The sequence below is a fragment of the Xiphophorus maculatus genome, chromosome 6 (assembly GCF_002775205.1).
Source record: "Xiphophorus maculatus strain JP 163 A chromosome 6, X_maculatus-5.0-male, whole genome shotgun sequence".
Classification (NCBI taxonomy): Eukaryota; Metazoa; Chordata; class Actinopteri; order Cyprinodontiformes; family Poeciliidae; genus Xiphophorus; species Xiphophorus maculatus.
Window position 1 is genome coordinate 18,348,995 of NC_036448.1, and position 288,358 is coordinate 18,637,352.

At 37.8% G+C, this 288,358-nt stretch overlaps 8 protein-coding genes and 1 long non-coding RNA gene across 27 annotated transcripts; 6 read left to right on the forward strand and 3 right to left on the reverse strand.

Annotated features, from left to right (window-relative positions):
* The first annotated feature begins 10,095 nt into the window (after positions 1-10,095).
* aqp1 (aquaporin 1 (Colton blood group)) lies at positions 10,096-12,217 on the forward strand. Its single transcript, XM_005809446.3, has 4 exons — positions 10,096-10,540; positions 10,992-11,153; positions 11,323-11,403; positions 11,632-12,217. The coding sequence occupies exons 1-4, from the start codon at positions 10,178-10,180 to the stop codon at positions 11,809-11,811; spliced, it is 786 nt and encodes a 261-aa protein (XP_005809503.1). The 5' UTR covers positions 10,096-10,177; the 3' UTR covers positions 11,812-12,217.
* A 5,188-nt stretch (positions 12,218-17,405) lies between these two features.
* On the forward strand, positions 17,406-22,510 carry LOC111608999. Of its 2 annotated transcripts, XR_002752963.1 has the most exons (4): positions 17,477-17,818; positions 19,493-19,589; positions 21,873-21,996; positions 22,160-22,510. It is a non-coding gene; the product is annotated as an uncharacterized LOC111608999 (long non-coding RNA). The 2 variants fall into 2 exon arrangements; XR_002752962.1 differs by having other exon boundaries at positions 17,406-17,818; positions 19,493-21,996.
* Positions 22,511-28,734: 6,224 nt separating this feature from the next.
* On the forward strand, positions 28,735-35,436 carry thoc1 (THO complex 1). 2 transcript variants are annotated; one of them, XM_014474841.2, is made up of 21 exons: positions 28,735-28,837; positions 29,035-29,108; positions 29,430-29,490; positions 29,576-29,645; positions 29,938-30,056; positions 30,150-30,198; positions 30,286-30,381; positions 30,487-30,569; positions 30,650-30,723; positions 30,825-30,933; positions 31,341-31,475; positions 31,570-31,670; positions 31,781-31,847; positions 32,679-32,729; positions 32,831-32,901; positions 33,057-33,152; positions 33,577-33,642; positions 33,970-34,053; positions 34,157-34,304; positions 34,399-34,483; positions 35,051-35,436. In XM_014474841.2, the coding sequence occupies exons 1-21, from the start codon at positions 28,790-28,792 to the stop codon at positions 35,326-35,328; spliced, it is 1,965 nt and encodes a 654-aa protein (XP_014330327.1). In that variant the 5' UTR covers positions 28,735-28,789; the 3' UTR covers positions 35,329-35,436. The 2 variants fall into 2 exon arrangements, with proteins under 2 accessions (XP_014330327.1, XP_023191964.1); XM_023336196.1 differs by having other exon boundaries at positions 30,653-30,723.
* Positions 35,437-35,476: 40 nt separating this feature from the next.
* usp14 (ubiquitin specific peptidase 14) lies at positions 35,477-42,554 on the reverse strand. Its single transcript, XM_014474843.2, has 16 exons — positions 42,407-42,554; positions 41,415-41,560; positions 40,998-41,030; positions 40,369-40,473; positions 40,179-40,282; positions 39,970-40,028; positions 39,739-39,869; positions 39,563-39,643; positions 39,329-39,411; positions 39,047-39,161; positions 38,018-38,083; positions 37,828-37,920; positions 37,604-37,732; positions 37,430-37,490; positions 37,201-37,308; positions 35,477-36,314 (listed from the first exon to the last, which is right to left on the reverse strand). Exons 1-16 carry the CDS (start codon positions 42,420-42,422, stop codon positions 36,169-36,171), a joined length of 1,476 nt encoding a protein of 491 aa, XP_014330329.1. The 5' UTR covers positions 42,423-42,554; the 3' UTR covers positions 35,477-36,168.
* A 1,050-nt stretch (positions 42,555-43,604) lies between these two features.
* On the reverse strand, positions 43,605-76,686 carry rock1 (Rho associated coiled-coil containing protein kinase 1). Of its 2 annotated transcripts, none has more exons than XM_023335204.1 (33): positions 75,835-76,686; positions 62,833-62,914; positions 60,897-60,997; positions 60,663-60,800; positions 60,362-60,537; positions 60,016-60,100; positions 59,749-59,893; positions 59,497-59,635; positions 59,274-59,365; positions 58,379-58,538; positions 57,319-57,391; positions 57,129-57,217; positions 56,756-56,804; positions 56,405-56,540; positions 56,031-56,122; positions 55,428-55,674; positions 55,061-55,167; positions 54,824-54,974; positions 54,164-54,324; positions 53,360-53,544; positions 52,807-52,876; positions 52,625-52,728; positions 52,373-52,538; positions 52,177-52,270; positions 51,215-51,303; positions 50,941-51,132; positions 50,684-50,849; positions 47,767-47,837; positions 47,588-47,676; positions 47,375-47,453; positions 47,023-47,284; positions 45,872-46,079; positions 43,605-45,193 (listed from the first exon to the last, which is right to left on the reverse strand). In XM_023335204.1, exons 1-33 carry the CDS (start codon positions 75,925-75,927, stop codon positions 45,190-45,192), a joined length of 4,095 nt encoding a protein of 1,364 aa, XP_023190972.1. In that variant the 5' UTR covers positions 75,928-76,686; the 3' UTR covers positions 43,605-45,189. The 2 variants fall into 2 exon arrangements, with proteins under 2 accessions (XP_023190972.1, XP_023190971.1); XM_023335203.1 differs by having other exon boundaries at positions 43,605-45,629.
* A 1,697-nt stretch (positions 76,687-78,383) lies between these two features.
* greb1l (growth regulation by estrogen in breast cancer 1 like) lies at positions 78,384-136,644 on the forward strand. 11 transcript variants are annotated; one of them, XM_023334971.1, is made up of 34 exons: positions 78,384-78,522; positions 106,746-106,863; positions 110,709-111,478; positions 114,461-114,652; positions 114,767-114,943; positions 115,099-115,275; positions 115,812-115,934; positions 116,276-116,398; positions 118,832-118,969; positions 119,083-119,208; positions 120,135-120,272; positions 120,463-120,648; positions 121,225-121,524; positions 121,612-121,740; positions 121,975-122,109; positions 122,953-123,153; positions 123,668-123,848; positions 124,675-124,864; positions 125,758-125,894; positions 125,982-126,324; positions 126,782-126,897; positions 127,157-127,389; positions 127,552-128,117; positions 128,670-128,775; positions 129,513-129,659; positions 129,757-129,899; positions 129,986-130,147; positions 130,525-130,729; positions 131,920-132,082; positions 132,550-132,777; positions 132,855-132,996; positions 133,118-133,318; positions 133,760-133,898; positions 134,510-136,644. In XM_023334971.1, the coding sequence occupies exons 3-34, from the start codon at positions 111,280-111,282 to the stop codon at positions 134,671-134,673; spliced, it is 5,910 nt and encodes a 1,969-aa protein (XP_023190739.1). In that variant the 5' UTR covers positions 78,384-78,522; positions 106,746-106,863; positions 110,709-111,279; the 3' UTR covers positions 134,674-136,644. The 11 variants fall into 11 exon arrangements, with proteins under 11 accessions (XP_023190739.1, XP_023190743.1, XP_023190744.1 ...); XM_023334975.1 differs by having other exon boundaries at positions 129,760-129,899; XM_023334976.1 differs by having other exon boundaries at positions 125,761-125,894.
* A 2,529-nt stretch (positions 136,645-139,173) lies between these two features.
* abhd3 (abhydrolase domain containing 3) lies at positions 139,174-153,575 on the reverse strand. Its single transcript, XM_005809447.2, has 9 exons — positions 153,316-153,575; positions 151,581-151,744; positions 149,194-149,376; positions 147,509-147,554; positions 143,925-144,037; positions 143,558-143,731; positions 142,552-142,600; positions 142,301-142,466; positions 139,174-142,100 (listed from the first exon to the last, which is right to left on the reverse strand). Exons 1-9 carry the CDS (start codon positions 153,475-153,477, stop codon positions 141,919-141,921), a joined length of 1,239 nt encoding a protein of 412 aa, XP_005809504.1. The 5' UTR covers positions 153,478-153,575; the 3' UTR covers positions 139,174-141,918.
* A 3,798-nt stretch (positions 153,576-157,373) lies between these two features.
* On the forward strand, positions 157,374-215,543 carry mib1 (mindbomb E3 ubiquitin protein ligase 1). Of its 6 annotated transcripts, none has more exons than XM_014472665.2 (22): positions 157,374-158,236; positions 160,404-160,575; positions 162,284-162,413; positions 164,726-164,830; positions 166,316-166,382; positions 166,839-167,043; positions 167,746-167,929; positions 168,429-168,573; positions 168,694-168,827; positions 172,550-172,657; positions 172,779-172,976; positions 173,120-173,271; positions 202,439-202,571; positions 203,824-203,910; positions 204,360-204,518; positions 206,942-207,123; positions 207,439-207,628; positions 208,884-208,962; positions 209,069-209,206; positions 211,356-211,427; positions 212,122-212,222; positions 212,809-215,543. In XM_014472665.2, the coding sequence occupies exons 1-22, from the start codon at positions 158,008-158,010 to the stop codon at positions 212,947-212,949; spliced, it is 3,111 nt and encodes a 1,036-aa protein (XP_014328151.1). In that variant the 5' UTR covers positions 157,374-158,007; the 3' UTR covers positions 212,950-215,543. The 6 variants fall into 6 exon arrangements, with proteins under 6 accessions (XP_014328151.1, XP_023190751.1, XP_023190752.1 ...); XM_023334983.1 differs by having other exon boundaries at positions 211,359-211,427; XM_023334984.1 differs by having other exon boundaries at positions 209,069-209,155.
* A 26,231-nt stretch (positions 215,544-241,774) lies between these two features.
* Positions 241,775-249,753, forward strand: gata6 (GATA binding protein 6). The gene is made up of 7 exons (XM_023335931.1): positions 241,775-241,876; positions 242,273-243,160; positions 244,062-244,234; positions 244,836-244,961; positions 245,050-245,137; positions 245,229-245,326; positions 247,844-249,753. The coding sequence occupies exons 2-7, from the start codon at positions 242,332-242,334 to the stop codon at positions 248,003-248,005; spliced, it is 1,476 nt and encodes a 491-aa protein (XP_023191699.1). The 5' UTR covers positions 241,775-241,876; positions 242,273-242,331; the 3' UTR covers positions 248,006-249,753.
* Positions 249,754-288,358: the final 38,605 nt, after the last annotated feature.

The following is a 288,358-nucleotide window of genomic DNA, read 5'->3' on the forward strand; positions in this document are numbered from 1 at the left end:
CCATCACAATGTTATGTGTGGATAGAAACAAACACTGCAAAAGACTCCTTTTTCATTCCCATATTATGCTGTGGAAATTCAATTTAGTAAGAGTTTATGAGAAGATGAATAGAGCTAAATATTGCACAATCAAAGCATAGTAGAGGCTACAAACATGACGCTGGGATGGGCTTCACCTTCAATCAGGATATCAAACATATACATACAGCTGCACTTAAATGAATTAGTTCAAATCTTATTCATGTGTTAGAATGCCCTATTTAAAGTTTGAGCTTAGAGCCAATTGAGAATCTGCAGGAAGACCTATGAATTGATATTCAAAGATGCTTTCCTGTATGAGCTTGAGCTATTTTGCAAATCAAAAAAGTGTAAAATTCAGTTTTTAGGTGTGTAGAACTGAAAAAAAGACCTTTAATGACTGTCATCTGTAATTTTAGCACCAGGTGGTTCTACAAAGTGTTAATTCAGGGTGGCTACATATAATAAGTCACATTTTTATTTGTAAATTAAAAAAATAAATGGTGAATTTTCTTCGGTGGAAACGTCATTTCTCTATACATTGGAGAAGCATGCAAATCTACAAAAAACCCTAATTTTTCATGTGAAAGCACTCATACACTGACTCTGTCAGCCCTTCAGTGAATGGCTGACTAGCAAAATAGCAGTGGGGTGGGGGGAAATAACCTGTCACATTGATTTAAGTTGACAAGATGATTGACAGTAAAACATGTCCCAGAGGATAAGAAGCAGACAAACAGGCTAACTCATGCTTCCTGCTTTGGGGCTGTAAATCAAACAAGTGGGTGTAGATGCAGCTGAAATTACCTGCTTATAGGAAATATAATGGAAAAGGAAGGGCACTGAGTTTTTACTTGGTAGACCTCAACCTCCTGGGTAGTCTTTCTTCTAAAAACGTAGGCAACATTTGTAGATATCCTGGCCCTTTTTAAAACAATACTGCAAGGAAATGGTGATCTCCTCTGTGTCCAGTGGATCCACACAGACTGTGCTGCACTGTCTTGGTCAGACGTAAAGGGAAATGAAGAGAAAGTCAAAGAAAGGAAAGGAGAGAACAGTAAATAAAACATATAGCAATAAGGCCTGCACATGGTGCCAAAATAGAACAAGACCTACATTGTATACCTGACAAGAATGTAATTAAAAACTCAATTTCCAATATTCTCAATAAGCAGTTCAGAGCAAATAATGTAACATATTGGATGAGAGCCAGGGATGAGCTTCTTTCAAGTACAAAGTTATCAGTTTCAGTTATCGGTTATCAGTTTCCACTCCACATTTTATTATTTTACAAACATGTTTTCAGACCAAAATAGCACATCACTATAAAGACCAAATAAAACCCACAACTGCCTTAGGAAAAAAAAAACGGAAGAAAAAAGAGAAGGATTTGTTATACAGGATATTGTTGATTTTACTATCTGTGAAATCAGCATGCAAAACGTTTTTATTGTCTGTTAAAACAAATGTAAAAGAAACAAAAATCACCATTTGTGCCAATTAAATCAGTGCAGAGCTCAGCTTTTACACTATAGAAATCATCCTAGTTTGTCTTATTTTACCATTTGAAAGAAGTTAAGATGTTTTGTAATGGATGTAATATAATTTGTCTGCAATGTTTGTTTTTATCTTTGTTGGGGTTTTTTGGGGGAGGGGCGGTTGTAATTCATTAGATACAAAGTTAAGCAGTATGTGCTTTATTTGAACTGCAATACTTCTGAAATGCCGGATCTGCTGTCATGGCATCACAAACCGCTGGTTGAGTCCTTGAGAAATGTTTTTGTATGAGTTTTGTAGAGGTCGGGCAGCACAAGAAAAAGGTTTTACACTAGTAATAAACAGGCAGGAATGCAGGAGCCTCACTTAACTGAGAGGATCTCACACTGATAATAGCCCTTCTGCTTGTGTTTGTGAATCTACTCACTAAACCAAACTAACCAAAGACTTCAAACTGATTCAATGCAAACAATTCACTTTCTAAAAGAAGGAGAAAAATAACTTTTTTATTTAATGCACATCAGTCTGTAAATTTGAAGAGCAGAGGTTGATTTTATTTATCAATCTTGAAATCTCTACAAAGAATAATTTGTTAAAATTTAAAGAGCCTCAGATATAAACCAGATAAGAGCCTCAGATGGCAAGATAAGATACTACCATAGTGTCGCAACTGCTATAAAGCTGTGTATAAGTGAAGAGTTCACGTGTCAGAAAAGAATTTATGTGATTTGTCCGTAATGTGAAGAGGCGAGTTTTAATCTGTTTCGGCAGCCATTTTAGGTAAAATTCTAAAAGTTTTAATCACAGATGGTGTTACTGTTTGAAAAGTGAGCAGTTTATGGAGAAAAAAAAATTACTTGTAAATTGTATGCCATAGAATCTAAAACCTGGAAAGACATTAAATCTTTCCATTATTTAAGTCTTGTGTGTGATGTCATATGATGTCATGGCTTTGTCGTGAACAACAAAACAGCTGCTAATTTTTTTGAGTGTTTCTTTAAAATGTTTTGTTCATCCAATAAAATTATGAGAACTGATGCAAAGTGTTTATTACCACAAGGAATGCTTCCTTTGATGATAAAACATTTTGTGGCCAGGCCATAATTAGATAACTTTGAGCAATTAGTAAAAGGGTCCAGAACTGTCCAAAGCTGTTTCATGGGTCACTTGGTTTCTCTGTTGTCTCTGCTCTACAGTCTTAAATTCTTCATTCTGTTTGCTCAGCATGCAGTATTCCCATCAAATGCTCAGTGTGTTTCAGTCTAAGATGTCCCTGCAAAACTGAAGCAATACAGGAGGAAAACTGTGACAGACCAAAATCTTAAGGGTAAAAAAAATAAAGCAGATAATTATTCTATTTAATGTTTTCCTTTAATTCATTCTAGTTATTGTCCTGTTTATCTTTCATTGTCTTGCCTTCACTATAAATATCTGTAGATTAAATTTTTCTTGATTTATTTCTTTGAAAAGTGATCTGCCTGTGTCTCCCCCTTCCAAAAAGGTAAATTTACACACAAGCAGCTGCAGCAGTTCAAGAATGGAGACAATGGGGAACTGCTGGGGAAGCAACTCACTGACTGAACTAATTGAGAACACAGAATGTGGTGCGGAAACAGAAGCAGCATAGCTTTAAGCTGGGGAACTGAAATGTTGGATGAAACAAGACCATTGCTTTTACTACCAATTTTCATTCGTCAGATGGCAAGATGAAAAACATACATTTGCACATACAGTCATAGTATACAGTGTCATGTATACTATGACAGCATACATGGCGTTTTTGTGTTTGACCATTTGCATGGGAATTCAACTGAATGTCCCATTGGTGTTCTGCAAAATGTATATAGTGTGGCTGTGTTGCACATCTGAATTAAAACTCGAAGCTTTAAATGAAGCTTTGGCCAGTACAACACTTGCTTACCATGGAGACACTACAAGATAATTAGATAAATAGACTGATTCCAAAGAGGTCACGGTGCAGCACTTTTTACATTTACATCAGGTTGAACAGGAAACAGTTTATGTATTATGCATTCTAGGTCACATTTCTAGGTACTTAGTTAGGTATTCAGCAATTTTTTGTCACTAATTATACTTTTAACTCAGCTATTCTAATTGTCTGGTTCAACTTGTGACATCTTTGTGGAAAAGGGAAAATCTAATTGTTAACAAATGCGTACCTATAAATAACATTAAAGCAATTCTACTGTTTTTGTGCTTTCATACATGACTGTTTCATAGACTAAAATACTTTACAAATAATATAAAAGGTACATTCCTGGCTGAGATATTTTTTTTCCCAGGTCTTTTGCTAAATGTTTCAGGACAAAAAAACATTGATATCACGACCAAAGTATTTCTTACCCAGATACATTTAGAAGCTAGTGTACACCTTAAGTTCACCAAAGTGAAACATATAAAAGGTTTCAGAACATCCACTCCATCCATCTTCCGACATAAATAACACCCTTTGAGCTTCAAACTGTACTTATACTTTGTGCCCTTTTAAAAAACCTTTCACATTCTTTTAATACTTTTTTGACCATCTCACATTTATGTCTGAGTTAAGGTCCTTTTATAATTCTGTGTGCCTGATTGGTATTATACAGAGAAAATAAACTGTGAGATAAAGAGTGGATAAATAAATACGACTTATCCTATGTGGGATTCCTGAAATACCAAAAGCTCTATAAATTTACTATTTTTTACATTTGTTATGTTCCACTGAAGGCAAAAATGTGCCATATGAGGATTCATGCTTTAAATTTCTTTTTGCTGTAACAATTGTGGTAAAAATTAAAGAATAAGACTGTACTTACTGTAGTCAAGTAAATACAGCTGGGTAAATATAGCTTTAAAATGAACTTATGTGGGATTCCAATTATTTATTTTAAGGCTTTATTTTGCTGACTTACATTTGGTCTTTCACAAACAGTTAATCACAAAATTATTCTTACTTCTGGCAGAATTAAACTTAAACTTTTCTTTAAACCAAGAAGATCGTCTTATATAGGAAATGTGTCACAAATGCCTTTACTATTTTAGTTTTCAGCAATAATATATTAACCTTTTCATTCTATGCATCATATATTTTTTCTTTAAATCACCAAATATCTTATATCCTAGGCTCACTGGTTTGCCCACTACTTTGGGAATTCAGTGCTTTCAGAAATACCTGTAAACAAATACATCAACCGTGGTGCTGGTTGCCTACGGAGCATGAAAATATTGAGTAACAACATTCCTGATGAAGTGTTCCTGACCCCAACTTGGACAAAACTTGATAATCTTGCCACTTGTTGCTACCATTGCTATTCATTCTCATTTGCCACCATTCCCCACCATTTTCTCTGAATCCTTGTCTCAGCAGGGAATTTTGTACACACACATGCACACACACACCCCTTACTATAAGTTGCACTGCACTGTGTAAATCAAAATTAGACAGTGTCTCCTCCAGATATATGAAATAAATTTTCTAATTGTACATTAGAAACTCTTTCTTCAATTATATTTCCAAGTACGAGAGCAATATTTTATGGGGAAAAACTTACATTTTCAAAAGCACATCCAATATGTCTGAAAATCTTCAACAAATGTTTTATAAAATATTAATTTTCTCACAAGCCATCGGGCCATAGCTAATGTTACCAGGTCTCATCTGTCTGCAAAGCTCCAGCTGTCTATTCCCCTGAGAGCAGCTCATTTAAAGTCAAGTTTGACAGAGTGCAGCACAGATCCAAATCCCATTTGACTTTCCCGTTGGTTCTCTGAACTCATCTTCACTCCTCTGGCTAGGTTGGAACATGCCAAACTTTTACCGCTCCTGCATACACAAATGTTATTTAAGGCTTCAGCGATAACTCTATTTCTCAGTGTCTGCAGGCCACTCCTGTTCTGAAATGTTATGTTTTGGTTCTTGTCTGGGAGGCCCAGAACAGAATGAGCACTGGATATTATCGAGTAGAGGAATTGGGCAAATAAATTATCCTTTATGGATATTTATCTAGTTCTGATTTTGATGCTCAACTCTCCCAGCAAAACAATAGATGTGTCAGCTGTACATCATACACTGTACCCTAATTAATTGACCAAATAGTACTACATATTCCTATGCTTACATACTAATAAAAATAATTATCAGTATATCTACTGGTCATCAGATCTGAGGTTTATGGCCGTTTTCAAAACTTTTTGGAATTCAAACAGATTTCTCCTATTTCCTCAAATCTAAACCTCTAAACAAATAAAGATATGAAGGGAAAACAGCTTTGTTTGTGTGCCACATTTTTCAAATTTCTTCCGTCTGACACACGTTTGTCATACTGGAGAAAGAACAAGGATATCCTTTGTAAAGTTCAGTTTATCATTGCATTCCAGATTTGATAAACTCTCATTGGAAATCTTAGGTGTCTGACTGCTGTGTTCACAGTTTAACAGTCGAGGTGTTTGAAGCTAATTTAACTCCTCTGTTTGACGCTCTCACCCTCCTCATAAGGTTCAGTTCACGTTTTTTTCCAGTTGAGAACCAAAGCTCGTTGCTCCAGAGCAAACCGATAGACTTTGTTTGAAGACACCATCTGCAAAAAACAAGGACAAGACATGACAATACAAACCAAACATTATCCTGTCTATAAACGCACTCTCCTTATGAGAGAGAACTGTCAAGGAGAAGCTATTGTAGAGTCCAACCAGCCTGGACACTGGAACAAGCTCTACAGAATTATTACCTTGAAGGGATGGCTTGGGTTACTTGAAAATAAATTCTGTCAAGTTATTGTTTTAATAATTTCTCATTTAATTTCAATTAATGACATCTTAGGATGCCATTAACAATCTGTGTGGTTAACAATTTCTAAAAGAACTGCCAAAAGGGATAGTTTGCAATTTCCTTTGAGGGAGTCAAATCATTGTCAGAGCATGAAAATCAACTAGTCAGAGGCATCTCCAGCTCCAGCTCATTTTAGTGATTAAACCTGGTCAGACTTTACGTGTTGTGCTATAAGGCAATATTACTAGATATTACTAATCTGTTTGTTCACAATTCACCATAATTAACACAGCTGCTGGCTTTTCAATTACAGTTTTACTATGTTGAAGTTATATTTACAATTCCAGATCTAGAAATTGTCTCTGCAAATTTAAGGAGTAAGTAACCTAGTAATGGAAGCATTTAAAATTATGACTTGAGCTAAAGGCTGCAGATCCTACTAAGACAGCTTACTCCAGGCTAATCACATGCATCATGGTGTTACTGATGAATGCATTACCACCATGGTCAGTGAACCAACGTTTGAGAGTGGGCAGATACCAAGTCCTATTGGAAAATTAAATCAGCTTCTAGAAGGAAGCTTGAAGTACACTAAAAGTCACTTAATAAATTTTACAATGGCTGCATTGACTGTCAACTTCCAAAAACATAGTGAATCAACCAGCAGCTGACAATGCACCCAAAATCTTCACTGATGGTGGAAGCTTCACACTAGAGTTCAGGCAACATGGATCATGTGCCTCTTCCTCAAGGCTCTGGGATCTTGACTTCTAAATGAAATGCAAACTTTATTATCATCTGAAAATGAGGACCACTGAGCAACAGTTAAGTTATTTTTCTTCTTGTGCAAAGTAAGATGGCTCTGACATTGTCTCGGGTTCAGAAGTGGTTTGGCACAGGGAATAAGTCATCTGTAGCTCACAGGAGCCTCAGCCCACTCCTTGTGAAGCTCCCCCAAATTCTTCACTAGAGTTGAACTGCTGTTATTTCTATTGCTGATGCACCTTTTTCAACCCTACTTTTTCTTTCCACTCAGCTTTCTTCAAATATACTTAGGTACACTAGGTATACTAGGAACAGAACTCTGTGAACAACTAGCTTCTTTAGTGATTACATTTTGGGACCTCTGTCAAGTCAGCAGTATCCTCCATGATCCACCCAAGAAACCATTTAGAGGATCTAAGTGTCTGACTCTTTATTTAGGGTTTTAATTTTCTTTAAACGACAATTATTAAAATTATAAGAAGTAAAGGAATGAAATATTCCAGTCTAGATGTAATATATCTATATAATATATGCTTGACTTCAGAAATGAGTGAAAAAAAATGATGAAAAGATGTAGTTGTATGTTACATTCAATGTGGAAATATGAAAGATTTCTTTTCATGTATTTTTAGGTCTCAACAAATCTGATGTCTAAACAGATTATTGTTAAGGTCATTGTTATCCACAATGGTTATATGCCAAGAATCTGAACATTTTCAGTTTGAGCTGTTTGGAACAACTAAAGTCACATATGATAAGGGATTTAGATGACTAACTGTTAGCCTTCCACCACTCTGAGAATTTATTGCCGTCTTTTATAAATGTACTTTGAAATGACATCTTTTTGAAGCAGGTAAGTAAACCTATACTGATAATGACTTCACCTCACTTCAAAAATATGTGAATTTCAATATCTATATGATACTGCAGAGTAGGTCTTCCAGGTCGATGAGCACTGACAGGGTTGTCAGTAGTAAACTGATTTCAAATGAGCAGATGCTGAATGTAACTATTATGAAGACTGAGACATCTTCCTAAAGCCAGACAAAAACATATATTTCTATAGAAATTCTTTTGAGTAAGAAACAGAAAGCTGCTGATACATGGACATATCTGCAATGATTCATTGCTCTGCGGGAAATCTTGAAGCAAGTTTTCATCTCTGTCACTGTCAAGTGAGATTAGGTAATAATTAAAATGTTATATATATTTTTAAGGATGGGCGACTTCCCTTTTCTCATTTTTATGTTGCACGGAGAAAAATTTTAATAAATCACAAGATTAATTTAGCTCATAAAAACAGATAAAAATATCAAAGAAAAAAGCTGAACAATTAAACACTGAGATATTAAAAACATTAAATTATGAACAGAGACATACGGTGTAATGTTAGGAACACCATGCAAAAAAAAACAGATTCGGGTATGTGACCTTGTGAGAATTTGCTTTAGAATATTTGGTGGCCAGCTGAGAAGATCCATGCTTCGGGTTTCTATTTGCTACAATGGGTCCATGAGTTTGGGGTCAGCTGCAACAGACAGCTCTGTTCACAGGGTTGATGTTTCACTGCTTGCTCAACACTACAACTAATAACTATGTAGAGAACATCCTTTCAGTTAATAAATTACTGTGGCTACATTCATTTGAGATAAAGAACAAAACATAATGTGGAACATGCAAAAATATTTTTGATTGTTCGATGTAGATTTGCCTTACGAAAGTATTGATAACCCCTGAACTTTTACACATTTTGTCAATGAATAATGAATTTTATTGCGACTTGATAGACTGTGATAGACCAACAAGTCTATCACAGTCATACCTGCAGAGTGGAAAGAAAATGATGAATGGTTCTCATTGGAAACAAGCAAGTTAACCACTATAATGGAAAAGGGACAGAGATTCCCATCTCAGGTGGAAGAATTTGTCAGCAGAACAGCTATTAGTAATCTACTCCACATATCTGGCCTTTCTGGAAGAGTGGGAAGATTGTTGAACAGAAAACGAAATCCATAATAAGTCTTGTTTGAAGTTTGCCACAAGCCTTATAGAGGGCACAGCAAACATGGGGCAGAAAATGCTTTATTGAGAAGATGAAAATTGTGGCCCGCATGAAAAAGATTGTGGCAACACTCTGCCTGAGCAAACCACTCCTGAAAAATATGCAAGTCAGGAGTTGTAAAAGAAATTAATAAATAAACACCACTTATCATTTTCCTTCCTCTTCACTGTTATGTCCTACTTTTTGATCTTAATGAAACACATTTAAGTTTGTGGTTTTAACATTACAATATGTGAAATAATTCAAGGTGTATGAATGCTTCTACAAGGCACTGTAATTGCTTCTAATTAGCTATTACTTGCTGAAAAGCTAAACATTTAAAAAGTTATAATAAATCTTTTAAAGATAAATTTTAGAACACAATAAGTCTAATTGATAATAATGGCATTATTTTTCCTGTCTTTGTCTCAGAATGTGCCCCCCAAACAGGGGATGTAAGACATTATTTGGGTGGTCTTGTGAAAGTGTCTGCTCTGGGAGGAAGGGTGAGACCTAAATGTCAGATAGGGAGTTGTCTGTATTTTATCTGACTCCTCCGTATGTGCTGTCAGTGGCCCTTACTGTTAGTAAATGACAACATTATGTATTGGAGTCATTTCACAGATAAAGCACACAAATAAGGAAGTCAAAATAGACTTGAAATCCTCAAAATGTGTCATAATTAAAGCAAACTTTATTACTTAGAGCTCTCAGTGAGAAGCTCTGCTGTAGCTTGACATGGGTGTATCAAAGGAAATTTTACCTTTGGATACAGTTATTTAAAGACACAGCTCTATTACTCACAAAAGTCCAAAGACTAGAGAGGGGTCCAAAGAGAGGCTGTAGGGAGAGGGAGGAAGCAGAGGGAGGGATGTGAGAGACCAGTCTTTAGTCTTCTCATTAATTCAGTGTGGCCCTCTCTTTCAGTTTTTTTTTTTTTTTTGAAAGCCCGCCCACCAACCATTATCAGCACTCAGGCCTTATATATGCAGCCTGTTTGCAGTTGTTTGTGAGTTTAACTACTCAGACCTTGCAGAAGACCAGCTTCAACTTAAACCCTAAACAGCCAGTCCTCATCCGCTACCATGCGAGAGTTCAAGAGTAAGGAGTTCTGGAGGGCCGTTTTGGCTGAACTGGTTGGCATGACCCTCTTCATTTTCCTCAGCATCTCCACAGCTATCGGGAACAAGAACAACACTGCCCCAGACCAGGAGGTGAAGGTGTCACTGGCATTTGGACTTGCGATTGCAACTCTAGCCCAGAGTTTAGGCCACATCAGCGGAGCCCACCTGAACCCTGCAGTGACCCTCGGGATGCTTGCAAGCTGCCAGATCAGTGTATTTAAGGCAGTTATGTACATTGTGGCGCAAATGCTTGGCTCAGCTCTGGCCAGTGGCATTGTGTATGGAACACGTCCAAATGAAACGGCTGCACTGGGGCTGAACTCTGTAAGTATTTATTTTGATAATTCTCCAAAAAAAAAGATATATATCCACATTTAATTTCAGCATGTTGTAGCTTTCATAAGGCTGAACTGAAACTGTTTACCTTGTCCTCTTCCTTAGAAGACATGAGATATCGTTAAAACAAGTGGACAGCTGCAAGAAATTTAAAGTGAACATATGCAAAATTAACACTTTGAGTTAAGTGCTTTTGGAAGCTTGGGTTTTACAGACAAAAACATATCCGTGAGCAGCGCTGAAAAACATAACTTCTCTGTTGATAACTTCTAACGAAATCGAATTCTGTTTCTCTGCCAAGTTACTGTCAAACTTGGCAGGACAATTAGTGTTAGTGTCAGGACAATCCCAGCAAACTGCTAAATGAGAAACTGGGAGGAGGGATGGGAAACTATCCATCTAAATAAAACCAACTGTTGTTCTGTTTTTACCCTCACAGCTTAATGGTGTTACCCCCAGCCAAGGCGTAGGCATAGAACTCCTGGCGACGTTCCAGCTCGTGCTGTGTGTCATTGCAGTCACTGATAAAAGGCGGCGTGATGTCACCGGCTCGGCACCCCTGGCCATTGGCCTCTCGGTCTGCCTGGGACACTTGGCAGCTGTGAGTTTATCCTCAAAAACATTGCAAGGTTTATCCAGCAAAGGTGCACCATGTTTCAGTGTGGTGAACCAGCAGTAAACATGGCAAAGCTCTCAAAGACCATAAATTTTACAGCTTGCTTTAGTCAATATCCTTCGTCCCAGAAGATAATATTACTTTGTGATTGCAGATCAGCTACACAGGCTGTGGCATCAACCCAGCCCGTTCCTTTGGTCCAGCTTTGATCCTGAATGATTTCACAGACCACTGGGTAAGTCAGTGGGTAAAACACTCAAGCATTTTATGCACACCTCACAACTCTGCACACATTATGTCTCAATGTTAAGAATCTTAATTGCTTCCTAAAAGCAAGTTAGTTAATTATAGCTAAAAAAGTGCATCAATAATTCAGTATAAGTCACTACCAAAAGGAAAGCTTCTTTGTTCACCAGGATTCTGTGTTATTTGCGGTTTGACTGATCAGTGTTGTCTGTTCCAGGTGTACTGGGTGGGTCCGATGTGTGGTGGCGTGGCTGCGGCTCTCATTTACGATTTCTTGCTGTCGCCCAAATTTGACGACTTCCCAGACCGCATGAAGGTGCTGGTGAGTGGACCAGTCGGGGACTATGATGTCACCGGAGGCAACGATACGACCACCGTGGAGATGACATCTAAATAGCTACACACACTTAACCCCAATGTACATGTCTATACTATTGTAAAAAGATATAAAATATAAAACAGAAAAGCTCTTTAGTGTATTTTAGCATTTTTGTGTTATTTTAATTACCAACATGGGGCTTTCTTCTACGGGTCATTTAGTGTCACCTTCTAATTCACTTTTTTTGTCGACCCAGTGCAAACTTTTCATCCAAACTGCTGCTTAAGTGTGCACTGAGGACTGAAATCCTAACAAAGCAGTTTGGAAAATCTTTTGTTTCCTTATCAGTATTGTATGTTGAGCCATTTTGTACATTTCTATATTTCTGTATCACTTCTTATTGCTGACAGATAAGATGCTGTGTGTGCACTCAAATGTTTCACTTTTATAAGTAAAATAAAAATAAAAAAAACACTTAACATGAGCACTTGTAATTGTTTGCATATTTATTAATGGTTTAATAGAAAATAAAGTAGACTTTTTTTTTTTAAGTTGTCACTATACAAACTCTCAACCATTTATAAATGGAAAGTTGAAGGTTTCATTAAAACACAACCAATACCTCAATTCAGTGCAGCGCAAAACATTTTAGGTTGGAGGTGACTGCTAAACACATGGTAACCGAAAGCTATTCCAATAAGAAGCAGGTTGTTAACTTATTCTTAGACAATTTTGCAACAGATCTTCTAAATTTAGCTTATGACCAATAAGCCGAAAGAGAAAAATAAAAAAATGAACATACATTCATTTTACCTTTCCCTGAAATTCTATGTAAAGCATCAAAATGTTTCTTTGTTGGAAAATTTAAGCAAATTTTCCATGAGTTCAGAGCAGCTCACACTCTGAGCTGCTCTGAACTCAGCAGCTCAGAGTGTGAAACCAAAGGAATGAAGATAAAAAAAAAACCTCCACAGCATGATAGCCCAAGATAAGACTGAGGTAAAGGTCATATTCTTCAGAGATAAAATAAAGTATAGCTGGCAGACAATACTTGGTCAAAAAGAAACATCATTGTTTTTCATGAAAATATGGATTGATCAAATTATCAAATTACTTTTTTATGCACCCGTAAAGAAATCTGGTGGCAGAGTTGTGAAAGCTTAGTTGAAATTAATGGTCGGAGGTTCTCAAATAGTAATGGTTAAACAAAGAAGAGGTGTGATGAGATTTTGCGGCATATTACAATATCCCAAGATTTCCCCTAAAAATGAAGTCTTTAGATAAATTATCATTTAACCAAACCATCATTTATACATGTAAATAAACAATCTGCAGCGCAAGTTAGTAAAAACTATACATGGACACCTCAAATTTTACACCATAAAGGTTTTAACACCGCTCTCCACATCTGTGCATGCCTCGCTGACAACCAAGTGCTGCTTTTTTCTTTTGTAGCTCAGCTGATTGACCAGATATGACTAAGAGACACAGTTTCACTACTGGGTTTTAGGGGGCGATGATGAGCTGGATTGTTAATTTCCAACTGAGAAGGACAGAATAAGAAAAGGACTGAAAAGAAATAGTAAAGTTATTTCTTGTTAGAATATTAATTTCACTTGTGTTGTTGTTGTTCCGGACAAATAAATTAATCATTCTGGGAAACAACAGGGCTCTCCTTATTTCTCTTCTGTTTGTGTTTTTTTCCCCTTCTGTTCGTGAACTGACCCATTATCTCTTTATCTGTTATGTCTTTGTGTGACTTTCTAACAGGAAGTAATGTCCTGCTCTCAGTGTGCTCAGTAAGCACAGTCACAGAAATCTGGCTACACATAGGTGTCAATGGAAAGATGCTAGTAAGTGGTAACAAATGAATAAATCAGTCTCACATAGACTCCATGATAGTGTGCATAGAGGTATGAAGTGCACCTTAAGTTGGATAATATGTTCATACTTAGTTATTTGCATTTAAAATTGAACCACAATCTCAAGAATAATCCTGTTTCACTTTGTGTGTGTGTTCAACACTCATTTGTGGAAGCTACAAGTTAAGCTCCAACCTTTTATAGGACATGTGTGGGAATACATAGAATTTAGATGAAATTTTACCAAACTGCAAAACTGTTACTTAAAAAAACTGCTCTTTACTAATGATTAAAGCTACCACTTTACTGCAACTTCTGCTACTTTCCCAAAGGTTCAGCCTACAAACAATACTAGGATTGTTTAAACTTTTGGTAAATTATAAGCCTCAGAAATAAAGTTGGTTCCATTTTTACTCTCATTTTGTAGTAAAAATGGAAGCAGTTTTTGAATTGCACAGTTTGTTGACAATGTTCATACAAACTGCTCATTTAGCAAAAGCACTTCATTACAACAGCACCAAAGAAGCTCCAACCACTTTTAAATTGCTAGGAGTATTTTGCCCCATAGGAAAAAAACAAAAAAACAAGGACAGGCAAGATACATACTCAAAGTATTCTGACTAATAGCTTTGAGTATATATGCATGTAGATGCATAGATACATCTATGCATGTATGCATGTAAATGCATAGATGCTATGCATAGATTGCTATACATCTATGCTATGCATAGATGCTATCCATAGATTGCATAGCATAGATGCTATGTTGCATCTACTTTGAAGTCTCCTTTCAAGGGCTATTTCTAAGTTATGTAAATAGTCTGAACTAAATTTAAACATCTCAAAATCAAACCTGAGCCTGATTTATTAGATATTCTTTAAACCACTGTCTAACATTTATGAATCATTCACTCTATTTGTAAAAATATAAAATGGAGTAAGTTTGATGTTTGTTTTTTGGCACAAGGATGACCTTGTTTGTCAATGGTAAAACCCTTAAACGTAAATGAAAAAAAAACAAAAACAATAAAACTTTCATTTTGTCCCAAAACATTTTGTACTATCTAATGTTGTGGGCAAAAACAATTATCTTCATATTTGTAACTACAATAAAAAAAATTTAAAAACTATAATAAACTGGATCTTGTTGTAACAGCTGCATAGAAATCACATTTCCATTTCCAAGATACAATAAAAAGCAGATGAATGCTCCACACTTAATGCTTCAACAAAGCCAAAAATTTTGCAACAGCTGACATTTGTTACTCCAAAAAACTAAAAGTGATGCTCCCTTGTATTGACATTTAAAGAAAATAGAAGATGAAAGAAGGACATGTATGACTGGGTAACATTCCCTTTCCTTTCAGAAGCAAAAGGGCGCCATGCTTGGATAGCTTTGCCCATTCTATTGCTGTCTCATTAATGTCTGCCTGTTTTCCTTCACACCCTTCAGGAAGGCAATTACATGCTTGGTTTGTGAAAACCCATACAAGTGGATGCCTTTTCCCTGGGCTGAACTATTCTATTATTTATGTTCTTATTTTTAAAAGTAAGAAGAAAAGCTGAAGAATATAGGTTAATTGACTTGGTTCCCAAAATGGCTCGTAGAAATCTGCTCCTCACTGACCAATCATCTGTTTTTATGGTTGTGTTGGCTTCTCATAACCTAAACCATGACACCCTGCTTTTAACCAAAGAGCTTACACATTTTTCCTTTTCTTTACCTTGTTAAATGCTCTTAAACTGTTTTCATTTCCTGCAGTTTGAAGATATAAAATGTTGTACACAGAAAAAGTTAATGTGGAAATTAAACCATAAACTTCAATATATTAAGGGAAGATTAACAACAAGAACCTCAGTCAGAAAAGCAGCCAAGAGACTTTTGCTGCGAATGTGAATCTGTTGATTGGACAACTTTTAGTCGAGTCCTCCACAGAGCTGGTGTTTATGGTAAAAGGTAACAGTAATTTTATTTATATAGCACATTTTCAGCAACAAGGCAATACAAAGTGCTTTACAGGAATTAAGAGGAAATACAAACAAAATAACAAACCAAAGGAAAGAGCAAAAGAAGAAACAGCTAATAATGTTGATCCAAAGTAAATAAACTAGATACTCCTATTCAGGGTTGGTAGATAAGTATAAGTAAGTATTCTCTGGTCTAATTCCTTTTCTGGTTTAGAAGAATAGGAGCTTAAAAAGTAGTTGCTAAGATAGTTTTTCTGGGTTCCAAGTTCTAATCCCTGTTCTGGGTTGCCAAATACAGTAAGTAAGTAAGTAAGTAAGTAAGTAAGTAAGTAAGTAAGTAAGTAAGTAAGTAAGTAAGTAAGTAAGTAAGTAAGTAAGTAAGTAAGTAAGTAAGTAAGTAAGTAAGTAAGTAAGTAAGTAAGTAAGTAAGTAAGTATCCTCTGGACTTCTGGTTTGCTAGATAAGTATAAGTAAGTAATCTCTGGATACTCCTATTCAGGGTTGGTAGATAAGTATAAATAAGTAAGTTTCCTCTGGTCTAATTCCTTTTCTGGGTTGGGAGAATAGGAGTCTAAAAAGTAGTTGCTAAGGTAGTTTTTCTGGATTCCAAGTTCTAATCCCTGTTGTGAAAGCCAACTCAACCACAGAGAAAACATGTGGTCAGATTAAATCAAAACTTCCTGGCTTCTGCTTTTCTTCAAAATGGACAGTTAAAGGACAAGTTAAAGTTACAGATGGATTGGTTAGGAACTTTGTATTGGCTCAGAGGTTCACCTTCCAACAGGACAATGACCCTGAATATTATGCCAGAGGTACAATCAAATGATTGAGATCAAAGTATAAATACGTTAGAATGGCCCGGTCAAAGTGGAAAAGGTGTGAATGTCTATCTTTATATAATCGTTCCACTCAATAAGCTTAAGCTGTTTTTCAAATAAGAAAGAGCAAAAATCTCACCCCTTAAATGCAAATTTCACTTTTTAATTGCAAAGCTGGTAGAGATAATCCAAAGGATTTGCAGCAGTAGCTGCAGCAAATAGTGGCTCTACAAAATATTGACTGAGGCAAACTGAATGAAAATGTTTGCCACACTCTTCAGATACTGTCAAAACTTTGAAAACCAAGTATTTCTTTCACAAAAACAAATAAATGTTTTTGGTTGTACTGTGATAAAATGTGAAAAATATGTATGTCTTTCAGAGGCACTAAATGAATAAAAGTTTAACTTTAGGCCCATCTTGAATTAATCTAAGTTTGGAGATACCTTCAGCATACCATATAATATTTGATAAGCATTTCCTTCTACTTTCTACTTTCCACAGGTCTAAAAAACTTTCCTTCCATTGTTTGAGAATACTGTTTGCTGAAGCTGCTTATCAATTGATTGATCTATCTTTATTGCTCTGTTTTCACTTTTGCATATCTCTTGTGTTCTTTAAATTCACCTGTGTTGAAACATGAAGCCAAAGCCAATTGATCCGCAATAAAGGCACTAATAAATAAACAAATAAATAACAGGGAAAAGTGGGATGAAAGCTCCGATTGTTTTTATTATAGGCATGCCGTGTGATTCATAATCATGCCACTTTCTGCAGTACACGTTCCAGGAGGCAACTTTCTAGGGATTCACGCTAATACTGTGACTGGGCCTTTACTGTTTTGTATTGACACTGCCTGGTTTCAAGGAAGTGGCACTTTTCTTAGAATTTTAGCATTCATTTTCAAAGAGCCTGGGTCCTTCAGCTCCTCCTCTCAGCTTTTTACATTTCATAAGAGGAAAAAAGTCCTATAATTTTTATATGTTTTTTTCAAATTTAATGACCAGTTTGAATACAATCCACTGTTGTGATAGAACTAAATCTTCAGAGGTTTTGGTGAATGATCTGTGAATGAATGCAAGCGCTGTCTTTTACAAGAGTACTTGATGTCATCATGGGTGGTAACAGACCATTAACAGTTCTGCAAAAAATGTGATGGAAATAAGTGATAGCTAGATAATATGTGATCAGAGCCTTATTTAAGGAAAACTGCACACACACAAAGTCAGTAGCTTGGCTTTTTCTGAACAGAACACTTAAAAGCAGTACTGAGCTCTCTGGCCTCGAATTGCACAAACTCCTGACCTGGACTCTGGATTACCAGCAGCAAATGGATATAATGAACACCACTATGTAGTGTGAAACATAGATTTCTCATCATGTTATTCTAACATATTTTCATCCATTTCAGCACATGGAAGGCACATCATTAAAATTGTAAGTATCATTTTACATTGCTTGACAGAAAGCATTCACTTTGATTATTCATTTCTCGTTTGTCCACTTCTGCCTTGTTTAATTACTTAAAAATATTCCCAATCTATAGCTACAGTATATCACGTTCAAAATATTTTGTGCATCTGCAAGAGTTGATTTAGACTCGCGAATCGTATTTTTATTATCTGAAATTGGCAGGGTATGAAAATTATGGATGAGTGCAGGGTGAGGACACGGTGAGGTGCTCCTACTGGCAAAAAGATCAAAGTCAGTTTTAATAAGCTCTGAAATTCTTCCCTTAACCAGAGAGAGGTTCTCACCAAGTCAGATGAAAGCCACCCTTCGGACCAATCGATTAGCTGGGAAAAGTTCATGCAAAGCTTAACCAGAAAAAGTTGTTTCTGTCATTGTTCGTTGTGATTTGTATCAATAACCATGCAGTGCTTCTAAACCATATTTGTTTAAAACTTTGATTAAAAGCAAATAAAAAATAGTGGTTTAACAAACAAATATGTCAAAATTAAGGTTTTTGTAGAGTTAGACACTCAATACAATTTAAACCCTCTGAAGCAGAAGATCAGGTTTCTTCTTCAAGAGTCATTCTTATTAATTTGCCATAATTTTGTCAGCAAAGGCCAAATCCATTGTTGTTTCAAAGTGGTGGCAGACAGAATAGCTCTTTTATTTTCTTTCTTGGCCAGAAAACAACTGTTTGCAAATAACATTCTGCGTCTTCACTGGCTGCCCAGGCTGCCAATAAAACAATGAGACCATATGCAGTGGAGACTTTATTCGTGTCCCCTCTGCCCCTCCATCACACGGTGCCACTCACATGAACTGTCCTCATTCTCACTCCCATATTGATTTTACTGCATTTATATTCATTTTAAGACAGGTCTCATTTATGCTGAAGAGATGGTAACACTGATATAAACAACCATTTATGTAGAGGAATGACACCCCCCAGCATGATGCTGTTACCACCATATGTCAACTGTGTAGATAGTTTTTTCAGGTTGATGTGTGCTGTCAATTTTCTGTTACATTAGAAAAAAATAATCTGGAAGTTAAAGTAGAACTCAGAACCAACAGCAGAACCACAACAATATAGCAGGAGAAAGCAAACGTCCAAAATACTCCTAATATAGCCATCCAGACGAGGATATTGTTTAGAAAAAGAGAGATATTCTTGTTGGCAGATCAAATACAAGCTATGAGTGTGCATTACACGGGAAACTTAGTCACCCACTTAATCTCAGCAGGTATTAGGGGAGACTATATAACACAGGTGTCACCCATTTCCAAATTAGGCAACAGAAAACCTGTTCAGAGGACACTTTTTTTTTTTTAAGTGCTTGTGACACCAAGCGCCCAAAGCGCTGCGACATCCTGGGCAGGCAGCCAGCCAACCAGCCACCCAAACTACAATTGACTATGAAATAGCAAAACTTAAACCTACTCAATTTTATGCTATCACAAAACTAAAGCATTTTCAAGCAGACTTATAAATGACCGGTTATCTAAAAATAGAAGAACAAGATAAAGCAGAGCACAATTCAGAGATGTGCAACAAAATACTCAAGTTAGAGGCTGTTTGTAGGAAAAGGAAAAGTAGGCATGCAATGCTGTGTCGGCAAAGGTGATGCTTTAAAAGGTTTCTCATTCTTTTCTCAGGAAAGAAGACAGGAAGTGGCATGGCCCTTTACCCCACAGGTTCTTTTGCGCAGAAAGGCAGAGCAGGAGTCTGGTTTCCTTGTCATGCATTCAAAAGGTCATATTTTCTTTCCAGTGGTAAATGACTGATGTTGGCCTCAATGCAGTCAGCATGGCACAACATATGCTTAAAAATAGAATTTGAGCTATAAGGACAGAAAAAAAAAACATTTGACAAGACTTTAAGCATGAACTGAGATTGTCAAGATGCCTTTTTGGAGTCAAGAATGATTGAAAATGTTTATTCTCAATAGAGAAAATATTTGAAGTTCGTTGAAATTGCAAGAAATAAATGACGACTGCAAAGCTTTTGCATCTTCCAACAGAGGTCAATCTTCTCTGCCTTCTTTGAAAAGCCTTTTAGCCTTGATAAAAAGCTAATAAATCTAATAAAGGGGGCAACTCCTCAGCATCTATGTACACCTAGAATTGCGTACAGTTTTCACAAAAGGTTCTGTTTTGGTGATAGGAGAATCAGACCATGAGATGTTCTTTAACACATCCTACACATTCTCAATGGGATTTATTTTCTGGGCTCTATTGTGGACAGTCAGTGTGTGAAAGCAGTGTCTCGTGGTTTCTGAACAACTCTTTCACAATTCAAGCCCACTAAATCCTGGCATTGTCTGCTAAAGTGAGATGGTTGCTTAAGACGTGAGAAGCTGCTCACTGAGTTACTTAGTGTTATTTAACTTGCTGCCAGCTGCTCTGAATCACTGCAGTACTTTTCCAATTAAAGTCTCCTACCTACTAGTGCAGTCAAGGTTTTTAACTTTTAATCCTTACAATATGTTTTGCTATTAACTCAAAAGAACACCCAGATAAAATCATTAGTTGTGTATTAAACTCTTTTTTTTTCTTTTAATTCTAATCTACAAGGTTAACGAGTAATAACAACAGTTTAGTTTGGTTTTACATAAGCTGTGAATAATAGTAAAATGCATCTCAGCCTTGAGCTAAACTGGAAAAGTACTGAACAGAGCATGAGAAACAAAGGACAGGTTCTGAAATGCAAATGCCTTGACTTTCCTGATCAGGTAGAGTTTTTCTAGTTGGGCTGGATGAGGGCAGGTCAGTGTTACACGCAGTGTCCGGTTGCAGGTACAACCAAATGTAGTGCCTCTGTGCACTTTGACACGCAAATGTCACATAAGGTCTGCTGGTTAAACATTTTCTAAGTTTCCATGTGAAAGATTAAAATGTGAAGCTTTTCTGGTGAAGAATAGAATTTAAACACAGAAATTTGTACAAAAGGGAGCGGTAAAGGGTGGATGTGATCAAAATCTAGAGTTATGGCCTACATGTATTCTACATTTGGATGAAAATTTAAATGGCATGTCACCATGAGAACACCATGCCCTCAGTGAAACATGGTGGTGGCAGCATAATGCTGTAGGGATGGTTCTTCGGCAGGAACATCTGACAAAGGAATTATTCCTTAATAAAGATAAATGACAAAAGTTTCAGTCTAGATAAATAAAGATGGCAGAGATGTGCACCAAATGACAGGGTGGGGCTTAATACAGATTTGCACAACACTATTCAGATTACAATAATATGTATCCTTTCCTTTCACTTCAAAATCTTTGCTACTTTGTGTTGGCCTAGCATATAGAACCCTCTAAGAAACAATAAAATTTGTGGATTTACCTTGACAAAATGTGGGAAAGTTCAATGGATGCGATTATTTTTCAGGGAGATGGTAAGAGATAAAACTGGGATTGCTTAGTGGAGCTCATTTGAATCCTTGCATTAACTTGAATCTGCTTATGACTGGCAGGGACAATGTCCTCGGAGCCTGGTGCTACATGGATAGAGCAGATGGTTGGTGCAGTAGCTGGCAGGGCCTTTGTGTATGGTCTTATTCTAGAAACAACACATTTGCTTGGTGTTAACAAGCAACAAGTGAATCCAATTTTTCAGACTCATGCTTTTTCTGATAAATTACATTTAATGCTCGGACTGGGTGGAATTTGGGGATAATGCAGTCAGTCTAATCTGGTTATGTGGAAGGGTCGTGTTGTAGCATTTAAGACTGCCTTACTTGCTGACAACTGGTGATTTACTAATAACTGTGAATTATTGAGGTCTGTACTTGTGTGCAGCAGAGGCAGGCCTTCTTTTATCAAAGACTTTCATAGGATGAAAGCATGTGCTGACCTCTGCAGTAACTTATGTAGTGAATCAGGCAGATAAATAAAGTCAATTCGTTGCAGGCTTTGCACCACTGGTGCTTAATCTGTTAGGTATTTTTCTATGCATCTCATGAAGTCCAAGAAAACATCCAGATCACAACTGACTTTGATAAAAGAGCCCATTGACATTTTTTTTTCTTTCTTAGATGGAGTCAGTCCATGTGAAGATTTTGACATAAGAGTCCCACCTGCATTGATAAAATTCAGTATCTTGACAGGAACATGCCTCTAATCATTGGGCTCCCTGCAGGGGTGGGACGCCTTATTGAGGTGAGTTAATCAAAACATTCCTTCATTTCCCTAGTCATTAATTTAGCAGATGATTCCTCCATTTCACAGAGGCCTCGTACAATAGATTGACTTGGTATGCTCTGGCTGATGTGCAGCCAGGAAAGCAAGAGATGTTCTCCGCTGATATACTGTATGTTTGCAGATCAACAAGGCAGGAAGCGGAATCAACTCATCTCTGTCCTTTGGCCCAGTAGTTCATTGTGCTGAAAATGAGAACTAGCAAGCTATTTCATTTGTACATATTGGATGTGCCTGTCCTGTTGTTTGGTTTTTCAGGTGTACTGGAAAGAGCCGCTGAGGGATACACATCTGTATAATTACCTGCTGTCAACTGAAGATGAGCTCTTCTGTTCTATTGTGCTGTGTTACAATACAGAAAAAATAAACTAAACCATTTCTAGAGCATGCTAAGTGTATAATGTGGTAAAAAAAAGAGCTGGTCTGAGAGGCAGAAATATGGACAAAAAAGTAGCAAATAAAATATTTCTCCCCATATTGTTTTTTTGTCTCTTTTATGCACAAAACATACCTACATTGACACAAGTATTCATTCTATTTTAAAGGTTTTCATTTTTATTTTGCTAAACTGCAAACCTCAGTGGAGATTCTAAGATTTTATGTGAAAGAACAACACAAAATAGTGCCTGATTGTGAAGCGAGAAGAAAATTACACTTTTTTTTTTTTACCAAGAAATATTTTTAAAAAGTGTGGCATTCATTTATTTTCACCCTCGTGAACCACATGTAGCTGCAATTACAGCAGCAAAATATATTGATTTATTTCTCTAAAAGCTTTGCACACCTAAAGGCTGAAATCATTCCCAATTCTTTTTTGCAAAAAAAAAAAAGAATTGAATTCTCAAACTCTGTCAGATTAGATAGAGAGCTCCATATGTCACTTACTTTTTCTAGGCCTGTTTCTTTCCTTTACCTCTAAAAACAAAGTATTTAAAAAAAAATTGTTTTGCTTTTGTATATTAGAAACAAATAGGGATAAAAATTACAGAAATGAATATTCTGGGAGGACTTCAACTGCAGGCCATGTTGGTATGTGATTGTTTTTTTAGGGGCATGTCAGTGAAGCACATCTGCTCCCTGAAGTGAATTTGGTCTACCGGTCAGTCATCAGATTGGTGGATCAACATGTGTATTCTGCATGCTGACACAAAGGCTTGGGTACATGTTGCAGAAAATGAACTATAGACGCCAGGACAATATTTACATGTTATTTAGTATTTTTGTCCATGGTTTATGTTACACACTGCTAAAAATTCAGTAAAAATATGATGTTATTTAGTAGTTTACATTGAGGGTAAAGTGAGTTTCTTGCCTCATTTTAGTTGATAATGTGCATTTCAGAGCTTGTGACTGACCAGATTTAAGGATTCAGACTTCTCACTGCTGTATCCAACTGTGCGAGAAATCTGATTTTGCAACTCTGTGTGAATATAATTGCTGTTCTGATTAAAAAATATCTTTTTTCAATGTTTTTCAGTTTCTGCTAAATTAACTCAAGACTTTTCTGATATTTACAGTCTTACTAGAACTTACTTTTCTTATACTAGTGAAGATACAGTAATATAACAAAAGAAATAGGATGTGACATTTTATTTCACCTTGAATGAACTTTTTTGGTTTGTTTATGCATCTGGATTTTTATTTAAACTATCAGTATTGTTATTTCCTGCTTACTTCTTGTTGATGAGGGTCTGCAAGTTTCTTTCAGGCAGCACAGTTTCCGTGTGAATGTGGTGGCCAGGATTCAACACTGTCCCTCCCTGCAGCATTACATAATTATTCAGGGTGCGTGCGTGTGTGCAGGCATGTGAGTCTCTGTATGTGTGTTTCGATATGGTGCCAGCAGTTCAAAAATCAAAGTTGGAAATGCTGCAAGTTTCATAATTAGATGTAAGTAAACCAGAAATATGTTGCAATTTTAATAAGGGGATCTTAAATTTGTGTTAGAGAACAGCTTTTGTCTTTCGAAAGTCCTAGAAATAAACTGCGGCCTTGACTACAAAACTAGAAAACTAATGTATTAAAATATCTATCACAATGACATAAAAAACAATTAAATTAAAGGACTGTGCATTTGAGCCAGTAAGAACATCTCAAATTATCATATCTTCTATTTTCAGGTGCTATAATTTAAAAATTAAAGGTGCAAGATTTTCCTACACAGCCTGTATGTGTGGTTGGCTACATATTCCCAAAATGATGCAATGAATTATTCAGCTCCAAGAATGCAAATTCTTCTCTTCACAGAAATGCTTTATGGGTTTCCATTTTTAGACAAGCTCTTTATTAGTCCGTTATTGTTTTGGTCAGTGCATTATTATCTTTCCCCAGGAATTTAGCAAATTTAATGTGGCCAATCCATTGTCACTTTTCCTTGCATGTGAATGGGTTGGTACCAGTTTTGCCTCATATCTCCTTTAATTTCCCTCTGGATGCAGAACAAATATTTAAAAATTGAAAGCAAAATTAAATTTTGCCTCCAATGGCTCAATACAGTGGCATACTTTCTCCTTCATGTTTTTATTGTTTATTAGCCATTACAAGCTCAAGTTTCTGGTCTTTGAGATCAGAAATGGAAATTCTTATACTTATATTCCTCCAAGCTTTTATCATCGTAACTCATTGTTCACCAGCCCAAACAAAGCAGGTCTGAAACGGCTGCAGTCAGTTCAAAACACAATCACTAGATTACTAAACTCAAAACAAAAAGAGATTGTGAGGCTTGAAAATGAGGTCAGTGGTGAGTGTCTTTAAAAGTAACTAAAAATACATGTATTTAAATTTCTTTTAATAAAAATATGCCAATTTTATTACGTTTTACTGTACTGTAGTTGAAGGGTGTATTTTCAAAAATTTGGTCAATGCTCTCAGTAGATCAGGTAACTGGACATGCAAACACTTCAAATCCTCCCATCTTGTATAATCGAAAAGCTTGATTACACAAGATGGGAGGAGGCCATCGTGGAGATTTCTCACTTGGCTCTGTCTCAAGAATGCTGTCTCTACCAATCCACACACGTGGCTCCTCTCACATCCCATTTTATGACTTGTGGATATGTGATGGTTTTCACACCCCTGGCTAATCATTGAATAAGCATAAAATAACTTAGAGCAGCTCCATAACTGGACACTCAGTTACAGTTAAATTCGGAAAATCAACAAAATAATGCTGCAAGGGCAATCAAACCAAGGTTGTTTAAATACACATAATCTACTGTTAGGTTAGGCACCAATCACAATAGCTGACATGGTTGGGTGCTAATCTTGATGATGTTCCCCTCTGTGTGTGAGGATCATTAACAAATGTCCCAAATAATTTTATGAGGCAGTAAAGTATTGCTCTGTGTCACCGGTTGTGCAAAAGGAAAATCCCTTTATCTCTTTCAATTTAACAGACCATAATGAAGCTTTGACAAAGAAAATTCTCAGAGCGAGTTTGCAACTGAAGCATGAAGATGAAGAGACTTTAGAGGCTACAGAAATTAGCATCTATCATTAAATTCAAACACAACAGCTGGCTCAATCTAATTAGAAATATGAATCCTCACTCTGTATGTGGACCTTCATCTGGACCTTCATCTGGCATAGTGTATGTGCTCACAGCAGAGGTGCAGCATGGCTTTAAACGTACAAATGGCTTTATCTTCTTTACATGACAGTGACTGTTCTTCACATGTTCTTGTTTATGGTGGAATTTAAGCCATGTGACAATTAGGACGAGTTTAAAACCTCCTTCCTTTGTGTGTATAACCTCAGAGGTCAGAGCATTGTGTTTCGCCTCTTGTTTTGAAGTTTGTCAAACAACATGGACAATGCTCTTTTTGTTGCTCCACAGTCATTTTCTCTGAGAGTGTTCATCACATTATTTGGCTCTCGCAACTGAACTTGATTGGTTTTGTAACTTGGCACCAGGCTGTTTTCAGCTTTCTTCTCATTATATTTATCTCACCAAAATAAACAGTTGGGAGTCTGGAACTGACCTGGTTTAGACTGATTTTACAGAAACACTGGAAAATGATCATTCCATGGAACAGGGTTTGAATCAGTTTGTTTTATTGTATGTTATACAATACATGGCCCGCTTAAACATTCAAGAGGATTTCATTTTACTCTTAATAATTTTCTGGCTCCGCTAGCAGTTTTGTTCCCTTTTGAATTTGTCTCATTTAAATGTTTTAAATCATTAAACAAATTATAACATTAGTAAGATAAAACTACTAAGTACAAAAAGTACTTTTGAAATTATGATTTCACTTCTTAAGATTAAAAGCTACCAAACTAGTTTAGCCTTACTTAAGAAAGTAATTCTCCCAAAACCCACTAAATGTTCGCCCAACAGCTATCATCAACTGTTTGCAATCATTTGTAATGAGCTTTATACATCACGATGGAGGAAATCTTATTTGCAGAATTAGTTTAATTCAACTATATCTGATATTTATTCCTCAGAATATTTATTCTGAGGAATAAATATGTTTATTCCTCAGAATAAATATGTTTATTTATTGAAGCTTGTAATGTGCAAGATCCTGGGTGAATGTAATGCATCAGAATCTGCAATCAAATATAGTTTAATCATGATTCTTTCTGGCACAGTTACATTTTTTCCCTTAAAAGGAGTTTATTTTCTGCCCCGCAAGACAGTAAAGTACACATTTCTCACAATATGTTGCTCCGATTTTACCTCCTTCATTAGCATAAAGCACCTTGATAAAGCTTGATCAGATTTCTCATCAAAAGATATTCAGAATTTGGCTCTATTGAGGTTAATATTACTTTATCCAAGTTTTGAGCAACAGATTTGAGTAACTGTATTAGTTATAATAATGCAAAGAAATGTGAGCAATTTTCTATGGATGTTTCACAATTCATATTACTCATTGTCATGTATGACCTGTACTTAACTTAATCAGTGACTGAGTATAATTGGTGGTAGTGGGAGGTTAATTGGTGAGGACAGACAATGCTCTAATCCCACAAAAAAGCAGGAGATGATTCAGTCTTTCAGATAACTCAACCTTAACCTCAACGCCCAACCCCTAGGAGTCATCTTTAACCCTGTCTCCACTTTACTGACTGATGTGGGGAGGTTTTCTACAACATATCCTCACTCCCTTTCTGTGCTTCATCAGGTTTGGCAACTATCCAATAAAAGCTATGTCAAACTGGGGGATGAAGGTGAAATATGTGACAGAAACAAGGTGCCAGTAAAATCACTCTTCACTTCCCAGTATTATAATTTCCACAGACTCCACAGGAATGCTGAAAATAAAGCTTCACTCCTTCTGTGCGACACTACTCATTTCACAGCTGCAGCATTTCTTCTCCAAGGAGTCACCTCACATCGCCACTGCAAGGGATGGAAACACTTGTCGAAAAAGGAGCAGAAAGTGAATCATTTGTCAGCTACAAACCAAGAGATTATGAACGTTAACACACGATTTCAGAGCAGCTCTTTGTGTTCTCTGGTTAGTTATGAAACGTCTGTTTAATAATTGCCATCACACTATAGTCGAGAGATTCTAATATGTACGGTGACATTGTTAAACAGTACATTAAATCATAAAAAATCAAGTCCTGCATGAAGAAATGCACACGTCATACGGTGCATGACTAACGCCATAGACTAACGTGTCTATGTGTGTCATAGACTAACGTGTATGGCACACACTAACATGGCTTATATGTATGTGATAGTTTAGAGCCAAGTATTTATTAACATTAAATGAGAAAAGTGACCTTAGTTCTGTTTCTGTTCATAGTTCTAACACTTAAGGAACTCATCCATCTGGATTATTTTAGTGCAATGAAGAAATAATTTTAAAAAAGGAATGTCAGGAAGGAGCACAGGGATCCACGGGAGGGAAAGTGGAATTGGAAAAAATGTACAGGAACATTATTTAAAACTTACAAAGAAATATTAGATGTGAAACTCAAACAGTTTCATGAACAGCCTTGACTGAAACTGTAGGTAATATTGCCACCATGTGCTCAATGTTGGAATTAAATTTGCTTACCTTGGTCTCTCTGCGAAGGCCATGATAGTTATTGTAAATAATATTAATAGTAACATTGAACCATTAGATTTTTTTACTAACTAAAAAAAATGCATTTCTCTATTGAATAAAAATATTTGAAGCAACATTCACAAAGGCAAGACGATCAGAGTCTTCAGTTATACCTACACATTTTTACAACAGATTGCCAAGTCACTAAAAAAAGAAACATGCGTAATTTTAGAAAGAAAGATGAATTAGTGCGTCATTTTAACGTGCAAAGTATAACATATTCGTTAGAGAGAACAATGTAAAGTAAAACAGCAGCAACACCATAGATTTTTCGCGATTACAGATTATGGTCTACCTGTGTCACCACAGACAGGTTTTTTTTTTCCTGTAGATTAGTTTGTCAGTTGAAACTAATTGATATCTCATTAGAAGCAGAAGTGCTTAAGTTATGTTGGTTTATCTTTAAGCTGGGAATTTATTATTCAAACATAAACTAGGTTTTAAAGATTCAAGGTTACTTTATTGATTTATTATTTTGTCCAAGCAGCACAAAAATAAACAATCAGGGAAGCTACTTACATCTGCTGCCACTCAGTCGGCGCGCACAGTCTTGAGGACAACCATGATTGTCGAGACTCAAATTTGTTATCAGTTTTTGAAAAATAACGCTGACACAAATCTTTTCGTGTGAAAAATCAAAACCCGGAACTAATTTTTAGCCACTTCCGCTGGTCACGGCTTAAAAAATGTCGCCCCCCGCATTCAATTTTGTCGATGTAAAGGAGAAATTTACGGTAAGAAACAGTGCAACGTTGCATTCTTGTCAAAACATTAATTATTTTTACTGAAATAATTCTTATCGATCGATTTGCAAAGTCTACGCTTTTGATTTCCGGGTATGTTGTTTAGCAGTTAGCATTTGATGCTATGCTAAAGTTAGCTTGTGTCAGATCTGTCTTTACCTTTCAATGTTCCTCTCATGTATCTGAAGGCTGCTGCCAGACAGGCACTCTCGGGTAAAACCTGCAAACATCTAATCACTGTGTTTAACCAGATCTCCGGAAAGTAAGTTTTCTCTAGCTTAAAATTTCAAACTTAATCTACTTGTGAGTGTTGTACGAGGTTTTCCTTTGACTTACTACTCCACTGTACTTGCTTAAATATATGTTTTAAATGTTTGTAGTATTGAAGAAAAACATAAAATGTTGTTTAGGGTTTTTTTTTTAAACCTTTAGCGGTTTCATTTCTGGGAAACAAAAATGAAATAAATTATTTCACATATATGTTCTGTACCGTATGCTCCTTGAGTTGGGTAAGATTAATGTTAAAAATGTTGACGTCCGTCTTTGTTGAATGAAAAACAAGACATTATATTTATCATTTCAGTGAGGCAGAAAAGAAGACCACACTTGACCAGGCCCTCCGGGGTGTTCTCGGTGATCAAATTGTAAGAGGCTTGTTTATCTTTTAATTTAATAATTGGATTAACAAGATCTCCAAAGCCTTTAATGGGGTTTTTTTCTGTATTGTAGATTGAGCAGAAGACGAGCTGTGACGACTATCTGTCTCTCATCTACCTGAGTATTGATGCGGTTACTGAGGGTGTGACTTTTTTCCCTTAATATTGCTTTACTCTTTTTGAATATGCTTGTAAAAACACATTTAAAATAAACAGCAACCAGTCATGCACAAAGTGAGGGTGAAAAATATATATGTTATTCTTGCAAAAGCTTAAAGTATCTTTAACTACCCCAAGATGTCTCGTTATATATACCTAAAAAAACTCTTTAAAATATTTCATTTCACTCATTTCAGAAAGGGAAACGGGAAGACTTGAGGGAGTTTCCTAATGCAACTTTAAATTTTCCGTTCTTCTTCTTCTTTGCCAATGCAGGAATCTGCTCTGCCACAATCCCATTCGTCCTGCTGGGAGATGTATTGGACTGCCTTCCCCTGGACCTGTGTGACAAAATATTCTCCTTTGTTGAGAAAAATGTCTCCACCTGGAAATCGGTAATATTTTTAAAATCAAGATTGGTGAAAAAAATTGTCTAGCCCAAATTTAAAGTTGTAATGGTGGCTTATGTTCTGTCCTTTTTCTTACAGAGCTCATTCTACACCGCAGGAAAGAACTATCTGCTGAGAATGTGCAACGGTAAAGATCTCACCTAATGCGTTATAATTTCTATAACCAAACAGCATCGAGGTGTCAGTTTGTTTTTGTTTTTTTCTGTCTGAGTAGATCTTCTAAGGAGGCTGTCCAAATCCCAGAATACTGTATTCTGTGGGCGAATCCAGCTTTTCCTGGCACGACTCTTCCCTCTATCTGAGAAATCTGGTAAGAAAAAAAACATATATATTCTGTAATCATATCACATATTCAGCATTATGATTGCAAATTTACAAATGTATCTATGACAACCTTGTTTGTGTTTTTACCCAGGTCTGAATCTACAGAGTCAATTTAATCTGGACAACATAACAGTGTTCAACAAGAATGAGCAGGAGAGCACTCTTGGCCAGAAGGTGAAGATTTACCACTTGATCCAAAACATTTTATGTGTTGCTTTTTCAAAAATGTCATTTTCCCACCTCCATGTTTACAGCAGACAGATGAAAAGGAAGACACCATGGAGGTGGAGGAAGGTGAAATGGGGGAGGATGACGCACCTGCGCCCTGGTGAGTGGAAGGCTTGCTCTGTGAGATTGCTCATTTTCTAATCATTTAAAAAAAACTTGTCTGGTCAGTTGTAATAAAACCAAATTGCTTTTGCTTTTCAGTTCTATCCCAATTGATTACAACCTATACAGAAAGTTCTGGACGTTGCAGGACTACTTCAGAAATCCGCTGCAGTGCTACGACAAATTCTCATGGATGACATTCCTTAAGGTAATGCATCATAAAAGCTGAAACGTAATACAAGTTTACCCACTATTTTACATATTATAATCAACAATATATAATTTCAAGTATAATTTCTGTGTATTTGTTTCATGGTTAATATATATTTGTTCCTGGACTTTTAGAAATCCAGAATAATGTTTCCATACTGTTCGTATCCATTTCTGCTGTATTGCTTACATCCAGCTTCGTTCCTCAGTTCAGCATTTAATTACATTTATTCTACTTTTCTAATTACTACATTTATTTAATGTAGCATTTGTTGGTATGCCTGATTCTTGAACTGCTGTTTAGCATTTTGAGTTGCAGTTGATTGTGTGAAAAGTGCTCTAAAAATAAGACTTGATTGAAAATTGACCAACCTACCCCAATTCCTCTGCTGTCATTCTGCTCAGTTTTCAGACGAGACCCTCGCAGTATTCAAGAGCTTCAAGCTGGATGACATGCAGGCCTCTAAAAGAAAGATGGAGGACCTCAGAGCCTCTGCTGGCGAACATGTTTATTTTGCCAAATTCCTCACAAGTGAGAAGGTTAGAACCTTTCTGCTTCCAATGCTGCTGGTTTAAAAAGTTGATCTCTTAAATGTGCCCTAAAATGTTTTTTTTTTTTCCTTTTTTCTTACAGCTGATGGACTTGCAGCTCAGCGACAGCAACTTCAGAAGGCATATACTGCTGCAATACCTGATCCTCTTCCAGTACCTGAAGGGACAGGTTAAATTCAAAAGGTGATTCTTGTTTCTGTGTTCACTTTAAAGTATGAATCAATAGGATTTTGAGTGTCAAACAGGAGCCATGTTGGAATTATTGTTTTATTTCTTTCTCTGTCCTGCTGCAGCTCCAGCTGTGTTCTGAATGACGACCAGAGTGCCTGGATTGAGGAGACGACAAAGCTAGTTTATCAGGTTAGTTTCATTTAATTATGTATTATGTCTTCTTCAGTTGCACAGTTTGATATCTTAAGACATTCTGGTATGTCTCTGACTCGAAATTAATGAAATGTCATGTATTCAGACTTTGTCCTGAAGTTTGGTCTACATTTTAGACTGCATGAAGTTCAGTGCAATGAATACATGCAGCTGATAGTTCGGAAGACTATTTGTAATAGCATGGGACTTGCATGCTAGAGTTAAAAACTCTGAAAAGAAACAATTTAAAAATGGTTTAATCCTCAATCAATCAAATTTTATTTGTATAGCAAATTTAGCAGCAAGGCATTTCAGTTCATCCTAACAAACACAACGTCATGCAACATGGAATGACTGGTTCAACTTGGAGGTGAAGAAAAGTAAGGTAAAATAAATGTAGGAAAATCCCCCAGTCGTTAGGTTTGAAGTAATTCAGTTATGATGTCGATAATGTAAATATAACTATAAAAACTGTGACTTTAAAAATAACTCACAGGCAAAGTTATCAGTAAGGATGAGAGAGCAGGACGAGCTGTTCCTCCTTCAGCTGCCACAGAATAGGCCAACATCATAATTCTAGAATAAATAAAAAATAAATACAAAATCAAGTTAGCAATGGTGTATCTAACTTATTTAGATGTTTAAGGTACTTTAGATATCGGTTTTAAAGTTAAGTTTATCTTTTCAGAATTTGGCATAGGTCTCCAATGCATCAAAAACTCAGATTTTGCAAAATGTGAAATATTTGAAGTTGCTGGGTTCTTTTTAGTTAGTACCACAGTAGCAATAGCAAGAAGAGACTGGTTAACTTGTGTTCTGCTCTTCCAGCTGCTGAGCGAAACGCCTCCTGAAGGAGAAAAATTCGCCACCATGGTTGAGGTGAGCCACACTTTAGGAATACAGAGATATTTAAATAACCCTTAATGTTTCATTTTGTACTTCAAGTCAGACTAGAAGTTTTAAAATGCCCTCTTTGGCAGCACATTCTCAGCACGGAGGAAAACTGGAACTCCTGGAAGAACGAGGGCTGTCCGAGCTTTGTGAAAGAAAGGTATAGAGAGAAATGTTGCCAAGTGTCCTCGACCCATATTAGCTTTCTTTTGTTTCCATGCAATGATTGGTCTGTGGCAACAAAGGAGTTGGGTGTGTGAACTTTTGCAAGGATGTCAAAATGAAAAGTGTCCTGGCTGCTTTCGTCTTGAACAGAACATCTGATGACAAACCTAAAAGGCCCACCAGGAAAAGACAAGCTCCAGAGGACTTCCTTGGAAAAGGGCCAGAGCGCAAGATTTTCATGGGCAAGTAAGTCACTAAGCACTTGATTCATTTATTTATTTATTTACTGTATTCTTACACTCTCAAAGTCTTAGATTTAAAAAAACATTATTGGTAGTGACCTGTTACAGTTAAGTGTTGGTAATAATTGTATTCATGTCTTTGTAATTGTTTATATTCATTCAACTTTCTGAAAGCAGTTGATCAGAACTCTGTGAGGTCATACTTACTTCCAGCAGAAAAAATATTTCTGCTGCACTAGCAGAAATAGGCGGTGCAATCAGACAAAATAAAAACTAAATTTCTTTCTGGGACTAAAGTATTTCTGTACCGATTTGAATTAATGGAGATATTTGTTTACATCACTAAGTGTGATTATATGATTGATTTTTTTATTTTTTATTTAGTCATCTACGGCAGGATGTTAAACTTTCTTTTATTCCACTGTTAGTGATGAATTGACTCGACTGTGGAACTTGAACCAGGACAACATGGAGGCCTGCAAGTCTGAAAGCAGGTAAGGAACTCAGAGGACTAAGCAAAATGTTTACTTTATTTTAACTTTTTTCATCTGATATGTCTTTAGTTCCTTGCAAAAGTTTTTATATCCATGAATCTACAACCACAAACTTCAGTACTGCAAGACTGAATATTGGAAGCTATTTGTGAAAGAAACAGAAAACCTAACTTGGGCCGTGTAGGAGAACAGCAAACCTGAGGAAGAAGATGCTTTACTACCACATCTAGTTCCAACACAAAATACTTTGCAGTTCTTGGTTGTCACATGAAGACGTTCTGAGTCTATGAATGCTGCGGGTGACTACATTCAACATTTGTATTTCAGAGAGTTTATGCCATCACTGGACGAGTTCTTTGCAGAAGCCATTGAGCAGGCCGATCCAGTCAACATGGTGGAGGAGGAATATAAGTAAGTCGGCACTGTGACGTATTTCACTGGGAACACAAGTCAGTTATTATAAATCCAGCTGCTAAATTCCCTAGGGTTTGTTTTCTTGCTCAAATTCTTTCAGGGTTGTGCGTAACCCAAACTACGGATGGCGGGCTTTGAGGCTCCTGTCCAGGAGGAGTCCACACTTCTTTCAGCCAACAAACCAGAAGTTCAAAAGCCTGGCAGACTACCTAGACAGCATGGTCAGCAAACTGGCCAAAGAGCTGCCGGTGAGGGATTTTACGTTTTCAAAACCTCAATTAAAGTTTTAAAAGGAAAGAAATAAGACCAGTGTGTTTTTTTTTTTTTCTTCTAAAAATGCAGAAGGATATCCCTTCAGAAGAAATCAAGACAGGAGAGGAGGATGATGACGATAATGGAGACAATCTTCTTAAAGACAGCAATGACAGTGAGTTTGGCCAACAGTTCTACATCATCTTTTCAATATCTTCAGTTAAATCCATTATTCTTTTCTAGGTTTTTCCAAGTCAGAATGTCAAAATGTGGTGTTTCTCAGCAATTCAGCATAAAAAGACAAATTCTTTGATGGAGTATTAATACCAACCTAAGCAAAAGGTTTTTCATTTTGGGAATAAAGTTGTACATTACGACAACAAAGCAATAGTTTTGTCAGAATTTCTCCTCAAAAAAAAAAAATGGAGGAATGTTGAGCATCTTATGAAGTTTTCACAATCTGAAACAATTGTGCAAGAGTCTTATTTTTGTTGAAGAGCCACTGACTCATCTAATGTTAATCTTGATGACTATTGAAGCTTTGCTCTCATTAAAATAACTATCCTCTGGTAATAATGACTTTATTCTTATAATAAAAAAAAACCATTTCCTCCCACAGTGCAAAAACAAAACTGTTCAGTCAACAGTCTCTGAATTTTCCTTTGATATAACTGTATTTGTGTACATGGATGTTTATATTTTGCACCAGCGTTTTATTCTTTATTTTCTGTTTCTCGTCAAGGTCCGAGCATCCAGAGTAAAACTGTAACAAACCATCAGATGGACGACATTGCAGCCAAACTGGGGTCCCAGTGGAAGACGCTAGCGTCTCATCTGGAGATGAAGGCAGCAGAGATGCGGGAGATCGAGACGGACAGCGAAGATGTAGATGTACAGGCCAAGCTGCTGCTGGTGGCCTGGCAGGAGCGAGAGGGATCCCAAGCAACAGTGGAGAACCTGGCAACGGCTCTCAGCTCGGCAGGGTTCTCCCAGCTTGCAGAACGCCTCAGTGAGGCTTGAAACGTTGCTTAATCTGCACCTACATTACATTGGAGCAGTGCTTTTTGTATGTACCAAAGGTCTGAACCTTTTTTTTTTCCACTGTAGAAATCTAATAAAAACTTTTTTCCAAGATGTTTGCTTCTCTTGGTCACAAAACAGGGTCGCGTTTTGGTTCAACGGTTTATTTTCACCAGCAATCAATTAATAACTTATTACAGAGAGTGGATGTTTTTGGATTTTACATACATTGTCTTAAGTCAGTGTCACCAAAGCCAACTGAGAAAAACCATGGTTCAAACGCCTCCACACGGTTCACCACGAGGCCAACCTGTCCCAAACCACTTCCCTGAAAACAGCATTAATGAATATTTGGCCTCATCTGTCAATACATTTTGAGAACAATCGCAGGAGATGATGCGAGCCAAGCACTTAAGACCTGAGACTGAACCCAAAGGCCCAAGAGGTGAACAAGAGTTCTGTTATGCATCTGACAACTCAATCCAGAATGTCAAGGACAACAGCTTGGTGGTTAAATGAATAAGAAATATTTTTGCTCTTATGGTCACCTTCTGAAAGGCTTTAAAAATATACATTGTGTATAAAACATTTAATGAAACTGTAGAGCCAGACTTTAAAATCTAAAGGATCCAGTCCAGAGATTGCCTTTCATCAGATCTCCATATTCAAAGCACACTATGGATGAATATTTAACAAAATTTGTTTTACAAGCATAAGTGTTGGTTACAAAACAAAAAAAAAAAATCAAATCTTTAAAGACACCAGTTTTATTGCACATCTATGCAGACAGTGCGTGGAAATGGCAATCTGTATATGTGGGTGTAAGAAACCTCCCTCCAGCTACTGCTCCTCTTCAAGTATTTCCAGCCGACGCGGCCCGTACAGTAGAACGTAAGCTATATGCCAGTCTCCGCCTCCAGACAGCCGCAGGATGTCTTCCGGTGAGACCACACTCACTTTGTCGTCGTCAAACTTGATCCACTCGTCTGTCAAAAGACACACACACACACACACACAAAAAAAACAGATTCTTGAGCTAGTTGTCCAAGACCAACACATGGCCGTTTGTGAATCTTCAACTTTCAACCTGCTGATGATACGACAGAGTGTCTAGGGCATAGTGGATAAAAGAGAAAAAAATGTATTGGCCATGGACTAAATATAAATTCATTTTCACATATTTACAAGAAAAATTTAATATTCTCTGATGTTGAAAAATTGGGAGATTTGTTTGCCATAATTGGAAGCAAAATTCTGGAATATTAAAACTAGGATTGTAAAGTCAGAAGAAAAAAAAAAAACATTTGAGATTCTAAAGTTTGATTTTTACAACAAAAGATGACTATTTTCCAACAGTTTAAGTGGAAGGTCTGTGCTCATCCATCCTCATGACTTTTATGTATGGCTACAGCCACAGTGATTAGCATAATTAGTAGGAATGGGTATGGACTTAAACTTTTAGAACAATATTTTTGTCACGGTTATCAAAATGACGACAAAAAAAATCTCTAAGACACAGACAAATCCCTGCATTCAGTCAAAAAGAAAATTAAGCCTACTTTACTGCAGCAATTACATTGGGTGATGCAACTTTGCTGTCATGTATGGTACATAATATTTTGTATTAAATCATTGAAAAGTAGACCTTGTATATATTAATGTAAAGAAAACTGTAAAAGAGCCAAATAATCAAAAATTTACAGAGGTTTTGAATACTTTCAATGAGAGTTTATAGTCACAGAATGCGATTCTTATTAATTTGGTTTTCGTGACGATTAACCAAATCATCAGAAGACAGCACAAACACGCAACGCAAAGAAAGTTGTACTACAGCCTTGGGTGACTCTGGTTATCACCAACAGATGTGGTCACCTTCTTTCCTCTTGACCCATCCCACATAGTGGCCTGATGAGCTGGAGCGACCTTGGTGAGTCAGTACAGCCTGCAGGTCGTAGTAGCCGCTGTTGTTGGAACCAAGGTCTACAGAGAGGTAAAAGGAAATAAGCACAATTACTTAAATTCAATTTATGTTATTTAAATGGGCTCTGCAAAGTTAAATCTATAGTTGTGCATGGGATGATATGCGATCGTCTCAACATACCATCTGGGAAAGAGAAAGGCTCATATTTTACTTCCTTTGATGCTTCTGGCTTCTTCAACACCTAATGAAAATCAGGAATATACACATATGTTAGCATTTATGATGAAAAGAAGTTTATTTCTTTATTGATAAAACAAAAGCATCCACAAAAGACATCCACATAGATTTTGTCACCTTTTGCTGTTGTTTCTCCAGCTTCTTGTCCTCCATTTCTTTAAACTTTGACCTAATTGGCAACATTTTCTCCTGGAGCTCCGGGGTGAGGAGCTCATATACGTCCAACATGAGGGGGAACTTGACATCCTTCGCAATTAAAAACAATATTTACAGATAATTGGGTTTAACTAAGCCGTTACTGCAAGATCTGTTGCAAATGAAGAATAACAATGAGAACAAACCTTTAGAACTTTTGCATTCACAGACTCCTTCTCCTTGTAGAAAAATCGGACCATTTGAACAGTTAAGTAGGCAGGGAGACGGCTAAGTTTTGACTAGAGAGAGGACAAATAAAAAGCAGCTGTAAGAGAAATGTCCCATTTCAGTTGGACAACTTTAAAAAAAAAAAGGGCAGAGGGAGATCATACTTACAGATTTGATATACAAAGCATTTCTGTCCAAGGTTGGAGACATTTTTGTGATTTCTTCCTGCAGTCTCTGAGAGTGGAGAGAGAAACAGGATCAGCTCTTCATCACTATGATTATGTCCTCTGCAGGTCCACAGCCTGATCAATTTCAAGCTGCATCGCATTGATGCAGCAATTAATGCAATAATCAAGTGTTGAGTGCATACTTTGTACAGTACAGGGACTAGAGCTGCTAAGAGTTATTTTAGTAATTCAATCATCTACTAATTTTTATGACGATTAACTGATTTGTTGGGATAAAAAAAATGGCACATATGTAATGTTAGGCATACATTAAAATATGCAAACAATTCAATTAATTTCTTTGATAAGAAAATGAACATGCTATTGCGTAAAATGCAATAACAGCATTCCTTTAGTGTGTACTTGATCATTTGTAGCAAAGGACGCATCTGCAGATAAAAAAATTCTTCAAACATCAACATGTGAAAAGCTCGGCCCTTTCTGCTCCACTTAACAGAAACACAGCATGCAGCTAATCTGTACACTTTTTTTTTTTTTTATATTAACCAGTTAGTAATTGGACGGCAAAAAAGTGCTTAATGTGAGATTTTTTTTTTTTACATTTGAACCAGGTGAAACTAAAGTTATGCTACTGCAGTTTTGATTGGAACATATTTACAAAACTTTAGTAGATCTTAAACGCAAAATGTATAAATTTTTTGCACGGTAATTACTGCTCTGTTCTATTTTGATATTGTACTCCATTTAACCACTAATCAATTACTAAAGTAGTTGACAATTATTCTAACAATTGATTCATCACAATTACTTGTTGCAGCCCAAACCGACACATACTCTTCAATCAGTGAACATTTCGGTTTTATTAATGATTGTGATCTTCAGAGAATCTGAGTTTTAATGATAAACATTAAAAGTTTGTCTAAATAATTTTCTAATTGAATCCTGGCATGTCTTCTTTGTCTGAAAAACCCACATTGGCTTTTAAGGAGTGAAATTAAATGGTACGTACCAGTCGTAGTCCTGTTGCAAGGTATTTGACTTCTTGGTTAATAAAGCAGCTGAGCTGGAGCTGGCTTTCTTTGCCCTTGATCGGCTCTTCTTCCTCAGATTCTGTGCATTTCATGCTGAACTAAAGAGTTAAGTCAATCTCTACTACATTCTTTATTTCTATGTTTCACTTCAATCAAAAAACTACAATCAGAAAGGAAACAATATACTCTTGAGATCAGAATTTATAAGGTTAAAATTTCTCAACAAAGAAAATGTAGTTTCAAACATGCTGAAAGGATACGAAGTTTCAAATTCTACACCGAAATACTGGTCAATAAAGTTCTTCTTTGCAGACGCAGAGGCAGCTCCACCTGCTGACTCAGTCTAAGCAGGGAAAGCAAACAGACAGACACACTTTTAATGTGCATAGCAGAGTCCACAAAACACAATTGAACCATATGTAAAGAAATCAAATCATAAGAAAGATTAATATTATTAATTGCTCTGCCTCCATTTCACAAAAGTAAAGGTTTACCTCCATGGGAGTCACAGGCTCAAGTGGTTCCAACTTTTGCTGAAGCACCCTCATCATCTGGAGCCAGCACTCATTGGCATCCTAGAAAAATTAAAAAATAATTAAAAAAAAAATACAAACAGATGCAATCTTGGGCAACTGCATGCAACAATGACATGAACTCAGCAGATTCTGACTTGTTGCAAGTACTGTCCTTGGTCTCCCTTCTCAGCAAACTGTGGAAAGGCCATGTGGAGAAACTGCAGCAGGATTATAGGAGGAAGGCTGGACGAGGTTTTGTCCATAGTCTCATATAAATCACGCAGGGCTGAAGTTGGAAAAAATTAAAAACACATTTTTTTTTTAAAAAGTTTGCAGATGTCTGAGAAATTGAAATGGCGCATTTAGCAAATAAAATTGCTACAAACCTGCTGTGATGTATTGTGCTGGAGCATTTGCTCCTGAAGATCGCAGGGCACCTGAATACCTATAAAAAGTAAGAGAGAATATTGCCACTTAAGCAAAAAATAAACTAACTAGCTTCAAACTAAATTATTCAACACTACACTAAATCATTAAAGCACTATTAAGCGCTTGGAAATATTAATTCTGCGATGTCTCCGTCTAAATTAAGTACCTCCTGAGAGCCGTTTTGAGCTCTGGCACCGAGCGTAGACACTGCACTGTGGCGTTCATGTAGCAGGTGTTACCCAAGTTTGTCAGCCCACAAGGAAGCTCCATCTGAACAAAACATCACCAACACTGGCATCAGTTTTTGGGTAGTTTTTCTGTTTGTAAGGAACTATTAATTTGTGAAATCCGCTGACCGCAGAAGCCAGCTGCTCCTCAGTCATGTCCTCTACAAACATTGGCCGAACCGCCGGCTCCTCAGGCAGGGCTTCTGCAGAGCCCATCATCAGCAGAGTCATTCCCTAGGAAAACACAGATACATATGCAAGTTCAGTGAGTGTGAATGTTCTGCTGTATGCTGGGAAGGAGTGGGCATTTATCATAGTGTTTATTACGGCAAAGATGTTTTTATGATATAAAATGTAATCTATTGTGATGATAAATTGCAATTAAAGACCTCCAAAGCCTGTAATTGGTGTGAATCCAGGATTTTAAAAACTTCAGATGTGTTTTTATGAAGAAATTTGGATTTTTTCAAAGCTGCCACCATGGACAAGAACAACCTGATTTTTGAAGTGTATTTTATTATCAGTATTACAATTTTGACTACATTAACAATACAACAAACTATTGTTGATTTTTCTGGAAACAACTTTGTGTAACTCTCATAACATATATGTTTCAGTTGATATGCACTGCTTTTTTATCTTGTTTTTTGTGTATTTTATTGCCTATGACATGGACCGATATGTCTCATTTAGATGTAAAAAAAAAACACAAACAAAAATACATGCATCTATGTAGTTAGATAACATAAAACACTCACATTTTTCAGTTTAATGTTTCCCCACTCGTCATCCTAGAATTAAGAGAAAACATTAATTAACTGAAGTACAGAAGACATATTTGATCAAAGCTTCAGGAAGCTCCAATTGTTATAATGACTTCATAACTACTATTATATCCGTTTTTGCCATTTTAAAGCAAACACAACTGATTGTGATCATTAAAGCTGCGACAGTAGATAATCTTAACATGTGATGTGATCCTGTTCCCAGTGTATTTTTTAAGAAATATGTAAACTAAATAAATAAAATAACAGTAATAATGAAAACTGTTTCATATGCTTTCTAAAGCAATCTAGAATCAGTGGATGTAGTTTTGAATAAACATGTTGAAAATCGCCCATCAGAAGAAACCTTGTCCCTAAAGCTTAACCTGTAGCACTGCGTTTTCTTATTACCTTCAGGGTGCCTCCCTTCACCATGACCTTCTGTCTGTCAGGCTGAACTCCTGTCAGGGCGAAGAGTTGAGCCTTGAACACCATGGGTGGCTCCTCGGTGTTGAGCTCTACTGCATCAAACTTCTCTTTGCCCCATTTCACATTGACTGAAAGTGGATAAAAACAAAATTACATCGTACGTGTGAGTTATGTGTTAGTAGTGGGGACATCGTAGCTCATCTAGAATGGGTTCTGCATGTATGACACAGCATCTTGTGCTTCAGGGAATCAGGCAGCTAACCGGGCAGTCCTTCTGAGTTAGTTTCATCCACAAAAGGAGAAGCTAACCATTATGTTGTTGTCCACTGAAGCAATTTTGTTGGGATAAATCACTTGACTGACTTTTGTAATATTACCGGTTTAGAAATAGTAAAATCGTGCCCTGTAATACACAGTTCATGGTAAACAAGCAGCTGTATTGGAAGTTAGCCATAAATGGGCTAACTTTACTGAAAATGCTACCGCAGTTGGTATTTTAAAGAAACATGTCCGGTCTACGAATGCAATAATGTAAAACAAATGACATTTCAACTTGCTAAAACGTTTTAAAAGTGTTTTACTTCTTGGTGGTTGTAGATAACCAGGTAAACACATCAACTTTAGTGTTGCCAAACTAGACTAGCTTGTTCGGTTTACTTGAAAGTGCTAGTTAGCATAGCCGGCATTGCAAAACACATTGTAAAGTTGAACATAGAAACTCCTAAAACACAATAAAGCCAACTAAACGTGTACTCATATTTCTTTCGCAACATTGTTTCCAGAAATAACTGTTGCAACTTGCTGAAAATATAGACGCTCTCACTAGAATTGGTAGCATGCTAACTGCATATCATGCTACACGGCTAAGCTAACGTATTTACGGTGCTTCACTAAAACACGTGTAAGGATTCGCGCTTTCGTTGTAGCTTTAATGGTAATAACAACAAATACGCCGCGTTTGTTTTGCATCATACCTGTAAACACCGGCATGGTTAGCAGTCTTTGTTTTCCTGGAGTATCTGATATTGTTTTTCCCGTGTCAGTCTACTGGGGCGCGAATGAAGAGTTGGCTAGTTCTCAGTCTGAACTTCATTCAAACAGGATGACGCTGCAACAACACGCTTGGAACTTATCGATGCGCTCGACAACATGTTAGCCATCCTGCTGGATTCTTCTCCGCTTGTTTGAGCTCATTCATGTACTGAGCAAAGATTTAGGGTTAGAAAACGTAATACTGGGACCGATCAGTAAATTAGAACATAACTGAAAAGTAAAATGATTTCAGCTGTGAAATTCAGACAGTGAATTAACATTATACGGTGTCGCTAATGAAAGCCCTAAATTTAATTAATCAAAATATGTCAGACACTACTGAAAATTGTCGGGCACCAGCAGCTTCTACAAGGAAGGCAAGTCACAAACTGTGGTAATGACGCTGATTAGACGGCATGATGCACAAGCAACAAGCATAAACAGACTTTTGAGAAGATTGTGAAGCAAAGCTCCTTTGCTGGTGACCCCTAAATGTAAAACCCAATGAATAAATACTAGTACACACACTTTTTTACTGTCCTGGTTTCCCCTGTGAAGTATCTCTGGAGGTGCCACTACTCTTAAGAAGCTTTTCCATTATTACCTTTAGTAGCTCATCCATAGCCTTGCTGATTTGCTTAGTTTAGTATGACTGAAAATAGACTGGATTTATTTATTTTTTTTCCAATAAAGTGAATCAAAATGTCTCTATATAAATGACTAAAATTGAAAACCAAATTACCTTTCATGCAAAAAAGGTTAATGATCACGAGTTAAGTCAACAGTCTTCCCCGTGACCTAAAGCGTCTAGATTTAACAAACTTTAGTGAGTTTTACTAATATTGAAATAGGTATTTTAAGAAAATTAGATCATTAAAGTTAACATACATACTCGACATGTAGAATTGTGTACCAAATATTTATTCTGATAGAGCCAAATAGATTTGACTTTGCTCATCCACTTGAGAACTGCTTACACCAATTTTCAATTATTAAATCAAAAACTTACAGGAATAGATAACGATAATGCAAAAGACCAAGGGACAAAACTTCTCATTCAGGGACTCAACAAGTGTTGTGATAGTTTCAAACATCCCTTTAAATACTCAGATATAAATTGATAAATAAAGTAAACAAACATGATAAAGATATGTTTATTGACATATCCATCAGTGCGGGGTCCAATGCAAATTACCCATGCAAATTATCCAACACAAGAGATCATATTTCCAGTGCTTTTTTTTTTTTTACTGAAAAGAAAATAAAAATCTTACAAAGGAAAGACTGTGAAGGTATTCCATAATCCTTATGTCTTTCTTTATGTACACTCTATAGGGGGATTTTCAATAACTGAACTTAACACAGGCGATACAACTTGTCCTTGTTATTATGTCAATCATTCACACAGACTAGTTTTGCGTAAACTCTTTGTGAAACTTCTAATATGACATGAACCAAGTTTGGAAGCTTTGTGTCCTTAAAGAGGTATTTTAATGTATTTATATATATTTAATATTCATAACCAGACAAAGAATGTTCTGATAAAAACCAAACCGGCTGCAATTTCTTAAAAAAAAAGAAGGAAAAAACAATGGAAGAGTTAAGATTTGTCTTATGTTGCAACAAAAATTGAAAAGAAAAACCCCAAAAACAAACAAAAAAAAAGATATGGCAGTAAAATCAATATCCAAACGTTAAGGCACAAGGTGGGCCAAATGCTACACCTGTTTAGTCTTCTACAAATAATTTACACTCAAGTCAAACAGTGCAGTTTTACATTTGTTAACTTAATGTTTTCCTTTTGAGCCATTTCTCTATCAACCAGTATAAGGCAATACATTACAAAAAGAAAACAATATTACAGAGACAATGTACCAAATAAACAGAAAACAAAATCCGTTAAGTTTTATGACTCCTATATGCCAATACAGTCGAGTTCTCCTTATGGCTTGGAGCAATAAAAATAATTATAATAAAAATAATGCATAGATTTAAATGATGATCTTGCATGCTCTGTTCTCAATACTCAAAAGATCTAATACTCATGTCCCCCATGAAAAAATTCTGCGCCAAACCTGATAACAGAGTTGCAAAGTGATAAGAAGAAAAAAAGGCAAAAAGGCCAACAACAATAGCTAGATGAAGGCATCGTGTCATTTTTTTTTTTTAAGTTGGAAACAACTGTTGCATTTAGCTGAAATATCCATCAGGTGGGGAAAGAAATTACTACACAGATATATCTACTTTCCACCCCTGAGGTCCAACGTTTTACTGCAGATCTATAATCCCTGTATAACAGTACCTTAAAATGAAAACACACTTGCAGGTGTCCATACACTTCCCATTTCCAGTTTCCATTAATATCCGTCACAAAACGCGAAGCAGAGAATGCCAGAGTGAGTGCTTCCATTTCTGTTGTCCGTTCTTAATTCAACACAAGTGCGCCATCTTCTGGTTGCAATGTAAAACTGAGTTTGTTGAGTTTGATGACACTTCTTTTAGAGAAAAGGAGGAAGGGGAGGGAAGCAGATTGAGTAGATTCGGCCTTTTAAAGTCCACGATGGCGCGCCGTGTGACGTGAACTGCAGTTTTCCAGCGGCTTCTGTTCTGCAATTTTGAGTTTTCAATACATTTTTAATATACTACAGGCTTTTTTTTCCGTTTTTGTTGATGAGAAAAGAGGGAAAGTTTTAGAGTCCAGAAAAAGTCCCAACGGTTCAGATGGTTAGCTGAAAGACAGAAGAAACACCAGTAAAAAAAACTATTTATCTTTACATTTGTTAGTATTCAGTCGAACAGGTAATGTAACTGTTACTAGCTCAAATCTGGCTCATGCTTGACAGAAAACAATCTAATATGGTCAACTCTAATGAGAGTTGCAAAGTATATAGTTAGTTCGCGAATCCCAAACCACCTTGGTGTCAATTAGAAAAAACAAATCCCAAGTGTCAAACTGCACAGATCCCAGGAGGAAGGAAAAAAACCAACAACCAGGAAGTCTGATGCTAAAAAAAAAAAAAAGACCCAGGAGCGCAATTAATAAATAAAAAAGATTTGAAGGTCAGGAGGAAACATCTAAAATACAACATCAACACTTTCTGAAGAAGTTCCTGTCAACAAGTGCTTGATGTTGTGTCTGCTGCGTGGAGGCTGGACTGCGCTCTGCTACAACACAGGAAACAAACAGCAGGTCATGTGACTGACTTTACCACATCTCAGCCTTCAAGTTGGGGCTGAAAAAGATCAACTTTATGACTACAGCACATCCTCACTTACTGCCCCCCCAAGAAAAATGCTACGTAGAGACTTAAAGTTATTGCAACATTGAAGCTGTAAAATTATGTGCATGATGTGTGATAAACAAGAACAACTTAAAAGCTTGAATAAGAGTTACACAGTAAAGTTACCTCAGCTTTGCCGTATTGCTTTTGGGGTTTTTGCGGAAGGACTGGTTGGGTCCAGAGCGAGTGGACATGCTACGAGGCGAGACTCTAGAAAACGTTGATGGGGGGGTCTTAGGAATCTTCTTTCCAAGGTGGCCAATCCATTTCTTTTGCTCCTCTTGGGTCACAGCCAGTAACAGCATGTCCCGGGCAGAGGTCACGTCGTAGTTCACTGTTAGAGATAACAGAAAAGACTGCAGATTAACACTCAAACGAGGCAAACGGGCTCTCCAATGTGAAGGTTGAAGCAACATGTTGTTTAACAGAAATAAGTTATATTTAAATCATGATACCACAATAGGTGAAGATTCAGGGTTGTTTTCAGTGCGACCAAAAGTTGTTCATGTACAAAAACAAAGAATTTATTTGAAATCAAATATTCTAAAGTATAAAGTCAGCTACACAACATATGGCTTAGGTAGCTGACTTGCACAAGGCATGGCTGTCACAGCTCTTCTTTTTTACCATTTGATTAAATGGTCCCACTGCAATTTCAATTTAGAAATTTCATCTCAATATTTCTACCTCAGTGTTTTTTTTGTCATTTGGATTTTATTCCTAAAAGCAGGTGTGCAACAACAGACAATTCCTCCCCAACTTTTTTTCTCCTAGTGACACTTTAAGATCAGTCAAAACATGAATCTTCCTTTTTTGTGTGTGAAGCTGAAAAAAAAGAAAGAATTTAACACACAAAAAAGTTATTGTCCAGTGACGATAGGAGAAATAGGGTCACGATTTATAAGGTATTACTATTTAATTTCCTTTTGGGATCAATAAAGTTTTTTAAAATTTGAATTTGTTTTCCAGACAATGCAGGAACCCTGTACCACTGGTTAAAGTAAGTGTTTATTCTTTATATTTGCTTTAGTCTTTGACTAAAACTTCGAAATAACAATAAATATTATAATGTTATTATAACGTTCATACCCAATATCTTATATTGTTTCCATGGATATAGCAGGTTGTGTTCCAGTTTTAAATAACAGCGTTTAACATGCAAATACCATCCTATGGTGTAAACATTGCGTTTTAACTGCATCAGATTGGAAAAGTCTGGTTATGTTCAGCAAATTCTAGACTTTTTTGGGCTCAGCGTCCAAAAGGCGGGACTTCACCTTTGCAAGGAGCAATGACGTCCTCCTTTTTGTCGAGGTGGTCCTTGTGGCACTTCACATGGCAGCGGCGGCACTCCAGAGCCGGAGGAGGCTTGAACACGTGCCACAGGGGCTTGGCGCAGGCCTCACAGTTGGAGGGGAAGTGATATAGTGTGGGGATGAACTCGTGACCCTTGTGTGCGAGACAGTTGGTCTTTTCGCCCTGAGGGACCGGCTCCATGTCCGCTTCCTTCCTGCACTCTCCCTCGTTAGCATACAGAATCTGAAAAGACAAGCATACAAAAATCTGAGTCTAATGGAAACGTGGCAGGATGAAGCGTAACGGCTGCCATCTTGGTCGCAAGCATCCAACCTGGAATATCCGAGGAATCTCTTCCGTTTCGGCTCGGTACACATCTCCTTGAGTGACTGGTCTCACGTGAAATAGTTTGCTAGGAAAGAAAAAGAAATGACAAAAATTAGAACTGACAAGAATATAATACATGATTGACTAGTTTCAGTTTATTTTTTTGTGTAGACGAAGTACCATGCAAAATTGAAATAATAAGAACAAATGAGTACTCACTCTATATCAAGTACCATGGAGGGGTTAGACTGTTCTTTATCTTGCTCATCATTGTAGAACAGAATCTTCTTACTGCTCACCACAACATACTGCAATTATCCAGAACACAGTAAGTGGAACCTTCGCTTAACAGTCAAAAAGTTGGAAGTTGAGTCAGATTTCAAAAAGAGCAAGCGTACCTGTTTCTTCCATCCATATCGCTTGATATTAGCACGATTAGGAATGGACAACCAACCCTCCAGTCTGGATTCTGAAAAAAAATCCACATGCAAACAATTAACATCTATGTGGTTCATGAAGCACACCGGAAGAAGGCCATGCAGCAATCAGAAATCAACTGGGGAAAAACAAAACTCCAAGGCCGTACTACAAGGCTGCTATAAAAAAATATATATATGTGGCAAGATTTAAGGAGACGGCACTGAAGCCAGTGACAGGACTGTAAATATCCCATGCAGGAGGAAATTAAACAGTTAACAGTTTTTAACAGCAAGTTTGTGGAATATTTTATTTAGACAAGGTACCTGCAAGATTACTTATTAGTCCTTTAAGTAAATTTTTATATGTAAAGGCAAGCTTAAAAAGATGTGACCTGCAAAAATTCCAAACTGGAAGGAAGGTCAGACAAAAAGAATAAGCAGGAACACGTTGGAAAAGACAAAAAGATAAGGAAGAAAGGGATGTGGGACACAAGAAAAGAAGGGGAACAAGAACGCCAGGCGAGGAAGGAATAATGAAAGAAAGAAAGGAAGTAACCAAAAAGAAAAAGATGGCAGAACACAGGAAAGGAAAAGAGATAGGAACCAGGAGAGCAGGCCAGAGGAACCATAGGTAGGAGTAGGAGAAGGATAGACAGACAACATCTAGCAGGTGAGGAAGGATAGAAAGGAAATGACAAAGGAAAAATTAATGAAAACAGAAAAGGCAACAAGAAAGGGACACAAAAAAATAAATAAGGAAGAACATAAAGTTGGGAAAAAGGGCAGAAAAATGAGGATGGAAAGATGCCAAGAAGCAAAGGACAGAGGGAAAGAAACATTTAGATAATGGGATATGGAAAAAAGTCTGGAATTACAAATGTTTTTTCTGTACACCATGTTTCTTCTTTTTTTTACTTTTACTGACCTGGAAAATACTGAAATCAAACTCTAAACGTCTCCAGACGGCATAGGAACCCTGCTTAGAATATGTTAAAATCAACGCTGCAGGCGCAATTTGGTAAGTGGTTTTATGTTTTAGTTTTTTTGTAAATCACCCAGTCCTTTCACAGAAACAAACGAATGCAGCGTGGGTTACATTTCTACATTTTCTTGTGTTAAAACTACAAAGGAGGGCGGTGCATGCGGCTGGAAAACACAAACCACAGCCATCATGGGGTCAGTGAACTCAAACGGCCTGGTCTAGAAAACGTAGCGGAGTGAGGGCGGTCTATGTGCCATCGTGAGCATTGCTTCGGGTGAACATGCTGACAAAGACACAACTAGAGTGTAATAAGTTGAAAAACACACTTAAATAAAAGCAGGTTATTAGTGTGAAGAAAAAAGTCCCAAATGTGACGCATGATAAGCTTTCCACGTTACCAGTCAAAGCAGCATTGTGGTTTCACTGGCAGTATCACTTTTTAGTTTAAATGATTTTCAAAGATAATTTACTTCATTGCCTTTTCTCTAAAGTGTAATACTTCAACAGATACAGCAGCTCAGGCAGAATAATATTTGGATAAATCAGGAGAAAAAAACAAAACAAAACCAACACACAACAGCTGCAGCACATGACGGGCAACAAGGGTTCATCCACCGAGTTACTCACAGAGGAAAAGGAATAGAAGTTACAGAGATAAGAGCAAGGAGAACCAACTGGACAAAAAGGGAAATAAGAAAAAGTGTTTTAACCACATACAATTGCATAGAATTACAAAGCTGTGCAAACAGTTTAATGTTCATGAAGAGATTTGAAAAAAGATTTTAAAATTAATCGGTAACCACAGCAGCTTACTTCCCAATCTTTTTCTGATCAGTGAACGCATCAGTTCTAAGGAAACCAGGTCATAGCAGCTGTTAGTAAGTAAAAAGGGGACTCAAATTTTGTTGAATGAAGTAGCAAGGAGATTTAAGAAGCTATTTAAACCATGTTCTACTAATAACACTGTGAGAGAGCAAAACTTTCAGAAGGTAACAGGAAGGCTGAATGGAATATAGCAAAGTTACTCTGTTATATTCTTCAAATCTCTGATCAGCATAAACCATGAAATTTTATAGTTTAATATGAGAGTAAAACATTCCTCCAAGTATAAAACCTTGCAGGGATGAGTTAGGCAGCTGCTACACTAATTTTGGTATATCTATCAATCGAATCAGCTGGTGTTACTTTTTGTGATGAATGCGCAAGAAAGTTCTGAAGTGAGCCAGGTGGGGGCGCCAAAATTCATCAAACTAGATGCCAACCGCAGGAAATAATAGAGAAGGATCAATATTTGTTTATCTGGACATACATTTTTAAACTGAGCTTGATTTCAAAGCGATGGACACACCAATTCTCCTAATGTTTATGTTAAGTTACATTTTATGTTTAGCAAAAAAAAGTAGGTTAGAGTGGAAAAAAAAAATTTTATTTAAGTATTGTTATACCAAAAAACATGGATATGGTAAACATTTTTCCTCCTAAATTGAAAAAAGGCACCCAACTTTAGATGTCATTATAAAAAAGCAACGGAATAAAAGGCAGTAAAAAATGTAACTCTGCTCTAGTATTTCTCTACAGCTACTATCAAAATAAATTCAGCTAAACTCAGTACTGGCAGATCAAAACTTTACAGAAACTGAAGATCTGAAATTGGCCGTAAAACACACATCTCCAGCATAGGTACCTGCTCCAGACAAAAACACCATTATAGGCAAAAATCATAAATCTATTACACAGTCACTGTTTACAAACAAGATATATTGGATGTATGTCAAGGTAATACTCAACCAGAAATGTTATTTAAAAGTTAAAACTGATAAATGTTTACCGTAGGATAGAAAAAGGATAAGATGATTTAAAAAAAAAAAAAATCAGATTTGTATTTCATGAGTTGCACTATTGCCATCCATCTACCTGCAGTGTTACTGTCTGTTTCATCCGTCTGCAGGCTGGTGACGCTGGAATTCTCCACACGCTGCTGCAAGTCGCTCAGCTTCTCGCGCAGCTGCTCGATGTCGCTCTCCTTGCTGGCCAGCTGCATCTGCAGCTCGTTGCGATATGTGGATTCTTCTGCGAGTTGCTGGAGACGGCAAGGTCAAGAGTTCTGTATTAAAATCAAATTACACAAGCAATACTCCATCTCTATTTTGTTATTTGGGACCATAACCCACCGCCTGCATCTCGTTGACCTCCTTCTGGTACTTGATGGCCATGTGGTTAAACTTCTCTTTCTCCTGATTGAGCTCCTGCTGAAGCTTGCGGTTCTCTTTCTCCTTCTTGCGCAGTTCTGCGGTGCTACCTTTCTTCTTCTGGTCGAGCTTCATGTCTTTACGATTCATGATCTCTGCCAGCTTGTTCACAGCCTAAAAGACGGGATACCAACCGTCAGTCGCTTCGCTATTACTCAGAACATTATATCTGCAGACCTCAGAATCTCATCTATACCTGAGTCTTCAATGTGCGCTCAGTTTGGAGCACTTTCTCATAGTTGGCTTTCACTGAAGCCATGATCTCTTCCTTCTGGGAGAGGTATTCTAGGGGATAAAATGTGGTCCGTGTTAACAATAAAAGGGCTCCTCAAAAATTCCAAACTTATACAATTTAAAATTTCCATAGATGCCTGCAGTAGAAAGTTGGAAGTGGTGTTCATCCCATCGTTTATCATTAATTGTAAAAAAGCGTGTTTTTGATTTATTGTTGTCATGATCAATTTCAGTTATTTATGGTAAATAAGAAACTGACTGGAAATGTTTTTCTATTTTCTCCTCTGTTCCACTAGAGCATCAATAAATGTCACTAATGTCAAAAATATGATTAAATGGATTTACTGTGTGCAGCTTAAAGATAAAATTCATACTGTTTTTAAGTAAGTGGAAACATTAAGAGGCCTATTTCAAAGGGGAATTATTTTTCAAGAACAATATTTGTGTTGGTGACACTATGAAGGTCACAGCTATAGTTACCTAAAAAGATGTTTATGTTTATAATAATCCTTATCAACACAATAGCACCACAAAGTATTGTGATAAGATTCAAAGTTTACATCACCCACTCATACAATGAAGGTTTAAATTTAAAAAAAAATCTACCATTAATTAAGGGCAAATAGTTCTATAGTGGTCATCATTCTTTAAATATGGAGTAAAATGGAAGGATGGGTCGATAGAAAAAGAGGAAAAATTGGACCACTGGGTGACTTATGGATGGATAAACTGATAGACAAAAGGACATACAACAGGACAGATAAAAGGACAGGAAGCAAATTTTTACTCTTTTCCATTTCCTTTTTCCATTTTTAGAGACCTAAAAACTACTTCTGTAAAATCCATCCTTTTCTAGACTGAATGGTGCACAGCATGATGACATCATCACAAAGCAACAAGGACAGATTCAGCAGAAGACAGTACCTTCCTCCTGAAGATGAAGCTTCTCGCTCAACTCCGTATTATTTTTGCTGAGGTGCTCCACGTCTTTGGTCAAAGTTTTATTGGATTCCTCAAGCTGCACGCAATTTTGAAAACAATCATTTTGATCACTCCAGGTTACTAAAGTTAAAGCCACAAAAGTAAAGCTTTTAACGGAAGTATTTCAGGTTAACCTCACCTGTGCAATAGTGGCCTCTCGTTCACCGATCTCCTGCTTGTGCCGAGCCGTTGCTTTCTTGCTCTCCTGGCTGAGTTCAAAGTACTGCTCTTCCTGCAGAGCCCGAGCGAGCTGCTCAGACTCGGCCTTGGTCACCGTCAGATCCAGCTGAGCAGACAGCGAGTCTCTGCGCCACAGAATATAAATAAATAAAAGGCCTCAGACGCAGATTCTCAAAGCGGCAACAAACATCAACAGGAGTTCACCACGTACCTTTCACTTATCAAGTCATGCACCTTCTTCTGAGCGTCTTGTACCTGCCGGTTCCGTTCCTCAATCTCCTCTTTCAGCTCCCTAACCTGAGTTTTGTAAAGTGTCTGCAAGAGGAGGAAACGCGTGATGAGTCTACAGTAGGAAAATAGAAGAGACATCTGGACTGTGGGACTTTCACTTACAGAAAAATACTGTTCGGCTTCAAGCTGGTCCTGAAGTTCCCTCATCTGTCCTTCGTTGCCTCTGTACTGTCTGTCAAAACAACTCCCAAATAAGTCATGTGTTCATTTGTTTAATTCGCAAATGTAATCATCAAAACTTAAGTTCTTCCCCCCCAAAATAAATAAATAAAAAAACCAAGAATCTAAAATCATCTTATTTAGTAGAACCGGGCTAGAGGATTAGTGGAAGGAGCCGGAGCTGCAGTAAAGCCTAATCCTGTTGGGTAAACATCGTCTCCAATCAGCTTTGCCCTGCTCATGTTCTAAGCTGGAATAATAGCACTCATTTGAAAATAACAGCCAATTGGAAAGCAATTTACACGTTAACTTCCTAAGAGAATTACTGACCCACGTCGCACTATAAGGAAATAAGAAATCCCATGTGGACCTGCTGCCAGCTTGTTTCGCAGTAAGAAAGTTCCAGCATGGTTGAGTAACCCATTCCCCAAATAATTATTCTACTCAATCTAACCTTTTAACAAGACATGCTTCTAAAAGCATTTCTAGAACGTACTTTGTCAGCTGGGCCAGCTGGAACTCCAGTGAGCGTTTATTCTCCAGCGCCGTGTTGATCTCCTGCTTGAGCTGCTTCTCCGAACACCTCAGGCGATCCACGTCCTGCGTGCGGCTCTTCAGGTCGTTCTGGGCCGCCACGCGCTTACTTGACTCCTGATCCAGATGTGTGTGCAAACCTTTCACCTGACGAAGGGAGATTTGAGAGAGGTGATGGTTTAGAGGGGAAAAAACATAATTATTAACGACCCTTTTAAAACATCCTGAACTACGGATTAGAAAATACTCTTTGAATGCTTGAATAGTAATAGGATCTCATAAACTGTGGTTTCCAAACATCCTGAAACACCACAATGCTGGAATCATTTCACAACATTGACAAAGAATGAAGCAAACAATGAAATAAGGACATAAAGAAGGAAGGAAGGAAAAGCACAAGGAATAAGGGACCAAGATAAGGAAGTCAAAATGAAAATATATAGAAGGAAAAACTGGTAAGACACAAGGAAGGAAAGAAAGGACTGAATTAAGGAAACAGTAGAAAAGTAAAGGGACAGGACAGGTCAGAAGGAAGAACATGATAAACAGGTGGACAGACAATAAGCAAAAGAAGAATACGTAAGAAAACATGTATGAAGGAAAGAAGAAAAGAAAGGCCACAAGAAAGTTAGCCGGGGTGGGGGAAAACATTTGCATTTTCCGTAAACCAACCTGGAAACCAATAACAGCAATTCTTTTCCAGACTGTGTATGAACCCTGCATTACATTAAAACTCCCATGTACAGTATATCAGCCATTTACTAACCTCATCTTCCAGTCTTTCCTTTTGCTTCATCAGCTGCTCCATTTTCTGAACGGACTGCTTCAGGTCAAACTCCAACATCGAGCACTGCTTCTCAACCTCCACCACACGGCCCTCTGCTCTTATCCTTGATCCGGTCTCTTCTGACATCTTCTGCTGAACAGCTGCAGTAAAGCAGGGACAGATGCTAGATTAATTCTACAGCCAACAGAAGTAGTCGGGTAAAGTGGAGGCCTTCATTAAAAATTTTGACTTTAGGGACAATTTCTTGAAGCAATCTTGATCTAGAAGCCAAATTTAAACCTCTGAGGATGTTGTTTAACAAATTACTGTACTGTAGTGTACTTCAAAGCTTGGGCCCTGTGGATGTTTTCATGGTCATAAAAAAGAGAAATGTATGTATTATTATTAATCTTAAGCAGCAATTCTATTTCAAATTCAATGAGGTGATGTCCCAACATGCTCAGCAGCTTCTATTCTTTGAATTCTTCTAACCCAAACATCACCTCAAGCTAACTCTGGATCACATAACAGAAAGGCGAGGCTTGAAAATATGATTTACTTAAAGGTGGAAAAGGCTGTGAAAAATAAGAAATATATCCCCCAAAAAATTAAAGACCAGGGGAAAGTGGAGGGGCATGCTTGGACACGAGGCTGGCGTACCAATCATAGCAGCTGATTTGGCTTCTTCAATAGATTCGTATTTGTCTGTGAGCTGCGCCCGCGTCACTCTGTGCTCGGTTTGTTCCTGCTCCAGACGCTGCTGCAGGGTCTTCAGCTTGTAGTTCAGGTCAATCTCCAAACTGTTCTTTTCCTGTTGTATAAACAAAGATTAACATGAAATGCACAACAATGGCTAGAGGTCAAAAATGGCTGCTCCTCGTGCTGTTTTGTGTATACCTTCTCCAGGTAGTTGCTCCGTTCCTGGGCATGCTTGCGTTCTCCCTCCACTTTGGAAAGATTGATCTTCAAGTTTTTGTTGTCTTCTTGCAGTCCAGCCAATCTCGCTGAGCAGAATGCACAGTCAGCCACAATTATTACAAAATCAATTAGTTTGTTACAAACAAGGAATATAACTTGGGTTTCCATCACTCGCATTGTAATTAAGGCGCAGTAGTGAGATGGAGGGAGCATTATTCAAATTGTTTTAACCGCTTCCCACTTAAGTCTCTATTATATAAATCCTAGAAGAAAAAATATTCAACTGAATGAACTAAACTGAATTTAATTGAGATGGATTGAATCTTATTTAGTCTTATTTGCTCACCTTGCAGTTCCCTCATCTCCTCTGATCCCTCGCTATAGTTTCTTCGCTCCGACTCCAGCGTGCTCTGAAGCAGCAACAGCTCCTTCTCTAGCTGCGCCTTCTCTCCATCAGCGGCCCGGCTCCTCTCCTGCAGCTCACGGTTCAAAGTCTCCAGTTGGCTCATCGACTTTGTCATTTCCGTGTGACTCTTCCTGAGTCTCGCCGCTGTGTCAGACTCCGCTCGCAACAGGTCGTTTGCCTCCTCCAGCTTTCAGTTACGTTAATAAAAAAGGAACAACAGAAGGTTTTAAATTGTGCTCCAACAGCAGAGTACTGATATTACTGGCAGTGTTGCTGTCTATTTGTGCTTGGTCACACATATTGTGATTTAAAAAAAAAAAAAAAAAGTGATGATGAACACTCTATCACTCTAGTTAGCAACAATCAACTTCAACATATTTTGTTGCTATTTTATGTGATGGATCAAGACAAATGATAGGAAAATAATACATTCTATCAAATAAAAAAAGGGTGATAGGCAAATATGCAGCTCCTAATATGAAAAAAAAGTCAATAACAAGTCCTAATATGGATGTAAATAAAAATGTGTGTGTGTGTGTGTACCTGCTTCTGCAATTGGACAATCTTGTCATTTGAGGCCTGTGAGTTCTGACTGATCTTCCTCATATCTTCAAGCTGCTCCTTTAAATTTGACACTAAATGAGAGGGGGGAAAAACGGAGAGACAATGCCTCAGTTAATTTTTTTAATCCACGCAAATATCTTACAAATATCTTAAAACCTTCTTTTTTAGGAAAGTATGTTTCTGAAATCTCGTAGCTTAATACATTGTTGTAAAGCCTTTGAAAAGTTAAGAGGGATGCAGAAATGCACCAAGAGTTCACCGTTTCAAAACTCCCACTGGATCGTGCAGCACTTTAAGAACTTGAACTTGAAAGCCTCCCACTTATAAAGTCAGCAGCACTTCATTATTTTTACCTTCATTCTCTAAGTTGCGCCTCTTTTCTCCCTCCTGGTCAGCTTTTCTTTGGTACTCTGTGAATCTGTGCTGCAGCATAATCTTGTCTTTCTCCAGCAGAGACACGCTGGCTTCTGCACTCTTCCTCAGGTTCGCCTGTGGCAAGGAAAAACAGAGAGCAGCTGTGATGCAGGAGAAACCAAATCCTTACCCAAAGCCAAAGATGATAAACAGGCATTTATTTAACTTCACTTCCCACTGCTAACTTGTGTTTGAAGAACTGTGGCTCTTTCATCAGGACACAGCACTAAAATTTGTTCATATTTACTTCAAGTCTCTTAAAAATAAAGTTAAAAAAAAAGAGCATCTACCTCCTCATCCAACTCCTTCATAATCTTCTCGATCTTGGTGTTTGATGCCCTAGGGAGAACAGAAATGTTATGCGTTATATATGCACAAGATATATAATCTTACAGTCACAGCTGAATGCAAAGTTTGGCTTCCTGTTTATAATCAAAGAGTCAAATTCCACCAGGCTGGAAGGGATCAATCTACACCAAGTGAATAACTTAGCCCTTGTGCAATTTTCCTTCACAAATCTAACAGTTTAACTAGAAACAGTCGCTTGTGGGATTCTTTTAAACAACTACACTCAGCAGGGATGAAGTCACAACATTTCATATGTTTTCACTTAAATCAGGTCAGCAAATGCATATTGTGTAAGAGTAATGTTTTAATCCATACCTGCATTTCTGTTCCAGCTCATCTTTTTGTTGCATTTCTCTGTGGAGTTGCTCCTCTAATTGGTAGATCTGTTTTTGCAGGTTCTCCAGCTAAAAAGAGAAAATAAAAAAATAAAAATTTTGACAGATGAAGAAAATGGCAGACATTCACATCGTCTACACTTTGAGCTCATGTGTCATACTGCACTCACATGACTCTTGTCCTCTTTTGTTGAACTGCTACGTTTGTCGCTGGTCTTTGAGGCAGCGGATCCACGCAAAGGACTGAAAAAAAAGGGGGAGAGTATGAGTCTCTTCCCATTTCAGTTTAGGAAATGGGAAGATTTTTTAAGGAAATAAAGACAATAAAAATATACAAATTGTAAAGAAAATCTTAGGACAAATGCTTCACTTCAATTATGTATACCAATGTTGCCAAGAAAAACGATTCTTCCAATCATTTCAGTTCAGATTCTCTTTACTCTTTAATTAATTGCTTACTGGTTGTCCTTGTAATTAGTTCACTTGTTATGCTAAGACTACTTTAAATGCAACTATATTTCCTACCAAATTCCTGTTGACTTTTTAAGGGTTTTTTAAAGAGTGAGTCTTTCAGTAGATAACAGCTAGCACAGCTGCTGTTTTATCCTTCTGAGCTTTCAACCTCTGTCTGCCTTGAAAACTTGCCGACTATGGAAAGGTAGAAAGAATTTGGAAATCTCAGATTTTAAAGGTTAGTTCAGGTATTTTGAAATGAGGTTCTGTGAAGTTATTCCTGGCAAGAGTTTCCTTATGTGTAGCAGAAAGATGCTTATTGGACAGTAAATAAATCCTGAGAGTTGTGGGCAGTCTGATGTAAACTGGGGAGGTTTAGCTGAACTTTGCCATTTAAAACAACTCAAACTAAAAGTGTTTATATTCGCTCAGACTCAAGCGCCACCAAAAACAAAATAGTCTTTTAGATTTTATGTAACAATGTTTGATATGCAAATACACTGCAGATGGTGTATTTTCCAAGCCTCTGTGATTTTGTCAGGATCATTTAAAAAAAAATAAAATAAAATGTTTTCCAAATCAGCTGATGAAGCAAATTCATAGAGTCTGTCTCCTTAGCATGTTGGCTTTCCATCAATCCAACACTGTGTTTACTTTTCCAACAGCGCTCAGTAATCGTTTTATAAAAACTACGATCAACGTATCCCTGGATAATCCCACCAAAAATGTTCAACACTGTTCTAAATTACAGCTATAAGAGTCGCCTGACAGACATACTGTTGATTGCTGTAATACGTGAAGCCGACAAAAGGGAGCTGATTGCCCACAAAGGCCTTTGGTATGGGAAAGGTCTCCTCCTCTCCCCGGTCTTCCTCGATGTCATCAAAATTACTGGTGTCTATGTCACTGCTGAGTTCAGGCACCACAGGGGCAGCGGCTAAAAGAAAAAAAGATTAATACCACTTTTACACAGCCAAAAGCGATTAGGTACAAGATTAGCACCAAGGAGTTACAAACTCACAAAGGTGACTTATCTGATCCAAACCCAAAGAGATTGCAATCTCTGAATTTCAGCTGATATGGTGCTTTTAAGCACCTAGTGTAGTAATTTGCTTATTGCATTAAAATTGCTCTGAAAAATCTTTCAATTATGTCTAAAGATCTGTGGTGTCCTTTGCACAAATCTTTTAGTATTACAGATATAGTTCAAAGACACCCTTAAAAACAAATGAAAGCAGTTGTCTGGCACAGCTGATTTACCATTGAGTCAACAGAGGCAGCAAACAGCAAAGTGCTGACTTCAGCCCAGAAACCTATCAGACATAAGCCACTAAAGAACTGAGTGCAGCTGCTGGATTTACCCCTACGTTTCCAATCGCTCCGTGCTGCAGCGTCACTCGCAGCACATTAACGTCGGGAGTTCGACTGCCTCCCCGTTCTTGGCCTCAAAGAGGCTGTGCTGCCAATGATTACTCTGAGCAGGAATCACGTTTAGTCTTGGAAAGGATACTGAATGAATGGCTTGTCTGCAAGAATTTCCTGCAACTGTCTGCACAGTAGGTCAAATGGAAAACATGATCACTGGCCTCATGATTGAAATAACAGTGTTGCAACTGTTAAATGAAATGGGATTTGTAAAATGCTGATAAAATAGCAAGGAAAAAACTCTTACTCTCTCGGATGTTGTCCCATGTCCATTGGTCATTTTTGAAGAAAGGGTGCCTCTTGATCTCGTCTACTCCATTACGGCCGAGGCGAACTTCCCTACGTGGTGGAGAGGTGTTTGCACTTGAACAGCTCAATAGACTCCATGACAGTGGAACGCCAGTTATACATGCTAGATTATTTCAATGCAGTGGATGCCTAAACAAGCAAAACATTTATTGATTTCCAACCTATCAGTCAAGAAAGCACAGATGAGATTTTTGGCATCATTGGAAATGTCACTGTCATCCGGGAAGGTCAGGGCATTCTTGTGGTTCATGATTTTACTGTAGGTCCCCACCAATGAGTCTGCGTAGAAAGGTGTATCGCCTGTGCACAAGACAGTCAAAAATTAAGAGCAATAATTTCAGTTACATGACACTGACCTATTTTGTGGTGAATAGTGGGTTTATTATAAAACAGCTGAAAAAAAGAAGACTCACCAACAAGCATCTCATAAAGAAACACTCCTACTGACCACCAGTCACACTCTCTGCCATAGTTGCCATTTCCTCCTTGGGATTTCAGTACCTCAGGTGAAATGTAGTCTGGAGTTCCAACTGCTGTGTCACATTGTACCATCCCATCCTGACAGGGAAAAAATATCAAAACCATTTAATTATATTACTGAAATAAAAACATAATGACATCCAAGAAATTCAATAAAAATTGTATTTAGTTTTTTTTTTTTAAGAGAATGAAAATGATACCTCATTCATCTTCATGCACGTTCCAAAGTCTGCGAGTTTTAAGTGACCTGCTTTGTCGAGCAACATGTTATCAGGTTTTACATCTCTGTTGAAACAAAAACGAAAACAGTCAGCAAAAATGGCTAAGTAGCAGCACATTCAAGTCAAACATTTGTTAGCAAACATATAAACAAAGACAACTTACACTGCAATGGAAGGTTTTTATAGATTATTACACAATTACATTAAAGAAGTTTGTTGTATTTGATTGGCCCTGGTTTACTCCACAACATTTAATTAAACATTTATCTTTGTTGTCATAGAATAAAATAGGAGATAGGATCAAAATGTTTGTGGTGGCCATCACCTGTGAATGAAGCCCATGGAGTGGATTCCATCCAGTGCTAACACCACCTCCGCTGTATAAAAGCGGGCCCACTTCTCTGGGACGTCATAGTTGCTCATCAAGTTAACCAGATCCCCACCGGGCATGTATTCCATCACCATGTAGAGGTAGCGGTCATCTTGGAATGCAAAAAAGAGCTGAAAAAATAAAAATAAAATAAAAAAGTCAAAATTATTACAAACCAAACATAACGTGATATCAAAGTAAATTAATATTTGACATTTTACATCTTCACCATCTGTAATATTAAATTGGAGCTTACCTGCACAACCCATGGACTGTTGGCAAAAGCCATGATGTCTCTCTCTTCCCAGAAGAAAGCAGAGTCTGACCTTTTGATCATCTCAAACTTGCTCAGCAGCTTCATGGCGTATACTTTACGTGTGGATTTGTGTCTTACCTAAAAAAAACAGAAAAAAAAACAAGCAAGTGAAAGTTGGGCGTTCACACAAGTTCCTTACCTTTAATATAAGATAATAAAACGGTAAATTCTTACCAATTGAACCTCTCCAAATGCACCTCTTCCAATAACTTTAACCACCTCATAGTCCTCTGCTTTCATTCGTAGATCACGGATTTTACTAATTGTTTTTTTATCTGGTATGGAAAAAATAATGGTAGATCAACAATTAGAAAAAGGTTTGCACATTTTCTGCAAGTTCCAGTGGGTAAAATGCAACTTTTAAAGATCAAACTTACTGAATGACTTAAGTTACTAAGCAAGTTAAGCCCAAGTTAAATATTACTTTGTCAACTTACGTTTGTGTTTATTGTCCCTGGCATGTGACTCAATTGCTGTTACACAGAATCCTACACAGTAGAATACTTATTGCAGTAAGGTTTTAGTAAACCACTGAACAAAGGCAGTTGTTACTGTTTAAGATTTTAAAAGTGCCAATAGTGCTAAGTAAAACACCACTTTTTTTCTAAATGATTAACCTAAATTTAAGACAAAATATCTGCAGGTAAGACTTTTTAAAAGACCTAAAATTAGACAATTGAATTTAAGACTAATTTTGACTTTTTAAAATCCTCCAGAAGCCACTATATACTCCACATTGCAGAGTAAATCAATTCTGAAATTCATGGAAAAAAACTCAGTAATTCTAAAGTTGCAGAAATTCAACAGCAAAATTAGACACTGACTTAATGCCGTAAAGAATCTGTTTTCACAATCACATTTCCTTTGAGAGTCATGGAAAATCTGCATTTTGAACGCAAGCAAAATTGTTGGCAAACCAACCAGAAAAAAATCTGAGAGTGTTTAGGGAAAGTTTGTTGCCTATTGAGAGTTGGCCTCTACCCAGTGTAATAATTCCAGCTCCCCAGAGAAGCATTGCATCCACCATTAAGCCAAGTTTGGTCAAGGCTGCGTTAGGGGGACAATTTTCAATTCACATAGGCCACAACTGGCACTGGAGTGCATGGAAACGCAGCGTGTGAGAGCATCAAAGTTCAACTGATACGAAAATAAAGCAGTACGCTATTATGACGATTATTGTGCATTGTTTAAATATAGGATTTTATATTCGTTGTAAAAGTGTACATTTGATTGTGTGTTTGCTAGATTCAGCCTTTGTTCAGTATTTCTCTGCACAAACACAATGGAGCAATCATTCGATTTAACTTTTTTTGTAAAGCAAAATGAATCGAGAGAATTTGGAGTAAAGAGTGCTTCAGGCAACTCGAGCCACTGAGGTCCAGGGTCTCTGCAGATAATCCATTAGACCAAATCCATCAATGCTTTGCACAAAAAGACGAGACGAGGAATAACTGAGGTGATGTGAAGTGGCAGGTCCTCTTTTGGTCAGCCACTTTTTTTTCTCTTTCTAAAACCAAAATAACACATTCTGCACAACCAGGGGCAACATGCTGAGGTATGTCAGAAGAAGGATGAGAGGGAGTATTTGTTGTTTTCATTAAATTATAGGTTAACTGGATGTTATTCAGGAAATTAAAGACGTACAAGGCCAAGTTACAACATCACTGCCCTGCCCCCACTTTAGAATAGCTGGCTTTATAAAAACTACTCCACTGTAACACACTGTAATATGATAGTTGGCATTTCCAAGAAAAATCCTTACTGGGAATCAAGTTTTTTTTTTAAAATGAAAGAAAAACAGTCTTGGACTAATATTTACATGACGTCTAAATTTAAATTGAGGGGGTTTCGAGGTTTGAGAGCAGTGAGAAAAAAGAAACCAACCTTGATATGCATCATGCGGGTCACCGGTCATTTATGAAAGCCCCTTTGTTGGGGACACTAAGCAGTAGACACCTATTGTGTCCAAGCATACATACTGACAGACACAAAAACAGCTTTCTTTGCAGCGCTGCATATAAACCCTGTAACAGGCAGTCTATGAACACAAATGGGACACCCCGTATAAAACGGGTACACGAGAGCGAAAGCTATGATCCAAGATACTTACATCTATTCAAGAAGTTGTCAATACTCTTGTTTTTCCTAAGGGCAGGGAAGTCGAGGTCGTATACCAGCGCGTCCAAGCCATCCTGGAGGAAGAGGAACAGAGCTTAGACAAGGCAAAACCCAACAGTTTTATTTATTTTTTATATTTAAGATATACATGTTTTCCACCTAAGTAAAACTATTAATGCTAAAAAAAAGGCCATTAAATGTGTGTAGCCCAACAATCCATGTTCATTTGAGGAAAATGTAGTTTATTTCCACACACATGCATTGCGATGAAGTCAAGTGGTGACAGAGTAGCTAACACCAACCACTTAAGCATTTTTTTGGGGTGGTGTAAAAAAAAAACCTTTAAAATCTTTCAACCCTGTTTTCAATAATAAATTATGACACATTGTGGACATTTAAACAGAAAAACACATTTGCTATAAGAAAAAAGATAAAATAATTAGTGATATTCTGACTGTAGGCCATTCTGAATCTTTAATTCAGAAAGACTCAGAATGAATTAATTAATATTTTCTAGTGACAGACTTTTTTTTTTACTGGTTTGAACTTAATCTGATTTTGAAAAACGCAATTAGTTTTCTAGCTAACACTAGAAACATTTAGGTGAAAACTGAAAGGCATTGCTCTGTCTTGACAAAACCTCCAGTTCCACATGAAGAAAAGCAACCCCAGAGCATGACTCTACCACCATATTTCACTACGAATATTCACTTATTCTGGTGATATGAAGCGTTGAGCCACGCTTGGTGAAATCATGTAGATTTCCTCCCTGACGAGTTTCAGTCTCATTTTTGGAGAATTGACCCCTCTCTGTTCCTTGTAATCCTACCTCACTAAAACAACGGAATTTTATTTCAGGTTAGTGAGAGTCACAACAACTGCTGTCAGGTATGAACTCAAGAAGATCTAATGCTTACAACTTGAATTCCCAAATTGCTTCACAAACATTTACCATTATACATATTTATGCAAATATTGTTTATTGTGTTTCTTCTGATTTGAGTGCTTTTTACTTGAATTACATCACACTACATCATGTGGAAAAATTTTACAGCTATCAGTAATTTTTTACATCACATAAACCTCTAATTTCAACACGTACCTTTGAGAGTACCTGTGTATTACTAAAGAAGGTATAATAAAGGCTGTCAGTTTTCAATTGCCAAACACACACACATTACACACATACTGTGACGTTTTGACAACATAACTCCCTCTAATGAAACTAAAGGTTTTTAAATTATGCTTGAAATGATGCTTCAAAAAAATAATCTTCCTACAAACATATCCACTCCGAGCCTTACCCAACACAAAATATGACAATATGTGTCAATTCTTCCATAAATGCATTTGTGAGATCATACACTGATGTCGGATGAGAAGGCATGGTAATCTTTACTCTTATTTATCCCAAATATGTTCAATCAAGTTAAGGTCTGAACTGTGCAGACCAGTCAAGTTCTTCCACACTCATCCATGTCTATTTAGGCCTTGCTTTCTGCACTAGAGTGAAGTCATGATAGAGCAAGAAAGGGTAATCTATAAAATGCATCCACAAAGTTGGGTGCATTAAATGATCTAAAATGCCTTGTTCTGCTGAAGAATTGAGAGTTACTTTCACTGCCGCTAAGGAGCTAAGCCAACCTCACAAAAACAGCCATGCACCATAATCCCCTTTATGCCAAACTTTACACCGAACACAATGTGGTCAGGCAAGTGGTGTTCTTCTGGCAGCTGCCAAACAGAAAGGAGTCATTGGTCACTCCAGAGAATATGGGTATACTAGTCTTTAGTCCAGTGGAAGTTTGCTTTGCACAACTGCATTGAACTTGTTGATGAAAGGCCTTGAAGCAGCTGCATGACCGTGGAAAATCATTGCATGAGGTTCTCTAAACTAATCTGAAAGGCACATGAAATTTGGATGTCTACAGCCATGGATTCTCCAGAAAGTTGGCTAGCTCTACACACAGAGTTGATGTTCCCAGTCTCTTCCACTTTCTTGTAATATCACCAACAGTTGACAGTGGAATATTTAGTAGAGAAGAAATGTAGCTGCTGGACATTACTGCACAGGTTGCATCCTATGATGGAACCATGTTGGAATTCAATGAGCTCTGGAGAGAGATGCATTCTTTTGCAAATGTTTGTAAAAGCAGTTTGCCTGTTTAGGAGTGAATTTGACACCTGTGGAAATGGAAGCGATTGGAACATGAATATGTTTTTTTTTAGGAAGGCCAAGTAAAAGTTTGGCAATATAGTTTATCCGATGAAAGAAAATAGTTGAACAGATTATTGGATACTAAGAAACCACTTAAATTTATGTGTGAGATCCACTGCTGGAACTCAAAAAGTTTTAGACGGCGGGTTGATGCTGTCTTGGCCCGGCAAGACACTAAGTAACACTGGAAAGGTTTAACCTAATCTGCCATAATCCACAGTGGTTCCAACAAAACAGCCGCATAAACATTTCCAACACGTGCAGTAGCATGCTGTTCATATAGAAGGTGAAGTAGAAGCAAAAGGAGTATTGGAGATATCACACGTCAGCTTAGTGTAATCTAAAGTTGACCAGTAAACATGTCAAAGGAACTACTTATTTTTAAGTGTTTATTTGATGACACAAATCTCCAAGTGCAGTGCTAACAGAATCAACTGAGTCATGCCAGCATAGTGAATAGGTCAGTAACATGTTTCATTTTGCATCTCTGTACAAAGTGATGATGACACATGGTGAATCAGCAGCTCAGGCCAGCAGAGGAATCCTCTTAGCCAACTTTGCTCCTTCTACTCAACGGTGGAGGTCACGGCCACACCCCTCACTGAGAGACATAACACCAATAGTGCCCTACAGGAAGGGTGGAAACAGGGAAAAGGCAGGTAGGAGGGGCAAGAGGAGAATTGGGAGAGAGAGGGCAGCTGGTAGGAAGAACAAAAGCAACTTACTCATTTGAGAAGTTAATGAGGGGCAATAAAAAAATAAATAAATAACACTGAAATCTGTGTGATTTCAGAAAATCTCCAATGTCTTTGCATAAAAGCGACCAGCAACAGGGACTAAGGGATGTTGCTGTCCATATGGAAGCCAGCCAGCCTACTCTGAAGGGAAAAAAGAACTAAAGAACAAAGTCTCTTTTGGGACCCTAATCACAAGGCTCTGAGCGCGGCATTGCACGTTTGCATAACTTCCTGCCACAGAGAACTCTGGACAGCCACAGCAGCATTCCTCAACAGGACTGTACACGTCAGAGAGCTATTTTAGGTATGTGGCCAAACAAGTTCTCAACAAAAAGTAAGGAAGACACAGAAAAAGTCCATCCCCAGTACCAACTCACTGAACAGAGCATGTTTTCAATCAATACAAGTGTCTACCACCATGATGGAAGGGAGAAGGGAGTGGAGAGCTGGCACAAAGTGGGCTGGTCCAATAGGAAAGCAAGGACAGGGAAACAAATGAGGTCAGAATCGACAACAATGATGACTAAGATGGTTTGAATTAAACCCCAGAGTGAGCAAGGAGTTATTATACTGCAAGTGAAAAATTTTACTGTGACATGAACAAGAGAACTACTAACCTATTATTGACGAGAACTTGCAATAAAAAAAAGAACATAATGAACAGCACCGCCTGCAAATGGAATGCCATTCAGCATGCAGGACTTTAATCCACAACAAAAAGAACACTATTTGACTATTATGAGTTTAAGCAGACAGGACAGGCCGGATTTTGGCTCCAAACAAATGTGTAAATGTTATTTTATTTTTTGTGCATTATTTTGGCATTTTTTGTTTTGTAAAAATGCTCACACTTTACAGGCATTGAATGTGTGCTTCCGGCTCTTTCCAAAGGATGAATTTGTGTATCGCTTTTTGAAAACTTAGGACAAAATGGCAGAAAGACAAAGAGAAGCATCCTTTCTGTAAGGAATAATTGGTGCACGTTTAGCACTAAACATCCTACAGCAAACAGTACCATGTCATGCCAGTTAAATAAGCAAACAAAAAAGACAAACAAACAAATGAAACAGCCAAAACTGCAAAGGTATGACATGACAGAAGAAGTGAGCAGCACCCGAGGCAACATTTAGTGAACATTGAAAAGTACAACCGTTCATGTGTGAGGATGCTTTGGATTCTAAGAAAGATCAAAACATATACGGTGGAAGATTTGTTGGTATGATGTCCACTCTGCAACACAACACAACTGTACAACCACCTGAAATCTAAAGATGAAATGATCAATTCCCTACAAACATAAATTTATTGGAATTTTGCATGTTTGCCAAAATTAAAATAGATATATTTTCAGTAGCTGCTCAAAAAACAAGCAAATTGACATGAATAATAATTTTGTCCTATTTACTATTCGTCCTAGAAATTAACATTCATATTTCAATGACTGTTTTTATTAATTTTGTAATTTAATTAGTTTAAACTGTATTGTATTTAGTTATTAATTTTCAATTTGCTATGGAGTTTTTAATTTGCTATGGAGTTTTTAAATTGTTGAAGTTACTACTACTGCTCATGTGCTCAGCTGTGGCAGAGAGGAAGAGATGTGTGCTTCTGTTTGCACTGAAGAGCTCGTACCTTGTGTCAACTTAAAGAGGCCGATATAGCAAAGCTTGTATCAACATACATTTTTACAAATGAAAAATGACACATTTTTAATTCAAAATGCCAACACACACATAGGATTCAGTCATTAACAGCATGAAATTTACCAAGATGGATAAGATGAACAAGTGCACTGCAGGTTTGAAAAATCCGAGATTTCTTTCTTAGCAATGTCTTTAAAAACATGCTTAGTTGTACTAAATCTACAACTATGCATCACAAAAATCAAGAGTGCAGCAGAAATGCATACAGAATTCATAAATCAGTTACCTAAACTCTGTTACCTAAGCATTTTTAGTCTAGTTACTGAAATTATATCTTTAAAAAGTGACAGACCACCTTTTTAGGAATGGTAAAGTTAAAAATGCACCAATCAGCTTTTTCCTACCTAATACCAGTTGGGCCAATTTCTAAGTTCTAAAACAAAAGGGAAAAAAAAGTTAATTTTCAGCAGGTTCTTTGATTTAAAAAAAAGTAGTTTTGAATAGAAAATACAACAAGAAGGTTATCCTAATTCATGTAATAAAGCATATGTCTCTAACCTTTGTCTGATTTTTAGAAGGTTCAGAAAAGCAGAACAAAATATGTTGTTGGACTAATACAAAAGGAGCAGGATCTTAACTGTGTTTCATTTAATGGATTGAAGACGTAAACCAAAACATGATTGATTGGCATTTAACCAGACATTCACAGGTAAGGCATCAGGAATGTCTTACTTGTGCTAGCTGATGAATTCCGATTTGAATTTGATTGATGCAGCACCAGTTAAAATCAGTCATTTACACAGTGCAACAAGAACTGGCAGCAGGCACAAACAGATTCAATTTCTGATCTAGTTTTGTTAAAAAAAAAAAATTGTAAGTATGTTATAAAAGTAAAAAGATAGAGCTTTTTAGTTTCTCGTTATACCTATTCCTATACTGCCGCATATAACCAAAGGTGCCACAACCTTTTTAAACATCATGGAAATCAATCTAATCACAATATTAAATAGGACCAACGAGAAAAAAAATTGCCAAACTACACACACACACAAAAAAAAACTACATTGGTGGTTGACATTAAATAGGGCAATTATTTCTTCTGTTCCTAACCTTTTCGGGGAGAAAAACTCACACAAGCACTTTTCCAGGCATTAAGGTCTGAGCTGAAATTTCCATGCGAGACTAAGCCACATCATTCCCTTCAACATGCCAACATAAGGCATGTGAATTGGCCCAACTTCTTGTTTCCTTTTCTGCCACTTCATCAACACAATAAGCTTGCCACACGTGACCAATTGTGCAGACAGCCATTCAGCTGGCCATGCAAATAAAGGCAGTTCCACTGTAGACTGAGCTCATGTAAACACAAATGTGTTCATACAGCCCAGCGAAGCCATTCGAAGCATAAAATACCAGACCACTTCCTTACTGCTTACTCCCAAGCAGTCTGACAGAAACCAACATTTAAATGTACTCCAGTGGCAAGACTTTGCACTAGAGTTGTTTTACCTTCTTCACTTTGTTGAAACTACGTTTACATTTTGCTGCCGAGCATTATATGTACCGACAGGAAATCCCACTTACCTAGAAAGATGCTTATCTAACTACTACAGTGGATAAATGGCAGTGACAGTGAACCCAGGGATGGCAAAACGAGGACATTTCATTTTCCTGCAAAGTCCAAGTAAGCAAAACTTCCCTGTCACGAATGCTTTCATGTGAAAATACTTCAGTGGTGCAGCACATCAACGTTTTCACCCACTGAGCTCAATTTTCTACCGAAACTCTGCTGTCCATTCCAGTATTTGTGATCTTGCCCAGACAAATAACCTGTGTATTTAACATCAGCACAGTACAGCCAGGACATGGGTCAAGAGCTTTCTGTATAAATAAGAAACGCAACTTCAGAGACAAAAAAAAAGGAAGACTGTGATAGGACGAAAAGTAAAACCAGGACAGTTTAAAGAAAATACAATTTTAGTCAGCATTCCTGAATATAATCAGTCAGTCTGGGGAATGTGGAGCTACAAATAGCTTGGCCAGTTGTTGTTCCCATAACTGAATAGCTGAGAAGAGCAGTTTACGACTGTGAACTTTCCTGCAACAGAAACAGGTCCCTGCTGACCTTAATTTAATCATAAAGATGTTCTGGTTAGTTTATCTGTTTTTAAGCTGGAGCAATTAAGCTTGTGGATGCCATTAGTCAAGAAAATTGAAAATAAATTAATACAATGTAAGTGCATGTTCAATTTTATAAATCCTTTCATTGAAAATATCGGATTTTTGAAAATACAATCACTTTTACCCAAAGTCATAACATGAGATTCTAATCATGGGTTTTGACCTTGATCATAGTTGATATTTCAAAATAACTGTTTGAATGTGTAAGAGTGTAAAGTATTCACAGTAGTTTAGATTTAATCAATAATAATGTGTGTCATGGCAACAAGATAAAAATGTGAGATTAATTAAAAAGAGATTAAAACAATAAATCCACCCAGTTCTACAAACAATATTATTAATATTCAGCGAATGAATTAAAAATATTTATGTGATGATACTGCATTATAATCAGTTTTTTAAGAGTAACTTCGCAATAACAAGGGACTAACCCAATAAATTGTTAGGCCCAGGTGTGGATAAGTGGGGTGAGAAGGGTTAGGTAAATTTAAAACAAAACCACCCTGCACTCAAAGTATGAATATTACATCACTAAATTAAATAAGGAACCTGTCTTATTCACATTCATATGCCTGTCAGCTGTTTTCAGTTGAACTGTGTCCAGGACTTTTGTAAGCACAACTCAGCCGGAATAAGCTGCATTTGTATCACAAGCCCTAGCCTATAACATAAAATATATGTAATGGGATAGGACATATTTTTACACTTTCATGTGTTCCATGGACACTTTGCTGAAGAAAATTGTAAACAGAAATGCTAAAACACCACGAGGCTTTCTATGAACTGTGTCTGTATCAAGAAAAATGAGCTGCAGTGTCTTTGATAGAGGTAGTTGTTTTCAATCGAAATAAAAAAGCAGAGTTACAAAATTATCTTCTTTTATGCATTCAAGCACAATTCCATAACAGTAACTGTGCATTACAGTACACTGGGTTGATATAGTGAGAGCTCTTTGTTTTATTACAGATAGGAAAAATACAATATTTGACCTGCTACTCAATAATCCGAACCAAGTGAAAACAGACCACATATCTGGCATATTTAAGTAACCCATGGGGATTAAAATGATGGTACAACTTTATATTTTATAACATGATACATTATAGCAATACCTTCACAAAAAGGTAAAGTATGGCAAGATAATCAAATTGAATGTATGAAACCGTGTCAGTGATCAGACTTCCAGAAGATATGCTATTAATTGAAAAAAACTTCTAAACATACAGTACAGACCAAAAGTTTGGACACACCTCTTAATTCAATGAGTTTCCTTTATTTTCATGACTATTGACATTGTAGAACTACACTGAAGGCATCAAAACTATGAATAACACATGTGGAAATATGCACTAAACAAAAAAGTGTCAAACAACTGAAAATACCCCTTATATTCTAGTTTCTTCAAAGTAGCAACCTTTTGCTGTCATTACTGCTTTGCACACACTCTGCATTTTCTTTATGAGCTTCAAGAGGTGGTCTCCTGAAATGGTTTTCACTTCATAGGTGTGCCCTGTCAGGTTAATAAGTGGGATTTCTTGCCTTATAAATAGTCATGAAAATAAAGAAAACCCATTGAATTAGAAAGGTGTGTCCAAACTTTTGGTCTGTACTGTATGTCTTTTAATGTTTAACTGTATCACACCTGCACATGTAAGAAACACCTATTAGATAGTAATAACATTCGACATAAAAAGCATTTCCCCTTGATATTCAACCGACACCACCACAACCTAGCAAGCTAAATAAGAGAACTGACAACACTGCATTATGTCCCTGTCAAAACTGTGTAGATCTGTCAGCGAACTCAGGCACTGTTGCACTATCTGTGTGGACACCACCTTAAGGGTTAGGGCTGTCTATTAAAGGCAAAGGTTGCAGAGACAAGGAAGGCATTCAGCATGAGTAAGACATGCCAGGCCTTAACAGAACATCAATGGAGGAAAATTTGGACATATGCCATAGACGTGTTTCAAAACATAACTTTAAGCAACAAGTATTTGTTTTTAAAATTCTACAGTTGCATTGTGATATATTGTATAACTGAATTTACTCACAAAAACTGATCAGTGTTGATATGAGACCTTAAAGACCTAGTTCAGGACAACACATGAACTCTAAAAAAAAAACAAATTCTAACTGAACTTTCTTGCCCAGTAACTATGACCTGAACAAATATAAGTGCAGATGATTTGGACCAATTTCAGTTTCTATTCATTACTTCCAATCCTTTCAACCCAACATATACATGCAGCACTCAGACGATCATTAAATTTAAATCTGGTTTCCTTGCCTTGCTGTTTCCTGTAATTATTCCTGTTGCAAAATTAAAGTCCAAATCAGAGATTGGAGGAGGATAAACACAGACTGGCTAAAAAGCTGAAAAGTGCCAAAGTAACAACAGAGACAGAGCCAGGAAGCATGCAGACATGTGAAATAGAGGCCAAGACAGTTAAATGACTTTGAACGCATAACTAGTGACATAAAATTAGAAGATGAAAAAAAATTCAGGTCATGTTGTCTAAATTCATGCGTAGAAATGTAAATGTCATGTTTGCCCTGCAGGGGGAAAAAAGCACACAAAAAACAAAAACAAACAAAAAAATACATCCTCTGTGTACACTGCAGAGCCTGGAATAATTTACCATTGAACTACTCGACATAGAAAATTATTAAAATTGTACTTTTCCATATAAATTAGTCTTGAAAGCAGTGAGTTTCTGTGTCTCCAAACAGACTGAAGGGCTTGAACCTTGGACAGAGGTACTCTTCGCCACAAGGAGGATTCATTTAAACAACAAAGATAAGAGAAGAGGGTCAGAGAATACGAGACGCATCTCATCCTAAAGCTGGGCAGTGCATAGAGGCTGGATATATTTACACTAAATACACCGAGCTTGTAAGAAAAGTACAATTCCAACATCAAGATACTTCAAACAAAATGCATGAGCAAGAAAATAATGATAGCCAGCACAAGGCCAGAGCTGTGCAATCTGATAAAACCCATTACTCACAGCCAAGCTCTCTGGCTGCTTTATGAGTAAAACGTCCTGATTCACAGCCCTCGGAAACACGAGTCTTTACCCTTCAGTCCACATAATTTTGGTTTATGGGAGAAAAGCAGAGCCCACACCCTGCCACCTCAGAGCTGCCTGCCTGGTTTCAACGCTCACTCTCTCTCCAGAACGGCTTTGGGACACACTGGGAACTCCAGACCAGTCAAAGACAAGAGGTTATTTGATTAGTATGGAATTTTATTAAGCTGTGGGTGGAGTTGCATGGTAGCAGTGAGGGAGCCTCTGCAAGAAAAAAAAAAGACCACCATTCATTGATCAGGGGTGAGAACGCTAGAGAAAAAAAAAAAAAGCGATAAACGGCCCCCTTGTGTGGGTCTTTGCAGTAGGAACAGTGGCCACAGGTTTTTCCTGTTAAATATGCAGAGCCTGTGGAGTTTTGAGTGAGTTTAATAGTCTTTCTGAAACATGATGGGAGGTCAAACAAAATATGCATGTTTTCGTTTAAAGACAGTTATCTAAAGCTGCCTATTCATAACACAAACTCTACAACTTGAGCATGTGGGTGGGGTTTTAGTGTGAACCCCCATTTTCCCAACGGACACCGTTCTTGATGTTCTTTTGCTTGGTAAGTAGTCTGCCAACTCCTTCATCCTTGTCATAACAGCAACATTCTTTACTCTTTACTTTATTCTTTATTAAGCCTTTAAATACTTTAGGAAAGTCTAGAAGATTATATTATGGCTTTGTAAGCTTCTGATCATGTAAAAATGTTCGAGTTAAACAGAGTCACAACTGATAATGTAATTTTAAACACACTGCCACCTTGTCTGACGTAATGGAAAAATCAAAAGAAATGAGGCTAGATATCAAGAGAAGAATTGATCCTTCATTAGCATTTCCACACACCTCAATGTGCCATGTTCGTCTGTTCAAACAACTACACGAAGCCATAAACATCATGGTAATTTTCAGACCTTTAAGGAAGAAGACAAGTTCTGTATTCCAAAGATGAAAGTGTCAAAAACCAAACACCTTGGGCAGATCCTGGTTGAAGCTAATCAAAAAATGGTTCGTAGCCTCAGTGAATTAAGTTCTACAATGACATGGACTGAAAGATCACTCAGTGTAGAAGCAACTATTAGTCCAAAAGTAATAATTCACAGTTAGTACAGTAAATTACTTTGCAATTTCCAAATGCACTCAGAGATAAATACCTTAATTTAAAATACATCTCTTGGAGTCTCATGGAATTACAGTTGAAGTGTTTAGCCATATAAGGTTGTGCTACAGTGGAAGGAAAAGGAAGCGTAACTTAACTGTTGCAAGTTAATGCAACATTAGCTTGCATGAGAATACTAAGTTAACGTTGCAGGTGGCACCGTAACGTTAATGGCTTGTTTTGTAGCAGGAGGGATTGGTGCACTTCTTAAAATGCTTGGCATCATGATGAGAGAACCTTATAAATATTTCTATATATCCATCCATCCATGGATGGATGGATGGATGGAGTTGGACATAGAAGGGAATATCCGAGTGTAACAAAAAACTGTGTATTTTTACAGTGTACTTAAACATCTGATTTCAGCTTGGTATGAATTGACTACAGTAATACTAGTGTAAACAGACACTCCTGTAGTACTTAATTCACTGAAAATTCTGATTTATTTTTTTTCCTTCCAAAGCCAGAATTCCAGCATGAATCATACTCTGGGTAAGTTTTGTCCCCTAAACCTAATTAGCCACCAGATACCAGAATACCAACAAACATATGAGCAGAAACACTCCCATGAGTCACATCACTGTGAAAACACGTAGTAAACTGGCATATTTGTGATATCAACAGTCGTGTGACAACAAGATTCTCTTTAGCGTTCACTCTACAACGAGTGAGAGAGTTCCCAAGTTTGCTGTCATAAAAACCAATGAAGGAGTGCTGGAGGGATTAGCACGTGGCAACAGCCACCTTCCAACCACAAACAGAAGAGTTGTCACCCAGATGTCAGGAAGTAGTCAGGCACACCTACTGATGCAGGAGGCCTGAAGGTTATAACAGGCTTAAAGTTGGTTTATTGCTTTACATCACGTTAAAATAAGGATATTCAGGACATATTAATGATCCAAATAACATTAATAACTCATTACCTAAAGACAACATTACTATCTCTGACATATCTGACATAATTGACATAAAACCTATATTATTTCAAGTTGCTGAACCAAAAACACTTAACAATGCTATCAAAACAAAGAAATAATACAACAGTTTAACAATAACAATCGTGATTATTTTTGCAGTTTGACCAGATGCACTGAAGCCCATCCCAAATAAGGAGGGCTCCTGATTTGTTTCCCAAAAACAAACACATAAATAGGTACAATTAGAGATGGACCAATTGGGGTTTTCACAGTGGAAACCAATTTCTGGTTTTCTTTATGAAAAACCTTATGATTCTTATGTTTTCTACTGAGGGCTATTACATCTCTCTTGATAAAGGTTGTAGCTGTAAGTCAAAAACAAATTAAAACAATTGGAATATCATTTCCCATTATGCACCGCAGCAGATAGCCCTGACCTCTCTCTGATTTCTAATCGATTCAAAAACAGCATCAAGAACAAGTGCATGCAGTTGACTTTTGCACTGCTACTGGTGAGAGTGCTTAGAAGCCCATAAAAAGTAAATGCTTATGAGCAATGGGATCTAAAAAAAAAAAAAAAAGCATAGTACGGTATATTGCAGTAAGACCTCAACAATTTAAAAACACACCTTACATGTATATTTCTAAGAAAAATACCTATACTATTTTTAAATGAAACATTAAATAACATGAATGAAAAAAATTAAACCCAAAACTCTCCAAGTTGCTTATTTTATGCCTGGTGGAATGTGATTGCATCTTTCTCAGAATCAACTGGGTGAAATTAAACTTTTGAGTCTGTTGTTTTCAGCACTATGATGCCAACTTAAAATTCTTGTCTGAAAACAGGTTTGAACTAATGCAGTCCGTCTAGATTAAACGCAAAATCGCGTGTAGATGTCTGAACTCGATCTAACCTGTGAACAAAATAGACATTAATATAAGCATTTTGTAGAGTGACAACTGAGACAATCTGTCGGTCTCGGAAAGAATTTCTGCTCCAAGGAGTAGACTGACCCCAAAGAGCGGTAGGTAACAGGGCTAGCTAACAAGCTACAAACTTACCAGTAGACAATCCGTGTTTATTTCCGATTTGGGGTCTTGTAACATGGCATCGATTTTCTCAAACCGAGACTCCATGGCGTCTCCTGCGCTCATTTTTGCTGTCAAGAACAGTCCCGAGGGTGGGTTATGAACAAAAACAGCTCACTGGCGAGGCAAGCAAGCTGGCTAGCTAGCTAGCGTTAGCCAGTGGTAGCTAGCCAGCCAAACGTCCCTTTCTTCGTGTGAACTTTACACCGCACCTCAGAGAAAATGCATCGTTGTCCCACAGCTTCCACAGACAATGAAGGCGTTAAGGTGGCACCTACCACTCCACATTTTCCAAGTCGGGGAAGGTGTCCCCCCCCCCCTCAGTACAAGTGGCAAACAACTTCAGTGGCAAAGATAAATGCGGCAACAGATTAGACAACCTCCGTAGGATGCCGCTGAGGATAAGGGCTTAAAACGTTCCAAACAAAAGGCAATTATAAGTAAATGCAACGTTGAAAAATAAAGTTAGAAGGAAGACTAATCCACGCGTGCTCCCATCGCTGTACCAGGCCCCTGCAGAAAGCCACAATCTGACAGCTCAAAAGTAGAAGTGGTGGTGGAAAAACTTCTGCTTCTTCCAAATTTCGAAGTTTAAACACGGAGTCGATATAACGTTTTCAACGGCAGTCCTTCCTCCGCTAGGTCCCCTCAGCTGTCAATGAGTGGCGGCTGCTTCCCCCGTCCGAACTGCAAGAGTTCTCACACTGAATATAAATAGGAATCACGTAATATGTGTATTAGTTTTCGGAAAACAATCGCATACTGTGCACAATTTTCTCACACAGCTCGGCCAACATGTCCGCCTTCCTGTTCAAACACCCCGGAGGAGCAGCTTCAAAATGTCAAGCACAGTACGCATGCGCACGAGCCGAGGCTCGCTGAAAGAACTCGCAGATGCAACACGTTGCAATCTCAAATGTTTCAATGTACGATTTAAAATTTAATTCAATAAAAAGTGGTCATGATCAAACACGTTAACGTCATTTTTTTAACAAACCAATAGCTTTTACTTCTTCACCTGGTTCAGATTTCCTATTCTTCCATTTCCTGTTTGTTTCGGTAATTTAAACCATATATGGTTTTCTGGTGAACGGTGAAACAGCACAGCCAGACATTAAGGACATATCATAATTTTTGCTCACGTTATCCGAAAAATGATAATGTTATTGTTTTGTTAGATAAAAAAATATATATATTCTTCTTCACTGTAGTTTTTCCTTTGGTGGCGTGAGTATTAATATCCCCTCAGTCAGAGACTATTGCTCACCGTAATTTAACGAATAGCTCGGTTTCACACGACAATTTTTTTTGTAACTAACCCCTTGTTTGTTTCATGCATCACAGAATTCCCCATCCAATGAGATATTTGCAATGTGTAAAAACAAAACAAACAAAAATGTTCAAATGCCAAATATTAACATTGTTACTGATTGCCAGTAGATGGTGGTGTTTTACAAGTTATGCCATGACCTCGCTTTAAAAAAATAAAAAATAAAAAAAGGAATTTGAATCAGGTTCATGATTTTAGCTTTTCTGGGACAGAGATACTTGATGCACTTTTTTCAGACAAATAAACAAGACATGTAGGCTAGGGACATGTTGATGCATAAACTGGAAGATGACATTGTTATTCCTTTATTTTTTCTTAGCATCTAATACCTCTAAAACAAACGTATGTTTTCGCCTTGGATATGTATTAGGTTTATGGGAAAAAATTAGAATCAGTCAAAAGTTAAATTGGCTGGTCATACCTAAAAGAAATCGGTATTGCACAGGAAAAGCCTGATCAGAGTATTTCTTTATTAATAATAATAATAATAATATTAATAATAATAATAATAGTAATATATTAATAATAATAATAATAATAATAATAATAATAATAATAATAATAGTTATTATTATTATTATTATTATTATTATAACTACTAACTACATTAGTAGTTATTATTATTATTTTTAGTAGTAGTAGTAATAGTAGTAGTAATGGAAATATTAGGCTCTGTGGATTTTTTAGGTTTACTGGCAGCAAACTCATACGTAATTAATAATTATCATTGCATTGTTGTATAGCCGTAATCTATCTATCTATCTATCTATCTATCTATCTATCTATCTATCTATCTATCTATCTATCTATCTATCTATCTATCTATCTATCTATCTATCTATCTATCTATCTATCTATCTATCTATCTATCTATCTATCTATCTATCTATCTATCTATCTATCTATCTATCTATCTATCTATCTATCTATCTATCTATCTATCTATCTATCTATCTATCTATCTATCTATCTATCTATCTATCTATCTGGGTTTTTTTGTTTAGTTTTTTTGTTTTTTTTTTTAGCTTTTTATTATCTCTTTACAGAACAATATATATGCAAGTAATTACCTCTTACTGTATTTGTGTCTGCCATTTGGTTATTGTGTCCCTAATTTTCGCAGTAAACTGAGCGGAATTTCCGCTGAACTGACCCAGACAGCGCTTACAGTACAGTCCTGACGTCAGCCGGTAGCTGACTGTGCGCAGATCAGCTGTGTCCGGGGCAGCATCGATGGTGATGGTGGCGTTTTGAGTCAGGGGCGCAACTTCACGCTCACAGACGCGACCTTCCACGGACATGGCCGCGTAACAGCTTCCAGTATCCGCAAGGTAAGACTTTCACTTGGCTGTTTTGCTCTAAAAGTATGATAAATGTCAAGTACATTTCACGTTTGCATGACAGTGACGCTGTCAGGACGGTGGTCGCGCACAAGCAGTATGTCAAAGTTTCTTCCATCTGTAGATTTTGTCGGAAAATGTTAAATGATTGCACAGAGAAGAGGAACTGCAAAAGGTTAATAAAAACAACAAGGTTATCGTGCACAATCCGTTTAAAAGTATAGGAAAACTTTTTTCTTGCTCTTTCTGATGGACCAATTTCGCTTTGAAAAACCAGTTTTTCTTCATTTGTTTAGGAAGCCTCGCCTATTGCCGTGGTTAGGTCAGACTGTAAGTCTGTGTATGTAACCGACCCCTGGCAACCTAAAGCGTTTTAAGTTGCCAATGTTCGTTTTCATGTGCAACGGCAATTTTAGTGCTGGAGGAAATGTATTTATCTTGTGAGGGTATTGATTTTGCCTGCGTTGACGCATTGTTGATGAAGTCATGTCAAGTATACGAGGTCTGGAGCCAAAGCACTAATTTAAGTGCTTGTCTGCAGAAAACAGCAGTTGCCTAAGGCTTGTGTTGAAACAAACACAGATAAAATTCTATCAGATGACGGTGCACAGAAGATGTCTTTAGAGTTTTGTCACTCTTGGGGAAACTCTAACTCATCTATAAATGTTTTTTTTCTCTCCATAAATTTGGTTTATTAGCTTTTATTTCCAACATGTTATCATACATAAATGGTTATCTTAATTTATGTTTATGAAAACTGCATCTCTTTGTTACTCCACATGGAGCCATTTCTTATGGAGACGGATAAAACCCTACTATGTCAGTTTATGTATTTTCACAAGCTCTTGTAAAACAAGCTGTTAGAATTAAACCAATGAAACTGGTGCCATAATTTGCATACATTTACATAGGACATTAAATATTCCTCAAATAGAATGATCACAGCTGCAAGACACAGCTTGCATTGAATTGAATTTCTTCAATTCCGTATATTCAGTACATTTATTTTACTTGGTCAGAAACAACCAATCAGAGCCAGGAGGGGGGGGTTAACATTGTCAATCACTCTAGTATAGGCAGTGCTCAAACCCTTCCTCTTTACTAGACTACTGTGTCTTCCCCACAGCAGAACATGTCATGAATGTGCAGGCTAGTTAGCATGGCTATGGTGGACAAGCAATTTTCCTGTAATAGTAAGTTGTTCCTCCACCATTAGCACATTGAGAAACACCACACAAGGATGATTGACAGTGCTAAGACTTTCCTCATGGCTCTGATTGGTTGTTTCTGACAGGGAGCGGTACATTTATGCAGATGGGAGTAGAACCACAGGGAGAAGGCAGCCAAGCTATTTTTCTTCACAAATCTCTGTCATGTTATACTTTCAGGACATAGTGACACTCTCAACAAATATGTAAAAAAATGTTTAGCTTTAGCAAAAATGTTTGCAGTGCTGTTGGAATTACAGTGCAGTCTTCCTACAACTCCTGACTTGTGTTGCGCCACAATTTCTCTTCTACATTACAACAAATATTTTCTCTTGCGATCTTGTGGAAACAATTCATTAGAGTGTCTTATCTAGCCTCTGCAGGCATCTGTTGCAAAGTTATCACACATTGCAGCCAGAAAGGTCATCTGTGTATGTGTCTGGCAGTCATGCACTTTCAATCTTCGTACTAAGAAAAAGTTCTAAAAGTGGCTAAGGAATGAAGAGTAGGGGGAACGGTATCAGCATCTTGTTGTGGGTCGCAAACTATTGCCTGATGATATTGGAGCAATGGAAACTAAATATGTCCTCCACCTCTTCTGCCTCTTCCTCTGTTTTGTTTTTCTTCTTCTCTCTGGCTGTTGACCCTGTTCAAATCTTTGTTCTTCTTGTGTTGTATTCTGCCTCTATACACTATATACTTTCCCTTTGATGGCTCATGAAGCTTTGAGCTATTTCAGAATACAGGTTGATCGTTGGTTGATCTAATGCTTCACATATTTGCCTATGTCGGATAAAGTCAGCATTCACCTGGGGGCAATTTATCAATTGAGGACAAATTTTGAAAAAAAGTATTAAAATGCTTAGTAATACACTTCACATATTACAACAACTTGTTCAAACATTTTTTTATTTTGAGACTTTATGACAAATTTATGCTGATGTTGTGGAGGCTGAAGCTATTCATATAATATATTTGAAAATGTACGAAACATGCTCAAAGACATGAGAAACAAATGACAATGATTTTATGGTTAAACAAGCAGTTTTGAGAATTTCAGTTCTGATCTGACATACAGTACATGCCAAAGCTATTGAGAAAAACTGCAACATATTTCTCTAATAATTTATGTATGCCTAAAATGTGTTATGATCATTTAAAACTTTTACTAAGTTAACATATTAATCTATAGTACAAATGATATGAACATATTAGCCTTACTGGTATGCATAGCTGGACTCGGCACAATAGATGGAATAGCTAATAGTTTACTGAAACTACAGTATATTTTAAGTTTCAACTCCAGAACATGCTAGCAAATCAAAGTAGTTGATTTGTTAGTATATAATAATTATAAAACATTACACTTATGAGCTAATTTCCTTAACTAAAATTGAGAATACTTTAATGGTTAATTTTTAACACTGTCCTTTCCATTTTTTTCATAGTGGTTTGTTCTCCCAGGTAAATAGGAAATACAAAAAATAGAATAAAAAATAAGGCGTAAAACAGTAAAATAGCAATTAAACTTTTTAAAATCAAATAAGGTGACCTTTGAACCCTTTTCCATGATAACCTCAGCAGAGATGTACTATTCACTAGCAACAACTGCCTGAGGGATTAGAAGCTTAGCTTGCTAGCATGTGTGACTTTAGCTTTAGCAGATTCACTAAATGAGCTCAATACAAACTTGAATTCTTAATCCAATTTACATATTATTTCTATTATTCTATTATTTCTATTTCTTAACTTTTAATTATTTGATTAATTTATGTAGGATACAACCAACACCTGGAGATCACTCGAGAAATAATAAAAGCTAATTGCTGAACAAACAGTTCAAGTTAAATTCTAATCAAAATATCTAGGTAAGATATTTAGGTAAATAAGTCATTTAAATGACTAATATTCAATATCATATAAAATTTATATTTATTTTTTGGCATTCTACACCGCAGCATTTATCAATAAAAATGCAAGAATTCTTTTTTTGCCCTGAATCACGCAGGTGTTATTGTTATTTGGTGAGCATTGTGAATTAGCTGGGTGGCCTGTCTCGATGAAAGCACGTGCAACCCTGTCACAGAGAGCGAAGGCTGGAGGGGTCAGGTGGTGAGGGGGCTCTGGACGCTGACCATCTGGCCCTTGGGGGGCTGGTTTCCTCACTGACTGCCTTTGTTCCTGACCAACAATTGGGACTTAATCTGGGAGGAGATAAGTAAGGCCCCGTGACACCACTCTTGCAAGTGGACAGGTTTTCTCCCTTAGAAAAGCCTTGACGTCTCTGTCCTTGTGTTTCTTTGTTGGAGCGCTTAAAATCAGCAGCTCTGGTGCTGGATTGCTGTGTTAAAGCTTCTTCAAAATGGGAAAACAATAGTGATGCATGTGCTCTGAAAATGATGCATTGTGTAAATGCATCAAATTCTGGTCATTATATCGCTTAAGTCAGATATGTTATTGGTTTCCATATTTAAGAACGACATGATTCCCAAATTTCCATGAAAAAAAAGTTATTAGTACTTACCCTGTTTTTGAAGTTTACTTCGAAAACTTTTTTTTGTAACCATATTGTGACAATACTTCATCAACTTTACTTACTTTATGTAATTTTGACCTGACTTGTTTTTTTTTATGAGCTGTGAAGCAGAAAGTGTCCCAAAAATGTCATGTGTCATTTCTGTTCTGAGAAAGCTTAACAATGGATAATATTCACATCCATTTGTGCATGAGACAGTTGTCACCACGGTAACAGATTGATTTATTTTCTCTCATTCTCTCCCAATACATTTTACCTTTTATAAGGACTCTGACTTTGCTGCTTGTTTCACTTTTCTTTTTTGGAGGAAAATGCTGAAAAAAATGCGCGTTCATAAAAAAAAGTAATTTATTAAGGCAAACCCAAGTGTGAAAACTCCCTTTTGAATCTGCTCAGTACTGTAAGAAACCTATTGATTTGCATTGCTGTCTTTAACACAGGTTTATGTTTCTGTTTACATGGGGTTTTTTTCAGCCAACTCCAGCAACATGTCAATTTTACATGTTGATCTATGAAGCAGAACCTCTGTTTTCAAACACCTATGCAGACAAATTGTAATATTTAAGTTACAAAAGAACAACAGGGATTGGACGGAAGTATGGGGAGTTGTTTCTTTTAAATACCTGTCTTTAATTATGGTCTTTTCTGATCACAAGTGCAGATTGCAGAGGGTCTAAAATGCCAGCCTGAGAGAGGGAGGTCAGTGCTTTTTGTTTCTTGCATTTCTGACAAAACATAGAAAGCAGGTGTTGTCCTTAAAATAGGTGTAATTTATGAAATTGCGACACCTGGAGTTAAGATGGTGTTTTTGGGATTTTGCTTTTTTCACTGTTGTTGCCACAAACCTGTGGTCTGAAAATAACTTTTCAAACGTCAGTGCTGGATGAGGTATTTTTCAGATATCAGAAGAAATCAGCAATGTCTGCAGAAAATATCAAAAATGGATTATGCTAGTACATAAAGCATGGCAAGTTATTGCAGTTAAAGTATTTATGATTTGCATTAGGGTTAAATATCACTATTTGGATCATTTAAACTGTAACATTATATTACCTTATGTCTAAGCCTCATATCAAGATATAAAGTGAAGACAGCTAAACTTTGTCAAAATCCTCTGAGAACAATATTGAACTCCATATACAGTTTATTCAGATGCTGTTTCATAACTATTGGCCAAAATTAAACAACTTCATGCCCACAAGAATTTAAAGAATTCTTAATGAAAAAACACATTATTTCTCAGTCTTTTCAGTTAAATTAGGTTTATTTAGAGCTGCACAGTATAATGAACTGTCATTGCATTATCATTATGTATAGAACTGCACATACTAAAGCAGGAAAGCATCCCATAGAAAGCCAGTATGATGCCCTTTTTCAAATGAACATCATACTTTCTTTTGTCAGCAAAATGTCTTCAGATCGGCAAAATGTTTATTAACAGATGGTTCCTTGTGTTATGCTTGTCATCAGTGTTTTTGGCCATGGAACTCTCCAAAGAATGATATTTTTTCGCAGTCTCTTTCTTAAAGTTGACTTATGAACATTTACATTAATTGAGTCAAGTGAGGTTTGTGTTGCTTTGGATGTTCTAGAGGTTTTTTGTGTGACCCCCAGATGATGCACCCATGTCCTCTAATTTTTGTATCTCTAGGAAGGTTCAGAACTGTCCCAGGTTTCCACCATCTGAGGATAATGACTGTCACTGTGGTTCACCAGAGTCCTAAAACCTTAGAAATGGCTTTATAACCCTTCCCAGACTGTTAGATGCTAATTACTTAATTTCTCATCCGTTGTTCAATTTCTTTAAATTATAGCTAGTTGTGTTGCTTTTTAAGATCTCTTCATGTTTCCCTCAGAATTTGTGTCTGGGATTATTTTTAGCTTATGGTGCGATGAGATAAAATTATCTAAAAAATGTGGTTAATCAAAGTTAATAATTTAACAAGGGAGGCAACAGTGGCTTGGCTGGCTTTTGCCTTGAATAAATGGAATCTGATAATGTATTTTGTTTATTTATTTAGATAAAGCAGTGTGAAACATGAAGAAATGTATAAAAAACATTCTCTCTAGTAACGCATTTACAAAATCCATGGAAAAGCAAAAAATTCAAAAACTTATGAAAGACTTGGGGGGCGGGGGGGAGAGTTCAACTTAGCTAAACACAACTAAGGAAAACAAACTCAGCTGACCTAAGTTAGGAATGAACTTACAGGGGATACGGTATATATTCACAAAGGCCAAGGTTACATAACAAAAATTAGTAGACAATACTCTCAAACAACAGTAAACCAACCTAGAGAACGACTTAAAGCCAACAAATCAAACAAGCCGTTTTCAAACTGGAAAATATGACTAATTACAAGGATGTTACCAATCATTACATTTTCCAGATCTTTGGTAGTTTTCCTAAAGTGAAGCTCCCCAGCTTTCAGAATAGGGGTGAATTCTTAAGCTTCTTTTTTATTAGATCATAATGTGTTTCCTCCCTATCCAGTACATTATGGTTCTGGTAAAACGATGAATAAATACAGCTAGTGATTTAAACATGCATAAGCAAGCTGTTCACCCATATTTGCAAACAACTTCCTAAACAAATATTGCAAAACAGTTGCAATTTTACACCAAATGTATTAGTGTGTCAGAAACTTTTATTAAGTAAATAAACTAAAGATGGAAGAATCCCCACAGTATTTTTGTGTCCCATGTCATGGGAGTCTATTTTTATGTGCTATCAGAAATATTTCCAAGCAGTCAAATGTGTCTTTCTTGTAGTAAACTAATTGTTTAGAAGCCTAACTTTAGTCAAATAATCTTAGTTAGCACTGCAGCACAGTGACTGAGTTTAACTCACTGAATAGCAGTAGATAGCAACAAGGAGAGGCAGCTTGATTCTATGATTTACTGAACACAAGGGACTTTTTCCAACATCTCAATGAAATGACTTTATGTTGTGGGAAAAATGTGATGGGGCTAGTTAGAGCTGATCATTTTGTCCATTTGCTATTTTGTACATTTGCAATTCATTTATTTTGCGGATGAGACTTGTAGCTTATAAATTTAACATCAGTTTTTTTATATGTTTTATTTATATTGAAATGGCATATCTTCCAATGTCCCAGAAGTACAAGAAGGATGCATTCAGATGTCGAAATCCTGATGCAGAATATTGAAAAACTCAGAGTAGCCTTGGATTCAATATATACAACTTCAAAACATGGTGAAAGTTAAAGTTTTTACAGGTCATCAACCACAGAGTACTTCACAAACTGCTCGTTTATCTGCATAAATTAAATAGGAATACATTGTCAGTGGCTTGACTAATAGTAGCTAGCTTGAAAGAAAATGGCAAATTCTGCTGTGTTTTTATAACTTGCAACAAAACATGTTCAGTTTGGATGTAAAATAATTCTTGGACCCAAACTATTCCTTCTGAAAGAAATCAAGAAGCTTTTATCAGTCTTCACGTGATATTCAAAATCCAGGCATGCTAATAAATGAAGTTGCATCTGAGAAAAGTTTTCCACACAGCTTGCAATAAAAACAAATAGCCCCTTTACAAATTTTAGTATTTTTCTATACTTTTATGGTAACAATTTTTAGTGTGAGGTATACTGGAATGGATATCCAATGAACTCATTTAGGTAGTTGTAGATCAGTTGATATTTAACCAAACACTAAAATGAAAAGAGCCTTTCTACTCTGATTTGCAGAGCTAAATGTGTTCCACATGCATTCTTGTAAACATTAAGCCTTTTATAATAAGCCAGGAACATTGTGTTCACTGCAAATGTCTGGGTCCAAATCAATGAAAGAAAACCTTCGGTGCCTGTAAATCACTCTGTGTTAGTCAGGAGCGGTAGTTTGAACAGTTTAGTCTCCCAGAGTGCGCATCTGGAAACACTCATTTATGGATGGACCAAATCCCATTGTTGATATGAGTTCAGTGGAAGCATGAATAAAATGTAAGCATATCCTGCCTATCTAAGTGTTTAAATCTGTGCTAAGAAATGCATCAAATAATCCAAGGGAGTAAAAGCACAGATAAGGGCCGGAGTTCAGCTAAAGGGAGGCTTTGGTGGGGAAGAGAAGGGTGAAAACGGATAAACAGATGTGGGAGTGATGAAAAGCTAAACAAGGCAGCTGCACAGAAATGATATAAAATATGGAGGAATATTTTGTATTTTTATCCTTAAGATTTAAAACTATGGCTGTGGTATAATTATTAAATGGATATGCAGTGGGGTGAAATGTGAATCAAACTGTTGGGGACATATAAAGTTGTATGACACACTTGACAATTGGATCATTAAAACCAATGTGACAAAAGCCTGTGTCCCTCCCCCCCCTTAAAGGAGATGTCAAAGGTCTGTGACCCTTTCCATCTATGTGCATTGATCCCTTTGGTGGGGGGTGGGCCTTCCTCCTCGCTGCCCTCTACCATCAGCTGTTACTGTATGTCTTAGTTTCACCTGCAGGAAGTCTTTAATTCCGTTTAAATATCCTTTATTTTTCCTGTTTAAATGCAAACATATTATTCTTTGGTAGTTTTCACCGTGTGTTCTGAAAGAATACTCAAATAATTATTTTTGTAAGAGATACTAAACTTTGTTTTTCCTGCATGTCAAAGAATTTATTTTTAATCACTATTGAACCCCGCCTCTCGCCCGGAACATTAGCTGGAGATAGGCACCAGCACCCCTCCCGACCCCACTAGGGATAAGGGTGTTAGAAAATGGATGGATGGATGGATGGATGGATGGATGGATGGATGGATGGATGGATGGATGGATGGATGGATGGATCACTATTGAGCATTACTGAAAAAACTAAACTAAATGGTCATTACTGTTTGAAGTATTTGACTTCTTATTCCACATCTTAAAAGGTAGTCAAGACATTTTACATAGTAATATGGATAAAGATTACATGTATTTGTGCATGCAGTGTCTTACAAAACAATTAATGATTGTAGGAACTTATACAGATTGCATATATTATACATTTTAATGCAGAGATGTGTGCTTAATGTCAGGTAGGTTTAATTCCTGCTTAAAGGTGTACTTTTAATCCGACAAGTCTCATCAGAAAGCATTTATTATGATTTATTAAATATGACTATGTTATTTTATACAGGCTACATAAATATTTTGTTTGAACTATTCATATGAAAGGAGTTAACCGGTCCAAGAAATGCATTTAACAGAATCCATCTTACATTGACATTATTTGAAAGTGTTGCAGGTATTTTACTTGTGTATAACCTGTTTCACAGACTTAGGGAGTGTGGCTTTTTAGTGATTGATGAAAGCTGACTGTCAGGAAGGTAGGACATGCAGAGTAGGAGAACAACCAAACAGACAGGCCTGAATATTCTGGTCTTTGTTGCTAGGGAGGCTTCGGATAAAAATTGTGTGAGATAATAGATGTGTGTGTGTGTCTATGTGGATTTATGTATGGTTGGTACATGACCCCAGTAGATTTAACTTCCTCCTGTCCTCTTATCTGAGATTGTGACTTGCAGTTCAAGCTTTTATCTGTCACTGCTGGATCACTAACTGACTCAGTGAAGTGAACCCAATCTGCTCTGTCTCTACCTGCTCTTCTCAATGTGCGGCTCTAAATGCAAAGCTTACATAGTCAAAGGAGTTTTACTTCCACCCTTTGTTTCTGAACTACTTATCTGAAGATCAAAGCCAAAATAAACTATTTGGCAGAAATGGAACAAACTACTGTGTGAATGAATTGTTTGTCAGGAAACAGCATCAGGCAAGGCAAGGCAAGGCAACTTTATTTATATAGCACATTTCAGCCAAAGACAATTCAAAGTGCTTGTACAAAAAAGTTAAAAACAACATACAACAACATTAGGTGCAAGGGCATGCATGTGCTTCCAGACAAATGTCGAGATGTCAAGTTTGAAGAGGAATGTCTCTTCTGTTTGCTGATTTGAACTCTTTGACACAGAAATGACTTTACAGATACTCTGAGGCACGAAGCCTGGGTTCATATCTACAGTGGTCCTCTTTTTTTAAATCTACTTTTTTAGATTTTTGTGGGCTCCATTACACCAGTATGAGCTCACGAAGAGCAAAGTGTTCACGATGCTTCACAGAGAGCACTTATAAATAACACAGCCTCATTCTTGCCATTGAAACCTGGAAAGCATCTGTCTGAGAATCCCCCCTTGCACTGCGCTGTTATGGAACACTGTGTTCTCACTGGGTGTACCCCTGCTCACAGGTGCCAACTCTGCAGGAACACAGTCTGCAGCCAGAAATTTCTTCCTGCACCTTTCTTGTTCTTCTAAAAGAGAACAGTGTGTACTGTGTCATGGGGAGGGTTGAACCGCAATTGTCTGGGGAGAAGCCTGGGGGGTTATTTTTAGGTTAAATTTCATTGTTAGGGTCTTTGTTTTCTCTTCATGCAATTTTCTTTACGCACTGATGATCATCTTTTTGATTGTAGTGAATCAGATTTTTCGAGGTTGCTGGTTGTCTTTAGCCTCTAAACATCCACTTAACTTTTTGAATTAAATTCAGAATAATGATTAAAGGGGTCCTCAAGCTTAAATGTGTTTGTGTAAAAATGACAGCCATTCAGTCAATATGTGACTTAAAATTTTGTCTATTAAATACCGAAAGTGGAAAGTTGAATGTTTTCTCTCTTCCTGATTTAGCATTTCCACATGGATATCTGTGGGTCAGGGTGACACAAATTTTGTCATCTGTCCAAATCTACACCAGTGGAAAATTTCTGCTCACATGAGATATATTCACTGCTTACTTTGATGAACAGAAGTATTATTTTTAGATGTTACAAAAGGTTTTGCCTCAATCTGCTCAATGAATTTCTGCCAAAATATTTTAAGCTTTATATTACCATACATTAAGTTATAATACTATATTATAACTTAATAATATAGTTATAATATATTATTAAGATAAGTTATATGCCATTTTAATTTTTTATACTTTAGAGAATATGAATGATTGAATTTCTTTAAGCTCTCACAAAAAAATGCAATGAAAGGTACTAAATATAGTTAAGCCTAAATTTATCAATGCCTCCAGTAAACCTAAGTTTAAACTAATCTTCTAAGTTTGACATGTTCCTTCTGACTGGAAGTAATAAATCTGATCCCTAAATCTGTGGAGGGAGCTGAAAACTTGGATGATGGCAGGGACGCATTCAAACCCTAAAAACCTGGAGCTCATCAGCGCTGAGAAATCTGCAAAATATCAGTGGAAACATACAAAAAATTGAAAGATTTACAAGCTTCAGCAGCTGAAATGGGACAGACTCTGCATATAAGTTTTTTTTTTTATCAGTCAAAGTATAACAGGAAATTATTGATGAGAAAGTTACTGTTGAAGAAGACTAATGTTATGGTCAGGTGGTAGAAAGTTATTCTATCTGATGAGACCAAAGTGGAGCTTTTAGGCGATAAGGCTAGATTTGTCACCAGGTGGATACCAACCACTGCTTATCACAACAAATACACCATCCCTACTGTGAAGCATGGAGGGGGCAGCATCATGCAATGTAGACGCTTCTTGGCTGCAGGCCCTGGAAGGCTCGTAAAGGCACAAGGTAAAATGAATGCAGCAAAATATAGGGAAACATCTCATTGTGGACAAAACTAATAAACTCCTTAAAGACCATCACAAGCTTGTTGGAACTGATGGTGTTGGTTATTGAAGAAGTTCTAAACATATCAACAGAACATCATTACAGCCTAAACCAGGCATGATCAAGTAACCCCTGTAAGATTTCAGAGTAATGACAACAATGATCAGTAGTCCAAGGACCACTTAATCTGGTTCACATCATTTGCTTTTATTAGAATGTCTTAAGACAAAAGGTCTCCAACCTTTTTAATACTTGCGCTATATGTCTTAAAGTCAAATTACAAGTGGGTCCTACAAAGTCTTTATAAAGAAACAAAATTTACAAAAGAAAATGCTTATATCATGACTTTTATGTGCTCAATAGTAATCTAAGCATGCAGTATTTCCATTAAGTAAACAAAATAGAAGGGAGTAAAAATATTATAAACCCATAACCTTACTTTGGGCATCCCTTTCTTTAAATATAGTAAGTACAAGCCTGTTGTAATTGTAACAGACAATATGTGACGGGACTTTACAAGTTCTTTTTGGCTCTGCATTCAATCTAAATGAGCTTGAGCTATTTTGAAAAGAAGAATGGAAAACATTCCAGTTTCTAGATGTGCAAAGCTGATAAACACATACCTGAAAGGGTTTCAGAGGTAAAGGTGCTTCTACAAACTATTGAGTTAAGCAGATGCATGCAACACTTTTCAGATTTTTTGTGAATCATGAAGCCTGGTGTAATTTTCCATGCCCTTCACAATTATGAAGTACTTTATGTTGATCTATTACACACACAAAAAATCATAATTTTATTAACAGACTTACTAACTAGTTACCATTGCATAGATATTACTCTGGTAACATAAATAGTACTACACAAGACTTATAAAAAACCCTCACTTACCTAGAATATAAGCAATAGCAGCAGCCATCCTCAATGTTTGCATGCTGAACTGTAGAACTCAGTCATCTAAAAGCCTGCTAAAATTAGATCCTCACAGCTGCAGGGGAAGCTGCCAGCCATCCATTTCACATGAAACAATGGAGGGAGAGTTTATTACATGTGCTACTTTACACTTACAAATATGTGCTAATCCAATACCAGAAATTTATATCTTAAAAGATGTAGTAATCTAGTTATCTTTCTAAGCAGTAAGAGCTAAATATCTGAAAATTAATAAGATTTTGCTTTCCTGAGTTTTCCACTTCAAACAGAAAAAAACAACAGTTTTTTCTTTCACAATTGTAGGTTTTAACATTTTGTGATTTCATCTTAATGGCTGTGTCCAGTTTTATGTATTAAGCGTTATTAATGACAACAGACTGAATTTGCACCAACGACAGCTGGAAACACTCAGACTTCCAGCCTGATTTCCCACATCACCCTAGCAGCAGCATTTCTGCCTTTTGCACACATATATAATTCCCTAAGCTCCCTGCTCTTGCTCACACTGAATTACAAACATTCAAACACAACCCCAAACAGGATTCTGCACAAGGTCAGTTTGTGTTGACGCTGCCAGGACTGCGGGGGAGAGGGCTGCCTGCTGCAGAAGGCTTTCCCATAGGCTGCTGCAGCTTGTCCAAGGCTACGGTGACCAAGACCCAGCGCTCTGCCGCGAGGACTCAGTGTTCCTCTGTGGCAGCGGAGGTCATTCCCTCTCTCTCTCTCTTTTTAGCTCCCTTGTTTTCTCTTCCATGCTCCCACTGTGTTAACATTTACAGCTCAAGTACTGCAGCAAATGCAACAGCAACATGAAAATCTGATAACAGAAAGCAAACAGGAAAGCTTGTGTCTATTAACAATTGAGGAACAGCTTTTGAAAGGATGTCATGCAAACCACTTCAGATTTTAAAAATACCTATTTGGAGCACAGAGTCATGAAAAAAATTAGGACACGGTTCGTGAGCCTGCATGTTTTTATAAACTGTTTTGGAGATATTACGTATAAGTGGCTTTTTCCAAGTAGTGGACTGACCATTTAGCGTACAGGGGCGACGCCCAGTACGTGTTTATGTGTTTAAACTGGCACAATGAAGGTTGTTATCCATTTTTGGATCCAAATATGCCCAGCACCAACTTTGAGGGGCCATTGGTTAATATATTGTAAGGACATTAAGCTAATCCAATGAAATCTCTCAGCTCTTTCCTGCTGTTTGACTGAGGTTGTACATTTTCACAAGTAGGAAACTAGTGGACAGGCGCAAAGATCTTTGTGAAAGGATAAGTGATAGTATGTTATTATTATTTTTGCTTTTAATTTTCTTATAACAAATATTACTAAAGTAGGATTAAATAAAGCAAGATTTATCCATTAAATGTTTGTCACATAGCACCTAGCATTACCATTTGAGCAACTGATTGTGCAGGAAACCTTCTAGGAAGGTCTTTTTACTGTGGATAAAAATAACCCTCTTAGCATCTTGTCTGAAGTGGGAAAAGAAAAAAACAATATTTACCTGATTCATGTATATTGAATGATTCTGCAGTGGTTTTGAATTTATTAACTCTGTCTGTGATTTACAGTCTTTGGTACGGAACATGGCACCATAGATAACAACCTTCATTGTGCCAGTTTAAACACATAATAATGTGTTTGGGAAATTTTTGGACCCAAATGCTACTTAATTATTGTCTATCTGAAAATGACTTCTAATTTTTTTTTTTCTTTTTTGCTTATTCTATTTAAATGACCTGTGCGGTAATTTCTGCCCACGTTTTTTTTTTTTTTATCTTTTGAAGGTATAGTTTCTGAATGAAGGCCTCAGGAGATTTTACTGTCACCTTTTTCCATCAGCAAGATTTGTGTGTGGGGGTCAAGTCTCAAACAAAGGGTGACTCTACTTTCTTTGTCCCATAAGGACAAAAAGACCGGTTGCTGCTGTAAGGAGGGCTGATGGGATTTAAGTGTGAGCTCCGTCACCACGGGCAACCCTGTGCTTATTAATCTGGAGGGTGGTGAGAGACAGAGGGGGACACAACGGGGGAAGGGGTGCTGCTGATGAAGCAGTGCCGCCTGGGGGTCAGGAAGAGGGGGCACGATGGACACAGCTGATCGCCCCGTAAGGAAGTTTGGAGGGAAAGAGGAGGAGGCTCCGTCGTCAGGACATTAAGAAGACTCTTTGTCACGCTGTCACTCAAATGGATTCAAGGTGCCTGAGACCTTTTTCAGGGAGGAAAAGAGAGGAGCAACTCCATTGTGTAAAGTGGATCTCTCTCTGGACGCCTGATGAAGACAACAAAGCTCTTTCTTATGTCCTCTCCAGGAGCGCTCGGTGCTCCTGTGTGGCAAACATTAGGTTAATGTGTCAGGAAGGGAAACATTTAAAACTAAGTGGAGCCAGTTGAGACGAACATATAAAACTTGACCTGATAGTTAATATATCAGGGTTCATACCTTCTTTTACTTGTTCCTGTATTTTTTATGACTGTAGGATATTTCTCATTTCCTTCATTGTGTGCTACACCCTAACCCTACACCCTTTTGTCATTCATTATATCTGTCCTTCTTTTGCTATCTCTGTCCTTGCTTTCTTGAGCTCTAACTTCTACGTCACAGTCTTGTATCCTTCATTCTTACCTTTCTAGTCTTATTTCCTCCTCCCCATGTCCTTCTTGTGTCCTTGTGATCGTCCTTCCTCTTCATTCCCTGTGTCCTCCATCTGTGCGTCTTTGTGTCCTTGTTTCCTACCGCCTTTCCTTTTTAGCATCTATACTTTTGTTCACAACTTGAGTCTTTCTTATTTTCTTCAATCCTTCCTTCTTGTTTATTGCAGATTAAATGTTTAAAACCCATCTGCTGTGGAAATGTTTGCTATAAATCCTTAGTAAACTTGCGCAATTTATATTTAATGGTGGACTAGGAACTCTGGAAAATTAAATCTGAAAAAGTATGGGATTGTCTGGCATTAGAAGTTACTTTTATAATTTGTCAGACACGATATATATTTATTCGGCTTTAATATTAGTACTGGCCCTAAATCTGTGATCTCTGGGGTTATTTTATTTTATGAGCTTCTGCACAAAAAATGGTGAAGCGCATAAACATATCTTTTTTTATATAAAATGCCATAACTAACTGCAGCCCTTATCATGTCTAAGTTACTTATTATGAATTTCTTAATTCTTAACTGTTTAAGAAATGGCATTTAGCATTAAAATGCCAGTCTTAGCTATGAAAGCATCCTTTAAAAGAAAATGTTTTATTTGTTGTCCTTCTCATTTGTGAAGACGCGAATGTTTTCTTGGGATTTTTTCTGAGCCCGGAACTATTAAAAGGCAGCAATAGTGTTTATTTTTTTATGTTTTGTGGAAAGCAGTTGTCAATCATTCAAAATTGTTTGTAAAATAATTACTTTTGAAGGGATCTCAACACCTGGGAATAAATAAATACATTTTTAAAGCAAAACTCAAACAGCAATAACAGTTTGATCAAAAAATTTTAGTCAGTGGCACAAATCGATGCCAAAGCGACACACATTTTTCTATCTAGTTTAAAAGGCATATGATAGCTGAAAGACGAAAAACAAATGAAAAGACATACAAATGTGTACAATTTAGTTAAAGTTAAAAGTCAGACTAAACTAAAGTTCGGAAAGTACTCAAAGATGTCAAGGGACGCATGGACCAGAAGTATTATGACTCACTAATTATTGCTTTCAATTTTGAGTGGGCAATTGTGATGCTGCATACATTGACATTGCTTTGACTGTTGTGATTCCATGTATTGTGTGGATTTCTGATTAACCCAGCATGTAATCTGTTATACTCTTATCAAGATTATAGAACATGTTAAATATGGCAAACAAGTTGTTGTTTTATAACAACAACTGCTTTAAACTTTTATCCAGCTTTATATCAGGAACTGGGCATAGAGTAAGTGCACAATTTTAGACACAATTTATGATATGTGCTGAAACCAACTGCACATGACAAATAGCTGTCTTGGAGTATTTTTCAGCAACTATATCTAAAGGAAATTATAAAAAATTGATTTCATATTGTACCAAATATGCATTTCTTCTGTTGGTTAACAAATCACTTCAATGCATCATAATTGTTTTATGTTTTAGCAAAACTCTGTGTATTTAATAAACACACATAAACATAATCATTACATAAACAACTTTCTTCTAATGCCAATCATAATGGTTGAATAATTTGTTACCTAGTTAATTTAAATACATTTTATAGTACCTAAACTACATTAAGAAGAGAATGAATGCGGAAGATGTGGTGAAAAATGTAAATAATTTTGTTCCTCAGAATTTTAAACAGCATCTAAACATTTATCCTTAATCGAGGCTGGAAGGTTGTCACTTTTACTTAAGAGAAAGAGTGGAATTTCTTTTATTTTCTTTGCAATCATCTCTAAAATCTCCCATTAGATTTACATTAATCACACATCCTGTGATGTGGACAGAGAGACGATTGCAGCCCAGGCCAGCTTCTGGAACTGGGAATCTGACCCCCTTTCGCTCAGTTTGTCATCTGATAAGAGCAAATGTTGTGATAGTGTTGGCCCTTTCAGCGTGATCCATGGCTCTCCTTTTACCTCCCATAACAAACAGGGCTGTCTAAACAAGCATTTATTGCCGGAACATGGCCTGGTCAACCCTCATCAAAGATCTGCTTCAGGATGAGCCATTAAGTGTGGACCAGATGTTGGAAGAAGCATCTGTGATGATGGTGGAGGACTAAGGTATAACTCAGAAAAGGATTAAAAAGGGATGCATGATTTATATGTATTTTAATAGTTAATAAATTGTGACTCAAAACAGTGGATGATTCGCCAGTACAAGAACACAACGCTTTGATGCCTTAACATTAAAAGAACTTATTCTTCTCATTGACCTTTCCTATACTTCAGCATTGACCGGTATTTGACCACCTCCAATGACAGCTTTACTGTATGATGTAGAACTCTTTCTGGTCCACTTTAATTATTCCTTGAATAAGTCCATAAATGTATTAGGGTACTGTTTCTCTCCCCTGTTGTTGCAAATTTGGTGAACTGGCGTTCAACCCGGTACCGCTGTAAAATGCAGATTGGGTTCACTGGCAGGCCTTTTGTTGCACAGTCATGAATAGCATTGTAAACTGTCACTTGTCCTTCACTTTCATTCCTTTTTTTTCCATTAGGGTTAAGATACATGGAACCAAATTTCCCAGTTGAATGTTGAACTATAATTGTCATTTTTTATAGGTTTTATGCATTTTAATGTTGAATATTTTTAGAGTTTAATGCGAATTTTCTGCTGCATGTTTTTAAATTTGACCCACATATATATAACTACAAATATATTTTAAAGAGAAAAACACTAAATGTGTAGTAGCACATATACATGTCTCAAAGAAGTATTTTTTCTTTTAAGTTGTTTCTTAAATCATTGTGCTTCTTCTTTGAGTCTGTGGTGGTAGCTAAATGGCAATTGTCAGGGTTAAACCTTTCAACTTCAAAGACTTGGAGATTTATTGTCAAAAATACCACTGGAAACATTCAACAAGCCGGTCAGCAGTTATAAGAGAGGTTTAAATTATTGTAATGCTTATAAATATATTTGTATTAATTATTGAGCATATGGATGATAAAAAATTCTGACAAATGAAAATAAGTTTTTACCACATTTACTATATACTTATTTATAAATTTTTCACTGTCTTTTGAGAAATGTTCATATCGTTTCCTATCAGAAACAAACATCTGGATGAAATGGACAATAATTGAAGATTTAAATCTGCCAGGGTTGTGAATAATTTGGGATTTAACTGTACTATCTGGTTTCTGATTAGTGAAAAAACCCCACATTTTTTATTCAACCAGTTCACTTAAACAGCTACAAATACAGTTAAAATTATATAAGTACAATACTCTTTTTACTACAGTGCGTGTATATTAATCTTATTTAATATTTGTAATAGATTCCCTTTTGTTTAAAAGATCTTATGATAATTTCTGTACCTGTGCACATCCTTAAAAAATAATGTTCTTAGATAAGTTAGGTGCTTTAGTAATCCAAGTAAGAAAATAATTTTCTCACTGTTCCACTCACTGTTTCTCAGTAACCCATGCGTTTTAACATGGTTTAGTGCAAACAGAGCAAAACAACATCATTTAAAAGGTATGAAACAAATTGCGCACTTTTAAGAAATGCATGTCTGAATTGAAAGAAGAGGGATAAACACAAGTTAGAATAATCAAATTCAAATTTTATGTACTGGAGTAACTAAAGTAACAAAAAGAACAGAACAGATGCTGGCTCAAAAGGCAGCCAGATGTTCAGGATGTTGTGCAGCAGATAGCTGAATAAACACATTTTACTGTTTGTTTTACGAGTTGGGTATTTTTTGTGTAATATAAATAAGACTGAAAAACTTTGTTTGGATGAACAGAGCAAAGTGCAAACACTTTCAACTCAGTCTAAATCTTAAATTGTGGAAACTTTTTTAATCGATCCTTTACAGATTCCATATTGATTCATTAATCAATGAATTGACCAGTAGTTACACTTCCAGTTGCACACATGATAATATCCTTCGACCCACATTCTAAAGGTTTTCTTTTATCTAAGACTTTCCTATAAAAAATCAGCTGCACAAAGCAGTGTTGTTCTAAATTGGTGTCTTTTAACTAAACTTGTTTTCCATTTGTGCTGCATTACTTCTCTATTTACCATGAAACGATGCTGGCCTTTGTCTGCAGCTGAGATTTAGTTTAAGGTTAAATACCTTGCCCTTAAACTCATCCTCTAGGCCGCAGTGTGTGGCAAGGTCACCACTCCAATCAACCCAGTGGTAACATAAAGCCTTCTTGTCTCCTAATGAATTAGCTCCTATATGTTCCACAGCAAGTTACTAGACCGTTCTCCAAGGCTTCACCAGTTCCTCTGTCCTTTCATACACATGCACACACACACAGTCCTCCTTTCCCCTAATTTTAAAATGAGCTTTATAACTGGACAGTAAACCTCCAGTGGCTTAATGATGATGACTTCTTCATCTGCCCAAATGCTCCTTTTGTCCACCCCAGCTCAGGCCCAAAGGCCCTACCCCCGTTCCCTCTGGTCACATCAGGCTTTAAACCCTGTTTCACCCCACTTTATAGTTCCACAGATAATCCCCCCCCAGAACACACAGGCACAGACGTGCACATGCAAGCACATGCCCACAAAGACACACACGCACACCCCCCAACACACACGCCCACACCCACACACACACACACACGTACCCTGAAGCCATTATTTTCACTGAGCCCTGCCCTGCACTGTCTCTCTTTTTCTATGTGTTGCTGCCGACTTCAGCAATGGCATTCAGCTGGAATGTTTGCCTTTGTTTGTTTGGCTCACTGGAAAGCTATGAATGACCTTACTCATCTGCTGTCCTCACTAGCAGCAATTTGCACTTCAGGGCCCAGCAGGTAGTCCTGAGGAGCCAGAGGAGGAGGAGGGTTTCGAAGATTTTTTTTTCTGGGCTTTTATAAGGAAATTAAAGCTACCACACGGATAGTAAACGGAAGCGAGAGTCCTCACACCTACAACGTTACATAGCCTACTGTTCTCTGCTAGAAAAGCGAATTCTGCCACGGGAATTTTCACAGGATGGCTGTATTGTGTTGTTTGTTTATTAGTTTTGTTATGGTTTTTTTGTCTGTTAGTGTTGTGAGATGACTCCAGGTCATTTCCCCTCTTCACCTATTTCTGCTCTGCTTTTGCACCCACTCATTGCCATTTTTCTCGTCTTTTATCTGTTTGATATCTCTAAGCAACTCATTTTGTACTCATGTCATAAAACCATGGTGTCGAAGTTTATGTTTCATCAAGTATTTTTAAGAATTATGATGATATGTTGATCAAATTTCACGTGTAACTTTGTTATATTGTACATTATTATCAGAAAACTTTGTATCCAGTCTGTTATTTGTTGTAGTTCTGATCCCTGTTTACAACTGTTGAATTTTGTGAAACATGACAGATTATCACCCGATATCAACCTAAGATACCTCTTTGTGAAATCATTTTGATAGTTTGTTTATGGGAGACATGTATACAACATTTTTTTATTGTAAAGTATGAGTAGAAAAAAAGTCCAAACTTCATGTTGTCAACAGAGGCACAAATTGGTACATGTTTAGTATAGACATTTCCCACAGACGACAATGTCATGTAATAGTATATGAAACAATCAAAATCACAAAAGGATAAAATTAGAGTCAGACAAAATAATACAATATATTGACTTGTCATACCTACGCTGGAAAACTCTACACTAATTATTCGATATTCCTTTATTTAATCAGGTAAACCCCGTTGAGATCTAGATCTCATTTTCAACTGGGACCTGAGCAAAAAATTTGCAATACATAGCAACCTGGTTACAAGATAAGTTATGGTTATGGTTAAAATCTTTTCACTTGTGAACCCCATAGTGTGTATGGTCTTAACTGTTGTCATTGGCTAATCATTAGCCGCTCAAAGTATTCTCACCATGTTTTCAAATAACTCTTATTTTTTATTTATCCATTTAATTATCCAAATAAGCATACAAAGTCTGCTAAGTAAACTATTTAAAAGCGGGGATGTCTTTTTCAGCGTTCATGAGTCGTCTGCTAGTTTTATTAGCCGACTTTTTTAGCATATTTGGCAAGAACGACTTCCTTTTTTACTTCGACACAAGTTGCATTTTAATTGTGGTCGCAAGACGGTGTCAACTTTATGGCACACAGCTTCATGTCCAGGGCACTTACTTAGTCTCTCACAACTACTTCACCAGTTAAAATCTCCAGCTGACAGCAATTGGATTGCAATTTGACCAACAATTTTTACTTTGGAGTATCTCATACTACAAGATCTTTTTACATCCATACAAAATGTTTGTTTTCTAGCCACATCTACTCCAAGAATTTCTGCTGGAAGAACTCGTTTCCAGACTCCCCTTTTTTACATTTAAAAGCCCTAACCCTAGTTTTCTTTCCCAGAGTCTACTTTTGGTGACTCCACTTGTCTTCCCTCTGGTGGCACTGGCAGGGGCACTTCCCTTTTGTCCTCTTTGGTGCTCAGTTCTGTAGTGAGGGATGAGCTTAGGGGCGGGAAAGTTTTCAATCTGCACTCTTTTGTTTCTTTTCGCACAGAGTCTTTGTGGGCAGAGAAAATGCCGGGCTTACTCATTATCTCCATTTTCAATAGGATGCTTAAGACAGGCCACGTTAAAGTCAGGAGCTTGGAGATAAATGACGCTGACAGCTCTTTTCCTCTGGTTGAACTTGCTGCTATAAGAATAATAGGTGTAAAGATTTCGTCTTTATAGTAACAGATAAGTAATCCTCAAATAAACTCCTGGAGATGTCACAGAAGTTTAAATGTGTGGTATAAATCTGCAGCAGACATATAAAATTCACAGTTAAACTAAATCCCGGTGTTAAAAAAAAGTCTGGCAGATTTGAGAAAACGAGTGCATGAAAGCTCTGTAAAGACTAATGAAGGCCCCGATTGGCTGAGGTTGTATTTACAGCAGCCCTCACACTCAGAGTGCCACTATATAACCATTGGAGCGAAGGTGAGAAGAGTTGCGCACAACTTGGTTAAAACAACTGTTGACCGTGTCTGTGGTAATGAACTGGAACATCCCTCACATTTTAGAAAATCCTGAACTCAAAGTGAAGAATTTAAAAAATGTCTTCAAAGTTGTTTGACAATTAAAGTTTATAGAGTCAAGACTGTTTGATCTAGATACAAAAATTGGTTCAATTCTTTATTAAAGCAATTTTCTCATGTAAGATAAGAATAAAAAATCTGTAAATTTAAACCAAGCCTTTTGATGCAAAAGCATTTCTATGACCTGCAATTCCTTCCATCCAGTGGATGTGAGTTTACTCAGACCTTATGTGTACCTGACAAATTCTTGCTGACATTTTCTGACCCTAATGAGTTTTCAGAAAGACTATCTTCTCATACAGGTTAGCCTATTACAACATAATATTGTAGGGGAAAAGTAATAAAAATGTATAGCTTCTATGGGGTGATTTGCAATAAGTATAGCAAGATCTTTAAAAGTTATGAAATCATACCATTCCTACAGTTTGAAGTCTTTTTCAGAATTCAGATTCAGATTTTCAGATTTTCTACTATTTCTTTATAGAGTATGTAGTAACATAAGTGTCCCTACCCCATTTATTGTACCATCAGTTAGACGACTGATAAAGGGTTCCTACATGTTGTCTTACTAAATAAATATATAATATGTTATATATTATATAAATATTTCAGGACACAAATGCAAACACAGTCTTAGTTTTGGAACAGTATTTAGGAAGATGCAAATGGCATGTCTGTTAAGCAGCAACCTTTTATTTATATTTTAAATAAAATAAATTTGTTACATGACAAACATTACTGAAATTCTTATAAAATTTTGTGAATATTTATTTTAGGTCTTTGCTTTAATAAATGTATCAAAATAAAAAAATCATCTAATTCTTACAGATAATATTACTATACTTAGAAAATCAATGATCTACTACTGTAAATCAAGGCAATTAGATCATGTTGTACTGCAGACTATTGTTTCAAAAAAATAAACTTCTATTTTTACTCAAGATTGTCATACAGACTGAGAAATGCCTTTTTGAGTTGCAATAAATTTGATCTAAATTTCTGATGTTGTACATGCAGATGTGTTTGGGTAAATCTCCAGTTCCAGAGATTGGTTTTCTCCCTAGTTTGCAGCATCATGATAAGGTGCTATCAACGATCACAAATGATGTATAATCCCCAACATCTGCCAGCAGCTGTTGATTTGTGGCACATTTCTGTTTATTTATTTTGACTGGATGAGCCCCTGGTATTTATAGCAGGAGTAAAAAAGCCTGGTGTGTGGGGTCAATCCTGGGTAAGGCTGTGGAGACAAAATGCTCAAGCTGACCCAACATTCCTGTCCCTACTTTGCTGGAGATGGATCCCCCCTTGGTCCCGTCGCTAAATTGGCCCCCAATAAAATGTTGGGTGTGGTAGCTAGAGCTGAGCTTGAGCGTGAGAAAAGATTTAAGGAACTACCACCAACCCCCGACTTCCAGCATAACCCCTTGCCCCTGACTTCTTGAAAAAGAAAACTTCCAGGATGCTCATGGAGGATGTCTTGATGCACCGGGGGTCACGCGTGGCAGAGCTGTGTTGCAGCAGGCAGATGTGAGACTATGTCTTTGTTCCCCCCCCACACACACATACGCACCAATCTTAGCTCTTTAGGCCCCCAATAGCATCTGTCACAGCGGGGGGCCAGCAGGGCCAAGATGAATGAGCCCCCAGTGGATTCCCTCCTGCTTGGCAAATGGCACAGGACAGAGGAGTGCACAGGGGACTAGGGGGAGGGGTCTGTGTCGATTCGTGTTTGTTTGCATGTGAGTGAGATAGAGAGGCAGAGAGAGAAGGAGGGCTTCTGCTCCACTGAGGGATTCCCAATCCTTTCTGTGTGGAATCATGACGAAGCTCTCTGCGGGGAAGGACTGAACTTCCATACGCTTGCTGCTTGGATAAACTCTTCCCAAAAAAAGGATTTACTGTATTATGGGCTTCATTTGAAGAGTTGCCTGCAAATTTGTGGATTTTCTACACTGAATTTGGATTTTAAGGGGTCATCAAGTAACTGAGGAGTCATGGAAGGTACAGGAGAGGCTGTTTAACTTGGATGTGTGCCACATGTGGCCCTTATACAGCATTAATGATATGGGCTTTTAGCACCTCATTTAGACAACATGAAGTGATGTTAGTCCTTTTTTTTCTCCTCATTGCTTAACCCCATCCCCCTTTTCTCTCATGTCTGATGGATAGTTTCTTTTCTAATGTTAAAAGGGTGCTAAGGTCTTTCCCGCATAAGAGCTATTGCTATTTATTTTAATGTCAAGGATCAGCAATGTGGTGTGAATGGATTAGATAATTTTTCAATTGAGTTTCATTAACATTTTATGCATTTTTATTCCACGATGAAGGTAAAAAGGTCTAAAACAGTTTTAATCAAACCCTTTTTACTTCTCTGATTATTTAGTTAACAAACATGAAACAATAGCTTGGTGTCAAGTTTAACTGTATGCAACCTTTCTGCATTTTCTTTGGCTTATCTGGATATAAAATGTAAAACACCATTTGCAGTTTCCTTCAATTTGACTTTTGTGAAAAGCCTCTGCTCAATTTGAATGTAAGGTAGGGAGGTAAGATTAATCCAGGCTCTATTGTAAACATTGTAATGTAATTAAGCTCTTTAGAGGGAAACAAAAGACTGACTGAAGAGAAAGAGAAAATAGAGTCAGAAGTCAGCTGCCCAAACATAGATAGTTTTTTTTAATTATTATTTCATTTCATTTCCATTAAAAAAAGTAAAAAATTATGGTAATTCTTGCTCAAAATACACAATTTTAAAATCACTTTACATAAAATAAATTGCTAAATATTTGTATTTGAGAGATTTTCCTTTTTAGCATTAAGCCTAAAAATTTTGAAACCTTCTGCAGCTGCAAGAAAATTAATCATTTTTGGGAATGTTTTGTTCTTTTGACAACCAAAGTAAATCAATGTGACAGATAGCATAGATGTTGCTGCAGTCTTGTAAATTTTAGAAATAATTCTTTTTTTTTGTTGTTGTTGTCACCTTTGGGATTTTAATGAAAGGTTTCTGCTTCTAACCATTAAACATAGCAGATTGACAATAGAAGGTGTGTCTGAATGCAACACGTTGATTATTGTCATTAAACTGAATCCTTTTTAGATTTTTACTAATTTCCTCTTTTGGAAACCAGCATATCAACATTTCCCTCCAGTCTCATTACTCGAAAAACAGGATACTTAAAAGCACCTTGGAGTTATGCTGGCGGCTGGATTTACGGTTCTTTCGTGTCCAGATCTGTCTGCGTCCTTTATTCTGACGTCAAGCCTGCGTAACCAGATAAGCATCTAAATATTTCTCGACTCTGGGTACTTAGCTCAGTGTGAGAGTTTTGATAGAGGTTCATTAGTGGGAGCACTCAGCAGTGGAAAGAGCATTTTGCATTACAAGCTAATGTATTTTGTCCACAGATCTTTGTTTTTGAGTCAGATGTCTGAAAGCTAAAGCAGTGCATGCTTCCTCCTGACACATTGACGTTTTTAACTCTTTAACTCTCAAGCTGGCCAATCATTCTCAAAACGAGCTGTGGTGTGGTCAGTTAATGCAAGTTGAGCCAGCTTGTGTACACTTGCTGTTTGAAGGACTTGGACCCCAAGACCCAGCTGCTCTCTATCAGAACTGCACCCTGGTCAGAGGTGACGGTTGTCTAGATTGGGACAGTCAATGTTTTTGGAGAGAACTTTGCTTCTGTTGTATCAGAGTATATCAGAGCCTGAGCGGCTAGACAATACCTCATCTAAGGGTCAAAGTACTTATTGAATCCATTCAGAAAGCAGTGACTGTGCGTCGAGAGTGCTGCAACAAACTAAAACACCCGTGTGTTTAATGAAAATAGACCCCAAGGCTGTGGTGGTATCATGTAACGCATTTTCGGAGCCTTGTAGTAGGGCATACATGTGTCATGGTTCGGGCTACTCTTAATGTTTGAGTGGCCATAAGTGCTTCCATTCATTTTAATCAGTGAACATGCTCTTTGGACTGTTGGGACCTGCGGTATCAAACTACAGAGAGCACAACTTACTGTTGCTTTCCACATTACAGAAACACTCTTTATTCACCATGCATATTAACTAATCCTTAAGGTAGGATTTTTGTTACACATTTTTAATTACGGTAAGTAGAGCTACAGAAGAGTATGAGTTTCTTCAAATTTGCAGCAACATTTTCTTGTGCGTATAAAGTATTTATCCAATTTAAGTTTGATGGCTCCAAGCTTTTTAAAATCTGAACTAGATAACAGTTGGCACTGACAAGAAGTCCTGAAGCAGATGCTAACTGTAGTATTGTGGTGATATTCTCCTGGCATCTTGAAATCTGTCACTCTGGCAATGACTGGTCATGCTTTTAGAACTTTCAGCATCACATAATACAAAGCACACTTTTCTTTTTTGGTGCGACAAATGAGAGAAACAATAGTTGTTCACAACTAGGTTATTTAAATTAAATCTATTCTATTATGTTGATGCCAAGCATGTTTCTTAAATTCAGCAAAGTTAGAGGTAAGCGCTGCATTTTCTTGTATTTCTTATACTCATAAAGGCACTATCTTGTTGATAATGTCTCTTTGAATAAAAGCATAATGATACATTAATATCTCAAAATCATTGACTATATTAATTTAGAATCTTGGATGGGTATAATTTATGATGAATAACCTTAGGTAAAGATGCACTGGTTTCACAGATTAAGTAAAGATTTAAAGTCTTTACTTAATCTGTGAAACCAGATTAAGTAGGACTGATAAGGAACACTGACTGACCATAAACTTTGTAACTTTGTTGAAATAGGCATGTTTGTTTGTGTTATTTCAACCAACTTGTGTAGAAACATGTAGGGGAAGGGCAGCTCTGCATAATTTTAAGCACCATACAGTTGGAAAACTCTGCTCAACCTGAATCATCATTTGGGAACCATTTCAGTTTTGCTATTTTTTTTTTTTTTTTTTACAATCTTGCTACGCCAGATGCAAAACAACCCATAGCACATGTTTCAGTCCATATTTTGCAGTTTTCATCCTTGTCTAATTGCAAGTTGATCTTAATGCCGAAAACATACCAAACATATAATATAGGTTCATTATGAAATAATCTCAATTCACTGGTTATTTCCTGTTCAAGTTTGATCAGTTACAATATTTTTGAATTTGAATAAGAGTCAATTTAGGATTGATAGGAATTTGTAAACAGATTCAAACTCTAGCAACCTTAATGGCTAACAAATTCTTGTAGTTCTTTCAAGTTATTCCTATATTGTCTATCTCATTTGTTTTTTCTTACAACCACCCTCCAAACATGGAAGTTTCCTCAATGCTTATAGTAAGCAATTATGCAAGTAAATTAGCTCCAGCCTGATGAGAAGGCTTTAGCCAACTCTGTCAATACAACAAGTAGGGGTGAACAATATTAGAAAATCTATTGATATAGATTTTATTCATAAATGTAGTGATGATGGGATTAATTGTGAATTATGGAATTAATTGAGATTAATTATGATGTGTTGTTTTTTCCCTTTTCTCTCATTCACACCATTGCTTGCATCTCTTTGAGATTTTTAGCATTTTGGGCAACGTTGTGTGTGTTTGTGTAAGCACCTTCTGCCAGGGGATTCTGGCAGAAGGTGCTTACTCTTGCACCTTCTGCAACTAGCTAAATATTATATTATCATGTAAAATCCAAGTTCGTAACACTTGCAATATGTTAGCCAAACACCCCTTTACGAGATAAATATTGTACACAGGGATGTTACAGGGACAATGTATTCACCATATATTGTGGATCTTCAACAACAAGTACTTCATTTTATGCTAAATATTGAGAATCAGGGAAACAGTGTAAAACCCATTAAAGGCACAGACTTCCATATCCAGCAACTATGATTACTGGGTAATCATAGTTATGGTTAATTATAGCTACAATTATCCAGTAATCCTGTTTATACACTTAATTCACCATATGAAGTCACATGCTGACACTAGACAGACTTCAGTTTTGTGGGAAATATTTTGGTATTTCAATATCGCAGGATCTCAATCCACAATAACTGATCCTGCCACTAATTTTTAAAGAAAGGTGCTTATTGTAATTATTTTCTTTTTATTTGAAATGCCATTACTAACAAGCACAGTGCATATTTTGTCTTTGGGAAAACAAAACCTTGAGATTTTTGTGACCTAACCAGAAATTTCTCTGTTCTTTCTCTTGTAGGTGTTTCACTAAGAAACAGCACATCTTTTCCCCATCTGAAGGTTTTTGCTGATTATTAGAGATTCAGCATGTAGCTGAGGTAAACAAGTCCCTTCACACTTGGGAACAGTTGGATATTGTAAGTTTCCTTTATTTAAATGCTGTTTATGCTGACATATCCGAATTTGGTGTTTGTGTGTGTGTGTGTATTCTAGGCATGAGCCTACTATGGAATTCTAAGAATACATTTAATACAGAACAAAGAGTAACTTAGTTTCATTTTATGATATCTAGACAGAGATTTTAAACATGATTGAATTTAATTTACCAAAAGAGCCTATGCACAGTCGAATGTTGTTTTGTTTTGGGGTTTTTTTTAAATGGGTTGTTAGTTTGAAAAACTCGAGTCTACATAAGACTGTTTCCAGAAATATTTTCAAGCACATCGAAGCACCAAAGATTGTCCAAAATCCTGGTTTTACGTCCGCAGATCAGTAAGTGGCAGCAAGAATAAAGTATGGGACATGCACCTAAAGATTCCACATAAGGTTACTGGTGAACCCAATGAGAATACAAGAATGGTAAACCACAAAATTTGAGTGAAGTCTTTTGAAGTGATAATGAAATCGAGCTAATTCTCGGTGACACATTGGATTATTGAACTAGTAAACTACAAGGCAATCTGCCACTGTAGTTATATATGTCACGTTTGGGGTTATATTTTGGGTTAATCAGCTAATATTTCACAAAAGATGTGTTTTTGCTATTTACATGGCGATAGGAGGCCATTTTCACTCTGGAAACTATTTAAAAAAAAAAAGTTGGGTTTTCTAAAATTTAGTTTCTTTCTGGATGTGGTGTGCAAACAGCTAAAACCTTTCCCATTTTAGAAAGAAAATGTTCCTTTCTGGACACAGACTATCGCAGGCTTCAAGTCAACTGGTAGTGTGCTGACTGTAGCTTCAAAACTTGGGGCCTGGGGTCTTCTTCCTTGCTGAGGGGCCTCCTAGCCCACATCTGTTAAGGACCCACTTGTACTATCACTGTGAATGACAAAACTCTCTTAAACTTCAGGAGTCTATTTAAAAGAGCATTTTGCTTTTGCTCCGGGGTTGATACATTAATTTCATAACAAAATACATTAATTTCTGGAACACAGAATTCATCTACTTCCTAAACAGCATGATTGCTGGTAGTGCTTTGTGATATGTAACTGTAACTGTACCATTCTCCATTCTGTTTGAGAAAACTTGAGCAAAGGCTAGAAGCCACAAGAAACACATGAAGAAAGGTTTAAAGTAGTTGTGGTACACAGCACAGACCTGATGTGTTCTCATGTTTTCTCCACTGTGGCCTCTTGAATGAAGATCTCACTCGCTCAGTGTGACCCAGGGTCAAATTCATACAATCTGTTGATGCCACCCAGTAGCTTTTTGATGGTCTTGACTGAGCATCTTTGGCCTCCACTCACCACTCACTAATGTGACCCTCACTTTTATGAGGTCATATACGTCATATACGTATATATACAGTATATATATATATATATATATAAAATGAACGTAAGTCCGAGCACCGGTAGGCCAGGGAACAAAAGTAAGAACGGAGGGGGAGAGGGGGGACAATACGGGATATTTACGGCACCTTCGTTCGTCACACTCATAAACCCATCTACCAGCCATAGACCGCCAATATGATTTCCGCCACCCGTTTGTTGAGACCGGGATGATATGAAATTTATTGTTGGGTTCGTCCGTAAAGCTACACTTACACTGTGACCATCAACTACTCAGTCGCCCGCCGTGTTCAGTCTATCTGCTTACCCGTATAAATACTCCTACAGCGCTCTTCCCGCTGTTCACTTTCAACCAGCAGCTCCCGGAGGAAAAAGGCTGCCGTACTCCAGGCATCGCGCCAGTCATTTTAAGGATGCTTATTGGTCCCCCAAAAATGATGAAAACCCGGACATTATCATCAATCAATAAAATCCCCACGGGCCGAACTTGAAAATTGGACGTTATGCCGCTAACACTTGGCTTTCGTCAACAACGCAGAGGCAGAAGTCAGAGCTCCGCGCAATGCAAATAGCGTTCCGGATGGTGTTCTGTCAGATCATCATGTGCTGACAGAATAGCATACATTCAATTTTTTAGACTTAAGTCTGTCAAAAAAACTGTCTTCCAACTCATTGTGTGTAACTTGAGATTTAGAAATTATATTGATAAAACACCAAATTAAATAGCTAATTTTTTAAGGTATGGATAAGCCACTACTTTTTCCCACGCTTTGAACCAAGCGGCTTATAGCCCGGTGAGACATTTCTGTGGATTTTTCTTCAACCGCCAGGGGGGGGAGCAGGAAGTGAATCATTGGAAGTCAAAATTGGAAACTCCAACACGGTCCTCTCGGTTACAAAAAATAAAAAGTTTAGCTGTTTAAAACGGTTTCCTGGATGCAAAACATACACAGTCATAGTGTGGGAACTAAAGGAGCACCACCCATCACTCTGAGTGTAGCTCTGATAAGAGTGATAGGTGATACAAAGGTTTAAAATGTGTTATTCTTATCTTCGTTTACATGGAAATGTATTCTAAATCTAGTATCCATTTATTGTAAAATACTTAGTCCCATTCAGAACATATTTCTAAAATAAAAATTCAAGTACAAACTTCTCATTATGAACCAATTTGTCTTTTTTCCAGCATACAAATAACTCCCTTCAGCTCATAGGGTCAGTTTGCTTTGACACCACCCAGCTGATACAGCAGAGCCAAAGTTAGTATTGCAACTCATAGGATTCACAATAGCAGTGTGCAAAACTTGTAGGGAATAAAATCTTCATTCAGGCTACTCAAATGCATTCAGCAGTTTAAATACAAGTTTAAAAAAATTCACTACCCCGGACATGTAACTAACATATTATTAACTGCATCAGGTTCTCCTGATCAACATATTTTTCGGACTTACCATATATAAGATCAGGTTGATTTTCTGCTTACAATTCATGGTGTTTATGGGTTTGTTCTTATCTGCTGAGGTGGATCTGGGGGATGTTGTAGGTGGGTTGACTTCAACCCCCCTATTCTGTCTTTGACCTAGATTTCGATCAAAGACTGAAAAAATAATGTGAACGTGACTTATGTGTCACAATATAAGTAATTATTTGGTTTGCAATCTGAGTAGGAGTTCCTTTTTCTGTTTTAAATTAAATGTATTAAATTATTCTACACCTTTTGTGCAAATTTATTTTGTCAATAAACCATTAAGTCAGATTTTTATCAAAGGGTTTTGTAGCGTAAGAATCCTAAGCACAGTTAAAAGGCATCAGTCTCCAGAGAACTAATGACTTGACATGTTTAAATTAAGTTTGGTTTTCATTTGTAAATAGATTACATTATCTTCCGAAGAAAAGCTGTACCTTAACATATTTTACATCATTTAAAGTTTGAAGGAAGCAAGATACAAAAAAACAAAAAACACTTAATTTATTCAGCTGATTTTTAAACAAAATAATTTGGTCTAGTTTAGGCCATTTATATGACATTCAAAAGCTGCAAGGAATCTCTGTCAGACTTTAATGAGAAGATTAAAAAATAAATAATAGGATTAGACTTTTTTTCTGATACACTTGAAGTATCCAAGCTAGACCTCCTCTTTTTGGCTCTTGTGTTGTTTACCACAACAGTGGTCTGCACCAGTCGAATGTAGTCCAAGGACAAACATGAAAGAGGCATTTCAGGTCAAACGTGTGTGTCAGGAAAGCATCCAACCCCCACTTTTTATTTTAGTCTTCTGCTTTTTATCTCTCACAGTTTGACTGCCTAGGTTAGGAACACCTCTGATGTGTTTTGACAAACTAAAAATATGAGAGTTGGAAAAGAAAACTCCACCAGATCATAGCTATAATTCAGTTTTAGTCGCATGTGTTATGCTTTCTCTCTCTTCTGTCTCCTCCTCTTGCTCTTGTTTTTTATTTATTCTCAGACCTCTGTCCAGCTGCCACCTGGCACCAGAGAGCCAGCCAATCACAGCTCCACACAGGCCCGACCTCGGCAGATGTCCCGCAGTGGACACTGGGGGTGGTGGGGCAGGTCGGGGCACTGAAGGCACAGTGACACAGCAGACAGAAGGCTGAGAAAGACCAGAAATGATTGTGAAAATGCCACTGGCTTCAACCATTTTGTTTTGATGGGCAGAATATAACTGAACTTTAGAATAAGATATTCCATTTTAAATATGTCAAAAGTGAAATGGTTTCCGTTGTATAATGCTAAAAAAATGCAAAGTCAAGTTATTTTAATATTTTACAGCAGAATAAAGCAAAACAAACATTAAATACATCTACAGCTTCATGTATGAAGTGAAATTACTGCTAATTATATCACATTTTTGGTTAAATATCCAGTTGCATTTGCTTTTGGTTGTAAACAAAGTTTCAAATCAACTCATAGTGGCAGAAAAAGACTAAGTAAAGGGTCTGTGGTTGCTTTGCTGTCTATGAAGCTTTCTCTTATTACAGTATGTAAGATGCTAAATCCATGAGCTGAGATAAACAATGTTGCACATTGCTCACCTTGCTGCCCCGTTTTTCTTTGTACTGTCACAGATAATGGGAAATTCGTACGCGGGGCAGCTGAAGTCTGCTCGTTTCGAGGAGGCTCTCCACAACTCGATCGAAGCGTCGCTGCGCTCTAGCAGCGGAGATCCGCAGCCCATCTTTACACAACTCTACTTGGAGCCGGAGGCATATCCAGGTAGAGTCCTCCGTAGACAAAGAAAAACATGATCTGACTTTTAACTTTCACAATATTATTTAATAAAGAATTTTCACATGTAGATTTTAAATGGAGAAGAGTTTTTTAATTATTTTATTAAATTAAAACACATTGACAATATTGTTGCCCTAAAAGGCAAATAAAGGTATTTTTGTCATTTCGGCCATGTTGTAAGAACAAGCTTTAGAGTATGTTTTTGGAGAGAGGGGATAAGTGATAAAACAACACAATGTCATGCATCATTTTAATGTTTATTGAAAACAATGCATGGTGTTCAAATGTAGTGTAATGTAAAGTCTCACCCAGAGGTGGGGACTCGAGTCACATGACTTGTACTCGAGTCATTAAAATCAAGACTTGAGACTTGACTTGAAAAAAATGCTCAAAGACTCGGACTTGACTTTGATTTTCACACCATTGATTGACTTGACTTAACTTGAAGCTGTTTACTTGAAAAGACTTTATATTTTACTCAAAGTCTTAAAATTTAAAATAGATTGTATTTATAAAGTGGCCCCATTAATTAATTTCACTCATTTTGTATTAATAAGTGCAGACCGTCCCTCTGTTTTTCCACAATCCGTATGTACATGTATGTGTGCGTAAGCTGCAGAGCAATCAATCAAATGAACACGATTTCAATTTAAAAATAGCAACGGGGGGGAACGAGAGACAAAAAATCGCTCAAAGCAGATATGCTCCTGTGAGTAATTTCTTTTGGGTACATCAATCATGAAATATCCAACTAAAAACGGAGTGAAACATGCAAAACCTGCAAGAGCTGATCTCAGATGGAGATACAACAACTTCCAACTGTTCGGCATTTGAAGTTGCACAAAGACGTAAGCGATACTTTTCTTTTACTTTGAGACAACTGACTAGCTAACATCGTGTTAGTAACTCTGGGTTACGTTGGTGATACCGCTTATCTTTCACTTGTATGCTATGTTTAGTCATGCTGTATAAATCCGGTGATTCAAACGTGTCCACATTAATGTGCACCGTGTTAGCTCAGGAAGCCGGTGGATAGTGAGCGGCGCTCCGGTGTACTCATAAGGGAAACTACGTTTTTTTACACCCCTTTCCTATCCCTCCTCCCCCCACGGATCTTACGTTAGTTTAACTGCCCCCCTCCTCTGACAGTAGCACCGGACAGAGACATTTCCCATATTCTCAAATCCAAAATTTGACAGGGTTAGGATTATTTAAAGACATCTATGTTGGGAAATTATATTGCCAATAAATACTGTAGATTGTTTACTGCAGTCAGTGCATTAAGTCTACTGTTTTTTCAGTTATAACTATTCAAATGGCAGCGTGATGGTCATTGCACAAATGGGTTTTCCTCTAGGAAATTTCCAAGTGGTATAATTTTGCTAGAAAATAAATCAAAATCCAGTAATTTTGCTATCCTTCAGAAATTGCTGTAAAAGTAAAACCATTTACAATTGTAAGGATCCTAAACGTAACGCAGTGGGGTAGTTCTGGGTGTTTCTGGATAATAATGCAGCACATTGTTTCGTGTCTTTGTTAGTGATTCTGGCAAGCTTGATTCACGCAACATGTTTTTATCAATATTGAGATGTGAAATTGGCTGTGACTTGAGACTTGCAAAACAGTGACTTGGTCCCACCTCTGGTCTCACCTTCTTTTATGTTCGGTCCTGCTGCTGTCAGTAATTTGTTGCAGTTACAGCTGCAAGGCTTCTGGGATGTCTCCACCAGAAGACGCCATATTTGCAAAACAGCTGAAGCTCAGTCAGAGTGGCTGGAGAGTCTCTGTGAATATCTTCACATCTTCCTACACATTTCTATGGGATTTAGGTCTGAACTTTGACTGAGGTTGTTGTTCTGATGAAAGGAGAAACTCCAACCAAAATCTAAAGTTTTTTCATGGATTACCCTGCATTTAAACTGATCCATCTTCACATCCACCATCCAGCTTCCCAGGTCCTACTGAGAAAATCCCTCAGCTTATGGCTGCCACTAGTGCTTTGGAGCTGCTCATGATAATGCGCAGCTCAGATCTTTTTTCCCCACTTGGGGAAATATAATACACAGCAGCAATAACAATATTCAAGGCATAATTCACATATGTCAATTCAAATACCACACTCAAAAAAAAAAAAAAACACTAGATGTTTTAAAATGTGTCATGCTTTGTCAAAATTGCATAAGAGATTTGGTAGTGCCTGGAACAAAAGAATATTTGTATCAAATGCACCCTATAAACGGCAACCTGTACCTGTTTAGGTGTTTGCTGTGTTTCTATTTAACATGCAAAAAAATCTACAAAAACCCTTTTCTTTCCACTGTTCCACCAGATTTGTGGCGTGCACAGTTAATGGTTGTCTTGTCAACAGATTCACACTGTTGAGCTTTGGATCTTCCTTGATTAAAGAAACTGTTCAGACCTTTCAGTTTAGGAGGAGAATCATGTCTTGGCTTTTTCTGCCATAGTCTTCATTTTCAGATGATGGACTGAACTACTGTATGTTCCATTAAATGTTTCAAGCTTCTGATATTGTTTTCTAACCCTACTTTAAGCACTTTCTTGTCCCTTTCTTGTTCTTGTACCTTGTCCCTGACTTGATTGATATTTAATTTCTTATAGATGGACTCGCTTAACCACATAGGACACTTTTGGAGGCAAAAGGTTGGACTAGATTTCACTTTGAGGTGTTGGAGTAGGAGGAGATGAATTCAAATACACTCCACGGTTGTAACTAATGTTGAAAATATTGTACTCTTTTTTTTTTTTATTCCACTTTAAAATTACGCACTCATTTGTGTTGGTTTATTACAGTCACTAAAAACAATACATGGTGCTTTGTGACTGCAATTGCTCCAGGGCTATCAATAATGAGGATTTTTCTACATTTATTTATGAAAGGAGTTAGAAAATGGTTTGACTTGATGTGAAAATTGCTCTGGTAACAATAATCATATGGGATGTTTCCAGCAGATGTAAAGCCAAAAGCTGACATGCCACTCCAGGGTGAGGAGGGTCAAGATCCTCTGAACAGTCACTCTTCCAATGATATGGAGGAGCTGGAGGATGATGATGACTCCGACAGCAGCAGCCCTCCACTTCCCTACCTGCAAACTCCTGCGCCTGATGGTTGCTGCACACTCGATGGTATCATCTCAACAGGTTTACTTTAAGAAAAAATAACTTTTCCGAAACATTCTCTTTAGAAAATTCATAATGCAGGATAGTTATACACATGATTTGAACGTCTTCTGAAAAAGCATTGTCGTTCTCCAGGATTTTGTCAGGCTGGAAAGGACCTCCGTCTTGTCACCATAGCAGCAGAGCCCATTGAAGTCCCAGCAGGCTTCGAGTTAGTCGGTGCCAAGTCTCCCAGCATCCCCGAGCACATTCTGGTGTGTGCCGTGGACCGCCGCTTTTTGCCCGACGAGAATGGGAAAAATGCACTTTTAGGTCAGTCTGCCCTCATGATCTCAGACAGATTAGCATTTTTAGTACTCTTGGTGAAATGAGTACTCGGCGCTGGCTAAACAACCGCACTACAAAACTCAGGTAATAGGTTTAGAAAATAATGTAGTAATTCCTACATTGTTTACTTCTCCATCCAGGTTTTTCAGGAAACTGTGTTGGCTGTGGTGAAAAGGGTTTCAGATATTTCACAGAGTTTTCTAATCACATCAACCTGAAGTTATCCACCCAACCCAAGAAGCAGAAGCACTTAAAATACTACCTGGTGAAGAATTCACAGGGTGCTCTGTGTAAAGGACCCCTTATCTGCTGGAAAGGTAAGGACCTCCTTGCTGAATGCAGGATTTATACATCTGGATAGCACGGCATATAAATGTTTAGACATGTTATTTGAGCTCAGTAAGTTAAACATATTTTTTTGCCAAATCTGAAATAAAATTAAATTAAATTGAACTGTTCTGCTTAAAAATATTTCTTTTAAATATCCAAAAAATTAAATGCAGTCATTTTATTTATTTATTTATTTGAATAAACACATCCTATGTCTGTGAAACATTTTGTGTGTGTGCTGGTGGTTGCAGCTGAGATTCTGCCTCATGCAAAATCACTCACTTTTTAGTATGTCTAATTAATAGAAGAATAATAATATTCCTTTATGTTAATTCTTTAAGTAGTTGGTGTACAGGTGAATAACTTTTGCATATGTACTCAGTGCAAAAACTATTTCTTTAATTTCTCAAAATTAAATAAAAAGCTTCAGGTGATGCTGTGTGTTTTTATTGCTCAAAAACAAAACAGCTAGTCACTAATAATGTGCAACAATGTACAGCTTGTCCTCTGCTTGCTTTCCTAGACAGTAAAACCCGCCAGTTTTCCAGCAGCGTCTTGACCTCCAAACCGAGTTCATCCTCGTCTCTGAGCAGCAAAGAAAACGGTGGCACCAGTGGACACAGCTCGTCCCCCTTCTCCCTCTCAGGTGAGGCTGTGTGTTTGCAGCATTAAACTCTTTTGTTAAGAGAAATCTGGCTCAGACTCACAAATGATGCATTTGAGTTTCACTGAAACCTGGCATTTGAATGGAGCCACGTGTTGAACAGCTTCCGCCCAGGACTTTGTAAGATTTTGGTCTGTCTCACCAGTGGGACTCATAATTATTTTTAAGTTCAATGACATCTACTGGATCAATAAGAAGAATAGGGGAAGGTTACAGCTTTCTAAATGTTTTATAGACAGCCAGATTATGAACAAAAAATGTCATACTTCAACTATTCAATGGTTCTGAATAGTTTCTTCAAACTGTTTTTGTTTTCGCTCTAGATTCCCCGCCCACTCGGATGGCACAAGCTTCCTCTGTCTTTTTTGGCAGTCAGGATCTTGGAAGGGACTGTAGTTTCCTCAAACCTCTGGCCTCCACTCCCGGAAACAAAACATTGCCAATAGGTAAAGACTGTTTCCCTTGTACAAATAACTTTTTCCCACATTATTAACAGTTCACCTTGTATTTTGATATAAATTTGAATCTTAAAAACACAATTAAACCCAAACATTACTTACACTCACTGGACATTTAAAAGGATTGAGCAACTGCATCTACCTATACACAACTGACACTTGAGCGACCCCTGTCCTTATACTGAAAGACATTGCTTAGATACAGGCAGTCGCTTTATGTGGTGCATCAAAAAGGAGTCGTTGCTGACCATAAGCCAAAGATTAACCTCTGCTTTGGCCTCTTTAGACACACTCCCAAATCAAGTTGCACACCTAAACACAAGCGTATGCGTGCACACCAATCAATATTGGAGGAAGAAACGCTGTAATGATTTTCTTAAGGCCTTGCTACCCATTAGGCGTTTTACAAGGTTGTGATATTGACAAGCAACGGCTACACATAATGATTGGTGTTGCAGCAACTTGCACGCACAGTGGGTATGAGATGGGAAAATGTCCTATTGTAACAGACATGCATGTATAGGAAATCAATAAGCCACTGTTAGTCCTGACTCATTTAAATTTATTGTTTGTCTTCTGCAGACAATTACATGCTCAAGGAAAATATGTGCATATATATGTTGAATGGCTTCAGTCCAGGACTCTGTTTGTAAGTTCTGGACTTAATAATGAAAACTAGTGTTAATTTTTATTTAACACTATTAAGTTAATAGAAACGCACTGCCATGCCTGTCCTGAGGGCAGAGCTGTTAAAATGAAGAAGGCGAAATTGTCAAGTGGTTGTTTGACCAATGGAAAAAATAAAATCACCAAAAGTCGTCTTAAAGTAGATAGAAAACACAGCTTCAGAAAGTAACTAAAATCATTAGACCCTTTCTGTCTGAATATATTTACGCTTTGACATGGATAAGGCTCCATTTTTCTTACTGTTAACTGTTTTGTTATTTAGCAGCTTTTTGCACAACTCTCTGCTACTTTATAGCTGATTCAGCAATCCACTATCAGAGTCAGTTTTTTTCTCTTTTTTTGCTACAGGTTGGGTGTGACTTGAGTGTAAATAGTGGGAACAGGTGCAGATGAGGTGGGTGTGTTAGCTAAGAGGCAGGGTGAGGACTTAATGACTGAAAAGTGCCTCAGATTCCTTTAAAGAAAGGAAACGTGGTGAATTCCAAAAGGTGTAGAAATCTTTCAGCCTCACCATAAATCCAGCTTTCCTTATTCTAAAGTTCACTAGTTTTGCCTGGGGAAACCTGGCAGTTTAGGTTAGTGCACTATCCAGTTCTGCCACGCCGATCCATGCAAGCTTTAAAGTATTTATTTTACACATGTAGGGTCTTGTGAGAAGAGTCACAGGACATGAAGTCATGTCAGCGTGGAAAATGTTGACAAACCTTTGCCTAATAGGCTGCAAGAGAGCGTGAGACCCTGACCTGCAGGCGTGGGACTGCTGCTTGGGAGTTAGGTGACCATCCCCCACCTTCCCTCTGACATTGTGATGCAAACTGTTGATAAGCTAGACTCTATTTCTGGTAAGCATTTTATGCAGGAAGGGCCTCCATATCACGCTAATTATGCAGCTCTAAAAGAAATGCAATAATCTGTGCAATGACTATGCATTATGTTACCATTAAGGACCGAGAATGTGCTTGCAGCATTACTCCAGTGCCTTGGAAAAGCACTCACAGCTCTTGGACCTTTTCACATTTTACCACTACTTTACAGCTGAATTCTCAGGTCAAATGAATTTTCAGGTGAGAGAATCAGCTGGCAGGGCAGCTGTTAGTTGCTCTTCCCCCAATTTTAGCCCTTAAAGGAGAATGGCATAATTGTTAAATCTGTTGAGAGAAAGACAATAAACATTTCAATGCAGACACTTTTGTCAGATGAAAGCATTTTGTAGTAGGATCAAAAATAGCAACAATCTTTCAGTAAAAGCATCCTGCTCTGGGAGGCTTTTCTTCAGCAAGATAGGGAAGTTCGTCAGAGTTAGATAACGCAGGAAGAAATCCTGTTGGAAGCTTAAAACTGGGGCAGAGATTCATGTTTCACCTGGAGAACAACACTGAACATATTTTCAGAATAGTTTAGAACAAAGCATAATCATTTGTAAGACGATCTGTCAGTACCTAAAAAATGATTATTGTTCACATCCAATTCGCCTGAGCTGGTGCTACTTTGAAAGAAGATTGGACAAACATTTTAGTCAGTGGAAAGCTGATAGAAATATAACTGCTATAAGTAACCTAAAGCTTTAAATGAAGACAAGTCTACTATGTATCTACTCAGTGTGGTTGAATATATACGCTCACAACATTTTTCAGATTTTTGATTGTAAATCTCTGAATGGTTTGAATACTTTAGGAAGGTGCTGTATGTGATTTATTAATTTAACGTGCTCTGTGTGTATGTGTGTGCTTGCAGTACCCACGGCTCTTAGGGTGAACGGTCCAACGAACAGCCTGGGTGTTGATGTCCACACTTCGTTGCTGAGCCCCTCGCAGGTCTCCTTGGTTCCGCAGGCTCAGGGGTATCGCACTCCTGATTTAGGAGACAGTCCTGGTAGGCCCTTTTTCTTTTTCTCTCTGTTATTCTTCTTTCATCTTCAGCTTGTCTTTCTTCTGATCTGCTGTATTTGTATGTAACGTTGTTTCTGGTCTCTGTTTGATGATCAGTATCCTCTGCAATGAACTCCGGTCCCCCGAAGAAGCGCCATCGCAGCTGGCATCCCAGCACCTTGGTCCCAGTCCCACCAACGGCTGTCCCTGTGCCGGCAATTCGTCCAATAGTTGGCTCTCCAGGTTTGTTTCTCAGCCATATGTTTTTTTTTAAAAATAGATTCTACTTTTGACTAGTATCACTCTGCAAAGCTTTTTCATTGACTGTCCAAATGTCTGTCTGTGACCCTGTGAGCATAGTCTCTGTTCTTTTAGAGATATAGTTTTTTTCTTTCCCTCCTGTGGCTTTCCATCCCTCCTGTGTGGAGATGATTTTCCCCTGACGTCACTTAGCTCCTCTGGTTGTTAAGGATGATTCACTCTTTGTGACCATGGAGATAGAGAAGGACTACTCTGTGCCAAAATAATGTTGATAATTTTACACTTGGGGAAGCTGTCTAGTTATTATGTAATAGGAGTTGACACATAACTGTATCACTCTCCATTATTAATAGCTCCAGCAATAAAAATATGGAATAATCAAACCTTTCATTGTTAGTACTTTCTCTCAGTGTGGAAAATCCCACTGCAAGAAATAATAGTTAAAAAATCACAAGGTCAGACATCAGACAGAGTCAAGTCAAATTTGTTTGTATTGCATATTTCAGCAAGAGAGGGATTTCAAAAGTAAATTGGCCCTCAGTATTACAGATCCTCCACCATGCTTTACATCGACCTGACGTGCTTTTCGACATATAAACATGCTCATTTCTTTTTTATTAAAGAAATGTTTTTCTTTAGTTGTCTTTCTCTGACTTTATAAAGTGTAATGTTTTTAACCATGTTATCGTTTTAAAATTAAGGTCTGCTTTGATCTTTTCCGGGAGAAACATGTAAACTTTTTCTATGTTTCAGAAAAATGACATTTTCTATTTCTTTTTCCTCAAATGTCAAAGCAGCAATCACCAAAACAACAAAATAGCTGCTGTATCTGCAGCTGTCAAATAAATGTAATTAATAATTATTTTTATATGTGCGAGCACTGACTCTTTTTCTTAATTCTCCTCCAGGTTCTGTATTAGCCGTGTCCTCTCCTCAGCCGCTGGCAGCTGGTGTCATTCAGCCCCAGCCTGTCAATGCAGGAGAAACGGTCATCGTTCCTGAAAACCTGCTCAACTCTTCAGGCGTTCGTCCCGTCATCCTCATTGGTAAAAGTTTCTTTTCACTCATCTGTTTTATGCTAAATACTTTCAATCCACTCTGTGAGGCAAAGCAAACACAATGAAAGGATGAAATCTGTTGTATTTGTGCATGAAGAAAACATTTTTTGGAAGATTTTTATGTATGAACACAAACACTTTCTTTCACTGTTTTATTCATGGCAATGTTTCTCTTTAGGGCATGGCACTTTACCTTATTTCTATGGGAACGTTGGCAATATAGTGGTGAGCCCCCTGCTGGTCAGCTGCTATAAGAGCAGCCAGCTGACAGAAAAAAACCTGGAGACATTGGGTCTCCACAGCAGCCAGATGCTCAGTGTGGAGATGATGATCCTGCTCACTTTGCAGTATCTTGCACGTTTAGGTAAGCAGCTGTTTGTTAAATATGCAAGTAACAAGAAAAGAAGCACCATTCACGTCATTCACCATTCACGTCAACTTTATCTGAATATTACTTAGAAGTTATTTAAGTAAAGTACTGTAAAAGGCAAATATCTTGTTTCATAGATAAATGACAAAGTGGTATTTTTAAATCTTCAATTCAGCCCAGTTTTCTTTAAAAGTGTTGCTTATTCCGTTTTTTCTACTGCTGAACTTTTCATCAACAGACTTGAATGCAACACTCTGTGAAGAGCTTCCTTCTTTAAAGATGACTGTATCATAGCCTATTATTCCTATATCAAAGCTCCTAAGCTTTAAAAACTAGGCTTTTGTAAATATTAAGATTTTTTTAAATTTTGGATTAAGCTTAATAGTGTTAAACATAACATGAATAAATGTTCAAAATATTAAAATCTGTGTAATATACCTACTCAATTAATTAACTTTTTGAGGCAAATTATGGGAATAAAATAATTTAATCAGCTGAGTGATTTTCTAATTCACTCAGTAAGCAAAGGAACCTGATGAAGTTATTTCTTTATTTCAACCACCTCTGCAGCTTCAAACCAGATTCCTCTGAGGGAGGAGCTGGAGCAGATCGTCCTAAAGGCCATGCTGTGCTGTCCTGGGAATCCGGCCATCTCCCCATCCCAGCTTCCATGGCTGGCTCGACTGGAAGCGAGCGTCTCCGGGGGCAGCGTGCAGGTCGTGGTAACCCACAATTCTTTGGGGGAGGGAATTTCTGAGTCCCTGCGCTCTCTCAGTGAGGGTCCTCAGCATCAGCAGCGTCTGCCAACCTACGTTGTCATTATATGTGCCTCGAAAATGAATGGCAACGAGTTCTGCGTGCTTGTTTTAGGTGAGTCTAAAGCACTGTTTTTCACATTTTTACAATCAACTTGCACACAGTTTGTTCAGCTAATCTTAATACTCATTTTCCCTTCAGGAAAGTACCAAGCACGCGCTTTAGCTGAAGGAATGCTCACAACCAACGAGTTTCTGAAGGAAATCAGCTACGAACTCATCACAGGGAAAGTCGGTGTCCTGGCATCTCATTTCAAAACAACCTCGCTTGGTAGGTTCTGTTGTATATAACTATACTGAGTCACGTTATTTATTTATTGCAATAGGTAAACATGTCTAATCTACAAGCTGCTCTTCTCTGTAAGATAAATAAAACAGTTTGAGTGCTTCATTGCACAACATAGAGATGATCCAGGATAAATAGTCCTGTGTATCAGATTTATGCTCAAGTTGTGCTTGCTTCTCTATGTCATTATGGCCAGTGTTTTTACTTTTTTTCTTTCAGGGGACAATCTTGACAAGCAGCTCGTCCGATATCAGCGTAGACGGAAAGGACAGGTCATCCAGCCCTACCAGGGCGATGTCACTGAGAACATCAACTCACAGGAGCCTGCCAGCATGTCACCCCCACCAGACACAGGTTGGACTCCTCTGCTTACTAGTAAACTTTATTTTAATTTAATTTATTTGTTTCTGACCAGAATTCAGCAGCCATTTGATCACTAAGTCAACTCAACTCAATAAGTACCTCAGTGTTTTGAAATTTATTGCAATTTCTGGATCTATGTGATCCAGCTGGTGGTGAGGGTACACATAACGTTCTCCAAAACATAGATAAATCCCTCTGTCTTAAAACTTGGCTAAATATAGAAAAAGATTTTGTAAAACATTTTCATTGTTGCTGCTAGGAGTAAACTAAGACATCTCCCATGCCAACAAAAAAGAAAACATTTGACCCAAAAATAAGGCAACTATCTGAGAACCTTTTTTGGATCTAATACTGTATAATAAATAACTTTCTGCTTAATTTATCAGTTCATTGATTACCATTGAAAAAGAACAGAATTCACAGAAATTCCTCTGCATTTTTAATTGAAAAAAAAAGTCCTGAGTGCTGTCAACTTGGCTATTTTGACCATACTGTGCGAAACATTTGGACACCAGTGATTTATCTTAAATTTTAAATCTTTACTGTAAATTCTCATGATTTGCACCAATATTTTAGTTTGTATTTCATCATCCTGAATAAATGTATCTACTTAATCAGAGTGTTTTTGACAATTTTTATTATGTATATTATTTTTCTTCATGTATCTTTTTTTCTTAAAGTCATAAATCGACTTCTAAGCTTACATATTAAATAAGAATCATATAGTCTTCAGTCTCCTGACCCCACTAGGGACAAGGGTATAAGAAAAGGGATAGATGGATGGATAGTCTGCAGTATATTACCATATAGTGCCTCATTCTTGTTCCCCTGCAGTGGAGCTCCTAAATAGAGTCTTTCAGATCTATCCGGCCCAGCTGACTGTGGCTCGAAGTCTTCTCTCTCAAGTCTGCTCCATTGCTGATTCAGGAACCCAGAATCTGGATTTAGGTCGCTTTTGTAAAGTGGACTTTCTGGTTCTGGTTCCTCCATCTCACATTCTAGTGCACCAGACGGCCCAGCGCATCCGACAATCAGGTAATGTTGCAGAGAAAATGTCTATCACAAAACCCATTTTAAAATTTATTTCCTTTGAATTGCAGTTTTTATTTAAGATTTCAATAACACACTTCCTACACTGTTTAGTAAACTATGGAGAAATGTGGAATTATATTTTTGCAAAAACCTTTCCAGCCTTGTAAAGATTTGGAAAACATATGGGAAATGTTTATTTCCTTCATAGTCATTATTACTTCTCTTTTTTCCTCCCTGTCATCCTTCCTTTCATCTTTCTATAGTCCTAAGCAATCTCCTTCCATCATCTGTCCAATCATCTCTCTCTCCCTTAATCCCAGTGGAAATTTTCCAGGTTTTCAGGAAAATTCAAACTTGACTCTTGTATTTATAGTTTAAACATTACCTAAATGAACTCAGGACTATGGTAATTTGAGTCATTTCAAACATGAAAAATGTACAGCTGTATGGAAGCTGTTAAATCACAGTTTTAAAAAGGCGAGTCCTGTTTTCAGTAAACGTCTGGCTTTTGACTCAGGAGTCCTTGTGGATTTGGGAAATGAAGATACGTCCACAGCCCACCAGAAATCCGAAAAGTATGTGGTGCGTCTAGACGCTGATGTTCACACCAAGATGGAGGCCTTCATGAAGAAAGTGAAACAAAACCCCTACACCTTGTTTGTCCTCATTCATGACAACTCACACGTTGACCTCACAAGGTGATGAAAAGTTTCAAAGTCTTTTATAAATATTTGAGAAACCACTTCTTAGTTTGGACGTCCGACTGTGAAAAAAAAGCTGTTATGACTGGAAATTCAACCTTGTCCATCTTAAACCCTAAATAAATCAGAAAACAGCTGCAACAAATGAAAACTAATACGTTCTCTTGAAAGCTATTAAACCTTGGCAAGTATTTTTATAGTCTATTGCCATGATTTTTAATGCGTGGTAAAGATCTCTGGCACTTGTACTGCTTTTAGTGTTTGGAGGAATTTGGATATACAACTATTTACAAAGTAAATATGTTGCAGAACAGCTGTAATCTAGAGCTAATAACAGCCAGATGTGACGTGACATTAAGATGGAAATATGCATTCAGAAAAGAAGTAGAAATCATTGTTTGCTCCACTTAATCAACAGGCTGATTACTGTTAGAAATTTAAGCTAAAAGCAATGTATGTCTCCACATTACCCGTTCAAACATTAAATTAAGTTTTTGCAAAAAGAAGTTTTAATTCTGGACTACTGTTAATTCAGCAGTCTTTCCCATAATTGTAGACCATAGCATATCATTTTTGCATTGACAACCTTTCTTACACCCAGTGGTATTTGCACCATGTTGTTAGAAATATAGGCTTATATTACTATCTGTTTTTCAGAACATTTGTGTTTGGACTATCTTCCCTTGCACCAAGATATTCAACAAGAACAAAAAGCTTTGTGCTTGCCCATGGCCCAGATCAGACTTGTTTTTATTAAACTTGTTGCATATTGTAGTAGAAATGTACAGATTCTGAATTTTCCATGACGCACCTTCATCACCAGTGCCCTATCAGGCTCTGTGTGCCACGGAGAGCTGCAGGGTCTGGCTGACCGGGTGGTGAACTGCCAGGAAGTCCTGGACGCCATGAACCTCTTGGTTCTGCAGGTCAGCTGCTTCCCTTACACCCTGCAGACCCACCAGTCCCGGATCAGCATCCACAATGAAATTCACTGGCCATCCAGTGACCATTTGGTGAGTTGTTTGTCCTCACAACATCAGAAAAATATTGAAAACACACTTGAGTAGGAGTATAGCAAATAACATTTTAAGTTGTGACATTTGGTATTTTTAACTAACTATTTATTTATTTATCATGTAAAACTTTCAGTATCAGTTTTTTTTAAATGTGTGAATTAATCAGTTCAAATTGTTATTATTATGCATTATAGTATATTTGCTTTCTCAGTTAATCTATTTATTCATTATTCTGTTCATTTATTAACATTTTGACATTATTTTTAAATTATTATCATTATTCATTAAATTAAATGACCAGCTCAAATTATTATCTTCCTTTTCAAAATGTTGGTTTTATTAAAATATGGAAATGATCACTTTCCTTCTGACTAGTGTCCAAAGCACCTCTACTTGCTAAATTATTAATGTCATTATTATTATATGGGCTGCACAGAGGCAGAGTTGGTAGCCCTGCTGCCTTGCAGTGACAAGGTCCTGGATTCAAGTCCTAGCCTAGCCTTTTTACATTAAATATTTTATATTACAAATATTAATTGACTTTAATTTTTGTTTTATGAATTAAATAATGCCCTCATTTAAAGGTAAGATCTTAATTAATGTATTAATTTCAAATATATATTTTTTTATTGAGCTGATTAATGAAAACCCTTTGTTTACAACAACAGAAATGATGACTTTTCCGCCTGTGGCTCAGCTACTCCACCTTCTGGACTAAAAATATATTCACAGCAAACTGTCAAAGGAAATAGGGGATGCTTGTGCTTTGCGTTTTAACTCCACAAAATTGAGATTTAAGTGACTGTTTGAAAAATCAAAATACAGCAATACATGGTAAGGAGTTTTCTGGCCATCCACTTTTATTTTGTGTTATGAACATTTTCTTCCAGCAGAGGGAGCAACCTCCTCATGAGTTGGTCTACTTTGGCCTGAGAGACTACAGCTGCTCCCTGCAGTGGGGCGTGGCCAGCCCCATCCTGCGCTGTGATGACGCGTTTGAGAAGATGGTTCATACTCTCTTAGAGAGGTAAGGTTGACACCAAGGAACAGTTTCTCTTAAAAACCTGAACAATGAATCATTATAATCAGCTAAACTCTCCAACATCGCTTCCAGACATCCCCACCTGCACAGCATGGTGATTCGCAGCTACCTGCTGATTCAGCAATACACAGAGGCCATGATGGCCCTGACCTCTTCCCCGTCCCTGAGGGATCACATAACCCCGGAGACCCTGGCCATGGTGGAGGACCTGATAAACGCTCCGAGTCGAGAGGGCTCCCAGGGCCGTGGCCACATGCTGCTGGTACGTGTCCCCTCGCTGCAGCTGGCGATGTTGGCCCGAGAGAGACTGGAAGATGTGAGGGACAAGCTGGGATTGCAGCTGTGCTTCGCAGTACTGCTGGGAAGTCCAGCGTCTGAACTCAACCTGTCCAGAAACTTCATCAACTTCCTCAGGGTGAGAAAACATTAGATTAGAATCACTGTTTTTCTCTTTATGGCGGCTTGCCTGATACTGTTGATGGTCAATGCAACCCAACACGCATGAGTATATTTTTGACATTTCGAGTTTCTTACTTTAAAGTAGTTTGTTTCCGTTACCTTGAAAATTGGACTACAACATTTTTTTTTCTTTTCTACTTTGTCATGTTGCATAAAACCCAGAGGGTTTGGATTTTGCTTCACCAAAGATTTCTCAAGTTCAAGGAAAATGGCAACATTTGCGATAAATTGTAGTTTAAAAATAAACCTCTAAGAACCCAGTAGTTGTGAAAGGTTAAAAAGTTAAATATTTTCTTAATATTGCTCAGATAAAACTGGACTGGAAATATTAAAAAGCTGTGAATGCTCGTGTTTATGTTCTTCTATTTGAATTAATCATTTAGTAAAAAAATGGGTGTTTTTTTCTGCCACAGACATGGAGAGGCTTTCAGAATGAAGAATGGGTACCACACACATATGAGGATCTGGAGGGGCTGCCCTGCATCATCATTCTCACAGGGAAAGACCCACTTGGAGAAACCTTCCCCCGGTAATCACACTCTTCACACATAAAGCTGTGAAACATCCCACAGACAGCTGATTTCCACTGGGGCTTTGATTTAGCAATGAATGAATGTCATGCAGTTTCTTTTGACTAAAATAAATCAATTTTAGTGATTTAGAAAATTGATTTTCATAATTCCGGTTATTTATTTTAGTTTTAAATTATTTTTCAGAATAAAAGTCTTGTAGAAAATTAGCAAATAAAACAAATAAAATATCTAATCTTCACAATTCTGACCCTGCAGGTCTCTGAAATATACGGACTTGCGTCTGATAGACTCCAGCTACCTTACCCGTACCGCCCTGGAGCAGGAGGTGGGTCTTGCCTGCACCTATGTTTCTCTGGATGTGGTCCAGGAGTCCAAGACTTCTACGGCTCCTCGGGAATCAGATGGAGAGAAAACCACAGGCAGCCTGAATGACGGGGATGAGCTGGAGAGACCTCAGAGCAACGGCAGCGCTGCAACCAGAACATCTGGTGAGTCTGAGAAATGCTGGAATGTCCTGTTAAAGACACAAAGTCTAACTACATCTGGTGACAGAAAATAAAGTGTGACGAATTTGGGATATTTCAATAAGTTTAGCTCAACATTTTGTATTCCAGTTTTTGATTTCTGTTTCTCTCTACATCCTCAATAAGGCTCGCTGGCGGAGAATGGAGTCAGTTCATCTGACTTGGCTGATTCGTTCCAGAAGCCCTCCACTTCCACCTCCCAACCCGAAGGCCTCGTCACCTCAGATGTGGCCACACTAACCGAAGGATTCAAGCAAGAGTGTGACTCTCTGGGAAGCCAGCTCTCCTCCAACCCTCTGAAAGCCCCCAATGCCCCTCCATCCAATTACTCTAGCTCCTCCTCCTCCTCCCCCTCCACCTCTTCCTCTTCCACACAGAGGCCCAGCCAGTCCACGCAGTGTGGGCGAGCATCCAAGTGCTCCAGGGTGTCGCCGCGAACAGTCATCCTGTCACGGGCAGCGTACAACCTGCTGTCAGGGGAGTCGGGGAGTCAGCTGAGCTCCTTCTCACTTCTGCCTCACGCAGATGTGTCCTGGAGCAGTCCGCTGAGGCCGCTCATCACACACAACCTGCAGAGGGCAGACCAGAGCCTGTACTACCGCCAGTGGACTGTTGCCAGGCAGCATCACGCTGATTATGAAGCACCACCTGTGCCGCATCCACGACGCCTGCTCCTCAGCGGACCTCCACAAGTAAAATAAGCACGCATGTTCCTTCCAAAGAGGTTTTGTGGAAATGTCTGATTTATTTCATAATTTCTTTTTATTTCATTAAAGAAATTATGAAGTGCCTTGTCAAAAGTTGTAATTATCATTGAAGATTTAGACATTTTGTCACATTTCAGTCACAATTTCTTGTGTTAGTTTATTAATTAGTAGACTTCTGAAGCCAGTTTGTTACCAAATCACATAACACATTGCAGATTTTTATCCGTAAAAAAATGGAAAGCCATGGATTCTTTTCATCTGACTTCACAGCTGTGCATATGTGTATTCCTGCGCATATACATTTTGCTGGCTTATTATTTAAATACCCAATGACATACACAGACATGATGTGAAAAGTTCAAGGTTTATGAATGCTTCTGCAAGGTACTATCTCTGGGGCCTATCATGTAAATGAAGAAAAATGTACCAATATTATCTTTAAATTTAAATTCAAATGCTTGCACATTGTTATATATTCACTTAGACATATGAGAGTTATTACACAATTACATATATTGCTTCCTTTTCCTTCGTCAGGTGGGAAAAACTGGTGCTTACCTGCAGTTTCTACGCATCCTGTTTCGTATGCTCATTAGACTGCTTGAGGTTGATGTTTATGATGACGAAGAAGATGAGGAGGCAGGTGAGGATCACTAGGACTTTTGTATTTCTTCTAATCCTTTTCTCTTTTTTCCCTTCAAAAATGGTGGGAAAAATGGCAACAACTACATGTTAATGGTTTCTAACCGTCATTCAGAAGGCATGTAGAATTTTCTTTTATTTGTTATTTGGTGAATAATACCAAGTTTGAAATGAACAGCAACATCCTTAATCTGGAATTAATTTTTTTTTTCATTTAGAAATATGTAACAAAAAAAGTGTAATCAATGACAAAATGAAAACAGAGGTCATTTTATTATACTCAAACATCAAATGACAGTCAAAAGCTACAGATTGTCCACTAATTTGTCCAGGGGATGTTATTTTTCTGAAAGATGCTGTTCTCAGGTAATGGATGCACTTAGATATTGACTGTATTGATAAGTTTGATGTCCAGTAACAACAAGGACTCTAAGATATCTCAGCAAAAATCACATTAAGATAACTGATGTTCAACTTTGAACCACTTGTTAGTGGTTTAAAGCTGCTGAACAGAGATTCACCGACCAGATTTTTGTGAAAGCTTTCTGATCGTAGGGCTTTGTCCTCTTACTGATTTTAGCCAATTACGGTTTCTCTTTAGTAAGTATGATTTTAGAAGATGTATATTTATCGTGTTCAATTACAAACTGAGTTTGAAAGCTCAAACATATATAACACAGGCTCCCACCACGCTGTCGGGTATCACTAACAAATGTTTTTCCCACTTTTAACTTGCAGAAACTACAGATGCTACGACTCCACCAAACACGCAGTGGCCCGACATTGAGGATATCCGAAAGCTGCCCTTTGACCCCAATCCCAGAGATCCTAAATTCAGGAAGGCCAGCCCGGTTTACTCTGATAAGATGCCAAAGTTATTTAAAGGTCAGAAAACTTATACTGAAAGAATTAAAATCTTTAATTTGAAAAGTGTTTGCAATGTAAGTGCTACACCTCAAACACATGCAATGTAATTTGTTAGCAGAGTTTAAGAAAGAAGGAGAGAACCAAGCACAAGGCAAGAGAGTGACCAAGTCAATACGTCTAAGCCGGTTTGCTGCCCATAATGCCTTTCACCACTGTGAGCAGTGTCATCAATACTGTGAGGCAGTTCCTACTACACAGGTGAGCTACATAGAGATTCCTTCAAACTGATTAATAGACATCTTTTAAAATCTTCTCTCTACAAATAATTAATTTGTGTGTTATAGCTGTCGGAGTGCTCCTTACACGCTTTTACCTTCTGCTCATCCATGCTGGGGGAGGAGGTCCAGCTCCAGTTTTTCATTCCTAAAGCCAAGGAGCAGCACTTTGTTTTCAGTCACCAGGGGAGCCATCTGGAAAGTTTACGACTGCCTCTCGTCTCCACAAAGGTTAGATAATCCGTCTCTAGAGCTAGTAGATCAGGGGTCTCAAACTCCAGTCCTCGAGGGCCGCAGTCCTGCAACTTTTAGATGTGCCTCTGCTGCACCACACCTGAACAGAATAATTAGGTCATTAAGGCTCTGGAGAACTGATCTACACAAGGAGGAGGTCATTAAGTCATTTCATTCCAGTGTTTTGTACCTGTGGCACATCTAAAAACTGCAGGACTGCGGCCCTCGAGCCCTGGAATTTGAGACCCCTGTAGTAGATTGATAAAAGAAGTTCACTAAACAAATATGTCATCAGCATAATGTATTATTAAACAAAGTCTTATATGGGGAGAAATGGTGATGCTATACTCATTTGTCTTTATGCTTCTGCAAAGGACCCTGATCTTTTGAAGAGTCCAATCTTCACCCCGACAACAGGACGCCAAGAGCACGGGCTGCTCAACCTCTTCCACACCATGGAGGGCGCCACTCATCTGCACATCCTGGTGGTCAAACAGTTTGAGATGCCGCACTACAGGAAGTACTGGCCCAATCACATCCTGCTCGTCCTTCCAGCAATGTTCAACAGTGCCGGAGTTGGTGAGCGGCTTACTGTCTTAACAAGTCCAGCAAACTTAGGGTCTGTGAGAAACACTTACTTCCAATACTGACAAAGATGTCTAAAAGACCTTAAATTAAAGTTTTAGTTTGTATTTAACTTGCATTATCTTGTTGCTCGTCACTGCAGCAGTGAGTTTGGGAAATTACTTGTACCTCACTTACTGTCCTCTTCAGTAAGTCTCTTTGGACCCTTTCTTTTCTTGATAAATGTCAGTGACTTTTCTTCTCATCTTGTCTTGAATTTCTGTTGATTCAAGAACAGAATCAAAAAGTGTGTTACGTTTTGAGATCTTTTAGCCTCGTTAGTTTTCCAAATAATGAAGTTAATCCTAATTATTTCATACAGTTATTAACTGAGCAAGGGGAGTCATTACACTTTAATGTAGACTCAGATTGGTTTGAATAACGTTCTTATAGAATCGTTTGAGGACTGATTTTTATATTTACTCAGTTGTTCTTTGCATGACAGTATTATTCCTTGTGTTATAATGTGAAACACTGTATAACCCATTATAATATAATAATAATATACATATAAAAATATATGTATATTTATATATATATATATATATATATATGAATGTGGCTTGTAGGTTTCTCAACCTTTCTGTTTACATCCCATCATGCTGATAATAACCGCAGTATATAGGCCAGTGGGGTTATTGGCTATTACACTTGTGACTTAGAGCATGTTTTGTGAAGATGAAAGGTAAAAGCTTTTTTTAGCCAATCTGAGGAAGCCGCCCTGCATGACAACATCAACGCCTTAATAAAGTCATTTGAAGAGCAGTCAATCAAGTGTGTGTGCTCTGCTTGAAAGAGGTGCAGCAAAGCTAAGCTGCAACCTGACAGATCACAGCTGTGTCACCTTGACCCCTAAAGCTTGGCTCCCTGCCAGTGTTCTCATTCAGGACAAACTGTTTGTGCTGTATACACATGCACCGTAAACTGTGTTCTGTACCATAAAAACTGTGACTTTCTGCTTTTTATTAAACTGCAATAGTTCACATTTTATGTGTAGTGTATACCTATGCTGTGCAATTTAAGGACAGCATGGGTATACTCATTACCTCCATCAGCAATTTGCAATTGCTAAAGGACCCTCTGGATGTTGTACTTTTAAGGAAATATGAATGACACACAGAGTAATAGGCTCCTGTCTGTTTAAGGTGCTGCTCGCTTCATGATCAAAGAGCTGTCATACCACAACCTAGAGCTGGAGAGGAACCGCCTGGAGGAGCAAGGTGTCAAGAGACAAGATGTATGGCCTTTCATTGTCATGATGGACGACTCGTGTGTGCTGTGGAGCACCTTCCAGCCGACAGATGGAAGGTAGAACAGAGCTGGAATAACCTTGTTTCCCCCCCCCAAAATTAGGAGACAATATCTGAAATGAAAAGATAAACTAAATATGTGCAATAATGTGCAATTTATTTAGACAGTTGGCGACTGTTCTAGTTTATAAGTTTAACAAATTGTTAATTATTATTTTTGTGGTTATACCGCCTATCTTGGCTAGATTTCAGGACTGAGAACTCCTCAGTTCTACCTGTATGGGATAAACTAGTCTTTATAGACTAAACATCACTAGAAAAATTATTCAAATTGATGACGTATGGTGGTTATGTTAGTTGTCTTTTGTCGACCCTATTTCCATTTTACCCAAATAGCTACACAGTTTGCTTTTTTTTTCACATTGCATTCAGCATTGTGTTCTTAGGGGTTTAAACTTTGCATTTTTATCATAATTACAGACCTGTTAAAGTTTAAACTTTTCTTCCTTTTATTTGTTTTCTCAGTGAAACCTCAGATGGAAGCTCAGGCATCACCAATGTGTCTTTGAAAACAGTACTGCAGCACATGGAGAACACACCCAAAATCTCCCTGTATGCTATCTGCGGTGTCCGCAAGTGGAGCAGCAGCCTGGCCCACAAGACTCCCCAACACCCCTTCAGCCGGTGTCACCTCCATGACCTTGTCCTCCTTAATGTGGACCTGACACAGAACGTTCAATATGACCTCAATCGGTAAGTTCACGTCAGCCTTTAAGTTGTTAATAACATTTGCAGTGATTTTGATTACTGGCCACCGCTGTCGTGTGCAGGTACGATTGTGAGGAGGTGGACTTTAATCTGAGGGTGAACAGCAGCGGGTTGCTGATATGCCGCTTTAACAACATTTTCCTGATGAAAAAACACATTCCAGTTGGGGGAAAGAAAGATTTTGTTGTCAAACCGAAGCTCGTGGTGGGTATCTCGTTTGTATTTTGAAACCTCATTGACCGTCAAAGAGATAAAATAATGTAAGTTTTCTTTTTTCTCCACAAAGCACAACCTCACCCTGTCGAGCCTACTTTTGTCTCCTCAGGAAATCGAAAACAAGGCTCCGATCAGCCCGTCTCAGTATGTCTGTGCCCCAGACAGCGAACAGACCCTATTAGACGCCCCGGCTCAGTTCCTGCTGGAAAACTTCCTGCAGAGCTGCAGCCACAGACTGTTTCCGAAAGCTGTTCAGAACAGAAACAACCCAGTACTGTCCATCGATAGTTACCTCAACCTCAGCCCAGAGGTAAGATTTCCCAGGAGATTCAGCTGACCTCTTCAGCTACATGTACAGCTACTAAACAGCGAGGAGTTATTATACCTGTGTTCTAAATCTGAAAATTTTATTCTGTAGAATATCTTTAAACAAGAAGTTTTTGCTGGGTTGCTTTTCAAAGAACATTCTGACCCGCTTACAAGCACATGTGCAGGCAGCGAATGCTAACGAGGCAACTTCTGTGTATGAGATCATATTTGTGACTTTGCACAACTTCAGCACAAGCAGTTTGCTTATGCAAACATTTCATTTTTTGTTTTATTCCACACAATATGCACAGTTGTTTGTTCTGATGAACCCAGAAACTTCCCGACACAGGTTTCAGAATGTTTCCAATCAATACAAACCACCTCATGTTTACTTTATTTTACTCTAACAGCAGTGATAATGTGTCTTACATTCTTATTGCAGATTTCTGTGTGCTACATCAACTCACGCCCACACTCCACCAATCTCAACCATCAGGGTCTGGTGTTCAGTGGCCTGCTACTTTACCTTTGTGACTCCTTTGTTGTTTCTGGACTCCTCAAGAACTTCCGCTTCCTGAAAGGTGACAGGCCTCCATACTTGCAGATTGAAATTTTAACAATTACCCATTTTGTGGAATTACAACCACATACTTCAATGTATTGGATTTATTTATGGTAATAATACAAAGTAGTGCATAAATATTAAGTGGAAGGACTAGCATATGTACGGAAGAGGATTAGGGCCACCAAAAAAACAAAAAAAGAATTCTGAGATTAAAGTTAAAATTCTGACTTTAGTCTCAGAATTCGGACTTTAGTCTCAGAATTCGGACTTTAAAATCAGAATTCTTTTTTTTTTCTTTTTCCAGTGGCCCTAATCCTCTTCCGTACATATGAGATTTTGGTTTTGGTTTTACAAATAAACATCTATTGTGGTGTGTATATGTATTGCAGTTGGGTCTCAGAAAAAAAGAAGCTACAAATTGACACCATTCGTTTCATATTTTTAAATGTAAAAATACTTAATATATTTATTTAAAATATTTTGACCACCGGGTGTCATTTTAAGTGTACTACAGCAATCTTCACACTCTTACAAGTGTGTGGCTGTAATATGGAAATATGCACAAAAACGTTTAAGCAGTGTGAATATTTTCCCGAGCCACTGGGATAACCTTGATTCTGCCCTCAGGCGCCACCCTCTGTGTGATCTGCCAGGACAGAAGTTCCCTGCGTCAGACCATCGTCCGGCTGGAGCTGGAGGACGAGTGGCAGTTTCGTTTGCGGGACGAGTTTCAGACGGCCAACTGTAGCGAGGATCGGCCCCTCTACTTCCTGACCGGCCGCCATGTTTGAACCCACAAGTGTTCTGTAGCTGCGCAGGTGGAGCATCTCGGTCACAGTTAGGAGTACTTTTGGATCTCCCCTGCAGCAGTTCCTTTGATGCCTGCTTGTTGACTCATCTCCACTTGAGCTTGTTTTTACCTAAAGGAAAACTGCCTCCAGGTTATAAGAAGCACAGCTCAATTGAGGCTTTGCTTGTTTTCTTGGGGCAAATATGGATCCAATACAGGACTAATGCAGGATCCTTTTGTCCATGAACTTTAAATCCAGTATGTCCAAGTCTGGACTTACGTTTTTATCTCAGGGTTTCAAATTGAGGGAGATTTAAGGGTTTTAAGGCGTTATGTTTTCTTCTCCCTGCTTATTAACTTAAGTTGGCACCAAAGACTCAGCTGCACCTTGCCTTCTCCATTTTCTTTCCAGTTCATCCTTTGAAACTCCAAGAAGCTCATTAACGCTTCATAGCTAAGTGATATCACAACAGAGGCTGCATCACAAGCAATTTCCAACATTATTAGCAGCCGATGCTTTTCTTTTACCAATGGGATTTGACTAGTAAGCAACTATTAATCTAGCAGATTTACGTTTATTTTTTACTGTGCCTCTAAAGCATGAATGTGGCATCGATAATCTTTCCAAGAAGAAGCCGTGAGTGCTGTTGTACTTTCCAAATTACTTAATTTCTGTCGTCACAGATAAGGGAGTTTACAAGCTACGACTTTTTAAGAATGTAAAAAAGTCTATCTGCTATTTAAAATCCTGATTATTTACCTTGTTAATGTGTAATGCCAATCAGAAAGAGCAGCCCATGTGTTAGAGTAAATAATTTGCATTTAGACATTTGCTGACTCAAATCCTGAACGGTCAGAGAAATAAAATGTCATAATCAAGCTCCGTCACTGCCTTTGACCTTGCTTCTAACTGTGCCTAGGACTGCTCCTGTTGTGGTGTTTAGAGGCAGTTAGCTTCTTCGCTGTTTGCATAGCTTAAACTAATGCCCCACAATTGATAGAAAGGGTAATCAAAGGAAGAATAAGGTGACACACTGTTAAAAAAAAGCATACTTGAAAAGTGTTTTTGTGCATTTCTCCACAGGGTTGTCATAAGAATATGCCTTAATTGTTTTACACAGCCACAAATAATCTGTCATAATGACCAATCAGAATGAAGAAAAAGTCAATGAAATGTTTGAAAGTAAGAAGGAATAATTAGAATTTGAACTACTGTACTGTTGAGATCTTTGTTTACATTATTAATATATTATGTCATCCCCTTACCCACTGACAGTTTATGATGTTATGTTTTAGCTTTGTTATACTCTTGCCAGTGTATTTTGGTTGTCTTTCTGCATTTTATGTTGCAAAAAGGCTAGAAGAAATCTACCTAGATATATCTATGAAAATATGTTTGTATCCCTTTGTGTCCATGTGTTAAATTTTCATCAACAAATGGAAATCAGGTCCATGGAGGGTTTTTTTCTTTATTTATTTGACAAGTATTTTGGACTGATAATCATGTTCAAGTGAGAGATTTGATTGCATTCTGAGGCGGGGGCTCTTCCCTCTTCAAAAACATCTGTGAAGGCTTTGCACAGGAACCCAAATGGATGTTGTTTTAGATGTACTGAATGTTATTGGAGGGAAGGAGATGTGAACTTGCACTATTCAAGTTACTAGTTGAATGAAATACAGCAAACAACTGCTCCCTCAGAAATATTCCACGTATAACACTAGGTCCATAGCATTATTTTTTTTTCTTTCTTTCTTTGTCTTTTTTAAAATAATTTAATACTTAATATGCAACTTGCTCTCACAATCTTCGCTGAAATGTGTCTCGATGTCTTGTGCAGCTCAGTGGTAGCCTTGGTGCCTGGTTGATCTACCTCATATTTACCATTGTGATTGCTGGCTGTGAATAACATAACAGTAGAGTCCTATTGTTGTTGAAAATTATGAATGTAATAAAAATGACTTCTGAGTTTTCCTTTTGCTATTACTTGACTTTTCTCATGAATTCAACTCTAATAAAATAAATGTAGGATTTAGAAAATAAATTAGTTGTTTGTGTAACAATTTGTATATTTGGATCAAATTTGGTCTAAAAGATAAAATTTCAAAATATTCTTAATTAAATAAGCTTAGGTTTAACTAATTATTTGGCTTATTTTACTCATCTGTTATCCTTCCATGTCAAAATGACAATACTAAAAATTGTCTTAAAGATAAAACACTACTCAAATATTATTTTTCAATCTGATCTACCATGATAACATTTAAGCATCTTAGCTGTCAACCTCAGCTAAAATTTTCTGTTCATTGTCAATGACTTGCTAGCAAGTTTAGCATTAAAACAGTTCAAACAGGATAACGCTACAACATTTTGCGTTTTCCCTGAAACGCAAAATGTTGTCTGAATAATGCAAGAAGACCCAGATGTTGAACTGTGCAAAGTAACAGAAATATTAAAAGATCCAAAATTTGGGAACAAATCTGTGAAAGGGATTGAAGTGTAAAAGTAAGTTCAAAACATTGAAATCAGCATCAAATGACTGTTTTCACTTTCTAATATTTATTTAAGGGGAAACTTTGAGGAGTTTTTTTGTTGTTTTTAAGTTGCGATATCCAATGCGTTTTACTTTGTTGTGTTTCAAACACACCAATTTAGTACTGATGTGATTTAAAGTTCATTAGCAATGTATTAGCAGTGTTGTTAAAGTTCATTTTGGGATCTAAGTTTAGTTTGTGTTTAAAAATCCACACCTATTCCATCTGAAACTCTTTCTCCTGCTTTTCTTTCCTCAACACATCTCCAGATAAACTGTCTCCATGCACAATAACCCCACTAATCATACATAGGAGAAATGGCCTCTTAATGAATGCTGGAATCTTCTCTTAGAGTGCTGCAAGGGCACAGGGGCATTGCCGGTCCAGGGACAGTACTATTTCAGCTCCTGTGAGATAATATTAGAGCACATTCCACCTACCTACAGCTCCAGTGCGATATGACATGACTATTTTCAGCCAGCACCTGACAGATTAGGATGAGGCCAGTAATAAGTGCCTTGCACTTTAATGTCTGCTCATTTTATATTGTGCTTATAAGCCAAAACGACAAAATGCGGTTGTTACCAAGAGATGTTAGACTTCTGATGCTTCTTAAATGGTAACAAAAAGGAGAACCTTACCACTTGCAAACCGTTTTACAACTAAATGCTAAGAGCATGTATGAAATGTGCAAGTATTTTTATTTTATTGATGATGTTCAACATTTTTCCTAAACTACTTTACTTTATAGTAAATAATCACACTCCAGTCATGTTCCTGTTTCTAACAGTTTCACTTAAGCAAACATAAGCTGTTTTGTGTTATATTTAAGAGTAGCTTTGTGTTACCAAAAAAGAAAAAAAGAGCCAAGAACTGAGTACACATCCCAGAAGGACTCCTGTGCCTAGTTTGATGTAGCACAATCTTTTCCAACTAAGTTTCTAATTGTCTTTCTGACATAAGGTTCAAAATGCATTGACAGAATAAGGTAATCCAAGCAAAGATTCAGCATAAGCTTCTGTAGCATGACCATGAATCATGAAGAAAGTGGGTTTTTCACAGAAAGCAGAACATATATTATTGTACTAACTGGTTAAAGGAGCTAGGAGCCTGCAGGGGGTTCTACCTGCAGGCTGAATTTAATTTAATTCAACCTGAATTATATGGGTGGTGAATTTAATGGAACTTATGATTAGTTGTTCATAGCATTGCATTTGAGCAGAGTGCAACACCATCAGCCAATAGTCAGATCACAGCTATTTTCTTGGTCATAAGCACAGTTGTAGTATTAAAAGCTGGTTTGATAAGAAAGACATCTGCAAAAAATGAGGCCCATGTTTCATGATATTAGCACATACTACAGTTTTGAATGGATTAAGCCAAAAACATAATAACTTCATAGTAAAGAACACACCGAATATGCTTTGTAAATGTAATGAACCCTACCAGTAGAGATGTAGTACATAAACCAAATAGCAAGATTCTTTTTTTATCCTCAGGGTAAAACAAATTCACTCAAGTCAATTCAGCCAGATGCTTCCCTACACCATCCAGCTAAAAACCAAATTCTGTCAGTGGACTTATTGGATTGCACTTTAGGTAAGTAGAGTACTGCAGGATTACAGTTAGCCTTTTGTGGATAACATGCACCACTGCAGTGATGCATATCCTATCAGCTGCTAAGCCAGCCAGCGTGGATTGAGTCAATTCCAGAGACCAAAAGCTAATGATGTGATGCGAGACCCTGCAGTCACACACTAATGCTGCAGTAAACTCACTCCAATGGTAGACTGTCAAATGCCTTGCTCTCAGTATAATTTTGAGGTGCCCTCTGTGAAAAAGAGAGGACATTTTTAACTTTGTAATTGTGGATGGTGCATGGATATTGTTTATATTCCACCACAGAAAGATTGCCACATACATTGCAGAGAAAACGCTTTCAGCAATCAAAAGCACAGGAAACAAGGAGGCAAATCGACCTAGACTTTGTTTAATAATTCAATAAGTACAGCATAATACACTAAGGATGATAATGTCAATACAGTAGTACTTATGCTATAGACAGATTTTATATTTAAAATCTTATTGCTGCACAGTTTAAACAAATGTTTACTTGTCTTCTGTTGTGTGCCGTACAAAATTAAATGCAGCATAAATGAAAAAGAAAAAAACAAACTTGCCTTCAGTGCTACAGTTACATGATGATGAAGAAACACGTGCTAATTTTACAAAACAACTGAACAGTAAAATTCAACAGGAAAATGTAGTCAATTTATTTTCATGCATTTTGTTACTGAAATTCTGGCCACTAGTCATAATTGTTCAGTTCTTCCATGCCAACTCATTAATGGTAGCCAGCCCGTTGATCATTGTTGGCAAAGGAAAGCAAAAATGACTGGAAACAATACAAGCTACACATGCTGTAAAGCAGCAAACACCACTTCAGACAGCCAATGTGCAAACCACGTCCTCACATTTTACTTCATTTAACTCAAGCTGTATAAAGCGCCCAAAGAGCCACAGAAATAACCAACATTTTCACAAGATAAATTTCATGGCATTTGCACTCTGCTCTCTTTAGCCTTTAGGATTTTCACTGTCATAGCTCTGATGAAATAAGTGCCTTGCCTTAGACAGTTAGAGGCATGGTAGTACCAACTAAATAGTGCAACTTTACATTCCTTGTCATGGATCAAATTTTCTCCATATTCTCCATTTGTAAAACTATTTGGTGTGTGTGATACTAAAAGAACTTAAAATAAAAGGACATGTAGAATACCCACAGATGAAACAAAATCACATCAGTAGATTGTCATTGTCGTCGGTACGCTGCATGTTTGTTTAAATGTGAAGCTACAGCCAGCTGTCGATTAGCATTCAAACTGAAAGCAAACTGTTAATCCTCCTAGGTCTCTTTGGGTTTAAGCATGTATCTTTTATCATAATCTTTACAGAAAACATGTGTAAAAGAACCTAAAAATAAAAAGAACAGAATAGAACAAGTCAAGATACAGAAATGGCTCCAAAATTGTATAAATTAAAAACAATAATTTTTAGCTTTTGGATTTTTTCTAAAACAATCTGTACCCTTCAGTTCATATATAGTTCTAATATGTCAAAAATATTAAGAAAAAAACCCCACAAAGAAATTAATGTGCATAATGATTATCAAAAGAAATGTTTCTCCCATGTCAATTTTAGAGAACTGTGCCTTTGGGTACAGATGTAAATGTAGCATTTCTCTGTTTGTTGACAGACCACAGCCAACTTGATCAGACCTGATTGAGAGAAAAGCCAAAATGTAAACTCTAACTGATATGTCCATGATTAAAAGTTTATTTATTTATTTTATTAATGTCTGTTAATGTCAAGACTTTTACAATTTTTGACATAAAATAAGATTAGTTGAATTTACATTGTTAACTTTTAAACAGAAACACAAAATTTAAACTGGAAGATGACAGAAACAAAATGCTGAAAGTATTCCAACAGTTACTAAATTTTGCACCCTCCCATTAAAAAACCTGGTGTTTTTCTGGACTAAAATTTCTACTCTGATAATCAGAATTCCTCCTGATACATGGAGTGGAAATGGAAGATAAATAATGACCTCCAGAAAACTGGTTCAAGAAAAAGTTCCTCCAGTAGAAATGCACCAACTAAGAAGTACCTCCTAGGCAGTAACTCTGGGGTAAATTGTAAATTGGTAAGCTGGCTTTATTTTAATAATTTTATCCTTGAAAATAATAAGATAAAATGCCTACCAAGTGTACAGAATCTGTTTATGTCTTCAAAATTGAGAATCACTCAAATATTTTGAGATGTTCCCCTTTCACTGCCAAAATATATGTATGTAAAGATACCAAATGTTTCACAGGTGTGTACATCTATATTTGTTTTTTTCTGCTTTCAGTCCTTACAGCTAAATGTCTCCTAACAGCAGCTTCACATTTAATAGGACATGGAATCAACTTTCTGACCTCTCTAAAAGAAAGCACATAAGCATAATTCACATCTCCAGTTATGTGGAGTTATGAGAAAGAAACAACATTATGTTTTAACAGCTAATTAACACCTACTGTTAAAAGGTGGAGTACGATGCAAAATGACGGAGAACACATTGATAAAAGTGACATTTCACTCAAAAGGGAGGAATGAGACAGAAAAATGAAGGAAATCCCTGAGGGCTACAATCCTACTGATGTAAGAGCTAAAAACTACGTAAGGTTACATAAGTGAAACAGTACTTGAGTTAACTTGATGGGGAAAAACATAAATAGCACAGGGTTACCACCAAATTCTTAGGTTGAACAATATGAGAAATATTAAACTTTTCAGCACTGACATGAGCAGCTATGCCTATCTTTGAGTTCACGATTAGAGAGTAAAAATGATCTGAATGTCAAATGCAACAGAAGAACTGCATTTAATAATGTGCCCTTTAAATAAGACAGAATTATGTTTTTTGCTTGTGGCAGTGGGAGGAATAGAATGGATCAATATAAGGCAAAGATAGCATCAAGACAAGGCAAGGAAGCAAAAAAAATAAAGATGAATAACATTTGGTGTTAAGGAAGGAAGGAATTATAGAGAGCAGGGAATGAACAATAAAAAGGATGGAAATGGAAGAAGAAAACGATGGAATGTAGTGAAAAAACATGGATGACAAGGACAGAGAACCACTCTGATGGAGAGAACCACCTCTCCTGTTTTATCAGGAGAGGTCTTTAAGTCGACCGCCTTCTTCAATGACGGCCTTTGCAAACTGCTTGAAGACTCGGTCCATATAAGTGCTCTGTCGTGGCCACAGACCCTCCAGGAAGCCAATGTGGCCTCCATGGCAGGTTATAAGCAAGGCCAAGTTAGGGTTCTGCTTCACTGCCTCCACTGGAATGGCTGCAAACAAAACAATGGATTCAATTCCCTCTTTTCTGTGGTTTCACATGATGTGATTCTACCAGTTTCAGTTCATGTAAGTGTGATTAACAAAATTGCCATTGCTGGGATGTTGGGCAATGCTAGCATCAGGTGTATATCACACCAACCCATAATTATTTATGTGTAATTGTGCAATTAAGAATACTATTGTAGCTCACCGTGAGATGGAGAAAAGACATCATCAGCAGCGTTCAAACACAGCATTGGCACCTGCACAGATTTCAGCTTGTGCACAGGACTGGCATCGCGGTAGTAGTCGTCATTAGTAGGATATCCAAACATGATGGAGGTGAACCTCTCATCAAACTGTCGGATAGTCTTTGCCTGTACAAAGCCGGTAAAACTACTCAGTTCGGCCTGTGTTTAAGAAATGGCTCCAAATGATTTAACATGACAGACATGGTCCTACCTTCATGACATGGTCAATGTCGTAGCACTTTTCAAGCACCGGCCTGTGTCTGCAGGGAGGAACATCAGTCACACTGTCACTACCTCCACAGAGCTAGTATGAGTTTTATCTAAAAGTTACAAAACCATTCTAAGTCCATTTTACACCAAAGACAAGATTAAAGGGGTATATTTCAGAAAAAAATGTCAGAAAGTCTGCTAATTGTTTGCTAATATCTTCATGTCTGCTAATATTTTCATGTAAAACATTTTTAATTCCTTCATGTTGGAACATGTTAAAATTGGAAAAACAAAGACAAAATTGCTTTGATTAAATTTGTGAGCATTAATATAGGAGGACTAAGCAGGGATTTATGGAGAAAAAAACCCCTCAAAACTGTCAGAAGTTTGTGATAAAAAATTCAGAAGTCCTCTGAGATTAAAATGGAAAAAAAAGGATGTTTGTGGATACATTTCTGACATGTTAGGAGTCACCGTTTTCCCTTTGCCTTAGTTACACTTATTTTGACTGGATCAACCTTGCTTCTGTCATTCTTCAGATCTGTTAGATCTTCTTCTTCTTCTTCTTAATGGCAGTTGGCAATCAACATTTAGATGCCTTACCGCCACCTACTGGAGGTCCAATCTCTCATCTGCACCCTGTTAGCACTCAGGCACCTGTTCCTTATTAGTAATCAAGCTTCTCTGTTTTAAAAGCTCCACTCACTCATCTACCTGGTCACCATTTGTTCCTGCTCCTTGTGTTCTTGTTATTTTAAGTAAGTTTTTATTTAAACATTTTTTTCATGAACTTCTTCACCATCAACTCTCTCCAATCACAACAATGTCACAATTATGACTGTAAACGATTTGCAGGGTGTGTTAATGTTTTTCAGAGGTTAGTATAATATGTAATATTTTTTATACAGCCAAACATTTGAAAATGCTTGTTTGTGAGAGTATTTTGGGAGCAGCATTTCTGCGGTGTGGTAATGGCTTGTGTTAATCCTGCTCTGGCCCCGACTGACCTGTGCACAGAAGCTTGTAGGCAGCTGGTGAGGTAGGAGTTGAAGAGGAAACGGTCCAGGGGTTTTTCCAGTGATGCGGTGCACTCAAACACATCCCAGCCTGCTGAGAAGACTATGACCCCTTTCAGGCAGGTTTTCCGGCCCTTACGACCCAAGTAGTTGGCCAGCATCATCCTGGATGTAGAAAGAGTGAGATCTGAAGGAAAACAGGGATTCTATTTCAAACCAATCCCTCAATTTATGGGATTAGTGATTAGCGTTGCCACACAGCACTAAACACTGAGACAAACAATTTAAAGCACTAAAGTGTCCAAAATCATCACTGAAACATTTTATCCTGTCTACCAGCGCTTGAATGTTTCTTTACCCTCCCATGGATACACCAGCAGCCATCATTGGAGCCACTTCATAGGTTTTCTGGATGTGATCAATAACAGTCTCCAGATCTTCTGTGTTGGCGGCGCAGTAGGTCCTCGGCGTCTGGAATGGACAGAAAGGTAACCGAGTCAAAGGTCTGCTTCTCCATCTGCAGGACAAACATTACAGAGATCTAAGAAAAAAGATCTAAGGAAGAAGGATGGAGCAAAACAAAAGGCAATATTCCAATAAAGCTGGTAAGAGGTTTGAAATTGGAGCAGAATTTCATATTTAGGCAGGGCAAGGACCCCAGACATACAGTCAGAGATACAGGGGCCTGTGTCAATATGTTCAAAGATCTTTGTCCAATATTTCCAGAAAAGAATTGGCATTAAAATTTGCTCTCTAGATGTGTATGGGGCTGGTAAAGACATTTCCTAAGTCCTATCTATAAGACTTATAGTTGTGACTGCAGCTAAGTGTGGTTCTACAAAGAACTGACTCATGTACTTGTAGAACACGAGTCTACAAGTACATGATCTTTTTGGACTTTTCTTTTGTCGGGCATTAACCATTGTAAACAAGTAGAGTAATACAAACACAACAGGATATTTTCCAATTGAACACTTTAGTGTTTTATAGCTGTTGGACCTGCTATTCACTCATTAGGGGTATAAGGTAGATAAGGGAAATATTTTTAAGAGCTGCTCCAGTTCTTTCATTTCTTGTTTGTTACTCGAATAATCACTGACAGCCATCAGCTTCAATTGCCCCATTAAAATAGCTAAAAGTCATGTCATGCTGAACTTAATGGCTGCTCGCAAGTTGCACGCGCTCCAAGCCACAGCTTACACAAATGTTCAAGTCTGATTAGAATCTCAGCAGCTTTCCTCGTTTGAAAACATCACATAATGAGCTCTGTTTTGCAAACAGCATCAACTGAGATGAGAAAAAAAAAATCCGAACTCGTCAGTTGCAAGTACAAGCACTTTTACTTAGCTGTACATGAATATGTTATACTGTAGATGTACTATGAGAGACTCAGGGGTAGAGAAACAGCTAGTTTAATATTTATCCTAGAAAAGACATTTGTTTCTCTCAATTTTTAATATCCAACCTCAGAAATGTGCTGGCAAAGCTTAGAAAATCCAGATTTTTTTTGTCTTTCAAATTTTGCTTGTTGCATGTCCAGTTCACTTTGCTGTTCAGTCAAATCCTTTAAAGGAAATATTCACAAAATGACTGGGAGATATACCAGAGAGTTTACTAAACTAAAATATGTCTAGAAACACGTAAAGACATTTCCTTATGTTTATGTTTTTCTCAGCATGTTACACATCTCAAAGCAGACCCAAAATTGGAACCTTATTTTCAGCTATGTGTTAGTAAGCAGATTATATGTTTTCGCTCTTAAAACTCTAGTATATAACTATGAATGACTTTTCTCACCAATATTAACAAATTTCAGTCATTATCGTTTAGTTGAAAATTACATAAGAATAACTGTGTTTGCCTCTGGAAAAAAGCAGTTCAGCCCCCCAAACAGTGCTATTAGTGAGATCTGGTTACTTAATATTTAAAACCAGTCAGTTGGCCGACAGAATCTATTTAACAAGGACACTTTCTCAGGATGCTGTTCAGCTTTTTAAGACCTCCACAATTAGAATTCAAGAAGAGACCTGTGGCTTTTCCTCCTCTACTATTTCTCTTAACCCTTCGGAGGGTTAGGGTCTGATTAAATAACTCATCAAGAACAATCGAATACATGCAGTGTAGTTTATTTCAGTTTATAAACTACACTGCAGTCAGTCAGTGTAGTTTATAAACTACACTGTTAGTTTATTACCATAAACTGTGGTAATAAACCGACAAACTCATTTTCGACATGAATTTCATAATAGCTCTGTATAATTACAGACAGATTTGAATAATTTCTCTCAGGATGGAAGAAGGATTCTATAACATACAGTTGCTTCTGATAAGGAATTATTGGAACAATGTAGAAGGGGTAAAGATTTGAAAATCTGTTTTAAATGTACAAATTAGTAAAGAATGTCAAGTAAAAAATATGCTTACTGTTTTCACTAGCAAAGTCCTTATTGGCATTAAACATAGGCACTGGTGCACTGCAAAAACTGGATGGAATAATGAGGACGGACCAACTCCAAATTGGTCCTTCTTGTTCAACCTTATGTCAATGTGGTTAAAATATGGATTCTAACAAAGCAAATGTACATTAAAGCTTGATTCGGAATGGACTAGATGGTATATCTTTAAACTTTAATAAGAACATTCCTGACCTCTGAGTTCTAAACTTTGCATTATAATTTTGTGTTATGTTACCTAAAGCCTAGTTAGGGACAGGCATTGCAAATTAGCTTAGGCTACAAATGTGGTGCATGTTATTTGTTATTACTTAACATTTACCTGAATAGAAATAAATTAAAATTCAAATCGTTTTGAAAATGTTTGGACTCTGCTTGAAAGCTGAGTCAGTGGTAGGAGAGCAATGAATTCAAATGACATCTACCAAATCTGATAAGAAGTATACTGAAATATCCAGTTAATTAAAATATTAAAATATACTGCAACTTTAAGGACAATCTAAATATAACAACTAACTACTCCATGCAACCATATAATCTATAACACCATACAATCCTTTATAAAATGCATATTTGCGGCAGGAAAATCCTGAACACAGTGGGTCATTCAGAACTACTGGCCATATTAAACAATAGAGAGCTTTCATTGTAACTGTACACACTCACAGCTGTACCAAGGCTATTTCATTTCCATAGTCTTTAGCACAAATACCAACTGAAGCAAGGGAGAACATTCCTCCTTTCCCACTACTTGATCCAGTTCCAAGGTAACAGAGTCCAACTCCTTTTTTGTGTATAAATACAGCTGAGTCAACGACATTCTAGACAAACTGCAGTACAACAATTTGAGCCACAGCACATCAACCTCTATGACAATGGATGCATTAATTGATTATTTTTCCAATATCTGAATCCTGAAAGGGAATTTAAAAAATAAAATCAGGCAGAACCATAAAAATTCTATCAGCTAATTCTGATTTATGTCCACAAAGAGGAATCTTTGACTGTTTACAACCCTCTGTGGGTAATATAAATACAACTAAGGTTTAGCTGGGAATCCAGTCCAGTTGCAATATGGCGAGATCACAGAGATGTCCCCACTCTACTGCAAGAATTTGCACACAAACGGTTAAAGTGCTATCCAGCTCAGGGTTTGTTTTGTCGGCTAAATATATCTCCAGTGTAAAAGGACAGATGAAGCCAGGTGTCAGAGTGCTCAGTGCTGCTATTTTTCTAAGAATCTGCATTAAAATAAAGTAAGTGTCTTCCTCCCTGCTGTGAAACTGTGCTGTCTGTGCTCAGCCCATGCAGACTTTCTGTGAACTCTCTTACATCTAAAATAGAGACACTAACACAAACAACTAAACAACACCAGTTTCACCGTAATGCCCTGTAACAGATCTGTATTATGGGTGATGAGCCAAGGAAATAAAAAATGGTTTAATACTGAATGAGACATTGAAAATCAAAACACCTCATGAACTCTTACCAGTAGTGTTTCACCAGAAACCCCTCTGTTGTTGAATACCACACATCTGTAACACAAAGAGACAAAACTTCATAAATCTTTGTGGTTTCAGCTTCATAAATTGTACATGACCAGACTATCATAAATGTTATCAATATACAAGTGAACTCATCTTTATTTACTAAGTAATTTCAACAAACATTTCATTATAGAGCAAGCAGCCCTGGTAGGATATCTAAACATAAATGGGTTTTTATTGAGAATTGTTGACCAAGAGATGCCACTCTTTGATAAAATTCTCTAACATTGAGGCGTGCCGTGGTGGCGTAGTGGTTAGCGCGACCCGTATTTGGAGGCCTTCAGTCCTCGACGCAGCCGTCGCGGGTTCGACTCCCGGACCCGACGACATTTGCCGCATGTCTTCCCCCCTCTCCTTCCGCGTTTCCTGTCAGCCTACTATCATATAAGGGACACTAGACCCCCTGGAGAGGTAAAAAAAAATTGTCTAACATTGAACTTTATTCTCACATCTCCTACGTTCCTCCCCGAGGTGTGTGGTTGGAGAATAAATTCTGGTCTTTGTCCAGCACCTAATTTGTCACAATTACAGTTGTTTTAACTATAGTAACACTGCTAAGAGTTTATATATGAGCTCGCTCAGATGAGTTGCTATATTCTTAAAGGCATGTCCTGACTTATGAAGGTCAACACCTATTTTGCCGTTACTTAAAACTGCATGTCCTCTTGTCTTTATCCTTTTCAAGAATTTGTAAAAGGCAGTTTTGGCAAAAACTGCGTAAAAACGTATCAAAAGTTCTAAAGTATTTCTTCCTAGGTTCTAGAATTAGAATTCATAGACATTAACCACATTTGCATCTCTTTAGACTGGGAAAAACCATCAACTTTTAAAAGGAAAGCATAATTTGAAGCAATTATTTTAATATAAAAATACATTCTGAATATGATGAGATCTGACAAAGGGTCCAGCTGTGCAAAAAGCATGTACTACAAATTAAAACATCAGCATCTCTCCTCCCTGCATTTCCTTAGTCATCTATCATGTGTCAGAGTCAGTCCTGCTGTTTTTTAACAGTGTAAGTCAGCAGCATTTGTGAAGCTACACAGCACGTTGGGAAGGAGGAGGCGGGGCAGCGATAGAGGGGTGCTTACACACACTCTGCAGCACAGACACGGAAGCTGGCCGGAGCTAAGCTGCAAAGCTTGTACAGGGATAAGCTGTAATTAATTAAGCTACACGGACAACCATGAGGGGTGGAAGATGCTGAGTATGCCGGCTCTCTTCCTCCATGTCATCCCAAAGCCAGTGAAAGAATGAGTGCAGGGAACACAGAGACAAGCTGTTGGAGATGGGAAGAAAACAAAGTGAAGATAAAAACTGCATCCCTATGCAACTCTTCAAGCTCTTGCAACGCTATTTACAAGAAAAGTGCTTTAGAAAGGCCCGAGCTGCCCACTTTGCTAGTGCACTTTACCTAACGTAGCACCAGATCCTGTTTCTGATTAATACATTTAAAAATGGAGAAGAAGTCAAGATAAACTGCATGGAAATGTTGAAAGCCTGCAGAATATTCAGGCTAGAGCAGATGATATAATAGTGCACAGCTAGCTTCAGCCCGTGATTCAGTGTCTTTGAATCTCTGCACAGCACTGGACCGCAGCCAGCGTGTTTGGCCAGGACCACCCACCTATAACCCAGATCCCGGCTCTGCTGGACCATGTGCAAGATGTAGGATTCTCGGCTGGTGCCGGTCAGACCGGGAAGAAGCAGCACTGTGGGCCTGGTGGTGGGGTCGGGATAAAAGAGGCTGTCATCGTTGTCAAACCAGTCCACAGATATCTGTCCTCCATCTGCTGCCTTGATTAGCTCGCTGCAGAGACGAGAGAGACGCAACTCAGCAATATGGCTCTTCCTGAAAGAGTGCATCAGCATTTGTATCTATCAGCATCTTTGGACCACTAATATACAAACATAGGGGAGACATCAAACTTCTCATTTTCAAACTCTTTTCCAGACTAATTTGCAGAGTATTCAGTCACATTTAAGTCAAATTTAAGGTATAAATACAAAACATTATTGTAAATAGGGCTGTATGACATCAGGAAAATATTTAAATGCAGTTCTTATGCAAATAATTGTGATGACAATGTTGATTAAAATTATTCCCATTTTCTTTAGAATTCTTTACCTTTGCGATATTATACACATGTATATTGCAATGACGACTTAAGGATGAATGAATGTGTAAATGCCGTGTGAGGGACCAGAAGGAGGGATGGATGGATGGATGGATGGATGGATGGATGGATGGATGGATGGATGGATGGATGGATGGATGGATGGATGGATGGATGGATGGATGGATGGATGGATAAATGGATTAAAAGACAAACCGACTATGGGTACAACTTTCAGACATTGAAGAATAAAGTTGGGAAAAACATATATTTTCCGCACTCTTATTTTCTCTTCCAGATTGCGTAAGAACACGGAGGCATGCCCACAACATACAAACAATGGTGATGGGAAATCGTGCAACTTAGTGGAAAAGTGGTGATTAACTCCATCCTCTGCACAATCTAAGCTTTCAGATGAGTTCCAGGTAAATAGATTACTTCATTATATCCATCCCAGAGCCAACAGTCACAGGGGAATTGGATATATGAACAGAGCGCTCACTTGCAGCTGCCTTATTTGTCTCGTGAACATCTTTTCAGTGAACTTTGCAACACGTGGCCAGTTCAGATAAAGAGCAGGGCAATGCACCATTAGCTTCTTCTGGCCTCTCAGTTACTGCACTTTACAGCTGTAGCCTGGAATGAGACACTGCAGTGTCTTTTAAGACACTGCAGTGGACATAAAGCCATGCTGTGCTGTCAGTGAAAGACTTGGCCGGCCTTAGGTGGAGGCACTGGCATGAAATTACAGAGCTTGCCCTGAAATATAAACCTGAGGCGAGACTTTAAAGTCAAGATGGACTGACACAGAAACCTGCACACATAGTGGGAGGAGGTGCATCGCTAATCCTCCCATCAGAAAACAAGGTGAGTGAAATTTCAGCCAGAAAGCTTACTACAAATAGGACGGATTTCACATTGGCCGTCTTTGGGTCAACCTTGGATAATTTCATTAAAGTCCTGGGAGGTTGTTCAGCTGTTCCCAGAGGAAATTTTCTAAGTACAGCAAATGTGACCGTTGTTCTTACCCAGCTTGATATCGGAGATCTGCACTAGGATGACTACATACCTTGGGCATTGAGTCACCTTGACAAAAAAGACCATCAAAGCATAGGCAGTGTGGATGTCCTTGGGACCGACTACAGTGGAGGTTACATTTAAAATAGAAAATAAAATTTACAATTAAATCAACAGTCACTGTCAAGTGTGTTTCTTTTTGCCAGAATGTAAAACAACCCAATTAGATCAAAATAAAACCAATTCAATAATACTTTAATCAAATCTTGATCAAACACAGATTCAACTGGGATTAAGCTACTGTGCACAAAATGCTGTGCAGATTTATGAGTCCCTAAATCCATTCTTTAAAGCAGTACAATTTGATTTTCTTTCTTTTTCTGACCAATCTCAAGTATTAACTTTATAAAAAACATGTGACACTTTTTAAACTTGACACTTAAGACAAGTTTAAGTGATATGTCACAGTCATAAAGGACTGTGACATATCACACCACAAAGATGAACAAGAACAGAATAAATTTCACATACAAATGCTTTATATTGCAATTTTATAAAATCTACATTGACTTAGGCAAACAATAAAAATAACACATTTTAAATAAATCATAACTGTGCTTGAATTGCCATAAATTTTCCATAAATTACAGAATGCTTTTCCTTTTTATACTATTAAATTTAACAATTAAACTATCTCTAACTCTGGAATTCAGCTGGGTTTTGATTTCAGCTTTCATAAGAAACAATATCAGCAGGTAAAGTGAACAAAATTAGACCACAAAATCTGTTGCAGACCTGAAACATGTAAGTAAAAAAACTGAAAATACATTAACAGCCAACAAATTCTGTGGTACACAATTTATAATGGAGAAGAACTTACTTTCTATAGACAACACCAGGTTTGGCTGTAACAAAAGGTCTCAGCAGAGTTTGAATGCGACTCTCCCAGCACCAAAATGTGGGGTAGTAAGTCTCTGACACGACTGGACATTGCTCCTTTAGAAACTGGTAGAACTTCTTACCGCCAGAAATAAGTTGAGGTTTCTGTAAAATAAAAGGGAATAGTTTTGAGGTATAATAAAAATATCATGTTATATTTAAGATAATGTAATAAGGATAAAAAGATGAATTTATAGAATCTCAAAATCCAAGATGACTATACAAAACACTGTATGAAATGGACCACGGTAAAAGCATTAATAATGATAATAATTATTAAAACTCACATGTGCAAACTTATATGTAGTTATTTTAAAATGAGAAAACCGTTGGTAAAACCCAAATAGAAACTTTTAATGTAAAGTAATATAAATGAAATGACCCAGAGAAGTTAAGTTTCCTTAAATTTACTTGTAAACTGTTGACTGTGTTCTATGACTTTGTATGTTTGTGTTTTTATGATGTAAAGCACTTGTTGCTGGAAGGTGCTACACAAATATAATTTTATTTGATTAGATAATTCAAGCAACATTATCAGCTTAAATAATAATGTTATTTTATTCAGTTTAAAAAGTTACTTAAACTGTTTAAAAAAAACTTTAAAAGCTCAAGACAATAAATTTACTCAATAACACAGCAATAAAAGGTTAAATGAATAAGATATTTTTGAGGTGTCGCACCTTACCTGATTGATTCATTACTTTGTTTCTAATCTGTTCTAGAATTTCCTCAGCTTGGGACTAGCCTACTTCTTGTTGTCAGATAGGTTCTGTTTAGTGATAGATTGATTCAACAGATAAGGCTGTAATATGGTCTAGGTGTTCAGCAGTTTAAAAATCTGGTTAATCGCATTTTAATTTATTTCATAAAATAACAAAGGCGGTGGGTTACCTACTCACGTTAGGTATTTTATTGGACAGCTTTTTTTTTGATAATTTTTTATTTACTTCTTCTGCCTATAATTTTAAAATAGGCTATCGCTGATTAATTGAATGAGACTGTAAAACACAAACAAAAGAAATATTAGGGACAAATACTTTTAGTGATGTATTAGGATTAAATGAGATGATGTATCTTTTATTATCCATAATCATATTGCTAAACTTCAGTTGTAAATGCATAGATTATTGGAATAGTCACTATTATCAGTGTTAAGCAATTTTACAAATAAAACCCTAAATGCATCATTTACCAGATATATTTCAACCCACTATTACACGATACGCATACACGTTTATTATTATCCTAAAGGTGATGTATAACAGATTGTTGTGACTATTGCATGAAATCTATGATGTGAGTATCCATAGCTTGCCGGGTCAATGACGGCAACAGCATGTGTTACATAAAACCCTTCAAGCAGAGTAAGCGTTGTCGACACAGCAGTGCTTTCCAGCAAAACGTCGGCCTTACTCGGCTAGTCTCGCCATCTAACAGTCATTATTGAGGAGCTAATACACATGTGTGCAGCGAGTTCATGAACAAGACAAATGCATTTTGTCTGTTTCGGCGCCACATGTGCAGTTCCCGGCAGAAACTGCGGTCAGTGAACGCACCACTCGGCTTTCATCCCTCACCGCCGAAGGATGCTCCTCAAGGATAAATCCACATCTGTTACCCACATCTTAACACACGCAAGCTGTTTGACGTGCGAAATCGCGTTAACATCGACTTACCTTGGCTACCGAAATTAAATAATAGCAGGTGTAAGCTGCGCTGAAGCCGAGTACCAGAGACAACCCCACTCCCGAACCGAACAGCCCAACTTTCACTTGATTTTCCAAATAATGTGAAAGGTCCCTTGTGAGAATGTTGAAATTCAAGTCCAGCGAGATCATTGCAAGGTTGCTCTTGTCTCTCTCGGAGCAAGGACAGCGGCCAGCTCAGTTGGGATTCAGCTGCGTCTGCCTGCGAGCCAACTGTGAAGGAGACGGTCAAGGGGAGCTGGGGAGGGGTGGAATATATGGACAACCGAGAGGTGGCGCTCTTTGACCGACCAGCCATACACCACTGATAAGATTTGCTCTGTCTCCCCCTGCAGGCCACAAAGTGAGGGTGCAAATGTTTAAATTGATCTGATTATAATCGCTATAATATAAATGTGGTATAATTTATACATGGATCTTAATTATATTGGCGTTGCTTTACAATTGTGAAAAAATACGTGAGATACTTCTAGAATGTGGGAGTTACTTATTATTATTGTGTGGTTTGGTGGTTTTAATGGGTTTATTTGGTTTTCCTCTGAATAGCAAAAGACCATTTCGATTTTAAACTATTTTTGATACTATTATTTAGACACTTCAGTTAAGAAATGTCTGTATAAGGCACCACTACGTTGAAAAGTACGTAATTGCACATGGTTTGTTTGGAGAGATTTGATATGTAACAATCAAAATCATTATCTTCACTTTCCAAGTGAGACTTGTGAGATAGTGGTATGGCCATATAAACAGCATCAGCAACCATTTTTGGTTTTGGAACCAAGGCAAAAAGTTCCAAATATTAATGTGGTTTATATTAAATTTGACTTTAATCTCCTACTTATAGAACTGAATTGTATCATTATGACATTGAAGCATAATTTGGACTTTTTGTCATTTATTAAAGTGAGTATTATAAATTTAAAATCTCTTATTTGTCACTTTCTATCTTGTGAATAGGATTTTGAAGGCCAAAGTTCTGAATACATCTCAAATAGATATTGTTTTACTAAATTATGACTAAACCTGATAATTATAGAAATATATAGATTTAGAAAGTCAAAATAAAGAATTTGGTGATTATGTCTTTAAGTGTAAGAATTTGGTGTTTCAAAGTGGCTATAAAGTCAAAGCAATTTCATAGTTCTTTATTATGAATCACATTTATGATTAATCAACACCAGGAAACTCACACTTATGAGTCTGTTTATCCATTGATTTTAAATCATACCCCCTGTGGCCTGAATACCAAATGAGTCCGAAATATGACAGTCAGAATTATGGCTTTATATGGTATTTAGGTAAAACGATTCATAATAAATATTTTTGATTTTGATAGTGAAAATTAATAAATAAATGAATCGATTAAATATAGCGGTAGGACACAGTTAAAACTGATGACACAGCTAGTAATGCCCCTGTGTCTGCAGACTCACAAGGGACCCAAATGCTCCAGCTTCACCGTGTGGTAATCCACTGTAATTTAATTAACAGAGAATGTGTTGAAATCCAAAGGGGCCTTGAGGCAACATTACAATCCCACAGAGACTGGGTTGTCTTGTGCTAAAACCTTAGAAGTTAACTGTGCACATAAGATACAATGTAATGAGGAGAAGTTTTATATATTCCTCTCAGATAAAGTCTAAGTATTTTATTCAACATATTAGTTGTTTTATTTGTTTATTATTATAATTTTATAATCAAATTCGTATTTATGACTTTCAGTCAGAGCCTGCCCAAGATTATGTGGGGCCCAAAGAAATAACTGATTTGGGGATGTTTTGAGTTAAGCCATGTTACAGCCACTGACCTCTAGGGGCGGCTGAATACCTGGCTGCCACAGGTGCAGTGTGTTGGAGCTCGTCAGCCACCCCATAAAGAGCTTCATGCCAGAAATGTCAGATCCCTTTTTCCCTGGGCCTTGATCTAAAGTGATTTTTTCTGTCTGGTGACTGTTTGTGGGGACTTGAATGATTTTGCTGTGAGCATATTGTGAAGAATCCAGTGTTTAACTAAAGTAGTGTGTTTCTATTCACGGTGGAAGCTGGTAGGGGTTTTCTGCCATTTTTTTGTTAACTGTTTTCTCCTGTTTTGTGGTTAGCCAGGGATTCAGGTTTTGTACCTTTTTCAGCTCTCCTCTAGGAAGCCTCTATTTATTTTATAGTTAAAAGGGGGTGTTTTGCTTATTGTTTTGGCCTCGGAGACCCTGAAGCTTAAAGCTTCCCTGTTTTTTCTGCTGCCTCCTGTGACTGAGGTTTTACCTGAACTGTAAAATAAATCTTTTACAACTGACATCAACTGTTTAGATTACTGATTTTTGTGTTACACCCAGTGCCAGAATTTACCCTTAGTGGTCTTGGGGAGGGGTTGTAACAAGCCCATCACCAACAAGCCATCAATGGATCACAAAGATTTACATCTTCATTTGCTTGAATTAGTGGAATGTTAGTAGTGCTTAATTTGACTCGCACAAAGGCTTTCTTTTTAGTCTTTTGGTTACATTTGACCTCTGCTACTAAAAGAAAAGTAAATACAACGTGGAGGGAAGTCTAGTCTTCTGACTCATTTGGTCTGGGAGTTCTTTTCAATAAAAATTTCATAGTCTGCAAGGAAGGGACAAGTTTAATTGGCTGATTTGAAGCAACTAAGGAATAATTTATTTGCAGTGAACATAAAAAGTTCTACTGGCAAAAGCACAAACACAGAAATGATTTAACCAGTTGTATTACCTCTGTTTGAGTACCATAATTTAAAATGTAAAAATGTATGATCAATTATAAAATTGCAGCATGTATCAAACATAACATAAAAGAAAATTGACTTCACAATTTTATATCTTGAAATTTGCTTCTGTCTCTTTAAGAAGCTCCTGCTTTTTTCAACAGGCCCTCTTCACCTAATCATCATTGACTTTCCATTGAGACGATTACAAACATTCATAGGTGTGTTGGAGTGCGTAGTTCTATGATAGGTTGAGGAAACAAGCAGTTTCACCAGGTGCTTGTGAATTGCTGATGTTTATATGGTGGGGCCGAATGGGAAAGGAGAAGGGATGCTCTGTGATGTGGAAGCTCGGCTGGAGACTTCAGCTATAGGAGCTTTGTGGAAACAGGCTGCACTTAGTGAGAGCAAGCGTTTGGGCACCTCTGAATAGCTGAAGGGGAAATTCAAAAATTTCTCAAACATGCATAAAAGAATCTAAATAACATTTTAGGCATTTTTGATGAGGGAGTAACATAACATGCTGCTAAAACTAGAAAAGTGAATTTGACATAATACTCCCCTAAGATTTGCTTAAAAACCAAATAGTCTAAGTTAACGTTAAAGTATCTATGAAAACCCACAGGTTTATCACATAGAAACATATATTTTAGCCCTTGTGATATGTATCACCATACTTTAAAAATACCATACTTTTTATTTTAATTAGAATATCATATCTAGGGAATGTTAAAGAACACAGTTACTGTAGGAGTTGCAGACAGAGATGTTACACAGCAGTTGGGGACCAGTTGTCACTAACTAGATGATGAAAGCAATTGAAATTGAAAATTATGTTGAGGTACAAACAGAAGCTTTGTTCCCCATGCCATGTAACCTGGGGAAGTGAGTCAAATTACTCATAATGTTGCACACAGAAAAAAAATCCATCTAAACCGTTCTAAGCGGATGTAGATATCTCAAAGTCACAGTGGGACCTTATGTAGCGTTCTACTCTTTGCTAAAATAAAAAAAATGGCTGTGGTGTCAACTATATTAGAACTGACAAGGAGATTAAACTTACCCCTTTGTTATATTTTAAAATAGGCCCATATATTTTATTTAAAAATATATATACTTTTGAACATGTATAGCACATAGTTAGGAAACGCCCGGGATTGTATAAAATAAATATTTTAAATATGCTTTTTAATTACCCTTGAAAAGGCATAATCACAGCTTGTAGATGTATTTCAACGTCATTCTTCATATTTCCACATCAAACAGGCGGTCCTGGCTCGGCTCTCGTCTTCGTGCTTCATCGTGCATCTCCGTAGCTAGTTGTTGCTCGTCTGAGGCTCGAACGGTGATTGAGAATAATGGCGACGCGTACACTCTGACTTGATCCCATGGAGCGGGCTGGAGCGAAAAAAGGAGAACCCGTTGGATGTTTTTTGTTCACTTTTAAAAGTAACGATACGGATAAACAGCCACGAAAAGGAGAACATTCGCTCTCAGTGACGAGGATCCAGGAGAAATTGTACTGTTAGCATTGCTATTTGTAGCATTGTGTTCGCTAGCTTGCTAAGTTGAAGAGGTGGCTTTAATGTGTGTGAACTGAAGGGGAGGTGAAAACTGAGTAGTTGTTTGCAAACTGAACATATGCTTGCTGAATAGTGTTTTCGGACGGTTAAGATTTTCCTTCTCGATGATAGCACACAGCAAGTATTGACTTGTAGATAACGTTAGCTTGTAGTTTTTGTAAAGGATCACCAGCACCCTCCTTGGGTTAGCCAGCAGGTTAGCTTTTGTGGATCTTTTTTTATTTTCTCTCCGGCTTCTTTCCTGTCTGGACTTGCTTTCCCCTCCACTGGGAAACTGTCTGCCTACCCAGTGCTCTTAACAGCCTGCTAGCTCGCTAACGTGGAAGAATTGTTGTGCTGTCTTTGCGAGCTCTTTTCGTAAATGACCACCGGCAGGAACAACCGGGCGATGATGGAAGGAGTCGGAGCCAGAGTGGTCCGCGGACCCGACTGGAAGTGGGGGAAACAGGATGGTGGAGAGGGGCATGTCGGCACCGTCCGGAGTTTCGAAAGTCCTGAAGAAGTGGTCGTTGTTTGGGATAACGGGACTGCTGCCAACTACCGCTGCTCTGGAGCTTACGACATAAGAATTTTAGACAGTGCTCCAACAGGTAACTTTTATGTGTTGAATTGTTTTTGCTGAACTTCTGACGCTGAGAGGCGTGTGGTGCAACAGTTGAGTTTTGGTGAATAGAAGGAATATTCTTTAGCCTTCTCTTCGGTTAGCCTTCATTTCTGTGAATGTAAATTGTCAACAAATAAACACGGCGGCAATGACTTGCATTGTGCGCGCATATACGTTGTTTTGTTGCTGTAGAAAACTTGCTTTAAGTTTTATTCTTTTACAAGACGCAATTAATTAGTGGCTAGCTACTAATGTCCATATCAGGATATCGCTGAAGACTAAAAACTGGAGGTTCGCCTATCAGACTGTCCTTGCTGGTGCTGCAGATAAAAAAAAAAGAAAGAATGTGTTGTTGCTTGTTTTGGTAGATGTAGTTGTTTGAAATCCAAATGAAATTGAAGGAATGGAAAAATTATCCCTATTAATGCATCAAAGTATAAACCAATAGCTTTTATTTGATTTCTAGTCAACTCAAACAAGAACATCAAAGTTGCTTAGTGCAACCACAGAGTAAGCAGGACTTCGATTTTTTTTTACATTGAGTTTACTTTTACACCACTAATTATGTGTAAAAGAAAGTAAATGCCATTGTAAGTATACTTAAAATGAAGAAAAATGCATCATAATAGAGATGCACATTTACTGCTTTTGCTGCTTCAAAATCAATTGATCCTGTTTTATAGACTGAAAATAGTCGGAATTGTTACATTTATTTCTAAATTCCCCCTTATTTCTGCACTTACTTAAAGTAGTGGTTAAAATATTTTAATGAGAAGGTGTTATTCTGTCAAGAAGTTGACACATAATCACATAAACATGATTTAATATACCCATACATGTTGTGATGGCAGTAAGAAAACCATCAAGCTACATATAATCACAACAAAACTTCTAAATGACATATTTTGGCTACATTTATGTGGTTTAATGACAACATTACCATATGCAATACGCTGGAACACTTGATTATAGGCATGAATGGTTATTGTGCCCTTAGAAATGTGGTAACAGAGAAAATATTTATAGCAGCGAGTGTATTTGCAAGAACACCACCACTCCCTTCATATTCAAGTGCGTCCTCATAAAATCTCAGTTTTAAGGGTTGCAGAGCCATTCGCCCCAGCCCTTCCTCTGCTCTCCAGAGTCAGCTGAGATGTTCTGTTTCTAAGAAACAATTGACAAAGGGTAAAGAGGATGTCAGCCCTTCTGGACAAACTAGGACTTTAAAATAACATCCAGCACAAAACACACAACATGTAAAATAATACTAATAAAAAAACCCAAACATACTTCTAGAGAATATATTTTGTCATAGAACTGGTATAAAAGTTAACTGAAATGTGATGCGGTAAAGAACAATTTATTTATTTTTGGTGGGGGCACATGGGAGTTCAAAGTCAATCAAAGTATGCCTCTGCTGCTGTGAGTTTCTTTTTTTCATGATAGCTTTGAGTAAAAATTAGAGGTCAGATTTTTCCAGGCTGCAAAGATGTCTGGCTTTCTTTGCGATCCAGCCAGCTGATTCACATTCTGACTAATTATGAGTTTTCAATTGCAGGCCTTATAACTCATAAATGAGGAAAACGTGTTGCAGACGGAGGTAGTAGTTTGTCTCTGAAAGTTAAGTAGCTGTCTTTCAGCTTCTGCTGAAAGGAACAACAGCATATCTGAAAAAAATTCAAGCAGTTTTGAAACTCCAACTTTTAAAAATGTTGGAACAGATTGACTATAGTAACTGCCCCATGATAATAATAAAAATAAAAAAATGCAACATTATTATACCTTGAATGTCTTCTGTTTACACTCCCAATTACTAGCGATAATGACCTTTTGTTTTGAACCGTATAATTTATTCAGAGGCAAAGTAGAAGTTGTCTGTAGTTATTTGTTATTCTAAAGGATGAGTCACATTGCAAAAGAAAACCATTATAGTTTGCGAAAGCAGCCTGTCAGACATGATCGCAATTATTTGCTATTAAAACTGGAGCTAAGATATTAAATACTATGATACTATGCACATTATAAACATGCCCTAAAAACTTGTGCCCTTTACATAATGCATGCATTGTTGTTCTGACAGAGTGCAGAAGTGGACTCACACACACACACTACAATCTCTACCGGTTAACCTATAAATACAAACTCCCCCTTAGGTATCAAGCATGATGGAACCATGTGTGACACATGTCGTCAACAGCCAATCATTGGTATTCGCTGGAAATGCGCAGAGTGCACCAATTATGACCTCTGCACAACCTGTTACCATGGAGACAAGCATCACCTGAGACACCGATTCTACAGGATCACCACCCCAGGCAGCGAGAGGTTTGTTCTGTATTGCTGTCTGCTACATTAGACTTTTCCATAGATAAAGTGGATTAAACAAGTAATGCAAGCCTTTCATTATGATCAGTTGGACCATTTAGAGCTTCATTCTGGCTTTGTTACCTTATGTGAGTGTGTAACATTTGAGAAGCCTTTTTGTATGCTTACATAATAAGCAATGGAAATCTGTCTGTATGCTCCTAACCTTCAGTTGCCAGGCAACTGCTTAGTCTTATTTTAAGATTCAGAGCCTTTAATAGTAAAAACAAAATCCATCTCATGTTAACTTTTCTAGATATTTTATGTGAGATGATTGAGCCTTCTTTATTAGTGTTGATGACTTTTCTAAGTGTGTGCAGCCATGTTGTAACACTCATCATGACATGCCCATTATTAGGGATATTAAGCATAAATTAAAAGACTTGAGATTATTTATAGAGGTTGGCAAGTTTTACATTGCGGTTTAAAATGATCTTCAAATCATTTATAAAGATTCTTAATAAATCCCAGTGAATTACTAAATCTTTAGCCTTTTAACACATTTATGGTTTATTTGCTGAACCTCCGCTGTTAACTGCCTAATCTTATTTTCTTATGTTGATGTAGATTTAGCCTTCTGGGTTCTCCCAATCTTAAGCAAACCAGTGAAAAAGTCTAGTTACATTCTCTTTAAGCACTTTGTAATAATGAAGTTTGAATGGCAATCTGTTAGTTTTCTCATGTTTCAGCAGATTTAATGGATCATATGAAACAGACAGCAGTTTAGAGGCAGCATTATTCAGAACAAAAATTACAGCACAAGCAGCTTGTATGTAAAATAAAAATCAAATTTCCAAAAATAGTTTTGTAGTTGCTTTTTAGAAGAATGTGTTTACAGTCCCTAAACATTCAAATATTTTTTTAAAATAGACATTCAGATATTTTTTAAATATTTGAATTTTTAGTTTTGAGACAAATGATTTGACATTGGTTTGAAATATTGACTTCCTTTTATAATCTGGTTATTATAGCTTCAATAACTCCCAAAAACACTACAAGTATCTCTCAGTAAATGAACACCTTATTGGAAAAAGTATGTATTTCTGTAATTTAATTTAAAAACTGAAACTATTCTTCTGGTCATTACTTTTATATTAAATATTTTTTGGGGGCAAATTTCATTATTACGACTTCAGTTGCTATGAGTTGCTATCTGGACCTTTTAAAAGAAGTTTCATTTCTAATTATCTTTTATTTTTGAATTTTATATTGACCATCAGTGTTGGAATAGTGATCTAGACTTCTGGCTTATTATAATTTTATAAATAAAGCACAAAGCTGAGCAGCTGGCAGCCTTATTTTCAAAAGAGTGCAATTTTATTTCCCCCGAGGCAGACGTTGCATAATGCACCGGGGGCACTGGAGGTCTCCCCACCTTCCTGATGTCTGGTGGGGTGTGTTTGTTGTGCACCTCATTAAATGTTTTACAGCAACTGTTGAAAAAGAAACTGCTTAGGAACTTCAAGTTAATCAAAGCTGAAGTTTTGAGACAAATTATTTGAGCAGGATAAGTCTATCTGTCCTTTTAGCGATGCCAAATTTTTGTTCCTTAAGGAAAATGTGCAAAATACAAAAGCAGCCATAACCAAGCAGCTCTTCTTTAGTGTCAGGTGTGCAAGTAAACATAGTATTTTTTTAATCATCTGTTTCTATTTGTACACTTGAGCAGAGTACTTCTGGAGTCGCGCCGGAAGTCAAAGAAAATCACAGCCAGAGGGATTTTTGCTGGTGGCCGAGTTGTTAGAGGAGTGGACTGGCAATGGGAAGACCAAGATGGAGGCAATGCGAGGAGAGGAAAGGTAAGACACAAATAGCTAAACCTCAGCTCGGTTAGTGTCTTTTGTTTTGCTTTCTGCTCTAAAATTATAGTTGATCGTGTGAGTCCCCAAGGGAAGGTTCAAAGAGTTCTTGGGTCAATCAACCTTTGGCAGAAAAAACAAATTTCTGCCACAGGATGTGATTTGATTGAAATATATGTTTTTAGCCAAAACAGGAAGAGCTCTGCCTGGGCTAGATGCTAGTGTAACCCTCACAGAACCCCAAATAAACGCTAAAGCAAACCAGTAAGAATCAAAAAAGCAAATTCTTTGTGGTGCTGCATAGCCCTGAAGTGTTTCAGTGCCACAATGCTTGTATCATAGAGCAAAATTAACCAACATTTTAACCAAAAAAAATATTTTTTTGCTGTGGAATTAAAACTTAGAAACTGGAGTTAATCTCATTATCATTAGAATTCACAAGGAAACCCTGCGTATATCATCATACCACATTTTAACTTACATGTATTTTGTGTTTTTGTTTGAGTTGCCCCACTGGGAATAAATAAGGGACTATTTTTCAATTCTATTGTGCATAAAGCTTTCAGTGCAAAACATATTGCCTAATTCATTGGCTCTGTATATCTTTTAGTATCTGTAGAAAGCTTTGGTTGTAGAGGTTATTTGAGGACAGCTTACATAGAAAAACAGAAAAGTATAACTACAATTTTTCCAGACTAATTCATCGGTTGATTTTTTTTAATCAGTTAAATAATTTTACTCTGAAAACATCTTATTACGTAAATATACTTATTTTGTTCTTTTCCTTTACAATGTCTCCAACAGTCTTTGTGAAGCATCTTCATAAAAACATATTCAGGGTAAAATGTAGCAGCCCAAAAAAAAAAAAAAAACATTCTTGAGGGTCGATTATTTTTTTCTGACTCATCATTAGCCATTGAATGTTGTCTCCTCTGCTGCTCATCATGTTACTTCACAAAACGTAACAAATGTACTCCAACACATTTGATCACTACAGATTGTAATCACTCATTTGACAGTGAATCAGATGCAGTAACTGGTATGACTGTTTTGAAATTGTAGCTCAGAGAGCGAACCCGAAATGAGCACAAAGACACAATTTTAAACTGAATATATTCAATGTGCTTAAAAATGTAAGACGGTAAAATGATTCATAGAAATAATGAGTCAAATAAAATAATGTCAGTGACAAGGGATTAAAACTACATGTTATTCTGGATAGTGCAGAAATCCTGCACATCATTAGAAAATAGTCCAATATATCTTTGTTATATCATGTGTATATCTTTGTTAATTTTTTTCCTTACACTAACTAGTGTTTGTATTTGAGTCTTCAGACTCTGGAGTATTCAGTTTAACAGCCCCTCAATGTAATACATAATTTTGTACTGTTATTTAATGACACATCTCATTAGTGTTTTATGATGCTGTCAGCAGTATGCTGTGTAGAAAACCGCCGCTACATCTCCTGCAGCCAAAATCTGCCGTTAGGTTAGCATGAATATTAAATCTTAAGGCCCATTAATCAGTTTGCTCGGAAAGCGGCCTTAAAGTAATTAAAGTTGGGTTTCAGTATTTACGAAAGGCGAGCTATTTAATTAAAGAATTCATTTACTTAACTCTCGACACTCCTCATATTGTTATGAAAGCAATTTACTGCTGGTGATGGAGAGAGGAAATCTATCTTTACATTGTTTAACAAATTTTAAATAGATTTTGTGGCCCTCTGCGTGTAGCTCATTGGTTATTTATGCCTTCAGTAACACAATGTTTTTACTTGTCAAAAGGCTAACAGTTAAGAACCATTTCCCAACATGATATATAGATTGGTGATTTTTCATGATGTTTAGTAGTGTGTGTAATAAATAAAGATGATCAGATATTTTTTTCTCCTTTTTTTTTTTTTCTTTAAAGAATAATGGGTAAAAAATATGACATAAAAGAAAGGGGTCAGGATTAAATAAGTTTGTACTTCTGCCTACCTCATTTTCAAATGGTTGTAAAAAAATATATGAATATATTATGATATTTGAATTCTGAATGTGAATATTTTTTAAATAAAAAAAATAACTAAAGCTAAACACATTTTTAGAAAATTTTCATGCTGTTACTTGAGTGCAGCTTAAATATTTATAGACAAATAAGAGGTACTGAGAGTCAGAGTGGTGAAAATACTGTGATTAGGATCCAGAATCAATAGAATAGATCAGGGTTTTCGTCTAAAACACCAAATCTGTTAAGCTTTGTAAAAAATTAAAACACCCAAGTGTCATATCTTTATCTGAGCTGAGCTGAGCTTTTCTTCTCCACAGGTGACTGAGATCCAGGACTGGAGTGCCGCCAGCCCTCACAGCGCCGCCTATGTGATCTGGGACAACGGGGCCAAGAACCTGTACAGAGTTGGCTTCGAAGGAATGGTGAGGAAACCGCTTGTCTTCCTCACTGTCTCCATCAGTTTTCTAAAAGAACAGCTGTTAGGGGGCTTTTGTGTTTGACCACAGGGATGAGGTCTCCCTCTTTTGCTGCCAGGCCTTTGTGAGAGCCACACAGACTGAATGTGTAAGGAGCCATTGTGCAGGCAGATGGAAGGAGAAGAGATCTGCATGAGAAAAGCAATCTGTTCTTGCTTCCTTTGGGGGGGTGATCAAGTGAACATGCAGGTCAACTTTCAGGTTTTTGTGGCCACAGCTACACACGTGTCTCAAATAAAAGCCCTCTTTTCATTGGCGGAGGGTGGCTTTGCTTTTTTACAAAATGGCCAATCGGGTTTCTTCGTTGGATGACAGATTTTTACTTTGTTATTCTAATAGATTCTAAGGGATGGAGATGACATCTGCCTCTGGAGTAAGGCTTAAAACAGGCTTCCCATCTTGATAGTTTGATATTTATTTGTTTTAAAGAAGTCATAAAGTCATTTCTACGGCTTTGGAAGTTCAGGAAATCATGATAAGAACCATTATCCACAACTGGAGAAAAAGTGGAACAGTGATTAATCTTCCCAGGAGCTCCAGGCTTATCAAATTTTATTCTAGGAGAGCTTTGACGACTCAGAAGCTGGCAAAAGAACCCAGAATAATATCAAAACGCCTGCAGGCCTCATTTGGTGGTCAGTATTCATGGTTTTACTGTAAGATGGAGAGTGAACAAAAATTATGCCTTATGGGGAAGTTCCCAGATGAAAACCACTGCTGGCTAACAACACAAGAGCCTGACTCACATTTGCCAAATACTGTCTTGATAATCTTAAAGGCATTTGGATTAATTCATTTGTGGATTGACGAGACCAAAGTTGAACATGTGTGTCCCGATCCATCTGGCCTCCAACTCGCATAGCATTTCAGAAAAAGAATCTCAGTTAAGTATCTGCAAAGGATGCAATATGTTTTTACTAGTTTAGATGACATTTCACCTTTTAACAAATTAAATTATTGAAAACTGCTGTTTGTGTTTCCTCGGGTTATCTTTGTCTGAAATTAAAATGTAGGTGATTACCTGAAGGGTTTCAGTGTGACAAAAAAGCAAGAACAGAGTAAATCTTTAAGGGGGAAAATACTAATTTACAGGACGGCAGTTCTCAATCTGCAGCTGGGGCTATTTGTCGAGACTTGTCATATTCAGTAATTTGGTGTTTCATCCTATGATCATCTCTGCCCTCTAACTCTGCCACAAAGGTTACACACATCTGAGTCATCACCAATGATCTGAAGCTCTCTGTTGGTACCTGTTCTGTTCCACTGCCCAACCTTATCCGCAGGGCACTGATATTGTTGGCATATGCAAACTCTGTGTCACGGTAGCCTAGCTGTGTAGATTTGGTTTTCTACTTTATTAACAATGCTAGTACGGCATTATATCCATATTTAACCTATTCTACTGTTCTCATTTTTTTTTATTCCCCTCAGTCGGACTTGAAATGTGTCCAGGATGCCAAAGGAGGCTCGTTTTACAGAGACCATTGTCCTGTTTTAGGTAAGTTAGCCACTGATGTGTGTCTATCGTCATTATTGCACCAAATTTCTCACCTCTTATTCTGGTGCAGTGAATTCAAGGGCATTAGGGCAGTTTTACTCACACCTGTATCTGTTTAGCCACTAGATGGCAGTACTGCATAGTCATGTTGGTCCCAAAATGTAGAACACAGTGAATATGATCCATGTTCACTGTGCTTTAAATAAACTCTCTCTCTAATACTACAGGATACTACAGGGCAATTCAGTTCACTCATTAAGTTTGATATTGTTATTTTAGGTATTGCAGAAAAATGTGTGGTGTATAGTTTATGTAAAATAGCAGTCCAGTATATTTTATTGATCTCTTTTATACTTCTCTTTAAGGTCACCTGCAGACTCTTAAAGCTTGAAGTGCAACATGTATTATTAATGCATTTAGTTTATCGATAAATTTAAAGTTGTTTTTGCCTCCCAGGTGAGCAGAATGGAAACAGAAATCCGGGTGGTCTTCAGATCGGAGACCTGGTCAACATTGATTTGGATTTAGAGATTGTTCAGTCCCTCCAGCATGGCCACGGGGGATGGACCGATGGCATGTTTGAGACGCTCACAACCACAGGCACCGTGTGTGGCATCGATGAGGACCATGATATTGTGGTTCAGTACCCCAGTGGGAACAGGCAAGTACAGCTTAAGACAGGCCTAGATTTACTCGTTATTAGGAAGTGGGGCAAACAAAACTATACTTTATCATGTCTTGAATTTTACGGACCTTCTTTTACTTAAAGCCAGATACTGCAAAACGTCCTCAAGTTTCTCTGCTGTGAGCAGGCGGACTTTTATGATTGTTACGAGTTATAAAAAGATCAGAGTTGAGATTCTTAACTTCATTTAGCATCTTAGTAATTTGTGCACCAAATACAGCCTTGTTGTTATCTGCTGAAAGTTTATATCTCTTGATCCTTAGCAGCCTGATTGATACACGGATATAGTGTAATAAAACTAGTGTTTTCTTTTAAGTAGCTTCTTACTTTACTTTAATCACCTCATTGTTAGTGGATACAGCTAAATTTGAGTCTCGTTCCCTCAGTAACAGCATCTACACTAATGGTAGCACTGCCTAGTAGGGCTTATGGATGTTGCGTTCACTGATCAGAAAAAGAATCGGGTCTGGATCTATTGGCTCATTCCTTAAAAGATTGCTTCATTTTAATGGGCTTAAAATTGCTGTCATGACAATCTGCTTGAGATCTTTCTTATCGATTCAGATTATTTTTTTACAAAATGTTTGCTCAGAATTTCTATTCTGTGACCCATAAGTCACATGTACTACTTGTGTGATTTTTAATTGTGTTATTCTAAAGCATCTTTTGTTTCTACAGATGGACATTTAACCCAGCAGTGCTAACCAAGGCCAACGTAGTGCGCAGTGGTGAAGTTACAGCCGGAGCAGAAGGAGGAAACTCCCAGTTCCATGTGGGAGACCTGGTCCAGATCTGCTACGACATCGACCGCATCAAGCTGCTCCAAAGAGGCCATGGCGAGTGGGCTGAAGCCATGCTGCCGGTACTTTTTACAAACTCTTTAGAATAAACCAGACACCCTGCCGTCTTCCTTCTTTCCTCACAGCTTGACGTTACTGTCTCCATTTTATAATGTTTATTAATTGTTTCCCAGAAAGACACATTTTATGCTCGTTTTCTCCATTATGCCAGATTGACTCTTCTCAATAGCTGCTGAGCTTTGATCGCTAACCAGGGCTGTTTGCTGCCTGCTGGTTCTCCTATAGTAGCAGTCCTTGTTATTGATAATATCCTTGAGGTCAGCCCGACCCAGCTTAACATCATCAGTGAGGAGCTCTCCTATATAGCTATTATCAAGATGATGTCATTTGAAATTGGATGATTATGCTCAGTCCATTTTGTGCTGCTGGTTTCGCTTCTTTTTTTTTTTTCTTTGATTTTTCCCTAATTTTCACAGACTCTGTAACACACAACGTTTATGCACAGCCTGAAGACAGCTACACTTCAAACACTAATGAGTTTGTCACAACACTTTTAAATAGACCCTGGGCAAGGTGGGCCGTGTGCAGCAGATCTACTCTGACAGTGACCTGAAGGTCGAGGTTTGTGGGACTTCCTGGACGTACAATCCTGCGGCTGTCACCAAAATCGCCCCCTCCGGCTCTGCTGTCAGCAATGCCTCTGGAGGTACATGTGAACATGCACTGCTGTCGCTTGGAGAGTATCATATTAGTCCTCTGTCCTCACTTCTCTCTTTTTCTCTGGCACCTACATAAAATCAATCTCTGTTTCCACTTGTTTTCCCAGAGCGTTTGTCTCAGTTGTTGAAGAAACTATTCGAGACGCAAGAGTCCGGGGACATAAATGAGGAGCTGGTCAAGGCAGCAGCTAATGGAGACCTGGCTAAAGTGGAGGACATTTTGAAGAGACCTGATGTGGATGTAAGTAGGACTGTGATTATTAATGCGATTAATTTATCAAAAACTGTTTCGATTAAGCAAAAGGACAAATTTTCATCTAAAAAATGTTGTCTGTTTGTGTTGTCCAATCTATTTTATTCCTATTTGTAAAACCACACCCGCTTTTCTTTTTATACATTTTTTATTTGTTATTTATATAGCAACCATTAATACATTTATGTTCTTAACAGTAGAGATACAACACACATTTACATAGTCAAAGTTTGTATGGGTTCCAAAGACATGCATATTTGTACATTAATAAACATATGATTCAAATGTTTAGGTCAATAACAATGAGGTTACAAGATTTACAAGGTCTGGAAAATCTCAAACAAATTTGCTAAATATTCCCAGATGACCACATGTGATCAAAGATGTCTGAAACAACTTAGATATTTTACATATCTCCAGGCCCCCCCCCAAAAAAACAAAAATTGGTTTTATGTGTTTTTAATTTTTGCATTAATTGCATACCACAAATTTTATTACTAGATGAAACACATTAAATTAATCACACAAGCTTTTAATTCTGTTAATTATGATGATTTCTCCCTTACATGTAATTAAAACATGACATTTAAAATTAGAATATTACACCAGATCAGTATTTCTTTAAATCAGAAATGTGAGCTGAATTATACATATGCTTTCTACCTGCTGAACGGTTATTTTCAAGAAGTACTTTTAATCTGACTCACAAGCGTCTTTTGAACGAGTATTCTGAATCTATTGAATATGACTGTAAATATTGTTTTTCCATTTGCACCGATCAAAACAGCCAGAGAACGGACTTAGCCAATTTCAGATTTTTGATCCCATAGATAAATTGATATACTTTTAATAAAAGAGAAAAATGGTTTAAACTTCACTAGAAAAATGACGTTTTAAAATGATAAATAAAAGGTAAACAATAAATTGTACTTTAAAGTTGTAAATACATGTATAAAGTTCAAATTCCAGTATTACAATAATAAAATGAAGCACTCTGATGATGCTGAACTGTTTCACCTCTGTAGATTAACAGTATTATTTACATATTGTACGTTCAGTTTATTGACATCAAAGCTACGCAAGTTAATGTGATTAAAACAGGAAGAAGAAAAATCGCTCAAAAATTACAAGAATAGGTCGACTGTTCAAAGTTGGCACATTAACGCATGGAGGCATGGTTTTTGTTTAAACATGTATCTAAATATTTCCATAAACATTTATCAAGGGTAAAAATTCTGAGACAGACAGCATTTGTAGCTTCAATGAAGGCATTCGCCAGCTTAAAAACACCTACTTTAGCTTTCTGACAAAGTCATCAGGAAACTCCTGGGCTTCGACTCATCAGACGGTGATCATGAGTGGCGCTCATGCTTCTGTAATGTTGCAACAAAACCTTCCAGATGCCCTAAGCCCCTGTTTATTGTTGCCTACATTGAAGTATTCCAGCACTTTAGATGCTGTGACCTTTGCGATATTGGAAAAACCTTTGTGACTTATTTGACCTTGAACACATTAGTCATTTTGCAACAAGACTTGTGCCGTTTTTGATAGAATAACACCATGTTTTCTCTTTAAAAATGCAACAGATCTGAGCACATCGATAATTGTAGATGAAATGCATAATTTCTGATCTTCTTTACATCAACTGAGTAGTCTTGGTGTCTCCCTGGATAAATCCTCCCACCAGCACTCCTCTCAGTCAGAAGAACGTTAAGGCAGCCCCAGTGGAGGGACCAAGGAGCTCTGGTGTGCAATGCAGCACAGACCTCGATATACTCTCGCTTTCAAGTGGGGAGCTACAAATCCCACATGGTTGTGGATTATGTTTTGATGCATCCCACAGTACAGGGAAACAAAAAAAAATTTATTTACCACAAGACAAAAACTAGTGTCTTCTAGAGGGAAAAAGAAATTCTTACGTTGAGTCTGCGGTTCTGTCCTCTGTCGGGCCAGGGGAGTGAATGAATGTGCGTGTCATTGGTGAATGCTGGCCGGATGCCCTGCTGCCTTTCAGTGGAATTATTTGCTTAAAGCTGAGCACACTGAGTCTGGCCAAGTGATTCGGCTGCCAGGACAAGAGATGTCTCGAGACTCCCAGAGGAGTCCACATTAATATTTATGCTCTCAGTTCTTGCAGTGCTGCAGTTGGTGATGAAAGATGCACGCCCAGCCTTGCATACGCACCTACTCATGCAAACACACCCCACAAATCTCTTTATCTCCTAACAGCGAATTTCAGGCATTAATCAAGCAATCAGTCAATTTTACTAATGGAACACTTTTCATGCTGTTATATGCAATGCATAATATTTTATAGAGATTGAAGACAAATGAGCAAGCCAAGCAATGGAATAATAGCTTAACTAGGTGAAAAAATAATTAGATATTCACTGATCAGATTTTTTCTGTCTGGTAAAGATTGTATCCTCCCCAAGTCGGATCTGTTAAATTTAATTTTTTTTTCTAAGGACTGAAAGACATTAGAGAAAAAAAAAGTACCAGGCTGTCAAGAAATGATGTACAAGATTATTTCCATTTGTGCATCAAAGCATAGTTCCCTAATACTGTATCTGATTAAATTTTTTAATTAAACCAAAATGAAGAAATGCATAAAAGTCTATGCAGTTGGTTGATACAATGATAGACTTCCAGTATAAATATTTTCACCTGCTGATTACTAATCAGAGCCGATTAAAGGAAAACTGGTTGACTATGATTCGTGAGTGCATTGTGTTTACACTGGATCTATTTGTAAAAATGTAATTTTTCTAGTGAAGTTAAAACCATTTTTTCTTTTATTAAAGGTATATCAATTTATCTATGGGATCAAAAATCTGAAATTGGCTAAGTCCGTTCTCTGGCTGTTTTGATCGGTGCAAATGGAAAAACAATATTTACAGTCATATTCAATAGATTCAGAATACTCGTTCAAAAGACGCTTGTGAGTCAGATTAAAAGTACTTTGTAAAATAACCTTTCAGCAGGTAGAAAACATATGTATAATTCATCTAATTTCTGTTTTAAAGAAATACTGGTCTGGTGTAATATTCTAATTTTAAATGTAATATTTTCATTACTTGAAAGGGAAAATGATCATAATTAACAGAATTAAAAGCTTGTGTAATAAATTTAATGTTTCATCTAGTAATAAAATTTCTGAAATAAATAGGTTTTCCAGTAATATCCTAATTTATTGAACGGTTCTACATTAGAGATCTGGATGCAGTTGTATTTGCAATTGTGAAACACAACCTAAAAAATTTAAATTAATTAGAAGATAAATAAACTAGAGCTTAGATATTTTTGATGATGAAATCAAAAACGTTTAGAGACTTTCTTCGTTAAAATTAAATGAAAATTTGGATGGGCCAAAAAAAATAATATCATCTTAGAATTTGATAGCAGTACCTATTAAATAAAATTAACTAAATATGGATAGGCAGAAGTAGTAAAATATAAAAAGCTGAAAAAGACTAAAGAGATAAATTTATTTACTTTATAAATTTATAAATATTGACACTCGGTTGTCATCAGATGTCGAGGAAACCTGTTAAAGATGGAAATCGTGACAGGAAGATGACGCCCGTATGTGATGTTTAGTTTTTGTTCTTGGTTCCTAAAGAAGAACTTTCCTGAAAGACTTTAGCAATCGGTATGGTTCACAAAGATTAAAACTGAATATTGAAATGTAGTGATATTTCTGGTTGCAGGTGAATGGACAGTGTGCGGGACACACTGCTATGCAGGCGGCCAGTCAGAACGGCCACGTGGATGTCCTAAAACTGCTGCTGAAACACAATGTAGACCTAGAGGCCGAGGTTGGTTTAATCTACGTTCATTCATTCCAAAAAGTGCACTTTGGCATTTTTTAAGCAATAACATAAAGCTAAGAAAGGGAGAAATACATGATGTGTGTTTCTCTATCTTGGCTGTGCTCAGGATAAAGACGGAGACCGGGCGGTGCACCATGCAGCGTTTGGCGATGAAGGCTCCGTCATCGAGGTGCTTCACAGGGGTGGGGCTGACCTGAATGCCAGGAACAAGCGAAAGCAGACCCCGTTACACATAGCAGTCAACAAGGGCCATCTACAGGTGGTTAAAACCTTGCTGGATTTTGGTTGCCATCCTAGTCTTCAGGTAATTATCACCTTATACATTTTCAAAGTAGGAAATATCAGATAAGTGAGGTTTGAGATAAATTTTGGCAGTTCAGCAGAGAGTAATGTTGTTTTAAATAGATTATTTACGGGGCAGTGAGTAACATAAGGTTTCCCTTTTAGGATTCGGAAGGTGACACACCTCTACACGATGCAATTAGCAAGAAAAGAGATGACATGTTGTCAGTGCTGCTGGAGGCCGGTGCAGATGTCACCATCACTAACAACAACGGGTTCAATGCCTTACATCACGCTGCCCTGCGAGGAAACCCCAGGTATGTGACAGTTTTCTGCAGTAACGGTTTTAGTGCGAGTAATGAGGACGTATTTAGGCGGGCTGTGAGGAGGTTAAATCCTCAGGATATCACTAAATGCTTGATGCTTTCGATAACAGCTGGTTTGATTGCTGAATTTTAAACACAAAAATCAGTGGAGTTTGAGGCACAAACAGCAGAGTCGTATCTGGAATGCAGAAAACGTCAAGCTTCATGCAAAAAGGAGGGTCAAATTTAAAGCCACAGCGCTCTGCCTTTTCACTGCAGAGTCACTCATTTGTTACTTAATCAGCTTCTTTTACAGACATGGACTCTGATGTAAGCAGCTTTTGAATATCTGGCAGTATACCCATTGACGCTGTGTTGTATTTGCTGTAAAGATCAATTTGCTTCCTTCTAAAGAATCCTTCTCCTTTTGAATGAAGCGTTTAAACTAAGTTCTTGAAGGAGAATTTTTCCTTCACAGATTCTTCTCAAGCTCTAAAGTAAGACCATTAAAAGTTAAATAAGTGTAATTGTGCTGCCTCACTGGGGACATTTTGTTTGTTACCTCAATTTAATTTCAAGTTATTCTTTAAGGCTGCCACCATTACGCCAACAGATGGCCGGGTCTGTTATGTTGAGTACTGGTAGTTTAGCTTATAGGCTTTAAAGTTAATTTGTAGTTTCCTTTTACTGTTATGCTTGTCCCTCACCATGTGTTGTGAGCAGAGGCTGGCCTGAGGAGGCTGTTCTCTGCAGCAGTATTTTGTCTTGTCCTTGGTCGCTGTTATTTTGGGCAGGTTGTGTTTTTTTTTCCCTGTTCTTGTCACTTATAGAATGTAAAGGTGGCTAAGAGAGGAGACTATCTGAATGAGACTGATTGTTCGAGATCTCTTAACATGATGGATTTAGATGTAAAGCTTTAAAAGCAATCATTCGCTATAACATTTGACATACTGTATGCTTGTCATTCTGTGTGTGTTCTTCAGGAGGGAAACTCTTCTGAACATCCACAGTTTGATTTGATTGACAGATTAAGATCAGCTCTTTTGGTTAATTCTTAGCGCTTTAGATTTACCACACATTAGCATACATTTTCCACCATTATTCCATATATTATTTATAGAACTTTTCAGATTATTTTGCAGTGACTGTTGAGCTGTTAGGCAGCCATATTGAGAGCTTGAGGTTGGTAAGAAAACTCAAACTTTTCCTGGTTAAAGTCTGATTTCATAGGAGCATTTTTTTCACCTTTTTAGCCTGGAAATTCAACTTTTGAGGGAGAAAAAAGGAACACATAATTTGATTTTATTCTTTCATGCTCTGCCTGACAATGTTACAGCTGGTGTATGATCTTAGCTGGTTTTGCAGCTGCACTCTGCCTCTTCTCTATGTTAGTGGTGCAAGTCTCTTTCATGGATCTGCTAAACCAAACAATACAGGCATGTCCCAAACCAGTAAAACAAATACTTTGGAATTATTTTCTTTTATCTTATCTTATCTTTCTTTTATTTTATCACTACTGTTTGACATTTAGTCTGTAAAAAAACACCCACATTCTCTTTGACTTAAGAATTAATGGAGTTAAGGTGGATCACCTGCAATGATTCATTGCTCCTTTCTACATCTGTTGCACTGTGGAAAAGGTGATCCAAAACCATCGCTTGCTGCACACTAACCGATTTATTGATCCATACTAACATTTAAACAAGTATGTTGATAATATCAACTTATACTCTCTTATAATTTCCTAAATTGGTTGCAGCTTGAGCTGCACAGTATATCAGTGTCCGTAATGCTGCATTTGCACAGGACTGCTAAGATCCAATATTTGTCAGGATATTATATTTCAAGTGCCATGCATTCAAATTGTGCATGCCAGTAATATATATTTAACCTTTTTATGTGACTGCACTAAATATCCACATTTTTATGTTTATTTTTATTGGCAGAGATGCAAAGCTCCCATTGGTGGGGACATTGTGATAAAATAAAAGCAAAAAACGTGCCAAGTCCATCAGATTCTCAGAGTAAGTTTAGTGACTACGTAAAGTTTTTTCTAAATTGTCTAGATTTATACACATTGCAGACAAAATTATTGGTTTTCCAGTGGAAAAAAATGCTTCAAGGTTGGTCCTGTTGAAAGTTTTACTCTCAAAGAAGAAAAATAAAGCTCAAGACTTCTCAGTTGACCTGTATTGTAAATCATTTAGTTTATTTAATAAAAGCAATTATGCAATGTTTAAAGAAAGGCTGAGTAAAACACAGCCAATTTGAATTGTAGATATTTAAAAGCAGAGGGTGCATAATTTGTTTTAGCAAAGCAGCTTTGAGAACATACAGTAGAAAGCTGGTTTTCAGTGGGAGTCATTGATTTACAGGCAAAAAGTGCTGGAGTACAGCATTTTCTATATCAGGGCTTCGGTTGTGTTGTGTGTGCATTACCTGCCTCAGTCCACACTCTGTCCCCTCGCTTTCAGAGAAACAAAGATATATGTCCCCATCTCCAGTATTCCCATTTACTTTTATTTCACGCTCGAGCTGCTGCAATATTGGAGAGAGAGTCTACAAGTCCTAAAGCCCCCCAAATCTCTCCCTAGGTCCAAGTGAAAGCTCCTGGTCCAAACGTGTTTAGTGGAGAGACAGTTGTTTCGATTGATTGGTTTGAGGAATTTCTGCCATAGAATCATATTTCTTAAAAAGTACTGATGTTGGCCCATAAGAAATAGTTTGAGTGGAGTGCTAATCAAGGGTCTTTACATAGAGATTATCATGTGAAGACCACTGACAGAAGAAGTATAACTAACTTTAGGAACTGAATTTACTTGTAACATTTAACATTCAATTAAACCATCAGTACAGGCTGTTCTGGCATGCGTTACATAAACAAGTCAAAAATATTATTTAGTCCATCAAACTTTATTTATATTGCACCATTCATATAATCCTGTAAAGACAAAGTGCTTTACAAGATTAATAACGAATCTATCCCCAAACAAGCTGACAAAACAGTTTAAAAGATTAAGTTAAAATGGAGCAAAGCACGTTAAATTTCTATCAAAATAATGATTGTTACAGACAAATCATCAGTTTTTTACCCTATAGCTACACTGAAGAAACAGCGAATTGGATTTTAAAAATTCATATTCAAATAAAAATTTGAAATATTTAAGAAATACAATGGGGGTCATAAAACAAAAGTACAGTGCATTAGCAAGTATAACTTAAAAGCACAAGTCATTGTAAGACAGATGTTAACGTTATTGTTTAATTAAATATAAATATATAGCATGCTCTGGTGTGGTGTAGGGTTAAGACGCGACCCATGTACAGAGGACGAACGACAAAGACCTCAACGACTTTCTCACACAGCCAACTGTCCTGTCACTTCTCTATCAAATAAGGGCCACTAGAGCCAAAAAAAGTCTAAAACAAGAAGCAAATAAAATAACCCAAATTAAAATGTGCATTAGATTATTTTGCATCAAAAAGCAAACGCTGTGTTATTACAAGTCAGTTGTAACACATACATAAGCATCTATAAAGAAGGCCCCCAAAAAGACAGTTTTAAATACCTTTAAATTATAGAAGAAACATTGATAAAAATATTAAATACATAATTTATTTAAGAAATAAATATGGAGTAAGAAAACAAATTCAAATTGGTGTAAAAATAAATCCCTTTTGCAGTTTAGTCATTAACACACAACTCTGATAGCACAGAGGCAGATATGAATCACTCAAGGGTGTCTTTTAATTAGAAAAATATTGCTAGTTATGAACATGAAATTCTTCCATTTGGGTTTAAGCAGACAATCTGTCAACGTCCCTGTTGTCTGCGTGTGTAATCTGCTGAGTTGTTTTAAGACTGTGGCTGGGTTATACAAGAGTGGAAAGAAAACTGAAGAAGACTCATAGGAAGAACTCAGTGGGTGACGAATGAATCTTTCAACTTGAAGTCCCGAACACCGAGAGAAATCAGCTCTACTCACCAGGGAGTCCTACCAGACTTTAGCTCGTTCATTACTCAGACATACACCAGTACAGTGTAAATACCGATGTAGTTTTAAACTGTTAAAGGTTTTCTTTATGATCTAAGTTGTGCATTGCGTTCTGTGTATTCACCATAGCCACAGCTTACACAACCTCATCTATGTCTCTCCATCAGGCTGCCAGAAGTCAGTAGCTTCCACTGTACTGTAAATAAAAGATTAATATCCCATGATCCATAGATAGCCTTTAAACAAGTCCTGCCACTGCTTTTGGTAGTCGTTTAGGTGCCACCTCTTTGTAATACCTGCTCATCTGCATTTTCTGTGCAGCTCTGAGCTTTCTTTTAAAATGGGTTGATATAGACAACCCCCAAAGGGTAATTGGCCTATATGAGGAAATGGAGGAGTCTGCAAGCCTTCACACTGTGCTGTTTAAACCAGAGAAGCTTTTGGAATGTAATGCCAGAACTAACAGCCTGCAGCAGAGTTGAGATGTTGGAAAATGGATCTTAATTGTATAGAAAATACAGTCATGGGCATTGGAATGTGATGAACATTTAAGAAAGGTGAATTATGATGTAATTTTGAACCTTTCTTAACATGTTCTTCATAACTGGCATGTATTCAGAAATATGCTTTCTCACAAAGGTTTTATATAATGCATGATAAAAATGATACGATGCATTGTAATTGTTAATAGCCAATAATGAGTAATATACATTTTCATTACCCATACAATTGTTTTGAAGAAATAACCAAAGTTTTATACTGTAAAAAAATCCGTTATTGTTGTAGATGTACAATATTTATTTTTAATCTCTGTTTGGTGTGTTTGGTCTATGTTTAAAGCTTTTGAATTGCTGACATCTAATGAAAGTCATGCTAGCTAGTGGATTAGTTAGCAGGACACTCATACATTCTCACACAGACACGTTGGTGTTGTATTTCTGACAAAGTGTCTGCTGGATGCCTGTGCCCTGTTACAGCTGTTTGTAGTCTGGTGTGGCAGAGAGGCGACCCTCAGTCAGGAAAAGAGGACAATAACTCAATTTTGCATGTGGATCAGTGTTTTTTTTTTTATTATTAAAAAAAGAAGACAGATGTTACAGTCACCAAGCATACCAGATGATAATAGTGCTGTTCTTACGCTGTTGAAGGTGTCAAACCCAATCGTGGATCCTGTAGTCATCAAAGCATAGCTACAGCTGGTTGAAGGGGACCAAATCCATTCAAGAGGTGATTTGGTTCCATTTTACCAGCTTTAGCAAAGCATTGTTTCAGAGTACCTGTTGGTAAGAAATACCTTCAGATTTTTTTTTTGTTTGTTTTTAAAGGTTTTGCCTCATAAATAGGTTAACATTTGAAGAACATTTAGCAGTTTAATAGATTTCACCACTCATCTCACTAGCTGACGTGATCAATAGTGCACCCTCTTAATTTCAGTTTCCTTACTCGCCTTCATCAACCTATCTGACACCCAGGTATATTAAGCACCTTCACCCCGTTTACCATCACACCAATAATACACAGGTACAGGTTTTCAAGCTGAGCTTCCTCCAATGCAGTCTATTAATCTTCCTCGCCATTTTTCCAAGTTTTGCCCCTTTCATAGACTGTGAAAATGTTCTCTGAGAAAAAAAGATCATAATAATCTGTGGCTGTGCACTTGAGTCAAATGTCCTGGAGTCATGAAGCAATTACAGACTCTGACAGATGGGCCCCGCTGCAAGCACGCTGCTGCTCCGGTCACCGAGACGGCCAACAGACAAACGCAGAGGCAAAAGTACATACACAACTTCTGTTACTTGTGTTCCTACAGCAGCTCTTGCGGGTGTCAAGTCCCAACATTAATTTAAGCCACTCTTTTAAGTCCTTCAGGCTGATTTGCCTTGTAGAGTGTTCAGTTTGAACAGTAACTCAGGATTTTATTTCACATTTCTTTTACTGCAGAAAAGGACTCAATATATGCATGCACTGAATGATCTCTTGTGTTTCCTTGAAGAAAATCCATCATGAATGTAAAATGATTTGGGAATTCTAACATCAGGCAATGCTTGTTTAGAAAAACATCACTTTTCACATGTTGCCTTGCTGCTTTACTTGTATATTTTTGCACATTTAGACACAATCCAGCAGCATAACTAGACATGCACCAGTTATTAGGCCAGCAATTGGAATCTGACAATTTTTTTTCTGGTTCAGCTCTGATTAGAGATTGTCAGGTCATTTATTCAAAAATAAATCAATGTTTTTTATCTGTCTATTACATGCATCATATAGGGAGCATTATAAGCATTAGTGCATGTTTTGTGAGGTTTACGTTTTGCTAAATATTTTGGGGATAATCTTGCAATTACTTCAGTTTCTATTTGGTAGAGAGGGAAGTTTAAATCTGATGGCCTACCACGTTTTTCGTCTAATGTAGTCCTTCAAATGAAAAAAATAATAAAAAATTGGCCCTTATCAGTGTAACTCTAAACTAAAAAATCTGTTCTCCCTCACTAGCACGGAAAAAGTCACTGCTACACTTAATTTTTTAATTTAATTTAATTTACTTAATTTAATTTAAATGTCACAGTTACTTGACACTTATATATTTTTAACCAGAACCTATTCATTTCTAATATCTCAGTTGTTTTTGTCACCACATTTCACAAGGGCCATGAACACAGTCTGCTACTCTAATTATTGACTTTTTCTGCCAAAGCACAAATGATATTCTCCAAGTGGCCGGTGACAGCTGAGCGATATACAGCCTTGCTTGTAGACAGCATGGAGGTCAACATAAGGCCAGCTTGATATGGCACACCAGGCAGGTCTATTTGTAACATGCATATGCACATTCATGCTTACTTACTTACACACATTCACTCCAGAGTCAGGTGGCGGGGCTGCTCAACTCATTTAAGGGCCATAACAGGGCAAAAGCCAGGGGCACGACAAGCACCAAGCATTTGATAATGTCAGCATCTGCTGGGTTTGTCACTTAGACAGCAGGTCAAGGCTATTGAGAGGGCCTGGTGAAACGTGCTGGGCATGGCTCACCCATCTGAGTTTCTCTACAGAAAACAGTGCTGAATGATCAGACATTTCAAACAAATGGATAAAAGGTTCAAATGAACTTTGTTTATTGTCCAATTACCATCATGTGAGAATTTTATTTTAAGTTTGCATCTGCAGGTTAGGTTTTCTCATTTTCTCAGTAAATCTAACTAATTTCTTTTTACTTATTTCCAACTGTTTGAGTTACTTATAATTTGGTGCATCTAGGACAGGGGTTGGTGACCATAACTCTTTAAAAACCAGTTTTATGGTGTGCCACGAAATAGAATTAGTCTAAAATTGCAACCTTTGTATGCTCCTCTAAAATTCAGATGGCTGTCATTTTTTACAATACCTGCTCTTAAAAAACATTGTTGCAAGTGAATTAACTTAACAATATTAATAATTTTAGGTTTTAGAAGTAAGAAAAACAAACTTTTACCAAATGGAATGGATATATTTTTTTTGATATTTCTAAAAAAAATGAAGAGGAGGGAAAAAGCAAGTTGTATGTAATCTGATAACAAAAAGTATTCATTGTGCAATTAGTTGAATTGTGTTGTTGAAATTTAATGCAGAAATTGAATAGAAAATCAATGAAGAGCTAAAACTTAATTACCTCTCTTTATAATGCTCATCTTCTTAGTTTTGGCCAAAGTTATTTCAAGCCACTGTTGAGGGGCTAAAAAGCTGCTGGTTCCAGACCCCTGATATAGATTGTCCTTTTTTTTTTTTTGCTTTACTTAATCCATCAAGTCTGTTTTCAAAATGATTTCTAAACAGTTTACCTTAAACGTGTCTAATTTACGCTTAAAAGAATTGTAGCTATTAGGAATACTACAAATATAAGTAGTCTCTTTACAGTTTTCTGTCAAACAAAAAATTATGTAAACTACCCTGACACAAAACGTAGTTTTCTTTTCAGACTCAAATTCAAATAATATCTAAAAATAGTTTACTCTAGTTTTGTCATAGCTATAAAAATAAATCTTTGTCTTTTTGCAGTGAGGTAATTTGAAACTTTTATTTAACCTGGCATCAAGTTATGGTTATGAAAATGTGTTTATGAAGGCATCTAAAACATTTTAAAGAGAAATAAACGTGTGCTAAAGTTAGTCTGTCCCTCGTTTTCTGATCTGAGCAAAGGACAGAGAAATGGGGGCCGGAGTGGGTGAAAGTGCTAGATATGAATAGCTCACCATGCAAACAACTGCATGCTAAGCTATTGCGGTCCCCTCACCTCAATTCTATCTCTGTACCTCTTCCCATATCAGTTGCCTTTCTTTTTGTTTGAACCAGTCAACAATTGGAATCAGCTGACAGGCCAGAGCTGACCCTGATGCTGCATTGTCACTTTTTGATGGTCTAATCTGGCTGCCATGCGGCCCAGCAAAGCATTTGGCAAGCATAGCAAACGTGAACAATGAGAGCAGGACTCAGAAAAAGGGAGGGGAGTTGGTGTTGGGGGGCTGGTGTGCATAGGGCAGCAGGGTTGATGCAGGGTGGGGGTTGTGGGTAAGGGCAAGAGTAACAGAGAGCAGTTGTAGTTAAGATTGTTAACATATAATCCACACAATGCAGCAACAGCACCATGTTTTTCTGCCTCATCAGCAGCATCTTTACTCTCCTTCAGTTTCATGTTTATTTTTGTAATTTAAAGGGAGCAGCAATGTTGGAGATTTGATCCAAGTCACCTTGCTTGAGCCTTGCAGGAGCACTGGAAAAGATTATGGTATTAATAGTTAGGAGCAGCACGCTGCGTACCACTCACTGCTGAGTGAAGTTGGTGCTAAGTTGCAGTTGGCTGACTGTCAGAAGCCATAATGCAGCAAAATCAGCCAAGAATGAAAGGAGGCCCCAGTTTATACAGCAAGGTCACAAGGAATCTCCACATTGTCATAGGTGGCAAATACCGCTACATGACGCTGTCAAAAGAAGCTCAAGATGGGATTTCAACCTTTTTATGCTAACTTATGTTATTACCCAGTGAATTGTTGCTATATCTTGGATGAGAGCTTTTTATTGGCCAAGTCAGCTAGTTTGGGAAAGCATTAAGTTCCCTACAGCGATTACTGCTGCAGTGAAGCTGCCTAGAGACAGTATAGCTAATGTATGAGTCTTGGCGCTCATTCTTTTTTCCCCCCCGCCCTCCCCTTAACTTTACATTGTTATCCTATATAGACACAAAAAATCAAAAAACAGCAGCAAAATATCTTTAAAACACATTTTCAGAATGAGGACTTGCACCCCACCAAGAATACATACTTCTTTACATTCCATAGCTTTCATATGTTCATATGGGTACATAAAGAAGTATGTAGTCCGAGGAGGTAATCTTTCTGAAGCGTTCTCACCTTTTTTATTGCCAAGGTCAGGAAGTTGGGAGCAGAACGTTTTTTTTTTTTGTTTTTTTTTTCTCCCACTGTTCCACTCTCCCAAGTATGGTAGTGTGCACTGTAAGGTGACTTTGAGTGTAAATTCAGTTCAACACTCAAGGCTTTCCTTTGGTTGCCATGTAAGGCTGAGCAGTCTGTCCCCCCGCCCCTGAATGCAACAGAAACTTTGCAGTCCATACCATAGTCAACCGTCCCGACAAATCCCAATGCTTGTCCTCAAGGCAGCTGAGTCTGGTCTGCAAGGTTGAGAGAAGAGCAGTTGCGGTATTTTACGGGTGGGAATTCTTGAAGAGACAAAAGAGCAAAAAAAAAAAAAGTTCATGAATTGTCATGAGTAGGAGTTTCCAGTGTTTGATGTTTCCTGGCAGCAGCGTCGATGTGCCTATATATGAAGGGTCCCGCTGATGGACTGAATGTTTCCGCTTCTCTCCGCCCACTTGCATGCGAATCTGACTTCTTCGCGGTGGTTTTGTTGCCCTAATTTTCATACCATTTTCTGTCCCATTGCTGTTGCACCAGCGCTCTAACACTACAACTCTAACGCCGGTCCCTTATCTCACTAGCGTCAGCGGCGTCCCCCCCTGTGGCTTTCTGGAGTGCTTGCTGATGTTTGAAAACGACAGTGATCCAAGTTGAACAGGAAGCTATTGTGAGCAGGATTTGGGCTTTAGGCGTTCGGGCAGGCCATAGGTCACATGAAGCCGCTAATGCCCACTCAGCACTTGTGGATTGGTCCTCGGTACACCCCCCTCCCTGCCAAATTGCCCACCCCTCTACTCTCACTCTCTCCTCGTTTCATAGATCATCATTACATGGTTATGCTTTCTCACTCAATTTCACCAGTCTCCCTTTCTACCTGAACCAGACCTTATGTTGCAGAGCAAATCATTGAGTATTTGCATGGCAGCGAGAACTGTTCAGCAGCCGCGCTAATGAGTCTTTACACCCAAACCTGCACATTCCACAAGTTGACGCTGCCTTCCACCACACTAAACTGACCAACAGTCTGAACACTAAGGCAGTTGGTTATGGGAGCCTAGTTTTTAAAGTTGGGAGGCTGTGTGGTAGAGAGTTGAATTAAGGAGCAGTGGTGCAATGCTTTTGCAGTGGAAGGGTTTTGGAATAGTAATGAGAGAAGGTGTGAGCGGAGGTGACAGCTGTTCTCAGCACAAAGATAGGGCTGGGAAGGTGGAGAAGCCCGGTCCGGAAGGTGTGACGTTCTGTTTAGGAAATGTCACAGCTGCCCGAGAGGGTGAGCGCATACGGAGATAGGGGCGGTGAAATTCCTTCCTACGCGCACAGGGGCAGACCAGCGAATTAGCCGGGCGCTTGCTGTGTCTACTGCAGTACCGTGTACCCTGCATGCCCTGCCTAGCCCACAGCAGGAGAAGTGGGGAAACTGGGTTACAGCCCCGACTGCTGTAGGTTTATCCCATGACACACATTTACTCAGCCGGCCGTTGCTGCCAAAATTGTCCCCCTCCTCAGCCGCCTGTCCCCCTCCCTCCATGCACATCTGTATGACACTGCTCACAGCTGTGTGCCGTCAATCCGCTTTTCTCCCACCCGGGACTCATGACCTGCCCGCTGCTCATTACTCCTGATACTTTCTTTTGCCTCTCTGGTCGCCACATTCCATCCTTCTGCCCCCGTCAGCACACCTTGGTCCTGAAAGTGTGGCAACTTACCTCCGGTGATCAAACCCACACCCAGTGTTTTTAGTAAAAAAAAGTATAAACATTCAAAAAGAAATTCAAACAACATTTCAAAAGTCGATGTAATTATAGAATCCTTGAGGCAAGACATCTGTTAAAGCTGCCGAATGCAGAGGGTGCATCGTCTCTCCGCACCCGTGCAGGTCTGAGTTAACAAGTCCGTCATTAGATAGCAGCAGAGCTGCAACCATGAAGCCTAATGAGCCAAAGAGCTCTGCTGCTGCAGCATGTCCGGCCAGTGCCAGGAACACAAGAGAGCGAGAGCGAGCAAGACAACAGAGGGAGGCGGGAGTGGGGGGGGGCAAGATGAGGGAGATAGAGTGGAGAGTGCAAAAAACTGGGATAAAATCCATGTGGACCATAGCAACTCCCCCAGCTTCTATTTCTACGAGTCCACCTGCATCTTCTTTTTGTCCATACTTTTTCCTTTTATAACGCCTTCATTTATTGTGTTCTTTAAAGATAAGAGGAACAAGCGTGGGAGACGATAAAAGCCCCAAAAGGTGCTTTCTCAGGTTAAGTTGCGTCCTGGTGATGCTGCTGCAGAACGGTACAATCCACTCCCTCTCGGCTATGCGGCTTAGAGGCGAACCATGCGCCTAACACGTCCGAAGAAGAAGGGAGGCAAGAGATGGGACGGGAGACGTCAAGGCCCATCAGGGGTAAACTCCGTCCAAAAGCCAAAGAAGAGTATATATTACCTGTCAAATCATTTTTTTTCATCCGTGCTGCTCCTCTTCTCCCCTCCTCTTCTGTAGTGAAGAGAGCCATAATGACCTAGAGAGCGCTCCAGCTGCTGCAGCCATCGTGTGTGCCGGGTGCACGCCTGACTCGCTGATTCAGCTTCTATGTTTGGGGGGAGGCGGTGGCGGTGTGGGGAATGACGGGCGGGTTGAGCTCTACAGTCAGAGAGGGAAGGAGGGGAAATAAAGGGAGAAAGAGGCATACACATATACATGTATACATTCCTACACATACATAAGTCATACCTTCAGAGGAGGAAGATGCAGAGCTGCAGTTTGTTGAAGGGGTGGGAAAAAAACTGCAGCATTTTCCTTCCCATCATATGCATTCTAAGGGAGGAAAACTGGGAGGATGCCCTGATCAGTTGAGGAAGCAGAAAGTATAGCAGCTACTCTCCCACTCTACCTTTCTCTCTTTCCATCGTCACTCCACAAGCACCGGAGCTTCATCCTGCTCCTGAACTCTGCTGCTGCTCCTCAGTGGAACTTTGTACAGCAGATTTAGATCAGAGTTTACAAAACATTTGAGAGCAAATGTGACAGAAGCACATAAAAAGTCATCTGGAGAAAAACACAAGTGTATTTTTAACCTACCTCTCATATGTAAGTAACATATTTGGTGATGCCGATTAATGAAATATCACATAGAAATTCCTGAGTTAATTTTTTTAATATCAAAATTAAAAAAACACAATATTATTACAACATATTATAAATTCTCTGCTAATCAATATGTTCTAGCATTTCAGCGTTTTTTATGGAATAGCACTGTAATCTCATCTGTAGGTCTGTGAAGAAGGATCTCTGGAATCAGTAATGATTCATTGCTCTGAGGTTAATTTGGAAACGTTGAAACCGGTTTGTTGTGTCGCCATTTTTTACATCAACACAGGCTTTTCCACAGTTGGCAGTGTATACTGGTTTGTCAAATATCCTTTAAACGACAACCATTCATGCAAATGCCAACATGTAATCAGTGTATTCACTGCTTTTGTTATTGTTGCCTTAAAGTGAGGGTAATTTTGAGTAATCCTAGCAGCTACATTGTTAAAATAAGAATATTAAAAAGATCGTAATCAACATATATCACATATGCTTAATTATAACCAGGATCATGTACAATTTTTTTATTTTAATTTTAGTGTTCCCACAATGTAGTGTGTGCATTGTATGGGTTTTCTTTAAACCTGTTTACCATTATCCCCTCAGAGTGACATTGTAGAGACTCTACTGAATGGTGACCACTTTGTAGAGAGCCAAGCATTTCAAACACGCCTCAGCTCCATGTTGCTGCGCTGCTCCTGTGTCTTGTCTCACTACCTCCCTTGACCATTTTTAGTCAAGCAGTGCAAAAAATAGTTCCCACTCTGCTCTTCTTCTTGCCCCACCCACTCTATATCCCCCAATCCCCCACCTTCCCAACTGAGACTCCGGGAAGCCTCCCATGCAGCTAGCTCCCGGCCCATCGATTCCACCCGCCTGGAAGGAGAGAGCAGCGCTAGACCAGATAGGACCCCGCTACCATTTGCTGCGCTATTTTTAGTAGCTCCAAATAAAGTGGTCTTCTCGTGCTTCCACTTGTATATACTTAACCTCTCCCTCCTCCCCCTTGTCTCCTGTTTTGCATCATTACCACCGGCTTTACTGACTTCTCCGGTACCACCTTCTTGCTCTCTGTGTCCTTTTGACTCACCCCAGGTCCCTATCACTCCCTCTTTTAAAATAGAGTTGGAATTCACTGCTCATGGTAGATCTTCTGTTTTATCACTGCTAAACTTAGAGTAAGTGCACATTGTTGAAATGGGGATAAAACACAGAGAAGCATGCGCAATTTGGAACAAAATAAAATATTTTCTGATGTATTAATTTACTTATTCTGCTTTTGGGGACACAAGAAGACGGGCAGAAGCCTCACCTCCGAGGTGCTGGAAAGTTTGGATTGCTTTCTCCTTTTTTGAGTTCTCATTAATTTTCAAGTATCTTTTTCAAGCTTTCCCGAGGCGCGCCCACTGAAGAATCTATTTAATTAGTTGGTCTCATCATGCTGCACATTCATTCTGTACAGGAGCAATGTCCTCTTTGCCCTCCCTTGTTCTTCAGTCTCTTCTCTACTACTTTTATACCTACAGCTTCCTGACGGCTCCTCCACATGCTGCTACACAGGTCCTCTTTATGAGATTGCTTGCTGTTTGAAGCAAATAGCATCATGTCCCGGCAAGAAATGGGCATTAGCATGCTCTTTCATGCAATCATATGGGAATCGGGTCTGATTGATTGGACTTTCCATGAGCCTAAAATTAGTCCCGTAATTCTATGGTTCTTAAATTGCTAAGCTTTCAGCAATTCCACAGTCATTCTGCACCTAGTCACAGTTGAAATTAAGGCTGATTTTTTTTCTTAATGGGGATTAAAGAAGATCAATGTGGACTTTAGATTTAAACGCAGTATATATTTGGCATTTGTTAAGATTCGTCAGTCATTTTTGATATGCATCTGTCACTACATACAGCCAGAGTGCCTTAAAAATAACTTATCTATAATCAAGAAGGGCATTTTCGGGACACAAGCTCTTTGAGTGATAAACTCCAGCCCTTCCATTTTTGTCACAGTGTAATAACACCCAAATCTCTTAGCCGGAATGTTAACACATTTAAGATGTTGCCATATGTTACAAGGTAAGAACCAGTTTGAGACTTGCTAAAACCTAAAATTGAAGTATTAAAAATGTCCAGTTTTTTTTAAAGACTCTCCCAAACACTTCAGTTCAAATTTAGCTACAAATTGCAGTTAGAACAAATGTAATAAATGTACAGCTTAAGCAAGAAATGATAAATTTCTAAGTAGAGCGAACCAGGTCTCTCTTAATAACAGTTCAACCAAAAGTTAGTTTCCCGGGAGCCTTTTCCTCCTCACTAAGTTGTGCTTTTTATCCTCTATCCAGTTGCATTACCATTTGAGCTGAGGATGCCCTTGTGGCATTGTTTATTCCCTCTTTGGGTTTCCACTCTGCTTGTTGTAGCCACCCAACCCACCAGTTTAATCTCAATTACATCCCGCCATCCCATCTGCTGCTGAAACACAACAGCATGGCTTATGTCTTCCCTCCATGATGAATAGTGCAGGCTGAATGTTTAGCTGAGCAGTTAATCGATCAATAAGAAAAGGGTCTAAAGGGTCTACTAATGGATGTTTTGTTTCATTGGATGAACGCTAGGTCAGGATTTGCTTTCTATGAGTACTGTTTAAAATCTATTTCCATGGCAATGTGAAAGTATTCATGAGGATCAACCATTTGCATTTTTTATACTCAAAAAGTAAAAATTTGCTTGGAAAAGAATAGAATGTTTACAGAAATTCTGAATTTCTCTAAACAAATTATACATACAAGTTCAAATTTATACACACCGTAGTATTTGGTTAAATGTCTCTTTGAAAGCTGCAGGAAAATTGGAACACTTTTTGTTACCATAAATATGATTCTGGTATATTATCTGGCATTTGACCTCTATTTCTATCAGAAATTGACATTTTCATTGGTTTGTGTCCTGGTATGACCTCTCAACCCGGTTAAAAGTTTGTGAACTGTTAAAAGCCAAAAAATGTCAGGAAATCAACCAATTTAAATGAACTTCAGCATTTCTACCAAAAAGAATGGTCTATAAAGAAATGCTATGGGCATGGCACAAAGAAAATGTGCATTAATTAAAATTTATGGACCCAAATGAGTAAAGATTTTAGTTACACCATCATTTTGTCCAGTAAAAAACATAAGGATTGTTAAAATTACCAAATGGCTGAGTGAATATAAATTGGACTCCCACTGTATCTACCATCCAAGCAGCATGGGCCAGCAGAACCCTGTTATGTCTGGGATGTTCTACTGTGAGTGTATTGCACAACCAACAAAGGTTTTGGCAATCCAACAAATCTTTAGCACATCTGCTTCAGGGATTGGATTTGGGTGGCTTTGGAAATTTAAGACTCTAAATTATTTCCCAGAGTTCCTGACATTTGAACTCTCTTAAAAAATTGACCCATCTTGCCACTAATATAACATGTATGCATGAGACGAACCCTTCTGCTTCTTTCATGTATTATTAGAAATAAATAGATGGGTGATATTAACGTTTTATTGCTCCTCAAAGTGTTCTGAAAATACAGGACAATGGTTATAGTCTGAAACCCTGACCTTCGTTCATTGTTGTGTTGTATTTAGGCCAATTTAGCGTTTAATCAATATGCTGGAGGTGAGTAACGGCTGTCTGGGTGACTGAACTTCCCCCTCACTCAGTTGCTTTGATCATTAGGTGGAATAAAGTTTCCTCTTTCCTCCACAAAGCAAAACAAATACTAGAGACTGTTTTGTAAAATGTCTGTGTTCAATAAAGAAGTCTGCCTTTTAACTTGGACACTACTGAAAGCATACTCTCAGATTTAGCCCTTTTTAATGTAGTCAGATCTCTTCCATCACTGCATCTCCTTTCCTTCCTTCCCACACCCCCCTCGTTTGCCTCCTCATCCCTTAACACGGTGCATCATTTGAAGAGGTAAAGCCGCTGAGCGCTTGAAGGAATAAAAATGATTTATGAATGGGCCAACCTACCTGGGTGCTGGAGGGGGAAGCCGATGGCAGTTAGGCTCTCTGATCCAGCAGCACATTGTTCCCTCGAGCCTCACTGCAGAAAAAAAGCTCGTCTGTCTCTTCTGTCTCTGATTTTCCTCCATACGTTATTCACGTAACATTTTTATTTTTGAGTGAAATGCAAACTGAATAAATACCAATTCTCTGTAAAGCTTTATAAAGTTGCATGTCTGTGAAATGTGGATCATTATCTACGGTTTATTTGCACACACATCAGTTACTCATGTGAACACTTGCATACTGTGCAGGCTGAATTGTTACTCAACTTGCTTTTATTTTTCTTTCTTTTTTTATTGAACTTCAAAGTTCAATGAACGAGAATGCAGATGTTAGCATTGACTCGAACTATTGACAAGAAATATGCCTACACTGTGTACCTGCACATAGATAAAAATAAATATCATGGAATCCTTAAAATCAAAATAATAAAAAATGTATTGGATGCTAGGCATTGATTACTGCCAATAAGGCATATTAAAGTTTTAAAATGAAAACCTCTTGAGATACTTTAACCAAATTGTTCCTATTGTTTAAAATCCTTCTTATAAGATGCCATTGAAAGTACATGAGCTTATTCTAGTCGAATGGAGCAACTCCGCCACTCCCTCACTTGTAGTTGTGCACTACCATTCATCTGGCTGAAACAAAACCTCTGTACTTTTTTCCATCAGCAAATATAGCCAGACAGGTTTGTAAAGATTTGTGATCCAACGGCATGGATAGTCATGGTGTGAAAACACTAAAGTAGCGCCAACTATCACGCTTGTTGTGGTTTTAAATAACTGGCTGATTAAACATCTAACATCAGTTTGTTATATTTGTCCTACTGTATAGTAGTAAGCAATGTTTAGGGCTGTAAATTACTGCAGCCCAACAACAACACTCTTGTACTGGCTTGATGAGTCCCTCTGACCAGAGGGGATTTCCTAGCAGCTGCAATTTTATGGTGCATTCAAGTACATCTCGTACACTGGCTTGCATAAATATCAAAACAACTCCAAAAGTGAAACCAAACCTCCAATCAGTTTTATAGTGGACACTTTTTATTTGTTTCTCTTGCCTGAAGTAAACCAAAACCGTACTGAAGCCTGACATAAAAACAGAGGTATGAACCAAACTATGATTTTTGCGTGCTGTTACATCCCTAGTTTTAATGCCTTTTTGCTTTGTATTGATTGCATACATAGATGCCAGAAAGAGAGTAGCATATTCAGCTAATGGAAATGAAATGTATTATTTTCATCTCAGCAACATGGTTTTATTGGGAAAGTTACATCTTAAATCATCAGTCTTGGCCAAAATAACAACCTGTAGTTTTGACGTTTACCAGAAAAATCATTTTGTGCTGCAATAAAAAGATTGCCAATTACCTTAAATCATAACGAGGAAACCCCGAATGCATGGCTAGCAATATCATTATTCAGCATAAAAACACCTTTACAACTACTAGCAAATTTACTTTTTATTCTACAATGTTTGCTTGATAACATTTATATAGCTGCAATTATCAATATTTTATGGTTGTCTAATGGCAGTAAGAACTATTGTTATTTTCTTCATTTTTTTAAATCAAAGCAGGACATTTTGAGTAAGTACTTTGAAACTCTTATTTCTTCTTGCTATCATGCTGTGAGAATCTCATCCCTGCCCATGTCTGAAGCACACTATGTATTCTGAAACAATTAATCCTGCTGTTGCTGTTTTACCTAATTATTTATTTATCCTCTGCATGTTACTATTCCCAGTTGTTCGGTTAGGCTCTGTGTTGTCTTGCTGTACAGATACTCTTTGATTAGAGCACCATCTGTAGTGCAGCAACCGCTTCATTCAGCAAGCCAGGTTGCTGCAGCATCCACTGTGAGCAGAAAAGTCCCCCACTAGTAGACGCTCTACCAGTGTCCCAGCTCTTTCTGAGAGCTGGTGCCAGTCCAGCAGATCAGCCAGAGGACAAGCTTATACATGCCCCAATCCCCTGATGGCCAATCAGAGTGCCCACAAGTCCTCTCAGAGCTGGGCCAGTGTGGCTCTGAGCCAATAGATAAGCTCAGCCATGCTGTAATGCTCTGTTTGTCCTGTGGCATGCTTAAGCAATGAGTCCTGACTACCAGTACATCCTGTGCAAGCGATGAATGAGGGGAGCAGAGGGATAGATGGACAGAGAGGAGAGTAAAAGGAAGAAAATTAGAATAGAAGGATGTGTGGTGGTGGGATGTGGAGGTTAAAGCCCTCACTGAAACAACTCAAGGACATAAAGAGCTTTTGGGAAAGTGGCTATAACATATTACAAAGAAAAAAGCTTGCAATGTGAAGCCACTGTAACCACCAATGGTATTTTTATTCTCCTGACAAACCTAGAAAGAGCCAGATTTATTTGCACAACTTTAAGAGCCCCAGCAATGAAGGCAATAAATATGACAGAGTGAGGTGATGTACTACCACAGCCCAGCTGTCAGGCATCTTTAATACTGTCTCCCTCCATTTAAAAACTGTGTAGTTTATCTGTTTACCTGACGCACCGAAATAAGTGAAATTATTTATTTTGCTTTTTATGAGATTTTAACAAAAGGGGGTTCATGTTAGTCTTAGCTGAGTGAATGCATATAAAATTCATTACACAGTTTGCATTTTTGTAGATATGGTTTAACAACCCGCAAAGACGACCAAACGGTGTCATTGAGTAGGTTTTTAGATGTCGTGCTGCATGCTGTATTTTTATATTGTCATTATCTTCTTCTTTTCTTCTTTTTGGAGCTTGCTTTTATATAAACATCACGATGATGACGACGGAGTACAATTAGCATGAACTCATCCTGCAGTGTAGGTTTCTCAATGATGTATTAGGATCCTAATTTATGTAATCAGATCAAAACATAATGTTTTGCTCTAAATAGAGCACTTTGCAAAATTACTCATACTGTATAAACATTTTAACAAACTTTTTAATGCATTATGCAATTTTATGTGACTCCCAGCACAATAAGGTGCATAATTGTGATATGAAAGGAAATTGTTTTTAAAATGTTTTATTCATTAACAACTGGTTTGTGTCCCTGTTTAGCACCCTAAATTGTTACTCTATAGAGCCACTGTTTTCATTTTTTCAAATTTTATTTTAGTTATGTTTGACCTATATACCATTTTTATAACAACTGAAGGTAATAGTTACTTGATTGTGCTGTTTATTGTGCCTTTAAAACAAATAAGTTGTACTACAATATTACAAGCTCTATAAAGTAAACTTTTGAGCAGTAAGAAACACAAAAAGAGTGGCATTATTTCAAATGGATATACATGGTAATGTACAAATGTAGGCCTAACAAGTTTGCACTGGGTTTTATTTAGGGGTATCAGAGTAATGGAATGTGAATACAGAGCACACCACACTTTACAAACTTTTTTTATTTTGAATGGTGCAAGTTTCATAGTTTGAGTGGAATTCATGTGGGCGAAATCATTATATTGTTATTTTGACTTACAGTTTCACGTCTGCTGTGTCCAGTCATCTACAAGTGTTTTGTGTGTGGAGTATTTGTAAACTTAATGTGCTTTGAGGGACACATTCAGGCCAGTGTGTACAGATCTAAACCAAGCAGGGCTGCTGAATAATGCAGCCCATGTTACCTTGGTAACCTGTGTGGACACTGAAGTCAGTGGCCCCATGTAAATGCATTATGACAGGTCAGAGAGGACCGAGATTGGTTTCTCGGCATCTTTAGCACACAGGCGCATGGAGACTCACAAGATGATCCAGGTATTTGTGGTAAATTATCAGGAAATGGTCAAGTTACTTTGATTAATAATTCCCGATCACCATTCTGGATCTTTGAGGAATCTGTAATAGTTTCTGAAAATCTCTGACTGCTCAATGTACAGTAGAGTCAGTCAGCCTCGATTCTCCTGCTGGTGCAAAGTTTCTGTAAGACATTCTGTCTGCTATTCTGGAGCATATGGCCTGTTGTCTCAGTTTTTACGAGAGGCAGTAGCTGATACAAGACCCTTTGATCCTCATTCTACTCCACACCAAACAATAGATTGTAATTAACAAACTCATTTTTCAGTTCCAGCTTCTTTCTTTAGCTGATGTGCCTTGCAGTTTAACAGCCAAAGAAGTGCAACTCATCAGCCCCATTTGGACAGCTTGTTTATATGCATAGGGTTATTTACGTTTTTCTGTTTCCCTTAAGGAACCACCAAAGACAGTAAGTGTTAAAGGGGAAATGTGTTGGGTGCACCAGGCAGAGAGAGTTGATTTAAAGTGGTAGATTTGTCATGCCGTCGTAGATCATGGCCCCCTCTCAGACTGTCTTCCCATACGGTGACAGCGGGCTGCTTGCAGAGTGGCTGTCGATCGAAGGACCTTCAGAGAAGCTAAATTCTGTCCTGTTCTGCAAACCCCAGACTTCCTTGGTTCTATTTACAGATTAGATCCTCTGTAATGAAACATGTCCTGCTTTGTCCACCAGAAAACATGAAATCCAGGTTTTTTAAAAGCATGCACACAATAATACAAAATGCAAAATTAACATTTCATGCAACTAAGAAACTGTCGAAGACACCCAGAGTTGTTTTGACTTTTTTTTTTTTTTTACAAGTAATGAACTGTTGAAAACCCACATTAATAGGAGAAAAGCCCAAAAACTAAAAGTTGAAATTGTTTTTAATGGAAGCATTTAATCTTTTTAAACACTTTCTACAGCTAAGTCAGAGTAAATTCAGGTCCTCTATCTAACAGTTTAGTAATTAGGGAGTAATGCAAACATGATGCTCTTCTATAATAGTCTTGATTGTGTTTAATCAAAATAGCAAACAATTATTATTTTTAGCATTTAAATCATTTAATTATTTAAATTGAATAAAAAAAATGTTGCATTTTTTCAGTTACCCACCTCCAGGATGGTCAAAGAGAAGACTTCAAAGCTGCACCTTCTTTATTCATCTCTGCTCCATCTTCTGTCCATAAACAACAACAAAAAAAGAATCAGGCTGAAAAATTGCCCTCTACCTGATACCTGGTAATTTTAAGGGTAGGAACTTGAGTCTTCAGTTAATGTCCTTACCTATAAAGGGAAGCCAAAGGTGGCAAAGTTAGGTTAAAGTAAGTATAGACATTAATCCTAAATTTAAAATATGAATCCTTACAAAGCTGTGCTGCACACACACACAGACACCTGATAGACACTGAACATACAGTATGAGGGGAGATGTTGCAGCCTTTTGCCCATGAAATATCCATTTTGTCGCTGAAAAACACCTTCCACTGACTTGCTAACAGAGCCCTGTTAAATAAAATCTTAAATGAGCTAAGTTCTCTCCAAGTTACTCACTTAAAAAATACTACAAATGAGTTCTAAATTTACAAGAATTATGAACTCCACCCATTAATGTGCCCTTTTAACTCATTTGTGGACAACACTGATCATACAGTAAAGGAAACTCTACTCCTTGAGGGCCACTATGCTCAACATTTAGATACGTCTCTGGACCAGCACCATTATTTATTTATTTTTTACTCCAACATGAAAAATGGCTTAAACATCGGCTCTGTAAGCTGAGTCTTTGCATTGAGAAAATGCTATAAAGCAAATTTGTTAACTTCTGAGTCATGTAGGCATCTCTTCATTTTAATCTGTGTTTCCTCACTCAATTTAAGCCAAATGTTGGGTGGTAAATTATGTGTATCATAAGTATCTGCTGTCAATCGTGGTACGAAGGTGAGGAAGTTAAATTCGAAGTAAGTATAACGAGAAAGTTGTTTGGTGACATAATTTTGTAAGCTTGAAACAACTAGAAACTAATGCATCAATAGGCTTCTTGGACTCTTTTGCTTCTTCCTTTTTTCATTTTTTTTTTTTTTTTTTTTAGAATAAATTGTCATATACCTAGACACCCTACATCGGCAGGTGATTTATGCTTAATTAAACCAAACCTTTAATCTCCTCACTAACTCTCGCAGCCATTAAAACCCAACCGGGGATGTTTGAAAGCGAATCAAGTGCTTTTAACACAACCTTGAAGGCAACAGCAAATAGTCCAGCGACTATAAACATCATAGAATGCACCCCTTTTCCTACCCATTCCTGTGTATGCAAATAGTCTATAATAAACACATGCTCTCTCAGGTACAGGCAGGCAGGGGAAGGTCACATTGGAGGGGGAATAATTCTCTTCACAGCATGTTAATGAAAGCTTCTTTTATTGAGTGATGTCAGTTAGGTCCTTGTCCTCGGCTTTCCACAGCACTGCCAACGTGGACGCTTCCTGCCTTTACTTTTCTCTGCCGACAGCAGGATGGCAGACCTCTGGGAGGCCTCTTGAAAACGGATCTTGTAATTTAATTGTATTATATCATATCTCGCGTCACTTTGAAACTGTTCAGTTTCACCTTTTGTTTAGGCTAAACCTACTTCCATATAACCATGTGAAATATTTTCATTCAAAGCAATGTGCTTTATTTGCCAAGCAGTTTTACAACCAGCACTCCCAGCAGCTGGTGACTTAGTGACTCTGAGTCACACATGATGAAGAGCATCTCCTAACTCTGAGTGGAAAGGAGGGAAGGGGTTCTGTTTGAAAGTAGTTTCCTGTCTTTGGGAGTGATTTATACAGGATGAGGCCCACTATTTCAAAGGACCTAGAAGTATTGATCCAGTCTTGAATGAGCTGACACCACATGTATCGTCCAAAGTTGTGTCATCTGGTTAGGCTGTTCGAAGAAGGCTCTCTGTGTCTTTAAAAGAGAAAGATAAAACTGGAATCTTAGGTCAGTCTCAAAGAATCTGTTAGATCTGACTAATTTCCTCGGTTGTAATTATTCCATACCCTCAGAAATCCTTAATTGGTGCTCTTTGCATTTAAAAAAATTTAAATTTATTAATAAAAAAAATATTGTGATATTGTAAAGTTGAAATTCCATTAGAATGTATCTATGTTGTATTCCTGAATGCAAATTCTATTCATTTAGGAAAAAAGGGAATAAAGCTGGGCTTTGAATTAGTTGCACACATTGGATTGAAGTGTTGGTTTTTGATGGAAGAGACTATTTGCATATCTATTCATTTTCAGTGTTTTTTTTATAGAGCATTTCATTTTCTCAAGACAAGTTGAGCTTTTTGGCAATTTATTTCCAATGCAGAATTTTTCTCTCATCTTGAGCTAGGAGCCGTACTTACTAGAAGATGTTATGCCAAACACGTCTTCCGTGTCAGAGCAACCATATGTTTGTGCACAGCCATTAATCTCTTGTTGGTTGTTGATTGTTCCAGTTCTGCTCTGTCCTCCCCAAGTTATTCTCCTCAGTTCCAGTTGTAGCAAGGAAACACTGACCATCACGCAGATGGCTGTCAGCCAGGCGAGGGCGGCAGAAGGGCCCCGTCAACCTCAGCGTTCGAGAAACGCAATTAAACGTGTTCACGCTTTCGGCTCTCTTTCATGCAGTGACAAATTCTGATGTACGCAGAACCTGAGGGTGTCACTGTACCAGTCAGTGACAAATTGCAGCCAAAAACAACAAGATGGGGTGCAAGTCCAACTTTCCTGAGGGACTTTTAGGATCTCTCCCAGGGTGACCCAATTCCATCACCTTTCCTACTTACAGCCTATCTCTATTTCTCGGTTTCTTTAGCAGTGTCCTCCTCCACTCAAAATAGCCACAGGATCAGTTTTAATGTTCATTTCTAAGAGAAAATGCCTTTCTATATACTTTTTATCCATAGCAAATATCTAAACTTAAGTGAATGTCAGTTGTCACAGTAAATTAGAATATATTTTATGTTTTAAGGGTGATTTCTATTGCAATAGAAATCAGTGATTTTATGTCTGTGAAAAGCACTTTATAAATAAACTTTACTTACTATTTTGATAATATATTTACTTCAATATTTTGCTCCCAAAAATAAAATCTTACATCTAGATTTATTTCACATACAATGTTATTGTGAAGTATTGAAATTTGTTATTACAGCTCACAGCTAATGAAAACCCAAAATTGTTATTCTTAGAAAATTTGAACATAACATGCAACAAACTAAAAAGAAAGAAACAAAAAAAAAAACTAATATTGGAAATCAACACCACTTAAAAAAGGGTTCTTATAGTTTTCCAGCCTTGGCTATGTATAAAATATATTTTGACTGTGAAAGACTTGTGTAATAAAATATTCAAGGGTAAATAATGCACGCTGTGGATATTCAGATGATGTGCTATATTCGTTTTTTTCCACATCACATTTTGATTTTTAATGTTCAACTCATCAGTGTTGTATTTTATGATTTACTGACTGAATGCACGCTACCTCAAACATCAAAACAATTTCTTTTACATGAATTACTCCTTAAGACATCATCAGGCAGTCATCTTGTTGCTTGAGCACCTTTATTCTACCAGTGTCCTTCCCACCCAACTTCCTATTCATATTCCTGAATGTAGCACTTTGTAAACACTCAGCTTTTTTAGCAATAGCCTTTGGTAGCTTACCTTCCTTGTAGAGGATGTCAGTGACTGTCTGCTGTGGAACTGTCTAGCCCGTGACAAAGCATTTTTAAAGGATTAAAAATCCTTTTTGTAAGGCTTCTTTTTATATTATAATCTTCCAAATCTTTGCTAGCTTGGAGCCACAATCCTCATGTATAACTGTAATAAATAAATGATACATGTACTTGTGTAGATAGTTTGAGTTTCCCTTTTCAAAGTGAGTTACTGAAATATATTTGTATTACAGTAATATTATGATGTTTTGACATGCACCTGTATTTACCTCCCGTGACATGTCACAAGACGCTAACAGTTATTGCTAAAATCTTATACGTACGACATTAAAAAATCATTATTATTCATTTTTAATTCTGCTGCTTTTCTGCTTTTGCACCAAATAACTCAACTGCAATGCAGCAGTGCCAGCAATAGGTATTGGTATTATGGTCTTCCCAATTCGCCAAACATGGCAGAGAGTCTGTCAATCTGGACTTGTATTGCAGAAGCCGCCTGCAACAAAGTTTGAAATGTTAATCTGCCTTGATACAATAGCTACTGTACATTCATTGGATGCTTGTTTTACATGTAATAGAGAATTTTCCCCCATCTAGTGGTATTTTTTAACATAATATTCCTGTTTCTACTGAATAAAACCATTGTTTATTTGTATTGTTATTCCACCTTGGAAAAAAGCTAAAAAAGTGATATTTTTAGCCACTGGGAGCAAGTTTTATGTAATAGCTTTAGGCAAGCCTCTGATGTGGCTTTTTGTTGAATAACTTTGCTTGCTTAAGTCTCAGCTCCCACCCAAATGGGTGAGCCACAAATGAAATTACCCTGAAGTGCCCTCTGAGATGTAAAATCGACAGCATGCGAGCAAATGCTTTCTTTGTAACAGTGGCGACACGTGGTGAATGTGAGATCAGGCAGGAGGGGCGCGGCTGCCATCAAATTTAAGGAGTGCATCTCTGCATTAAGTAGCTGAAGATGGCTGCAAGCAATGCAGGTGCGTATAAGCCTCTGTGCAATGAGAAAGGGTGAGAGAGAGCGAGGAAGACTGGGATCAGTGTGCTGCGCTGTTCATCACTGCAGCAGTACACCAGCCACCAAGACTCTATATGAACCGAGGTGCTGACTGCCTGCCCTTTCCTTCCCTGCCCCTCTCCCTCCCCTTTCCTCTGGCGAATGATGCTTCCTCTCTTCTCAAGAAATACCTATACGTTTAGTAAAGATCCGTAGAAAACCAGCCATCTTGATTCTAACTGTCCTATTGGTTTTTTTTCTTTCCTCCCCTATTTCTTAATAGTGCAATATTTAGTGACTACACAAGCACTGGCCTTTTCTCAGAGCTTGTTTCATTTGTCCGAAGTCCTATTTTCCTTACGTAAACACTCCAGCATGTGCCGTAAAGCCATATCTGAGGAAATCACCCGCTTTCTTTTTGTCGCAGTTCAAACATATGCCCCGTGTGAGCACTCAGGGTTAAACAAGGTCAGAAGTTTTCCTATAAGCACTGTCACTTTAATTCTTGTCCTAGGTACTCGGTGTATGTAACATGACAGGGAAAATTTGTTATACGTTTCGTTTTGTGTTCATTTTGTGTCTTTTTCTTCACCAGATATCCTGGATGTACAGCAGGATACACCTTATATTTTATATTACTTTTGTACCTCATGCTTGAATTCATGGCCTCGGGCTGAAACAGGAAGAGTAGGAAGAGATAAAGGATCAGGTGTAAAGAGATAAATGGCTTCACGTATTAAAACAAAACTGGCAGATAACTGAAACCAGTTTTGACTTGATTAGCGTAAGAGTGTTCACATATATACTTCTCATTGCAGATAAATTAAGGTTTAAATCAAATTGACCCTGGAAGGATTTCGTCTTTCTTTTCCTCTGTTGATAATATTGTTTTTTCTTTAACACTAAAGTGGGTCTTGCTTTCTTCAGCAGTGCTGATACTGTATAGAGTGACAATTCAGCCTCCTTCAGTTTTTTCACATACCCTTTAAATGACCTTCAGCGCCACACCACTGCCTCTTCTCAACAGCACTGTTTAAACACTGGATATTTTCCCCTTCCCTAGCTTCTGTTTCTATTAGGGGAAGAGACCTGAGTGAATACAAATAAATCTTGTGTAATTACCATTGTGTCCTTCAGTGATGGACACTTGAGCGCACTGTTGAAGGAGGAGTGGAATTACTCTTACACTGAAAAAATGGGAGGGAGATACCTGCTCTAAATCTGTTTTCCGTATGGGTTTCTTGCTGTTAATCCAAACAGGCCTGTACCATGTTTGAGTTCCGCCTGCTGGCTCTCTTTTGAACATTGTGAGACGACAAATCTGACAGGTTCAAGCTAAGCTTTTTCAATTATTAGACCAATTTTGTCTCACCCTCTTCATTACTAGATTTTGACCCCATACATTTCAAAATCTTCCTGGAAAAAACAGAGAAAAAAATAAGATTTGAGAAATATAACTCTAGGCGTAGAAACTGTTTTGATGCTAGATTCCACAATGTATAACTTCAGAACGAGAAATCCGATTTCTTGAAGATGAAGCTTGGGGGTCTCACCTGACTATATTGAGACCAAAGCTATTTTATGTTTTAATGTATCTGAGTCGAAGGTGAAAACATTTTTGTTGATTATCCAAATATATTTTAAATGACCTCAAAGACAAAAAAGTAGATATTGTGGTGTTTTTATTAAACGATAATTAGCAAACTAACAAAATTGTTTTCTTTGTTCTATGAATAATTAGGGAAAAGTACAATCTTTCTTTTTAAGAATGAAATTTTTGTGATGATTTTAATGATTAGCTTGATTTTTGTTTTCTTTGAAGGATTACCAAAATACAATGGACGCTCAGTATTAGTTGGGGTTCTCTGCACATTTCAAGTACTGCCATCAAGTACTTAAATCTGCAGATACTCTAGACACCTTCTAAAGAAACACTTAATAGTTCAAACACCAAATACACTGTAATTGAGGGGGTGTAATGTAAAATTGACTTCTTTGATCTTGTATTGTGTTATAATGTTATTCCCTCATCAACTGTATACCCATATGTATATTGTAAAATAAATATCTGAAGTTAACTTACAGTAGTTACTTGATTGTGCTATAAAATGGCACTGTGTGCCTGGAAAATACATAAACCCGCCCTTAAATAGGCCTTAATACGCTGAGTAGAAACCATCTCAGCATTAACATAGACACTAATATATTCATCATAGTAGTTTTTTTTCTCTGCAGGGAAACTATACTGACTATGCATACTGACTATTAACATTTTTTTGGTTCCATCTATTATGACATATTTCCCATTACTACCGTTTTCTAGAGCTGCTGTTAATTTTGTTATAGAAATGACATTAAAAATTGTTTCATGTAAAAAATACAATTTCAGAGTGCAAATCTTTAACACTCTTCTTTTATACTCTGGGTCTTTCCATCACTTCTGCAGATGTGTCAGAATGAAGCTTGCGGGACCTAAACCAACAGATTGCAGTTTTTGTTTTCTTACTTAAATGTGAAAACAGATTAAAGTAATATATAGCTCTTGGACTTGATTTAAATAATGCTTGCTAAAGCAACTTCTAAAGCGGATTTGGTGTTTTTGTATCTGTGAGTGGAGATAAAGAGTGAAAGAAATTAAATGTGTTGGAAAATTTTTCAGTGAGGCTGATACTGTGGCTTGAACTTTCTTGAACTTGAACCAACCCTAAACCTTTTACATTTGGACAAGGAACAACATCATTTGTATTTTTATTCAAATTTTAGTGATACAGCAATGCAACAATGGTGCATAAATATGAAATGGAAAGAAACATGATATAAATGTTACCCTCTTTTATTCTGAAACCTCTATTTGAAAAATATTTCTATCAGTTATCATTAGAATTTTTCTTTTTTGGTAGTTGTGATTAATTTGAGTAATTAAATTTTGGGACGTATACATGAATGAATAATTTTCCAAGGCATTGTATATGCTGTAAATGAGAAATTTGACACGATTTGTAGCACATCAGATTGGAACCTCCGATCAAAAAACACTTTATTGTCTTTAAATTTTCAGGATATTTCTTTTGTGTGCATCGAAACCCCGAGTCAGCTCAGCACTTGCATTTATTTGTCTATCTTTTTATTTGTTAGTTTGCTTGATTATTTATTTGTTCTGCAGTGCCATGCGTGTGCTGTTGTCCAAATTGCCGAGGCCGTGGATCGTCGATGAGAAAAAGGACGATGGTTACACCGCGCTGCATCTGGCTGCTCTCAACAACCACGTGGAGGTGGCTGAGCTTCTGGTGCACCAGGTACTAAACTCATTTTTAAACAAGCAACATTATCATGTATCCACTGCTGGGTTAATTTTTTTTTTTTTTTTTACTGATGCTCATCAGATTCCTTTGATAATATCCATAAAAAGCAGAAAATACAGAATTTGAGCCCTAACTTGTGATTTTGATCCAATTTAAATTTGCAAACAAAATTATATTAAAAAGAATTTTAAAAAAAATCAAAGTAGATCACATCTGATATAGGCCACTTCCAAACACATCTAAACCCCTTTTGTTTAGACATCTCTGTTTAGAACTGGTATAAAACAGCGTTGCAGCAGTAATTCAGCCTGCATCAGCCAAGCTTTAACTTCAGCCAACAAAAGACCATTGAACGCGGTCCATACTGCTCTCCCTGCAGCCAGCAAGCTGTAGACCAGTTGAATCTTCTTTAACTGTTTTTTTTTTATTTTTTTTTATTGAATCCATAAGGTTCACATGGCCTCCAGGGGTATCCTTTAGTGCTGCTCGGCCCTCATATCCTCCTTCACTTGCAATTATAGGTTCATGCTCTTCCTTTTTTTTTTGTCCTCCCTTTAGAGATTGCAGGTTTAGCTCCCTAAAGGCTAACGCATACTGGAGTTTACAGAAAAGTCACCTGATCAAGACAAAACTGGGTTAATGAGGATATGGTGCAAGGCAGAAATGTTGCTGCAACATCCCGATGCGTGAGCATTCACTGTGCAAGCTACCTTTCAGCAGGGGCAGCTTTTTCTCCCCCTCTAAGTTCCTGCAATGGGCTTGTTCGCAGTGATGGCTCAGCTTTCTATTCAGAAACTGCACCACACTTCTAGGTGCACTGCAGATTCCCAGTCAGTCTTATTACATTGGGATTTTACACACCGCCTGATCACAATAGTTATCTTTCCTCCATATCTCCACAGAGGATACGTTTGCAGTTGGAAATGAAAATCACATGAAGCATTTTTTCTTTTTTGTAGTATGCTGGGGGTTTTTTTCTTCTATTTATTATTTAATTTTTTTTCCAGTCTTGCTGTTTGATACTTTGCTGGTCAGGATGAGAAAAGGTGCTGTCATGGCTCACAAAGCCAGACCAGTTGTTTCTCTTTTACTTGCTAAAATAATATTTCTTTGCGTGATGGAAAGTAAATCAGTTTTTCTTTCTTTTTTTTATAAAGTCTTAATTTTTTTTACACACTGGTGACCTATGTCCACATATCCAGATGGTATTATGCTTATATTCTTCTGTTTTTTTTCCACCTCCCAGGGCAACGCCAGCTTAGACATTCAGAATGTTAACCAGCAGACGGCATTACACCTTGCAGTGGAGCGCCAGCACACTCAGATAGTTCGGGTTGGTATTTTATATTTAATTTCTTCTTCTTCTCTTTCTCTCACTTCTTCTAATCTTTTAATGCCCCTCTTGTGCCACTAAGTGAACATGCTCTCTTCAGTTATCTGCTAGTTCCCTCTCCTCTATACAAAAGGCAGTAGAGCTACACAATTGCAGTCCTCTGTTTAATTTACACGGTTGGATGTCCTGCCTCAAAGAGGAGGGGAATGCTCTTCGAGGAAATGTGTAGCGTTGGATTAAGACTGCCACGTTGCCATCTTGTGGACTACAAACAAAAGTACACTCCATAATTAGAGGGTAGTAAAAAAAAACTGAAGCCCACTGTACATGGCAACACTATAAATCAGTGTTGTGGCATTTGCACCATGGCATAAAATTAAAGTTATTCTGTGTTTGTTGCCCGATTGTCTGTTGGGGTCATTCTTTGTTCATATTTTCTCTGTTTCCAGCTGCTGGTGCGGGCAGAGGCTAAGCTTGACGTGCAGGACAAGGATGGGGACACGCCGCTTCACGAGGCGCTACGTCACCACACACTGTCCCAGTTGCGGCAACTCCAGGATATGCAGGATGTCAGCAAAGTGGAGCCCTGGGAACCCTCCAAGAACACAGTACGTTCAGTTCCATTCTGAACTTTCCCTTTCCAGCACTTCAAATGTGTCAGTGTCATAAAACGTCACCGATTAAGAGTTTTCAGAAATACATATTTAAAAGTACTTGATAGGAAGAGAACATGTTGAAATACGTTGTGAAAGTTTTTATGTCCCTTGAGCCTTTTAACATTGTATCACGTTACATTGAGGGACTTCAAAATATTTTGTTGGAAATTGATTTTTCATTACTAAGTGTTTTGCTGTTTGATGTGCATAAATCTTCACTCACATTTTCTCAGTAAAATCTAATGCTTTGAAATACAGAATATGTGGATATCCTGGAACAAAATTTTTCGAAAGCTGCAGAAAAACGTGAGGCTGGCCTGAAAGTTTTCCTTCCAATTGGAGAGTGACCTCGAGCCACATGTAATGGTTTAGATGAAAAAAATATATTCATGACACAGTTCATATCTCACTCCAATTGAGAATCTGTTGCAAGTGTTTATAATTGCTCTTCAGACGCCACACACCCAATCTTCCCAACCTTGAGCTGTTTCGTCTCTATGTGCAGAGCTGGTAGAGGAATGTCCTAAAAGACATGCAGCTGCTGGAGCTGCAGAGAAAGGAGGTTTCACGAAGTCTTGACTTAGGAGGATGCCTCACTTTTCATCTTTTTATTAGGAATAATTTTTTTTAACATTTTCATTCCTTTTAACACTTGCGCACTATTTTTTGTTAGTGTATCACGTAAACTAAAATAATTAATATTTATGCCTTTAAAGAGACAAAATGTGAGAAAGTTTTAAGGACTATAAATGCACTGAACATAAGACTATAGATCTGTATTGTAAAATTGGCGTAAAAGATTTCATTTTTTAAATATTTGGAAAAACAATTGCTAATTTTAAGTTGGAACAACCTGCATGCTTCCACTCTGGGTTAGCTGCATAAATAAATAAATGCAGCTTTTTATTATCTAAAATACTGATGCAGAGTGCTCTAAGTAAATGTTCTAAAACGAATATAGCGCATGTGTATCTCCAGCTGAGCTGCATCTATAAAATTCATACTTGTGCCTTTAATATCCTGCTACCTGCCTTTTCCCATTTGGCGGCTCACTGAAGCATCATGTCATTGTTTTTGGCATTTATCATCTGCTAGATTGTTTAGCATTGTCTTGTCACAGTTTTCCTCAGTTCACAAGCTTGGAATAAAATCAGTTTGTGGTTCGCTGTGAAGGATGACGACAGATCCCCGTTTAGTCAGGAAGCTCACAGTCTCCATCACCTGCATCAATGGACAGCTGAGTCTGCACCAGCCCATCATTCAGGTGGAAGCGCCGAGCAGTCAGTTGGCTCGCTGCTTCGCCTCTACCAGCCCAGATGAATCCTTTGAAGGGGCCAAAAGGGGCATGTCAAACTCAAGCCCTCTCCGTGTTAACGGCACATCATTAATCGCTGCTGGGGAGACTTTAAAGCCTTGAGTCAGCGACAGATTTTTCCTTACCTGTCACCTTCTGTCTCCCACCCACTCGCTTTTCCACCTCCTCCACGAGCCCCGCGTTCTGCCCTCTCCGGTTCTCCCTCAGGGGAGCGAAACAGATAGACAGCAGGCCTAATTTGAGAAATATGTAGTTGGGTCACACTCGCATACCCCTTCCCTCCCTTCAAGAAGAGAATTGAATTAGCTGGCCCGATGGCTCCATCAGCAGAGATGTAAAAGCTACTGGTTGAGGAGACTCAGACATGGAAGGTCGAAATTGGTTGTGATTGGGGAGCTTTGCAGTTGAGCTGAATGAGTGAGGTGATAAGTTGTGCAGGGAAGGGAGATGAGACAAGTCGACAAGGTTATACTGTCGTGACATCTTATCTCTTTCTGATTAGCTTAGCTGTATTGAACTGATTGCCTCTATAACGTGGAGTTTAGCAACATGAAAATCTGTATTATATGCATAGATTTGTAAAAAAAAAAAAATAGTTACACTTTATGTTTTTTCCTTTATGTTTTTTTTACATTATTTCATGCTTTAATCTCATATCTTGAAGAAAGGTACAGCATGATTCCACCACCACCGTATTTCGCCATACATGTAGGCCCAAAAGATGTTTTATCTGAAGAGTTGTTTTTTCTTTTTCATGTTTGCCGTGTCCATTATGGAAAACACTTCACTCATCTGATTTTTCAAGCATCATTTTCTTTGTGCTTCACAATTATGTGCCTTTTTGTTTTTCTGTCACATAAAATTCTAATAAAATGTACTAAATTTTGTGGTTGTTTATGTATATGAAGAGGTTAAAGTGGTATGAGGCGCAGTACTCGTTTTGCTCCTTACTTGCTCAATTCTACAAATATCAGCATTCAGGTTAGTATCAGCATGCTCCTGAAAGCTGTTTGTGTCTCGGGTTTCATATTTTCCTCTCTGTTTCTGTCATCCTTTGCAGTTAATCATGGGCTTGGGCACCCAGGGAGCAGAGAAGAAGAGCGCAGCATCCATCGCCTGTTTCCTGGCAGCAAACGGTGCAGACCTGACCATTCGCAACAAAAAGGGCCAGTCCCCTCTGGACCTCTGTCCGGACCCCAGTCTCTGTAAGGCCTTGGCCAAATGTCACAAAGAGAAGAGTAGGTAAACATCCCAGGAGTTGGTTGACATTTTGGGAAACGCATTTAACGGCTTTTTTGCTGAGAACTCAACGAGAAGATCAATATCACTCTGGTCTGTACGGTAAATGTGACGTTATACCCTGGAGAGTGTGGGCAGAACTTAATGTAAAGACAAAGGAGAATATCTCAAAGTATCGACAGAGTTTTTATGCCTATTGAGTATGCAAACTTCATAAGAAAAAAAAGATTGATTAAATAAGGCATTGCTAATTAGCAGTTCCTCATCCACCCATGTTTCTAATATCTTCCCATTAACACTGTGTTCTTAATGTCCCAGCGGTCAGGTGGACACCCGTAGCCCATCTCTGAACAGCAACATCGAGTCTCTGGAAGAGTGCATGGTTTGCTCGGACATGAAGAGAGACACTCTGTTTGGGCCCTGTGGACACATCGCAACTTGCTCGCTCTGCTCGCCGCGTGTCAAGAAGTGTCTCATCTGTAAGGAGCAGGTTCAGTCCAGAACAAAGGTAATCTTAAACACCTCAGAGATTCTGGAGACGGTACTACAGAACAGAGTGATGAAACTTGATCACTTGATATGTGAAAATCAATGAGTTTTAAAAGGAAATATTCCACAGAAGTTGGCTGAAAAAATTAATTCAGGGATTCAATTTGTAGGGAAAGAACACACATTGCTTTAAAATTATTTTAATAGTCAGAAATTTGTCATGCATTTCTTAGAGTCCTCCAGGGGTCTATTTTGGGACCAATTTTATTTTAAATATACTTGTGCACATACTTTTCAGCTACAAGTAATGCTGATCTTGACAATATCTCCAAATTATTCAGTCAAATATGTTATCTGAACAATAATCAGTATATATTTTTATCATATTTACATAAAAAAATGTAAATCCAGCTCTATTGTTTGCACTCGCAATAATTTACAAGTTTCATTTATTAGTGTGTAGACTTACAATATTATAAGCTGATTTATTCATATTCATTGTTTTCATAGGAAAATATATATGCATATTTATTAGGCCTTGTAGTGTAGTTTGGCTGCAGTTCTTCATAATTCATAACTATAGTTTGATTTATCTACATCTTGTATAATGTAATGTTTCATTACCTCATACTTATAGACTGTGTGCAAAATAAGTTCTGTAAAAAGTGTTGCATTGATATTAAGCTTTTTTATCTAGTCCCGACCCTATTGTTTTGTGTTTTTTAAAATCCTGACCACAGCTATAATTAAAAATATGTAACCTTTGTTTTTTATTATCGTTAAAATTATTTGTTGGTGTTTTTACCTTTATTAGATTAGTAGAAAATTGTAAGCAATCATCATCATCTACCACTGTTTTAATAAACAAAGTAAATTTTGGACAGGGAGGGGCAATCCAGCAGTGTCACATTTTTATAGAAATTCATCACCCATTCATGTTTCTTAAAAATTTTAAGCACTTGGAAAATGTTCTTTGAGTGAAACTTAAGTACTTTTTGGTGTTTAGTTGTTTCCATTTAATATCATCTTAGTGGATGAACGTCTCTTTATGCTTTACTGCGTTATACTCTTTTTGTTTAATTAAAAGTTAACTGGGGTAAGTATGTTTGCATTTTTCTCCTTTATTTTTAATCATAGGATAAAAGTGTCTCTCAACACATTTTGTTGTGGGCCTTTATTGTACAAAATAAAGACCACCTTCTAAAACAGCCATATCTTTAGAAAAATGGATGACTAAGACTAAATGAACTTGTGTGTTATGCGTCCCTCCGCAGATTGAGGAGTGCGTAGTTTGCTCTGACAAAAAGGCCGCTGTGTTGTTCCAGCCCTGTGGTCACATGTGCGCTTGTGAGAGTAAGTCAACACACACATTACATCACAGTAGCCTTGATCTTGACACTGGCCGCCCATATTTGTGCCAACCTTCGGATGTGAACACGCACATGCCTGTTCTCCACAGACTGTGCCAGCCTCATGAAGAAGTGCGTACAGTGCCGGGCTGTGGTGGAACGCCGCACCCCCTACATTCTCTGCTGCGGAGGGAAAGGTATGGAGGATGATGCCGCTGATCATGATGATGATGATGATGATGACCTTAGTGAGTGAATCTTCCAAGTGTTCCCTTTTAATCCATCCATTTTTACATTTCATTCCTTTCTTGTTTCTTCATTTTTTTTTCTAAATCATTTTGTTTAGTAATTTTGAATTTATTATTGTTTCTGCCATTTGGTTGACATTACTTTCATGATATGTTTTTTTTTCATTCTAGTCTAGACACTGATAACTAACTGAGATCAATTAGACTTATTTACAAACTAGCAACACTTAAATCTGCATGTTTTCATTACTGCAATCATTCTAAATGCTTATTTCTATATATTAACTTATATGATCTAGATGGGCGAATGTTCTCTAAAGCTTTGCTGCCTTGACTAAAATCTCCAGATTGATCCCTAAAACACAAAATCTTATTTTCAAAAGTATACATACATTCATCCTTGACATGAGTGTCATTAATTTTGAGCTTTATTTGAACTGTCCTGGGTTGAATAATGTTAATATTACAATTTCAAATACTTTTAAAGTTAAATAATAAAAAAAGACTTGAATAAATTCAAAATGGTTATGAATTTTTTCTAATCTACAAAAAGTCAAAATGAGAAATACAGGCTCAAAAATGTATACAAAAGTCTCAACTAACGTTTTCTTTAGTGTCAAGTGGATGAAGACTCCTCTGCTTTTTATGATCATTGTCAGGCTTCAAGAATATTTCTGCAGGAGTATTTTACTGCTATTATTAGTGGCAGCATTTAAATCAGTTGGGTTCTTAACTCAGACCTGATTTAAAGTTTCTATATTGATGAGATTGGGGTCATTCCCGGAGCTTCTTTAGCTTGCTTTATCCATTTAAAATCAGTTTTAAAGTTTTTAAAATACTTCTGCAACTTTTACAAGCATCCCTACTCTAACACACCTAAATCAAATGACTAAATTACCTCCTCACAATGTCACAAAATTCTGCATAGGCCTAGTAATGGAAAACTTGTCTAATCTAAAATACACTCGACCAGTTCACCAAGAATAGACATCCAGCAAACATCCAGCCAGGTTAAAGACAGCAGTGAGATTCAACAGCCAGCCATGTGCAGCAAGAAGCTCCTTTATGGCTGTAAAACGTGTTCTGGAGGAACAACTTGCTAGGGGGCATTTAGCAAAAACATTTATAGGGTGGTTTTTATCATTTTGGGAATGTGTACTTTATTGAAAATCCACCATAAATTCAAATTTATGAACCCAGTTAGGGTTTTTTTTAAATGCTGTTGGGTTTTAATTAAAATTGTTCCATCTAGAAAAAAAAAAGGATCACATGTACCATTAAGAGTTCAAAATCATTTATACCTTTAATGAACTGCATGTGAACTTCTAAAGCTTTATTTTAAAATTAAATAACACTTAATTGAACAGAAAAGCAATCAATAGCAGTTAATAGTTTTAATTACTTAAAAGTATTATCAATGACATTGATGTAAAATGCAGTGACCTACTTAAAAAAATGTTAGTAAATTAAAACTCCTTTAGGCAAATTTTCTGAATTAGATAAGGAGAAATAAGGTGAAATTAGTCCTAAAGTTTATTTATTTTACATTTAATCATTTTTGTTTGGTCCTAAGTTGTTATAGAAACCATTTATGACTTAATTTAATTTTCAGGATTTTTTTTTTCTTGCTTCTCACTATTGGGTGTTTTTCATGTTTTATGTTGAGATGAAAGGGAAACTATTTCCACGTTCACCGTTGCATCTCACTCTCTGCAGCTGGTCTTAAAGGCAGCCTTGATCAGCTGCACAAACCCAAACACACATACACTCATGCAAGGGGCAGCATCGAATACTTCAATCCTAAACAAACTGTGCCATGAATTACTGCCTGTTGCCTTAAAGCAAATCTACTTCCTAAAATTTACACCTACCTCCCTTTTAACTTATTCAGACTGGTTGTTTTTTTTTTTTACATCCAAGTCAGTTATAAGCATCGGCTGATTGCAAAAATATATAACTATGCTGCTATGATCTACATTTTCCATTTCTCTCTGCTGTGGTAGATGCGTCCAACTTTCTGGTTTCCTCTTCAAATCCTGTCTCCTTTAGAGGCTATAGTTAACAGTAGCCAGTTGCACTGATTACTGGCTAAACAGCTGAACTGGTGAGGGCAGCTCCTGCTATAACAATGTTGACTGGTTATTTCCAGCAGGGAGCTCTAACACTATGGCAGGGGGATCCCAGGATCTTCTCCAGCCCAACAATCTGGCATTAAGTTGGTGTAAGTATGCCTCCCTGAGCCCCTCCCTTACTAGAGCCTTGCTTTTAAAGAGTCCCCTCCCCACCCACCACCTCAACAGTGCTGCCCTGGCCCATCTCCCCTTCTCTTGACCCGACTTCCTTTTATCAGTGCCGCATACTAGTGCACACATTTAACAGGTGATTATGCCCATATGATGTACTGTATATCACTCTGGAGTTCATTGTTTCTGGCAGATTCTGGGATTAAAGTTCTCAAAAGTGTAGGTGAAATTGCTTAAATAATGTTATATATACATTTTTCACAATCGCATTAAGGAAAGTGCAATTCCAAATTTGCCTCCTGATGATTTGTGTTGTACGAGGTGATCATTTAGGTAATTTCCTTATATGGGTTACTGAGTTGGAACGGTTAGAAAGTGTGCCAAAACACTGAGCCAGAAGTGATCTGCCTAACAATAAAAACCCAAAATGCATGCGTTTCCTGCTTGTTTATGGAACTCCGGCTTTCATATATAATTCACTGCCAAGATCATGTCAGAATGGCAACGCTGCTGCGGCCATATTTCTTTTTTTTTTTATTGGCAGTAAAGTTTATAGGTGTAGGGTAAAATCCAAGGTGGCCTCTAGCCTTAACTAATGTGCTTAGTCCTTTGACTTGTTTTTCCCCCTCCCCCGTCTCCACGTGTGTTCATGTTCATTTTCTATTCGAGCAGCGAGTGGAAACATCCCAGCCCTGCAGAGGGATAAAGATAACACAAACGTAAACGCTGATGTGCAGAAGCTACAGCAACAGCTTCATGACATTAAGGAACAGGTGAGAACAAAAACATGATGTGGATAATTAACTTTGCAATAAAAAAATGAAACTGCCACATGCTGTAAAATTTCCCCTGGGCTCACAGAGCCTTCTAAAAATATTCATGCCCTTTGATCTATGTTTTCCCTGTAAAAAGTGTTTTTGTGCAAACCATATCCTTGTCTATTTGAACAAAAGTACGTGTGGACCAAATCCATATTTATACCTTAAAAAATGTTTTTCAATTCATTTTGAGGATAGTAAAACACATAACTCCTATTAGGTGTCTAGTTTTCTGTTCTTTGGCTAATGCTGAGTAGCTTACTACTTAATAGTTTTTTTATGACTTAATACATTAGGATTATTGTCCCACTGTTATATTATGGATTTTTATCAGAAAGAAAAAAATGCTTTAAAAAGTTTGCTGTGAACTTAAACATTTTCTTGAGTATTTTCCAAATATTTGTATGAGTTTGAGATGCATCATCATGACAACCCTAGTAAGCGTTATGAACACTTTTGTGAGTCATTTTATGTCCTTACTTGGATTAGGCCGTAAAATGAACTTAACATAACAATAAACGCGGATATCTCCTTCCTCCAGACGATGTGTCCGGTGTGTCTGGACCGGCTGAAGAACATGATCTTCTTGTGCGGCCACGGCACCTGCCAACTTTGCGGAGATCGAATGAGCGAGTGCCCAATCTGCCGCAAAGCCATCGAGCGCCGGGTCCTCCTCTACTAGATCTCCTCTTCCTCCTTTTTAACGACGACAGCTCCCACAAACGGCACATCCACACCAGCTGCTGCCGAGTCAGCCAGCCACGTCTTAACTCTCCTCTACAAATGCTGTTTGTTGATTTGACTGTGTTTCAGATGGAACTTCTGTTACAAAGATAAAACATATAAACTGATCAGTCTGGCTGTTATTGTCTTTGTATGTCTTTAGTGCAGCCGGACAGACGCTTATCCTGCAGGAATCATATTCTTCTTCCACAGTCTTCTCCTCCATGTAGTCTTCTGTGTTTTTTTTTTTAATGTTCAAGTGACTGAAGTCCAGGTTCAGCTGTATCCTCCTCTGCATTTTTCCAAAGACCAACTTAGGCTAAGTTCAGAGCCGTTGACAAGAGGAGATTTGTCTTTTTGCTTTTTGACGTAAAGTTCTCATGCATGTGTCACAGTCTGTGACAGCTGCCGTCAAGTTTGACTGTATTTTTTCAATCTTTATGCAAATGTATTGTTATCAGAAGCTCCAGATTTGGACTTAATTTTTTCATGACAGTATGAAAAGTTCGAGACAAGTTGTTCTGTCGGTTTTTCAGCTGGATTTGATGCTTTATACCCTGACTGTTCTCCCAGCAGGAGACCAAATGGTTGGCAGTTTTGCACTAGAAAATCTGAAAAGAACCTATATGTCCTCAATGACAGAACAGAACGTGGACATTTTAATCTGACCGCCTGCAGGTAGCACACTACACCCTGACCTTTGTTTACCAAGCTGTAACAACGACAGTGTTGCAACACACTTTCGAGTTTTGCTTTATGGACTTTATGGACACACCAACCTATTCAGCTTTCTGTCCTGTGAGCAGCCTGTGTTGTAACCATTTTGCACACAAATGTGACGCAAACATATCTGGAGAACAAGCACCCTGACGTAACTCTGTGTTAAACTGTAGAAATTCTAGCGAGCACTGCTGTTTTAGCATTTGACGAGTCTGTGCCATCTGCTTCCAGACGTCTTCATCATGATGCGAGTGCATCTCAATAAAAAAGAATATCTTTGGCAAGTGAATTCATAACAATAATTACATAAAAAAAGTGAAACTTGAATGATGTCATTTATTACACAGCGTGATACATTTTTAAGTGTTAATTGTAATAATTATAACTACAACCAATTTGAAACCCAAAATTCAGTGTTTTGCAAAATTACATAAGACCATGCACATAAGATGGCAAAAGAAGATCTCTCATCTTCTTTTTGACAGTACTCCATAGATTATCAATGGGGTTTCTGCTTCTTCAGCGCTGACCTTTTGTGTGGCTTTATCTGCTGAGCAAATGTCAGGTCAGCAGGCTTCACCAAAACTGTGTGGGCCTTGAGGGGAAATTTCTGTGTTAAAACTCTTTCTTTCATCGGCCTCTTTTAATGTTTAAATTTCCACAAAATCTGATTGGTGAGTTTTCATCACCTATAAGCCATATGAATGAAAACGGACAGAAATAACACTCATCCCAGTTACGTATTTAACATTTTTCTGCAAGAGTTTTTCCTTCCACTCAGCATCCCATTAATGTGCTTGCATGCAGCACTAGCCGGCTGGTTTCTGATTTTCACTGTTGAAGGATCTCACTGCTGGCTTTAACCCGACTGTGCTGGCCACAACGTTTAATTAGTTGCATTCAAATCACTTGAAAGTCTTTTGATTTTCATTAACTGCAAGCCATAGTCATCAAAATTAATGGAAATTAAGACATCAAAAATATCACACTGAGTGCAATGGATATAGAAAAAAAAAGTTTAATTACTGAAATAGATCAATTTCTCATAGATATTCTAATTTACTGAGATGCACCTGCGTGTATGAGAATTAGGTTCTCTTGATCTAAAATACATTAATAAAAAGGTTTATTTAAACGTTTTCCCTTCAGAGTCAACATTTATTAAGCATAGAGAGAACAATCTATAAGAAAGTGTAGAATAATTTATTTTGTATTTGTGCCCTAACATTAGGATTTGTAGGCATCACTGCCTTCTGACTATGTAGCCTCAAAGTCTCAGACATTCTGCTTTGATATTCATGTTGAAATATGTGATGTACTTTTGTTGACAATAGTTTTGTAGCAGTTGACAGTATAAGTGTTTTCTCTTTTTTTTTTCCTGAAGTAGGTCTATGTAAGCTCATCTACATCATGGGAAAATAAAATGCATTTGTGTTAAAACGACTTTTCCACTGTTTTAGTCTGGAGTCAGAACTCGGCTCACTGGCTTCCTCTGAAATGTTCGAAATTTGCAACCGCAAACAAGCTTTTTGGCTTGTTAGGACTCAAAGTAAATAAATTTTCTATTTTTTTTTCCTTGGCTATGATGAAACTTTAAGCTAGGAGCACTAATATGCTTTATTGTAGTATTGTCAAATTATGGTTGTTATAAAAACATTTTCAAATTTATTTTTGAGTTGTCCTGTTGGTCATGTACCAGTAGTGTGATCTTTGGCATGAATGTTTGACATATGCAGTACGACTTGTACCACTGGAAAAAACATTCAGTTTTCATTGCGATCAAGTGCTTTTAAAACAACCATACTGCAGAAATAAAGTCCTAAATGAACCACATGACATTAAAAGTGCTGTTTTTTGTTTTTTTTTATCCCACCCCCCCCACCTCTCGACTCCTACCACTGCTGTGGCGTTCGTCAGCTTGTGTTTTTTTTTGTTTTTTCAAGTCGAGCTCAGATGTCAGCAAGAAAATTAGCATTTTGTTGCTTTTCTCCTGCTGTGCTGTCTGGCTCTCAGAGGAGACGTGGTGGCAGGGAGGAGAGGTGTGGGGTAATTGAAACCCCTTGACACCTAATGATGACTTGGCACCAGCGTGTGATAGGTCAGCTCTGCTCCTTGGAGAGAGAAAGAGGAAAAAAAACACCAAACTGGATGAGAGAGGATAAAAAAAACCAATTTTTCTTGGTTAACAGGACGACAGGAGACCTCGCACAATTACGAGCAAAGGTCATTCATGTTGCAGCTCGTTGACTGCTCCATTCATAACGTGGAAGGGTCTTGCAGGCAGCAGCAATGTGCAGCTGCTCAAAGCACATTTATTATACTCCCCTGTTCTCAGGCCATATAGAGCAAAAATGACAACTTGTTCCACCGTGTCAATCCTCTGTGACGCTGATTTAAGCTTCGACAGCCTGCTGAAAGCCCCCAGACATGGGAGGAGCTACTTGAGCATAGTTGCTATCTGTAGCAGGTAAAATAAAACAATATTTTGTGCATTCAGCTTCTTGGTTTTAGATATCTTCATTGTCCATGCCTTTTTATCCTTTCAGGGCTGCAGGTGTTTATCTATTGGTCAAACAGTGAGGTTCACCCTGAGCTGGTAGACAGTGACACAGAGACACTCGTATCCTAGAGAGCTTTCAGAAAGACAGATTGATGAAGCAGTCTTAGTGGACTGTAGAAGGAAGGAAGAGCACCCAGAGAGAACCCATACACCTCAATTTATTGTCTAAGAATTGTATCCGTTGTACTTCTTTTTATCCTTTTTTTTCCTCCTCATGCCTAATATCCTTTCCTTCCTCATATGCTTATGTCTTCCTGCCCTTTTCTCTGTTGTGTACCACCTTCTTTCCTTCCTTGTCTTTCATCAACTCCTTTCTGATCTCCCTATTCATTTTATTGCTTCCTTCTTTGTGTTCACTTCTCTTTCCTTCTAGTCCACCTTGTGTCCTTCCTTATTTCATTATCTTTCCTTCTTGCCATCCTTATGTTCCTGCTTTCTTGGTTCCTTTATTTCATTCCTTGTTTTCTTTTATGTGCTCTTCCTTTTTTCCTTGCTTTTGTCTTTCCCGTGTAATTTCCCCTACCTTGTACTTTCACTTTCATTCCTTATATCTTTCTATCTCTTATTTTTATCTTACTTATCTTACTCTTATTTTTTTCTATCCAGCCTTGTTTTCTTCCTTCTGTCTTTCCAAACTTTGTAGACGGACCTCAGGAAGTCGTAAAGTGTTAAATTTTGTTGAGTGTGTGACATTTGAATATGTTTGTTCTCATCGAGTCTATAAAAACAATGGAGTGGCCGGTCAGCTGGTTGATTGAGCAGGCAGCTCGTGCGTCTTTGTCTGACAGTCTGCAGACTCATGCTGCCATGCTGACTGAGTGTCAGGGTGCCGGAGACGCTGCTATCTCCCCTTCTGTCCTGATCCTGGGGAGCATCCCTGACCACTTCACCCAGTGGTTTCAGCTGCTCCAGACCTGCCATATTTGCTGACTAAACTACAGGGGCCTTTGCTCTCACCCCGGGAGAAGGTCAGCTAATCCACTTGCTGCCCACCTCCCCTGAGTGGGAGTGATGGTACCTCAGGTTGGCAACGCACAACGATGAATGGAGCCCCTGTAGAGGAGAGGGGCTTGGGACAGGCAGGAAGGTGACCTACCTCTTGTCTGTACTGTGATCGCTGAGAAGGCCATTTGTGTTTGGGCTGTGCATGCTGCAGGGCAAAGAGATCCGTCCAGATCTCCCATTTGCTCTTTACGCTTCACTCAGGAGTTGATATGCCGTCATCATCAGGAGGAATGCTACATTTGTTTGTTTAATGATTTATTCAAGCCATTCTATTTCCACGATGAAATAATGAAACTTCACACAACTTGAATGAAATTTAAAACCCTGACTAGATGCATAGATTTGAATTTATTTTGGATTATTTTTTCTAATCCATTCAAGGTCAAATTTATGCAGATAAATGTCAGTTGCACTGAAAGTCCACACTTCATTGGCCATCAACAATGTCCTGATCTAATCCTGGCTGGATATCCGACCACTCTTCTTATCAGACATGATGGAGGTCATTCAGATTGATTTGTTTCCTGCCACAGGCCGGGATTATTGGCAAGCTCTTTAAAATTTTAGAAAGGCTGATGTGTCAGCTGTTTTAGAAACTTAATGTTAGCCTGGTCTGTCCACTCCAGAACCTTTTCAGTGCCTATTTGAGAACATTATCCACTTGAAATAACATTAAACTGTGTCCAAGTTTTATTTCCATGACCCAAACTGTTTACAATGGAAGGAAAATGGTCAGAATGATTAGAAACAGGGAGGCTAACGCTGATTATTAACTGACACCAGCGTCTGTCAATAAAGTGAAATTAAGAACTTCAGTGTGAACTGAGAGGGTGCTAGAAGGAAGCAACTGACCAGATGTTACCAGATGTTTTCTGTTTTTTATAGTCTGAAGAGCCGGGGACAAGAATTGTTATTTTAAAGTGCCGAAGGAGAACTTTTGAAATCTAAGAACACCATGCCAGCTGTCAAGCATGGTAGAGCCAGCATCATGCTGAGGGCTCTGGTTTGCTGCCAGTCGCCAGGATAATCACTGTTTAGATAGCACATTCACAACAGTGCAGCTGTTTCAAATGTGTTTAAAAAGAATAATTTAAAAAGATGGTGCTGTTGAGCAAAGTGCCAGATTAGTGACAAACCCCAGCCCATTAAAAATTTACTTGTTTTGTCTAAAAAATTAATTCAACTGATGGTATTCCACTGAGAATACATTGACTGCCCCAAAAATGTCTCCACCTGAATTTAACTAAGTAAATGTGAGATTCCTGCTGGGTAGTTACTGCATGGACAACTGTTTTCCAGTTGGCAACAAGTTGTTTAACCTCAGTTGATGCAATGAGGAGCTTATAATTTCTTTAATAAGAAGGTACTCATGGAAAGTAGCTTCTCATGGAAAGACAGATCCTCTGGTTGTGGAAAAGAAGTTGGTTTGTTTAAGAAGGGACAAATCACTGACACCGAGCACAGAAGACAGGAGATGCAGAAAATACTAAAGCTGGCTTGAGAACTGTTCACTGGGTTATTAAAAACTGCAATCAGAGTGGATTGGGAAAAATCTTGTCTGATTAGTGATCACTGACATGTTTAGTGGTACAATTTGACAAAAACAACAGTAAAATGCAGGGCAATGTGAAAGTAAGAGCATTTCCACACACACAATGTGAAGGACAGAACAGTGTAGCCATAAGAAAACCACTAATCAGTTTTTTTCTATCCGATACACTAGTGACCAGTTATTCAGATATTTCTTGGGGTGTCTCTATATATTTCAGCATACATAGATTAATTCACAGACAACTCAAATTTCAGCAAGTTTTTTATTTTAAAAATGACTGACGTTTGCGATATGATGTAAGCCCTCTGACAAAATAAAAGCATGTATAAAAAGCAGAATTAAAAGTCCAAGATGATTATGATATTCATGCCCATGATGAGTGTACTTAAACTTCTGACTGGCATTTTAGCTGAAGCATGATGCAGGCAGCAGTTGGTGTACTGTGTCTATATTAGAGTTGACCTGCAGGGCTCAGAGCACATCACAAGGTGGCAGCACACCCAGTGACTAAACAGACTTCAAGCCGCTGCAGGACAGCAGAATTTACTCACCATTATTAATCTACAGGCTAATCTAGGTTAGCCCCTTTTTTTAAAAAAAATCTTAAATAAGAAGAAAACTAAAGATGTATTTTACATTGTCTTTGATAAGAGCAGCTTCTTTTAACCGCTTTGCTACATTTCTTTTGAAACAACTGTGCTAAACCTGCATGAGGTTAAGGGAAGATTTAAGTTGCTGTAGATGATATGCATTTCCCCAGAGTGCTCATGTTGATTAATTAGCTCCCCTGTGAGAAATTAATTTTGATCCTGGCACACTTATAAACAACATTGTTTTTGCTATAAACCTCATATTTATGATGTCAGTGTTTTTCCAGCACCTGGAGGTGCAGAGATCAATTCTTCCATGATTCAGTCTGACCACAGAGATCAGGAAAGACGGGCTTGAATTCTTTAGAGCTGTCTGCTGCTCGGCCACTCGGGGCCCTTTCTGTTTTTCCTGCCTCGTTGGAAGAATTGATCCCTGACGGTCTGAAGGTCTCCTCCTCCTCCCCCCTACTCTGCCTCGTCTTCTTTCTCTCTCATGTTGTCCAGTTCAGAAGTCTGGTTGAATTTATTGTCTCAGTTTATGATCAGGCTGAGAGCAAAGTGCATTCTGCCTGTCTGGACAAACTCTTCGAGTACCAGAAAAGAAGGGAGGGGTCTTGAGCTACAGCCTCGCTTCTGGGACAATTTCTCTGGAAACTAAATGTTAATTTTTGTCGTACTAACAGGAGTGGGTGTTTACATACTGAGATTATGTGATTGTGTGTGTTTATCGGTGTCTTGTCACAGTTCAGTCATCACCAGTGATATTGAATCTAATATGGATGTTTTTTTTTTCCGTCTGTGAGAGTTTACTTGCGATCAACAGCCGCACCTCGCCATGTAAAGTCATAAACTCACTAATCCTCTCCGAGAGATCCCTGTTTGAAACCTGTAGGACCCTGACACGCTGATTGCTTTATTGATATTGATCTGGGCAAAGTGTCAAACCACTCAGCTTATTGTTATTTATGCATTCAGAGAGAAAAACAAGGTGAAAACACACCAGCAAACTCCTGACACACACCACAGATGCAAAGGTTGTTATAAGACGTTTAAATCCATTTATGTAAAATCATAATTTTTTTTATCTATTCTTTGTTAAATTATCATGAAACCATGCTAAGCCAAAATAGGAAACGTGTGGATTGAGGAAGTCGTACATTAGGTCACTTCATTATCTGCTGTCCACTGTTTGAGGGGAATCTGACTCCATCCTAAATGCTTTGCTTGCATTACTTTCTGCAATGTGACCATCAGTTGACATTGAGATCAACTAATTTAATTCAGATTTAAATGAATCACATTAATTTTAGGGATTGCGCCACACTTTATTATTATTATTTTTCCTAATTGCCCCCACTAAATATTCAGCGGATTTTGTCCTTTTAGTCGCACACCAACATGTGCCCTCCTTATCATCCGAGCTCGATTGGAGACTGGAGCCACATTTACAGTGCAAATGTTATCATTCCGATGACACTTTAAACAGTCTTTATCAATATATAGTCATTCAAGGTTTATGAGCTTTGATAAAATGCCACTAACAAGCAGAGTCATTACAATGTGCAAACCTGCAGCTGTAATTTGAAATTTAAATCATTCCCGTTTTCCAAAAGCAGTGGAAACGTTTCAGCGAGTTAGGAACTGGGCAGGTTTTCCAAACACAGCAGGCTCGGGTTGAGAAGCATTGATTTTCCCCTCAGGATGAGCAGCTTTAAAGGGCAAACTACAGTGTGAGTCTGGCAGAACCTTATCACTCGATTATCTTTAAAACAGTGGGTTATCATAATTGCTTACTTAATAATTCTATAAAACCGTGTTGCTGTAACCTTTGCCTGAACAGTAAAACTCTTTAGATGCTGAGACTGAAAAAAAATTCTGATGAGGTTAGAAATTCTGCAACCTAATGACTGGATAATAATTACAGTGCAGAAATTCACACTCCCTGAACTTTTTCCATTTTGTCATTTCACAACTACAAACTTCTATGTATTATATTGGGATGCCATGTGACAAATAAGCTAAAAGTAGCAACAGGGATTCTGGTTTTCAAGATACGTATTCAGCCTCTTTTGACCCTAAATAAAATCAAAATGCAACAAATTGTCTCCAGAAGACAACCTATTGGTTAGTAGAGTCTGTGTGGAATTTAATCCAAATGTACACCCAGCTATTCTGTGAAGACCTCAGAGGTTTGCTAGAGAACATGGACAGCAACATGAAGGCCAAGGATCATAGCAGACAGATCAGGATTAAAGTTGTTGGGACGTTTAAACCAGAGTTAAGTTATAAAACAATATCCAAGGTTTTTAAGATTTCATTGGGAATTCATCTTCTGAAAATGAAAAAGTGTGTGTCTTAACCTTCTGACCACCCAAACTGACAGGTCAGGCAAGAAGGGCGTTAATCAGAGAAGCAGCCAAGAGTTTCATATTAACTCTGGAGGAGCTGCAGTGATCCATAGCTCAGGTGGGGGAGCATGTGGCATTTATGTAATAGTTGTTGAACACAACATGAGAAAACCTTTCTGCCAAGATGGTGTGTCAAGAACAAGCTGCAAGAAAAAAAAAAAAGCCATTTTATGACATTTTTTCTGTTCTTGTGAAGCTTTAAGTCATGAACTTCACAAACCTGGTGTTTGCTGACAGAGTGGCAAGAAGTCAGTGCCTGTTGAGTGAAAGCCCTCAGAAATGTGTAAGAAGGTGCTCTAGTAAGACTAAACCAAAACTGAGCTTTCTGACTGACCTGCACATTATTCCCAAACATGGTAGGGGCAGTGTCATGCTGTGGGGAGGCTTCTCTTCAGTAGAAATAGGAAAGATGGCCAGGAAGAAAACTAAATGGAAAATATTCAAAACTGACGGGAAAGTATGACAACCTTGAACATAAAGCAAGAGCTAAACCAACGCACTTTAATGTGTCAGAGTGGTCTAGCCAAAGACCAAACCACTAAATCCTATTGAGAATCATTGGGACGACATCCACTCTTTATTCTGCTCTGACTGAGGTTGAGCTTTTTTGAAAAGAAGAATGGACAAACCTGTCCTTAGCTACGAGTTGTTGCAGTGTGTGGTCAAAGTATTAAATCACAGGATATGAAAACATATGTCTGCCTCACTGTTCAGATTTTTCTTTGTAAGAAGAAAAAAATGAAAAACCTTGTAACAGTTTCCAACTTTACAATTTTGCTCTACTTTGTGTTGGGTCTGGTTCATAAAGTACACTTAGTGCACATTTTGTTTGTGGTTATAATTTGATAAAAATGTGTCAAAGTGTAAATGCTCTGAGTGCTTTTGGAAGGCACCGTTACACCAAACTAACGGACAACAAACTAACAGGTAGATTATTTTCAATAAAATCAAAATAAGCCACTATCAGTTTACAAAAGTAATGAGTCCACTCTTCAAATAATGAAGCAGTCGTCACACTGAGGCCCTCCTTAGATGCGATTAGTTTCACACCACTACAAGCTTGCTGAACAATGGCGAAGCCGTACTTAATCAGCACGTGCAAACCTCATCACATTCAGCTCTCGGCTAAGCAAACGCGGTGGTGTTGATGACTCCGTCCCACTGCCTGGTCCCAGGTGAGGATTTCTTATCAGTATTCGCAGCCGCCTGTCTGTGTGGTGAGGGCTCAACATTTTGTTATCCGTGTGATCTTGGGTAGAAACCAAAGAAGAAGCCAGAGTTTTTTGCTGAATTCCCCAGTGTGATGTTTTTATGAGTGCTTTTCTTTCCCATTACAGGAAAAAAACAAGGGGTTTCAACAGAGGCAGCGAACACTACAGAGTGCATCTGGCAGGTGCTGCCAGGTGCTGCCGAGCCGAGAGCGGGCAGTAACCTTGGAGGGAGTAGACAGGAATGCAGCGGCTCTATCTGAGCTCACAGGGAAATACTGACTGCACATACCTTTTTCTGTTCTGAGAGAAAAATCAATAATCCAGAGTCCATGAGGTTTTTTTCCCTCTACTAGGTGGGTTCCAACTCTGTGAAACAGACTCGGATTTGACCCTCCAGCCCCCAGAAAAAAAAGAAAGAAAAAAAAAAGTTAATGCCTAACTTCTTTATCTTTGCTTTACAGCCTGGGCTTGTACCTCCAAATCAATACATGATACACAAATAACTCAGGGCTCCATGTTCCAGACTGAGAGTGGTGACGAGGGCTTGAGAGTAAGCTCGCTTCACACCACCTGGCAAGCGGTTGGGGGGGCGTGAGGGTTTGCTTTTTAAACATCAGTTCTCTGGTGGAGTCAGCATAAAGAGGAACAGTATGAGTCCTGATCAGTTAGCAGTTTGAAGGTTAAAGGGAAATGTTGAAATAACGTGATGCTTTTATAGGGGAGTCTCTGGAGGGAAGTTGTTAAAATCTCTTTTACAATTAAATAAATATATAAAATTAAAACCATTATTAGTTTTGTTCATTGTTATTCAGCTGTGACGTTCACAAATCAAAATTCTGATCACAAACTTCAATATATTTTATTCATATGTCCTGTGATAGACAAAAGCAAAGCTGATGATGAAGTGGAAGTATGATTTTCAGAATATTTTGCCAATACAATCTGAAAAGTGTGGCATGCATTTGTAATTACCTCCCTTGAGTCAGTACTGTAGCAAAAGGTGACTACAGTTATTCAACTACATGTTTTTGGAGGGTGAGGTGGCGTTACCAGTTCAGAGCTGGTAACGCCAGAAAAAGAGATTTTTGCCCATGTTTCTCAGTGGGTTTTATTCATACTTAGTTTATTTTTTTCCAAAAGATTGTGTCTTGCATGTAAGCCAAAAAGCTGAGCTTTGGTCACATCTGACCACAAAACTGTCTCACACATGTTTGCTGTGTCCTTTATATGGCTTTTAGCAAACTGCAAACTGACTTCATCTTGACTTTTTTTCCCCAACAATCTCTTTCTTTTTACCACTCCTCCATAAGTGTTTTATCTGTCCTGTCAATAGACTTTTTTTTCTGAGCTGTGATTCTCTGCAGCTCCTCCAGAGTTACTCAGAGCTAACATGGATGCTCATGTCTTGGAAGGTTTGCACTTTTGCAAAATTATTTCTATTTTCGGATGATGGATTGAACAGCACTCTGTGAAATGTTTGATTTTTGGTCTGTAAAAGACATCTTGATCTCAGTGGGTTCAACAAACAAAAGATCTGTGTTTATTAATAATAATAATAATAATAATAATAATAATAATAATACTTTTTAGGTCACTCAGTGTCACTTTACAATAGCTTACTTCTGACTTTATTTAGGGGTATCAGAATAAAGAGAAGTCTGACTGAAAGTGACTGCCACACTTTTCAGATTATTATTTCTACAACACCATGCAATTTTTTATTTCAGAACTATGCACTATTTTGTGTTGGTTTATAACATAAAATTTCAAATAATAACTTTGTGGTTGCAATGTGACCTACAGCAAGGCACAATAAATCTTTCCATAGCTTCATAGGAAACAGATGAAATGTCCCATATTAATCTAATAGATAGAATGTTGATGATGCAGCTGTCTAAATGCGAAAGGCATTTTAATTGTTATCAATTATTTGTTTTTGCCATGTGTCTCTATCATTAAAAGACATTTTCTTGGAATATTTTAAAGCTGCGCTGGATGATTTTTTTTTTTTTTTCCAGAAAATTCCCTCAGTAAATATTAGCAGCACTGAAGGTCTCAACATGCAGCCTGGGAACAGACCATCTGAACCTTGATAGCAGAATAGTCCTTTTTTTTTCTTCTGTTGCTGAAATGGACGGCTGAAACTAGCCCGATGTTTACAGCAAAGACCAGCATGCCTATGCTGGACAAGATAGTTGATCACCGTCGCTGTGCGGCACTTTGTCCTTGCAGACCTTGTAGGAAATCAACAGAGAAGCTCCCAGACAGATAAAATGCCACAGAGGAGGTTCTTTTGGCATAAAGTAGGATACAGTTCCCAAACCAGTCCTGTGGGGAGAGAAAGGAGCATCCACTTAGGGAAGGCAGACATTCCCTGATAGTAGCTGGTAATCTCTGAGGTCGACCCGTCAGTCAGGTCCTGGAGACGGATGACGTGAGGCCCCTGATAGGCTGTCTCCAGAGGAGGAGACAGCAGCCGGCCGAGCGGGCTGCCGGGATGCAGAGCAGGACCCACGAGGCGATGGACGGACTGACGGACGGATGACGGGCCTGATGGGTTGTGAGGGGGGGAAGGAAGGGGGCAGAAGAGATGAGCACAAGTTTGGTCAGGGAGGAATGTCAAAGCGGAGAGGTGGAGGGTTGGGGGGTGTTATGGAGAGGGTCTCCTGATGAGCGAGGAGACAGTTCTTTGCTGGAGATCGTTGCATGGCTGACAAAGTTTACTTAACACCAACCCCTGGGAGCATAGGTCACCAGGGGGGAAGGAGGAGGTGAATGTTCGCCTTCAGCTCAAAGACTCAGATTTTTGTCACAGCAAAAGACCTGGAGGACAGTAGAGAGATGAGAAACACGTACAACCCAGAATGGCCTGCAGGTTCGCACTCTAACATATGAGAGAGCAAAAAAAAATAAAATAAAATAAAATTTGCAAGTAAAAGACAACCATATGGCTTCAATAAACAGATGTTGGGATCTAGTACATTATTTTGCATCATACCTCAGAAATGCAGCAGCAGCTGTCAACATTTCCTTACAAAACCAGTCTGTCAGTGTGGATGTCACAACGAACCAGCTCTGAGGTATTATATGATCCAAGTCAAGGCAAATTAAGTTTCACATAATATTGGCGTGAAATTTCATGAGAATTACAGAAAAAACACAAAATGGTTTTCTCACAAAATGGTTGTCAGTGAGAGTAATTTGTTACGATAGCCGAAAGAAACCACAAACAAGGCTAGGAATGTGAGCTGAGGCCACTCTGCCTCCACAAGCACTTAGGACGTGATGGGAAATAGAAATGAAGGTGGAATACAGTAACTTTTACTTTCTATAAGCAGTACATGTATAATATTTAAACATTTCTAAATAAACAGTAAAATATACGTAGAAGCAAGATTAGTTTATCAAAACTGTATCCTAAACTTTGAACGTCTCATGGAGCACTTTTCAACCCATGTGGTGGATTTTTGAGCAAAAGGTTTGGCACAGTTCAAACCTACAAAACAAGACATTTTTTAATATTCAAGAATTATTTACTTAAAAGAAGCTCTGATATTTTGCTGAAAAGATAATTGTATGTCAGTTTTGTCTCATTTCAAGTGCACTGATATGTTTGTACTAAAAACTAGACAAACATACCTAGGAAAATATTGTATTTTTGCAGTGAGGAAACAGTTTTTATTTTCTTGCCATCAATGTAGGGGACATAGTAAACATGTGGAAGAAGACGCTCTGGTGAAAGTCTTTCTGGACTACATGCATAATGCTGACTGTGACTGAAAAGTAATGCATGGTGCAAGAGGACAGTGGCAGCGTAATGCTGTGGGACACTTTTTTAAAGAAAGGAAGCAGGTCAGAGTTGACGGGATCATGGATGGAGCTAAATACAGGCCAGTCCTGGAAGAAAACCTGTCAGAAACTGCAAAACACATTTTAATGTGTTAAAATGGCCTAGTCAAAGTCAATACCTTAATCTAATCCAGAAATTTGTGCCCAGACTGGGGGAATTGGTTTTGTTTTGTGCCCAGACTGGGGGAATTGGTTTTGTTTTCCTTCCAATCCACAATTCTGCTCTATTTTTTGTTGGTCTCTCACATAAAATCTCAATGAAAGGTATTGAGGTTTTGGTTGCAACGTGACTAAATGTGAATAACTTTCAGTTTATGAACACTTTTGAACCTTAGTGTTTTCCCATTACACATCTGCATGCATAACTGATGATCATAAATCAGTTCTTAGCTTTTTTTTTTCCATCAGCAATGTCGCTGTTTTGCTTCCATACGCTGCGTTTTTTGCCCAAAGAGCTGCGGCGGAGGTGTACAGTCACTAGGCAACTGACAAAGGCTATCAGTATGACTTCAGTGTGTCAACAAATTCAAAGTAATCCTGAATGAGTAGCGATAGTAATTTGTTTAACGTAAAGATGTTATCATTTCTTCGTTTTTAACAAGCTTCGCTGTGTTGGCTGCCCTCCATTTGTCTTTAATCAGTCCTCAGCCTGATGCTGCGTGGTGGATTTCCCCTCTGATCGCAGCTACTGCCCATAACTCCCATTAGATTACAGGGGAGATTTATCGAGCTTGCTTCCGGTTTCCAGATAGGACAGTGACAACACTTATCTCCAGATATTCCCTTATCAAAAGACAATTTAGCAAGAGAAATAGACACAAGCACAGATTTTTTTTTTTTTTTTTTGCAGAGTGCTCTAGCTTTGCCTCCTTAGTACAAGGGTCTGTTTGCACTGCACACACACCTCTATCTGCATGGATGGAGAGGCATTAATGCTCACTTGATGTCACTACCCTTTGCATGTGCATCAAGCTCATAGTGTTTTAGGAAATACTGAAATAGAGGAGGTACTTTAGCTGAAGTCTTTGGAGAGCTTTTAAAGGGATTTTTTACCTTTTGTAAGAAGTGTTGGTCCTCGTGTTTAGACTGAGCAGCTGCTGAAAGAGGTCACCATGAGGTTTTTCTGACCTGCATTTATCAAGCCGAGAGGGAGGATTGTGTTTATGTGTGTGTTTTTGCATGAATTATATGCACATGTTTGCATGCATGTCTCTAAACCGACAGAGATTCACAGAGGCAGCAGGGGTTAATTTTGAAGCCAGCCTCAGGAGTTTTGACAAAGGCTCCTATGTGTGTGAAGCCAGAAGGCCATCTGGGGGAGTCAGCAGGCAGATAGCGCATACTCCCCACGCCTGTGACCCTGGAAGGATAGCAGGAAGCAAAGACAATAGGGTCTCACAGAGTTTGAAGGGTTTGCTTCACTGAATGTCTGCTGGCATGCCAGGTGAGACGATGTGCCCAACGAGCCTCCAGACTGTTTGCTCTGTCCGAGGATGGTCCCTGTAAAAGGGTCTGCAGGTGCTCGGGGCACCGTGTCTAGAGGCCACGTTAATGATTAACACGACCATATAACGCTGTTACTGATTACCGCCTCCCACTCGCCAGACTCCCACTGACCTGAGTCACAGGTAGAAATCCCTCAGAGGTGTGGATTTGTGTGTGTACAAGCCCCCGCGGTGAGGATCCTCTAACACCGGCCCCTCGCCATGCCTGGTGGTGGAAAGCTGCCTCCCTCCCCTGTTATAATTCTTCTTCCTCTTCTCTACCTTCCCTCCCACGTCTCACAGCAAGTCAGTCAGGTCCTACTCTAGCTGCATCTTTTCAAAGACCTTCTCGATGACCTTTATCCTTTTTGCCAGAAAAGGCAGATGTGTAAAGACATTTTGTGCAAAGTTAAGTCGAGCTGTGTATGGCAGGTACTTTACTCTGGGGCGAAAGTCTGAGGTGTAGCACGCTGATGAATGAGCACATGTAGCTACAGCAAGCATGCTGCTGTGGGGCAACAAGGACATTGTGTTTTTTTTTGTCTTTCTGAAAATCACTTTTTATTGGATTTTCATGTGATAAACCATCACAAAGCAGTGCATGATTATGATGTGGAAAGAAAATAATGCATCATTTATTTATTTTATTCTAAATGAAAATGTAAAACGTGCTTTTACTCAGCACTTGCAGAAACACCTATTTCTGTAAGTTCTGCTGCAAGGAGTTCTCCTATTTACAGCCGTCTTCAGTTGACCTTCAGATTTTCTCTGAAGTTTAGCTCTGAACTTCTGCTAAAACCTTAATTTTCCTCTCATGAAGTCGCTTTTTTGTTCATTTGGGTCTATTCTTACACTTAGTAATGCTGAAAAATAAAAGTCTTCTCCAGGTTTTAAGTGCACACCTGAAGGATTTGGGTGACAAAAAGTCTAGTTCCATATGAAAAAAAAAAGTAAACTCAGAGTATGAAGGTGCCGACATGTTTTTTGGAAGAAGATGCCTCCAGCTGTCTCGACATGAGGGAAATACAGTAGATTGTTTTCACATGTAGAAGACATGTTCTCCAAGTACCATTGACTATCTTCACTGTGCATTTTACATTCTTCTTCTAACTGATATCTATGTACAATGCAATCCTCCTGACTCTTTATGACCTCTCTGCAAACAATTATATTTGATAAAGGATTCAAATCCATAAATGCTTGTAGGGATGGTCAAACTTTATATCAGATTAATCAGATGACAAATGTGAACTCATTGAGATGGAATGCTGAAGCTCAATCTGAAGGTGCTTAATTTTTTTTTATTAATTTAAGAGACTTGCATAATATTAATGCAACACATTTATTGCCTTTTTTTCTTCTAATAAGCTGAATATTTACTCAGGATTTACAGAATCCATCCATCCATCTGCCAATCCATCCATAATAAAATAGTGTGTCTCATTTTACTAGAGATGTACACTTTTGAGTGGGCGTCTTTATGAGTTTTTGCTCATCTTGTCCCCACAGATTTAATTAACAGATTTGTGATTTGTCAGATATAGGGGAACATAGAATGCTAGAAAAATATCACGTTTTTATTTTCAAAACAAAATTTCATCCTCCTTTATTATTCCAGAATCATTAAGTCATTTTTAATCTTATAAAGGATATTTATAAGTTGCATAATAAAAAAAAAAACAATGACAGGAGTGATCTTCAAATCATCATTGTCATTATCTCTCATTTGTTCTAATGTATCACATGGACACAGATACTCACTCCTTTTGTCCTCGTCTTGTTATCATGTTGCGTTAATCTTGTTTTATGGATAATGTCAAACAGTCCAGGCCTCAGACTTGGGCTGATGTCTGCCTGTCTGCAACGCAGCATCTTCAATCTAGAAGGCTGTGTTCTGGCAGATCTGTAAACACTTGGCTTAGTGGAGCCAAAGCCACTGACCAGCATCTATCAAAACAAAGCGCACACGCTGGTCAGGGTTCATCTTTGTGTCGAAGAAAAATAGGGTCAGAGGTCAAACCGGAGGACAGGGCCTCTTTTGAAGTTCAGAGCAGGATTTATCTGCACCTTTGTTCGGAGAGCTCATCAGTCAGTTACGCTGTTGGCAAAGTCAGACATCAACAGTTTTCCTTCTTTTTCATGTTCATATTCTGACTATGAAGCTTTAGGTATGATGACAAACGTGTTTGTGAAGTAGCTGGTGATGTGGACGTGACTTGGACAGCAAGGGGAAGTCGTGCCAGTTGACAGCTGAGCCAATGCTGGATCAGATCGGTCATGTCTTTTTTTGGTCCCTTTTGTTGTGGCCTTCAGTGCAAGTCACAATAAAGGGTTTAACTGTACGTGCTTCAGATCATCCTGATACGGCCTTTTTTTGTGTTATATATGCAACCCAGTGGTGGTCGAAGCAGAAAATGAACATTTTTGTTAGATATTGTTTTGGTGTTAACATAGCTGTGAAAAAGTATTCATTGTCATTAATACGTTTACATTTTGTAATGTTACAATCATAAATTTCACAGTATTTTTGTGTGAATTTAATGTGACAAATCAACACTCAGTGTAGCAGTATGAAATGAAAAAAAAAACGACACATGGTCTTAAGTTTTTTTAGAAAAATGAAAATAATAATGTGAATTTGTAATCAGAAACTTTTTCTCTAATGGCCCTAGACATTGATGGTTCCTCATTAAACCTCACCTGGCTGAGCACTTTCCTGTTCTGGCAAAACATCTCATACTACTGTTCAGCTTTCTTCAGATTTCTCGGTTGGTTGTAGCTACAGATGGTGTTCAGACATGATGCTCCAGCTAAAAGAGGTAGCTGGTATGTAGCATTTCAAATTTGGTTTTACTGACCAAAACGCATTTTCACACAGAAGTAGAAGAAATCATCTTGCTCTTGGAAAAAAATTAGGTTCGATTTCAGCTTCTCTCCCCCACAACCCACCCACTGCATAACTAATTGCTATCCTGCAGACAGATTTTCACACTTGAGTTTTGGATTTCTGTAGCTGCTCCAGAGTAAGGAAATATAAATGTATATCACATTTTGAGATTTGTATTTACAATTATGTATGAGTCTGTGTTGGGTCTGTCATGTAAAACCCTAAGACATTGCAACTGTTTAAACTATTGGATAATGTCAAGGGAAAGTGATGAGTACTTTGGCAAGAATGTACAATTTTACTGACATTCTCATTCGGCTTTTAAACCAAAGCAGTAAAAATGGTTGTGACGCACTGTTCTGTGTGTCTAAGCTGCTTGTTTTCCCGCCTGCTGAGACAAAAACCAGTCTGGGATAATTTACTCCCACCAAGGGCAAATATGAAAACATTGTGAGCGACTGGTACAGTACACACCGTTAAAAAGGGCACAAAGGAAGGTGCTGGACTGGTGGGTTTGACAGCAATCTGATAAAACCATAATTGCAGCATTAAGAATGCATATGTTTTCAGTTAAACAAAAGGCCCTGGTCACACCATAGAAACTGCCTCTCAATGTTTTCATTGTCTGGTGGGTGACTAAAGTGACGGCGAAGGCGACAGAAACCTCAGACTGTGAGTGTATTCAATGTGTGCAGAGAGGGAGTTGTGTGTTGAGTGTGAGGCTGAGACAAAGTGAGCCTGGACGGTCAGACAAGGATAAGCGTTGTGCTGCGCCATAGTCGGGCCAAGTCTGCTTCAGGTCCAGACTCTTTTGAGTGAAGCTTAAATCTTATCAGATCTCGGGCTTATTTGTTCCTCTCACTGAAAAGCTATATGCATTTTTGGAGCATATTCTTCCCTTGGAAAGAAAGGTAAACACTATCCACAAAAAGTTAAACCCTGCATTCACAATTTCCTACTATAATTAGACCGTCTCAGTGAAATTATTTGGTATTTTCTTGCCCTTGTTATGTGGAACTGAACAAAGTGACTCCAACAATGACTAAAATATAAAGAAATGGGAAATGGTTTCTTCCATTACGTGTTGTCTGGTTTAAGCTAGATTCTTTTAAAAAGATTTTCAAAAGCCACTTTTGCATTGGACGGTTGAGATGTTCATGTTTTCACAAATATGCCATACTAGCATAGCATTTTAAATTATTTTTCAGGCTAAATAAATAAATAGTAAAGTTAGAAAACAGCCACAGCCACAAAATTACACAAAATTGACATTATTTTTTTAATCTTGAAATTTTTAATTCTTTAAAGCTAATCTGTTTTGGGGCATTTTTAACAATAAAACAAATAAAAGATTAAAACCTTACACATTTTTTTAGTTTGTTTTTGTACCATTAGGCTTCTAAGATCATGAAATTAGAATAACCTAAAGGATTAATTAATTAAATATTTGCGGTTAGTGTCAACATACAGAACATCTAATGTTCAGTCAGACGTATGCATCCACTTGCACCATTGGCAGGATAGTCAGAATAATTTTGAGCTTGTAATGATTTATATGATTAATTTTGTTTGTCCAAAGTAGACTAATAATTTGATGTGATATTGAAGTGATTTTAAAAACCATGAAGCAAGCTTTATCTCAGGATACTTTATTAATTTTAAACAAGTTTTGAGGATGTTTTACATAGTTCTTCTTTTTAAACACTCAGATGTCTCACAATTTCTAACAAAAACGTGTTAATTTCAGTAAAAATTGAAGTAGTGCACAAGAACAACTCAGGCCTACAGCATGATGCTGCCACCACCCATCATGCCGGAGACCGAGGACTTCTGTTACAATGTTTTTAGGTTTGAAAGTGAAGCCTGAAACCGTATATATATATATATATATATATGTAAACTTCTGATGTATATATATATATATATATCTCATATCTTCAAAGAAAATCCACAAACCAGTCAGTATTATGCCCATAACTTTCAGTGTAGTTTTTTTTTTTTGTGGTGGAAAAAGAATAGGTCAAATTTATCATAAAAAGCCAAACATTAACATAATATTCACGTAGAGGATGTAAACTTCTGATTGGCTCTGTACTTATAGTTGATGAGGATGTAATAGTGTGCAGAACAAAATTAAAGCAGCAACACAAATCCCTGGCCCTTCAGAATATCAAGTATTACTCCATCATTCGCCATCCCGCCTCATGATTCAAACCTGTTCTCTGCTTTATGTGCACCTTTATGTTGACATAGCTGCTCCAGTAAATTAAGCTAATGCACCAGATGCTTTGTAGAGTAACCAATTAGCCATGACTGGAGGCCGTCATTCAGAGCAGCAGAACCCTGGCGCTTGTACATCCGGTGGAAATCACCTGGTACCATTTCTATCAGAACCTGCAGCAAAAGATACATTCTCCTTCCTTCTCTTTACATCCCATCTGCCTCTCAGGTCTGAGTGCAACAGTTGGTTGATTGTTTCACTTCCACACCACAATCCGCTAACATATCTTCCCAAAGAGGAGCTGCGCCTAAGTAGACCTTGAAAGCATGCGTGGGTCTGCAAGGTCTACCAGCTGCTCCTGTAGCAATGCTCACCCCGGCAGCATCTGCCCGAGACGCCGTGCCCCCCACAGACACCCTTCCACCTCCATCTCCGGTACCCGCTCTCAAACTGTCTCCGCTCTGCTATCAATGACGTCACCTCACCTCAAGGCTGTTGTCTCTGAGGCCGAGGCTCCAAACAGCTGATTCAGGGAAAGAGACAGTGAACATAGGGACCTGACCTTCTCGCCTAAGACAAAACACAGAAAGAGGGGCTGGCTCCACAGCATGGAAACAATAACACAACCTCTGAATCTGCATCAGAGATGAGGCTCTGGTTTCCTGTGTCGGGCACAGAAAGACGTCGAGAAACCTGTGCAAGTGCGCTTGATGACTATTTGATCTCAAATCACTTTCATAAGATATAACAGTATCATATTTTATCAATTTGGTTATGTGTTCAGATGAAGCTCAGTTGTCAGATTAAAAGTATTTCTTGAAAATAGCATTTAAGAAGGTATAAAACATACCTTTATTAGAACTACATTTCTGCATAAAAAATGTTTCTTATGGGTTTTTAAAGCATGGAGAATATCAAAAAAAATTACTCACTACTTTGAATACTTTTTGTCAAGTAAAAGTTAAATGTAGGCAATAATTGTACTTATAAATATTTAAGTAAAATTAAATATATATTGTATAAATAAGCTATTTATTTGTTGAATAACTGATCATAACATCTGATTTGATATTTAACCCTCTATGGCATGGCGTTGCCCTCAGGCAACAAACCACATAGCTGTACCTCACATTGCTCCTTTATTTTATTTTTTGGGGGGCATGATTTTTGACATATTTTTGTCCAAAAAAAAGTTTTTTTATGAATATAGTTTTTGTTTGATTTGTATTTCATTTCTCATAATCAGTGTAGACAATCTTGGTGTTCTAGACCAATGTTACCCTGAGGCAACAAACCCAAATCTGGTTCCAGGAGGTGTCAGAGTCCGATTTTATGATTGACATGTAATTAGGGACCACCAAGCTCCCAAAGAATGCAGGAAAATATTTCTTCCCCACAAAAATAAAAAGTCATGCCATAGAGGGTTAAAAATGTTGCTATCAGACACTCAAGAAAATAGTTTTGTTGAAATTCTGATATTGACTAAAATAAAAAAAAAGATAGACAAATAAATAACTACAAAATAACCTATTTAGACAGAAGAAACACTCTTCTCAAAACTGTATATGTTTCATGCATGTTTGGTTAAAAAAATATTTGTTTTTCCTTCAGTGAAGTTACTCAAAGTGGATAGAGTAGCCAGAGATTGTACTTCAGTAAAAACCATTTCTGGTTATAAGAGGACAATCATTATAATCAACAGAAAGAAAGGTTTAAAAACATTAACACTTAATGAATTGAGTTAATAGAACTTATGTACTTTTCAATAATACTTTATATATTGTAGTATAAGAGACTGTTTTCCTAAAGGCTTAGAATCAACTTGTTCCAAATGTAGAAACAATTGGAAAAAGTGTACCTTTAATCAGGATATATTTACATAAGGATTGGGGGTGAAGGGAGAATCCATATTAAGACATAATTAAGATTTCTGCCTTTCTGACTCGACCATGGATTAAGAGGATGATAATGGATTGCTTCCCAATCAGGTTAAAAATCCACTAAATTTGCTTGTTGACCTTAATAAAGCAGAACTGGCAGTTTTTTTCTATCTTCAATTCAAAAAAATATATATTTTGTGAAATAAATCTACAGTTTAAATCTACACTTAGATCTGTTTTTGCTGTCAGGGGACATTTTCGAATAAAGATGTACATTCACCATAAACTTAGATTAATTTTGTTTTCAGAAATATTCCTCTTTTTATTGTTTCATTTTTTTCACTGTGACATATTTGTAAGAGATTGATCCAAACAAACAGAAGAGATACATTTCATCTGTCACAAATCTTGAAACATGTAAACCTCATTCCAACTTCATGGGCAATGTTGACTGAAAATTGATATTTGGAACTTGGCTTTATTTATATTCAAATTTTGAGCCCTAGTCTTCACAGAAAGAAAAAATAATTTTCTTAATGTTGCACATTACAGCATGATTTGCTCTACCTTAGTTTGACATATCAATACTCTATTTGGACTTATCATCCTGATTATACCAGAACAAACATCCTCTATCTCTGTGTTCCCACTAAGGCAGCCTGATTGCTCACTTTCAAGGGACAATAGATTACAAATGTACAAATGATTAGTAAACGACTCATGAAATAAAAACAACGTGCAAAACTTTGATGCACGGACAGAGTCACTGGAGCTAAAGTTTAAAGAGAAGGTCAAGTAAGCACTGAAAGTCTGTGTCAGCCTGATACGACAGTGCGACACTAAGGTGATAAATCTAAGAAACAAATAATAGATAAATGCACCACCATTATTCTTAGATTACAGTCAAATAAGAAGGATGGAGCTTTTCTGCATCATGAAGTATGAAGGAAAAATTAAAAACTACAAAGATAAGCCATTTGTTTGTGCTGAGCAGAGAGAGTGATTGTGCAAGATTTCATTTGAGCTACTTCCTAATTCTGAGACACAAACAACTATTTCTTCACACACACACGCACACCCACACACTGTAGGCGGGTAGGTGAGCAGGGCGTTCCGTTGTGGGCGAGTTGAGGAAGCAAGGACGCTTGCATGTCCCAGATGACAAAGGTTGCTTTTACACCTGTCATGACCCGTTTAATCATCTACCACTTCAAACAGGAGAGGCTGGCTGCTCACAGGCCTCCCAGCAGCCTTTGCTCCTGCAGCTCAGGACAGGCCACCATTGAGTGGAAGCACAGGAAGAAATGGGTGTAAAACTTAACTGTGTCTTCCATAAAATGAGAGCAAATACGTCTATGTTTTCAATGCTCCGCTGGCAGGCGGCTGTAAATCTAGGAAGCAGGTTTTTCATATTTGATGAGTCATATTAAACATTGAGGGAAATTCGCAACTCGTGAAATTTAATGCTGTCTAATCTGGGATGGATTCACACCTTAAATCAAACAAAATGCAGTTCTCCATTCATTTTCTGCATTCCATATTTTATTTCTTCAGTTGCATTGTGTGGCACATATATTGCGCCGTTTTATCTTCACAAAATGATAAAACGGTACAAAAAAATGAAATAATACAAAATAAAAAATAAAAACCGTACACTTTTTTAAAATGAACTACCTTTCTATTATTCTGAGTGTAAAAGACTGATGTATTCATTTCAATTCATTTTTCATTCATCCCTGTAGCCTAACCCTAACCCCACCAGGTCAATCAATCAATCAATCAATCAATCAATCAATCAATCAATCAATCAATCAATCAATCAATCAATCAATCAATCAATCAGTCAATCAAATTTTATTTGTATAGCACATTTCAGCAGCAAGGCATTTCAAAGTGCTTTACATCATATCAAACACAGAAACACAATGCAACATAGAATCAACAATCAAAACACGACATTAAGTCAGGTTCCATCAATAAATTTGTAATTGATTACGTTTCAAATACAATTCCAAACAGGTTTGTTTTTAGTCGAGTTTGCATCCATAAAAGGTTTACCGGTTACACTCCTACTGTGTTAAATGGAACAAAATACCTATTGCTATTTTTATTCCCACTCAGTAGCAAATTTTTCTTTTTGTCCCTGGGGGTTTAATTACTTAAAATTAGAGTTGCATTGGTAAGACTTCTCCTGTACTGAGTACCAATTTTTCTTTGGGTTCATTTTTAGATTTAACTGTAATTGTTGTAGTGGATTTGAATCCAACATAGGAAGAAGAAATTACAATATTATTCATTTATCATGAGACACGTGTCTCTTGCAAATGTGTATCTTATTAAACTCACTCACTACTAGTTGATGCATTTATGGACCAAAACTGCTGGATGTTCTTAGCATCGATGAGTTCAATGAATGGATGGCTGGAAACGGGCAATCAGAAAACATCAATGAAAAATTGGGAAATTCTGATCTTTTGGTTATCTGTTGCATTTTTTTCTTTCCTTATAATTTATGGTCCTTTAATTGAACCATCATATCAACCTGCTAGGTAATTAAAATTGTTAAATTAATCAAACTAAGTAGCACTGATCAAAATCTAAGTATAATTGCCACTTCTATTGTTAAACTGAGTGGGAATTTATTTATCTATTTAATTTCTGGTAATTGGAGCAGATAAAAGGGCACAAAACAAATATAAGAAAAACTGTTTTCTGCAATTCATAAACTGAGATATAAAGATATGTTCACGTGAATTTTAAAAAAAGATGCATTTGGGGACTTTTGGGTAAAAATCATCCAAAACAGTGTGGAAATAAATGAAAATCGTCCAAAGTAAAAAAAGATTGTGGCGTCTTTTACTGAAATTGCGTTTGCTTTCTTTTTTCTTTCTTACTTTCTCTTTAATAGTATTTTTTTTTGTTTATTTATGTATTTGAACCTCATAAATAGGCCACTCAATTCCGTGACAATACAAGCAAATCGATGACTTTACCCTTTGCAATATTGTAACTTTATCTTCCGTTTCACCAAATAAATGAGAGAGAAAAAATGTCGCTACGTCAGAGAGGCCGTTTGTCAGCAGCACCATGTCTTATTTAAAACGCGCAATAACAAAACAAGCAGACCCAAAAAAGAAAAAAAGAATGAAAAAAAAACCCCAGACGTAATTAAGATGATGAATTGGACGCGTTTCCTGCTGCTCGATCGCTTCTCATTAATCATAAATTAATCATCACACACACATTCTCGTCAGCTGGGCGTATTAAGACGTCCACAGTGGCCTTTTCAGTGTGAAGACGGTGTTACACATCTACACTTTAACGTACAGTTACATATAACAAAGCACTATCGTTGCATTATTATTATTTATTTTATTTTATTTTATTTTATTTTATTTTATTTTATTTTATTTTGTTTTGTTTTGTTTTATTTTATTTTATTAAATTATGTTATGTGTGAATATTTTTGACGTAGTATTTGCTCTTACCATGCATGACAACGCCCTAGATTCTAGGAGTCAAAAAGAATCAGGCTACGGCGAGCAGAGAGCTGGAGATAATCATTATCAAGTCGGTACATAAAACTCTGACACCTGAAGAGGGTCGGTCATCAGCTTGTTACACCTCCAAGAAAGAAACAAACATTATTTAGATAAAACCAATCTGCTTCTATAAACAATCGAACAATAATAATAATAATAATAATAATAATAATGTATTTTTTTTCTATTTTTCTGTATTCATTATTTGCCTAACATTTTAGAATGAATGTTTACAGCTGTTTTAATATTATCTGACACTCTGTGCCCATTTTACTAGACGGTCTGTGGTCAACTGATAAAGATAATTAGATTACAGGCCTGCGTCTCTTCTCCGACAGCAGTCACGAAGGGCCGCTGTGCGCGGATAAAGTGGAGACAGGGCGGCGTCCTGCCACTTCTCCTACTCCTCCTCCTCCCGCAGGCTCGGTGTGTCAGAGCAGCAGCACACTTTGACATCTCTGCGAGAAAAAAAACACCTCATTCATCAACGCAACGAGCTAAAGAAGTGTGTGAGAAAAACTGAGAGATGGGGGGAGAGAGAGAGAGACGACGGGGTTATGTATTCTGTCACCTCCCTGACAACTGCGCGCTGACTCGATGGGAGACAGTAGTGGTAGTTTGGTTTACTCTCGCTGATTAAATCTGGGCCTCACCTAAAACAAGTTAGGTTGTAACAGAATTGTCAGATCCTCGGACGCATCTGATAAAAAAAAAAAAAAAAAAAGCTTACTGAGTCTGTCAGATTCGCTTCCACTTTCAAGGCACAGAGAGAAATGCGCAACTTCAGAGGGAGACGGGCCTCTTTTCTCCCCTCTGGAGCAATAACAGAAGCAGTGCTGCTGCACAAAAACATGCTAACTCAGAAATAGCTATACACGTTATTTTACTTATTTTTAGTTGTGGCGAGAACAAAGTATTAACATTATATGTCCATAGTTTGAGTGGACACATAATGTGTGCTGGTGAAATCACATAAACTGACAGTATACTTGTCTGAAATAGCCCATGTAATGTATTAAAGTGATAATAGAGAAAGGCGCCTAATTCAGCCGTCGTTTCTAAATCCAGAGCCGGCACAACGTTCTTTGAGGCCCCAGTCAGAATTTCACTTGGGTCCCCCACTTCTAGCTAAACCAATGCTTACATTATTTATTTGTTTATTTGGTTATGTATTGTTGTGAAGCGTCTATAGGGCACTTACGAAATGATGACTTGGTGATGAATATCTTTTATTGACATATTTGCCAGTTGTACACAAACCTTCACAGATGAAGCAGCTTGTCGGAGCTCGGGAAACATTTCATGCTCACTGCTGTCTGCTGTACGTGAATCAGCAGATGACAGACTATTTTCTGGGGTTACTTGTGAACACAATACAGGGTTGTCATGTTTGGACATAACTCTCAACAAACAGTTCAAACAGCTTTAAAGATTGATCATAGTACTAGTATAAAATTAATTACTGATAAATAAATAAATAAATAAATAAATAAATAAATAAATAAATAAATAAATAAATAAATATCCAGCTGAGGAGAGATGGGCCCCTTTTCGGGATTCAAATAATTTTGGACCGGGTCTGTGGTAGTAACACAGTGTGACAACATGGCAGCTATTAGTAATAGTAGTTCTTTGCAGCTTCCGGCTTGTAGAGGCTTTATTAGCAGTAGCATTTAGCTATGGCCATTTAGTCTCTCCCAGCGAGGCACGTGTTATCAAAACGTGCTGAACGGCTCTGTGTGAGCTTTGGTGAAAGCGGACTTAAAAACACCGGTGAACGAAGAGAGAATGATTTAATTGACACCTCGTCACTTCTTTCTTTTCCAACCTCTTTCTTGATCACTTCACTCATCATCACGATGTATATTCCAGCTGAGCGAATCATTGCGGTTCAAAGGGACACAAAGGGAGCAGCTAACAAGTTTGTGCATCCTGAAAAGCTGCTTAATCCTCTGTGAGCGCCTTGAATAAACCAATTAATTAGGAGTTATTTATTAACTTGATGAATATAGAGTGGAAATACAAAAAAAGGGGAAATACAAACCTAGAATTAGTTCTATGCATTAGTATTTCTTTGCAGTTTGACTCCATTTGTAAAGACGATACTGTATATAATTTGTAGATAGATAGATAGATAGATAGATAGATAGATAGATAGATAGATAGATAGATAGATAGATAGATAGATAGATAGATAGATAGATAGATAGATAGATAGATAGATAGATAGATAGATAGATAGATAGATAGATAGATAGATAGATAGATAGATAGATAGATAGATAGATAGATAGATAGATAGATAGAAAACGGAGTTTTGCAGCTCACTCAGATATGAAATAATATAAAGCCTCCATGTACACGATTTACAAAATAAATTATGGTAGGTGGATGAAGAGTCCAACTCTACCTTAATTTATCTGATGATTTAAAAACAGTTGCATTTCTCATACTGCAACAATGCGTTACATTAAGTTTAATATAATATATATGATGTAATGCTGCATCAAGGGGAAAATAGGCAACATTTTAAAATAAACTTTACCAGACTTTACATGAAAAAAGAATTAAACATTCTATCGCTTAAAAAAAAAAAAAATAATAGTAATAATCAAGCAGGTTAATGAGTAAGAAATAGAAACGGAGACTCAATCTTTAACCTCTCTCTGATTGCATCTTGAAATCAAAGTTTTAGTCGCGATCGAGTTTCTTTTTTCCCCGGCCTCTCGGTTGTTTCTCGGTGTGATTGATTGGAGGAGCTCACAGGCTGGCACCCCTACAGAGTTCCCAGCAGCTCCTCCGCGGCAACCTGATTGGTCCTCCCCCTTCGGCCGCCGCCGCTGGAAGCGCCTCCCCTCATAAACCCAGTCAGAGCGCACCGGCGCTTCCCATTACTCCCAGGAGAAGAAGCAGCAGCGGCAACAGCAGCAGCGCAGTATTGAGAAACTTCAGCGACTTTATGGCAAACAAGTAGAAGGTACAGGCGTCTTGTCGCGTGTTTTTTTTTCTTTTATTCCTTTTTTTTCTGTGTCTTCTCATTTGGGTTCAAACATCCGACCGAGTTGGTGAGCGCAGCGGGAATGAACTCATGATTTCGGGGGTATTGTTTTATCGCTCAGCCCTTATCTCGTTTAAGGTCTTATCAAACGGTTATCTCTTTTGCTGTGAAGACATATTGCGTTTTGTTTCCTATCTGTGATGTGGGTAAACTTGTGAGTGGGAGTGGAGCTATTTGACACGGACGAACCTTTTACAGGCGCTTTATGTGCACTCAGCAGTCATTGCAGGATGACTTAATATTACTTTAAAGGATGGATTATAGTTTGAAATCTACTTGATGATTTCCTTACACTTTCATTTCTTTTTCTTACAGGGTACACTGCCCTCTGATAGGTTTTTTTTTAGTACTTTGTGTATGGAAAGTGCTCCTGGATGGACCTGGGTGAAAACAGCTGGTCCATGGTCAAGCGAGAAGTTTCCAGCAGCCCAGGCTCGCCGGCCGAGCAGAGCTACCTGCCCGGTGACAGCAGCAGGAGAGACGGGCCCACGCCTCCGAGCGAGCTCGACGCGCTGGGCCACCGCCGTCCGGACGGCAGGTCGCTGCATCCCTACCTTCACTTCGGACATCACGGCAACGCTGCGACCGCCGGCGAGGACATCCCGCTGTTTACGGACTTGGATCAGGGGAGCAAGCTCGTTCTCTCCGCCGGAGCGCACAAGGCAAGCCTGCTGGTGGACCCCGCCGACATGTACCAAACTTTGGCAATCGCCGCAGCCCAAAGCCAGACTGGATATGATTCCTCCTCCGCTGGTTACATGCACTCCAGCCCCAACTCCCCGGTCTACGTGCCCAGCTCCCGGGTGAACCCGATGATTTCCAGTCTTTCCTACCTGCAGGCCGGTGGTTCCGCGCAGGCCGGCCACGCAGTCTCCAGCCACTCGGTGTGGTCGCAGTCCACCCCGGAGAGCCCGTCGTCGTACAGCGCAGGGAGCCCGCACACCTCCAGCCGGTACCACTATCCTCCGAGTCCGCCCATGAACAACGGGACACCCAGGGACAGCAGCTACACAAACACGCTGAATGTGAGCAGCAGGGACCAATACGGCCTCTCCCGACCCTTAAGTGGGACCTACGCTAACCCATACTCCCCTTATGTGGCACCTCAGCTGCCCTCACCTTGGACCGGGGGACATTTTGATAACACCATGCTGCACAATTTGCAAAGCAGGGGTGCGCCCCTGATTAGAGGTCCAAACGGAGGTAAGAAAAAAAAGAAAAGCAAAGATGACATGGTGATGACATTTAAGGAAAAACAAAAAACAAAAACAAAAACATGATTAACGTTGCATAAATGCTTGAAATAAAGCCAAACAGACAAAAAGTTATTGGTCTGGTGAAGACGGAAAGGTCTCAGATGGGATCACCTGTTGAGGGCTACTGGGAATGTTGGGGGTCACAGCAAAACCAAAACGGAAGGACTTCTATAATGTTATGTGTATGAGTGGGAATCTGGGGTACTAATTCAGTTCAAAAGAATATATATATAAAAGTTAATGAATAAATAAAAAAATAAAAAATAAATTAAAAAAAGAAATATAATAAAGATATTATAACACATCGCAACTTATTAATTCTATTTACAGCATAAGTTCACAAGAAATGTAATCTCAATGGACTTTAGAGGATAAGAAATTTTAAATTCACAGACCCCACCCACCATTTGTTGGCATCCTTATTGTGTGTGGGCAACAATTAGTATACTATATTATTATTATTATTATTATTATTATTATTATTATTATTATTATTATTATTATTATTATTATTATTAGCGATAATAATAATAATAATAATAATAATAATAATAATAATAATAATAATAATAATAATAATAATAATAATAATAATAATAATAATAATAAACTGTAGTCATTGATCAGCGGTTAAAGTGTGTACATTTACTTAATTTGTACGTAAAGTTGTTTGTTTTTAAATTCAAATTTACTTTAGGTTCTGCTATCGTATATAATATTGTCCGGATTTCTGAATTATGAATTGTTATTAATAATAAAAATCTATTAAAAAATAATTAGAATAAATATATTATAACAATTAAAATAATAAACGCGCGCTTTCTTTAACCCGTTCCTTTTCTGCTCAGTTTCAGATATCCTGGACGAGATGGCGGAGAGCAGGGAGTGCGTGAACTGCGGCTCCATCTCCACGCCGCTGTGGAGGCGCGACGGCACGGGCCACTTTCTCTGCAACGCCTGCGGCCTCTACAGCAAAATGAATGGCCTGAGCCGGCCATTAATTAAACCGCAGAAAAGGACGGTAAGGAGGCAGATAGACAGGGGCGCCGCCTGAGCACTCAATTTCCTGCCTAATTGTCCCGAACAATTCCTGGAGGTCATCGCGAACGGTGAAAGCAAAAATAGTTATCCGTTCACGGTTTAGTCTTGTTTCGTTGTCAAATAAATAAGATGTTAGGAAATTTACTTTTAAAATAAATTTCTTTGTTGATCTAATCAGCACCATTCATCTCAAAATAAATTCCAAAAGCTTGTTCCTGTTGCGCAAATGGTTTATTAAACTATGCGCAAATTGAATATTTTTTCCCAACCTAATCGAGACATATTACTTGATATTTTTAATCATAAAGTATGTTTGACAATTTAATCTAATAGAGACAAATACTTCCCAGTTCCATTACGGATAGTTTTCACAGGGAAATTGGATCTCAGTACCGAGCTCCTTGTGAAGTAGCAGGCTGTTAAAAGACGTCCACTTAAAGGGCACATCACAATAGAAACTCTATTTTTGTAAGGAAATGGGGTCTAAATGGGCTAAAGTGTCATTTTAATGGAGAACGGCGATTTTCTTCACTGCTGAAAAAAAAAATCTAAAATGATTTATTTTCTATGTGTACCACCAGTCAACCTCCAGAAGAATCGGCCTCTCCTGCGCAAACTGTCAGACCAGCACAACGACCTTGTGGCGCAGGAACGCAGAAGGAGAACCGGTGTGCAATGCATGCGGACTCTACACTAAGCTTCATGGAGTGAGTTCAATTATATTTAAACATTTCCCTTAAATCCAATTGAAACCCTTCAACTGATGTTAAATTTGCTCCTTCTTGCACAATTCAGGTACCTCGACCGCTTGCCATGAAGAAAGAGGGAATCCAGACACGAAAAAGAAAACCCAAAACTTTGAGTAAGACCAAAGGATCCTCGGGTGAGATTTTAGCTGGTGTTTTACCTTGCGTCTACACTTTAGGTAAACTGTTAAACCATGTGTAGTAATGTAGTTATTGTTTCTGTGACAGGCACCAACAACTCTGTCTCCATGACTCCCACATCCACATCCTCATCCAATTCTGAAGACTGCTCCAAAACCAGCTCTCCCTCTGCACAAGTGTCAGGGGTAAGATCCATTTTTTACTTATGCTGCCTTGACAGCGTAGACAAGCTGCTTAGAGGAGAGTGGCTCCATGAATGCGGCCTTTGGAGAGCCTCTACTTTAGCATTCAGAATATAATTGATACGCAAAGAGATATGAACAGTATTTTGGGGGAAAATTAAGGATTACATTTTTATTTTTTACAAACACGCCTCACAAATCAAACTTGTGCTTAAAGAATCTCTGCATTTTAAAACACAATTTAAAAGAACAGGACTCTCTCTGACAGAATGGTGCCCTGTGTGCAAAGCCCTGTCATAAACAAACTGCCACTGATGTGTCTGGTGTGTTGGTCTGGTTGCCTTACTTTGTTGGGAAAGCTTTACTCTATGAAATTGGGAGAATGAGATTTTCACCGTGTTGCAAATTTTTTTGTGGTACATTAAAGCTGTATTTAGATCAGGCTACAAACACGAACAATGGGTAGAAATAATTATTGGCGATTAAAAAAAACAACAACTGGACACAACTTCAATACGGTGAATGTGGTTGAAAAAAAAAAGCATAATAGTCCATCACCTAAAATTGTATTAGTCATATGTCTCAAAACGTCATATATTGTGCAATGTTGCTAAAAGCATCAGGCTGATGCATGTATACTTATATAGTGTGTCATCATTTTACAATAAATATGAACTTCACATTTCTCATCAGCTGATGTTTTTTTCCCAGTTTGTTTAATGCAACCAAAACTCTTCTCACATGTTAGGTTTTCCCAAAAAACACAATTTAAATAGGCTTCTGTTATTAATCGTGTTGCATTTGTGGCTATGGGCTACCACCTGTAGCAACATAACAGAAGAATGTATTACAGTGGTGCTCTGAAACGCCCCATAAAAGTGCAGGGTTGAAGGTAAATTAACAGTGAAATAAAGTTTCCGTTCAGATGATATTTTGGGTTTTAATCCTTTGAAAAATAAAGAGTTATTTGGACTAGTATAAGTAAGATTTATGAAGTTGTTTATTCACAATTCAGTTTTTAAATGTACACAGAATACTTTTCTGCAAAACAAACCAATCTTTTATTATTTATTTGTCACCTTAATAGTAGGCCATGGTTACTTTTTGATTCTTTTACCATTTCCGTTGTAAAAGATCATTTAATCAAAATACAATTTATGATCCTAAAAATAAGCTTCTATGGTCACCTGTGTCTGGTGACATTAAATAAGGCATAAAACAGCAATTCAGGTTTTTATTGTTTCTTATTGTCTCATTAAAAAAAAAAGTTTTTAAATTAAATTTCCCATTAAAAAGGTGCTAACGTGTTCTGTTAACGCGTCAGCTTATCGGCTTGAATCTTGTGCCTTTATCGCAACCCAGATATACACAAAGCAGAATTAGCTGTTTTATTCTTCATTGTACTTCTGAAATCGTTTCTAAATTATAAAACTTGTCAGACACTGTCAGACACTGTCAGAGGAAACGCATATTTCATTACCCAGCTGTGTTTTCTTTATCAATGCAAAGGTGCCAGTGAGCAAGCTTATTTAAGTAGTTGCTAACAGTAACCAATAAACCAAAAGAGATGGGCAGTAATTTTGTAAATCGAGTAAACATAGGAACTGTACTGAGTGTGATAAAATTCACAATGTATGAATGGCTGTTATATATCTGCTAATTTAATGTAATTTTCAAAAATATGTTATTTTACTCTTTTACTTATATCAACTATACAAAAATACAACCATAAGCCAAGTCGCTATAGTAACACAACTAAACTCCTATGCATGTGAGAAATTACAGGCAAATTACCATAGTTCAAATACAGCATGTTTCTGTGTTCTGTAGGTATTTCAACAGCTGTTATTGAATTAAAGTTAAAACAATAACTGAGTTGTAGTTAGGTTATTTTAAAATTACATATGTGTTTGAAGCCTGTCATTTCAATATTATATTAAGGGTTGATGTTCAGAGGGGGCTGAGGAGTTTGAATATTGTTGAATGTTTGCTCTATGCTGAGATAATTATTAATTACCAGATGAAAGACCTATTTTTATTTTTCGAAGTGAGGGTTAATAATTAAGCAAGTAACTACACCTAGGTTGCTTTAAAACATAGAGCTTACTGTCCTTTAAATATGAATTAAAGAAATTGTTACAGTGTAGCAATGTGTTAAATTTAAAATGTTGCAGCAAGTTTCCCCAAGTATACTACTATATAGGATAGTATATATATATATATATATATATTTATATACTGTCAAAGGTAAATGTGCTGTGCAGCAGTAGAAAATGCAAATTTATAGAAATATCAATCAAAACTTGCTCTGCATAATGTTGAAGTTCTTTTTACATTAAGTAGATTTGAGATGTTTAGACTTGAACTGTTTTGTATAAGCAAAGTTTGTTGGATCCGGCCTGTGAAGTGTTTCTCAGCAGGAGTCGACTATATCTCTGACCTATACTTATCTCTCTCGAAATTAATGTTATATATTTTGAATAATGTTCCCAGCTGACATTATGTTTGCTGCTGTTGCAGGTCAGCTCGTCCGTGCTGCCGGGCTCTGGGGAGGGAGCCGGCTCGGGCTCTGCGGTGAAATACCCTGGACAGGACAGCCTGTACACCAGCGTGGGCCTGACCCAGTCATCAGATGTAGCTTCAGTGAGGGGGGAACCCTGGTGCCCCATAGCTTTAGCCTAAACACTCAAAAGTTTTGTGCTTGTGGACAGAAATCCCTGACCTCTCCTGTTCTTTCTGGACGCTGCGGTGTGGATATACCTGGAGAACAGTGTTTGCTCCACCCCCGGCCCCAGCAAGAAGAGTTCGACACGAGGGAAAAACGATGGCGAGACGAGTGTCAGTCACGGCTTAACCTTGATCTGTGTGTGGAATATCCGGGATTGGTGGTGCTGGCGTCTGGCAGTCAGTGGAAATGTCAGGTCGGACAATCAGTCAGACGGCCTGCACAGGATGGTTTTAAGCCTGTTGTTCACTCTGATCTCTCCCGTCAGTGGTTCTTCAAAGAAAACCATCGTGTACATAACGGATTTCCTCTCTACAGAAAACACTGCTGATTGGACACGAGTGCTTGATGAGGCACTGAGGATATTTAGATTGTTCTTCTTTTTTCTCCCCACAACTGGAAACATGCCATAAGTGCTGAGATGACTTTGATGAATCAAAATAAAAAACAAAATATATATATATATATTTATGAATCTCCAATTGTTGAGAACGTGGCTATGATTGTTAATAAAGATATCAATATAGAGCAGATGTTAAACCATTCTGATGTCTTTTTTATTTTTTTTTAAGTGTTTGTTGGATCTGCACATATTTTCCATTGAAAGCTCTTACTGCTTATGTTGAAAGTAGTTTGGTTAAAACAGGGTATAAGTGTCAGTGTTTTTTTTGTTCTTTAATCATTTACTTCAAAACATACAAATTATCGATTTCTTCTTGTTTTATGTATTAAAATCCTGTCAGCTACAGAGAGGAGTAAGGTACTGTTCTTAAAAGATGTTTGCATGCAATTGGATGTTGTGTTTGAACAAAGCTCAGCCGATATAACTAAATGGCTGCACTACCTGACTCAGCATAAAATGTACACATTTTACAATTCTCTACTGTTTCCTCATTTTCAGCACAAAACTAGAAAAAAAATATAGAGAGCCCAGTCACAGAAATTCTTCAAGATTAATTATTATAGTGAATTTAAAATGAGCTAATAGGAGATCCTGTGATTTATTTTTGAGAAACAAAATGGCTGGGATCCAGAGTCAGCCCAAGGCAAAAGCAAGATAAACCCCTGCAGAGGGCTCCGCAACCAACAGGAGTCATATTGTAAGCCATGCTTACAATAGTGGATTAGTGCTATTTATGCAAATGTGTAATGATTCAAATGTTTTATGCAACTGAATGTAGCCAGATTATTTTTTTTCTGAGTAGTATTGTTTGCCCTCCACCTTCAAACAAAAAACAACCACCTAGACTGCAGATGTAACATAGCAAAGGTTATGTCTAATATCTAATGCTATGACATGGTAGCTGAAATATCAACTTCTGTTCAGAGCCGCTCCCCTGTGTCTCGAAACGGCCTTGGATCGGCTCTGCTGGGATCACATTTATGCTACCCGAAAAGAATTGACAGCCTGAGAAGATTTTTGGAACTCTGTCATTATTTGTGACTATTCTTTTTAAAGAAAAAACTAATTCAATTAATTCTAAAGAGACTGAATACTGGAGGCAGTTTTCTGAGTTTAATGCAAGCTTTGTCCCTTTCCAGAACTTGTGCCATTCTTGCAGAGATCTTATCATTCCCTCCCCTAAAAGTATTTATTTCTTTGAGTACCAGGCTCGCTTTTACTTTTTATGTTTTATTTTTTTTTTCTGGAACATCATGAGAAATTATTATATTTAAATTCAGTCCAATAAATTGTTCTGATGAAGCAAGTAAATTTAGTGTTTGTTTGAAAAGAAGCACACTATTTTAAGAGCAAAGTGTCAGAGATGGGAATTTATGGAGAGAGCTGTGGTGTTGGACATTCAGGCATTCCTTATGAGTCACCCATATCCATGCTTTCACTCCCTGTTTCTGTTTTGCTGGACAAAAGCTTTAACTTATTAAATCTTTTTAAGATTAACTAATGGAAGGAAAGAAAAAAACTTTTACTTTTTTATTTTTTATAAATCTAGTTGTAAAAAATAATCTCTAGCCAAAAAAGCTCATAAAAAGTGAGTTTTTTCCTCTCATTTCACTCTGTTCTTGTTCTATATTTAATTAAAAAAAAGACTTTATTCCTATTGAAAACCCTTTTACCTCAGAGTTTTCTTTCCTTAGACATTTAAGGAAAAGTTTGGGGGTTTTGAAGTGGGGATCTGTTGAAATGTTAAAAGTAGTTAATATCTTAGCTGCAGTAAAAATTATTATTTACATTTTTTAAAAATTTGACAGTTTGTAACTTTTTCCAAGTACATTTTTTTAACATCCAGTTCCCTGTCTCTGTTTTGCTCAGTTTCCCTGGCCTCCAATATTCTATTTGTTACACTCGGACTGTTCCCTTCCTTCTCTCACATAATAGTTAGTTTTAGCCTGTGTCTGTTTAGAACTAGGTTGTTATGCAAGATACATGACTAGAACCTCGTCCATAAGGGGTCAAGACCAAAGCGGACTTCTGCGGTCGTACAACTCCAACTTCAAAAACCTTGCTGCAATTCACGCAATCTCTGTTTAAAAGCCCTTTAAACTGTTATTACATTTGCCCTATTTTACACAAAAGTATGATTATTTTTAACTTCTCTGTAAACCATTCAAATAAATGTGACAATTTAAGAGTTAAAAAATACAATTAGCACAAACTGCTAAGATGTTTTGCTCAAGAAAGTATGAGTTCACTTTGGTGGAATAACCATTAGCTTTAGCCTTTGGGACCAGCTACCGTCCTGGTGTACAGGCTATGCTGTCCTGGGTACTTCACCGGAGAACTGACAAGCTGGTAATTTAGATTTATACGAATCAAAGAAACAAAAAGAGTTATCAACCATGGGTAAGATATTGAGTCCTTGCAACCTTTTGACAAAACCTAAACTATCTCTTTAAGGCACAAACCACTTTTCAGTGTCCTCTTGAACCAGCAGCTCAAAGTACCCATCACAATGTTTACTGTACTTAAGAGAATATGGCCTGTGAGTAATACCACATGAAAAGATTTTAGCCATGGTTAAGATTTATTTCCAGGCTTAGCGTTATCAGTCTACTCTTTGACACATTGATCTAACAGAGTTTATTGAGTGTGGAGGAATGCTCTTTACTGCACCACAGTCTGCAAAGCGTGGAGCTTCATTTGCTGCCTTTTGACAGCCGACTGTTATGATTTTGACAAGAGATTATCCTTCATGTGGTTTTCTTTTAGCATTTACGTCTGACTAAATGTGCTAATTGGAAACATTTGTTTTAATTTGTTTATCGTTGTTGTGACAAATCCAGCTGGGACAGGGAGACCACCAGTAAGTCATTTAGTTTCCACGCAGATAAATTAGAAAACCACCCCTAGATATGTAAATTGGAGTGAGTGTTGTACTCAAAACACCAGCAAATATTTATAGGTTCGTGAATTTATGAGGTGGTCTTACCTTGGCACTGCCTGACTGGTATCCACGGTGCTATAAGGGGGTGAGGGGAATATAAACACAGCAGGAGAGAGGAATCCTCCCCGTGTTCTGGACCAAGCCGAGGGTCACATTTATTCTGTGAGAACATTGGGAAGGGATGAAGGCAAACTGGATCTTTGGTGCAAAGGGAGGGAATTGTGATCAAAAGCTGGGAAGCCAGGGAAACAGATAGGAACAGTTGAAACAGACGTGGGTAGTCAGACTTCATGGCTGTGCAGGGTTGAAAGTCCTTCCCAAAGTAAACAACCCAGCCTGGCTCAGCAGCAGACAACAGGCCCCAGGGCTGTTTTGGCCAAAGGGGCTGCAGCGCAGTGCATTGCGGTGGCTCCCTCAGGAGATACCCGCTGATCCTTCCATGCTGCCTTTCAAACGAGAGCTCTGCCAGGCCTGCCTCCGGAAGAGATGGGATCTCTGACTCAGCCCTTTTGGGTTTCCTTGACAGACACAGTGGCATATTCAGGGATAGAAAACACTTAAATCTGGGATGGTTTTCCACCATTCTGGATTTCTATGAAACAGGCTTGTGACTGGAAACATCAGATGACGTTTACTATTGTTATTATTAATAACCTATGATTTATTAGCTTTGACAAATTCTTAGAAAGCTGCTCTGGCCGTTCAGCTCCACGGAGTTGTTTGTCCCCTCAGTTAGCAAACAAGAACTGGAGAGAGACACAGAAGCTCCTCCCTCCGCTGTGTCCTAAACTCTTCCGTCCGTTTGATACACCCAAAGCAAAGGTTCAGTTCAAAACTATAAAAACAACTCTGAGAAACTGTCTATAAAAATAAACTTACTCTGCCGCTTAAAAACCAAATGACAGTAAAAGGTGACTCCACATAAATGTAGAGGTTACATAATATGGCTATGTATAGTCAGTTGTGCAGCTTACAAAAACATGGGAGTTTGTACAGAGAGGGCTTGGTGCTGGGGAGGGAATGACACTGCCTTCAAAGACTCAAACTCACATTGATCATGAGACCTCGGGTAAAACAAGTGTAGTGAATAACTGAATTGTCAGCGTGTGCGTTTGTGTGTGAGTGCAGCTGAGTTGCAAGAAATAAAAGGAAGTTGTCAGATATCACGTAGCAGTAGCAGGTGTTAATGAGTCCTAGGATAGGAAGATTCAGATTTCATTTCAGAGCAGTTATGCAGAAACTTTGGGCAGGTTGGGAAATTGCTACACATATAAATATATGTATACACAGTATGTAAGTATACGTCACCTTGACAAAGTCTTATATCCGAAAAGTAACTGAGTAACTCTGCTTGTCAAGTTATTGTACACAAATGCGACACAGCAAATTGTTTTTAGCTGGACATCAGGGTTGTGCGAGAAGGTAGGGTGGTGTAATTCAAATGTTTTATTTGGTAGTAAGGGGTTGAGGGTGATTGATCTTTTTGGATAATTAGAGAAATAGGTATAATGCAAAGATATTTATCTGATTAACCAAAATAGAAAGGTAAAGAATTTAACAAATACAAATCTAATATGCTTGCTTATTAAAATGCCCTTTAACGTGGCATCTATACATAAAATCCATTGCAACCAATTATTAGATTCTGCTTAATTACAAAATAGAATCCAGCTCTGTGTAAACTAATAACAGCATAGATCCAGCTGCTCTGTGAAGGCTTCAGATGTTTCTTTGAAAACATTGTGGAACAAAACACATCATGGAGACCAAGGAACACAGCAGACAGGTCAGTGAGACATTTGTGGAGAAGTTTGAAGCAATTAAGCTACAAAACAATATGCTAAGCTTTAAAAATCTCACAGATCTGATGGTAACTCTGGAAGAGCTGCAGAATTCCACAGCTCAGGTGGAGCAAGCAGTGGACAGGATAACTTCAAGTTGGATATACAATCATAAAATCTGGCCCTTATGTAAAAAAATGCAAGAATAAAGTCATTCTTTAACAAATGTCGTATGAAGTCCCATTTCTTACAAGTCCAGTAGAACATGTGCCATGTGAAAGATGGAGGCCACAGACCTCTTGCAAAGCACTATATATTTTTGAAAAAAATAAAATAAAAGTAGTACTTTAAGACTTTTTTTTCATATTCTTAATATGACTGCTGAAGATCCCATGCAGTGCTTTTCTTTTAAATAATCCAAACTTTATTTTTTTCTTAAGTGGTCTTGACCATATTTTTACTCCTTTTTTGTTTATTTCAGCGTCCATGAAATATTTAAAATTATGTTTTTTGTTAGTTTTGTAAGCTATGTAACCCTGACTCCTGAAACATTTAGGTATAAAAAAGGCTTATAAACTGGAGGATGAACCAGCAAAACACAACTTTAAATCAGACCATTTGTCACTGTTATCATAACAGCAACAATAACACAGTTTAATAGAGATAAAATAGTATTTTGGCACCAACAAAGTAATTCCCAAAGAGCCAATTGCTGAAAACTTTAATGTATCAACTGAAGAATGATGCATCTTTTAGAACCAATGTCAGGTGAAATTCTTCTCTCCCAGAATCTTTAAATTTCTGTCTTCTTAGATCCTATGCATTTACTTCATTTCAGGCCTCTCATTTCATCTTTTGTTTCCACTTATTCATAAGGATACACAGCAACATTTTTTGTGGAAAAATAGCTATCTTACCAGATTACTGACCAGCACAGCACCAAATGACAGTATCTAATTCGCATGCATTCTGGTTATTGATCAGATGATTGAAAAATAAGTCATGCTGTGGAATTCATTCAGTTAGAATTTTTTAAATAAATTTTAAAGGTAATGTCTTACCATCCCATGCCATACCTCAAAAACATGCCATAACTTAAAAAAAAATGTTTTTACAAAATATTTGTATTTCAACATGTATGCCAGTGCTGCAGGTACAGTTAACAAAACTCTACGCTCATATGCAAACACGCAAGGCAAATTAAATATGCTTGGATCAGACTGCCAAGAGAAAAATAAATGTGCACATTTTGTGTTTGTTCAAGTTGTTGTTCCTCCTAAAAGGGTGCAGGTTTCTGGGAAGTTCAGCTCAGCACCACACTTGCATTTATTCACACACCAAACAAAAGGCTTCAAGTGTGAAAAAAACACATTTACTTCTGCAAACTGTTAATTCAGCAGAGAGAGTAAAGGGTTTTCTATTGTTATCCTTCAAATTGCTTTGGTGCCATGGCTTTAGTTTCAAGGCTAAGTAAATCCAAACACAGATTCTCATGAGTGGTCAAAGAGAAAAATATATCTTCTCTTTCTTGCTCTTGATGGTTGAAAAAATTTTTTATTTGTTTTTCTCAACCTCGTCTTCTGTCCTTCGGCGTTAATCTTCATATTTTTATTCTTTGTACAATGGTTTGTCTTGATAAAAAAGTATTCATGAACCCTACATCTTTTCTTATTTTGTACATTACAGCCAAAAACATGAACTTATGACACTTGGATTTTATGTGGCAACACAACACAAAGTGCAGCATAACTGTGAAGTAAAGGGAAAATGAAACATGAAGCTAAGCCCTTTTACAAATAATGAAAAGAAAAATATGTATTTAGTTTGTATGTAAACCCCTAGTTTACATCTAAAAACATAAATTTTTGTCCAGTCTTTGTGAATACCACAAGCTTGGCAGACTGGATGCAGAGCCTTTGTGAACAAAAAGTTTAAAATTTAGGTCTGGACTTGAAATTGTTTTAACACATGGAAACACACTGATTAAACCATTTGATGGTAGGTCTGTGTGTATGTTTAGGATTGCGGTCCCATTAAATAGTGAGCTTGTCTGTAGCAGGTTTTCTTCCAGTATTGTCACTGTTGTTCTACTGTCACTGTAGAAATACACCACACAGTCAACAACAGCCAATCAAAGGCAGGAGGAGCATCTTGGCGTTGTCAATCACCCTTGTTTACATGCTACTCACAACTTTCCCCTCTCGGCTAGGCTAGTTCCCCATACCGGAACCTGACATGAATGCTAAGGTTAGCATTGTTGTAACAGCATTGTTAATGGTGGTGCTGCTATATACATAATTTGTAATTACAGAAAAATAGCTACAATTATTTTCTGTAATTGTTTATTCACAGAAAAATAATTTTCCTGTAAGGGTAAGTTCTTTCTCCGCTGCTAGTACATTGAACAATGCAGTGCATACAATAGTGCGACTGACAGCACTAAGACCTTCGTCTTGGCTTTGATTGGTTGGATCTGACTGAGTGGTGTATTTTTGTAAATGACAGTACCACAGGGAGGAGGCAGAGGAGCTTGATTTTTTAATGTATTTTGTTTGTTTGTTAACTATGTTATGTTTTTGTCATGTAAAGAACTTTGAATTGCCTTGTTGAAATGTGCTATACAAATAAACTTGTCTTATTCTTTATGATACTGCTTGTTCACTAATGTTCCCTAGTAAACCCTTGAGGCCTTCACAGGGCAGGTGGATTAATAATAAGATAAAATTTCACACAGGTGAAAGCTCATTACCAATTGGACAGCTGGCTGCACTGGGTTTTATTTAGAGGTGTTAGAGAAAGGAACAGAACATCACGTATACATAGATTAAATTGTAAACCATTTAGAAAACCAAGCATACTTTTGATTGTGCTTCAGAATTAGGCAATCCTAATAAAATTCACAGAACTATGAATCCTTTTACAATATGCTATATGTTGTGTTTCCAACAAGACAAAGCTGACAGATATGTTTTTTGTTTTGTTCTTTATGAAGAATCAATGTATGTTCCTAACCACTCATAATACTCTAAGATCTAAACGGATCTGGTTTTCCTGCAAGGATGAACATTATACCTGTACCATGAGAGTAAGCATTTGCAGGAACTAAGTATGTAATGTATGTAACAACGGTGACTCTATTTGAATTTCAAATGACTTCCCCTTTTAACACAATGTAGCAGCAGTTTTGTTGGGTTAGAGCATGGTTACTAACTAATAGAAGAATTACTTCACTACAAAGCCCAGTTTTAAAGAGGAGTGTAGGCTTTGAAACTCGGGCCTCAAATCATCCAGCTTGTGTAAGTATTTGCTGCTGTCATGATCCGAGAAGTACGCTGGGATTCTTCGGGAGTTCAGTGCAAGGTTACAGCTATCCCTCCTCTCCCGCCAGCCTTGTGTCCAAGGCGTGTTGAATTAAGTTCAGTGCTCTCGTGTATGGGAACTCAAGCTCCACGCCAAATGCAATACTTCCCTGAGTATTTCTGTCAGAGCTCTAGCCTTTAAAAACAAAACACAGTGAAATCACAGTGGACCCTTTTTAATCAATTAACCATATGTCAACAAGCAATATGCTAATCACTGTCCCAGCAGGGAGAGAAAATTCTCCACTGCTGATATATGTTCAGAAGTCAACCATGACGTAAAAGGACAAACAGGCAAATCTGGGTTCAGGTTCAGTTTTTAGATGAGAAGGAAGCATTGCACTGCCGAAGCTTTATGACAATAGGTAGTTACGCCCCACCCCCATGCACACCTATACCTTTAGCAGATTAATTATTGTTCCGATGTCTATAAAACAAATGAGTCAGGGATGGGTGATTTCCATGCCCCCATGATCTGCCCGCGTTTTCTGTTTTTGTTTGCATGTCTCTGTTTGGCTTGGATGAGGACAGAGGCAGAAACCATGCCTTCCTGGCTGGAATATATTGTTTAGCTAAAAGTCTCCAGGCTTAAAAAAATCTGAATGCAGACACAGACAACCCAGGGCATTTTGGTGGGTTTTTAGATGCTACTCCAAAAAGTCCAGAAAAGACACGATGACTTCGTCAGCATGAGGCATGGAGTTTGAAAAATTTTGGAGGTGTAACTGATCTTCTTCTAAAGGTCAAAATATTTAAATAATTATAATTTTTCAAGGCTTACCACTGATTCTTAATTAGATTTAGGTCTGGACTTTGTCTTAGCCATTTCAGCACATGTATCCTTTGATCTTAGCCATTCTATTGCAGTTCTGGCTGCATGTTTAAAGTAGCTGTCCTATTTTAGAATGAAACCCTTTTCTGGTCTCAAGACCTTTGCAGCATCTAAGAAGCTTTCTCTCATAACTGTCCTGTATTTAACACCATCCATATTCCCTATCAGTGCAAGTTATACCTGAATTACACACAGATGGATTCCATTTCCCAACCTAATTTTCTTCGAAGGTGACTGGTGGCACTGGATTTTATTTAGAGGAATCAGTAAAAGGGGCCGAGTGGACATTAATAGACTGATGTACTTTATGGTAAAAAATGTTAGAAATAATGTAAATGTTTTCTTGCATTTTCTAATGATGCCCTGCTTTCTGTGATGGTGACAGGTTTTTGTAAAATTATGAACACTGAAATTCAAGCTCTCAAAAGGGGTTTATTTTCTTCATTTTTCTAACACATTGAAATCCCTGCAGATTGCTAATTTGTCTTTTTTTTAGTTTGGCTGGGAAGACCAAATGTTGTAACACTTGGCAAAATGTGTTATTAGCTAATGCTGAAAGTTAAACCAAAATACAAATTTCTATAAACAGGCATGTAGACCGCAAGAGAATGGCAAAAATTCCCCCGAAAGCTTCAGTAGATGACGGTATGTTCCCAAACTGAAATGCCGGTAATGCTATGTAATTCAGAATAATAGATTTTTATTTTTGATGGAAATATTAAAAAGTCCAGATTACCTTACTTTTAACTACTTACAAAGACTCTGGTATGCAACAGGTGGAAAAAAAGCTCCATTTTGTCTATGATCCATGGTAGTATGGACATCCTGTAATGTCTTTGTTTACTTCGGCATTCGTTGTTTGAGTTTTGCATTTCCATTTGCATTTTGTTTTTATCTGCCTGGTTATCCTTTTGGTGCTTTTTGTTTTTACTTGACATGCATGAAGCAAAATGTGTCTTTGTTTCTTTAATGAGATGCTGGCAGTGTGCAGCTTAAAACTGAGGCTTATCTAAAATCCAATCATGACACAACACATTGTGCCATAGACATTGTGTCTATGGCAGCTTAGCGAACAACATGGCAAAACAGCCACTGCTTTTAGAAGAATTACAGAATATTTCATTTGTTGACTCTCTGCTATTACTGACTAAATTAACTTGATTTAACCTTTGGAACCTTTTTAACCAGTTTTTACTAAAATACGATTTATCATAAGCTGGGCTATAATCATTTAGCTAAGTCAAATTGATATATTTAGAATCCTAAAAACTGATGAAAATGATCTTTAATTAAGAGGATAAGTTATGCACAAAAAGGAGATTGAGGATTTAAAAATAATGTTGTTGATGTCTGAAAATGGATTTTACATGACGTTGTACTTACTCCAGAGAATGACTGTGCTTCTGCAAACAGGAAGCAGAGGATTGGTTGCTTGGTTGTGATAGGCGCGTCACGGGGGCGCGACAGCTCAAGGAAGGCCCTCAGTGATTGATAACACAGTCAGGAAACCAGTGTGTTGGTCTTTGGCACAGTTTGGAGAGTTCTCCAGGTTTCCCTGACAGCACAGTAAAAGAAGAATATCTTAATTGTTAAAGACATTTTCCAAAATGTTTATGTTCCAGTTAGTCATTGAAAATCAGAGTTTATTTCACTGAAAGGGCACAAAAAGTGAACTTCAAGACTTTCAGGACTGATCCTGAAAGTCCTGAACACTTTCACAGAAAGAGTTCAGGACTTTCACTGAAGTGTTCTGTGAACACAGAAGTGTTCTGTGAATACTTCTGTGTGTTCTCAGAACACACGTTATGAACACTTTTGTATTCATAACGGAGTTTCCTTTTTTGGATGACAAATGTCATATTTTTGGCAGCTTTTCCTTTTCATTTGTGCTTTGGCTTGAAGCCTCATAATAGTTACAAAGTCATCATGTCCAAAGTCAAGAAATCTGTAGCGTCTGAAGAGTGAAGATCTGGCAAGCATGTGTGACACAGTGGCTACCAAGGAACATAAAAGTCTTCAGCTACAATCTGAGCTCATCATGCAAAGTGGGGTTTTTGGCAATTTTCCCTTGTGGAAGTCAGCAGAAATGTTTTCCGAGAGCAGGAGATCTCAACCTACCTAGGGAAACATAAACACTTTGCAAAGTCGACTCTACTTACTAAGTCAGTGCACTCAGTTTTTCAACAATAACATACATTACTTGGTTTCAGACGATATATCTTCATCCACACATGGAAATACCTTAATAAGGGATTAATAAAAGACTTGTTATGTAAGAAGTGTTTTTTTAATCTGCTTTAAAAACAACAAGGGGCAGATTGAAGTATCTTTTTTTTATACTTTGGTCATTTTTGGGTTTTCTGGCTCTAGAACACGATAATATTTGCCCTTTGAAGCACTCCTAAAATAGCATGCACTGCACTGTAAACCCAGGGATTGAGTACAACATCAGCCTGCTTCTTTGTGCTCCCTTGACCAGCCAGACCGTTTCTGGCTGAGGCGACCAATTAATTATAGACATGACTTTAAAACTTCCTGTTTTCCCTCCGGTTAATTAGGCCAATCTGCCCTGCTTCTCCGAGCAAAGGAAATGCTTCAAAATAGTCCCCAATTTCAGCACATTCTATTATTTTGTGCCAAGCACAGATTGCATCAGCTGTTAATGTACACATCAACAGTGTTTGATCAAAGGGAAATTAGGTCTGTCATTTCTTCCTGCTTCAACTGGGAATAATGTGGGAATTGTGGGCAGCTTTGGTGCCAGAGGAGGGCACAGCCAGTGTTCAGATTAGCAACTACGTGCCCTCCGTCAGGCCCATCCAACATCAATCTCCAACTGCGATGTTTGTTATTACACTCATGAGGTCGCTCATTTTGAGAAGAGGGGGAAAAAAAATCTCTGATTTATGCCTCCACTGTTACTCTTTCCTGTCCTCGTCTATGAAAACAAAATTCCAGTGAATTCCTCCCGGTTTTAACACTAAGCAGTTATGAGGTCAGGTTTTCCTCTTACACTGCACAAAGATACTGGCAGGGTACTGTCCGTGTCACTGTTCAGTTTTTCAATGCATCTTTGCTGGATAATGGGCAATTTATCATGCAAAGTGACAACAAGAGCCTCCACGAAAGCTTGCAAACTGATTCTGGCAGCGGACAAAACTTCATATCTCTCCACAGAGTTTTTTTTAGTCACACTAAATCTACAACCGAGTTCATGAATGCCAAGTCGACTCCACTGTTATCATAAATGCAGCACACTCTCTGAATACCTGCCAGTGTTTTCCAGTTGTACACCCTTTTCAACTCTGAACTGAAACTCACCTCCAGGTCTCACCCTCTGTGTTTTTCACTAAGAAACAGGAAAAAGGAGGAGAAAGTGAAGAAGAAGAAGAAGAAGAAGAAGAAGAAGAAGAATATGCAGACAAAAAGGAAGGGTTGTAATGTTTTGAAACGGGGGGCGATGTCTACAGTATGAGCTGTATCTGTTTGGAAAGAAAGAAAATGAAATTAGGAGATCAGGATGAGAAATAACCAATTCTTTCAAGTTCCATGTCTGACATATGCAGTCTATTGTTATGGTCCGTAGTTTCCTGACCTCCTTGACCCAAACTATTTAACACTGTTTCCAGAAAGCAGGTAAAACAAACCCTCTACTTGACAAAGTTTAGTTTTGATTATTTTTGTTGCTACTGCTTAATTGCATTACAGAGTTACTACTTTCTGTCATAATTCTCACCCAAGTGGTCAAATTCTTGCCATTCTTGAGTCTGAGGAAAGAGATAACATTTTTATTTTTGTTAATTTATACTCAAAGCAACCAGTCTCTGATTAATGATTTACTTGGCAGTTCTCATGTCATATTTTGAGGTGGTCAATTACCCAAATGTAGCCTGGAGGCAGTTGGAATCACAATGACAGTGACTTAATAAAATGAAAAGACAAGAATTTAATAATAAAACCGAAGCTCCACAGACCATAACAATTCCTCAGGGGATGCTTCTGGATGTCACAAGAAAAGGTTATAAAACAAAACAGAAGAAAAAGGCCCAGAAGAAGAGACAGCAACAAAACAACTCAAAACTGAATGGCCTAGGCGCTTGCAACACCAGAGTTCAGGAGGGTACCAAGTGGGTTGTGAGAGTCTAATGGGTCTTAACACCCAATCGGTCAACCAAAGGTTGCCAGATCCAACATCAAAGCTCTGGGTGGTTTAAAGGTAGATAAAGAAGTTCAACTAAGGCTTAACGTCCACTGAAGCCATTGAGGATGTTAGAGAGGGCGACCTGGACTTCCTCAGATCCAACAAGAAGTCTCAAAAAGGCCAGCTAGATGTTGCTGGATGCAAAGAGGATGCTCTAAAGGGTGTTCTGAAGACAATAGGGAATGACAAAAGGGTTCTGGAGGGCAACCCAAAGGCCACAATAAATGAGGATGAACGTTCAGAAGCTATGGCATCCAGCAGAGGAGCTCGAGAAGAAGATTGGATGGTTATGCAGCTCAATGGACAAAAAGAAAATAGCACTCTCTTTGGTACAGATGTACACGATGCTTTTGTATTTGGGCTTGTAAATAAGTAGGATGTAAATAATCCATCCTACTATCTGTAGGACAAACAAAGGGTTGAAAAAGCAAAGTAATTGTTTCATGCAGGTCATTTGCAAACACATGGCATTCTATAACAAAAATGTTCTGCTTATTGAAATGGGACAAAAAAAAATATTTATCTGTAACAAAAGCAGCCACAGACATTTTCGTACTTTGTTAAAGTAAATTACTATTTTAGTTATTGAGTCTCAGTTAAATTCTGTTTAAATACAACTAGTTTGATCAGATTAAATCTTAATTTTAATTCTGAACTTCGGCTAGGCCACTTTAAGACTTAAACATTTCTCCAGGTGAAGCCACTATTTTGTCTATATACTTCAATTGAAAAATAACATCCCCATTCATTGTCAGCTTTTTAACAGATAGCTGAAGGTTTTTGGTCCAAACTGATAAATATTTAGAGATGTTCATGATTTTATGCCCCTTGATAAAATGTCCAGTTCCATCTGAAGAAATTTTGATAAGGGTATGTAGTTTTTTTTTTTTTTTTTGATGATCTACTGTATTGATGTTATGCCAAGGATATGTTTTGGAATTATAGTCCAAAGTTAAGCTTTATTCTCATCAGACCTTTACAGGCCTTCATTTTGAAATGGAAATGCAGGAAACTGCTGTCACATGGAGAATACAGTCAGTACTGCCCAGTTATTCTTTCTTGTTATTTCATGAATGATGGAAAAACAAGAAGTTGCTTCATATTTTCTGCCTATTATACATAGCAAAGTTGTTACCCTCTTATAAATGCAGAGTGTATACATCACATCACTTACATTTTAAAGGTATATGCAGACTTTCACTTTGTAAACCCGATATGTTTCTTTTATTGCTTATTGCCATTTCCTACATTTCTCATTTTAAGCTAAAACTACACAATATGCCATCATAGTTGGTGAACTATAAAAAAAGTTTAACCTTCAGAAGGCTTCAATCATTTACAATGTGGCTACTTGGAAGCAAAGTAACAATACATTTTGCTGTAGTCTAAATATTTTTCACACTTTCTGAATCTGCAAAATTGAAAACTTGGAGCTAACCACAATAGCTTCATTTAAACATCTAGTTCACAAACAAACTGATGGAAAGAAGCGCATGCCTGATCAGTTGGGCTGATGGTATGATATCATCAAAGAGGAAACCCAAGCAGGCCGGCTCGCTGTGCTGCTGGGGGGCCCCTTCATAAACAGGCTGGTTATCACATCACTAACATTTATTTAACCCTTCTGCAGGAGGTGTTCACTTAGAGGGTGTACAGGGGAGAGAGCTGTTTGTGATGTCTTCAGCTGGAAGGCTGAAAACTTCCATTGACAGTAAATTCAGGCAGATTTGTTTTTAAGTCTAGTTTAGAAACTGAGTGATACTCTTTTCTTAGCAACAAGAAACCAACCGCCATCTCCAACAGCAAGCTTGCGCTCTCTCTCAGGCAGGGAACTAAAAACAAGAGAGACAGAGGCTCTCAGGTCAACAAATGAAAGGATGAGTGGATGAAAGACTTTAGGGGTATGCTCCTGTCCTTGCATACAACTCCCCAGCACCATTCCTTACCCATTTTCAGTGAGACAGTCTGAGCAGCCCTCTCCCACACATATCCACATCCCTGCGCCAGGCCCCATGTTTTCTTAATTCATTTCTTAAAGGAAAGAAATGCAGCCCATACCAAAATAAATATAGTTCTCTTGGATCAGACCGTGCATCACAGCGATAGCTCCTCAGAAGCGGCTGTTGTTTTAACCGGAGGAGGATGAAACTCTTTGGCTCTGCAGAGTGTCTGTCACTCAGCTCTCTGTCTCTGTCACACGGCAAAGAGGAGAAACATGCATGACTCAGACTCAAGTACATTATTTTAAAGCGGAAAGCTTTAAAGCAGAACACTTAAGACTGAAGTCGGATTCACTCTATTTCACATTGAAATAATCATATGAATGGCTTTTGAGACTGATTTTTTTTTACATCTTTGCAGAATGTTTCTGCTTAGTAGGATGAAATGCAGACTGTAGATGTATGGTAGATGTAATTTCTCTTTTGCTGAATAATGTTTTCAACTCTGATAATGAACTTGGATCACAGAGAACATCTTTGTTCTAAGGAGAACTTATAACTTAAACTTCTCTCACATCCCTGTGAACTTACGTTTTGGAAGTTGATAGTAAATATGTATTGTATTTTTTCGTCATTTTCTATGCATATACTGTATATATATATATATATATATATAGCTTGCATTCAGTCTCCACAGTAACCAAATGCTCCATAAGCCAGTTTTTATGCATGGTTTTAGTCTCCACTACCGCATCCCAAACAATTCAATCTGTCTACATGCCCTGTGGCAGTATGGGCTGAAAGACTACTCAGAGAGGACAGAAAAAGCCAAATTCAGACAGAAAAATCTTAATGCTTGGAGGGAATATCTTTCAGTCTTATCCCTGTTTTACTTTTATTCAGTCCTGTCTTAGTTTAAGGTGTTTATTTATTTTGTCTAGTTCTTTTTTGTTACTCTAGTTTAATCATGTTTCTTAGGTCAAGTTATTCTTCAGTGTTAGATTTATTTCTTAGTACTCTGTGTACTCTCCCTTGCCCCCCTTGCCACTTTCTCTCTCGCTCTTTCCTCAGCCTGCCTTCTCTTCTCTCCCCTCACACCTGCAACCTGTTCCTAATCAATCATCTGTTTCTTGTGCAGTAATCAACCTCCTCAGTCTATATATATATATATATATATATATATATATATATCTACCTACCAGAGGCGCAGGACCCTCAAGCTCCCAGGCCTCTGGTAGAGGACCCGAGCTCAGAGGATAAGAACCACCCACCCGCGGTGGGTGAGAAGGGTATTTTTATATATATCTATATATATCTATCTATCTATCTATCTATCTATATATATATATATATATATATATATATATATATATATATATATATATATATATATATATATATATATATATATATATATATATATATATATATATATATATATATATATATACAGGTCATTCTCAGTTCCTCCTTGCTGATTCCTCCCATCTAATCCTGTGAATCCTATTTCTTCTCTTTCGATCCTTGTTCCTATGGTTTTTGTTCTGCTTTGGCTCCCTGAGATTTTTTTGTAAGTTTTCCATTAAAATATTCATCCTCAGACTCTCCGTGTCTGCCACTTCTGCATTTGGGACCTACTGAAAAACAACACATCCTGACACATTAAGCGTAAACATACAAGCACCATCTCATCACATCATCCAGAAAATTGAAACTTGGGTGCAAACAGGTCTGCCAAATAGAGAATAACCTCAAACAGGCAACTTCAGTGCAGAAATGTCTGTATTTCTCACATTTTGAAGAAAGACAACACCTGTTCATCTATTGCAGGGAAGTGCTGCCATACTTCCTGATGACGTCATTGTGTACTTACATTATCTGTTACATCACAGATGGTTCCTCTCATGCTGAAAAGCCCCACTCTAAAGTAGCAGCTTAGAAAGATCATATGAAAGGACTCCAGGAACTACAATCAGCCTCTGTTCCTGCTTTTTAATCACAAAGTTGCTTGTACTTGTCATTTCCTCTAATTTTAGTCCTGTGACTTTTTAACAGCTAAAATGCAGCATCTTCCTGATTTCTTAAGTAGGTTTTGCATAATAAAAACACTTGCATGAAAATATGTTGAATTAAAGGTAATAGAAAAATATCAGTTTTTGATAAATCAATACATGATCGGGATTTAACACCAAACAATTATTATTTTTTTCTTGTTAAGTTGGAGGAACCCAGGCACTTGTCTTAAGGTGTTTATGCTGTATTAACTTCGGGTGAGGTCTGTTACATGGCCAATTGAACATTCTGTCAAGCAGAAACTTAGTGTGACCCTATGACACCATATCACACACAAACACACGCTCTCGTGCACAAACATTTACTGCGCTGGCAAAGCCCTGCACAGTCCTTTGCTGCAGCATCAATAGTTTGTTTATAATTAGCCCTGGCACCTCTTGACTACTTAAAGAGAGTGATTGTTTTTGAAAATGGCCCCTGGGGTCCTGTTGACTGATTGGCCTGACGTGGTTTGTGGGGGAAGAAGGGTGGAGGGTGGTGGACTGAGGGTCTGCAGCTCAAGGAGTGATTCTGTTGCTGGCCCAGAGATTCAGACCACATTCCTCCTAAGCTGCTCGGGACTCTTGTCTGACAGGCACTGCGATAATATCCCAGTCTGATAGAGAAGGGGCAGCAAGTCTGAGTCCTGTTCTGAATCACTCAATTAGTGCACAAGAAGGAGACTGGGGGAGGGAGGACTTTTAAAACCCCACACCAGCAACACCCCCCCCTCTCCCCCCACACACACACACCCCACACAAACAGCATGAACTCAATTAATGGTGGCAGTGTTTAGGCCAAGATATGTGAGTGGTAAATACAGTTTGTGTGGTCTGGTGGCAAACTCTCTGTTGGTGGGTTGAGGCGTGAGAGTGTTTGTGTATGTTTGTTCTAACTTTTCTTACTGTTTATGAAGGGAAGCATCATTACACAACCTGACCTGACTAGGAAAGAAAACACCCACTTGCAACTCAGCAAGGATCAGATACTTTCATCAAGGTGTGCTGAGATTTTTATGTCCATCATACTGCACCTGTAGTTTGAAACAGTACACTTCCCAGTCTTACAAAGAAACTAGGTGTTGCAAAATATTTAATGTCACAAAAAGCATGGGCAGTCAGGCTCCATCCATTAATATGAGTAGTATAATGCTGCTTTAGTGTCTTGCTTGGATCAGTGTGTCTATCAAGCAGCAGACTTCAAGACAGCAGGTTTAAGCAGCCAACACCCAGTAATGTAGCTTAAATATTATGATATGAAGATTTAGCATATTGAAACAGATAAATGACTATTTTTCCACTATTTTAGATTTAGAGAAAATGCATAGCTGTGTTTCACAAAGAGATGTTTATTCATGCCATTTTTTTCTTACAGGGACATTTGAAAGGAAGTGAATCATCAATAAAATGAATAAATCTAAATGTGCTTTTCCTGTTGAGTCAAATTGAAATGTCCATATTTGTTTTTAAGCTTCAGGTTTTCTTTGAGTTCAGTACTTTGGATCAACAAGTGTTTCATGTTTTGTGAATATCACCTTATCGGGAGCTTTATTGTAGAACTGCCACATTTTTTTTCAGCCATACAATGAGACCTTAACCTGCTAGTTGAGAAAGATGGAGGTCTAAATTTAAGAACTTACTAGCAGATTAGTGAGGGGAAATTTCTGACAAGAATCATGAGAAACATTCAAAAAAGACATCTAATGTTGATCTTACATTTATTGTTCGTATCAAACATGTATATGTTCTGGATGTTGTCAGAATGCCTCTGATAAATATAATTACATGTTGTGACAACTTGCACATTAGAAAGTTGAATTCTCTTCTCAAAACAGCCTCCCACACAAATAACTCCTGAAAACTCCACATTAAGTAATACTTTGGCAGCAGTTAAAATTTGAAAAATGTGAGAAGAAACTACCAGAATTAAGAAATCATTTGCCAGCTCAGCTCTCTTTGATTTTCTTTTTCCCTGCTCAGACCTGCTGTTCTGTGCTGCAGCCGGTGACCGACCCCCTCACCTCCCTCTGACCCGTCACCTGCAGACACCCCCTGTGGTTGCCCTTTGAAGAACTGTTTGCTCTTATGTACAGTAGAGGTTAATCACACACCTTGAGAGATCCACATGGAATTCCATACAATGGATCCTCTGGCATTTGTTGTCTGAGGCAGAGTGAGGGATTAGAGATTAAAAGGCAGGCGGTGTTTGAGGTAAACAGCAGAGAACAATATTTTACCTGCTCCAGGTTTAGTCAGCGGATGTGGATGTCGAGGAGCTGGAGGCCGCCAGGTCTGCAAATCTCCTCTTTGTTTTCTGGTTGTGTTTGTTTTAGACCTGGAATTTTTGAAATATCTTACACATGAATGAACAGGGCTTTCATAAGTATTCATACCGCTTGAAGCTTTTCACCATTTTTCTCCATTTTTTTACATTACAACCACAACAAGCAATGTGAAGCAAAATGTTATTGTTTTTTTCACAAATAACATAAAATAATGCAATTGTATTCACCTCCTTCATTGTGTGTTGAAGATAAATGCATGCCAAATCATACCATATTGTCCTTCCACTTTCCATGTATGCTGTATTTTGTGTTACTCTCTCACATAAAGTACTTGTAAATTTGTAGCTGTAATGTGACCTCACATGAAAAGCTTAAAGAATTGTGAATTATTTTGTTGGACACTTCAAACTAAAGACACATAGAAAATGTTACTTTTTGGCAACAAATTATTATATTAAGTGCCTTTCAAGATCATATGCTCAATGATGCAGAATTAATTGCCCTGTGCTAGTAAATCGCAAAAATTAAATAAAGTTCAGTTCTTGGAGCAGTCACCACCTAGCTTTAAATAGGTTGAGCCTATCGACTATTTATGGTTATACTTTACTGAAAAATAAAACAAAGATGTATTCCAGTTAAACTTGGCTTAATTCATCCATAAAAACAACATATAATGCCACATCGGTCACACTAATGTTCCTCTCCCAGTCTCAGAAGAGTTTAGAAAAAAAAAAGATAGTTTATCTTGTTAATCTGGGACATAACCCAACATCTTAGCAAAATTAATTCAGTCTTCTAGCGAGCTAAAGCTTGCCAGTGCTGAAAGATGACCTCTTAAGAGCAGAAAACATATTTTCCTGGATTGGCGAGCAGAGTGCAACAGAATGACAAGTTAATTGTAACATGACACCCCCTGAAGAACCAGGTCATTGGTGTGCTAATTGTGTTTGAAGCGTGTGAATGATGGCATGGCAAAGACTCTGAAAACCCACAATTAATTTTTGTGTCGGCAGAGAGAAAACAGTTGATATCATGTTACAGGAAGTCATCTGCAACACACACAGAAGAGAGAGACATACAGAGCGAAGTCCCCAATGAGGGACTGATTAAATTAGATTCATCGTCTCTGTAATCAGCGCTTTTTTTGCCCTGCAAACCACGTCGAATTCAGATCTGTTCAATTCACAGGAGAAATCCTCAGAGCAAAGTAAGTGAAGTAATACTGCATTCAGTTTTTATAGTACAGAGAAAATTTGCTGTGTTAAGGGGAAAAACACATGTGAGAAAAATCTGTGATATATAAATTATTATTTTAATTAATGCTGAGTTAATAAGCGGAAATCATATATTATATCCAGTAATTTTTGCACCTCGAGTGTGAAGAATGACCTCAAAATAAATTCATATTTTATTGTAATAAGAACAATTTCAGATTGATATATTTGGTAAACAAAGTCCAATGTTCAAAGAAATACTTGTTTTTAATTATTTCACAATTATTTTCACCCTTGGTGTTAACACCTTCTACAAACCTTTTTTACTAAGAGGACAGCATTTATTGTTCAAATATCAAATTCTACGAAGTTGAAGCACACAAAGAAGGATCTTTGACCATTAAAACTTTGCACAACCTTCTCAAATCATCCATTCAGTGGTCATTTAGATTTAGATAATCTGAAAGATTTTCTAAAAGATTAATGCTCCCTTTACCCACATAGACATGTAAGACAAACCTTGTAGACAACTTTGTGCATGTCCACACAGACTGATATAAAAGAGAAAGTTGTGGCATCTCAGTATCTGGATAATTTTACAGATGAGTATAGAACATATTGCGATCTCACAAAAATGCTATGGTTTGGAAGGACGTGCTTAACAAATTTTAACTTAAAGAACTAAAAGGTACATTCGAAAGTAAGAAAAATTAAATGTGTTTTTTATTACAAAATAAGTGAGTAAAGACAGTCATTTTCTTTAGAATTAATTTATTCCAGCAGTAATTTTATCAGCAACTAATGTCGGTCATGCGTCCATTTTTTTAGTTTTGGCTCTTGTACCAATAAGTTCCTATTTTAAAGCAGCTTCCTTTTGTTTCTCTCTAGTCCCAAAGCCTTAGAAATAATTTGTGCTTTATGCCATAATTTAAAAAAAACACTTCTGTTCAATTACTGAAAACATTTGTGTAATGAAACAACAAAACAGAAATAAAAAAATCTGCAGGCGGACAGATGCTTTCTCTGCGCTGTAGCGATTGCAATAAAAAAAGGAGACTGGATGACTCATGGGCTGGAGTAATGTACAAACACCATTTTATCCATTTTATAACACACAATAGGTAACCTTAAACAGAGTCATATTATTTCCATATATTTCAACCTCTCAGTCAATTCACTGAACAAAAGGAAAATCCCATTTATTGTTTTCAGTCTACTGGTCAACCTTGATTTGGTCAATGTGTCGATACAGAGAAACACATCATGCCGTTGTCATGGCTGACAGAAGCCTTGGGATAATGAAACTCTGTTGTACGTTCGTCACTATGTCACCAGTGGATTTTTGAGGTTGAATCATGTTATAACAATATTTGCTTTGGATCGCAACCTCTCACACGTTGAGCAATGAAACAGGAAATTCATGAGAAGAGAAAAGGGAGTGCACACAACTTTACATCTGCTGGTAACAAACTGTTTATAGACTTGAACAACTGCTGAGCAGATCATGGTTTGAGCTGATGCATACATTACATGCTCGCCTAGTCACTGATTTTTCCTTGCAAGTACATTTTTATTCTTAACTTGTGGGATTAACTCAACTTTTAACAGTCTAATGGACGATCTTGGGCATACAAAATCATAGTGTAGTCTTTTTAAAACAATGTGATCTACCAGACAATGTATTGAACTACAGCCAAAGTAACCAATTAACAGCTTGTTTGACACACAACGGTGATTAGGGAGGCGCCAGGAAGCTGCTTCACCAGTCCACTTGACAACATTCACAATGAATTTTAATGTTTTTCACATAATGGATGAATGTAAACATTGAGCTTGTCTGAGTCACTCTTGATCGTTTCCCTTCCTATTCAGTCAGAGACTGAGAGTGCGGGTGTGCAGCAGCAGGGAAGTGATCTGAACAGTGACCTCAGATCTAGGAGCGTGGTTTTAATACTAGCTAGTATCAGTTAATACAAAAAAACTCCTAAAAATACTAGATCACTCAGTGGGAAAAACTTACTTTTGTGAGCTTACTGATTTTCATTTATTTTCACAAACAATGAAATCATTATGTGAAAGTGAAACTTAGACAATAAAGGCTGGGTTCTTTAAAATGTTATGAACAGTAAATATCTACCTGTAGTAGATATAGTGATTCCCAAAAGTGTACACAGCACTTTAAAAAAAAGAGGCCAGGTACAGTAGCGGTTTCTGATATGTGCGACATCTTGTAGGGGGGCAGGAGATGGGGTAGCATGAACCCACACTGCTCATGCTGCCCTCTTTATCTTCAGGTTCCAAGTAGACACTTGAAGGTTTTGAACCAAAGCTTGCTGATATTTAGAAATATTCCTAACTTAATTCACCTTTTCATCTGACGAAAGCCAGCACCAGGCCAATTTACCACCACCATGTGTCATTGTGAGTATAATGTTCTTTTTGTGATTTGCTACGTTGTTTTGCGTCAAACATTAATATTCGAAACTGTGGCCCAGATTTGTTCTGCAACCCAAATCCTTAGTCCTGAAGCATGGAGGATATATGGTGCAGATGTCACATGCAGAACTCAACCAGTAATTGTTAGAAATTCTTCAGCTCCACCAGGGTTACAGTTGGTCTCTTGACAGCCTTTCTGACCAGTTTTAGTCACAGTTTTTCATCAGATTTAGAGAAAACTCCAGTTTCTATACTGTATCTGTAATGTCCAACTACGAAATGTCAGGAAAATTAAATTACCGGTAGGTTTAATACAAATGATGGCAGATGTGAACCCTAAGAATACTGAATGCTTCAACTAAAGAAAAAATGTCCTTCTATAAAGTATTGGCTCAAAGTTCTACACACTTGAGAGAGTGGATTGTTGTAGTGTTTTATGTTTTCTAAAAAACAAAATCTGTAACAAGCTTGTTTTTCACATGACCTGTTCAGGATATTTGATATGTAATGTATAAAGGTTATTTTGGAAAGAATTTTTTAGAAAAACAATTAACAAATCTGTTTACACCTTAAGAGTCGGTGTAACTCTCAGCATATTTAATATGATGAAAAAGAAATTAGTTTGCCAAATAACTCTACTTTTAAATATGTCATGGCAGATTATGTTTATACCATACAGCAGTTAGCTTCAGAAATATTTGTACAATATCATCACAATATTATCAATTATCATCAATGGTGATGGAATGTTTCACCTGTTCTATAATTTAAAATGAATTGCCCCCATAAGTCTTCCATTAAGTTTTTACTGCATGTAATTTTATCTCAGTTACTGGTCATGCACTCCAGAAATTTGGTCTTTGAAGAAAAGTAGCAACATTAATTTAATTGGTCTAAAGAAAGCCGTACATTTCTGTGGGGTGGTTGTTCTGCTGGAAGGTGAACCACAAAGTTTGTGGTTGCAATGTGATAAAATGTACAAATACTCAGTGAACAAGAATTTTCAACAATCTGTAGAAACAAAACAGACCTATTGCTGATTTGACCAGAAAGTGAAATATCAAGTATTTCATTTGGTAGAATGTATTCAAACAGTTTACCTCAAACTCTTAATTTATGAATCAGCGCACAAAACTTGACAGTGTGTTATATTTAAACTGCTATAAAAACCATAAAATAATAAACAAAAAGAAAGATTTGAACTGGATAGCTTGTTTTCATCTTTCTTCTATGCTGTTTGTATTCTACAGAAATCTTAACTTGTTGTATCAACAGTTATCATCTTGTAAAATAACCAGCAACAAAACAATAACAGAAGAACCGCTAAATCAAATATGGATTTTAAGGTGAATTGTTTATGAATTTTCATGATGAGGTTTCAGTAGGAGTCATAGCAAGTCAGTGAGCAGACCAGGTTGCTCTTTACTCAACTCCTTCATCCATGGCTCCCTCCCTCTGGAATCTGATGACAAACTAGGCTTAACCTCCCAGCTATGAGGAGCTGGGTTCAGTTTCTTATTGCTCCATGTGGAGGAGTAGCTTGTCTGGAAAGAGATGTATTCTAGTGGTGGGCCACGATTCCCAGCAATTTGAACTTGCGTCAGTTCCAGTAAACTCTACAACAAGCTAACTCAGTGTTCTTCCTGTTGAAATCAGACAAAGAAATTCTTCTCTGCGGTTTCCTCTGAATGAAAAATATGCACACCTTTGCTACAACGCATTAGAATGACTTATAACGCTAATTTATATCAGCAGTGGCATTAATTTTGGAGTTATGACAGACATAGATACAATTCAGAACCAGATAAACAATAATAAAAGTCAACCATCATAGGATTGTAATTAATAAGTCGGACTTTTTCACTTTTCACCAGCCTCAGTGTCTTCAGTGATTTTATTTGCTAGACCAACACAAAAGAGCACATCATTATCGCATTAACAATTGAAACTAAAAGGTGTGTGCAAGCAATACATATTTTTACTTAAGCCTTCTGAGATACTACTTTGTAGACCTTCCTCATTCCAATTATAGCAGGGGACTAAAGGTTTGCCCATTTGTCTTTACAGAACGCTTCAAGCTCTGCCAGATTGGATGGAGAGTGTTTGGCGACACAAATTTTCAAGTCTCAAAGCAGATTTTCAACTAGATTTAGGTGTGGACTTTTTCTGATCTATTACAACACATGGTTTTACTTTGATTCAAACAATTTATAGGTCTAGTTGTAAGATTGCAGTCACTATGCAGGAAGATAAACATACATTCAAGTCTAGAGTCTTTCCAGAATTTCCATGTAATTATGGTAGCTTTATTTATCTTCTCATCACCTCTGACCATCATCCATGTCTCTGCTGAAGGAAAGCATTCCAACAACATGATGCTGCCAACATCATGTTTTTATGGCAGGGGTGTTTTTTTTACGGTGATATGTTTTGTGAGATTTCTCATTTGAAAGTAGTCGACAAAGTTCAATCTTAGTTGTGACTGACCGTGACAACCTTCTTCTGCTTGTCTGCTCTGTCTCCATCTCTGACATGTTTTGCTGTACTTCTTGGTCTTCATGATGATGCATTTTTTCACAGAACATCTGCTTTTATGCTGTAATAACATTAGGCACAGGTCACTTCTATTCACTAGTTAGAAGATTCTTGAAAACAGGTTACATGGATTGTATTAGACTATTAAGTATTTGAGAAAAATAGGCTAAATACAAATGCACACCACACATTTTCTAATCCATCACGAATTATAAAATGACTTTGTGTTTATCTGCCATAAGAGATCTCATTGACTTCTCAGTGAGGTAAAAATGACTTCTTTTGAAACTGAAGTAGATTCTTCCATTGATTTTTCTCCACCTGCTTGATCATAGCAGGATTCCAGCTGTGGTAGTGCATATTTTCAGTGACAATGCAACTTGCAGCACTAATGAGTAAGTTTAAGTAAGTAAATCTGCATCAGCAGTGAAGAGGTGAACGCACAGCTGTGGGTCTTTTACAAGCTGCCTTTTCTCCTTTTGTTATCATTCGGAAAGCTGGAAAGACTTTACTTCCCCTGTTGCATTTTGACCTGGCATTGTGTTAACAGTTTTTGTCCCCTGCTGGTTTTGTCACTGAGAACTTTAAGTATTTTAGTTGCAAAGTTGTGGCCTTTTATGAAGCAAGACATAAGATAGATGAGCAGGCTTTTTGAAATAAAAAATGACAAAGAATGGTTATGCAACATTAACTGAGAATTAATTTTCCTTGTGGGACTTTTCTGCTCATGCACATCAAGAGCATTTGCTGAAATTCTCTGGGAGGGGCTGCATGAGAATGCAGAAATCCACAATACTCTTAAGATTTCTTGCTGAGATTTTCCATCCATGTTTTTCATAAAATCTGCCAAATTCTGGCTCATCCTGGGAATATAGCAGGTTCTCTCAGGCAAAAATGTTCACAGTTTTCTGTGAACATTGCAGCTTCCTGTTCTACTAAAATCCTTTCTACTTCCATTACTGGTTGTGAGAATACAAAATCTGCTAATGCATAAAAAAAATTCATCTATATCAATTTTGGTAACCAACACAAAGTAGCATGTTATTATGGTGTGAAATGAAAATGATACATAGCGAGGAAAATGTACCACAAAAAAAAAAAAAAACAATCTGCAATGTGTGATGTGCATTTATATTTAGCCCAATAACAACATTTTGGTAACAAATTAATGAAAGTCTTTCCAGAACATTTTGCACATTCTAAGCTGTTCATAATCATGTGGATGGTCCAGCAAGTTAAAGTAATCCATAACATGCTCAAAATTATTGTCAGACACATTTTTAGATGATAAAGTGATTCTCTGTCATTCTGAAGCCCTTTGTTGAAAACTACATCATATTTAAACAAATGTTACATTTTGACCCTTTGTGTTCTGCAGTCCGCACCATATTGTGCATGGATTATTGGTAGAAGTTGCTGATGGAGGATGTTTTTATACCTTTCTTTACTCATGCATGTGTACTCCGGTAGAAATGTGATTTTCCTTGGATGAGAAGCAACACCATGCATGGAATGCATCAGGATACCTGCCTGTTGGTATGGCACAGATGGCACACATGGTCATGTTTCCTTTTTTTTTTCCACACACAAATACTTATTTCAGAAGTCCCACACAATCAGATGTTTAGCCATTTGATTCAGATGTTGTGGTGAAGTGAGACACTTCACTCGCCTTGCCTGCTGGAAGTGGTCAGAGGGCCCGGTGGTGCTGCTGCATTACAGATTTGACTCTGTCAGACTGTCCCAGAGCAGCTGTGGCTACTGTCCAGTAGCTTGCCACCATCAGTGTGTGAGTGTGTGCATGAAGGGGTGAATGACTGGATGTAATTTAGAGTACTTTGAGGTCCTATGGACTTGATAAAGCACTATTCAAGCACAAACCATTTACTATTTATACCAAAACGTTGCAGGATATTAGATCTCTTGGACTGCACTTGGGCATTCTTGCACTAAACCATTAATTAAAATATCTCTGAGCAAAAGTAAATTCAAAGATTTGGAAAAAAGTTGCCAAAATGTTTTTTTGAAACATGAGGAGCCTCTCTCCTTCCCAAACAAGTTTTCTAATCCATTCATTCAATTTTCTAAGAACTGTCAAATGATTGTTTGCATGTGTAACAGTGATTATTGATTTAGTTTTTCCTGTTTGTGTCACAAAAAGGATAAAGCTAATGTCATGAAACGTGTGCTCCCCTCACACGTTTGGCATAGAAAGTTCTCCTGGCTCTGTCACTCTGTGTTTAATGGTCTTGTTCCTGAACAGTCATTAACCAAGCTACTGCTGTCATAAACTATTTGTACCCTCTTTACTTATCTTTGCTTTCCAAAGAAAGTACCCCAGGCTTGGTAATTTTGTGTTCAACCGTGTGTCCTTCATGGGTGGAGTGATTAAACAAGAGATTGCTGCCATAAATTGTGTCCTCTCTTTGTTTATCTTTAACGTAGACAGCGCTCCTACTCAGTGCTTCTGTGTTTAGTTCAGTTCAGTGTTAAACTGAATTGGATTCTATTTAACTGGAAATGAACTGAACTTGTTTGACTCGTGTTTCTTTCCTGAACAAACTTGATGAGAGTCACTGTTGCCATTGATGTTGTGTAACTCCTAGCTTTTCTTCCCCATAAAGCTCTCTCCTCACTCAGTGCCCATCTGTTTCTTTACTGGTTTGTTACAATCTCACAGTTTTTGATGCTAGTAACTCTTTTTACTCATTATTTTTATTTTCCATACAAAGTACTTCTGGCTCTGTGCTTCCGTGTTTTGTTTTTTACTTAATACTGAACCTTGTTCTCTTGGAGGTTCATTCTACTACCCCTATATGCTTGTTCAGGTTGAGGGATTGCCTAAACATTAATAAATGGATGTTCTTTACCTGCAGAGATTATAAGATTAACCTAATTTAACTACATTTTACTAATACCTGTACTGAATTGACTCATTTAGCAATTGGTCGGGTTGAATTACACTCTATGAGTAGATTGTGCTGAAAAGAACTTGACTGAGTTAAACTGAAACTGAAACTGAACTAGGTTCTGTATCTGGATATGATCTGAACCTGTTTGAACTGTAGAGTTCATTGAGATAACATCTGTTGTGAATTGGTGCTCTATAAATAAACTAAAATGAATTGATTTACAGTGTTGTTGTTTGAAAATGTATGTCTACTGAGCTACAGTCTAACCACTTGTTTTTAAGGTAAGCTCTAAATGAAGCTGGCCAGTGCACACTGGGTTAAAAATAGTCTCCAGAGGAGATAAAAACCAACAAAAGCTCAATTATCTGTACTTCAAAGCAGCCAAATTGTCAATACTCTTACATGGTATTTTAAGTTGTGCCAGTTCTTTCATCTCTGCCCATGGTCCTAGGGGGCAAGGCATTTAAATGGAGCCAGGAAGTTATTGGTACTAGTAGGGATGTGGAAGGACTAGCAGTACTCTGTGAATTTAAATAGACCCAACCAACCATAATTCAATTCGACATTTGGACAGACTGTGGTTCTATGTTTAATGATTTTATTTTATGTTTTTATGTCAGCTTTTTACTGATTGACTAAGTCTATTCTAAATTGAAACAGTGTTGTTAGACAAAAAAAGATGATGCACAAACTCTTGTAGCTTTCTCCCACATTTAATGTTGCATGGCATCAGCTATGCTTTGACATGACAAATCATTCACATTTCCAGTCAAGGAGTTTCCTCTTAAACCATTTCAGGGACAAAAGAAACCTAAAAGTGCTGATGTGGCATGAAGGATGGTGTTTTTGTAAGAGTTTGGCATCTCTGTCACACAGTCCGATCCATTCTCCCTTCATGGGACAGGGGAAGTGATCTTGGGGACCTATTGTGTTTTCTGATTAAGTTTTGACTGGCTTTAAGTGTACTAGTTGGACACCCTCAACTGGGGGAGCTAATCTTCCCTTGTGTCCCAACAAGGGAAACCAGAAAGAAGGATGGAGGGGGTGGAGATGGGCAGCACTGAAGTAAATGAGCAGAGGAGGTGCTGGGCTGGCTCTTGCCCTTTCACTGACAGGATCTGGTCAATGTCCTGCTGCCGAGGGTCGCGGCCCAGCTTACGCACACAAACTTATCTTCAGTGCATCTGCCGCGCTGCCTGCGCAGTCAGGCTGTCTCCACTGCAGGCCACGAGCGTTTTCCTGCTGGGAGGGGGAGTGGGGGTGAGTGGTGCATGATGGGAGGATAGAAGGAGGAAGAGGAGGGGGCTCAGGAGTGTCGAGCGGAGAGGGAGAGAGGGTCTCAATGTGAAACTGCCCCTTCTGAGACCTTCCAAGTCACTGAGCTATATGGAAAACACAAGCCGCCTCCAGGGTAACAGGACCACTTCTGAATTTCTACTTACAAAAATAGCTCTGATGTCTGGATTCGACCTCTCTGTTCTTTGGCCCTCGTCGCTCTCGTTGTGTCTGTCGTGTAGAAATTCCCACACCAAGACCAAGCTCATTTTCAGTTCCTAATAACCCATCAGGAACAGCTTCATTCATTGGAGAGTTTAGGAAAAACACGCAAAGTAATGTAATAACTGTGCCGAGTTGAGCGAATTTATCATTCTTGCCCTGAATGGAAATGACCTCTGGGTGACCAATCATGCAGACCTCAGCCGAGGTCCCTTTGGTGAGCCATTTCATCATTTAAACAGCACAAGTTCCAATTCTCATGACCTAATGCGTTGTAGAATGCCTGAAATCTGCTGCTTGTGTTTTCTCTTCTCTCCCTCAACCTTCTCTCTTTATCTGCTGCTGCGGCACGGATAACAGGACAAAGCAGTTGGCAGGAATGCGTTAGTTTTGGGACAAGGTGCTAATGAATGACATGTTACAAACTTAACTACGTTTTCAGTCTACTACTGGTAGACTGAAAAAGTGATGTTCTGCACTCAGACCAAACATGTAGTCACATGGAGTTTTGACAGTAGAATGGTAAATTTGGTTTATATTTTTTGATTTTATTTTCTGAACATTTTTGAATTACTTAGGATGTTTTCACTGGAAAAACAGAAGCCACAGTGGGGTTAAAAAACAAGGAAATGACCATACAGCAAATGTCCTCACTCGGGTAGCTTGGGTCTCAAATAGCAACATTTTGTAAACATTTGCAGCATTAACCAGAGAGTTTGTTTCAGCAGGTGCTAATTTTATTTTATTTTTTCTCCCAACTTCTCCCTGCATGCCCACCTTTCACAAATGAAGAATATGAAGCAAGCAAATGATTGAAATATTTGCTTCTGTCTTCAATAGACATGTCATCAGGAAAACTAATGCTATTCTTACTGACAGCTCTCACCCTTTTGCATGCTGAGTTCCAGTTTCTGCCTTCTGGTCTCCGCCTCACAAAAGTAACAGGTACCAGCGCTCCAATTTCTCTTTTTAATACAGAACGAGGTACGGGCTTTGCATCTTATTGTTGGGGTTCATTGGTTGATTTCTGTTTTTATTTGTTCCATTTGTTTCAGATAGTATTAACTGTCGGTCAACAATGATGTTCACTGCTGGTACTCTTGCTGTCATATACGGACTAATATTTGATGTTGTTTTAATACACTTTATTGACTCTTACTTTGTTCTAACTTTGATTGTTTTTCTCTTTGTTTTTATGTCTTTATATATGTATATATGGATGTATCTAAATATGTACTTATTGTAACATTATTTACTCATTCGGGACTTAAATAAATCTGAATTGAACTGATGTTTTATGATATTTTACAATCAGCCGCTGAAGAAAGGCCTGTGAAATTAAAAGATTTATCAACTTCATATTTTTTTAAACTAAGAATGTGTGCCTGCACAATGTTTTTGATACCTGGTAGAATTCATGGTAGAATCTGTAATAAACATTGACATTTGCACATCCATGCTTCACAGTTGGTATGAGGTGCTTCTTTTGGAATGCTGTATTTGGTTTAAGCTTTACATGTACTCTGTTTTTGGCGTTCAAATAACTCAGTTTTGGACTCACCTGTACCAAGAACATTATTAACATTCAAGAAGCCCTGGTCTTTCTCCAACCTTTGTCTGACTTTTATGTTTTTCTTAGAGAGCAAAGGTGAAAGTTATATGTGTGCAGACTTTTTCTGATTGTGCAGTGCTTGTACTTTCATGTTGAAACCCTGGTGTTTTTGATCCCCTCTCTGGCTATTCATAAGTCACAAATGGAGATGTCAACATGCTGCACTGCTTAGAGTTTTAAGCAGTAAAAATACCGGCAGCGTTGGTCAACTTTGAGGTGTTGTGTTGCATTGAATTCAGCACTGTATAAAATTTGTGACTTAAGTCATCTCACATTGCTCTTTTCAAAATAATAATAATGTGACAATTGTGTCACATTATTATATGTAGCAGTCATACTTCAAATTTAAATTGTATATCTCACCTTCTTACTGTTCTCAACAGAAATTCAGAAGTTATTTCTGGCACTTGTTAACACTTTTAAATCCTGAAAAATTTATAACATTAATCTCGGAAACTTTTGTCAGGTCTTTGCATGTTTAATAGCATGGGAAATGTCTAAAAAGCATCCATAACAAAATCATTTTCTCAAACTGTGAGCAGCTCACAGTTGTTCATGATATGTTTAAGGTTTAAATAGTCTACACTTACAGCACTTATAGCACCATTTTACTTTATCCTTATTTTCTCAGTCTTTTCTATTTACTCTCAATGATAGTAATCGGATACACAGATATAAAATAATTGCTATTTTATATTCATGCATGGCAGTATTTCAGTGCTGAACATTCAGCACATTACTTTCACAGAAAGATTTAAAATATTAATTTAATGTTTTCTACAAAGCTTATTTGCATAATAAACTGCAAATAATTTTAAATCCCCTTTATTCACTAAACCTTTCATATTGGTTTCATTTTGACCAAAAACAATTACATTTAACAACCTATATATAAATATATACATACGTTGTAGGGTTATGCTTTAATGTCTTAAAATTAATTCTAATAGAAACTTGTTACGTTTGAGATATCCCTCTTTGCCGCAGTTTTACAGTGGAAGGTGACGAAATAAACCTGGGTGTTTGTCCAGCCTTGTTTGTCACAGCTCCTGTTAAACCTCTTATCTTATTCCTCCATCTGTAGATAAGAGTAAATTAAGTCAACCAGCAATTTTCTTGTAGCAGTTTACTGACTTATTAAGATCAGCACACATCTGCTTGACTTAGATGACACACTTCTCTGCTGCAACCACCATATTTTCTTGTGAGAACAGTTTGGAAAATGCTTGACACATGCTTGCAATGATTTTATTTAAAGGAAATAGAGTTAAAGCTTGAACACAAAGTACACTGCAATTTTATGACTAATTTGGAAAAAAAAATTTGAAAACAGTGTGTCCTTCTACTCCCACTGCATAATAATTCATTTAATGAATTTTCTTTAACAACAAATTCCTTGCTTCTGCAGAGTAATATTGTTGAGTGCAGTTCATCTTAAGGTCCGGCAATTCAGCAGAGAGTTACCGGACCTCTGCCAAAGTCTGGGCAGATACAACCTAACCGCCTAGAGTAGATTCATACTAATGTGATGACAAACACAATATACAGATATATCTCTGGTTTGTTGCAAGCAGTGACATTTTCCTGTCCCCGAATTAATGAACTGTGTTGTGCGAGGCGAGTAGATCAACCCCTAACCTTAACGCACTGTTGTTTTATGGACCTACAGCTGAAGAAGCCCATGCTCTGACTGTATGGACCACTTTTACATTGGAAGCAGACAAAAGAGTGGAAATGAGGCAAAAGAAGTTGGTACAAGTTAATGGGAAGAAGAATGTACCTCAAAACAGAGCAATTTATAATGATGCAGTAATTTGTGTTGCTCTATCGCACAAATTCCCAATTGAAGCTTGTGGTTGTAATGTGAGAAAATCTGAAAAAACCCAAAGGCCATGTGAATTTATGCGAGGCAGTCTAAAGGCAAGAAAATTTCTATGTTTTGTTCTTGCTTTGGATTTCTCTGTGGTCTCTAGGTTATGCAGCTTCAGCAACAATATTTCACAATTTGGCACTTAAACAGAGCATCACTCATCCGTATATTAACCCCAAAGTCCTAAGACCTGGATCCAATCCTCCCAGTGCCCACACAACAGCACTACCTGACACTGTGACATGCACACACAGCTCCACTCATCTGCTCCTCATTGGGAACACAGTTAAACGCAGGACCTTTAACACAATGGTAAAACCCTAGAAGGGGTGTTTACAAGACAAAGTCTCATCGTGTGACCTCAAACGTGAAACTGTTTGACAGTGACGGAAAGAGGAAAGGAGCAGTAGGGCGAGGGCTCATTTATGGCAAAGTGTTCTTCAACCTTTGCTCACTCCTTCTATTGCTCTTGCACCTCTTTAATTTGAGATGTGAAACCTTTCAGATTTCTCAGACATGATTATTATTAAGCTAAACATTTAAAATATGTTTGGAGTAAGTGTGGGTTTCAGAAGAAATAAGCGAGAAGAAATGACCTCCTTAATGTACATTCTGTTCTGCTTTGGCTGTGATTCCCAAGGTTGCCTCTCTCTCGGGTGTGTGTGTGTGTGTGCGTGTGTGCGTGTGTGTGTGTGTGTGTGTTTGTAGGGGTGTGTGGGCGTGTATTTGTGTGTGTGTCGCCGTGCCAGGCACTGCGTCTCCTCCGGCTCGTACTATGTTGACCCTGCCATGTACTCTCCTCCTACTTTGGGCGAGGCTTGGCGATGCATCACGTAGCAACACTGTGTTAACATTGATATGTGCAGACGCAGAAAGGCGTGTGCACCCCGGCCAACAGACACAAACACACGCCTACACACTAAGAGAATATGGATCATGGAGTTTGCTCGCGCAATGCATTTCAAGACGTTTTACTGCAACAGTGCAGCATTTAGCGCTAACAGCAGCACTAGCAGAGAGGTGAGACTGACCCAGTATGGGTCACGTTCCTTCTCTCCTGCTTTAGAAGAACAGCAGAATTCAAATAAAAGTCATTCTTTCCAGTTCCTCACTTCGGTAGCATCAGCTGACACTCTCAAGCCCTGAATTTTATAAGTGAGACAAATATTCCCATGTGGAATGAACTGCAAGGTATGTGAAGCTACATTCCTTGGGATGCATTGCCCTGATTTAAGACTCTCTTGCCCAAGTTCGGGTCTTAGTTCATTTAAACCCCGTAAGTTCCACTGCCCTGATTGTATCTCACCCATCCACGTCTTTGTCTCTCACCCACTCATTTCCAAATGAATATAAATGAGTGTTTTCATTGTGAGACAGACCAAAAACAGCAAAGTATGTTAGCAAAAACACTGGCTAATACTTATAAAAGGAGCTAACTCTCGTAAAAGAAAAACAAAAGTAGGAAATTCTTGGGGGGAGAAAAAAAAGAGACTGTTTTTTTATGTCTGCATTTGACTTTTGAAGCAGGCTGCAAAATAACCCGGTGGAGAAGAGGACAATTAGGAAGACAGTTTATTTAGCTGACACATTAATTCACTTCTACACATTTGAGTTTGTTTTTTGCATGCAAACTGTTAAATTGTCCCTGTCCCTGCAAAAAAGAGCAACAGTGAAACGAGCCTGCATTCCTTGACGAAAAACTTTACAAAGTGACTAATAGGCAGGAGTGTAGAGGTCAGAGAAACAGGAACGAAACCACTGGATGTGACAGGGCTTTGTAAAAAAAAAAAAGGAAAAAGAAGGGAACAAAAAAGAAAGTGGTTCAAGCTTTCATGAACATGATTAACTGTTGCGTTCCTGCTTACAATTTGCAAAGCAAACAGGAAAAAATAACTGACCCTAATGTTCTCAAAAAGAAATTTCATCATGACTGTGGAATCCTGAAAGATGCCAGGAACATGTCAGTGTTCCAAATAATCCGGGCTGCATTAACGCCTGACAGAAAGCGTGCACTAATGTGTTTATAGTGTTGTACGATGGAGCTGTGCATTTGCAAAAAGCACATACGTGCAAAGGCAACTCCCTTGTCATTCATGGCAGACAATCATGCTAAAATTTAGAGGCTGTGGTCTCTTATTTGGGTCTTACTATGCTCTGAAGGTTGGATGAGTTTAAATCTTTCAGTTTGAGATTCATGTTGACCTTCAGAACTTGAATTTGTTTGGCAGAGGCCTTGGCCTCCTTTAATCTCATGAAGAGATAAATTATTTGACAGAGTTGTCCTCATTGGGTCTCCATAGATCAATGTAATATGGCATATTTGATGTCAGGGGGGCTGTGACACAAGGGCAGGCATTTAATTGGCTATGACCTTTCAGAAAGTCGCCATTACATATCCCATCACCTCTCATTATAGCTTTCTCCTCCAGCAGCTTTCAACTTCCAGTACCAGCTTCTTGAACAGCTATGTGCCTCAGCACCACCAGGCATTTCTTCTTGGCATAAAACAAATTGTCACTAAACAAGCACAACCATTGAAAAATAATATATATTTAAATGCATAGACACTTTAAGGGTTTAGAATGCTCTATTCAAAATTCCATCATGTGAACCGACAGCAGTTAACTCCACAATCCACCTGACCACGATCGTTTTACTTTATTTATTTTCCATACTTCCTCACTTTTGCTTTCCAGGATATAATTAAGCTAAGTTTCAGTTTCTACAGTAATACCTCAGAACTTTCTACTGAATAAAGAGGAAGAGCTCATTGCTTTTTGAGGGTACATAGTGGTGCAGTTGACTGTTGCCTTGCAGCAAGAAGGTCCTGGGTTCACTACAAAGTCTGGGTTCTTCCTGTGCATGCATGGATCCTCTCCGGGTATTCCTACTTCCCCCAACAGTCCAAAAACACAATTGTTAAATTAATTGGTCTATCTAAATTTTTTCTATCTACCACACAGTATCTCATCTAAAAAAAGTTTTTTCTTCCACAAGTTTGTTGTGTCCTCTCATCTCTGACTCATCTGACAGCGGGTTTTTGAATGCATGTGACATTATTTAGATTAAAAGACGAGGAATACATAATAAATGCCACACTTTTCAAATGTTTCTTTTTAAGACAATTCAGAACACATTTATTATTTTTTGTAACTGCTATTTTGTGTTGGGTCTGTCACATAAGAGCCCCCAGAATACACTGAGGTTTTTGACTGTACAGTAAAAAAGTGAAAAAGTTCTGTGGGTATGAATACTTTTGGAAAGTACTGTAGGTTATCCACTGGTGTGTCTGTGATTTCTTCCAATGGTGTCTGTGACTCTGCCTTTAGTGATCTTCACAGGGGGAAGAGAACTTCAGGAAGTCAGAGCTCCAGGAAAAAGTTGCAAATTGGAATGTGACAGACAGGATTCATCTACCATCAACCATCCATTAAAACAAACATCCCTTGGTTTCCTGTCTTATGCTGAGCTATCTGGATCCTGGTTCCAACTGCATATATACACTATTGGGTAGTTTTTAAACATGCACATCAGTCACTAACCACGAAAGCAACTTTTTACATAAGATCAGTGTCACAATCAAATAAATGCATATATTTTATTTTACAATTGTTTTACAAATTTATTTTATTTTACAGATTAGAAAACCAACTTTGTTGTCTATAGAGGACATATTTTTAGCTACAGCAAGTATAGCAAGTATACGTCAATCGTATGGCCATCTTTTTTCCATTTTTGTCATATTAGAACTATTAATTTTAATATGACTTATTGGCATTTTATGTGATAGACCAACATGAAAAACATGACATGCATTTCAGTATTTTTTGCTAATAGAAATCTGGAAAATCGTATTGTGTCTGTTTGTATTGAACCCCTTTAATATACCTCGAGATAAAATCCCATGCAACCAAATGTCTTCAGAATTTGTCCTATTAGATTATATTTAGAGTGTAATTGATGTGTGATTTAATCTCAGTATAAAGCCAGCTGTTCTGCAAAGGTCTCAGCAGACCGGAAGTCATGGAGAATCTGAATCTGGGTTAGATGATAAAACAGTGTCCCAAGCTCTTCATCTTCTGAAATTAGAAGGGATTTGGCTCCACTGGAAACCTGCTAAGACATACAGCTGAACCAGGGGGCTGGGCAGAGAGAGCATCATTTAGGGAAACAGCCAAGAGGCCCATGGTAAATCTTATTCACAGCTCAGGTGGGAAAATTTGTCACAAGAAGTTCTGTTTGGAGTTTACCACAAGCCAAGTAGAGGCCATGATAAATATGTGGGGAAAAAAAAAACTGTGCAAATGTGACCTTTTTAAACTTTTTGAACTGCATCCCAAACACTATATATGATGGAAAACTAACACACAGGTGTCAGCATCATTTTGTCAGGTTTCTTTTCTTTAATAGGAACAGAGAAACTGATCATGTGGGTGAAGCAAAACACATGGAAATATGGAAATACTTGAGACTCAAAAGAAGGTTCACTTTAAAGCTGGCCACACAGTACTTTTCCGATCTTATACTTTTTGATGTAAGAATTGGCCTATCAATTCAAACCAATAACAGGTTGTTGTTATGGTATGAAACGTGAAAAAGTTCAAGAGGTGTGAATATTTTTGGGAGGCACTGCTGCAAAATGAATTGTATGTGTGTCCTCTTGTGAAAGTGAGTGGTCCTCCCTCCAGAGTACATCACTAGGCCATATATGTGTCAACCGAAAGCTTGCGGTTAAACTAGGGTGAACTTCAGGGAGCTCTTTAGATTCCTCTGATAAGACCCCGGTCCCATTAAGACGGGCCGTCCCCCATTTGAGAGATCAGTGCTGACCTCACACGCTCACCCTTATCTAAATCCCTCATCACCACACACCTAATCTGATCACGACTGCTAATGTTGATAAAATTTGATCCTGCATGGGGAATATGAAAAAAATATTGTCAAGAATTAAAGAACAAAAGATTTCACTGAGTAAGAGTTAGATCTTAATGCTCTGTCCATTGTGTGTGTGTCCGTGTGTGCGTGTGTGATGTGTGCATGTCAGCAGTGTCTCACAGCAAAGACAACTCAGGCCAGCAACAACATTAGCACCCCTGAAATAGCTTGGCAGGCATTTTAATTGCTTTACTCTGCAAAGCCTCAAAATATTGCTCAAAAGAAAACATTAAAAGGTGAAACCTTTCCCAGGGATGGCATTTTCAGTAACAGCAACTTGACATCACCGTTTCTAAAACGTGAGAGCTGAACTCCACGATTCTGATTAAGCAATAAATATTTAGATGTCAGAATTTTATTTCCCCATTGTTGTCTCTGCTCTTCGCCCTCTTCCTTCCACATTCTGTCCTCTCACCTCAGGAACATTTTTCTTTCGGACCTCTCCTCGGGCTGTCGTGATCCTGCACCTCTGCGCAGCTCTGCACCCATTAACGGCCGGTGCGTATTGTGTTACTTCTTCTCCCGCAGAAGCATTTTTGTCTTTAATCATCATGAAAGTAAGAGCAGAGTCATGTGCATGGAGCCTCACAATGAGGTGCTGAAGCCCTTCATGAGTAGGAAACTTCACACAAACACAGGAAGCTCGGCGTTTCTCACCGAGGGGCAGGAGTCCATACTGTGGAGCTGCAGGACCGATGGGCTGCTCAGATTAACGGCAGCCAGAGAACCTGCAGGTCCTGCTTTTTATTGTTGCCCAGTCAGTCTGCACAAAGCCATCGCACCACAGATCACTGTTCTTAAGAGCTAAATATTAAATGTAGAACTTACATTTTCAATTATAGTTCTGGATTAAAAATGTAATGTTTTTAGGCGAACATCTTGAATAAATATTTTTTTAATGCAGATTTTTAGGGGCAATTTTTTTTCTTTATAAAATTGCACATTATGTCTGCGTATGCTATCACATAAGTCTGTGAATAAGACAAAGAGAGTCTTTGTGATCCGATTCAATATCTGTAACCTGTTTGAGTCGCAGGACACACACAGATTTTAAATAAATGGTTCTGATTTATGCTATTGTAGCATACATACTACAACTGTGAGATTTTCTACCACCAGCTAAATGCTCTTGCAGTAAGTTTCAGGAAGTACGACATGTAGTTCAGCAGGGACCTCTAGTGGCATTGTCTGCATGTTTCTAGCAGAACAAATATGCAAACTTTAACATGTTTGACTTTAGAATGTATTAGACTAATTTCTGCAATTGTGGGGCTGCATGGTTGCCTTGCAGTAAGAAGGTTCTGGGTTTGAATCCTGGCCCGGGGTTTTTCCTCATGGAGTTTGCATGTCCTCCCTGTGCAAGCATTGGTTCTCTCCTAGATGTAGTTGTGTCTGTTTTACAGAGGTCTTAACAATGTGTCACCTGGCTGGGACAGATTGTCCTTCCTTACAATGTTGCTTCAGCACAATCAAGTTTGTGCGGATTTGTTAATGAACACGTTTCCC

Coding starts and splice junctions, on each gene's coding strand:
- gata6 (XM_023335931.1), top strand. CDS start 242,332: ATGGACCTGGGTGAAAACAGCTGGTCCATGGTCAAGCGAGAAGTTTCC. Junction 244,962..245,049: donor TCTACACTAAGCTTCATGGA/GTGAGTTCAATT, acceptor TGCACAATTCAG/GTACCTCGACCGCTTGCCAT. Junction 245,327..247,843: donor CCTCTGCACAAGTGTCAGGG/GTAAGATCCATT, acceptor CTGCTGTTGCAG/GTCAGCTCGTCCGTGCTGCC.
- greb1l (XM_023334971.1), top strand. CDS start 111,280: ATGTTGCACATTGCTCACCTTGCTGCCCCGTTTTTCTTTGTACTGTCA. Junction 119,209..120,134: donor TCCAATAGTTGGCTCTCCAG/GTTTGTTTCTCA, acceptor ATTCTCCTCCAG/GTTCTGTATTAGCCGTGTCC. Junction 132,083..132,549: donor TTCCAGCCGACAGATGGAAG/GTAGAACAGAGC, acceptor TTGTTTTCTCAG/TGAAACCTCAGATGGAAGCT.
- rock1 (XM_023335203.1), bottom strand. CDS start 75,927: ATGAGCGCAGGAGACGCCATGGAGTCTCGGTTTGAGAAAATCGATGCC. Junction 54,325..54,823: donor CAAATCAGCTGCTATGATTG/GTACGCCAGCCT, acceptor GCTTTACTGCAG/CTGTTCAGCAGAAGATGTCA. Junction 52,271..52,372: donor GAGAGGCCACTATTGCACAG/GTGAGGTTAACC, acceptor AATTGCGTGCAG/CTTGAGGAATCCAATAAAAC.
- abhd3 (XM_005809447.2), bottom strand. CDS start 153,477: ATGATCTCGCTGGACTTGAATTTCAACATTCTCACAAGGGACCTTTCA. Junction 147,555..149,193: donor AGCCGGGATCTGGGTTATAG/GTGGGTGGTCCT, acceptor TTTGTGTTACAG/ATGTGTGGTATTCAACAACA. Junction 143,732..143,924: donor GCTGGTGTATCCATGGGAGG/GTAAAGAAACAT, acceptor TTCTACATCCAG/GATGATGCTGGCCAACTACT.
- mib1 (XM_014472665.2), top strand. CDS start 158,008: ATGACCACCGGCAGGAACAACCGGGCGATGATGGAAGGAGTCGGAGCC. Junction 172,658..172,778: donor ATGTAGACCTAGAGGCCGAG/GTTGGTTTAATC, acceptor GGCTGTGCTCAG/GATAAAGACGGAGACCGGGC. Junction 202,572..203,823: donor CTGAGCTTCTGGTGCACCAG/GTACTAAACTCA, acceptor TCCACCTCCCAG/GGCAACGCCAGCTTAGACAT.
- usp14 (XM_014474843.2), bottom strand. Junction 39,412..39,562: donor AGCCTGTGACTCCCATGGAG/GTAAACCTTTAC, acceptor TTCCCTGCTTAG/ACTGAGTCAGCAGGTGGAGC. Junction 39,162..39,328: donor GGTGTAGAATTTGAAACTTC/GTATCCTTTCAG, acceptor TCTTTAGTTCAG/CATGAAATGCACAGAATCTG.
- aqp1 (XM_005809446.3), top strand. CDS start 10,178: ATGCGAGAGTTCAAGAGTAAGGAGTTCTGGAGGGCCGTTTTGGCTGAA. Junction 11,154..11,322: donor GCCTGGGACACTTGGCAGCT/GTGAGTTTATCC, acceptor TTGTGATTGCAG/ATCAGCTACACAGGCTGTGG. Junction 11,404..11,631: donor ATGATTTCACAGACCACTGG/GTAAGTCAGTGG, acceptor TGTCTGTTCCAG/GTGTACTGGGTGGGTCCGAT.
- thoc1 (XM_014474841.2), top strand. CDS start 28,790: ATGTCGCCCCCCGCATTCAATTTTGTCGATGTAAAGGAGAAATTTACG. Junction 28,838..29,034: donor ATGTAAAGGAGAAATTTACG/GTAAGAAACAGT, acceptor ATGTATCTGAAG/GCTGCTGCCAGACAGGCACT. Junction 31,848..32,678: donor CGACAAAGCTAGTTTATCAG/GTTAGTTTCATT, acceptor CTGCTCTTCCAG/CTGCTGAGCGAAACGCCTCC.